At 38.8% G+C, this 256296-nt stretch overlaps 1 protein-coding gene and 2 long non-coding RNA genes across 18 annotated transcripts in view; 2 read left to right on the top strand and 1 right to left on the bottom strand.

Moving 5' to 3' along the window:
* Positions 1-31454: 31454 nt before the first annotated feature.
* On the top strand, positions 31455-120027 carry LOC147371072 (uncharacterized). 10 transcript variants are annotated; one of them, XR_015165774.1, is made up of 6 exons: positions 31488-32000; positions 36620-36819; positions 36923-37039; positions 101241-101330; positions 109823-109963; positions 118222-120027. It is a non-coding gene; the product is annotated as an uncharacterized LOC147371072 (long non-coding RNA). The 10 variants fall into 10 exon arrangements; XR_015165777.1 differs by lacking the exon at positions 118222-120027 and adding an exon at positions 110320-110451; XR_015165775.1 differs by lacking the exon at positions 101241-101330.
* TET2 (tet methylcytosine dioxygenase 2) lies at positions 89041-232564 on the bottom strand. 6 transcript variants are annotated; one of them, XR_015165768.1, is made up of 11 exons: positions 232460-232564; positions 188427-188605; positions 131079-134530; positions 129384-129474; positions 127901-127994; positions 127091-127299; positions 112319-112407; positions 110027-110116; positions 98902-99039; positions 95843-96197; positions 89041-93840 (listed from the first exon to the last, which is right to left on the bottom strand). XR_015165768.1 is itself a non-coding variant. In XM_086406898.1 (11 exons), exons 3-11 carry the CDS (start codon positions 134482-134484, stop codon positions 92351-92353), a joined length of 6024 nt encoding a protein of 2007 aa, XP_086263024.1. In that variant the 5' UTR covers positions 134485-134530; positions 188319-188605; positions 232460-232564; the 3' UTR covers positions 89041-92350. The 6 variants fall into 6 exon arrangements, 3 of the variants coding, with proteins under 3 accessions (XP_086263024.1, XP_086263022.1, XP_086263023.1); XM_086406898.1 differs by having other exon boundaries at positions 112257-112407; positions 188319-188605; XM_086406896.1 differs by having other exon boundaries at positions 112257-112407.
* A 21857-nt stretch (positions 232565-254421) lies between these two features.
* LOC147371070 (uncharacterized) overlaps positions 254422-256296 on the top strand; it is a 5751-nt gene continuing 3876 nt past the window's right edge. The window contains exon 1 of one of the 2 annotated variants that reach the window (XR_015165781.1): positions 254422-256296. This exon is cut by the window's right edge and continues 2150 nt beyond it. This is a non-coding gene — a long non-coding RNA (uncharacterized LOC147371070). The other variant, XR_015165782.1, reaches the window with a different exon arrangement.

Below are 256296 nucleotides of genomic sequence, written 5' to 3'. Positions count from 1 at the left end.
TCAAGACCATCCCCGTGGAAAAGAAATGCAAAAAAGCAAAATGGCTGTCTGAGGAGGCCTTACAAATATCTGTGAAAAGAAGAGAAGCGAAAAGCAAAGGAGAAGAGGAAAGATATAAGCATCTGAATGCAGAGTTCCAAAGAATAGCAAGAAGAGGTAAGAAAGCCTTCCTCAGCAACCAATGCAAAGAAATAGAGGAAAACAACAGAATGGGAAAGACTAGAGATCTCTTCAAGAAAATTAGAGATACCAAGGGAACATTTCATGCAAAGATGGGCTCGATAAAGGACAGAAAATGTAGGGACCTAACAGAAGCAGTAGATATTAAGAAGAGATGGCAAGAATAAACAGAAGAACTGTACAAAAAAAGATCTTCACGACCAAGATAATCATGATGGTGTGATCACTAACCTAGAGCCAGACATCTGGAATGTGAAGTCAAGGGGGCCTTACAAAGCATCACTACAAACAAAGCTAGTGGAGGTGATGGAATTCCAGTTGAGCTATTTCTAATCCTGCAAGATGATGCTGTGAAAGTTCTGCCCTCAATATGCCAGCAAATTTGGGAAACTCAGCAGTGGCCACAGGACCGGAAAAGGTCAGTTTTCATTCCAATCCCAAAGAAAGGCAATCCCAAAGAATGCTCAAACTACTGCACAGTTGCACTCATCTCACACGCTGGTAAAGTAATTCTCAAAATTCTCCAAGCCAGGCTTCAGCAATACGTGAACCATGAACTTCCTGATGTTCAAGCTGGTTTTAGAAAAGACAGAGGAACCAGAGATCCAGTTGCCAACATCTGCTGGATCATCGAAAAAGCAAGAGAGTTCCAGAAAAATATCTATTTCTGCTTTATTGACTATGCCAAAGCCTTTGACTGTGTGGAGCACAATAAACTGTGGAAAATTCTTCAAGAGATGGGAATACCAAACCACCTGACCTGCCTCTTGAGAAACCTGTATGCAGGTCAGGAAGCAACAGTTAAAACTGGACATGGAACAACAAACTGGTTCCAAATAGGAAAAGGAGTATTTCAAGGCTGTATATTGTCACCCTGCTTATTTAACTTCTATGCGGAGTACATCATGAGAAACACTGGGCTGGAAGAAGCACAAGCTGGAATAAAAATTGCTGGGAGAAATATCAATAAACTCAGATATGCAGATGACACCACCCTTATGCCAGAAAGTGAAGAGGAACTAAAAAGCCTCTTGATGAGAGTGAAAGAGGAGAGTGAAAAAGTTGGCTTAAAGCTCAACATTCAGAAAATGAAGATCATGGCATCTGGTCCCATCATTTCATGGGAAACAGTGGAAACAGTGTCAGACTTTATTTTTGGGGGCTCCAAAATCACTGTAGATGGTGACTGCAGCCATGAAATTAAAAGACACTTACTCCTTGGAAGGAAAGTTATGACCAACCTAGATAGCATATTGAAAAGCAGGGACATTACTTTGCCAACAAAGGTCCATCTAGTCAAGGCTATGGTTTTTCCAGTGGTCATGTATGGATGTGAGAGTTGGACTGTGAAGAAAGCTGAGCACCGAAGAATTGATGCTTTTGAACTGTGGTGCTGGAGAAGACTCTTGAGAGTCCCTTGGATTGCAAGGAGATCCAACCAGTCCATTCTAAAAGGAATGATGCTAAAGCTGAAACTCCAATACTTTGGCCACCTCATGCGAAGAGTTGACTCATTGGAAAAGACTGATCCTGGGAGGGATTGGGGGCAGGAGGAGAAGGGGATGACAGAGGATGAGATGGCTGGATGGCATCACTGACTTGATGGACTTGAGTCTCAGTGAATTCCGGGAGTTGGTGATGGACAGGGAGGCCTGGCGTGCTGCGATTCATGAGGTCGCAAAGAGTCGGACACGACTGAGCGACTGAACTGAACTGAAGGTTACTAGAGTCCATAATAATTGGCCCACAGCCCCACACCTGGCTTCTGGCTTCCTAAGACACAGTGAGAGTGAAGCAGCTTCCTGATGCTACAGCCTGTAGGAGTCAGCAAAGAGTTGGCTCTGCTCTGATGGGAGGAGAGAAAACAGTGGTGGGAGCAGGAGACAGGAGAGCTCCACGAAACATGCGAGTCCTCATCAGTCAGGGGCCAGGGTTTCTGTGGCCGAGCTGACATTTACCCTATTTGTTGGAAACAAACTCCACTTCTCAGGTTATTCCCCACCTTAAAAGGAGCCAGGAGCCCAGTGCAGCCAGGACAGAAGGCATAAGCTGTTCTTTCCTTCAGTCAAAAAATATTGAGCTCTCTCTTGTCAGGTCCAAAGCGCAGCTGTCCTTTTCCTGAGCACCAAGACTCTCCAGGTGTCCTCATAGCCCGCGAGGGAAGCCGCCAGTGCTTCCTCTTCTCTATTCAGAATCCCTGACACAGAAAGGGCTCTGTCCTCTTTTTAAAGTACCTGGTTTGAATGGGTCCAATCAATGCAGAAAGATTCAGGAATTTGATGACATCTGTCCAGAATGCATCCCATTACTGTGATTTTGATTAGCCAACCCTCTGTTTTCAGACGTGCTTCCTCCTTTTTGCTATTTTAAACTTCACTCATTCAACAGTTATTTATTGACTCTGTATGTGTAAGGGCCATGTACTAGCCCAAGTTTTTAGGATATATCAGTGCAAAACTGACAAAAATCCCTGCCCTTGTGGATCTTGTATTCTGTGTGGGAAAGAAACAGCATAAATATTGTAAGTAATTCTATAGTATATAGAAGAGAATGAGGGAAGGGAGAATCAGAAATCCAGCTTTTATTCAGGGCTGCTGCTGCTGCTAAGTCGTGTCAGTCATATCTGACTCTGTGCGACCCCATAGATGGCAGCCCAACAGGCTTCTCTGTCCCTGGGATTCTCCAGGCAAGAATACGGGAGTGGGTTGCCATTTCCTTCTCCATTGCATGAAAGTGAAAAGTGAAAGTGAAGTTGCTCAGTCGTGTCCAACTCTTAGCAACCCCATGGACTGTAGCCTGCCAGGCTCCTCGGTCCATGGGATTCTCCAGGCAAGAGTACTGGAGTGGGGTGCCATTTATTCAGGGCTAGGAATGTGAATTAGAGTTTTGAACTGAGGAAGTCAAAGACAGGCATCTTAGGAAGATGAAAGCCAGGAAAAGGGTTGAGAAGCAAAATCGGGGTGGGTCTCTGCGGGAACAGAACTGAGGCAAAGGAGACCCTCAGGACAAAGGCCCTAAGGTAGGAGTGTGACCAACTTGGAGGGACAGCAAGGAGGCTGTGTGGCTGGAGGGGAGAGTGAGTGCAGAGTGACAGAAGAGGCAGCAGGGAGGGCCTTGCATGGCCTTGTCAGCCAACACGAGACTTGGCCTCTGGTTATGAATAAGGAGCCACAGGAGAATCCTGAGTGGAGGACTGGGTTGCTGCCACTGCTAAGTTGAAAACAGATTGTGCTGGGTGGTGGAGAGGGTCGAGGGTTCATGTAGCACAAGGATGGAAACAGGAAGACCCCTTATGAGATTTCTACAGTAGTCCAGTCAATTGCCAGGTTTTCCTTCTTTGAGCTCATTTTCTTAGTATAAATTCTATTAGATGGCATCATAGAATAAGGAACATTTTTTGCAAAAATATATTCTCATGAAAGTTTTTCCACTTACATTGCCAGCAGCTGTATTTGAGATTTTTAGTTTCTTCTTTACTATCCTTTCTAGGATAGGATATTTTGTTGTTGTTGCTACTATGATAGTTTTATATAAATAAATACATATCAGTTCAGTTCAGTTCAGTTGCTCAGTTGTGTCCGACTCTTTGCAACCCCATGAATCGCAGCACGCCAGGCCTCCTTGTCCATCACCTACTCCCAGAGTTTACTCGAACTCGTGCATCGAGTCGGTGATGCCATCTAGCCATCTTATCCTCTGTCGTCCCCTTCTCCTCCTGCCCCCATCCCTCCCAGCATCAGGGTCTTTTCCAATGAGTCAGCTCTTCGCATGAGGTGGCCAAAGTACTGGAGTTTCAGCTTTAGCATCAGTCCTTCCAATGAACACCCAGGACTGATCTCCTTTAGAATGGACTGGTTGGATCTCCTTGCAGTCCAAGGGACTCTCAAGAGTCTTCTCCAACACCACAGTTCAAAAGCATCAATTCTTCAGCGCTCAGCTTTCTTCACAGTCCAACTCTCACATCCATACATGGCCACTGGAAAAACCATAGCCTTGACTAGACGAACTTTTGTTGGCAAAGTAATGTCTCTGCTTTTGAATATGCTATCTAGGTTGGTCATAACTTTCCTTCCAAGGAGTAAGCGTCTTTTAATTTCATGGCTGCAGTTACCATCTGCAGTGATTTTGGAGCCCAAAAAAATAAAGTCTGACACTGTTTCCTCATCTATTTCCCATGAAGTGATGGAACAAGAGCCCAGAAAAATAGTCTGACACTGTTTCCACTGTTTCCCCATCTATTTGCCATAAAGTGATGGGACCAGATGCCATGATCTTCATTTTCTGAATGTTGAGCTTTAAGCCAACTTTTTCACTCTCCTCTTTCACTTTCATCAAGAGACTTTTTAGTTCCTCTTCACTTTCTGCCATAAGGGTGGTGTCATCTGCATATCTGAGATTATTGATATTTCTCCCGGCAATCTTGATTCCAGCTTGTGCTTCTTCCAGCTCAGCGTTTCTCATGATGTACTCTGCATAGAAGTTAAATAAGCAGGGTGACAATATACAGCCTTGATGTACTCCTTTTCCTATTTGGAACCAGTCTGTTGTTCCATGTCCAGTTCTAACTGTTGCTTCCTGACCTACATATAGGTTTCTCAAGAGGCAGGCCAGGTGGTCTGGTATTCCCATCTCTTGAAGAATTTTCCACAGTTTATTGTGATCCACAGAGTCAAAGCCTTTGGCATAGTCATATATATATATATATATATATATATATATAGTATTTAATTACTTTTTCCCTACATTTTTACTGTAGTGTCTTTTGTGAATGTTGTCTTTTTTTTACTTTCCCTGTTTATTTACTGGATCTTAATGTTTTTAACAATTTGTATAATATCCATATTTTCAGATGCAAAATTTGGATCCTGAAGGCTGGATTCATGTGTAAATAGATTTACTCCCATTCAGAAGTCTAAACCTGGGCCCTGAAAATATTTATCCTGAGCTAATGTGGAATGCATGGGTTAGTTGTACTAATTTTCCTGGTTTGAGGCAGGACTAGCTGTAGGACTATCCTTATTATGCTCCCTTATTACTGCTTTTTGTTCTCTGTTAAAAGTAAAAAATGAGGGGAGGAATGGAGAGTAAAAATGGAAAGTTAAATTTTTTAAAGGTAATACCTTAAATGAAAAACAGATAAAATAGTACAACCAGTACAGTTTTAAAAGAAACATTGGAAGAAGGACAAACAATGAGTTTACCCAATTAAAACAGCTAAAACTGGATGGCAGGTGTCCATCTGTGGCCCTCCACCAGAAGAATTTGGCAGTTGGCAAGGTCGGGGATTACTATCCTAAAGCATGGGTTCTCCCCACTTGGGGAGTAGAACATGAAGACTAGGATTCAGGCCAGAATCTCATGGGTTGGTCTCATTGCTGTGAACAAGTAGGCCAAAACAGCTCAGCCCACATGAAATCTGTAAGTAGCCTTTGCTGTCCTTCCCTGTCTAAGCCAACAGCAAGATGGACAAAGCCCCGTGTTCAGGGCCCTTCCTGTGCCGGAAATGCCTCTAGGCGAGTGAATGGTGCGGGCAAATGTGGAGCAGAACCCGGGATGTTAACGCCAAGACTAATGCCCTTTCCCCTATATCTCCTTTCTTCTTGAGCTCTTTCTTATCCTCCAAGTTCAGCTCAGATGTTGCTTTTCCTGTGAAACCTTTCCCACTCTTGACATTGCAATCAATCATTTTCTCCTCAGGAAGAAGAGTATAGCACTATTGATTCATTCCTCCATTACAGGATTTCAGTCAGTCTGGCTTATATTAATATTAGAATCGCTCATACTGCCTCTGTTGCTGGATTATACTCACCAAGAGCGGAGACTGTGTCATGACAATTTTAGCATTTTTTTCATACATTAACAATTCATTTTGGTTGTATTAAACTGAAACAGCATCCTGTGAGGAAGACAGATACTCTGTGTCTCTCTCTCTCTCTCTTTTTTTTTTTTTTTTTGTCTTTTACTTATTACATTAACTGAAGTTTAGAGGTTCCTGGAAATCATCTGAACTTGGTGTCCTATTATTGCATAGAAAGCTTTTTGAGGGTGTCTTTCTGCTCTATTCCAAAGCCAGGTAGGATTTTTGACATGTAAGAATCTGTTCCTTTTAGGGATCTCTGAAAGAGGAGATTTAACATATCTAGCCTACATACCAGTGCTTTTGTTGTTGTTGTTGTTACTTTATATTGGAGTATATTTGATTTACAATGTTGTGTTAGTTTCTTTTGTACAATGTAATGAATCAGCTATGCATATATCCACTCGTTTTTAGATTTTCCCACATAGACCATTACAGAGTCTTCAGTTGCTTGTGGTATACAGTAGGTCCTTATTATCTATTTTATGTATAGTAATGTGTATATGTCAATCCCAGTCTCCCAGTTTATCCCTCCTGCCCCCCTACATACCAGTGCTTTTAATTTCACTTTATTTTTAATGTGTATGAACCTGATCAACTATACTCAGAAAACTCCTCATAAATCTTAAGGCATAAACTTAAGTATTAAATTTTATTTTTTTCTTCAAGCCGAATAATTCTTGCTTCCTAAAATTCTATTCATCAGTGATATTTTTCTCGAAAATCCTTCTATTTTATTGGGGTTTTCTGTTTGCTTGCTATAGAGTCCTCAAGTGAAAACAGTAAGCATCTCTCTAGTGTTTAAAAAAAAAAATCACTTTTATGCATTCTATATACTTTTTTACTACAGCCTAGAATATTTTGTGCTTTCTGAAACAATGATTAGCATTATTCATCTTCATGTTCCCAAGTGAATCTAAATGATATAGAGAAAGTAAGATTTTCTGGGCATGATCTTATCTATTATTAGTATTTAAGGCATCTTGAGAGTTCTTACATGAGACTTCTCTAATGCCCCAGGGGAATAAGTTCAACTTACATAAAGACAGTACCTTAATTGTGAAAATGCAAAGGCTGATCATCACATGTTTACTGCTGCTTTTTTTTTTTTAATGGAGTATGAGGCAAAAATAAACATGGAATACATCAAAATAAAAATAGGCTCAGGGCTCAAAGGCCAAAATTCTTGTCCCAGAGTGGCTTCTTACATGATTTTTGGTTTAATTATTGATAATAATTTTCATATTTGAAACTTGACTTTCTGAGCTTAAAAGCAGATGTAATGTATTTTTATTTTCAGATTAGGAATACCATAAGAATATCATAAGAAGCACTGTGATGGAAAACCTAAATAATCTCGAAAGAGTGGTAGAACAAATAAGATTAATATGCAGAGAGAAAGGAGAAAAAGGAATACAGATCTAATATAAATAGTTCAGTGAATCTAATATAAATACTTCAGTGGATAACTTCTTATTAAAAAAAAAAACAAAAAACTTAAAACTCCACTTAACTCTAAACTACTGTATTTCAGAGACTATTTTCTCACAGAAAAGTTAGCTGTTCCTACTTTTCCCACAATATCAGATTTCCCTCCTCTGATTTCTCCTTTTCTTTCATTTTTGAAAACAATTTAAAATTCAATTTATTCATGAATACTTTAGAAGTTCTTGGTAGGCTTTCAAACCATAATTTGATTTTTACCAACATCCATCCCAGCCTCAATTCTTCTGCCCCTCAAAACAAGTCTTGTAAATGTAATTTACAGTAGTGTTAATATTATCTGTAGTATAATATACCTAACTGCTTATGAATAGATATTCTGTAATTCAGAAATGTGCCGAAAGCACAATAGCTATAGACTATAGGCTGCTTTTGTGAATCTGACGAAAGATTTAGAATACAGAATATTTTGAACTGGAAAAAGTCTTGCCTGTGAGTTGAGATAAGGTGGGCCCAGAGAGGTTACTTGCTAAAGCCGCCCGGCCATGGAGAAGGGAAGACGGACCTGAGACTAGATCTTCTGAAGCCGCTCCTGTTGTGGTTTTGCTTCTGGTTTTTGTCATGCTTTTCTGTGTACTTTGCAGACTTTATTTTTTTTTTTATTCAATTTTAATTTAAAAAAAATTATACATGTGTTCCTCATCCTGAACCCTCCTCCCTCCTCCCTCCCCATACCATCCCTCTGGGTCGTCCCAGTGCACCAGCCCCAAGCATCCAGCATCGTGCATTGAACCTGGACTGGCATCTCGTTTCATACATGATATTTCACATGTTTCAGTGCCATTCTCTCAAATCTTCCCACCCTCTCCCTCTCCCACAGAGTCCATAAGCCTGTTCTATACATCAGTGTCTCTTTTGCTGTCTCATATACAGGGTTATCGTTACCATCTTTCTAAATTCCATATATATGCGTTAGTATACTGTATTGGTGTTTGTCCTTCTGGCTTACTTCACTCTGTATAATAGGCTCCAGTTTCATCCACCTCATTAGAACTGATTCAAATGTATTCTTTTTAATGGCTGAGTAATACTCCATTGTGTATATGTACCACAGCTTTCTTATCCATTCATCTGCTGATGGACATCTAGGTTGTTTCCATGTCCTGGCTATTATAAACAGTGCTGCGATGAACATTGGGGTACACGTGTCTCTTTCCCTTCTGGTTTCCTCAGTGTGTATGCCCAGCAGTGGGATTGCTGGATCATAAGGCAGTTCTATTTCCAGTTTTTTAAGGAATCTCCACACTGTTCTCCATAGTGGCTGTACTAGTTTGCATTCCCACCAACAGTGTAAGAGGGTTCCCTTTTCTCCACACCCTCTCCAGCATTTATTATTTGTAGATTTTTGGATCGCAGCCATTCTGACTGGTGTGAAATGGTATCTCATAGTGGTTTTGATTTGCATTTCTCTGATAATGAGTGATGTTGAGCATCTTTTCATGTGTTTGTTAGCCATCTGTATGTCTTCTTTGGAGAAATGTCTATTTAGATCTTTGGCCCATTTTTTGATTGGGTCATTTATTTTTCTAGAGTTGAGCTGTAGGAGTTGCTTGTATATTTTTGAGATTAGTTGTTTGTCGGTTGCTTCATTTGCTATTATTTTCTCCCATTCTGAAGGCTGTCTTTTCACCTTGCTAATAGTTTCCTTTGATGTACAGAAGCTTTTAAGTTTAATTAGGTCCCATTTGTTTATTTTTGCTTTTATTTCCAATATTCTGGGAGGAGGGTCATAGAGGATCCTGCTGTGATGTATGTCAGAGAGTGTTTTGCCTATGTTCTCCTCTAGGAGTTTTATAGTTTCTGGTCTTACATTGAGATCTTTAATCCATTTTGAGTTTATATTTGTATATGGTGTTAGAAAGTGTTCTAGTTTCATTCTTTTACAAGTGGTTGACCAGATTTCCCAGCACCACTTGTTAAAGAGATTGTCTTTAATCCATTGTATATTCTTGCCTCCTTTGTCAAAGATAAGGTGTCCATATGTGCGTGGATTTATCTCTGGGCTTTCTATTTTGTTCCATTGATCAATATTTCTGTCTTTGTGCCAGTACCATACTGTCTTGATAACTGTGGCTTTGTAGTAGAGCCTGAAGTCAGGTAGGTTGATTCCTCCAGTTCCATTTTTCTTTCTCAAGATGGCTTTGGCTATTCGAGGTTTTTTGTATTTCCATACAAATTGTGAAATTATTTGTTCTAGCTCTGTGAAGAATACTGTTGGTAGCTTGATAGGGATTGCATTGAATCTATAAATTGCTTTGGGTAGTATACTCATTTTCACTATATTGATTCTTCCAATCCATGAACATGGTATATTTCTCCATCTATTAGTGTCCTCTTTGATTTCTTTCACCAGTGTTTTATAGTTTTCTATATATAGGTCTTTAGTTTCTTTAGGTAGATATATTCCTAAGTATTTTATTCTTTCCGTTGCAATGGTGAATGGAATTGTTTCCTTAATTTCTCTTTCTGTTTTCTCATTATTAGTGTATAGGAATGCAAGGGATTTCTGTGTGTTGATTTTATATCCTGCAACTTTACTATAATCATTGACTAGTTCTAGTAATTTTCTGGTGGAGTCTTTAGGGTTTTCTATGTAGAGGATCATGTCATCTGCAAATAGTGAGAGTTTTACTTCTTCTTTTCCAATTTGGATTCCTTTTATTTCTTTTTCTGCTCTGATTGCTGTGGCCAAAACTTCCAAAACTATGTTGAATAGTAATGGTGAAAGTGGGCACCCTTGTCTTGTTCCTGACTTTAGAGGAAATGCTTTCTATTTTTCACCATTGAGGATAATGTTTGCTGTGTGTTTGTCATATATAGCTTTTATTATGTTGAGGTATGTTCCTTCTATTCCTGCTTTCTGGAGAGTTTTTATCATAAATGGGTGTTGAATTTTGTCAAAGGCTTTCTCTGCATCTATTGAGATAATCATGTGGTTTTTGTTTTTCAATTTGTTAATGTGGTGTATTACATTGATTGATTTGCGGATATTGAAGAATCCTTGCATCCCTGGGATAAAGCCCACTTGGTCATGGTGTATGATCTTTTTAATGTGTTGTTGGATTCTGATTGCTAGAATTTTGTTTAGGATTTTTGCATCTATGTTCATCAGTGATATTGGCCTGTAGTTTTCTTTTTTTGTGGGATCTTTGTCAGGTTTTGGTATTAGGGTGATGGTGGCCTCATAGAATGAGTTTGGAAGTTTACCTTCCTCTGCAATTTTCTGGAAGAGTTTGAGCAGGATAGGTGTTAGCTCTTCTCTAAATTTTTGGTAGAATTCAGCTGTGAAGCCGTCTGGACCTGGGCTTTTGTTTGCTGGAAGATTTTTGATTACAGTTTCAATTTCCGTGCTTGTGATGGGTCTGTTAAGGTTTTCTATTTCTTCCTGGTCGAGTTTTTAGAGTTGAAAGGTAATCGTTGACCCTTTCCTGTGGTATGCATTGAAAAATAATGTGTGACTATGGAAATGAAAATATTGTCAACTGAAAAAAAAAGCACAATGAGAGAGTTGTGAGTTAAGTTTTACTGGACGCCAAATGAGGACTGTATCCCAGGAGACAGCATCTCAAATATCTCTGAGAAACTCCTCCAGAGGGACGGGGAAAGTCAACATTATATATGCTCTTAGTGGAGGCGGGTACGTGCAGTCAGGCACACAGTAGAGCCTTGCTGATAATCACAAGGAGCAAATGTCACAAGTGATGCTTTCAGTGTGTTTCTGGATATGAGGGGATACAAGGGTTTGGCTCAAGAAATCTCCTCCTGGACTCAACAGAGTTAGAAAGTGAACTGTGATTGCCGGAGTTGGGGGAGTCGGGCAGGGTGAGAAGGGGTAGTTAGGAAGTTTGGGGTGAACACGTACATACTGCTAGATTTAAAATGGATAACCAACAGAGATCTATTGTATAGCATATGGAACTCTGCTCAGTGTTACGTGCCAGCCTGGATGGGAGAGGGGTTTGGGAGAGAATGGATACACGTATGTGTCTGGCTCAGTCCCTTCGCTATTCACCTGAAACTATCCCAACATCGTTCATTGGCTATACCCCAACACAAAATAAAAAGTTCAAAAAATATAAAAAATAAAACCTGGTTGCTGTTTGAGTTGAAAGCTAAAAGAAAAAAGAAATCATCTCCTGAAAATACCTATCTGAAGACCTATTCTGCCATTTTTTCCCCCCAGAGCACAGAAGGTCTCATTCTTTTTTTATTTTAATTTTATTATTATTTTTAATACCAAAAACATTTTGTATTGGGGTATAGCCAACTAACAATGTGATAGTTTCAGGTGAACAGTAAAGGAACTCAGCCACACATATACATGTTTCCATTCTTCCCCAAGCCCCTCTCCCATCCAGGCTGGCACATAACATTGAGCAGAGTTCCATGTGCTATATACAATAGGTTTTTGCTGGTCATCCATTTTAAATATAGCAGTGTGTACATGACCTTCCCAAAGTCCTGAACTATCCCTTCCCCCAGCAACCATGAGTTTGTTTTCTAAGTCTGTGAGTCTCTGTTTTGTACATTCATTTGTATCATTTCTTTTTAGATTCCACATATAAGGGATGTCATATATTTCTCCTTCTTTGCCTGGCTTACTTCACTCAGTATGACACTCTAGGTCCATCCATGTTGCGGCAAATGGCCTTGTTTCCAAATGCCTCATTCTTGATCTCCATCCTGAACTCCTTTCATTGGGTGTTGAAGGTCAGCAGCTGCAGCGGCTCACGATTTAATCCTTATAGAGGTCGATGGCAAGTGCAATTTGTAATTGGCAGTATACATCAATTTGTACTTCTGTAGTGTAAATTTTTTCCCAATTAATAGCTCTTAAAAATGTTTGTGCTTATAATACAAAACAGTATTCTTTATATGGAGATTTCTTTTTTGTAATTGAACTTTTTGGTAGGCTCTCAAACCATAGTTTGATTTTTTTCCACTGCCCAGTCTGATAATATTTCTTGTAACGTGGCTTAACATTTTAAATTGAAAAATAGTACTTCTGATTGACTTATAGCAACTTTACCTGGGTGGGGGGCAAAATTATGTCTAATTTTTGTATGCACATCTGACAATATGCTTTTTGTTCATCTTTGATGTGTTTCCCTCTTGTGACTCCCAGCATCCTGTGCTGGGAACAGGAGAAAGATGAATGAAAATCTGTGGCTGTTCTCCCCTTAATGCTTGCATTAGACAGTGAAAGTGTGGATCAGTCTTAAGTTTTTCATGATGTGTTACTATGTTGAGCAAGTGGGAGGAACACAAACCACCATGCTATTAAAAATACATCTTTTTGCTCACATCTGTTTGGGTAGCTGTTTTCCCATGGTATAAAACAAAAAGTGCAACAAATTGGGTTTGCCACTCCTTAGTGCTTTTTTCCAATGTGCATTGAATGAAAGATTTAAAACAGAGATGGAATTCCAAAGAAAACAGGTGGTGTGAGAGCTGGACTTGATGTTGGCCAGATCCTCTGTGGCACAGATTCACTCTCTCTAAGCAACTGTCTGTCCCATGAAAGCTTTTAGCAACTGATTACAAGGAACATGACATATGATGAGTGTTGAGAGTTGACCTCATGGTTGGACACTTTGGGAGGACTGTGAGAAAGGATTATTTGCTGATACCTACATGTACATGAAAAATTATCCACTTTATAATGTAATTTTGAGTTAGATTAGTGCTTATTTCTTTGGAAAAGGAGATACATTTTATACTCAGATGGCATTTGGCTTTCTACCTTTGTTTCTCCCCTAGGAGGGATGATCTAACTGGCAAACATGATTATACTTGACTATGCATGCCCATCTGTGAGTATGGTTAGGGTGATGCCTTTTGAAGAAAAAAGGGTAAAACAATGAGTCTTTGTTTATTTTCTTCACAAACTGAAATATGGCAAATGCTTTACATAGGACATAAATCTTCGATGACAGGATCAGTCTAAAAATTATGTTCCCAAGAAAATAGTTCACAGAAACAATTCTCTTTCTGTAATTTGTGAAAATAGGAGTACAACAACTTCACATACAAAGAAATAAGGTTATCATCAGGTGGTGGGTGCCACTTTGGCTTTTTACTGTCACCGAGAATATGGTCATTAACACCAAAATTGTGACAGTCTCATAAGAAGAGATAATTACTTTATTACAATTGATAATTAATAGACTATCTGGCAACCTGCTTTGCATTTCACTTGGGATTAATTAGTTAATTTCAGATCATAAAGAGACTTTCCCCTACTATTCTCATTAATCTTATGAACTAATATGTTATATTTTTACATTTTGAAATTCATTTATTAATTTTTTCAGTTCTAGTATTTGCTTTTTTCAATTTTTATTTTATATTGGAGTCATGAAAAGCATAGGAGATACAAAGGAATGCATGATTTAAAGGGAACATAAACTAATATACTTAACTGCCTAAAAAATACCAACTATGGAGAACTGTAGAGATTTTAACCTACAACTGTCAAGGAACATAATCCTGGAAGTGCCAATAGTTTGGGTTTCTCAGGCTTGAAATTCTCCAGGCCAGAATACTGGAGTGGGTAGCTGTTCTCTTCTCCAGGGTATCTTCGCAACCCAGGGATCAAACCCAGGTCTCCCACATTGCAGGCGGATTCTTTACCAGCTGAGCCACAAGGGAAGCCCAAGAATACTGGAGTGGGTAGCCTATCCCATTTTCAGCAGATCTTCATGAGCCGGGAATTAAACTGCAGTCTCCTGCATTGCAGGTGGATTCTTTACCAACTGAGCTATCAGGGAAGCCCTGTCAGGGATGAGTGAGGAATTTGAGGTGGCAGCATGTGACAATATTGAACCCATTTTTCTGTTCCCAGGTAAAAGGTTAAGTCTGGAGGTGACCGGAGCTACTGTGTTCTAATGACCACTTAGTCATAGTTGGTCAATCCTAGGTGAGCACCTTACTCAGGTGAGCACCTTACTCTTTCCCTTGACTGGACCCACAGTCAAAATTGATTCATTCAAGACCCAAGCCTAAGCTGAGCCAATCCAGATCCTTTCTCAGAGACTTGGAATTGAGATCCAGACACTGGAGCCTAGTCTCTGTGGTCTCTGTGATGAAAGAGATGTAAATTCGATTTGCACAAAAGAAAATGAAACAGACACAAAAAGAAAACAAAACAGGCAAAAGAAGAAAAGGTCACATCTTTTGAGTCCCTATTCTCAGGGCTTCCTAAGGCACAGCTTCATTCTTGCCTGGGATCCTTCAATATCTTTTACCCTTTTATACTGATTCACTTTAGGTTTCTATTACTTGCTGCTGCTGCTGCTAAGTAGCTTCAGTCGTGTCCGACTCTGTGCGGACCCCATAGACGGCAGCCCACCTAATCCTAAGAAGCCACATGCAGATGATAATTGCAGGTATTTGGAGTAAATGAACCCCCTAAGGAAACAGGAAGAAGCCATGCAGGGAGCAGTAAAGGTGCAGTAGCAAGAGCAAAGCTGACATAGTTGTGGGTGCGGCGGAGCCAGGGCAGGGATGGAGGGGAAGGTGGACAAAAAAGCCAAATGCCACAGAGCGGTCAAGGAGAATAAGAGAGGAGGGAAGTCCATTTGCCTTAGTTTTTCATTTTAATTAAGGTTTTTAATTAAAATTCAAGTTTTTCAAGTTACCACGGGTGGGTAACTTTAAAGCTGTCTGTCATTCTCGACAGATTATTGTTGTTGTTTTGTCTCTAAGTCACGTCTGACTCTCTTGTGACCCCGTGGACTGTGGCCCGCCAGGCTCCTCTGTCCATAGGATTTCCCAGGCAAGAATACTGGAGTGAGTTGCCATTCCTCCTCCAGGGGATGTTCCCAACCCAGGCATTGAACCTGAGTTTCCTGCGTTGGTAGGCAGGTTCTTTACCACTGAGCCACCAGGGAAGCCCTCTCAACAGATTACCTGTAACAAAACCTCTAGGTTAAAACTATTTTGAGGCTCAGCAAATACTATTTCCTTCTTTAGAAGCTTCCCTAGCACACATGTTGAATATATACATATTTAATTTAGAATTGTTGGGAAAATGGATTGACTGCATTACCTCTATGTTGGTTATGGTTTAAAATGATCTGATCTTTAACAAGGTTACTGATTATGGCTGAGTTACTCAATCTTAGTCTTACAGAGAGTGACATCATTGTGGCCACTATAACAGGCAGGAGAAGACAGGGTATTTCAGGCAGCTTCAGGAGGAATAGAATGGAGACCATCACAAAACAGAGCAGCTCCTGATGAGAAGTACTTGTGATCTGGAAGAACAATGGTGACCAGAGACAGGCTTTTCTGAGAATCAAGAAAGACCCAGAATAGGCCCACTGAGTATATCAGAGCTTTTGGCATCTGAGTAACACAGTAGCAGAGTGTCTACCTTTTTCAACATTGAAACTTGACTTAGAAAGAAGAGTGAATCCCCTTATAAAGGTAAGGCTGAGTAAAGGTCAGCATAAACACATACAATACCTGAGAAACATACGATACCTCTCTTTTAACTCCTTTTGCTTTTTGTGTTACTGCATGGTTCCATGTCTTTGTGTTTGACAAGGAAATTGATTTGTTTTGAAGTGTGTGTGTGTGTTAGGATAATTAGTAGGTTTTTGCTTGCCCAGATTTACATTCCTACAGGCCTAAATCACTGCCTTTTCCACTAGCCAAAAAAGACACACAAGCCTTCTAGAATCACTGAGTGATGGTCTAGAGGAAAAAAAATTCAAAGATCTCCACTAATAGTTCCAGAGGTATCTCAGGTGCCTTTGAGACTTAGCCCTGGTCAGAAGGGAGAAAATGCAATCTTGGATTTCCCTATCATGCATCTGGGACCTATTAGCACCGAAGACAGAGGCACACGACCTTTAAGTGCTCGTGAAAGATACGAGTTACTGTCGGAACTGCATGTCTCCTACTGACTGGCATCACTCTCAGGACAAAAGACCTCGTTGCCTTGATCCCGAGCTTCTTTATCTCTTGCTTTGGGTCCCTAAATTAGGTATGAAGAAAACTCCCAACATCTTCTGCCAAAGAAGTAATGGGTGTGTATTTACCCACTTCCAGGCAGATGCAAAGCTGGTCCTATCCTGGCATTGGCCCTCCTGTTATCATCTGGGTTTTTGATTGCATATGGCCTATGCTTGTCAACACTCGTGCTAAGGATGTGACCATGAGCTTGTCACCTAAAAAGCTAAGTAGTTACCAGATTGAGAATTGTTTAAAGAAGTAACTGGAAGCACTGAAAGTTTTTAGCATCTGACATAGGTGAACTTCCTGATGTTGAAGCTGGTTTTAGAAAAGGCAGAGGAACCAGAGGTCAAATTGCCAACATCCGCTTGGTCATGGAAAAAGCAAGAGAGTTCCAGAAAAACATCTATTTCTGCTTTATTGACTATGTCAAAGCCTTTGACTGTGTGGATCACAATAAATGTGGAAAATCCTGAAAGAGATGGGAATACCAGACCACCTGACCTGCCTCTTGAGAAATCTTTGTGCAGGTCAGGAAGCAACAGTTAGAACTGGACGTGGAACAACACACTGGTTCCAAATAGGAAAAGGAGTACATCAAGGCTGTATATTGTCACCCTGCTTATTTAACTTCTATGCAGAGTACATCATGAGAAATGCTGGGCTGGAAGAAGGACAAGCTGGAATCAAGATTGCTAGGAGAAATATCAATAACCTCAGATATGCAGATGACACCACCCTTATGGCAGAAAGTGAAGAGGAACTCAAAAGCCTCTTGATGAAAGTGAAAGTGGAGAGTGAAAAAGTTGGCTTAAAGCTCAATATTCAGAAAATGAAGATCATGGCATCTGGTCTCATCACTTCATGGGAAATAGATGGGGAAACAGTGGAAACAGTGTCAGACTTTCTTTTCTGGGGCTCCAAAATCACTGTAGATGGTGATTGCAGCCATGAAATTAAAAGACACTTACTCCTTGGAAGGAAAGTTATGACCAACCTAGATAGCATATTGAAAAGCAGAGACATTACTTTGTCAACAAAGATCCGTCTAGTCAAGGCTATGGTTTTTCCTGTGGTCATGTATGGATGTGAGAGTTGGACTGTGAAGAAGGCTGAGCACCGAAGAATTGATGCTTTTGAACTGCAGTGGTGTTGGAGAGGACTTTTGAGAGTCCCTTGGACTGCAAGGAGATCCAACCAGTCCATTCTGAAGGAGATCAGCCCTGGGATTTCTTTGGAAGGAATGATGCTAAAGCTGAAACTGCAGTACTTTGGCCACCTCATGCGAAGAGTTGACTCATTGGAAAAGACTCTAATGCTTGGAGGGGTTGGGGGCAGGAGGAGAAGGGGCTGACAGAAGATGAGATGGCTGGATGGCATCACTGACTCGATGGACGTGAGTCTGAGTGAACTCCGGGAATTGGTGATGGACAGGGAGGCCTGGTGTGCTGCGATTCATGGGGTCGAAAAGAGTCGGACACGACTGAGCAACTGAACTGAACTGAACTGATAGGTGATGTGGCCTCTCAAATGATAATTTAAAAAATTAGCAGTGGAGAAAAGTGCTTCCTGACTAGTTAGCTGAAGGGAAACTCAATACAAAGTAGCATCTGTTATGAGTACAACTAGGTAAAAAGTATACACGTGTCCAAACAGAGCTTATTTCTTTGTATATTTTTTATGTAGACAAACTGAGGGCAGTAATGTATTAGAGTGGTGGGAATCTGGATGATTCTTTTAAAATTCTTGTTGAAGTTATAATACTTGGAGTGTAATGAATTTAAAGTAACGAAAAGTAACGGATTTGTAGCAAGTGATGGTTTTTCGCTTGAACGACAATAAAAACACCTTGAACAACAATAAAAACATCTTAGCCTAACCCATGCACATAATCACTGAATCAGAGTGGCCAGAGTCCAGATTCTTGTGAGCTGAGTAGTTATATGGGGTGATAGAGAGGGAGGCCTCCCGTCCCAGGAAGGGAGCTCAGAAAGGGTAATAAGATCATTTAAGTGTGCTTTCATTCTCCATAAAGGAAGGCCTATAGCTCAGCTCTAAAGCTGGGCTGTCCAGAAGTTACACCAGTCACTCTGAGTTCATGGCTAGTTAAGAAAAAAAAAAAAAATGTCAATTTCTTCTGGGAAACAGTCCATGAAGCTAAACAATAAGGATGGTCTAGTGATGATAAATTGTGCATAGAAAATTGACCAGAGGAAAATAGAATTTTTTCTTGAGAGGAGATGCATCTAGCTTACTGGAGATCTATGTGTACTGCAAAAGCAATTAGAATTAGAGTCCTTGAGAGACGGCCAACTCAGCTAGAAAGCAGGAAGTTTCACTTCCCTCAACTTAACGATGGAGATGAAAGTACAGAAACTCTATGCCTGTCTGCCTCCAGTGAGCATTTGTTTTTGCATATTAAACTTAAGAATACATGGTAATAACCCCTGAAATCACAGAGGCTCTAGCTTAGTAGATTCAAATAACTTTAATGATACACAATGTATGTTGAAATGTTTAGATCTAAATTTAATCTGTGGTGAAAGCACAAACTTGGGGTTGAATTCCACTTTTTACTATCTGCTTGATCTTGAGCAATGTCTTGCTTAGACTCTCTGAGTCACAACAAAATGAGAATAAGAATACTCTCTTAGAGACCATTGTGTTGTATTGAATGAAACTTGCTCAAGGTAATTTAAGAAGAAAGGAGAAATGATTGTAAGGATTCAGACTGTCTCTTGAACCTCCAAGAACAGGAAGTGTGGCAAACCTCATAAGCAAGTGAATCCAGGAACTGAAATATAGCCAGGCACCAATGTGACTTCTGAGTCAGTCAGTCTCTTCTAAGGCCAAGCAATCTCCATCTGCCTCATTTCTCATTCTCCCCAAAGACTTGCAGATGGATCCAACATGGCCTCTCCATCAGACACTTATCAGTTCTGATGTTCAACAGAGACTAACCTGGTTTGTCTATATCCAACTGAGAATTCCTAACAACATGAATTTGATTGGCACAGTCTACCTGTTGTCAAATGTTTGGCTCTGGTCAAGTCCACCGTGAGTGGTGGATCAGGATTTTGTCATATGAAAGCCAACCCCTCCCTGAAATATGATGATAAGCAGGTGAGAGTAAAGAGAAAATGATAGGCATCTCTAGAAATGAAACTTGACTTCCTAGGGACAGTATGAGGGTCAAATGAAATACCATATGTGAAGGATACAGAGCAGCTCCTGACAAGCAGCTCTATAAATGGAGTCTGAAGTAAACACAGCTGATCGGCAAGGGCCATAAAATCTCTTCCACCGAATCTTTGAAGTCATATTTTGCCGTGCCTGCCATTAAAGAAGGAAGCTCATGGAATCATTAATTATGTGAAATCCATGAGAATTTTCTTTTGTGGCCAATATGAGAAGAAGCTGCCTGGGCAGCTGATTTTATTGTGATCAGATTCTTCCAAGCCGGTGAATGGTCATGTCCCCGTTCCCATCTCTGTGGTCTCATTTGCGTTTCCTACGAATGTTTACTGAAAGTGGATGGTAACTTGAAAAGCTACCTGGCAAAATGATTAAGTTACTTGGATACTCTCCATGAGTTTATGTAAAAGACATGTGGCCACTAAATTTTTTTTTTTGTTAAATTGCTTTCTCCTCCTGTGTTGGTTTTGATGAGATTAGAGAGCATCAGAGGCAAGACACTGGGCCCAAATGAAAGATCCTGCTTTAACATTGAAATGGTATTTACCTTTCACAGGCACCTCTTGTCTGATTCTGGAAAATAGCCTCCACACAGAAAGAAGCAGTCAGTCCCCCAAATAGCCAACCTCAGCTGAAACACAAGCTCCTCCCTGAAATGTGTTATTTCATTCCTGCTTAAATCAGGTTGTCTATTTTTAGAATTTAAATATCCCCTTTAATTAAAGAAACATTAGGAAATGAGGATGAATGTGCTTTTTCTTCTGCACCTGCAGCAGTCCTGTTGTCCAGAGGTGGTGCTATTTATAAAAGAAAAATTATCCCAATAAACTTGAGTTCTGTACTTGATATTGTATACTAGAGAAATTTTTGAAAAATTCAAAAACCCAAATGCACTGAATAGTTCCTCTTTGAGATGATTCGAATTTATTGTACCAATTTAAAGCAATGTTGTTCCTTGCTACACTGTCAGGTTTTAAAAAACCAAAAATTATAAGTAAATACACACAGAAAGTTAAGTTTTCTCTGAAGATTTTTTAACGATTCCATACTTTAGGAAAACACTATCTAATACATTACCTTCTTTTCTTACTTGCAGCTTTCAGACTTTACCTTTCAGGGCTAAATTCTGCTTTGGTCTAAGGTCAGTATTTATTTCAGAAGGAAGGGCATCAGTGCAGTTATCAGGAAATGTCTCAAAAACCATGATGTGCACAAGCTATGAGATGCACATCTTGCGCCTATCTGTGAAGTGGCTATAGCTACCTCTGGTTTTAGGCTGAAGGCTTTGGGGAAGAAGTCCAGTCGTCACCTGGCTTAGGATCACATAAGAAACCTGCATTTTTCCTCAATGGATCCAATCCACTTTGGTGCAAATTTCCTAAAGTTGCCCCCAGATAGCCTTCATAAGAGGGCTTCCCTGGTGGTTCAGACAGTGAAGTAATCTGCCTGCCAGGTGGGAGACTCAGGTTCGATCCCTGGGTCAGGAAGATCCCCTGGAGAAGGGAATGGCAACCCACTCCAGTATTCTTGCCTGGAGAATCCCATGGACAGAGGAACTTGATGGGCTATATAGTCCATGGGGTCAAAAGAGTCAGACGTGACTGAGGGACTTTCACAACCTTCATAAGAAGGACTTGATCCCTCCACTGCTGGGGAGTAGAGATGATATGGTTCTGGATACATCATATCAGTCCTGACATGTCCTGGATTGCATGAACGTTGTGGAAGATGTCAGAGGGACCCTGGTTATTAAATGGATGGTACTGGATAGAGATAAAGTGAACGTACCAGACCTTAATCCTGATGCTGTAGGACACTGCTCTGGGCCTATCATAAGGGCCCTACCCTCTTATCAACTCAAAGTTCTTTCCTGAGTCTGACCTGTTATATCCAGCAGCCTTTTTATATCTCCATCTGGAAAATGTACAAATCCTCACCATGTCCAAAAATTGAACATATGGTTTTTCCTTCCAAAACCTTGCATATTTCATTGGTGAATGGGTTCCAGCCTCCATCCTCTTGCCTCAGCCAGAAATCAAGGTGCTGCTCTTCACAATTCCTCTTGCATTTGCCTCCATATCCATTTCACTTAGTCAAGTCAATTCTGCATCCCAGTAAATCTTTGACTTTGTGGTTTGCAGCCCTCTTGGGTTCCTTTTAAAGTCCATCCCTTATAATATTTTCTTCTTTCAATGGAAGTGATGATTAGTTTCCTAAAAGTGGGCCATTTAAAAAAAAATACAAATGAATTTTCCATAAGAAAAACAGCAGCATTAGAGGTATACGTTCAAGTGGATAGAATAGTTATGCTGGAGTAATGTGAGCTTAAAAAAAAAAAAAAAGAATATATAAAATGTTTTTCCATGAAAAAAAAAAGTTAATGACGATGACCAAATAAGCCACTGATTTAAACTCATGCTTCCTCAAGTGCTAATGTGCTCACAAATCATCTGGTTGTTGTTGCTCAGTTGCTATGTCATGTCCGACTCTTTGTGACCCCATGGACTGCAGTGTACCAGGCTTCCCTGTCCTTCACTATCTCTTGGAGTTTGCGCAAACTTATCCATTGAGTCAGTGATGCCATCCAACCATCTCATCCTCTGTTGTCCTCTTCTCTTCCTGTCCTCAGTCTTTCCCAGTGTCATGGTCTTTTCCAATTAGCCAGCTCTTTGCATCAGGAGGCCAAAGTATTGGAGCTTCTGCTTTAGTATTAGTCCTTCCAATGAATTTTCAGGGTTGATTTCCTTTAGGACGGACTGGTTTGATCTCCTTGCAGTCCAAAGGACTCTCAAGAGTCTTCTCCAGCACCGTGATTTGAAAGCATCAATTATTCAGTGCTCAGCCTTCCTTATGGTCTAACTCTCACATCTCTACATGACTACTGGAAAAGCCATAACTATGACTATGGGCCTTTCTCAACAAAGTGATGTGTGCTTTTTAATATGTTGTGTCATTTTGTCATAGCTTTTCTTCCAAGGAGCAAGCATCTTAATTTCATGGCTGCAGTCACTCTCTGCAGTGATTTTGGAGCCCAAGAAAATAAAGCCTGTCACTGTTTGCACTTTTTCCCCACCTATTTGCCATGAAGTGATGGGACGGGATGCCATAATCTTCATTTTTTGAATTTTGAGTTTTAGCTTTTTCACTGTCCTCTTTCATGCTCCTCAAGAGACTCTAGTTCCTCTTCATTTTCTTCCATTAGAGTAGTATCTTCTGCTTATCTGAGGTTGTTGGTATTTCTCCCAGCAATCTTGATTACTGCTTGTGATTCATCCAGCCTGACATTTCACATGATGTACTCTGCATATAGGTTAAATAAGCAAGGTGACAATGTACAGCTTTGACATACTCCTTTCCCAATTTTGAACCAGTCAGTTGTCCCATGCCTGGTTCTAACTATTGTTTCTTGGCCCGCATACAGGTTTCTCAGGAGATAGGTAAAATGCTCTGGTATTCCCATTTCTTTAAGAATTTTCCACAGTTTGTTGTGATCCACACAGTCAAAGGCTTTAGTGTAGTTAATGGAGCAGAAGTAGATTTTTTTTTTTTAATTCCCTTGCTGTTTCTATGATCCAACGGATGTCTTTTCTAAACCCAGCTGGTACATCTGAAAGTCCTCAGTTCATATACCGTGGAACCCTAGCTTGAAGGATTTTGAGCATGACCTTGCTTGATGTGAAATGAGCACAAATCACCTGGTGATCTTGTTGAAATGCAGATTCTGATCCAGTTGGTGTGGGGTAGGGACTGAGATTCTGTATCTCTTAGAGTCTCCAAAGTGATGCTGATGGTGCTGATTAGAAAACTGTACTTTCAGTAACAAGACCTTAACTGTGCTACTCTCACTTATGTTCATTTGCATCTCAAGGAATTCTTGCTTGTATCGTCTGTCTCCCTGAGGGACGTTTCAGACTTGGCTCTTCCATGTTAACAGCAGTGCGCTGCTGCTTTTCCTCTGGCGAAGCAGCTCCTCGGGGAAGTGACCCTTTCAGTTTGTTTCACTGTGGGTGATAACCTCTGTGTGTAGAGTAGGTGTAGAATCTGCAGTTTGCATGAACCACAGTGACATTAAATGACATTTGGCAGACACATAAACTCTTAAAAGATTAAAAACTAAGAAACAAAAACAGCACACCATAAATACATGTGTTTACAGAACATGGACCTCAAAACACCTCAGCAGCAACTGAGAAATCACCGCATGTCATCCTTAACCACTCTCAACATGAGAACTGGTGTTGCCAACAAAAGTCTCCAAAAATGTTGTAGGGCAATATAAACCATGGTATCCCCAAAATAATGCACGAGTACTTTCCCTGAAACAATTCTGAATTTTTTCATCACTTTTTTTTCTGAAAATAAAAGGAGATACTTTGAGTGGCAAATTTTAATATTTTCTTAAGACAAAATTTTTCTATTTCCTTATGTAAATAAAATCATGCTATATATTCAACTCTCTTCACTTAACAATTGGGCATCCTTATTTACTAGTACACTATATTGTTTTTAACATAAGCTATTTGATGCCTCTGTATCAAAATCCTTATTTTTGTGTATTTGTACGCATCCTGAAATTTCATTTAAAATCTGTCTGACCTGAGGTAGAGGTTCATATCCATTAACTGAAAGAAAAAAAGTAGTTGCATGACTTAAATTACACTGTGTTGCTAAATACTTTCTAAATGCTTCCTCTGTCCCAGATACTGTACCAACTGCTTTACAAGTGTTATTTCATTATATCCTGAGGCAAAATTTAATGTAAGGTATTGTAAAGCTAATGTGCAGAAGTGAAGTGAAAGGAATGCTTGTGGACATTCCAGTTTGAGTGCAAAAACTACTCCAATGGAAGAGAAAGATTTAATAAAATAATTAGAAGTCATTATGGTGTTTTGTCGAGCACAGCACAGGAAACTTGAAACAAATTTTCGGGGAGAAACTCAAGAACTTCTATAGACACCACCATATTCATTCTCTGGGAGTTTGCAGGGATAATTCCCTTGTGAATGGCAATGACCTGCTGGAGCAGATCTTTTGAATTCGTCTTCTTCTCTCTGTCCCCTCTGGTGCTCACCTAGTTCAAACCTTGGTGATAGCTCATCTGGGCTATTGCAGTAGTCTCCTATTTGGTCTCACTGCCTCCAATCTAGCTGCTCCTCCAACCCCAACCCATCTCATTTTCCACACTGGCAACAGAATCACCTTTGTAAAATGCATACCTAACTCGGTCATTCCTCTCCAAATCCTTCAGTGAGCCTCCATCAAGGACAGGGTGAAGTCTCAGCAGCCTTTTTGGTATACAAGTTCCCCCACAGCCTGGCCTCTCTTCTTGCCTCACTCCATCTACCTCCAGAAATACCATGTTACATTTGCTGCTGCTGCTAAGTCACTTCAGTCTGTGCAACCCCATAGGCAAGAACACTGGAGTGGGTTGCCATTTCCTTCTCCAATGCATGAAAGTGAAAAGTGAAAGTGAAGTCGCTCAGTCGTGTCTGACTCTTAGTGACCCCATGGACTGTAGCCCACCAGGCTCCTCATCCATGGGATTTTCCAGGCGAGAGTACTGGAGTGGGGTGCCGTTGGCTCTCCAAATACATGAGGCTACTTCATCCTTTGGGTCATTGCCTACACCACCACTTTAGCCTGGAATCACTGGGACTATCTCTCTTACTCTCAGAAACCGACACAGACTTCCAGTGTGTATGGGATTGAGGCCCCTTCATTTCCTCTCCCTCCTCTATGTGTTACTATGTTACTCCCTCCTCTATGTGTTACTATGTTACTATGTTACATACTATGTGTATGTGTTATGTTACTGCCATACCCAGCATGTGTCTCAGGAAATGTGTCTTCCGCTACTAGAGGAAGGGGTTGAAGTTTGTAATTGAAGACAATTTCTTATTCATCTCTGTTAGGGATAACTATTTAGCATGAGGTCTAACAGGGCTCACTAATTTCTTTTTTACATAAATTCCAGTATATGACTTTTTCTTCTGTGCACTTAGAAGGTATAAACTTATTTTTGGTTGTTATTGCCTATTACCAGCTGCTCTATGGTTTCCTCTGCTAAGTGTTTCACCACTTTAAATACCAGCAGTGCCATATTAATAATGTGTTCAGTTTTACCGAAACTTCATCTGTATCAGTTTATTGTTTTAATACTATTTCAAAAATAATGTAGTAGGCTTATGTGTGTGACAAATGGTGCTGCAGATTGTTTTTAGATATATTTCTTCAGTTTTTCTAAGCTGCTTACTTTGAAAAGAGAAAAGAAAAATCTGGAAGTATGAGAGGCGGGGGCCCCCAGGGTCTGCTGGGATGGAAACCAGGGACTCCAGGACATCTCTCTTCACTCTCCCCAACTTCCATTGTACCAACTTATTTTAACTAATATTCCAACCCTATGCACGCACATCCTTCATTAGGATAAACAATTGAGGCAAAAACTCTTCTCTACTTTCTCCTGTCTCAAGCAGCTTCTCAGTGTTTTCTCTTGTTCATGAATGATTTCTGATGCTAAGCCTTTTTAGTTTGTTTAATTGAAGCTTTTTCAGTAATATCTAAGTCCTCTGGGTCTGTTTTCCTCATTTGTCATCTACTTTTGGGGTAGGAAATATGTCTGAGTGACATAAGCTCACTCACACACGCTGAAAACGCACCTTTTAAGAAGCGAATTGAGGTGGGAGTCTTTATGAGCAGAGCCTCTCGCTGCTTATTTCCACGTGAATCCTGCGATGGTCATAAAGCCTTCAGGAGGCGGTGGGAAGGGAGGCGCGCCGGGAAGGGGCAAAGGAAGCGTGTGCCAGCTATTCCAGTCCTCATCATACTTTGTGTGTGGACAGCACATCACATTTGGCTGGAGCTGAAAAGCAAAATCCTATATTTAATGAGCCAATAAAATGCCTGGAGCACCAGTGGGCTTGGGGGGGCTTGACTTTCCACTAAGCTAAAAGCCGGTAATTGAGCCTGTGTGCCAGCTGAGACCTGGAGGTTTCTGCTGAAAGAGCCACGGCTTTCACGATTTTTTTCTTCTTTCCCTCTCAAATGCAGCCAGCTTCTGATGAGGACTCCGATTCTCCCGGGAGTCAACTGCTATCACCTAAATTATTTTGATTAACCCTTAACTCTGAGAGTCTCCATTTACTGACATGCTGCATTAATGGCCATGCTTCTGTGTAAATGCCTGAGTAGGGGGAGTGATAAACCAGGTCTGTTACCAGGGGATGAGGTTGATCTGCCTATTTTTTTTTTTTAAGCTTGAAATAGAACTATAACTGTGTCTGCCTCAGGAATGCACAAGGGAGAGGAAAAGGGTAGCACCAAAGACCATTTTGTATCATTTTAAGCAACCTCCCACCTGCTTCAAATGGCAAGTTTAGCTGTGAGATTGCTTTAGGGGGAATGTTTTTTAAAACATTGAATGGACTCCACTCCTCGATCATGTCTTTCAACAATTTTCATTGTGTATCAGGCCCCTCATTCCCATAGTCCTCACTATGTATGCCTGAGTTAGAGTGGATTCTGCTGAGAGTTTCACAGGAATGCTTTCTTGAGCTTTTGAGGCTGGTGGTAGAGAGTGGTTTGAGGCATTTAAGAAACTTAAAATACAACAGAACAAACATTATTGTCTTAGTCCATTTAGGCTGCTGTAACAGAATACCACAGGCTGGGTGGCTTATAAACAATAGACATTTATTTCCGAGTTCTGGAGTCTTGCGAAGTCAAAGATCAAGGCGCCTACAGATTCAGTGACTGTTGAGAGCTTTATCCCTTGTTTATAGGTGACAATCTTCTTAATGTATGCATAATGTCTCTTTTATAAGGGCACTAATCCCATTCAAGAGGGCTCCAACCTCCTGACCTAATCACATCCCAAAGGCCCTGCCTCCCAAACCCATTACGTTGGACATTAGGAACTAATATATGAATATAAGGGGACAAAAACCTCCAGTACTCTAGCAATTATGATAGATTAATTCAACTAGTCTCTAGCCATTGTGAAAAACTAGTTCAACTACATTTGTAGACATAAAAGGCTAGGAATGTGATAACTTTTGAATTTGATCCAGAACCTGGATCCTATGGTGTGTGATATGATAAAAGAAATCAATTATATGACCAGAACCTGGATCCTATGGTGTGTGATATGATAAAAGAAATCAATTATATGACCAAAGTCCCCTGAGACTTTGGTTGAGTTTTTCAAAGTGTATAAAGTGAAATTCAGGGAAACATTCTCTAATGATTCGTCTGTCAAGTTTAATATATAGCTGTAATTTGTTGTTGTTGTTATTTAGTCACTAAGTTGTGTCCAATTCTTGTGACCCCTATGGGCTATAGCTCGCCAGGCTCCTGTCCTTGAGACTTCCCAGGCAAGAATACTAGAGTAGGTTGCCATTTCATTCCCCAGGGGTCTTCCAAATCCAGGGATTGAACCTGTGGCTCCTGCATTGACAGGCAGATTCTTTACCATGAGCCATATGGGTAGCTGTGTTTGCAGGTAACTGTGATTGCACACCCCGGAATTTCATGGACAGCAAGTATTGGTCACCTGATGCAAAGAGTCAACTCACTGGGAAAAACCCTGATGCTGGGAAAGATTGAGGGCAGGAGGAGAAGGGAGTGACAGAGGATGCTGCTGCTACTGCTGCTGCTGCTAAGTCTCTTTCAGTTCAGTTCAGTTGCTCAGTCGTGTCCGACTCTTTGCGACCCCATGAATTGCAGCACGCCAGGCCTCCCTGTCCATCACCAACTCCCTGAGTTCACTCAGACTCATGTCCATCGACTCAGTGATGCCATCCAGCCATCTCATCCTCTGTTGTCCCCTTCTCCTCCTGTCCTCAATCCCTCCCAGCATCAGAGTTTTTTCCAATGAGTCAACTCTTCGCATGAGGTGGCCAAAGTACTGCAGTTTCAGCTTTAGCATCATTCCTTCCAAAGAAATCCCAGGGCTGATCTCCTTTAGAATGGACTGGTTGGATCTCCTTGCAGTCCAAGGGACTCTCAAGAGTCTTCTCCAACACCACAGTTCAAAAGCATTCATTCTTCGGCGCTCAGCCTTCTTCACAGTCCAACTCTCACATCCATACATGACCACAGGAAAGACCATAACCTTGACTAGATGGACCTTTGTTGGCAAAGTAATGTCTCTGCTTTTCAATATGCTGTCTAGGTTGGTCATAACTTTCCTTCCAAGGAGTAAGTGTCTTTTAATTTCATGGCTGCAGTCACCATCTACAGTGATTTTGGAGCCCAAAAAAAGAAAGTCTGACACTGTTTCCACTGTTTCCCCATCTATTTCCCATGAAGTGATGGGACGAGATGCCATGATCTTCGTTTTCTGAATGTTGAGCTTTAAGCCAACTTTTTCATTCTCCACTTTCACTTTCATCAAGAGGCTTTTGAGTTCCTCTTCACTTTCTGCCATAAGGGTGGTGTCATCTGCATATCTGAGGTTGTTGATATTTCTCCTGGCAATCTTGATTCCAGCTTGTGCTTCTTCCAGCCCAGCATTTCTCATGATGTACTGTGCATAGAAGTTAAATAAGCAGGGTGACAATATATAGCCTTGACGAACTCCTTTTCCTATTTGGAACCAGTCTGTTATTCCTTGTCCAGTTCTAACTGTTGCTTCCTGACCTGCATACAGATTTCTCAAGAGGCAGGTCAGGTGGTCTGGTATTCCCATCTCTTGAAGAATTTTCCACAGTTTATTGTGATCCACACAGTCAAAGGCTTTGGCATAGTCAATAAAGCAGAAATAGATGTTTTTCTGGAACTCTCTTGCTTTTTCCATGATCCAGCAGATGTTGGCAATTTGATCTCTGGTTCCTCTGCCTTTTCTAAAACCAGCTTGAACTTCAGGAAGTTCATAGTTCACATATGGCTGAAGCCTGGCTTGGAGAATTTTGAGCATTACTTTACTAGTGTATGAGATGAGTGCAATTGTGTGGTAGTTTGAGCATTCTTTGGCATTGCCTTTCTTTGGGATTGGAATGAAAACTGACCTTTTCCAGTCCTGTGGCCACTGCTGAGTTTTCCAAATGTGCTGGCATATTGGTGCAGCACTTTCACAGCATCATCTTGCAGGATTTGGAATAGCTCAACTGGAATTCCATCACCTCCACAAGCTTTTAGTCATGTCCAACTCTCTGCGACCCCATAGACAGCAGCCCACCAGGCTCCCCTGTCCCTGGGATTCTTCAGGCAAGAACACTGGACTGGGTTGCCATCCTTCTCCAATGTAGGAAAGTGAAAAGTGAAAGTGAAGTCACTCAGTCGTGCCCAACTGGTAGTGACCCCATGCACTGCAGCCCACCAGGCTCCTCCGTCCATGGGATTTTCCAGGCAAGAGTACTGGAGTGGGACAGAGGATTAGATGGTTAGATAGCATCACTGACTCAATGGACCAGAGTTTGAGCAAAGTCCAGGAGATAGTGAAGGACAGGAAAATCTGGTATGCTGCAGTCCATGGGGTTGCAAAGAGTCGGACATGACTAAACCACTGAACCAAAGTGTATTATATGACAGGCTAGAGCATTTATTAATAATATAGTTATATAAGATAAAAGGGTTTGTTTAGCATATTTTAGTGAGGAAATAATTCTCCTCCAACCTATATTTTCCAACTGTATTTACACACATAGTTCTTCCCTGTAGCTCAAAAGATAAAGAAACTGCCTGTAATGCAGGGGACCCGGGTTTGATCCCTGGGTCAGGAAGATCCTCTGCAGAAGTGAATGGAAACCCACTCCAGTATTCTGGCCTGGAGAATCCCACGGACAGAGGAGCCTGGCGGGCTGCAGTCCGTGGGGTCACAGGGTCGGACAGGACTGAGCGACTCACACTCCTGCTACTAGGTACACACAATTCGGCCCGTTGAGAAACTCAGAAACTCATCCTCTGGAGCCAGCTCCTATCTTCTCTCCTTCTCCTCTCCCTACTACCCCACTTCCCTGCACCAATCTCATTTCACTTGAGAGTTAGAGCTGAGACTTCAGAAGAAGTCAAAAGAAATGAAAAAACTGCAAATCAAGGAGGCAGATAATTAGTAAGAGATGAGTGAGGCCTGCAACATACTTCTTAGATCCCCCTAACCATCCAAAGTTGAAGGGTTTCCAAGTTCCTGTATGGAATTCCTCAGTTGTTCGAAATTCCACATTATCCTCTGTAATTGAGAACTTTTCCCCTCAAACTAGATTCTTTTTCATGAAGATACATTCAAAAAACTGAAATAAAAATTTCATTTGTATCCATTAAAAATGAAGTGGACACATATATATGTAAAACAGAATCACTTTGCTATACATCTAAAATTAACACAACATTGTGAATCAACTATATTTCAACTTTAAGAAGTTAAAATAAATTGCCTTATCAACATTGAAGATAACTGGAATCAGTAATAGCTGATGTAGTTAATGTAGTCACTGTATTAACATTATAAAAAATTTATTAAAATAAGTTCCTTCTAGAGATTCACTTTAAAACTGAGAACTGGTTTACTTGACTTTAAGTTTTGAAATCAAACCATGTACTTTAACCCTAATACTTGTCACGGTTGTTCTTGAACATAGGTGTGCATGAATTAGAATCAACAGACAGGCTTGTTAAAACACAGATTGCTGGGCCCCATTCTGAGTTCCTGATTCAGCAAACCGTGGGCTGAGGCCAGAGAATTTTTGAATTTCAAAAAGTTCCAAGGTATAAAGGAGAATTCTAAAGCTGTCTCACCCAATCCCATGCTCTCCTTACTCAATCAAATTTCAGACTAGGAACCCCTGTGAAGGGATTTTGCTGAGGGAATTCAGGTGTTACTAATCAACTGACTGCAGGTTGTCCTGGAGTTTCTGAGTGGGTCCAGTGTAATCACGTGAGCCCTTAAAAGTGGAAGGCGAGGTCAGCGCAGAGAAACCTTCCCCATGCCCTTGCTAGTTTCAAAGATGGAGGAGGAGGCTATAAGGCAAGGTTGAGGTCGGCTTCTAGAAACAGAAAGCCCCAGACAGCTCAAGAAACGGGAGCCTTAGTCCGACAAGGAACTGAACTGATTGAAAAGTGAAAAGTTAGTCGCACAGGCGGAACGACTCTTCGATCCCATGGACTGTAGCCCGCCAAGTCCTCTGTCCTTGGAATTCCCGGAGACAAGACTACTGGAGTTGGTTGCCATTTCTTTCTCCATACAACCTGAATAACTCTGAAAGTGGATTCATCCTTAGAGCTTCTAGAAGAAGTGCGGCCCTGATGACAGCTTGATTCTGGCCTCACGAAGACTCCAAGCAGAGAACCAGCTGAGCCACGCCGGGTCCAGGTATCTGACATACAGATAACACTTTGTGTTATTTATTTTTTAAACATTTATTTACTTCTTTGGCTGCACTGGGTCTTAGTTGTGGCATGTGAATTTTTCCTTTTTCTTTTTTTTTTAGTTGCAGCCTGAGAGATCTTTATTTGGCATGAAACCCTTAGTTCCAGCATGTGGGGTCTGGTTCCCTGACCAGGGATGGAACCGGGGCCCCCTGCATGGGGAGTGGGAAGTCCTGACTGGACCACCAGGAAAGTCCCTCATTTGTGTTATTTTAATTATTAACTTTGTGGTGCTTGTTAAGAGGCAATTGAAATCTAATACATGTGGTAATACCGGTGCTGCTGGTCCCAGGAACACAATTTGAGAATCATTGTTTTCCGCTGTGTAGGTCTTCTCTTATTACCAGTTTAGAGACATCTGAAAAACTGAAATCACTTACTTTGTTTTTCTTACTTCAGAGAATGGATTCAAAGGGGAAGGCTGCTATTTTATTGTTTAAACTGAAAATAACTTTTAAAATGTTTAGGAGAGTACTTAGCCCTTGCTGAGTGTTTATAGAGAGTAGCTATAATAATAACTATTATTAGTGGGTAGCATTTATTAAAATCTCCATGCCAGGCACTGTGCTAATTATTTACTATGAATTTACCAGGTTTATCCTTATTAACTCTGAGGTAGATGTTATCATTGTTCTCATTTATCAATGTGCAATCTAAGGCTAGGAGGAAACTTGCCCAGAATCAGGCAGTCAGTAAAAACTGGGGGTGATGTATGAACCCAGACGGTATGACTCTAGAACCTAAACTCTTCATTGCTGTTGAGCTCTTTTGTGTTATTTCACATCTGCTTATGCATCTAGTTTGCCACTTGAGTTAAGCATCCCTACGTAGTTTTACAAAATAATAAAACCTAAGCTGTATGCTTTTGTCTTTATTAAACTCGGCTAACTAGCATAGCGAAGTATATCTATATCATTTATCCAGTCAGTATGTATTAAACACATATGCGAAACACTGGATTGGGATTGAGTTTACAAACTTACAAGTGATTTCTATCCCTGTTGACCTTACAATGTTAAGATCAGCACCCCTGGGGGTACTTAGAGAAACACTATAGCATCATTCCTAGTAAAACCAGAAATAATACATTAATGCTGTCATCAATATTATTTGGCATGATCCATGCAGTGCAGCTAGCCTTGCCAAATTTAGCAAATAAAAATGTAGGATGCCCAGTTACACATGAATTTCAGGAAAAAAAATTTTTTTTTAGTATTGGTATTTTTAAAATACTGCATGGAAAATACTTAAAGAGTTACCTGTTCCTTAAATTAATAACAATGTTTTTGATCTCTTATTTTATCTGGCTACCTTAAACAGCTTTGGTGCCAAAAACCACAAACAAGACTGATGTCCAGAGGTTTATTGCCTATGTTTTCTTCTAGGAGTTTTGTGGATTTAGGTCTTATGTTGAAGTTTTAACCCCTTCTCAGTTGATTTTTGTATATGGTGTAAGTTAGTAGTACAGTTTCATTCTTTTGCTTGTGGCTGTCCAGTTTTCCTAGCACCATTTTTTGAGAAGGGGCTTCCCCGGGGACTCAGCAGGTGAAGAATCCACCTGCAATGCAAGGAGATGCAGGAGACTTGGGTTCAATCTCTGGGGCAGGAAGATCCTGTGTAAGAGGGCATGGCAGCCCATTCCAGTATTTTGCCTGAGAAACCCAAGGACAGAGGATCCTGGTGGGCTACAATCCAGAGGATCACGAAGAGTGGGACATGAGTGAAGTGACACACACAGCCTTTCCCCATTGTCTATTCTTAGTTCTTTTGTTGTAAATTTATTGACCATATATGTGGGTTTGTTTCTGGGATTTCTATTTTTTTCTATTGATCTACATATCTGTCTGTATGCCAATACCACAGTTTCGATTACTCTTAAGTTTGTAACATACATTGAAATCAGGCAATGTAATGCCTGCAGCTTTATCCTCTTTCTCAAGATTGCCTTGACTCTTTGAGTCTTTTGTGGTTTCATGCACATTTAACGGTTATTTATTCTATTTCTGTGAAAAATTCCATTGGAATTTTGATACGGACTGATAATATTATTAATTATTATTCCAATAATTAATAATATTAACAAAATATGTTAATATTACATATATATTAATTTTTGTATTCTGCAAGTTTATTGAATTTATATATTAGTACCAACAGTTTCTTGGTGGAGTCTTCTTGAGGACTTCCCTGGTGGCTCAGACAGTAAAGAAAGAAAGTAAAGAAAGACAGTAAAGGAAGTAAATGCCTACAATGTGGGAGACCCGGGTTCAATCCCTGGGTCGAGAAGATCCCCTGGAGAAGGAAATGGCAACCCACTCCAGTACTATTGCCTGGAAAATCCCATGGACAGAGGAGCCTGGCAGGCTACAGTCCGTGGGGTCGCAAAGAGTTGGACACGACTGAGCGACTTCACTTCACTTCACCAACAGTTTCTTGGTGGAGTTTTTAGGTATTCCTACATGTAGTATCTTGTCATCTTCAAGTAATGACAATTTTACTTCTTGTTTCCAATTTGGGTACCTTTTATCTATTTTTCTTGCTCTAATAAAATAATCAACATTAAAAAGATCAAAGTTACCAAAAAATATGAGATAACATGAAGGGAAAATGTAAGGGGAATGAAAATTTGTGAAGAAAAGGTACAGCCATGTGTAATATGTTCAGATGTCATTTCTCCCTGAATAGTGTATTTAATGCAATCATAGATAAAATACTAGTGGCATGAGGGGTGAAAAGTGAGATGAGGGAGTTTGAAAAATGAATCTAAATTTTTCTGAAGAGGTAAAAGTGTATAAATAGCTTAATTCTGCAAAAGAAAAAGGGGGTGGGGGTTGAAAGGGACAGAGGTATAGACAAATATTTTTGCAAGAGAGCTGGTTTGATAAACAGTCTCCTAAATGGAATTAAGCCCAGGAACTGTTTGTGTAACTCCTATGATGAAAGAGGGATGTAAGTGCCAAGTATAAAAGGTTTGTGGAAGAGCACTGTGAAGCCCCACCATGTACAGGGCAGTGTCACTGGGCTCTCTGCCCCCTGCCACTGACATTCTGGGGTGTGGGCAGAGGAAGCCACGTTGAGGTTTGAAGCATTTGCCTGAGCTTTGTGCAGCCACCTCGTTTTAGCAAATTGGGTAAAGAAATCAGAAAGTGTGTGTATGTGAGTGTGCATGTGTGTATGTGAGTGTGCGTGTGTGTCATACTCTTCCTGCTAATCTGTGGTCCACCTGTCTTTCCGCAAAGGCACAAGTTAATATTAACTTATTTTGAAGCCAAGACAAAAACCCATAATGCAAAAAGATTTTTAGATTGGATTACAAAAATTACAACAAACACTTAGATATTATAAAATAGTATCTTTGAACCTAACAAAATGTCAGTACTCTTTTTTTTTTTTTTTGGTGGTGGGAGCAAGTAATTTTTATTTTTTTGTAAATACACCACAGAATCATGCAATGATGCCAGCACTGGATGCAGTCCTGTTTCACATTCCTTTAACTGGCCCCATGATGGCAGAGCCTTCCATCTTGCTTTTATCTGCACTATCTTCAAAATAAAGAAACACACCATCTTTCCTGCAGTATGATTTTTGTTGTCGAATTGCCACTGCTGGAGGTACCTTCTTTCTGAGCTCAGGTCTGCATTTCTTGACCGTGGCCATCACCATGTCACCCACACCAGCAGCAGGAAGTCTATTCTGTCATCCCTTGATCCCCTTCACAGAGATGATACACAGACTTTTGGCTCCTGTGTTGTCAGCACAGTTGATCATGGATGGCTTCAACTGGAAGACCCAAAGAAATCTGGAATTTTGCACCAAAGGATGACCCACCACATCCTCACTTTGACGTGCTGAATGTTGGAAAAGGGGCAAAAAGGAAAATGCGAATATTCTTAATATACAAGTAATGCTTTCAATTTTATACAAAAAAAAAAAAGACACATAATAGAAAATGGGTATTTACCCCCCAAAAAGCCATAGTAAAGATCAATAAACCTACAAAAATTACAAATAGTTTTTAAGTTTCTATGTTTTAAAACCTCTGAGCCTGATGAGGTTTGAGGTGGATAATTGGCAAAAGGTAATGAACACTATCCTAAGTAGTGGAGGAAATGTGTCACGAGTTGGGGAGCATCTGAGATTCTACCTTACTGGCAAAACCAACAAGCTAGGCTGTCACAGTTCTCGGATGCCCAGGTCAGAGACAAAAGACATGATTACTCACAGCAATAACAGTATCTAGAACAGCAGCATCTTTACTGCCAATTCTCTAAGCCTTATTTCCTACAGAGTGACTCTTACCTGGAATTCATCCCAGGGAGATTATTGGAAAAGAGTGCAAATGTACATGCACAGACATATACCTGTCTTTTCATCGCAGCATTTTTAATAGGCTCACAAAAGTTGGAAACTATAAATATGTGATTGTTTAAGTGATAGTACATCCATAAAAGGGAATATTAGATAAACCATAAAATGATCATATAGGTTTATGTTTAGTAGTGTGAATTTAAATATCCTTAAAGCTTTTATGGGGGATTTTATGGATGGAATTGTCTCCCCCAGAATTCCTGTGTTAAAACCCAACTCCCAATGTGACTGTCTGGTGACAGAGCTCACTGCTGCTGCTGGGAAGTCGCTTCAGTCGTGTCTGACTCTGTGCGACCCCATAGACAGCAGCCTGCAGGCTCCTCCGTCCACAGGATTCTCCAGGCAGGAACACTGGAGTGGGTTGCCATTTCCTTCTCCACAGAGCCCTCAAGGAGGTAATTAAAGTTTAATGAGGTGATTAGGGTGGGACCCCTAACCTGACACCTAACTCTTGGTGTTCTTATAAGAGACACCACAATGCTCTCTTTGCATGCACAGAGGAGAGGCCATGTGAGGACATAGCTAGAAGGCAGCTGTCTGCAAGCCAGGAAGACTACTCTTACCAGTACCTGTCCTGCTCTCCTTGATCTTGGGCTTCTACTAGCCTCCATAATGGTGAGAATATAAATTTCTGTTGTTTAAATTACCCTGTCTGTGGTATTTTGTTATAGCAACCTAGCAGGTTTGAGGAGACATTTAACCTTCTTACTTTTTCTCTTCTATGTTGTTTAACTTTCTACAGTAAATGTGTTATCTTTTATATTCAAGGAAAAAAAGTTTTTATTTTGGGGAAAAGGAGTGCCTTTTGATGCTGACCTCAGCATAACTCCATTTTTCTTTAATTATCTGGCTTGTCACCTTCCAGCCACTTATATGATTGTAGGGCACATGATCGTTGCCTTTCAAGTAATGATTTCACTGATACTCATCTCAGCATATACTTGACTTATTTTAGATTTTGTAAGAAGTGGCTTCTGATGATGAGCGGTTGGAGGCTTAGGAGACAGGGCTAATTCATTTTGAATGTGAACTTGAACAGGTAGAAAGCTATCCAATAGAAGAGTGAACATTTTTTGCATAATCTCTTCACTCCTTAGAGTAATGCTGTCCTATTTTAGGTGGTTCTTTCATGGTTTCCCCTTATTGACAGTTTTGATTTACATGTTTTATTGATAAGATAAATTTTTTTATTTTTTAAATCTTTATTTTATATTGGAGTATGGTTGATTAGCAATATTGTGTTAGTTTCAGATGTATAACAAAGTGATTCAGTTATATTACTGCAAATACATATATCTATTCTTTATCAAATTTTTTTCCCATTTCAGTTATGAAAGAGTATTGAGCAGAGTTCCCTGTGCTATGCAGTAGATCCTTGTTGGCTGTCTATTTGAAATATAGCAGTATGTATATGTCAATCCCAAACTCCTATCCCTCACCTCCATCCTTTCCCCCACTAACCATAAGTTCATTCTCTAAGTCTCATTTTATAAATAAATTCATTTGTATCATTCTTTGTAGATTCTGCATATAATTAGTATCATATATTTGTCTTCCTCTTAACTTTTATCACTTAGTATGATCATCTCCAGATCCACCCATGATCCTGCAAATGGCATTATTTCATTCTTTTTAATGACTGAGTAATATTCCATTGTCCATAAGTACCACATCTTTCTCCATGCATCTGTTGGTGGACATTTCGTTTACTTCCATGTCTTGGGGGTGCTTGTGTCCTTTCAAACCATGTTTTTCTCTGGATATATGCCAGGAGTGGGATTGCTGGATCATATGGTAGCTCTATTTTTAGTTTTTTAAGGAACCTCCATATTGTTCTCTATAGTGGTTATACCAATTTACAATCTCACCAACTGCATAGGAGAATTCCCTTTTTTCCATGCCCTCTCCAGCATTTATTTTTTGTAGACATTTTGATGGTGGCCACTCTGACTGTTGTGAGGTAATATCTCATTGTAGTTTTGATTTGCATTTTTCTAATAATTAGTGATGTTGAACATCTTTCCATGTGCTGCTTGGCCACCTGTTTGTCTTCTTTGGAACAATGTCTATTTAGGTCTTCTGCCTATTTTTTGATTGAGGCTTTTTTTTTAATATATTGAGCTGTATGAGCTGTTTGTAAATTTTGGAGATTAATTCCTATTGGTTGCATTGTTTGCAGACATTTTCTCCAATTCTTTGGGTTGTCTTTTTGTTTTGTTTATAACCTCACCCAATTAGACATCCTCCAAGTACTCAACACTGCTTAGTGGTGGGGATACAAAGACATAGTAATGAGGGAAATGTTTTTGAAAGTCTTTTCCACAGGAAGAAAAGAACAGAGAGTTACAGAACTTGACAACTAGGAAGGCTCTTGGAGGTCATCTGTTTGAACTTTTCATCATTATATGGATGAAAACCTAAGGAATACAATTTCACACCTAATGGACGGCAGAGCTGGGATTGGTACCTGTGCCTTCAGTCTCTTAGTCTAGTTCTTTTTCCTGGACATTTTGGGATACGGAGGATGTTAATCAAGTAAGGCACAAGTGAGATAAGATGGAGAAACATCAAGGGGGAAAATGTAAGAGGTGTACAGGGCAGGAAGAAATGAAACAAGCAGGCTGTCCTGATAAGAAAAAGTGAAAGAGGACATCCCAAGCCCCGGGAGAGTAGTGGGCTCATGCAGATAAGAGTGGTTCACCAGCAGACTGTGGTTGTTGCAAAGGAAATGACACAGGTTTTTATGTATCAGTAGGTGGAAGTAGGAGAGAAAAATATAAAACTAGTATTTCTTAAAACTTGATAATATTTCATCTTGTTTTCTTCAGACTGTCTGAGCCCAAAATTTCTTCTAATGTCACTTATCTTAATATGACCTATGACAGTATGAATTGGTAAATTTTTGAGAAGTCATGCCATCTTTGTGGGATTTCCAAAGGTTGAGAAAATGAACTGAATAATATTGTTTAAAAAAAAATTCTTTTTCTCAAAAGCTTTGTTGAGATCACAGGAATAGACTGAATAGCTCCAGATAGCAAAATTAACTATGACAGTGTTATCCAAAGGACCTTAGATACAGACACAAATACGTGATTTCTATGGTCTAGAAGCTACACAACATCAAACTGCCTGGAAATGGTGATTGTTGTTGTTTGGTCGCTCAGTCATGTCCGACTCTGTACTACCCCATGGACTGTAACCTGCCAGGCTCCTTTGTCCATGGGATTCTGCAGGCAGAAATACTGGAGAGGGTTGCCATTTCCTTCTCCAGGGAAATGGTGGAGGGTTGGAAATATGACTGAAGACTTCTGTATGTTCCCTAGTGCATTAAAAATGGAAGTACCCGTTATGCTAAGAAATGCCTGTTCTTACCTCTCTCTTGTATAATATTTTATTTCTTAATCAGTAAGCTATTTGACCTTACACGTGAATTGGCAGCCTTAGCTGCCAAAAATATAGCTCTATTTTTTTTAAGTTTATTGCTTATGAGGAATAAAAACCCATGAAAGCTAGAGAAGAATGTGAACTTTTAAGAATAGCAAATGACATGCAGCAAGGTAATACAGAAACTAGAACTGGAAATTCAAGAAATAAGATACTTCCTCTGAGACTTAATTTCTGTGATTAGCCACATTTATTTCTGCAAGTTCTTTTTATACCTGCTTCTGAACATCTCTTCCCAAACCTAAATGATTTTATCACATGGCTCAATATGGCAGCCCCAACCCAACTGAACATGACCTTTCTTATAATTCTTGCCCCTATGATCGTATTATCAGAGCCCTTGTGTCTCACAATTCAAGTTCTCAAGAGGGAATCTGGTTCACTCTGCTCAGCTTACATCTTGGTTCCCTTTTAACAGGTATCCACTGCTGGTCAATTTAGCTGTGACTGGAGAGGAAGAAAGGAGTGATGAAAACCCCTTTCTCCAGCAAGGGAATATGGTTTTGCTGTTTCTAGGGAAAGTCCATGTGCTTGACTCTGTGACCTAAATTATTTTTTCATGCTCATAGTTTTGAAGAGGAAACAAATCATACCTTCCGACTCATTAAGTATTTTTCAGTAGTCTTTTGGTCTGGGATTCAGGTTTTCTTAGTAAGCACTTAAACAATTTAGATTTGAAATTTTTCATAATAAAATGCTGGGAGGAAACACCAAAAAATAAAAAGAAATTTAGAATTAGGGTTTGGGATCTCATCAGAAGAGGTGAGAAAAAATACAAGCATGGAATTGTGGGGCTTTGTTTCCCCAAGCTGTAAGTGGCAAGAGCTACAATGCAGTACACTTTACACCCCTGAGAGTTTCTCAGGGCCTACATTTAAAACAAAATCAGGGTAGGTTTTCAAGGAAATGCAGATTTGACACGACGAGACACCACTTCTCCAAAATTAAAGGCAGTTCGAGAGAGTAAATAAAACTGAGCTGTCATGGAAGAATGTGCCATTTGGGGAGTGCAGGTAAGATTTTTTTCTTGTCTGTAGGTTTTCATAAGTGGTAAGCTCAGAATTCCATTTGCTCTTTTGTGGCAATCTAAGAGCCTAATGCAAAGCATCATTCATATCTCCTAGTTATGTCTAGAGAATTTGGTGGATTGTGAAGATGCATTTTATTGATTACATTATGAGAAATCGACTCAAAAGTCATCCTTTAGCTCCAGGATGTTTTCTGTACACTCAATGGCGAGCTGGCTATTCGTCATTAAGGCTAAAACTGGGTAGCATGCGGTGCCCAATTACAGCCCTGGTGAGAGGATCTTCAGCAAGTAATTGTGGTCTCCTTCACTGCCTTCATGTGGCCCCAGAGTGAGATGCCTCACCGTTCTTTCCCAGGCCATGACAGCAAGAGCACTAATGCAGCTCTCTGTAATTCTGACATCCCCTGTCCTTTGGATTGAATCAGTGCCCCCCCCCCATTCATGTAATAAAACCATTTCCCACAGATGCTGAGCAGCTGTCTTCATCTGAAGATGCTCAGAGAAAAAGCAGAGGCTAGAAACCCTTCATTTCCTTTGTTCATAATAATCACACTTGCTCACTGAAAACAAAACTTGCCCCTAGGAAGGAGAGCAGGAACCATGGGTTAAGGAGTGAGCCAGAGAGGGTACAGGAGTGTAATGGAGGAGCTTTGTCAGAAGCCCTGCTACGAAGGCTGTATTCTTAAGGGCCTCTGGCTCTCTTGTGCATGCTACAATTGAAAATGGCTAATGAGGTGCTTTGGATCAAACAGATTTCTTAAAGAGACAGGACATAGGCGTTATGGCTATTAGAATTTAACCCACCTGCCAAAAAGAAAAAAAAAATTATCAGTTGTCTGGGCAGTGCCTAATGTGTCTTCACTACTGCATATTAACTTATTTTGGTCTGCTAATATTTGTATGATTTGTATGATTTTCCATGTAGAATATCCATGTGGAGAAAAAGGTCGAAGTCGCGTGTGTGCATGATTACAAGAGAACTGTGTTATTCTTTCTATCAGGAAAAGACTTAGTTTTGCCCTCCTTATGCTCCCTCCATCTCCCTTAGTCTGGGACTAAAAACACAGCAAGGGGAAAACAATGAGCTGTGACATCGATGCATTGGGCTTGGGTGGGGAAGGTTGAGCCCATCAGAACCAAAGATGCGCTGTTCAGAGTCCAGTCTCCTGAGCTCCTGAGAATTGATAGGTGTGTTACTTTGGGAATTTGATGGGCAAAATGTAAGAGTGTATATAATTGGATTTTTATTAAAAATTTCCTAGCTATAACTGATCTAGATTTTAGGTTTTCATGGCTAAAGAAATATTCTCAGTGCCTAAATGTTTTTATTCCACTCGAAACAGATTAGGCTTTCCTGGTGATTCTGCAGTAATAAATTAAAACATTCCTGTAATGTGATCCACACATCTTTTTCATTAAAATAAACCATCATCCAAGTTCCTAACAGAAATAGGGAACCGGTGATGAAAGCAAGGTGCATGTGCAAGCAGACTATGGGGAATTATTTGTTTCTGTTGTCAAAAGCAAACTTTTTAGGACTCTTTTTTTAATTGAAATATAGCAAAAATAAAGTTTGCAGGAAAGGTTGCTGTCTTAAAAGTAGGAAAATTGCTAAGTTACGTTATCTTAGCTATGACGAATTTGGATAGTGACTGATGGGTACAAAACTGTCAGCTTTGTTTCTTCATGAACAAATTGTCAGTCTAAACTGTGGAAGACAAAATTGTCAGCTATGTCTCTGGTTGAGAAAAATTATGGGTTGCGTCCCTGGAAGGTGAAAATCCCTGGAAGTAAAGGAAAATTGTCAGATGCATATTTTCAAGACAGAATTGTTGGCCACGTCAGCTAAATAACAGGTTACTATTATTTTACTGCTGAACTGTGAAATTTGCCGTTTTTATCTCCTTTGCCGTTCAGATTGACAAAGTGAAGTCCATCCAGATCGTCAGTTTCATTGGTACTTAGCCAGGACAGATGTGCCACATGTACTTTGCATTATGGCTAGAAAGATAGATCCATATGGGCAACCAACCAGATTGAGACCATGTTGCTTGAGTTAATGGAGAAAGAGCCTTTCTGGATTGTTATAAGGGGTGCTTCAGTTCAAAATGAAGGGCAGCCAGGTGAGCCGAAGGCACTGGGGAGTGGGGCAGTCATCACTAGAGAACTGTATTCAGCAACGTGGCTGGTGTCAGGTTTGTGCTAAGTCAGTAATTCCCTACTGAGTCATGATGTTTGGCTCCAGGTTGTGAGTGTGTGAGAGAGAGACTGAGATTGATAAACAAGAGAGACAGACCATATTTCTACACTCACTCCCATTCAACTGGCAAGAGGTGTTTCTGACAGAGGAACTTAGCCTTAAGGATAAAAGAGCAAATAGATGAGAACATCCTGTGTAAACCTATATAGTGAAAGTTTTCTATTTATATTTGAGAAAATAGCCTGATAACACTGCCAAAAAGAGGTAGATTAAACTCCCATTGATGGAAGCATTTGAATTCCCTTCTGAGTTACTGAAATACTAACATTGTATGCATTGTATTTTTTGAGACTACTTGATATGCTTCATCTTCCCAGGAATATCTGAAGTCGCCCCAGAAATTAGTCATCTGTTTTATTTTGATTATGTGGGCTTGTGATTGTGGTTCTAAAAAACAGGCCCAGCTTTGGGTCTAAATCAAGGAAGCTGAAAATGTTGAGCTTGAGATTCCCCAAGTTTGTTCTTTAGCAAAACTAATCCATTTATCTGTATTGTGATACATCCTGGCTCATAAATTTTCAATGGCTTTTCAATGCCTACAAGATAAAGTAAATATGCCTTAGAGTAGAATCCAAGACCTAGGATTAACTTAATTTTTAATCCTGACCTTGATTCTTCCTATTTGAGTGTCTTGGGATCTAGAGCAAGGATGTTATCTCTTTTGAACTCTGGCTGGGCAGTTACCGCTACTCTACCAATTTTGCCCTGGTTATGTATTGCATTTAAGTTATTTATGTATTTCAATAACATTTTAAGGGCAAACTAAGTGTGCTGCATCTGATGTTAGTAATACAATGATAAATAAGATATGTGCCTATACCAGGTTTTTTGGATTCCATACATATATATGTTTATATAAGTTACTTGTTTTTCCCTTTCTGACTGACTTCATGCTGTATGACAGACTCTAGGTCCATTCACGTCTCCACAAATGACCCATCTTCATTCCTTTTTATTGTATAGGCAGTCTTATTCACAAAGCAGAAATGGACACACAGATGTGGAGGACAAACATGTGGATACCAAGGGGGAATGGGAGACGAGTGGGACCAACTGGGAGATTGAGATCCACATATGTAGACTATTGATACCATAAATAAAATAGATAACTAGGGAGAACCTACTGTATAGCACAGGGAACTCTATCAGTGCTCTGTGGTGACCTAAAAGGGAAAGAAATCCAAAAAGAGAGGATCTTTGTACACATATATTTAATTTCCTTTGCCGTACAGTAGAAACTAACACAACATCGTAAAGAAACTAAACTCCAATTAAAAAAAAAATGTACCTAGCTTCTTGACCATTGTAGTTGAATAAGGGAATCAGAGAGGAAAACAGGTGATTATAACAGGGGGCAGAAAGTAGTATGAGTGGGAAGCGCAGGAAGCAATGAGAGCCAACCAAAAGAACTCCTCGCCCAGACTCAGGTTTCAGAAGGAGAAGTCTGTCCTCTTTTGGTGGAAGTGACATTTAGGCTGACACCTGAAGGAAGGGAAGTGTCAACCAGGCCCGCAGCTGAGAGATCTTAGTTCTTGCAAGGAAATCATGGCAGGTCCTTTACTGAACAGCTAAACCAAGTTAGTGCTCTCTGTACCTCTATGTTTCTTTGTTTTGTCATTTATTGTATGTCATAAATCTATCATCATTTGACTTTATTATTTAATAGTGTTTTATTTAGCCATAAACCCTTTCAGCAGCCATGGGTACAAAAAAAAATCAAAAGTACATATTTAATGAAAAATTAAGTATTGAATATTATCTCTTAAGCTGATTTTGATCAGCAGAATGATTGAACAAAATGATAGCACTAATCAAATGAAAACTAGAAGACAGAAATCCCTGAAAAATCATCTATTTCAAAACTTAGTATTTATAAGAAAACTCTAACTACAACAATCTAATATGTGTGGATACAGAAAGTTTATCACTTTGTGAATACAACTTTTCTTTCAATCAAATGACTGCTCCATTCATCTTCAATTCTGTTTTTTTTTAATAGTACAGTTGATTTGCAATGTTGTTAGTTTCAAGTGTGCAGTGAAATGAGTTACACATAAACATAAGTATATTCTTTTTCATATTCATTTCCGTTATGGTTTATTACAGGATACTGAATATAGTTCCCCGTGCTAATAAGTACAACCTGTTGTTTATCTAGTTTATGGCACCCCACTCCAGTCCTCTTGCCTGGAAAATCCCATGGACTGAGGAGCCTGGTAGGCTGCAGTCCACGGGGTCGCTAAGAGTCGGACACGACTGAGCGACTTCACTTTCACTTTTCACTTTCATGCATTGGAGAAGGAAATGGCAATCCACTCCAGTGTTCTTGCCTGGAGAATCCCAGGGACGGGGGAGCCTGGTGGGCTGCCGTCTATGGGGTCACACAGAGCCGGACACGACTGAAGTGACTTAGCATAGCATAGCATAGCATACAGTATTTTATATCTGCTAATTTCAAACTCCTAATTTATCCCTCCCTTCTCTTCCCCTTTGGTAACCATAGGTTGGTTTTCTATGTCTGAGTCTGTTCTAAATTCTGGGTTTTATAATACACATGTGAAAAGTAAAGTGACAACTATTTGTTCCATTAACAGAAGAGAATTTCACATGATGCTGGTTTTGTATTAGTATTATCAGATGCCTGAAATAGAAAATCAGTCTAACAATGATCCTTTAAAAATTATAATTCATGGAATTAAAGCAAACCTTTTGGGTGTTCATTTGATTGATATGATTGTAACTGTTAAATTTTGCAAATTTAATTTAAAAAGAAATTCAACTTTGGATAATAAATACAAGTTTTAGTGCAACATAGGCATGACCTATAATTATTGTTTTCATACTCAAGAAACTAATGGAGCTGAATTTACTTGGATTACTTCTAATGCATGTACATTTTATAGCTGCAGCTAAACAAGCTGTATTATCCTACTAATTAGATATATTTTTCTATATTCAGAGTTACTCTAAATTTTTATGATGTTGATGTAGCATACGTAAAACTTCTTTAACATGGCAGAACTTAACAATTTTTTCTCTCTGCTGCTCGTTACTAACTGGGTCTTAGAAAGACTGAGTCTTTGAAGGACTCCTGGTAGATCAATCTCATTGATTTACAGTGGTTCTAAACCTTTTGGAGATAATTTCTTTGACATTGTTGCATTTGTTTAAATTGGGAACTTTAAATGCAAGTATTTTTAAAAATGGAGCAACCAAAATATGTTTTTAGCAAATCACAATTATTGGGGGAGGGGATGGACTTAGAAAGAGGGAAGTCCTTCATTTTATTCCTGAAAAGGCAAGGGAAGAATGGACATAATGAGGACTCAACTGGTATATAATATTTCATTCTGAAGTTTCACATTTTTTGCAGTATTTCTATTTGTGGGAAGAATCTTTTAATGGAACTCCTGTTGTTAAACAACTAAATTTATATTCCAAAAATCAAGATGGAAGGAAATGGAAGTTTATGGTTTTCAACATGTAAGTTGGGTAAAACATTCAAAAAGATCATAGAGACAAGTTTTGGGCCAAAATTATTTTTTGCAAAAATATGTATCAAAGAAATGCTCTCTTTAGCATGGCAAAATGATAGTATCTGTGCAAAAACTTAAGCTGAATTACCTCCAAATTCCATATGCGAAATTCAACATTGGTCTGGGCATATCAGGCACTGTAAAGAGTACTTTCTCAATGAAAACATTATAGACTACAGGGAAGAGTCAATTAAATGTGTAAAAACCAAATGTATTAACCATAACATTCTACTTTAAAGAAGATAATTTTATAAAAAATATTTCAATGAATTAGAAAAATAACATTCAGTGTTAAAACAGATACAGCTAAGAACGTGAGTACAGCATATAAATATATGCAAAGAATAATTATTCTAATGAGATTTTTAGTTTCAAATAACCTTATAAAGGAATTTTTGCTCTAATATTACATGAATATGTTATTTTAAAAATTGTATTATGGTAAAGAATTAACAAAAGTTGCCATTTCAATCATTGTCACTTTAGTGGCATTAATTACATTAGCAGTGTTATGTAACCATTGCCACCACTGTTTCCAAAACTGTCATCAGCCCAGACAGAAACTGTGTACCCACTAAACAAAACCTCCCTATTGCCTGTCACTCCAGCCCCTGGCAATCTCTAATCTACTTTCTGTGTCTATTAGTCTTGTCTGTTCTATTATTTTATGTAAATGGAATCACACATTTGTCTTTTTGTATCTGGCTACTATCACTTAGCATAATGTTTTCAACTTTCGTTAGTGTTATAGCACATATCAGAACTTCATTCCTTTTATACATCTGGAGCTTAGTCCATTTTATGTAATACTACATTGTGTTTCTCATGCATCTGTTGATGGACACTTGAACTGTTCCCACATTTTAGCTATTATGATTAATGTTGTGACGAACATTTGTATATAAATATCTGTTTGAGTTTTTGCTGAGTCGCTTAGTCAGGTCCAACTCTTTGCAACCCCATGGGCTGCAGCCTACCACTCTTTCCTCTCTTTCAGTATCTCCCAGAGTTTGCTCAAACTCATGTCCATTGAATTGGTGATGTCATCCAACCATCTCATCCTCTGTCATCCCCTTCCTGCCCTCAATCTTTCCCAGCATCAGAGTCTTTTCCAAGGAGTCAGCTCTTCGCATCAGGTGGCCAAATTATTGGCGCTTCAGCTTCAGCGTCAGTCCTTCCAATGAATATTCAGGGATGATTTCTTTCAGGATTGACTGATTTGATCTCCTTGCAGTCCAAAGGACTCTCAAGAGTATTCTCCAGCACAACTCCAGCATCAGTTCTTCATTGCTCAGCCTTCTTTATGGTCCAGCTCTCTCATCCTTACATGAATACTGGAAAAACCATAGTTTTCACTATACGGACCTTTGTGGGCAAAGTGATATCTCTGCTTTTTAACACGCTGTCTAGGTTTGTCATAGCTTTTCTTCCAAGGAGCAAGCGTCTTAATTTCATGACTGCAGTCACCAATCCACAGTGATTCTGGAGCCCCAGAAAAGAAAATCTGTCACTGTTTCCACTGTTTCCCCATCGATTTGCCACGAAGTGATGGGACTGGATGCCATGAGCTTAGTTTTTTAAGTGTTGAGTTTCAAGCCAGCTTTTTCACTCCTTTTTCACCCTCATCAAGAGGCTCTTTAGTTCCTTTTCACTTTCTGCCATTAGAGTGGTATCATCTGCATATCTGAGATTGTTGATATTTCTCTGAGCAATCTTGATTCCAGGTTGTGAGTTATCCAGTACAGCATTTCCCATGGAGCACCCTGCATATGAGTTAAATAAGCAGAGTGACAATATACAGCCTTGTCGTACTCCTTTCCCGATTTGGAACCAGTCCATTGTTCCAGGCCCGATTCTAACTGTTGTTTCTTGACCTGCATGCAGGTTTCTCAGGCAAGGAGACAGGTAAGATGGTCTGGTATTCCCATCTCTTTAAGAATTTTCCAGTTTGTTGTGATCCACACAGTCACAGGTTTTAGCACAGTAAATGAAACAGATTTTTTTTTTTTGAGTACATGTTTTCATTTTTCTAGGTACACATCTAAGAGAAAGATTGCTAAGACACATGATAATTCTGTGTTTAGTGTTTTGAGGAACCACCAAACTGTTTTCCACAGTGGCTGTGCCATTTTACATTCCTACTAGCAACATACAAGGGCTTCAATTTCTCCAAATCCTCACCAGCACTTACTGTTCCTAAAATTTATTGCTTGTTATTATCACCATCCTAGCAGGTAGGAAGTAAGTCCCTACTGCAGTTTTGAGAAATTTTAGTTATAAAGAGTTTTTGAATAAAACTATTTTATCTGTTCACCAATATAATTAAATATATTGAAATCAATTTGTCAGCCAAATAAATATTTTAAGATATCATGTGTCAGTTAAATAGGGGAGGGGTAAAGCATAAAAGTAGGCAGACTGAATGGCAGTTGTAATCCAAGCAATAGGTGATGAGGTCCTGAACTGGGATAGTGGCAATATGAAGGAAGTGAAGAGACTTTAGAAGCAAATATTAAAAGATCTTATGCAGGTGAGATGAATGGAATTGAAGGTTAATATTTGAGGGATAGGAAGAGGAAAAAGTTAAGCACAATGCTCAAATTTCTCAGTTGGATAACAGAGTGGGTGGTGGAGTCATTTTCTAAGATACAAACCCCAGGAGGAGGAAGAGCAGGTATTGAGGTGAAAGTAGATAAAGATGATAAGCTGGACATGTTGAGTTTGAGATGTTCATGGAGTATGCAAATGCAGAGACTTATCCTGCAAGCAGTCGGAGCTCTGGGCCTGAAGTTTAGGACAGAAACCTGGGCTGGTTAGGGAAAATTTGGAATTAACCTTTTTGTGTGTGTGTGTGTACTCTTAATTCTGTAACAAGATGATGATAAGATGATAAGATCCTTGAGGAAATTTCAAATATTTCCTTGATTCTCTTTATTGCTCTATGACTGAAAAAACAAATTTAAGGTATGCAGCATAATGATTTGACTTACATACATCATGAAGTGATGACAGTAAATTAGTGAACATAAAGGTACAAAATCAAAGAAAAAGGAAAATTTTGCATCTGATGAGAACGGTAAGGATTTACACTCTTAACTTTCATATAAAACATGTAGCAGTGTTTATTATATTAATCATGTACATACCATTCTTTGTACTTATTTTTCTTATAACTGAAACTTTGTACCTTTTGACCACCTTCATGCAATCCACCCTGCCTCTGGTAAACACAAATCCGACCTCTTTACCTGTGAGTTATTTTGTTGAGTATAACTGGCTTACTATCCTTTGTTAGTTCCATAGTGATTTAGTATTTCCGTACAATACACAATGATCACCGCAATTGGTCTAGTTCAGTTCAGTTAAGTCGCTCAGTTGTGTCCGACTCTTTGCGACCCCATTAATCACAGCACGCCAGGCCTCACTGTCCATCACCAACTCCCTGAGTTCACTCAAACTCACATCCGTCCTGTCGGTGATGCCATCCAGCCACTTCATCCTCTGTCATCCCCTTCTCCTCCTGCCCCCAATCCCTCCCAGCATCAGAGTCTTTTCCAATGAGTCAACTCTTCACATGAGGTGGCCAAAGTACTGCAGTTTCAGCTTTAGCATCATTCCTTCCAAAGAAATCCCAGGGCTGATCTCCTTCAGAATGGACTGGTTGGATCTCTTTGCAGTCCAAGGGACTCTCAAGAGTCTTCTCCAACACCACAGTTCAAAAGCATCAATTCTTCGGTGCTCAGCCTTCTTCACAGTCCAACTCTCACATCCATACATGACCACAGGAAAAACCATAGCCTTGACTAGATGGACCTTTGTTGGCAAAGTAATGTTTCTGCTTTTCAATATGCTGTATATGTTGGTCATAATTTTTCTTCCAAGGAGTAAGTGTCTTTTAATTTCATGGCTGCAATCACCATCTGCAGTGATTTTGGAGCTCAAAAAAATAAAGTCTGACACTGTTTCCTCTGTTTCCCCATCTATTTCCCATGAAGTGATGGGACCAGATGCCATGATCTTCGTTTTCTGAATGTTGAGCTTTAAGCCAACTTTTTCACTCTCCTCTTTCACTTTCATCAAGAGGCTTTTTAGTTCCTCTTCACTTTCTGCCGTAAGGGTGGTGTCATCTGCATATCTGAGGTTGTTGATATTTCTCCTGGCAATCTTGATTCCAGCTTGTGCTTCTTCCAGCCTAGCGTTTCTCATGATGTACTCTGCATACAAGTTAAATAAGCAGGGTGACAATATATAGCCTTGACGTACTCCTTTTCCTATTTGGAACCAGTCTGTTGTTCCATGTCCAGTTCTAACTGTTGCTTCCTGACCTGCATACAGGTTTCTCAAGAGGCAGATGAGGTGGTCTAGTATTCCCATCTCTTTCAGAATTTTCCACAGTTTATTGTGATCCACACAGTCAAAGGCTTTGGCATAGTCAATAAAACAGAAATAGATGTTTTTCTGGAACTCTCTTGCTTTTTTGATGATCCAGCAGATGTTGGCAATTTGATCTCTAGTTATCACTATACAAATATATTATAATTTTATTGACTGTATTCCCCACACTGTACATTTCATATCAGCGACTTATTTATTTTGCAACTGGAACTTTGTATAATCTGCCTTACCCATTTCTCCCCTCTCCCCTTTGACAACCATCTGTTTGTTCTTTGTATCTATTTCTATTTTGTTATATTTTTGTTTTTTAGATTCCACATGTAAGGGAAATCATATAGTGTTTTATCTTTATGACTTATTTAACTTAGCAGAATACTTGCTGAGTTCATCCATGTTGTCACAATGGCAAGTTTGCATCCTTTTTATATCTGAGTAATATTCCATCACGTACATCTTTTTTATTCACTCATCTGTTGATGGGCATTTGGTTGCTTCCATGTCTTGTCTATTGTAAATAAAGCTACAATGAACATAGCAATCCACGTATCTTTTCTAGTTAGTGTTTTTTGTTTTCTTTGGATACTCAGGAGTGAATTTGCTGAATCACATGAAGGTTCTGTTCTTAGTTTTTTTCAGGGACAGCCATACTGTTTTCCATAGTGGCTACAACAATCATATTCCCGACTACAATAGACTAGAATTTCCCCTTCTCCACATCCTTGGCAGCACTGAATATTTATTGTCTTCTTTGAAAGTAGCCACTACCTATGTTTTCTTCTAGGATTCTTGTGGTTCTAGGTCTTATACTTAAATATTCAATCCATTTGATTTTTATATAAAGTGTGAGAAAGTATAAAGTTTGAGATTTTTGCATGTAGCTCTCCAGTTTTCCCTACACCATATATTGAAGAGGCTGTTATACTCCCGTTCCATGTTCTTCCTTTGTTATAGATTATTGATCATATAAATGTGTGTTCACTTGATCTTTCCAAAAGGCTGAGAAGCAATTAAATGTGTGTCATTTCTGGGCTATCTCTTCTGTTCCACTGATCTATGTGTCTTGTGTGTGTTCCAGTGTCATACTGCTGTGAGCGCTGTAGCTTTTTAACTTTATACTTTGGCCACCTGATGTGAAGAGCTGACTTATTGGAAAAGCCCCTGATGTTGGGAAAGACTGAGGGCAGGAGGAAAAGGGCATGACAGAGCATTAGATGGTTGGATAGCATCACTGACTCAATGAACACGAGTTTGAGCATACTCTGGGAGATAGTGAAGGACAGAGAGGCCTGGTGTGTGCTGCAGCCCCTGGGGTCACAAAGAGTTGGACATGACTTAGTGACTAAACAACAACAAAAAATGAGCTTTGTAGATAGTTTGAAATCCTGAATCATGATACTCTCCGCTTTGTTCTTTGTTCTCAGGATTGTCTATCTATTCAGGGTCTTTTGTGTTTCCATTCCAAACAAATTTCAGAATTATTTGTTCTAGTTTTGTGAAAATACCATTGCTGTTTTAATAGGAATTGCACTGAATCTGTACATTGCCTTTGGTAGTATGGTCAGTTAACAATATTTCACTCTTCCAATCAGTGAGCACAGTGTATTTGCTTGTATCATCTTCAGTTTTTCTTAGATGCCTTAGCGTTTTCCTAGTACAAGTCTTTTCTCTCTTTAGCTTCTGTCTTAATTCCTAGGAATTCTACTTTTTTTGATGCAATTATAAATAGGATTATTTCCTTAATTTCCTTATAGTTTATTAGTGTATAGAGACATGACAAATTTCTATATTATTTTGCATTCTGCATTTGTACTGGATTCATTGATAGGTTCCAGTAACTTTCTGATGATGTCTTTAGTATTTTCTATATATAGTATCATGCCATTTGCATATAATGACAATTTAACCTCTTACCTTTCAATTTGGATAGTTTTATTTCTTCTTCTTGTCTGATGGCTGAGGCTAGAATTTCCAAAACTATGTTGAATAAAAATGGTGAGAGTGAGCATCATTGACTTGTTCCTGATTTTAGAAGAAGCGCTTTCACCTTTTCAATATTGAGTAAGATGTTGGCTGTAGGTCTGTCATATATGGACTTTATTATGTTGAGATATGTTCCCTGTATACTCACTTTGTTGAAAGTCCTTTTTCATAAATGCATATTGAACTTTATTTAAAGCTTTTTCTGAATCTATTGAGTTGATTATATGATTTTTAATATTCAATTTGTTAATGTGGTATATCACTTTGATTGATTTTGTAGATGTTGAACCATCCTTGCATTCTCGGGCTAAATCCCCCTGGATCATGGGGTATGATCCTTTCTAAGTAACATTGTATTTGGCTTGATAATATTTTGTTGAGGACTTTTGTATTTATGTTTATCAGTGATGTCAGCTTATAGTTTTATTTGTATGTTCTGTCTTTGGTTTTGCCAGGGTGATGCTGACCTCATAGAATGAGTGCAGAAGCATCTCTTAATCTTAAATCTTTTTTGGAATAGTTTGAGAGGCTAGCCATTTATTTTCTTTAAATGTTTGGTAGAATTTACCTGTGAAGGCATTTGTTCTTAGACTTTTGCTTGATGGGAGTTTTTAAAAGTACTGATTCAATTTCATTGCTGATAATTGGTCTTGTCCATATTTTGCTTTTCTCTTGGATTCTGTCTAGGGATTATATGTTTTAAGGAATTTATCTATTTCATCTAGATTTTGCATTTTATTGGCATATGATTGTTGACAGTAATCTCTTACAATCCTTTGTATTTCTTTGGTGTTGGTGTTAACTTCTTTTTCACTTCTGATTTTATTGATTTGAGCCCTCTCATTTTCTTTGAGTCTAGCTGAAGTTTTATCAGTTTTGTTTACCTTTTTAAAGAACCAGCTTGGTTCCATTGGTCTTTATTTTCTCTTCTTTTTTAGTCTGCTTCATTTATTTCTGTTCTGATCTTTGGGGAGTTCTGGGGCTGCGGCCAGCATCTTAGTGGGTAGGACTGGGGTCTTGGGAGACCTGGGGTTCTGGCCTACTAGTGGGAAGGGCTGGGTCCTGGGGTGACTAGCTGTGAACTGCCCATGGGGAGTCCTACTGCACCTGGCGGTGGGGTCGGAATGATACTGAGGGTGGTGCTCACCAGCTGAGGGGCAGGTAAGCCCCTAGTGCTAATAGGCTAGAGGGAGGAATCTAAAGTGGCACTTGCCAGCAACAGTGTCCTTATGGTAGAAATATGCTCCCCCACATGGCTGCCACTAGTACCTTTGACCCCAGAGAGAGTCTCATTTGCCTCCTGCCTCTCTGGGAGGCTCTCTAAGATCAAGTGATCTGACCCAGGCTCCTTTAAAATTACTGTCTCTGATCTGGTTCTTGGATTGTTGGAGATTTTGCATGCATCCTTTAAGAATGGAGTCTATTTCTTATAGCCCTCCAGCTTGCCTGTATGCAGTCCCCACTGGCCTTCAAAGTCAGATGTTCTGGGGGCTCACCTTTCCAATGCAGACTCCCACCCTGGGCTAGGGAACCTGATGTGGGGCTTAGTCCCTTCACTCCTTGGAGAGAACCTCTACAAATTCTCCCATTTGTGGGTCACCCACCTTCGTGGCTCTGACAGTAAAGTGTCTGCCTACAAAGCGGAAAACCCGCGTTTGATCCCTGGGGCAGGAGGATCCCCTGGAGAAGGAAATGGCAACCCACTCCAGTACTCTTGCCTGGAAAATCCCATAGATGGAGGATCCTGGTAGGCTACAGTCCATGGGGTTGCAAAGAGTCGGACACGACTGAGCAATATAACTAACACCTGCGGATGTGGGTCTCAACTATACTGTGTCTCTGCCCCCCTGCTGCTGCTGCTAAGTCGCTTCAGTCGTGTCCTACTCATAGCGACCCCATAGACTGTAGCCCACCAGGCTCCTCCATCCATGGGATTCTCCAGGCAAGAGTACTGGAGTGGGGTGCCATTGCCTTCTCTGCTCTGCCCCCCTACCCCTCCTTATATCTTTAGTTGTGGAATATGTTTTCTGTTAGCTTTCAGGTTGTTCTGATCAATAGTTTCTCTGTAAATATTTGCATTTTGGTGTGCCTTGGGAGAATACAAGCTCAGGGTCTTCCTTCTCTGACATCATGGCTATTCTGCAGTCATACAGCAAATTTTAGTGGGGAATATTTTTTATCTGAAGCATTGTACTAGGTTTAAGACAAATTAGTTAAAAGATAAATAAGGTATAGTCCTTGTCTTCAGAGAATTTAAAATCTAGTAAGGGCAAAAAATATACAAAAATAAATAAATATAGAGATTGAAATGATTTAAGCATAGAGAAAAGTATTATTTATTGAAAGGATATATTAGAATAATTTGTACTTAAACTTAAAAGGGCTTCAGTGCAGCTTTTTAAATTGAATGGTCTAATCAATGTGGCTACATAATTTATTGGAAGCTGTGTAATATGGAAATCTGAGGCCTCCTTGTTCAAAGAACAGGAAAAAAATTGCCTACTAAAGGTTCATATAAACTTTCATGATTTGGCCTGTTGTTTTCTACTTGCTATTTAATGTTGTTCTGAGTTAAATATTAAAATCTTGAATTATTGGCATGAATTTTACCATTTAAATTTATATTATACAATGCTTAAAATCAGGTCATCCTACTCATGCAGAATCACTGAAATTATACAATTTGAATTTCATTCTTTCAAAGAACTCTTAAAACTGGCCAGATGAGATAAATGCAACCCAGACTCAGGAAGGTTGGAAGGAGGGAGAGAAGATTCCCCCCAGGACACAGGGCTGTTGGAGAGGAAAGTGTTGCTCCTCATAGGTACCTGAGGCCCACACTCTGCCATGCAGCCTCTTTCACTTCCTCCCAGCAGCCAGTCCTCTCAGCTGTCCCTTGACTGAGGGCCAGGTCTGGGGAAGTTGAGCCAGGAGCATCACTTTTCTGCAGTGACACACAAGAGGACACGCAAGCATCTTGCACTCTCCCCTCTGGGAGGAGTATGGTACCTGGACCAGGGCTGAATGGGTGAGACGCTTTCCCTGCTGAGATGGGCTCTGGCCAGCCATTCACAATTCACACCGAGGTGCCTCCCTCCAGCCTGGTCATGGTCTGCCCTGAGATGCCACCTGGCGTGCTTGTGTGACCCCAGTCCTCCTCCACGACCTGCTTGGAACAGAGGGGAACTGTAGTCAGAGGGTGGAAGGCAGGTAGGAGCTGGGTGGGGCCAGGACACCAGGGCTCTGAGGTGCCATGAGCCAGGCTGCAAGTGCTCAGCACATTTTCTATTGTCCCACTGGACTTCATTTACAAAAAGTACTCAAAAAGTTTAAGATTTTCCAGTCTTGAGAAAGAATGAAGCTGGAAGAATCAACTTCCTGGGTTCAGACTATACTACAAAGCTACAGTCATCAAGATAGTATGGACTAGCACAAAACCAGAAATATAGACCGATGGAAGAAGACAGAGAGCCCAAAGATAAACCCACACACCTACGGATAACTTATTTTTGACAAAGCTGGCAAGAATATACAATGGGGCAAAGATACCCTCTTCAATAAGTGGTGCTGGGAAAACTGGACAGCTCCGTGCAAAAGAATGAAATTAGAACACTTCCTAACACCATACACAAATATAAACTCAAAATGGATCAAAGACCTAAATGGAAGACCAGAAACTATAAAACTCTTAGAGGAAAACATAGGCAGAACACTTGATGACATAAAGCAAGATTTTCTATGACCCACCTCCTAGACTAATGAAAATAAAAATAAACAAGTGGGACCTAGTTAAACTTAAAAGCTTTTGCATAGCAAAGGAAACTATAAAAAGGTGAAAGGACACCCCTCAGAATGGGAGAAAATAAGAGCAAATAACTGACAATGATTAATTTCCAAAATATACAAGCAGCTCATACAACTGAATACCAGGAAAACAAATGACCCAGTCAAAAAGTGAGGAAAAGACCTAAACAGACAGTTCTCTAAAGAAGACATACAGATGACTAAAAACACATGAAAAGATGCTCAACATCCCTCATTGTTGGAGAAATGTATATCAAAAGTACAATGAGATACCACCTCACACCAGTCAGAATGGCCATCATCAAAAAGTCTACAAACAATAAATGCTGAAGAGGGTGTGGAGAAAAGGGAATCCTCTTGCATTGCTGGTGGGAATGTAAATTGATACAGCCAGTATGGAAGATGGTATGGAGATTCCTTAAAAAGTTAGGAATAAAACCACCATATGACCCAGCCAATCCCACTCCTAGGCACATACCCTGAGGAAACCAAAATTGAAAAAGACACATGTACCCCAATGTTCATTGTAGCACTATTTACAATAGCTAGAACAAGGAAGCAACCTAGATGTCCATTGAAAGATGAAGGGATAAAGAAGCTGTGGTACATATATACAATGGAATACTACTCAGCCATAAAAAGGAAGGCATTTGAGTCAGTTCTAATGAGGTGCAGGAATCTAGAGCCTATCATGCGGAGTGAAGTAAGTCAGAAAGAGAAATATAAATATCATATACTGACACATATATATGGCATCTAGAAAGATGATACTGATGAATTTATTCTCAGGACAGCCATGGAGAAACAGACATAGAGAACAGACTTATGGACACAGGGTGAGGGGAGGAGGGAGAGGGTGAGCTGTATGGAGAGAGCAACATGGACATTTACAATACCATATGTAAAATAGATAGCCAATGGGAATTTTCTGTATGACTCAGGGAACTCAAACAGGGGCTCTGTGACCATCTAGAAGGCTGGGATGGGGAGGGAAATGGGAAGGAGGTTCGGGAGGGAGGGGACATGGATACCCCTATGGCTGATTCTTGTTGATGTATGACTGAACAGAAAACCACTAAATTCTGTAATGCAATTATCCTTCAATTAAAAAAAAGTGGCAAAAAAAAAAAAAAGTTTAAGACAGTCAAGGGAATGACAGCAAGACAATTAAACCCCAAGTATGGGGCTGTCTGAACATGGGGCCCTATGTGACCATGCTGGTTGTGTGCCCATGAAGTCGGACCTGGATGTCATCAACTCCTAGGAAATGAAGCAGGTTATTAGGGTTGTGGCTCAGTGTGTCTCACGCCCTTGACTCTGCACTACCTTTTGCAGAGAACCAGCACTAGGGTCTCCCTCACCTTGAAGGTGAGCATAAACATGCCCAGGTCCATATGGGGAAACATGAAAGTGGGAGGGGCTTACTCTAAAAGGAAAATGAATGCCCCTTGCCAGTCAAGGTTGTCCAGTCCACTAGCTGAGAGGAGGAGAATTCCAGGCGACATGTGAAGCTACATGCAAAACACCCCAGAGCTGACCCTGCATGTTGGAACAGATGTATGTTTACCCCCGCCTCTCACTTCTCTCCTTCATCACACTTAATTTTCCCTGCTACTGCTGCTAAGTCACTTCAGGCGTGTCTGACTCTGTGCAACCCCATAGACGGCAGCCCATCAGGCTCTGCTGTCCCTGGGATTCTCCAGGCAAAGAACACTGGAGTGGGTTGTCATTTCCTTCTCCAGTGCATGAAAGTGAAAAGTGAAAGTGAAGTCATTCAGTCATGTCTGACTCAGCGACCCCATGGACTGCAGCCTACCAGGCTCCTCCATCCATGGGATTTTCCAGGCAAGAGTACTGGAGTGGGGTGCCATCGCCTTCTCCATAATTTTCCCTAGTGGGGAAAAATATAAACAAACCAGAAACACATATAAAATGTGATTGTGTTAAGCCTAGACTGAGCATTTTGTTTGGAGGGAGAGAGAGAATGTAGAGAGAAGGAATTAGGAATAGCTCCCCTTCCCTATTTGGAAGTTCTTGACTTCCTGGTTTCCTTGTGGGTAAAAGGAGCTATTCCTCTCCCCACATCCCTCTTTTTCCTTTCTTTCTCTCCTCTGCTTCCCCGACTACTTCCTCTCTCCCCAGTTCCCTCATTAATCCTGGCAGCTGTAATTGATATATTGAATCCATATATCTGATTTAAAAGAGAAAGTAGGTAAAGGAGTTTTCTGGCCTAGCCCAGTTCATTTTCCCCCTCTCTGATGATCAAATGTAGACACTATACACACTCAATTGTAAGGTCAAATTCTTTCATTTCTGGATTTTGTCTCTAAAGCTCTGAGGGGGCTTGGACCTGTGCCACTTTCGAGTTTCTGGCCTTCTGAGCACTGGTGTCATCAAAAATACTTGAGAAGAGCATCAGCATTGAGGAAACACGATTCTCATGTCTTGCTTCCTCCCGCCATCCTCACCCTCAGCCCTTCCCCATCCCCCACTCAGTGACCCCATTTCCAGGCTAGGTAGTGCTCTCTTGAGTCATTCTTTCTGTTTCCAGTTGGCTCACATTAATAGTGACTCAGAAAAGCTGAATAACCCTCTTTTCTCTGAAAGATCTCATGGTTACATTCAGTGAGTGGCTTCTGGGCGTCTTTCTGTCCTTCCGTTGCAGAGTGCAGCCTTGGGGGTTTTCCCTCTTCTAAAACTCTGGTTGTGAGTGGTTACCATGAGAGCAAGTGACTCACTGCTGTTGAATATACCAAGGGGCAGGCGGTCTCTTGACATCAGCTGCTGGCTTGTGCCTGGAACCAGACACACACCCACCCACACCCACAAAGTTTGCTTTTGTCATTCAGAGCTGGAAGCACTGAACGGAGCAGGATCCCAGGTATTGTAAGACCACATCTCCGTGTAATGTTTTCCACTGACTCTCTTCAGAAAGTCTGAGAAACACATGGCCCAACTGGGGGTTATAATGCGAGTGTGATGCATGTATACTCAACATTCTTACCTGTGTCATTGAATCTGAGACCATTTTTCTCTTTCCCTTCCCCTCACCCTTTCTTACTGACCCAGATCCCATTACTAGGGAGCAAAAAATTAAGGGGCAGTGTTTCTTAGCCAATTCATTAATGGAGCCCAGACACCATCCACAGGACTCTGCTGAAGGTCCTAGATGAGGCTAATTATACCTTGGCCACCTGGGAGCTCTGTTAAAAATTGGACAGCAGGGCAAGGGGCTGATTTACTGGGTTTCTGACTGTTTTGACTGGTCAGCTAGAGAGACTGCTGCTGCTGCTGCTGCTGCTGCTGCTGCTAAGTCGCTTTAGTCATATCCGACTCTGTGTGACCCCAGAGACGGCAGCCCACCAGGCTCCCCTGTCCCTGGGATTCTCCAGGCAAAGAACACTGGAGTGGGTTGCCATTTCCTTCTCCGAAGCGTGAAAGTGAAGTCGCTCAGTCGTGTCCGACTCTTAGCGACCCCATGGACTGTAGCCTACCAGGCTCCTCCGTCCACAGGATTTTCCAGGCAAGAGTACTGGAGTGGGGTGCCATTGCTTTCTCTAGCTAGAGAGACTATTGCCCAGATAAAAGAGAATCCCTCATATCTGCCTTCCTTTCAATCAGGCTCTGGAGCCACCATTTAGCTCTGATCTTTCAATTCTGTGTCTCCATTTTCTCAACTGTAAAATGGAGAGAATAACAGGACTTCCTTAAAATAGTGAATAGTGAAAAAAAAATTGAAAAGAAAAAAAAGACCTTCTCTCTCTTACAAATGGTGATTAGTGAGAACTGAAAAAGTTAATCCATGTAATGCATTTATAGCAATCTTTGGTCTATAGTAAAATTCTCTATAAATATTAGTGATGATTAATAACCTTAATAAGCTTACTAAGCTTATAACTTCCCAAGACACAACCATATAATATCACAGGCTACATGGGAGAAGAAAGTATAGCCTTTGACAAGTTCTGTACCTTGATCTTAAAATACTGTGAATGGTCATCAGAGTCATTCCCTTCCATAAGCATCTGAACACTCCTTGAATGCATGCTTTCTACCTGCAGTTGGACTTAAAAAGAAGCCTGTAGGGGCTAGAACTGAGTCATATTTATCCTTCCATCCAGCTCTCTTACACTATGCCTGGCATATTATAGGTGCTCAGTTGAATTGGTACTGAAAGTAAAAGTGTTAGTCATTCAGTCGTGTCCACCTCTTTGTGACCCCCTGGACTGTAGCCCATCAGGCTCCTCTGTCTATGGGATTTCCCAGGCAAGAATAGTGGAGTGGATTGCCATTCCCTTCTCCAGTGGATCTTCCTGACCCAAGGATCAAACCCAGGGTTGCAGGCAGATTCTTTACCATCTGAGCCACCAGGGAAGCCCCATTGAGGATCATTATTTGGAATCTTTGCTATGAAAATGCTTGGCTGTGCAGTGCTGACCGCTGCTTCACACAGTAGAGGTTGATTTCAGGCACTAGTAGCTCCAGAATTCCTGACTCATATGATATAAATGCCCAGCAGCACAGAGATTTTTGTTCTTACTTTTAAGCTGTTGTATGTCTTGTGTCTAGAACAGAATCTGGCACATGATCGATGTTCAATAAATACTTGTTGAAGGTATAAATACATGAAAAACATTGGAAGGGCTTCAGGAGGTAATATGTTTAGAAAGGGGCACAACGGGACCAATTTTTTAAAAATAATTTTGTTTATTTATGGCTGTGTGGAGTCTTTGTTGCTGCTAGGGCTTTCTCTAGATGTAGGGCATGGGCTTCTCATTGCAGCGGCTTTTCTTATTGCAAAGCATGGGCTCTGGGGCACTTGGGCTTCAGTAGTTGGAGCACGTGGGCTCAGTGGTTGCAACTCCAGCCCAGGCTCTAGAGCACAGGCTCAGGAGTTGTGGCTTAGCTTAGCTAAGGCTTAGCTAGGTTTAGCACAGGCTTAGCTGCTCTGACGTATGTAGGATCCTCTTGTATCAGGCATCAAATCTGTGTCTCTTGCGCTGGCAGCTGGATTCTTTAACCACTGAGATACCCGGGATAGACTTTAAGTCACATTTGTTAAAGTCCACGTTTTCAACTTAGGTTTTATTTTGTAATTTTCGTTGTGATTAAATATGCATAAGTTTTTTTGTTTTAGCAGTTTTTAGCTATGTAGTTAAGTGGCATTAAGTATAGTCACATTGTTGTGCAAACATCTCCTTTGAATAATGGAGAAATGTTCAGAATAATTCAGAAATAATTCAGAAATGTTTTGACTTGCCAAACCAAAGTTCTCTACTCATTGAACACTGACTTCCCATTTCCGTCCAGACCCAACCCTGACAACTATTCAGTTTTGTGTCCTAAATCTGACTGCTCTAGGCACGTATACATCATATACGTGAAACCATGTATTTGTCATTCTGTGTCTGGCTTATTTCACTCACACAATGTTGTCAAGATTTATCCGTGTTGTAGCATGTATCAAAATTTCATTTTTGTGACTTCATGATATTCCATCGTATATATACATACTGCTTATACATATTTTCCCATTTGTCTTCGTCAGTTTGGGCTGCGGTAACAAATTACCATAGACTGGGTAGCTAAAGCAACAAACATATGTTTCTTATACTTCTTGAGTCTGGTAGGCAAAGATCAAGGTGCCAGCAGATCTTGAGTCTGGTTGAGGTCCACTTCTTGTTTTGCATGTGGCTGTCTTCTCGTTGTATCTCCACATATTGGGAAGCAGAGACAGGGAGCAAGTTCTAGTGTCTCTTCCAATAAGGACACTAGTCTCAGTCCTGAAGTCTCCATCCTCATCACCTAATTACCTCCTGAAGACCTCACCTACTAATACCATTGCATTATGGGTTAGAATTTCAACATGTTAGTTGGGGCTTCTGCTGCTGCTAAGTCACTTCAGTCATGTCCAACTCTGTGTGACCACATAGACGGCAGCCCACCAGGCTCCCCCGTCCCTGGGATTCTCCAGGCAAGAACACTGGAGTGGGTTGCCATTTCCTTCTCCATGAAGTGCATGAAAGTGAAAAATGAAAGTGAAGTCGCTCAGTCGTGTCCGACTCTTGGAGACCCCATGGACTGCAGCCTACCAGGTTCCTCCATCCATGGGATTTTCCAGGCAAGAGTACTGGAGTGAGGTGCCACTGCCTTCTCCTGTTAGCTGGGGAGAAGGGCACAAATATGTATCCATAATACCACTCACCTGTCAGTGGATATTTGGGCTGCTTCCACTTCCATTATTATGAATAATGTTAGGCATGAACATGGGTGTGCATATATTTGAATATCTCTTTTCAATTATTTTGGGTATCCACCCAGAAGTGAAATTGCTAGATGGTATGGCAATTCTGTTTGATATTTTTTTTAAGAAGCACCAGACTGCTTTCCACAGTGATTGAACCATGTTATATTCCTACTAGCAGTGCATAAGAATTCCAATTTCTTCACATCCTTGCCTACATTTGTTATGGAAATCCTAATGGTTGTTGTGGTTGATTTGCATTTCTGTGATGATTACTGATGCTGAGCATCTTTTCATGTATGTCTTCTTGGGAGAAACATCTATTCAAGACCTTCACCCATTTTTTAATTGGGTTGTGTGTGTTGTTGAAAAAGATAATTGTTTTACATTTTTTGTCTGGTAAATCTGATGCCTGTGCTTTTTGAGATGCGTTCTGCCAGTTTATTTTCTTATTTGGAACAGACCTTATTTTCCTGTTTCTTTGTGTACCTTGTGATTTTTTAAATTGGGCATTTGGGAAAACGGCGATCTCTCCCAGTCATTACAGACTGGTTCTGTGCTGTGGTCATCCTTTGCTAAGTTCAGTGTGCTCTGGGCCTTGGGATAAGCCTGAGTTGAAAACTTAAGATCTTTTCCAAGCGTGAGTTTTGTCTGGGCCCATGCATAACTTTTAAAATCACGCACATACCTCCCCTCACACACACACACAAACACACACACATACAAGGCTGCTTTTGAATGTTTTACTTCTCTAGCGTGTCTCAGCTACCTACTGAGTAGGTACTTCTCTACCCAGCATCTCTGCGAGGCCTCTGATTGTCTTTTGTATGTCTTTACCAGTACCCACTAGTCTCTGTCTCCTTGTGGCTTTTGTGAGCAGCTCCTATTTCTTCTTAAAGCTGAGCTTTAAGTTAGATGAAACAGAGACCCGGTGTTCAGGTGGACCCCACAGAGGCTAGAATGTTGTGGGTGAGGTCTGCTGTAACACGGGACACAGAAGGGAACTGGAAACTGGGATGCTGCCTTTTCCAGACTAACAATCTGCCTCATCCAGGGGCCCTGCCTTCCCTGGGAGGAGGTAGGGCAAGGGCAAGTGAAACAGCACAGAAAATCCTACCGCTGTGAATGTGTCTTTTTCTTGACTGGGTGTTCTTTTGGTTGCTAGTAGACCTTTGACTTTTTTTCCAGTACTTTTTTGTTTTTGGCTTTTTTTTTTTTTTTTTTTAGCATTTTGTGAGATTCCTCTCTATGATGTTGAGTGCTTTTGTAGTAGAACTTTGTTACCTTTTGAAACTAAAAGTTTTAGTTTAAAATTAATCAATGCCAGGGAATAATCCAGATTTATGGAATACTAACCTTCCCTAGGGACTTCCCTGGTGGCTCAGATGGTAAAGCATCTGCCTGCAATGCGGGAGACCCCGGTTTGATCCCTGGGTTGGGAAGATCCCCTGGAGAAGGAAATGGCAACCCACTCCAGTACTCATGCCTGGAAAATTCCATGGACAGAGGAGCCTTGTAGGCTACAGTCCATGGGGTTGCAAAGAGTTGGACATGACTGAGCGACTTCGCTCACTCACGCGCTCAACCTTCCCTAACCACTATTTGCTGAGGACATAGTGATGGACACTGTGCTGAGAACTGACATCCATGAACAGTCTTATTTAACCCTTCAACCCTTTTTCTGAGGTATAGGCATCATTTTCCCCACTTTCTTGATAAACATAGAGAGGTTAACTAGCTTGGCGGTTAATTACACGCTCATAATTGATGGAACCCTCAATTTGAACTCAGGCCTCACAGTCAACCATGTCTATGTTTAAATTGACCGCTATTCTCATTTGCCTCTTCCACATAGGATGTCTTTAAGAAAGTGTTGACTCATTGGAAAAACCCTAATGCTGGGAAATATTGAGGGCAGAAGAAGGGGATGAGATGGTTGGATGGCATCACTGACTCAATGGACATGAGTTTGAGCAAACTCCAGGATATGGTGAAGGACAGGGAAGCCTGGCATGCTGCCATCCATGGGGTTGCAAAGAGTCAGACATGACTTAGCAATGAAATGCAATGGGGTCAAACCAGGGGAAAAATGGGTCTGGTTCTGATTTGGAGATGGCTGTCTTTTAGCCATCTGTTCCATGTGATTGTACAGCTTCCCAGGACCTCTTTGCTGTCATGAACCCCATGTACACAGACTCTTTGGGTCCTTTGCCCACCCTGCCACCAAGGCTGAGTCAGGGACCCAGAGCCTCAGGAGTAGAGGAAGGGTAGACTTGGCCCCCGGCCTGTGTGTTACAGATTTTAACCCCAGATAGAGTCAAAAAGAATTGTCTCCTAGTCAGGTTCTGTTGCATTGGGTCCCAATAGTCACGGGTCAGAGACCCAGCTAGAGGTCGACTCCACACCAGCTGTTCTCAATATCTATGTAGGAAGTGGCGACCTTGGCTTGAATCAGCCCCAGTTGAGAACTGGATTCCTCTGGCAAGTGGTGAGCTGCATCTGTGCAACTTCTCTCCAGAGGCAAACTCTCCCAGCTCGGGATTTACTGTGCTTACTTCCCAGCTGTTATTAACACACCATTCAGAATGATGCAAGGGTTATTTTTTTTTTTTTCCTTGTTAGCTTTTCTTTGGGCCAACATTTGGCCTTCTCCATTTCTGTAGACCATAAATACTCCAGGCTCGCTTTGACTCCTGCCTTTGCGTTCATTTGTGAAAGATAGCAGCAAGCAAGAACAGCGCTAACACCAGCACCAGCAAAGGTTATACTCACACCACCTCTTCCTTGCTACCTACTATGACCTGTCCTCAAATATCTATTCTCCTTTTCCCTACAATTCTTTTTTTTTTTTTTTAAAGGTTTTTATTTTCTGATTTTTACAGATTTTTGTCAACATTTAACCCTTACTTTAGATTTTTCACTTTCTCAGTTTGGGGTGGGGGGTGAAATGTATGCCCTCTGTCTTAGGTCTCTTTACTAATTCCTTTATTCAAGCCTTCAAGCCTTTGGGGTGAGCTCTCTCAGTGTCATCAGCTTCCTCTGTCAGTTCAACACTTTCCTTTATCTCTCTGTTGCTTTTAAAGATATAGACTCTCTGGGGTTTTATGTTTGTGGCCTTTTCTTATTTCCTCTGCTTATCTTACTCTTTAAAAAGTGTCTTTCTCTGGCCTCTCGCCTTTTCTGTCCCACTTCCTCTTGTCTAAGATAGTGATTTTAAACTGGTAAGCACAAATTCACGCTCCCTGCAGCCTCTCTGAATTGTCTGGAAGAGCCAGGTTTCTTGTGCACTGGGAGCCTTGCTGGACGCATGCCCACGCTTAGCTCATGCAATCCTTGCAGCCACCGTTGGGAGAGGCCTGCTACTACTGCTGCTTAACAGAGATGAGGAAACTGCCAAAAAGCACAGAACCAGGAATCAAACTCAGGTTTATTCAGAGCCAATATTTTGTCTTCTTTACCCCTTGCCTCCAACTCCTCGGACGTTTGATAACTGTAAAAGAAAACTGTCCAGAGGAGACAGGTCCCATCTTACAGTTTGTGGGGGGAGCTTCCTAAAGAGGGCCGGTCAGACAGCATTTCTGAATCCATCTAGGCTTCGCTGGTGGCTCAGACAGTAAAGAAAATGCTGGCAATCCAGGAGACCCAGGTTTGATCCCTGCATTGGGAAGATCCTCTGGAGCAGGGAATGGCAACCTACTCCAGGATTCTTGCCTGGGAAATCCCACGGGCAGAGGAGCCTGGTGGGCTACCATCCATGGGGTTGCAAAGAGTCCGACACGGCTGGGTGATTAACACACATTTATCTAACCAAACTCCTCCATCCTTCAAAGCCCAGCTCAGACTTCACCTCTTGTGCACAGCTTCCTCTGGGAACAGCCCCTCCCAGGGGCCCCTTTTTCCTCTGAATAATCGAGAGGCTTGTTTGGTCTCCTATTTGGCAACTACTTATTTCACACTTTTATTTCATTGTTCACACGAAGGCACAAGCCACCTCCCAGGGTGGTGGTTCTTCCATGTGCTTTCATTTATCTGCCAAGTTGCCCTGAACACAGTTTGTACCCAGGACATATATTTTGATAAACTGGATTATTGTGTAGATTCAGGTTATTCTTTCATTCTGCATTTTGTTCTTTTTCCCTTTCAAGGATTTACTGTTGAATCTCCCCTTTGCTTGCTACTCAGCAAAGCTCTTGTATGTTTCCAGGTAGCTTAAGTGTCACCTTCCTAGGCTGCTGAGTGTCTGTGTCTCCTTCTTTTGAGCTTTGTACCTCTTAAGAGCAACAGCATTCATGGGGCTTCAAGCCTCTGCAACCCTATATTGATACCCCTTCACAATAAATTCTTTTAGGAAATTGTTATTCAGTATCATTTGAATTCCTCTTATATGACAGACACTAGGTGGGGAATTGAGGGGTGGGAAGTAAAACCAGGACCTCTAGAGACCCCTGGCCCTGTTTTCGAGGACCTAAGCAAGCCATTATAGCCTGATGAGTGGTGTGAGACGGGAGGCAGGGCTGTGGGGGAGAGTTACTAACCTGCATTGGGCATTGGGAAATGTTCCACGAAGAATCACCGCAGTGGGGAACTAAGGAGAGTCAATACGTCTAGAGGGTAAATTGGGACTGAAGATAGGGGGCAGAGGAGGAGCAGGAGATGTAACGAGAACCAGAAGCCTGGGCCCATCACCAAGGATACTGTAAACATTGGCCAGGAGATTGACCTTGATCCTGGGAGCAGTGAGACACCCTGAAGGGACCTGGTCAGACATAGGTGCTGCTCTCAAAGCTTGTCATCCTGACTCTGTGCTAAAGTCTTTGAAGGCAGATGCTTGTGTAGCTTTTCTGTAGCTCAACAGTACTTGACATGTACTTGCTTAGCTATTGCTAGTGATGAGGAGCCAGGCCCAGCATGCTGGCCTTCCTCCTACCAGCCCCACTGCCTGCAATGGAACCCAAGAAGGAAGCAAGTGGACTACACAGACTACATGTGTAGCAGAATGTTCTGGGCATTCCACTGCACATTATTTTGTATAAATAATTTTATTTAATCTGCACAGCAACCTTGCAGCAAATGTGTTATCCCTCATTTACCAGATGTGTAAACAAAGCTTAAAGAGATTAGATGATTTAATCAATAATTATCTAATAATAATTATTAGATAAACTGAGTTACTGCAATTTAAATGGCCAAGAAATAACCAACTAACTGAGTTAAGTTTACACTTAACTCCCAGTTCAATGTGACTTCATAGGTGGACCTTATTAAAAATGTGCTCAATTATTTTCTCCCTCAAATGTCTATCTTCCTGAGGTTTACAATGTTTCAGTTCAGTCGCTCAGTCGTGTCTGACTCTTTGTGACCCCATGAACCACAGCACCAGCATGCCAGGCCTCCCTGTCCATCACCAACTGCCAGAGTCTACCAAACCCATGTCCATTTGAGTCGGTGATGCCATCCAGCCATCTCATCCTCTGTTGTCTCCTCCTCCTGCCCTCAATCTTTCCCAGCATCAGGGTCTTTTCAAATGAGTCAGGTCCTCACATCAGGTGGCTAAAGTATTGGAGTTTCAGCTTTAACGTCGGTCCTTCCAATGAACACCCAGGACTGATCTCCTTTAGAATGGACTGGTTGGATCTCCTTGCAGTCCAAGGGACTCTCAAGAGTCTTCTCCAACACCATAGTTTAAAAGCATCAATTCTTTGGCACTTAGCTTTCTTTATAGTCCAACTCACATCCATACATGACTACTGGAAAAACCATAGCCTTGACTAGACGGACCTTTGTTGGCAAAGTAATGTCTCTGCTTTTGAATATGCTGTCTAGGTTGGTCATAAATTTCCTTCCAAGGAGTAAGTGTCTTTCAATTTGACGGCTGCAATCACCATCTGCAGTGATTTTGGAGCCCAGAAAATAAAGTCTGACACTGTTTCCACTGTTTCCCCATCTATTTCCCATGAAGTGATGGGACCGGATGCCATGATCTTCGTTTTCTGAATGTTGAGCTTTAAGCCAACTTTTTCACTCTCCTCCTTCACTTTCATCAAGAGGCTCTTTAGTTCTTCTTCACTTTCTGCCATAAGGGTGGTGTCATCTGCATATCTGAGGTTATGGATATTTCTTCCAGCAATCTTAATTCCAGCTTGTGCTTCTTCCAGCCCAGCGTTTCTCATGATGTACTCTGCATATAAGTTACATTGCAGGGTGACAATTTATATTACAGCCTTGTAATAAATAATGTATTATTTATTAATACAGCCTTGACGTACTCCTTTTCCTATTTGGGACCAGTCTGTTGTTCCATGTCCAGTTCTAACTGTTGCTTCCTGACCTGCACATAGGTTTCTCAGGTCAGGTGATCTGGTATTCCCATCTCTTTCAGAATTTTCCTCAGTTTATTGTGATCCACACAGTCAAAGGCTTTATATTCTTTTATTTAAAAAAAAAAAGGAAGAAAGAAAGAAACAGGAATAAGCCTCCACAAAGATTGCTCTTATCCAAGTTCTATATTAACTTAGATACAGAGTGTCTGTGTCTTTATAATGTATCTAGATGATAATGCTTCCTTGTTAAGAAACCGCCTGTACACATTTGGGGTAGGAGAGAAATCTGCCTACTAGTGATTTACAAATGAGCATTTGAGGCATGAACTGTTCCTACACCCATTTTTTATCATTAGTTATGAGCTTTATATATGAAAGACCTACCAGCACTTCTGCTTAAGAAAAGGCAGCACTTTAGTTAGAAATGGGGCATATATTTGCCATAAGATGGCATTTACTTAATACAGCAAAGGAGTCTATCAAGTCAGTGGGCCTTTACCTCCCTGTCTCTCTGCCTTGAGTCACGGGGCCCGCACTTGTGTGATCGGGTGGGAAACGTCTTGCAAGACATGGCAGAGGCCTGGGTCCGTCCCTTGCTGCCTTGTGACCTCAGCCAATTTACTCTACCGCCCCAGGCCTCAGTTTCTTCAGCATTTTTTTTTAACTTAAATCTCTTGCCACCTCAAGAATGTCAGTCCAGAGTTCTCCCCTCACTCTTTCTCCAGCATCATCAGTGTCCCTTCTGTCCCGGACCGTTACTGTCTGCATACGGAGTGCTGTGGTTGCCCAGCTTCACCTTGCTTCCACCTGTTTTCCAGACACTCCCTCATTTCTCTTCTCTCTCCAGAGCAAAACTCCTTGAAAAAACCACTGTCTGAAACTCCCTCTTCTCTACTTCTTTTTTTTTTTTTTTAATTTATCTAATTTTTTAAAGTGGAAGTACAGTTGATTTGCAATGTTGTGCCCATATCTGTTGTCTAGCAAAGTAACTCAGCTGTACACACATATATACATTCTTTCTTATATCCTTTTTTATTATGGTTTGTCATGGGCTATTATATTTCTGTGTGCTGTATGCAGTAGGACCTGTTTTATGTCTATCCTAAATGTAATAGTTCGCACCTGCCAACCCCAAACTCCCAGTGTCCCCACCTCTCCTTCCCCTCCTCTTCTCCACTTTTCGACTCTGTCTAGTTATCCTTTGGCCGGTGCCATTCCCTCAAAACAACTCCTGTGAATGTCGACCATAATCTTTTTTAACGTGGTTTGTCTCCATCTCCCCCTACTGCCTCCTACATCATTAACAGCTCTTTTTCAGTCTCCTTTGCAGATTTCTTTTCCACATCTCAGTTTCTGAATGTTAGAATGAGCCACGGCTCCCTCCTTGAGTATCTTTTCTATCTATACTCCTCCCTAGGTGATTTTATCTAGTCTAATGGTTTTAACATCATCTTATGCTGATGATTCCCACATTTGAATCTCCAGTCACACTTGTTCCTGGACTCCAGGTTTTATTTCCAGTTGACTTTTCCCCAAACCTCCACTTGAATATCTGGTTGGTATCTTAAACTCAACATCTTCGGACTCCTAACTCTTCCCACCCCAGACCCCCAACCTTTTCTTTCTGTAGTCCTCCCATCTGAATTTCATTCTTTCCTCCCGAGTAAATGACAGCTTTAATCTTCCAGTTGCCTAAGTCAAAAACTTTGAGGTCACTGTTTTTTCGTATGCACATCCTTGATTCAGCCACTTCTTATCACATCTATCACCATGGTCTCTTACTTGGCTTATTACAGTGGCCTTCTTCTGCCTTATCTCCTTGTTTCCATCTTTACCTTTCCCCCCAGCTTTACTGAGACCTCTTGACACAAAATACTGTGTACATTTAAGAACTGTGGTGTTGGAGAAGACTCTTGAGAGTCCCTTGGACTGCAAAGAGATCCAACCAGTCCATTCTGAAGGAGATCAGCCCTGGGATTTCTTTGGAAGGAATGATGCTAAAGCTGAAACTGCAGTACTTTGGCCACCTCATGAGAAGAGTTGACTCATTGGAAAAGACTCTGATGCTGGGAGGAATTGGGTGCAGGAGGAAAAGGGGACGACAGAGGATGAGATGGCTGGATGGCATCACTGACTCCATGAACGTGAGTTTGAGTCAACTCCAGGAGTTGGTGATGGACAGGGAGGCCTGGCATGCTGTGATTCATGGGGTCGCAAAGGGTTGGAGACGACTGAGTGACTGAAATGATACTGATACTGAAGGTGTGCGACATGTTGAGTTGATTCATTTATGTATTGCAAAATCATTACCACCACAGGCTTATATAACACCTCCAAACTGTCATACAGTTATTTCTTTTGTTGTTGTTGTTGAGAACACTTAAGGTCTATTTTCTTAGCAACATTCAAGTATATAATAAAGCACTATTAGCTAAAATCACCATTCTGTACATTAGATGCCCACACATGTCAATCATATAACTGGAAGTTTGTATCCTTTGACCAATGACCACCATTCTACTTTCTGTTACTTACTTTGACTTTTTTAGATTCTACATATAAGTGAGATCATACAGTATTTGTCTTTATCTGTCTTACTTAGCACGATGCCTTCAAGGTTCATCTAAGTTGTTGCAAATAGCAGGATTCCCTTATTTCTCATGGCTGAATAATATCTACTAAGTATCTAAACCACATCTACTTTATCCATTCATCCATTGGCAGACTCTTAGCTTGTTTCTATATCTTGGCTATTGTGAGTAATGCTGCAATGAAAACAGGAATGCAGACATCTCTACAAGACCCTGATTTCAGTTCCTTTGGACACATACCCAGAAGTGGATGTCTGGATCATATAGTAGTTCCTTTTTTAATTGTCGAGAAACTTCCTTGCTATTTTCCATAGAGGTTGTACCAATTTACATCCCCACCAAAGTGCACAAGGGTTCCTCTCTGCACACCCTTACCAACACTTGTTCTCTTGTATTTTGATGATAGACATTCTAGCAGGTGTGACGTGATCATTTTATTGTGGTTTTGATTTGCATTTCCCTGGTGACTAGTGCTGTCGAGCACTTTTTTCTGAACCTGCTGGACCTCTGTGTCTTCTTTGGAAACTTACACACTGTTTACTCAGTGTGTCTGCCTATTTTTCCATCAGGTAGTTCAGTTTTTTGTTTTCATTTTTTTGTTTGTTTGTTTGTTTTGCTATTGAGTTGTGGGACTTCCTCATATACAGAAGTCCCCCTTTTCTGTGATTTTACTTTCTGTGGTTTCAGCTACCCACTGTCAACCATAGTCCAAAATATTGATTGAAGACTCCAGAAGTAAATAATCCATAAATTTAAAATTGTGTACCATTCTGAGTCGCATGATAAAATCTCACTGCTGCGTCCTTCCCAGGATCCCCAACAATTGACATCGTCACGGCTCAGTGATCCAGGGTCCCCTACAGCAGATGGTCGTCTCATGTATTGTCAGGCCAGTAGTAGCCTAACAGTAGGTTACAGTGCCTGTGTCCTTCACCACACTTCATCTCATCACACGCACACACTTTCTATCATCTCACACCATTACAAGAAGAAGGGTGAGTACACTACAATAAGATATTTTGAGAAAGGGTGAGAGAGAGACCATATTTACACAACTTTTATTAGAGTATATTGTTATGGTTCTATTGTATTATTAGTCATTTTTAATCTCTTATTGTGCCTAATTTATAAATTAAGCTTTTATCATAGATTTATACATGTAGGACAAAAACATAGTATATACAGTGTTTGGTACTCTCCAGTTTTAGGCATTCACTGGAGGTCTTAGAACCCCACAGATGAGGAGGGTCTACAACTGCTTATCAGATGTGTGATTTGCAAATATTTTGTCATTCCATACCTTGTCATTTCATTTTATTGTTTCTTTTGCTGTGCAGAAGCTTTTTAGTTTCTTGTAGTCACACTTGTTTTTTGCTTTTGCTGTCTTATCCAGGAAATCACTGCCAAGAACAATGTCAGAGAGTTTTCTTCCTATGTTTTCTTTATAGGTACAATGTTTTCAGGTTTTAAGTTTAAATATTTAATTCATTTGAGCTGATTTTTTTTTCTGACTGGTCTAAGATGGGATATTTTCATTTTTTTTTTTTTGCATGTGTTATCCAGTTTTCCCAGCATCATTTATTAAAGAGACTACCTTTTCCATGTTAAGTATTCTTAGTTCCTTTGTCAAATATTAGTTCACTTTACATGTGGGGGGTTCATTTCTGGGCTCTTGATTCTGTTGCATTGGTCCTTGTGCATGTTTATGCCAGTACCATACTATTTTGATTTCTATAGCTTTGTGGTATAATTTGATACCAGGAGCGTGCTGTTTCTGGCTTTGTTCTTTCTCAGCATTGTGTTGGCTATTTGGAGTCTTTTGTGGTTCCATGCAAATTGTAAGATTGTTTTTTCTATTTCTGTTAAAAATGCCATTGGAATTTTTAAGGGATTGTATTGATGGCTTTGGGTAACATGGATGTTTTAACAATATTAATTCTTCTGATCCATGAACATGAGAAATCTTTCCAATTGTTTGTGTTCTTTAATTTCTTTTATCATTATCTTATAGTTTCCATTGTGTGTCTTTCATCTCCTGGTTTAAGTTTGCGCCTATTTTATTGTTTTTGATGCTATTACAAATTAATTATTTTCTTTTTCACATATTTTGTTGTTAAAGTATAGAAACACAACTGTCTACTATATGTTTGTTTATTTTTGTATCTTGAAACTTTACTGATTTTTAAAATCAATTATAGCAGGTTTTGGTGGAGTTTTTAGGATTTTCTATATATCATATCTATATATAATGTATCTATATATAATATATCATTCACACACAAAGATAATTTTACTACTTCCTTTCCTGTTCGAATGTCTTCTTAAAATTGAAATATAATTGACATTATAGTGTTATATTAGTTTCATTATGTTAATAACATAATGATTTGATATATGTCTATATTGTAAAATGATTACCACAATAAATCTAGTTATCTGTTACCACACAGCTACAACTTTTTTCATTTTTATGATAAGGACTTTTAAGATATGTTCTTCTAGAAACTTTCAAATATATAATACTGTTTTATTAACTATAGTCACCATGCTGTACAGTATATCTCCAAGACTTATTTATTTTGTACTGGAAGTTTGTACTTTTTGAGTCCCTTCCCCATTTCACCCCTGTCTAACCCCTGCCTCTGGCAACCAGTATTCTATTTTTTGTATGCATAAGTTCATTTTTGTTTTAGTTTTTAGATTCCACATATAAGTGAGATTGTAGGACATTTGTCTTACTCTGCCTGGCATTTCTCTTAGCAGAGTGCCCTCAAGGTCCATCCATGTTCTTGCCAATGATAGGATTTTCTTTGTATGGCTGATTAAGATTCCATTGTGTGTATATATGCGTGTGAAGTGTGTATGTATATATGTATGCTGCTGCTGCTAAGTCGCTTCAGTTGTGTCCGACTCTGTGTGACCCCATAGATGGCAGCCCACCAGGCTCCCCCGTCCCTGGGATTCTCCAGACAAGAACACTGGAGTGGGCTGCCATTTCCTTCTCCAGTACATGAAAGTGAAAAGCAAAAGTGAAGTCGTTCAGTTGCGCCTGACTCTTGGTGACCCCATGGACTGCAGCCCACTAGGCTCCTCTGCCCCTGGGATTTTCCAGGCGAGTACTGGAGTGGGGTGCCATTGCCTTCTCCAGTATATATGTATATATACATGTAACACACACACTTTACATATATGTATATATACATGCAATACACACACACTTTACATATATGTATATACACATGTAACACACACACTTTACATATTCTTTACCTATTCATCCATTATAGACACTTAGTTGCTTCTTTTGAGCTATTGTAAATAATGCTGAGGCGAACATGGGGTACAGATATCATTTTGAGTTAGTGTTTTCTTTCCTTCAGATAAACACACAGAAGTAGGACTACTAGATCATATGGCAGTTATATTTTTAATTTTTTGAGGAACCTCCATAGTGCTTTATGTAGTGGCTATACAAATTTACATTTGTATCAACAGTATATAAGGTTTCCTTTTCTCCACATCTTTGCCAATACTTTAAAAAAATTGTTATAGCTGTTCTAACAGCTACAAGGTGATACCGCATTGTGGTTTTGATTTGCATTTCCCTCGTAATTAGTGATATTAAATACTTTTCACGTATCTGTTATGTGTATATCTGTTATGTGTATATCACGTATCTGTATATCTTCTTTCAAAAAATTTCTATTTAGATCTGCCCACTTGAGTCATATTGCTTTTTGCTCTCAAGCTGTATGAGTTGTTTTTAGTACTTGGATATTAATCCTTTGTCAGATAAATGATTGAAAAATATTTTGACTTATTCCATAGGTTTCTTTTCATTTTGTTGTTGGGTTCTTTTGCTGTGCAGTGCTTTCTTGATTTATCTAGTGCCACTTGTTAATTTATGGATTTGTTGGTGTCCAGTCGAAAAAATCATTGCCAAGACTGACGTCAAGAAGCTTACCATCTATGTTTTCTTCTAGGAGTCCTGCTGTTTCAGGTCTTACAGTCAAGTCTTTAATGCATTTTGAGTTAGTTTTGTGTTTGGTATAAGATAGAGGTTCAGTTTCTTTTGCATGTGGATATCCAGTTTTCTCATTATTTATTGAAGAGGCTGTCTTTTCCTCATTGTATTAATATATTCTTGTCTCTTTTGTCATAAATTTATTGACCATATATGCATGCTTTTATCTCTGGGTTCTCTATTCAGTTCCATTAATCTGTGTCTAGATTTTTTTTGCCAGTACCATCTGGTTTTGATTACCATAGCTTTGTAATATAGCGTGAAATCAGAAATGTTGATGTCTTCAACTTTGTTCATCTTTGTTAAGAGTGTTTTGACTATTCATACTCTTTTGTGATTCCATACTAATTTTAGGGTTATGTTTTTCTGCATCTGTGAAGAATGCCATTGGAATTTTGATAGGAATTGATGAATCTATAGTCTGCTTTGAGTAACATGAACATTTCAAAAATATTCTTTCAACACATGAACACAGAATATCTTTCCATTTATTTGTATCTTCAATTTCTTTCATTGGTGTTTTATAGTTTTCAATGTACTGGTCTTTCACTTCCTTAGTTATATTTATTCCTAGGTATTTTATTATTTTTGATGCTAGTGTAAATAGGAATGTAAATGAGATATTTTTCTTCTTTTCTCTTTCCAATAGCTCAGTAAATAGCAATGCAACTGATTTTTCTATGTTGATTTTTTGTATCCTTCAACTTTACTGAACTCTTTTAGTCTAACATCTTTTGGTATTATCTTTAGGGTCTTTTAGAGAAAATACACTGTCATCTGCAAATGGTGACTATTAACCTCTTTCCCATTTGGATACTCTTTTATTCTTTTTCTTTCCTAATTGCTCGGCTTGGGCTTCCAATGCTTGGGCTTCCAATACTATGTTGAAAAAGGTGGTGAGTGGATGTCCTTGTTTTGTTCCTGATCTTAGAAGAAAAGCTTTCAACTTTTAATCATTGAGTATGTGTTTTGTTATATATATTGCCTTTATTAAGTTGAGGTACATTCCTTCTATACCCACTGTGTTGAGAGGTTTTGTTTTTTTTTAATCAGTTTTTTATCAGAATGGATGTTGAATTTTGTCAAATGACTTCCTGGAATCTGTTGAGATGAACATATGATTTTAACCCTTTATTTTGTTAATGTGGAATATCATATTAATTTATTTTGAAGATGTTAAACCATCTTTGCATCACTAGAATAAATCCAACCTAATCATTCTATATAATTAATTTATTGTTGACTTTGATCTGTTAATATTTTGTTGAGGGTTTTTGCATCTATGTACATCAGGATATTGCCCAGTAATATTATATTCTTGTATTGTCATTATCTTGTTTGGTATCAAGGTAATACTAGCCTGGTAAAATAAATTTGGAAGTGTCCTATCTGCATCAATTTTTTGAAAGTGTTGAGAAGGATTGTTGTTAATTCATTAAAAATTTTTTTTTTATTTAAGTCTATTTGACTTACAATATTAGTTTCAGGTATATAACATATTAATTCAATATTTTAATATGTTACATTATAGAGAAAGTTAATAAAATATTTATTATATTCCCTGTGATGTACATTACATCCTCTAACATTTATTTTATTTTATACCTAGTAGTTTGTATCTCTTAATCTCTTTCATCTATTTTGACCCTTCCACCACCCTTCTCTTCTCTGCTGCTAAGTCGCTTCAGTCGTGTCCGACTCTGTGCGACCCCAGAGACGGCAGCCCACCAGGCTCCCCTGTCCCTCGATTTTCTAGGCAAGAGTCCTGGAGTGGGGTGCCACTTCTTTCTCCAATGCATGAAAGTAAAAAGTGAAATTGAAGTCGTTCAGTCGTGTCCGACTCTTAGCGACCCCATGGACTGCAGCCTACCAGACTCCTCCATCCATGGATTTTCCAGGCAAAGAGTACTGGAGTGGGGTGCCATTGCCTTCTCCGGCTTCTCTTCTCTAGTAACCGCTAATTTATTCTCTGTATCTGTGAGTCTGTTTCTGTTTCATTATCATTGTTTATTTTTTAAGTGAAAACATACAGTATTTTTCTCTTATATTTCTAAACATTACACCTTCTAGGTCCATTCATGTCGAAAATGGCAAAATTTCATTAGTTTATTTATTTTTTAATTGGAGGAAAATTGGTTTACAATGTTGTGTTGATTTCTACCATACAGCAACATGAATCAGTCATAATTATATATATATATATATATATATATATATATATATCCCCTCCCTCTTAACCCTCTCTCCCCTCCCCACATCCAACCCCTGTAAGTTATTACAGAGCATCAGGCTGGGGTCCCTGTGTTATATAGCAGCTTCCCACTAGCTATTTTACACATAAAAGTATATATATATATATATATATATATATATATCTGCTACTTTCTCAATTCATCTCATCCTCTCCTTGCCCTTCTGTGTCTACATTTGTTCTCTACATCCATATCACCATTCCTTTTCTAGATTCCATATATATGTGTTAATATATGTTATTTGTTTTTCTCTTTTTGACATATTTTACTCTGTATAAGAGGCTCTAGGTTCATTTTTTTATGGCTGAGTATTTAAGTGGGTGGGTCGGTGGGTATATCTATCTATCAGTGGGCCTTTAAGTTGCTTCCATAGTTTGGCTATTGTAAAAAATGCTGCAATAAATATGAAAGTGAAAGTGAAGTCGCTCAATCGTGTCCGACTCTTTGCGACCCCATGGACTGTAGCCTACCAGGCTCCTCCCTCCATGGGATTCTCCAGGCAAGAGTACTGGAGTGGGGTGCCATTGCCTTCTCCAGGGGATCTTCCTTACCCAGGGATCGAACCCTGGTCTCCCGCATTCCAGGCAGACGCTTTAACCTCTGAGCCACCAGGGAAGCCCCTGTATTTTTTTTTAATTAGTATTTTTTCTTCAGATAAAAACCCAGGAAGGGAATTGCTGGATCATATTGTAGTTCTATTTTTAATTTTTAAAAGAATCTTCATACTGTTTTCCATAGTGACTGCAGCAAATTACGTTCCTACCAACAGTGCACAAAGGTTCCCTTTTCTCCACATCTTTGCTAATGCTTGTTATCTTTTTGTAATAGTCATTTTGACAGGTGTGAGGTGATATCTTGGTATAGTTTTGATTTGCATTTCTCTAATGATTAGTGATGGTGATCATCTTTTCCTGTGCCTGTATTCTTTGGGGAAAATGCCTATTCAGGTCCTCAGCCTGTTTTAAAATTCTATTGCTTTTATTTTTGATATTAACTTTTATGAGTTATTTAAATACTTTAGATATTAACTTCTTATCAGACAAATTGTTTGCAGATATCTTCTCCCAAGATTTTGGAAAAAGTAGGTTGACTTTTCATTTTTTTAATGGTTTCCTTTGCTTTGCAAAAGCCATTTGCTTATTTTTGCTTTTGTTTCCCTTCCCTGAGGAAACAGATCCAAAAAATATTGCTAATTAAGGGGTTTTATGGTTTAGGTCATTAATACATTTTGAGTTTATTATTGTGTGTGGTGTGAGAAAATGTTCTAGTGTCATTCTTTTACATGAAATTCTCTGGTTGTCTCAAAACCAGTTATTGAAGACACTCTTTTTTCCAGATTGTACATTTTTGCCTCCTTCATCATAGATTAGTTGACCATATAAATATAGACTTATTTCTGAGTACTCTTCTGTTCCATTGATCTATATATTTGTTTTTGTGCCAGTATCTTATTGTTTTGATTACTGTAGTTTTGCAATATAGTCTGAAGTTGGAGAGTATGATACTTCCAGCTTTGTTCTTTTTTCTCAAGATTGTTTTGGCTAGTCAAAGTCTTTTCTGGTTTCATACAAATCTTAGGATTATTTGTTCTAGTTCTGTGAATAATATCATGAGTATTTGATAGGAAATTGCATTAAATTTGTAAATTGCTTTGGGTAGTATGGACATTTTAACAATGTTAATTCTTCCAATCCATGAACTTAGGGTATCTTTCAATTTATTTCTATTGTCTTCAATTTCCTTCATCAATGTCTTATAGTATTTTTTGGTTACATTTACTCCTAGGCATTTTATTCTTTTTTATTTTATTACATGTGGGATTACTTTCTTGATTTCTGTTTGTGATAGTTCATTTTTAATGGATAAAAGCTCAGCAGATTTCTGTAATTATTGTATCTTACAACATCACTGAATTGAATTGACTTATTAATTCTAATAATTTTTTGGTGGAGCCTTCAGTTTTTTAAAATATATCCCATCATGTCACCTCCAGATAGTGATAGTTTTACCTCTTCCTTTCTAATTTGGATGCTTTTTTTTTTTTCCTTTCTTTGTCTATTCCTGTGACTAGGACTATCAATACTCTGATGAATAAAAGTGACAAGACTAGACATCTTTGTCTTTCTCACCAGTGAAAATGATGTTAGCCGTGGGTTTGTCATAAATATCCTTTATTATTTTGTGATATGTGCCATCTATACCAACTTTGATAAGATCTTTAATCTTAAATGGATGTTGAATTTTATCAAAGGCTTTTATGCATCTATTAAGATTTATCATGTAATTCTTATACTTTTTTCATTAATGTGGTATATCACATTGACTGATTTCTGGTTATTAAATCATCCATGTTCCTGAATAAATCCCACTCAATCATGATATATGATCCTTTTTATGTATTGTTGAACTTGATTTGCTAATATTTTGTTGAGGATTTTTGCATATATGTTCATCAAGGATTTTGGTGTGTAATATTCTTTTTCTTCATTTTTTACTGCTTTGTCTGGTTTTCATATCATAGTAATGCTGGCCTTGTGGAAGAGTTTTGAATTAACCCCTCCTCTTCAATTTTTTTGGAATAGTTTAAGAAAGATCTCTTCGTTAAACATATGATAGAATTCCCCTGTGAAGAGGTCTGTCCTATTTACTGAGCGATTTTGATTACTGATTCAACTTTATTACTAGTAAATGATCATTCAGATTTTCTTCTTCCTGATTCAGTCTTGGAAGATTAAGTGTTTCTAAGACTGTTTCCCTTTCTTCTAGGTTGTTCAGTTTATTGGCATATAACTGTTCATAGTATTCTCTTATGATTATATTTCTGTGATACAGGTTATAACTTCCCCTCTTCCTTTCTAACTTTATTTTATTTGGGCCCTCTCTTTTTTTCTTGATGAGTCTGGCTCAGTTTTTTTAAAAAACAACTCAATTTCATTGATCTATTGATTTTACTTTTAATCTTTATTTCCTCTCTGATTCTTATTTCTTTCCTTCTGCTGAATTTGGGCTTGATTTGCTTTTCTATTTCTAATTTATTTATATGGAAAGATAGGTTGTTTGAGATTTACTTGTTTCTTGAGGTAGGCCTGTGTCACTATAAGCCTCCCTCTTAGAACCCCTTTTGCTGTGCCCCACGGATTTATTTATTTATTATTTAATTATTTTTGGCTGTAGTAGGTCTTCATCGCTGCATGGGGTTTTCTCTAGTTGTGGCTCATGGGGGCCACTCTCTAGTTGCGGTTCCTGAGCTTCTCATTGCAGTTACTTTTCTTTGCAGAACACACGCTCTAGGGCATGCAGGCTTCAGTAGTTGCAGCTCCCAGGATCTAGAGCACAGGCTTAGTATTTCTGGCAAGTGGGCTTAATTGCCCCATGCCATGTGATATCTTCTTGGATCAGGGATTGAACCCATGTCTCCTGCATTGGCAGACATATTCTTTACCACTGAGCCACCAGGAAAGCCTTGTCCCATGGATTTATAAAGTTGTATTCCTATTTTCAATTCTACTTACATAACATTGTGGTTGGAAAAGATGCTTGATATAATTTCAGCCTTCCTAAATTTTTTGAGATTTGTTTGTGGCCTAGAATGTGATCTATCCTGGAGGAAGTTCCACATGCACTTAAGAAGGTGTATTCTGCTGTTTTTAGATGGAATGTTCTATAGGTATTGTTTGGGTGAAATGTATTATTTAAGGCTACTTTTCTTTATTGATTTTTTGCCTGGATGAACTGTCTATTGATGATGTGGGTGTTTGTTCTATAAATATTTGATAGAATTCACCAGTGAAGTAGTCTGGTCCTAGACTTTGTTTGTTGACCAACTTGAATGCTGATTCAATCTCCTTACTCACTATTGATCTTTCATATTCTGTTTCTTTATGATTCAGTCTTTCTGGAAGTTTTTCTGTTTCTGGGAATTTTTCCAGGTCTACATTATCCAGTTTGGGGCATGTAACTTTTTTTTAATGGTCTATCATGATATTTTGTATCTCTGGGCTATCAGTTGTAACTTCTCTGTTTTTTGTCATTCTGAGTCCTTGTCCTCTTCCAGTTTTTCAAAGTTTGTCTGACTAAAAGTTCATAAATTTCATCTTTTCAAAAAAAATAAAATCCACTCTTAATTTTAATGATCTTTTTGATTTTTTATGGTCTCTATTTCATTAATTTCTGCTCTGATCTTTGTTATTGCCTTGCTTCTGCTAACTTTGGGCTTACTTTCTTCTTTTTTTCTAGTTCCTTGTATTGTAAACTTAAGCAGTTTATTTGAGATATTTTTTCTTTTTTCTTAATATATGCATATATAAACTTCCATCTTAGAACTGCTTTTGCAGCATTCCACTTTTAAAAATAATTTATTTAATTTTTGGTTGTTCTGGGTCTTCATTGCTACATGCAGATTTTCTCTAGTTGCAGAGAGTGGGGACTACTCTCTAGTTATGGTCTGTGGGCTTCTCATTGTGATAGCTTCTCTTATTGCAGAGCACAGGCTCTAGGGAGCATGGGCTTCAGTAGTTGAAGCACATGGGCTTATTTTTTGTGGCTCTTAGACCCTAGAGTGCATAGCCTTCAGTATTTGTTGTGAGTGAGCTCAGCAGCTGCACCTCCTGGGCTCTAGAGCACAATAGTTGTGGTGCATAAGCTTAGTTGCTCCACAGCATGTGGAATCTTCTGGATTAGGGATCAAACCTGCATCTCCTGCACTGGCAGTTGAATTTTTTTTACCACTGAGCCACCAGAGAAGCCCACCATCTTTTTTACTGTGCTCCCATTAACAAATTGTTGAACCTAGAGCTATTTTTATGCTTTATGACTTAACCTTTATTCTAGAGTTAAATAGCACATCACCATGTTATAGTATTAGAGTATTCTGAATATGACTATATGCTAACCTTTACCCCTGGGTTGGGAAGATCCCCTGGAGGAGAGCATGGCAACCCACTCCAGTATTCTTGCCTGGAGAATCGCTATGGACAGAGGAGCCTGGCAGGCTACAGTCCATGGGGTTGCAAAGAGTCAGACACGACTGAGCGACTAAGCACAGCACAACACAGCATCAACATCTGATATATTTTTATGTTTTCATTTTAGTAGTTGACATTTTTTCCTTTCACCTCAAATAACACATTTCAGCCTTTCTTATAAGGCTGGTTTAATGGTGATCAATTCTCTCAGCTTTTGTTTATTCTGGAAAGTCTTATTTCACCTTTAGTTCTGAAGAACAACTTTGCTTGGTAAAGTATTCTTGGTTGACAGTTTCTTTTACCACTTTGCCTATATCATCCTCATACTCTCCTGGCCTGTAAGGTCTTTGCTGAGAAATCCACTGATAATCTGATGGGAGAAAATTTTTGTCTCTTGCCTCTTATAAATTCTTTTTTTTCTCTGGCTTTAAACAGTTTGATGATTACATGTCTTGGAGAAGAATGTTTTGGATTAAAATTTTGAAATGACCAATTAACTTCATGAGGTTAGATCTGTCTTTACTTTTTAAAATCCATTCTTAACACAGAATTACCCTTTAAAACACAAATCAGGTCATGTTCCTCCTCTGCTGAGAACCCTCTAATATCATCATCTTGGAGTGAAGGCCACCATCTGACCTTATCCTCACCACTCTCTTCATGGCTCATTCTGGTATGGCCACAGCTTTTCTGAGTTTTCCAACTTTAGAGCTTTTCTCCTGCTTTTCTCTCTGCTTGTATACTCTTTCTCAAATATCCACATGACTTTCATCTTCAAATATTGTCAGTAAAACCTCCTTGGCTGACTACTGATTATTTAGAAAATCCAGCAGTCCTCCCAATAGTCAGTGCTCCCTTTCCCCTTAACTTGCCTTACTTTTTCCTCCTGCACTTATCTATTAATACTTTATTCTGTGTCTCTCTTTCCTAACTAGAATATAGGCTCCAAGAAGATAGAGACATATTGGTTTTGCTTGTTGCTGGATGCCTAACTCCTAGAAATGCACTTGAAACCAGCTTTAAGAGTGAAGGTTTAAACTATTTCTTAATGGATGGGTGAATTAATGAATGATTATATAAAACCAGGGTGGTGGAAAAGGTGATCTCTAAGATCTCATTCAAATCTGCTTATCCCTGATTTTGTAAGTTAAAATGTACTTCCTTTTTCTCATTAATGACTTGAAAATGCATAAAATAAAACCACTATGTTAGGAAATTATAGCTTCAGCTCAACTAATTAACATAACGTCTGACTTTTTTGTTTTTGGTTCGTTTGATGTGCTTTAAATGAACTCATTTATTCCTCACAGCAACCTTGTCGCATAGTTGTTATTATTTTCATTTTGGGGATGTGTGAATTGAGGAAAATAGAGGACAGATTAGCACACAGCCCAAGGTTGCATACTAGGAATGCAGAGCCAGGATTTGAACCCAAAATTATAGTTCTTTATGGTAAGTCATCATTTAGGGAATATAAAAATGAAAATTTAATGGGTGGTACATACTATTTAAAACATAACTCTTTCATTTTAATATATTCTCCCTTAAAATATTTTATTCAAATATACATATTTGAAACATGGATATTATAGACATTAATTTCATGAAATATATACCTGTTAGTAAGTGATATTGTAATAAAAGGAAATACAAATATAATTTCCTCAGTCATTTATTTTATGCTCTGATTTTTTTTTTCCTTCTGATTTTAACTCAAATTGTTTGAGCTTTTTATTTGTCTTTGGTGGGCATTTAGTATCTTAAAAACTGTGATGTCATTCCAACTACTGGAATTTTTACACAGTCACCAGGGGATTATTTACTATACCCTGATGGCTCAGACGGTAAAGAATCTGTTTGCAATGCAGGAGACCTGGGTTTCATCCCTGGGGCAGGGGATATCCCCTGGAGAAGGGAATGGCAACAGCTGGCTGGAAAATCCCCATGGACAGAAGAGCCTGGTGGGCTACAGTCCATGGGATCACAGAGTCGGACCCGACTGAGGGACTGTCACTTTTACTTTCTTTTTTGGATTGATTTACTTACCTGAAAATCAGTCTGAGGCTCAATAAGAATATATGACAGAGAATTATTTCCTTGTTCTTGTCACTGTCTTCTCTCTAGCTTTGAGGTCCTATTGGTGCTTCATGATCAAGAGCTCATATGCTGTTACACAAACCTGTTTGGTCAAGGGTGAGGGAATCCCAAGTACCGCGGTGAGGAGTCAGCTGGATGAGCACTGGGGTGTGATCAGTGGAAAGCACCTGCTAGCATGAAGCAAAGGGGAGGGAAAGGAAACACTTTGTGAAAATAACTGTTTATTCTAGTTTGTACTTAAAGTTTTAGACTCTTATTAACCCTTACCATATCCCTGTGAGGAATGCAGTATTTTACTGATTTTCACAGATGAGGCTTAACCAGTAAAAGTGCTTGCTTGTCTGCATCCAGAGCCTGATGCTTTCTGCTGTACTGCTGCTGGTGCTTCATCATGTTCCTTAAAGCTCAGTCAAGAGCTGCTTGTGAGAGAGGCGTTAGGCTACCAGGGGCATCTCAAGTTTCAAGCAACACCACCCAGATTTCTATTAATGGGACTCTTCTGTGCAAGGAATATAAGGCAAGTGCTCCGTGAATATGCCTAGAAATCCTTAATTCAGTGAATTTAAATGATCTGAATTCATTCTTGTGGGGGTAGGGAAGAAGTGGAGTATCTCTGTGTAACTACTATTTTACTCAACACCTAAGGAGAAATCTCATTTCAGTTTGAATTAAGAATTGATTAGAGAGTAAAATGTCAATTTGAGTCGAGAAATTCTTTTGAAATTGCATAAAAGGAAGCCCCCAAAGAAAGCATATTTGTGCAGCATACATGCAAGGGAAAGAGTGCTCCTTTCAAGAGGGAAATGTTTTGAGAGGGAGCAAAGACATTTGTGAGAAATTGCCTTGTAAGAGAGGGAAATGCAGGCAGGTGGCCTCGAGAATATGGGAACAAAAGTATCTTTGTTCTTTGAAACTGAAGAGTGCTGGCAAAACTGAAATAATCTATAATTACTGCTAATTCTCTGCTGGGCATCTTTTGTGAACATTTTCTCACCACTCTAACTAGAGAGTGTGTTTCTCACGGGAGGGAGGCAGGGAGGAAGTGCCCCACCCCTAACTGCAAAGCCTGAGACTGAAGTTAGTTAGCAAGTGTCTTCCTGTGGCCAGCACTCTCCCACTGCATTGATTTGAGAAAGATGCTGGACACTCGCCTCCAGGTGGCCTTTAAACCCACAAAACCAATTAAAAACTCTCTGCAGCTTGAACAGTAGCTGCCTGGATGAATAAGGTCTTTTCTCACTGAATTTGGTTCTTACACAGCTGATGGAAAGGAATAGAAGCTCAAATTACCCAAAGCAGGAGGGTTTTTACACTAGAGCAACTAAAGAGACCAAGGAAAGTAGTAAGGGGTACTGTGTGACACGGCAGCTGTGCGCATGCCTGCTTGCATGAAAAGGTTCATTCTTGGCAGTTATTTCCAGAGAAGGCAAGGGGCCAATAAAGCTTTTGATGCTGGCTCGTCTGTCATTGTCAGCTGTCTCCCTGATTCAAGTCCACCTGCAGGCTCGGAAGCAGCAAAGTGGCCCACACCTTCATTTATGGGGCATTGGCATCAGCCTCTGCCTGGCCAGTGAGATCAGGAAGGCCCCTGGCAAGAAAAGATTTGCACTCACAGAATCTTAAATTCCCCTTGCCTGGAGCAGTGCAGGCTAGCAAACCTGAAGAGCTAGAAGTTCCCAAGGTTAAGCCAGAGGATGGATTGTGAAATGAGAACTGACAACATCTCCAGAGGGTTGAAATTAAAAACAAAACCCACAAATGGTTGGATTACTGCTTTTTAACGGTGACATTGCTTCTTACCACCCTGGCTTTGAGTAGAATGCTAGAGGAATCACCCAGGCAATGAGTTCAAAGGTTATTAAATGGCAGTCATTTTCTGGATTCAAGAATGACTATTTGATGGAGACAAAAATATGAGAAAGAACTCCCTTACCTCACACATGATATAAATGATTTCTCTACCAGTTTCAGAAGCGGTAGGGACGACAGTTGGAAGACTCGAGGTAATTAGAACGTGTAACTCTGTTTGCTCTCTTGCGTTTCTACAAAGTGTTCAGCAGGAGTGCACAGGGGCTGTGTGAGGAGTGGTCACACGACAGGGAAGGGATCGAGAGGAGAGCAACCTAGCTTCCGGCTTCCTGGAGCCACGTGGGGTGGATGTGGACGTGTGTTTGTCTGGTGCTTCTCAGGCCACCTCTTCCCACTCACTAACACGGCCTGCCTTTCTGACAGCCAGGGAGAGGAATTTTCCGTTAAGAGTAGACAGGAAGAGGAAAATGAGAATCTGAGAAAAGGGCTGGCTTTAGACTTAAGCAATGTGAACTCAACTCTGGGGTCCCTGCTGTCGCCAATGGTGCTGAGACTGTACACGAGGAGGGACGGTCAACTGAGGTCCTCAGTAGAGCTGTTACTCCATTCCTGACACTGGCTACACATGAAAAGTGAGTAGGTTAAAAAATAAGCTTGAAAAAAAAGTCAGCTGACTAGCTATTCAATCAGAGAAATATTTTGGCCTTAATTATTTGGATGCTACCTGATCTGCCTCTTGAGAAATTTGTATGCAATTCAGGAAGCAACAGTTAGAACTGGACATGGAACAACAGACTGGTTCCAAATAGAAAAAGGAGTACGTCAAAGCTGTATATTGTCACCCTATTTACTTAACTTATATGCAGAGTACATCATGAGAAACGCTAGACTGGAAGAAACACAAGCTGGAATGAAGATTGCTGGGAGAAATATCAATAACCTCAGATATGCAGATGACACCACCCTTATGGCAGAAAGTGAAGAGGAGCTAAAAAGCCTCTTGATGAAAGTGAAAGTGGAGAGTGAAAAAGTTGGCTTAAAGCTCAACATTCAGAAAACAAAGATCATGGCATCCGGTCCCATCACTTCATGGGAGATAGATGGGGAAACAGTGGAAACAGTGTCAGACTTTATTTTTCTGGGCTCCAAAATCACTGCAGATAGTGACTGCAGCCATGAAATTAAGATGCTTACTCCTTGGAAGGAAAGTTATGACCAACCTAGATGGCATATTCAAAAGCAGAGACATTACTTTGCCAACAAAGGTTCGTCTAGTCAAGGCTATGGTTTTTCCTGTGGTCACGTATGGGATGTGAGAGTTGGACTGTGAAGAAGGCTGAGCGCTGAAGAATTGATGCTTTTGAACTGTGGTGTTGGAGAAGACTCTTGAGAGTCCCTTGGACTGCAAGGAGATCCAACCAGTCCATTCTGAAGGAGATCAGCCCTGGGTGTTCTTTGGAAGGAATGATGCTAAAGCTGAAACTCCAGTACTTTGGCCACCTCATGTGAAGAGCTGACTCATTGGAAAAGACTCTGATGCTGGGAGGGATTGGGGGCAGGAGGAGAAGGGGACGACAGAGGATGAGATGGCTGGATGGCATCACTGACTCGATGGACCTGAGTCTGAGTGAACTCCGGGAGTTGGTGATGGACAGGGAGGCCTGGCGTGCTGCGATTCATGGGGTCACAAAGAGTCAGACATGACTGAGCAACTGATCTGATCTGATTAGATATAGTTTACTATTAAGAATAACCATCTAAAAAGTATCTTTAAAAAGCTCCTGTTTTTCATTACCTTCTGCCCCACCGAGGTGGCAGTAATTCAGGAAGTGAACAGAAACTTCAACAACAAGACAATACTTAGAGTGCATTAAATAAATATAAATTTTATTAAAAACACTCACATAGCGTTATCAGGAATGATATAATAATAAACGCTTTCAAATAACCTGCATTCATAACATTACAATACTTACAGTATTTATAACCATCCTCAGATTTTTATAGACAAACCGAACATCTCATGAAAATAAGTTTTTAAAAAAAGCGTAGAAAAATGCACACAGAACTCATTATCTTAGTGTCAGACGGCAGAAGTTTCCTACACAAGTTAACCACTAGCTTTAGAAGTGAACTGTACACCACTGTGCGTCAATCAGGATGAAAAATTCATTCAAGTAAAGTTGACACCACTCAGAAGCATTTTCAAGTATGGCTATATAGTCAACCTGATATTCCTATATAAGCAAATTGGAGATCTGCTTTCCATTCATTCTGAGGCAGGTTTGATATTTACAATTATAGATCTGATATTTACAATATGCCACTTAATTTCTTCTCCTTCCTACCTAGCCTCTCCTCAACCCCCCAAACTATACGTCCTGCTCTGTTGGCCAGCAGTTTGACAAATGACAGTGGATTGATACAGAAACCAAATATTCACTCATCTAGGGATTTGGTTGACTCAAAATCAACAAATGTGCATGTAGTAACCAAATATTTAGGGTTAGATACATGGCATATGCAAAACATTCAAATCATGCAGTTTGAAATATATAAAGCAAATGTTCTTGAAATGCTTGTAAACTGGTCACAGCCAAAAACTAGAGAAGAAAAATTTATTTTAAAGACAAAAGCCATGTTTTGACTAAAAAATTCCATTAAGATTTGACCAATAAAACTCAAAGGCCTCCATTGATTAAGAATTTATTTGAAATGTTAAAAAGCAAAAATGTACACAGACTAAGACATAATTGTACAGTTGATTGCACACCATCCCCCTAAGTGTTTTCCTTGTGTAGAAAAGTCCTGTGGATCTGTACCTGTATTGATTACAGGATCAAAACATCTTTTATTTAGAGAGTTAAAGACTCTAGCCAACAGCCACTTGCCAAACTCCTGACTTACAATTTTCCCTTTATCAACTCAGTGCATTCTATTTTCATGTAATTTTTTTCTGCTTGAAACAGTCAAAAGATTTTCCAAACTCTTAAAATGCTTTTCTTTACAATAAAAACAGCCAACAGATTTACAAGATTAGTTTTAGTTACATCAGGACATATACAAGTAAAATAGGAGGGATTCAAAATAAAAGGGTTAAATCCCTGAAAAAGAATATATTATTAACCTACAACAATTTTACATGAACACAGGTGACGTGTTGGCATAAGGAGAACATGAGCTGAAATATCCCTGAATTTTTAGAACAAAAAGGTTGAAGTTCAAGTTATACTTGCTAAGAAATCAAGTATTGGAAAAAGGTATGTTTTTTTTTTTAACTAAAAAAAAAAAAGCCTTGGAAAAAAATGATGGTACACAATGCTCTAAGCTTTCACTCTCAGTTCAATATCCTATTGCCAAACTAGTGTTGAGGTATATGACAAGTAGGAACATCACTCAAACCTTTAATGAATTCTTAGCTCACATTATGATATATTTGTAGCAGGTTGAGTAGCACCATCATGATGTGAATTTTGTTTCAAATCTATATATATATATATTTATATATATGTATATATTTTAATTTCTTTTTACAGTACTAAAATACTAAAGCATTGCGTTAAAAAAGTTTGTTTACAATTTAATTTACTTACTATACATCTCTTTCATTTCTTTATACAAATTAATGATTTAAAACCACCACAGCAAACCAGCTGCCTGTTTTTAAATTTTTTTAATTAATAGATTCACACGGAACTAACCCTGTTTATTCATCTTATGCAGGCATCAGTCTGCTCAATCTTTCTGGTAAAGAGGACACTTAAGCTAAGACATGACAACATTAAAATGTACAATTATCAACACAAAGGCAGACTGCCATTTGGTTCACCAAAGGGAACCATACAGATCCATAAAACAGCATTGGCTTAAGTGAACTAGCTTTGTTGAGTCTGTAGCATGCTTTTATTTATTACCTGCAGTTAATAGAAAATTCTTAAAACTCTACATATTTGAGCAATGAACTTGTCATACAATTTTGTATAAAACTGTTTTACAGTATAGCATGTAAGATGAGCACCAGAAAACATGTGTTTTGTGGACTAATGTATTCCCTTGAATCCAGTAAGCCCCATTTTGGATGTAACTGGCTGTAATAAAAATGGATACATTGCTCATCAGCAGATGCATGGCTAAAAGCAAAAATATTTTAAAAGCTTTCCTTAAAAAAATCAACTTTTCATTCTAAAATGAAAGTAAACTTTTTTTCTTTTTCTTTTTTTAAACATCTCAGTACCTTAGCATTGTTCAAGTTGTCAAAGCTTAGGTAGACAAAGTGCTTCTAAAACACCATTTAAAATATTTATAGATATACATGTCTGTGCACATATACATATGTGTATATATATGTACATATATATGTTTATTGTCCTACAAGGACTTCACTGGATGAGCAAAATCCAGAGGCCTTTAAAATGTCCACATTTTAAAAACTAAGCTTGTGTAAGAATAGATAATTATGATTAAAAACTCGAATGAAAAGGTACCCCCATTATTCAAGGGCATCAGAGTACACTGATAGCATCTTGATGGAATAAAGGCATTAAATTTTCAACTGTTAAAGACACCATTTTCTTAGCACCATTTCTTAGAACATCCAAACAAATTCAGTGTTTTGCTGTCTATTCACGCTTCCTGTAGCTATTTCGATAAATAAAAGTTAATATTAAGGTTACAGTAAAAACTGCATGTTTAAAAGCCATAATTCCAGTATTTCAGTACATTGTATATTCAGCACCAGATGGTATTTTAAGATTCCTGCCCCTGTAATACTACAGTACTTGATTTGTGTTCCATGACTATGCAAACTTGGTATTATTAGAAGTGGTCACAGATGTGTAGAGTTGTAAAGGGGGGGAATCACATTTACATATCGTCCCGTCCAGTAATAGAACCAGTGTTTAAAAATGTAAATTGTGGAACACTTCCTTCTCCACCTTCTTTTTGCATAGAATGCTTTGGTCTTTTGCCTAGATTCCATCTGTGACCACTTAGGAGTCAGTGGAAATTAAGTGCTATGGCAAGATGACCTCTTGTTTTGCTGGTGAGCCGAGGTTCCTCCCACCACATTTGTCAGGATTACTGTGTCCTTTCACCACTGCCCACGTCATGAGAACTACACTAACGGACAAGTTGGTTGTGGTCTTTTCAAATGAGGTAACCAACTCAAGGGGCGACATCATATGTATCTGTTGTAAGGCCCCGTGACCCTAGTGAAGGCATATGGAGATGTAGTTACTGTGGAGTCTGTGGTCACGGACATGGTCCTTTCAGCAAGGGACTTGATGAAGCGCAGGTAAGTGGGTTCGGAAGGTTCATGCGGCTCAGTGGGCTCCCGTTTCACCTTTTTGCCGTGGGTTTTCTGAGACACATAGTCCGGGCCGCACTTTTCTTCCTCTTTCTCACGGGCTCTCTCGGCCATTTTGGCTTCCCAGAGCGCCAAGCCGTGTTTTGGCTCATTCATGCTCTTGTGCTGGTAAAAGACAAGCGAGATCCTGGTGGGGTGATTCCTGTTGGGATTCTTTAAAGGGGTCGTGGCGTGCAGCTCGCGCTTTGCACACTCGATGAGAATTGACCCATGAGTTGGAGCCACAGCCACTCCTCCGATGTCAGGATCCAGGAAGCTCTGCTCGCTGTCAGACCAGACCTCATCATTGTCCTCGGTGGCCGAAGGCTGCTTTTCCTGACTGCCAGCCTCGTGCACTTTGTGCAAGCCTTCCTGCACAGAAGGAGTTCTCTCATGGTTAAGACCCGGAAGCACCTTAGATAAGCCATTCGCTGTGTGGGAGAGCATGTCGTTCTCCTTGTTTTGGAGATGCAGAGCATGAAGGGAGCTGTTGAACATGTTTGGAGCTGCACTGTAGTTATGGATTAAATGAGACGCTGGGTGATGCTCACCATTTTTATAGTCTATGTTTGAACTGCTCAAATTGGGTGGTAATCTAGAGGTGGCTCCTATGAAGTGGCCATCCATCTCATGTGTGGAATAAGGAGGAAATGTCCCTACATGGTGTACATTTGGTCTGATAGTACAGCTGCTGAAGGCATCTCCTTGCATATTTTGGTTTCCATAACCTAAGTATTTAGAAGTAAAACTCTGGCTGTTTCCAAACCTTGGCTGGTAAAGTGTGTGGATGGGTGGCAGATTTAGCTTAGAGAGAGGGTCTTGGTTTGGATACCTATAGAGATCCATGGGCTGAGACTGGGGAGAATAGGAGCCCAGATATTGGGAGCAGTTGTCCACTGATATGTTTCCATTGCATTGATATGATGGATACTGGTTACTCTGATTCAAAAGCCCAGGGTAGGGGCTCATGGGATTGGAAGAATTCAAATAGGAACCTGCAGCTTGGGATGAGGTGGAATAGAGGTTCACAGGGTTGGCACCTCCATAAATATCTGAAGTATGCGAAGAGCCTGGATAAGGGCTCATTGCATTGGGCCGTCTCATGTACAGATTGGTGGATCCAGACAAAGAGTACGAGCTGACCGACTCTGACTGAGAGTTATTAGTTAAGGGGTGATGTGGCTGCTGCTGTGGGGGCTGCTGCTGGGGTTGCTGCAGCTGTGGCGGCTGCTTCTGTGGCTGTGGAAGTTGTTTCTGCAGTTGGGGCTGGGACTGGGGCTGCTGGGACAGCTGCATGACTGGTCCAGGAGGTTGCAGAAGTTCTGTGGACAGGATAAGAGACAGCAGGGACAAATATGCTTGATTATCATTTTATGAAGGCCAGTGAGGACGTTTACACGCATGTGAGAACCAGGACTAGAATTATGCAAGACCTGTCAAACAAGGGTAAGAGTAACATCAGAGCTCTCTAATCACTGTCGTGCATAATTTTCTGTGTCTAAAGTGTTAGAAATAAAATGGCAGAATCCATAACAGTGCAACTGGGTGAATGGTGGGAAATGTAATAAAACATCCAGAAGCCATTCCACTGAGGGCACCATGTGCTCTGGAGCTTCTGTGGTTTTGATCACGCCACACTGTCTACTGAAGTGCCCCGCCCCATCCTCCCCATCTCCCTGCCCTTCCTTGACGCAGTCATCCTTTCCTCAAGGAAGCCTTCTCTAAAGCCAGCTTCTAGTGCTTCTGTAATTCTTGGTCATAGTCACTGCAAACATTAAGTCAGATAAAGCAACAGTCATAATATACTGGATACTGGAATTTATATATAATGGATATTGGAATTATCCATGTTTAGTTCTTTCTTCACCTCACTGTAAAGCAATTCCTTGAGGGAAAGGATCCTGTCTCATTTCACTTTATTTCTCCATTGCCTGGCAAACAATGTTAAATGGGTAAAGAAGCAAGAAAATTTGTTACGGAAGATTTAGCAATGCTATGAGAAAAAAAAAAACGGCATTCATTTAAATACCCAAAACACCTTATACAATTGGCAAACTCTATTTCATTAGCATGCTTTCCAGGAAGGAAATCCACACAGTTATAGATAGAACTTTAAAGAAACGTTTAGCTTTGCATGTGAAACTGGTAAAAGTCACACTTCTGTTTCATGACTTCACTTAAGCAAAAAAAAAGAAAAAGTAATATGAGATCAGAACAGATAAATGGAGCTGCAATGGCAGTTCTGAGAACTGAAATGACTACTGCAGAGGCCAGTTAGAAGGAACTAGATGCAAAGTTCTTACTGATTATACTATATAGCTAACTTAAAGGAGCTATCAGGGAGTGGATAGGATTTACTTAGTGTAAATCAACATATCAACAAATATTTATTAAACATCTTTGACATATGATTCTAAATGACTTAGTTTTATCTCTGAGATTCAGAGACAAATCAATCAGTAGGGAGATTTGACTTAGTGAAGCAGAGATGGGCGGTTCCAAGCAAAGCAGGATACTAACGCAAAAGATACACATTTTTCTTTTGTTTATGGCTAGGTCAATACCATCTCTTAAATTTGGATATGGACAACATGTTGTATGATTTTATTTTTTAGAGTATTAACTATAGTCATAAAGCAAGAAGCTTTAGAAAGAGAATATTCACTAGGCATTGATAAATAATGCTCTATTGCTGTAACTATAGATGTGATCTAGTTTGATGGGTAAAAGTTTTATAAGAACTGTATGTGGAGCCCCCTTGCATACCTCAGACTCAACCTGGCTAAGGAAAGGTATCTTGTTCTCCTGCCCTTCCCCTTCCATATCTCAATAAATAGTACTATTATCTGGGCTTATAACTTTAGAGTCATCTTTAACTATTTTTTCTCCCTCATTCTAATGGTTTTTTCACTGATGTATTGATAATCATTTTGGAAGAATTCGCTTCTATCATCTTCACTACACCAAAGTTCAAGCTCTTTTTATCTCCCTCTTGGTTGACTGCATCTGTCTCCAAGCTATTAGTTACTCTACCTCCAATTTGGCTTGCCAGTCATTGCTAATAACTCTAATTTCACCACATCACTTACCATAAAACTCTGCCATTTATTAGAAAATAAAATCCAAACTTCCTCCTCAAACTGGGGCTAATGGTGCAACATCTCATTACATCTCCAAGAACAAAGCCTGGGCCTTGCTACCTTAGAGAAAATTCTGGTATGGAATGAAGACCATGGCTGAACTTAACCTTCCAGAATCAACAATGTTCACTTTTAAAATGTGTCATCTAACACAAGAATCTACAGCACTTCACGTTAGATTTACCTGCCAGCTGTTTAGCCTGGCTTGCATTTTCAGTCTGTTTCAGACGAGATGCGGCTGACTTTTCTTTTTCACTCTTATTTGTGCTGGTCTCCAAAGAGGAAAGCTTTTCAGCTGCAGCTTTCTTGGCTTCTAGTTTCCTCTGTCGGCCCGTCTTGACCGGCTCTGCTAACATCCTGACCTTCCGCCGAAAAGAACTCAGTACCTGAATGGCACCGTTTCGTTTTTTCTCCTCCTGAGCTTCTACACTGCCAAATTCATCAACATCAGAGACTTTGTAGAGAGGCAGAACATGGAGCTGCTCATCCTCAGGTTTTCCTCCAATTTCTCGATTGTCTTCTCTGGTGAGGGTGCATACCTGGCAGGGGAGTAAGAGAGCACAGCTTCAGTTTCAGTCCAAATGAAAGCTGGTGTGTGTGAGTTTCTCCTCAGTATTTAGATTCATGGTGCTGGCCTACTGGACCAGATTGGTTTGTTACCCTAAAACCATGTTTGTCTATTAATGAAGACTGCATCAAAATGGTACATCAAGATAAATAAGTTCATTTTTTTTTTTAATCTATCAGGAATTGTTACTTGTAGTGACCCTGTTCCTCACAGACATTTCTAAGGGAAGAAACTGTACTGTACCCAAAGTGTAGCAATCTTCCACTTTCCACACTTAACAAAATAGATGTGCTAGAGGTGAAGCCTCTTCAAAAAAGAAACTACAAGTTTCCTCCACCAAAACGACTTCCTCTGTTTTTGGTAATATCACATTCGCCTCATTTCATACTTTTGTGCACAAAGAAATTTCACATCTTTCTTCACACCTAACTCTCCTTAACTGTGTTTAGGAAATTTGCACCAGATACCAAAGTGAAATCTAAATAATGTAAAACTAAAGATTTGATTCATATGTAACTTAATGCTGTTTCCACCTTTCTTTTCTCTCCTCTATACTCTGTGAAATCTAACTTATTGTTTCTCTTCTTTCTCATTTCTTTTCTAAAAAGGAAAAAAAGCTACTTCTGCTGCTCTGGTAACTTGATGGTACTTTTTTTTTTTTTGGTTGGCCACAATCACATTGGCTTTGAAAGACTGTTGGTTTTGAAATACTAGCTTTGAGTACTGAGTGTTTTTAATTGAGAAAATGTGACCACAATTATTTAAAACCCAAGGTAACATAAAAATCATTGAGAGATATGCTTGAAAGGAATGTGATTGTTAGATTTATGTTTGTAAATAAGTTTAACGTGTGATGGTATTAAAATGGTACACATAAGTCATCCCAAATCCTTGTCTCTGACCATCTGTCACCTTTTCCCACAATTTATCCCTACTCACTTCTACTTCTCTTGTGCAGCTTCCATCTAACCTTACATAAATTGCAGTCTATCAGAGGTAAATTCCCCTCCACTTAAAAATTTCTTCTTCCTCTGCCTGCTCCCCATCTCCTTGCTGAAGAGGAATCTGGTTATCTTCAGGACCAACTATAGCTCCATCTATCATTTGAGCCTCCAAATGAGCAGATGTTCAATACCTGATTAGTGATGATATAAGATATTATAGATGATAAGCCTCGTGTTTGTTCTCCTGGATCAAAAGTTAGCAAACTTGGGTTAGTGGCCAGTCTGCCTTGCAGCCTGTTTTTTTGTATGGCCAGTGAATTAAGATTTTTTTTTTTTTCATTTTTAAAGAACTTTTTATTGGGAGGGACCCAAAGAACATTACAGAGATCCTATGTGGCCTGCAAAGCTTTTTAACAGAAAGTGTCCAACCCCTGCTCTAAATTATAGGTATTAATACCTTCTCTGCTTTTCAACAAAAATTTCAAACCAGCTTCCTCAAATTACTTCTACTGCCTCTCTGAATTATTTTCTCCTCTGTAATAGAACTATAGTGCCTGCCTTATATTTTCCACGTTAGGTCTCATCTTCCTCAGATACACTTAAATCTATGTTGATGACTCACTGTTGTTCCGTCGCTCAGTCATGTCTGATTCTTTGTGACCCCATGGACTGCAGCATACCAGATATGCCTGTCCCTCACCACCTCCTGAAGTTTGCCCAAGTTCATGTCCATTGCACTGGTGATGCCACCCAGCCATTTCATCCTCTGATGCCCTCTTCTCCTTCTGCCCTCAATCTTTCTCAGTATCAGGGACTTTTCCAATGAGTTGGCTGTTTGCATCAGATGACCAAAATACTGGAGCTTCACCTTCAGCATCAGTCCTGCCAATGAGTATTCAGGGTTGATTTAAGACTGACTGGTTTGCTCTCCTTGCTGTCCAGGGGACTTTCAGGAGTCTTCTCCAGCACCACAGTTTGAAGGCTTCAATTCTTTGGCATTCTGGAGGAGGGAATGGCAAACCATTCCAGTATACTTGCCATCAGAACCTCACGAACTGATGACTCATTAGGTTGATTAATTTACAGTTTCTATACTTGAGCTTTTTCATTCTTTATCTCCATCCTGGGTCATTATCACCCTAGGTGCAAGGCCACACCCTGAGTTTTATTGGTATAGAACACACTGCTCCCTCCTAAGATGGATCCATTTTCTCCCCTTAGCAAAGTTTCCAATTAAGGGCAATTCATTTCACTGACTGTAATATGTAGCTACAATAGGTGGTTTTGGACTTTGACCCTTCTATAGTGGTTACTGTGACAAAGGCGACACATTTTTCATATATCTTCTCTATGTAGGTTAGACTGGTGTCTTGGCTTGTGTATGACTTTTTGATGAACTGATTATAACCTACCAGATATTTGATACTAAATTCTGAATGCTGTTTTTTGACATCCAATTATAGCTAGCAATGTTTAGTCACCAGTTTAGATTAGCACCAAGAATTTTCATGATTTTCACATACTTCTCAACAGTTTTCCACTGATATGCCAACCTGTTATACGAGTACTAGTTATGCCAAGTAAGGTCACTTGCACCAGCAATCATTCATGAAAACACTGGTCGCTACGATGACATCTGCAGGAAGCAGAGTACTCTAATTAAATGCTGCCAGCTTCCGTCCTCTACACTTCAATAGCACATGCTGCTAACCTGTCCTCAGCTCCACCTACCAGTGTGCTGCCATTCTGCATGTTTTGCAAGTCTCTGTGGGCGTGAGCACAGAAGTCCAAACACGCGGTGACCCCTGAGAATGGACGGCCTTCCTTCAGACCCAGACGGCACTCTGGTGCTCTGTGTTCATATTCAATCTGAAAAATAGAAGTGTGTCTATGAGTGGGAAGGACTGAGGCATCTGAAATTCTTAGGCACACATTTGAGAAAACAGTTTAAGACAGGTATACCAAGCAGGTCAAAAAATTCCTTAGTATTATATTTTATATTCCCAAACACAATGGAATGAGGTGAAATGGGGCAAATGCTTTGACATAGTAAAGTTTTTAGAGTGTTATTGAGATATAATTGACTTATACTTTAAATATATGTTTAATATATATATATATCAAACAGTACACTATATATATATGTGAAACCATTGCCACAAACAAAATAATGTACATATCCATCTTTCCCCAAAGTTTCCTTATGCCTCTTTACTTTCATGCCTCCTACTTTGTTCTCCAGTAAGTAAGTAAGTAAGTGAAAGTCACTCGGTCGTGTCTGACTCTTTGTGACCCCATGGACTATACAGTACGTGGAATTCTCCAGGCCAGAATGCTGGAGTGGGTAGCCTCTCCCTTCTCCAGGGGATCTTCCCAACCCAGGGGTTGAACTGGGGTCTCCCACATTTCAGGCGGATTCTTTATCAGCTGAGCCACATGACTTTCTTCTCAAGTGCAAACTACTGATCCGCTTTGTCACTAGAGATTAGTTTGTATTTTCTAGAATTTTATACAAATGGATCCATTTTGAGTTAATTTTCATATAGGGTGTCAGAATAAGAGTCAAAGAAGTTTTTTTCCATGTGGATATTCAACTGTTCAAACACCAGTGGGTAAAAAAAGTTTATACTTATCCCATTGAATTGCCTTTGTTGAAAATCACTTGACCATACATGTTGAATCTATTTCCAGACTATCTATTCTGATCTTTTGTTATGTAATACGAGAAGGCAATGGCACCCCACTCCAGTACTCTTGCCTGGAAAATCCCATGGATGGAGGAGCCTGGTAGGCTGCAGTCCATGGGGCCGCGAAGAGTCGGACACGACTGAGCGACTTCATTTTCACTTTTTACTTTCATGCATTGGAGAAGGAAATGGCAACCCACTCCAGTGTTCTTGCCTGGAGAATCCCAGGGACAGAGGAGTCTAATGGGCTGCCGTCTGTGGGGTCGCACAGAGTCGGACACGGCTGAAGCGACTTAGCAGCAGCAGCGGCAGCAGTGTACAGGCACGTGTATGTGTGTGTAGGCCAATAACTAACTGTCTTAATTACTAGTAAATGTAGATTTGTAGTAAATCTTGAAATCCTGGAGTATAAATATTCAAATTTCGGTCTTTAAAAAACTGTTTGACTACTGTGCGTTCTTTACACTTCTCTCTCTATATTTTGGCGTCACCTTGTCAACTCCTTCAGAACACCTGGTAAGATATTGGTAGGTCATGTACTGAATCCATTGATTAATTTGGGAAAAACTGACAAATAATATTTAGTCTTGTGATCCATGAACACTGCGTATCTTCCAGTTATTTAGGTCTTCTATAATGTCTCTCAGCAGTGTTGTGTAGTTTTCAGTGCATAGGTCTTATACAGTTCTGTCAAATACGTAGCTATGGATTTCACTTTTGATGCTACTGGTTTTCATTTCAACTTTTAATTGTTTATTGCTAGTATATAGAAAATATAATTTGCAACTGTTGTAAACCATTTATTAGTTCTAGGTGTTTTTTTTGGTAGATTCTTTGGAATTTTCCATGTAGATACACATGTTGTCTGCAAATAAGGACAGTTTTATTTCTTCATATTCAAATCTGTATCCTTGCCTTCTGCACTGTCTAAAATTTCCAGTTAGATGTTAAATAGAATAAGCTACAAGGATATTTATACAGCACAAGGAACACAGCTGAAAATTTACAATAATTATAAATGAAGTATAATCTTCAATAGTTGTGAATATCTGTGTTGTACATGTGAAACTCATGGTAAATCAACTATACCTCAATTAAAAAAATTAGGATGCCACAAAAAGCTTGCTGCTAAGATGAAAACTGAAAACCTATCTTGAATTTTATTAAGCAAATATCCATTTGATAAAGAATTATGTGTTTATTTTTATTACTGTATGACAGCTGTATATTAAACTTATATTTATAAATGTGGCACAGAGAACATTGTCAACAAACAGTAAAACCTAGTTGAGAAGTTAAAAGAAAGATGTTAACTAGAAGTGGTAAGAATGGTCATCCTTTTCTTATTCTGAGTAATGTGTTTTTTTGTTTTTTTAATTTTAGGTTTCCATTTATTGAGTTTTCACAGATGTCAAAGGTCTACCTTAGATAATGGGCATGATCCCATCACAAAATGGATGCACAGCTCAGATGGTAAAGAATCTGCCTCCAATGCAAATTTGATCAATGCAGATCAACCCAGGTTCAATCTCTGGGTCAGGAAGATGCCCTGGAGTAGGAAATGGCAACCCACTCCAGTATTCTTACCTGGAGAATTCCATAGATAGAGGAGCCTGGTGGGCTATAGTCCATGGGGTCACAAAGAGTCAGACAGAACTGAGCAAACACTTACTTTTTATCACAAAATAACATTAAAAAGTTTCATGTCATAAAATAGAGTAAAGCAAATTACAGTTCTACCTTGAACAAGTTAAGGAATGAAATGCTTCTTTAACTTGCTGCCATGCTGTAAAAACACTAAGCACTTTAGTTGCTGCTGCTGCTGCTGCTAAGTCGCTTCAGTCGTGTCCGACTCTGCGCAATCCCATAGACGTCTGCCCACCAGGCTCCCCCGTCCCTGGGATTCTCCAGGCAAGAACACTGGAGTGGGTTGCCATTTCCTTCTCCAAGGCATGAAAGTGAAAAGTGAAAGTGAAGTCGCTCAGTCGCTTTCAGTCTTTCACCATTACTCATGTTAGCTTTAGGTTTTTCATCTATGCCCTTTATTAGGCTGAGAAATTTTCCTTCTATGGATGTTAAATCTTGTCAAATGCCTTTTCTCTGTTGAATATTTTTCCCCCAATATGTTGGTTAATACAGTGAATCACATTGATTGATCTTTGACTGTTAAATGAACTAACTGTTCCTGAAATAAACTCCATTTGATCATGATGTATTATTCCTTTTACACCATTATTGGATGTATTTGCATGAAATTTTGTTAAGAACTTTCATAGTAATATTCATGAAGATCATTGGACTTTATTTTTTATTTGATGTCCTTGTCTGATTTTAGCATCAGGATATTTCCAGTCTCATAGAAGGAATTGGGAAGTATTTACTCCTTTGCTATTTTCTAGAAGAATTTCCATTGTTATCTCTTTCTTAAATAATGGGTAAAATTTGGAAGGAAAATCATTTGGGTTTGGAGTTTTCTTTTTGAGAAAGTTTTTACTTATAATTTCTTTACTAGACACAGAAGTATTTGTGGTATTTTCTTTCTTAAAATTTATTTTTAATTGGAGGATAATTGCTTTAGAATGTTGTATTGGCTTCTGCCATGCAACAATGTGAATCAGTCATAAATAGACATATATCCCTACCCTCCCCCAAACCCCGCACCCATCCCAGCCCTCTACATCGTCACAGAGTACTGTGTTGAGCTCCTTGTGTTATACAGCAGCTTCCCATTAGCTGTCTATTTTACATATGCTAATGTATATGACTTGCTTCACTCTGTGTAATAGGCTCTAGGTTCATCCACCTCACTAGAACTGACTCAAATGTGTTCATTTTTATGGCTGAGTAATATTCCATTGTATATATGTACCACAACTTCTTTATCCATTCATCTGTCAGTGGAAATCTAGGTTTCTTCCACGTCCTACTTATTTTTTCTTTAGTAACCTTTGGTAATTTGTGCCTTTTAAGGACTTTGTTCATTTCATCTAAGTCATTGATTTTATTTTCATAAAGTTTTAATAATATTTTCTATTATTAATTTGTAGGATCTACAGTGATTTCTCATCTCTAATTCTTGATATTGACAATTTGTACCTTCTATTTTTTTATTGATTAAACTGACTCAAAGAAATAGCTTTTGGCTTCACTGATATATTTTGTTTTCTGCATTCTATTTTATTGATTTCTGTTCCTAACTTCTGCTTTTCTTTCCTTCTGTTTCTTATAAGGCTAAAAGTATTCCTTTTCTCCAAGTTTCACAGGGTAGAAGATCACTGATTTGAGGCTTTATACTCTTTTGATATAACTGTTTGATGCTATAAATCTTTCTTTAAGCAAGGATTCAAAGTTGCATCCCACAGATTTCAATGCCACATCTTCATTTTCATTCAGTCTGAAATAGTTTCTTTGTTGAGATTTGTGATTTTTACTTTGTAGGGTCAGAGAACATACTTCGTGACTTTTAAATTTACTGATAGTTAATATTCTGGGTCACCAAACAATTATCTTGGTAAATCATCCTTGTACACTTGAAATTAATGTTAACTCTGTCATTGTGTGGGGAGTTTTATACATGCCAATAACATCAATTTGGTTAAAAGTGCTGTTCAAGTCTTCTGTTCCCTTATTAATTTTCTGTCCACTTGTTCTAACAGTCATTGAGAAAGATATACTGAAAATTGATTGCGGTTGGAGATTTCTTAGTTCTATCAGTTTTTGTTTAATATAATTTGAAGCTATTTATTATATACATAGTTAGGATTATGTTGTCTTGCTAACCTGACCTTTTTATCACTATGAAATCATCTTTATAATATTCTCTGCCATGAAATCTACCTTGCTATTGATATCACTCCAGCTTTTGATTGACATTAGTACAATATTTCTTGGTTCTTGCTTTTTAAAATCATAATTGTTTTACATCAGTGTGATTATTCAATATCACAAGCTCTATCTTTTAAGTTGGGAGTGGTAAAAAAATTTACTTTTAATGTGTTTTTTTTTATATTGCTGGGATTAAATATACCATATGCTATTTGTTTTATATTTGTTTTATCTTTGGTTCCATATTTTTAAAAATGCTTTGGGATTCTATTCTCATCTCTTTACTGGGGGGCTATACACTTTTTTTTAGTGGCTGCTTATTTTAAAGTTTATAGTGCAGTGTAATAGTTTATCCATATAGTATTATATTATTCCATATATAAGAATCTTACAACTGTATACTTCCAATTCCCCAGCTTCTGCACTTTTACATGTTATGAGCCTTAAATTACATTTTAAATATATTTTAAAATACCAAATTATCTTTTAAAGAAAATTTTTTAAATAAGGGAAAAAGTCTTTTTTCTTAAATATCTACGATTTATGGTGTCTTCATTCCTTTTTGTCAATGCAGATTTCTGTCTAGTATTTTTCTATCAGAGGGCTTCCTTTAACATTTTTGAAGTGTTAGTCTGCTGGTGGCAAATTATTTCAACTTTGGTAGGTCTGAAAAAAAATTTTTATTTTGCCTTCAGTTTTTAGAGTCTTTACCGATTTCAAGGTTGATAGTTTTATTTATTTATTTTTCCCAGTACTTTAAAGATGTTTCTTTTTTTTTCTTGCATTTGTTTATGTCTATTATCATTTTTTCTCTATAAATAATGTCTTTTCTTTCCCCTCCTCCATCTGCTCTTCATGTTTTTGATTTTAATATGACTTTATGTAGCATTCTTTGTTAATCTCTACCCCCGCTCCCCACAACCTCTATTTGGGGCTTGCTGAGCTTCTTCTGGGATCAATGGGTTTATTGTTTTGAACAAACTTGAAGAGTAATTGGCCATTATATTTTAAAATATTCTCTGTCCTCCTCCTGGGATTCTAATTACACATATATTAGGGTAATAATACTGTGCCATAGGCATTTGATCAATTCATTTTATTTTTCAGTTTCGCTTTTCCTCTTTCACACTGGGACATTTCTATCACCACATATTCAAGCTCACTAATCTGCTGTTAATTCCATCTACTGTATTTTTTATTCAGATATTATGTTTTTCATCTCTAGAAGTTCAGTATGGGTCTGATGTCTTCTTAGCTGTTTCTAAAGTCATGCTCATACTTTCCTCTATTGTCTTGAGCAAATGAAATATTAGCGATTTTAATGCCCTTGTCAATATATTCTTATCATATATCATTTCTGGAACTATTTCTGTTGATTGCTCCCTACCCCTGCCCCCAATTATGGATCATGTTTTCTAGTTTCTTTGTATATCTGGTAATTTTTGATGAGTTACTATACACTATTAATTCCATCTAAAAAAATTTTTTTTTTGTTCTGAGATGCTGTTATGTGTGTGTACTCAGTTGTGTCTGACTCTTTGTGACCCCATGGACTGTAGCCTGCCAAGCTCCTTTGCCATGGAATTTCCCAGGTAAGAATACTGGAGTGGGTTGCCATTTCCTCCTCCAGGGGATCTTCCTGACTGAAGGATCAAACCCACATCTCTTGCATCTCCTGCATTGGCAGACGGTTTCTTTGCCACTGCGCCATCTGGGAAAACCACCCCCCACCCCCACTAAGTTTGTTGGAATCAGTTTGATCCTTTCAAGGCTTGCTTTTAAACATTATTAGATGGAACCAGAACAGCCTAATCTACTTCTGTTACCAAGGCCAGGAAATTCTAAATACTCTACTTAATATCTTTCATGTTAGGGTGTCTTTTCCTTCTGGATGGTATTAACAATAACTAGTCCAAGTCCTGTATAAAATCAAAGGATTGTTTTGCCTCTTTTGATGATTCTTTCCATGGCCCTGGTAATCTCTTCACATGCATGGAACATTCAGTACACAGCTGAAGACTCTACAGATCTCTGGAGCTCTTCTCAATGAAGCATTCTTCTCTTTGGGACTCTGAATTGTGAATTCCAGCACTTTTACCGAATTCTGAACTTTGTATCCTAACACAGAGAAAACCATGGCATCTGTGTAGGTTCCTCCTTCCTGCCTGAAGCCTAATGTGCTCTTTAGGAAGTAAGCTGGGGTAACTGTAAGTTTACCTTTTAAAATTCCCTTAAGTGTTAGTATCTTGAGTTTCTTATTGTCTTATATCTAAAAACTACTGTTTTGTGTATTTTTCCTTTTTTTTTTAAAATGTGTGAAAGTAAATCAGTTTCTGCTAATCCACCATGGCTAGAAGCTGAAGTCATAACATGATAAAGTTTGTGATGGCTTGAATATTATTTACTATTAGGTTTATACAACATTTTTGAGAGACTGGCTAAAGGTAAACAACCACTCTATTTCACAAACCACAGTGGTTTGTGACTATTTAGTCCATGCTGTGGTCTAGTTAGCTTTATTCTGTTCCTTGAATAAAAATGATACAAAATCTATTTGAGTTTTAGACTTATGCCATCTTAGAAGAAACACCATGCAGGAGTCTGTGAATGAATGACTGGAAATTAATCGGTCTGGAAGACAATTCTAAGTGGATGACTTTCTGATGGTGTAAAGCTGTGCTGTTCAATTTGGTAGCTAGCAGCCACATGTGGCAATTTAAATTTAAATTAATTAAAATGAAAATTTCATTAAATCAACTGCACTATCCACATATGAAGTATTCAGTAGCTGCATGTAGCTAGTAACTACCATTCTAAACAGTGTAGATAGGAAAGAGTTCCACTGTCATAGAAAGTTCTCTTAGTCTAAAATGTCATCTCCACATATGATGAAAGCACATGATTTTAAGATTTAAGCCTGCTAATTCAGGCCTAAACTTTAGTGGTGAGATAATCATAGAAAAGACAGAGAAATACAAATCTACTGGAAGATATGAAGGTGTATTTAAATTAAGAAAATATATTCTCATATCATGGAGCTGACAGAAAAAATGTTGTGAAGACCCAATGAAGCTTAACTTTAGCAGTAAGACTTTATGAAATCAAGGTAAGACTTTATGAAATCAAGGACTAAAGCAAGGAAAAACATGCATATGTGAGAAATAAAGGTATTATATTCAGTTGGGGAAAAGGAGGCAAAGACCAAATAACAGACCTTGGCAGCATCCATAACTTTTATGTTTTACATATTCTGTAGGAACGATCACATGGCTGTTTTTCAGATCTCTAAACCATGTTAAGCTATATGGATAAATATTTCCAATAGTACCTACCATGAAATTAAAAAAAACACCTTATTCATCCTTAGCCATTAGATGGTTTAGTTTATATAGACACTATGTCTATTTTTTAATGTATGAATGTATGTATGCATTTTATGGTGGTAACACAACATGAGAGCTACAATTTTAGAAAATGTTTAAATTTAAATTTGTTGATTATAGGTACAATTATACAGTAGATCTCTAGACATTATTGATTGTACTTAACCAAAACTTTATGCCAACTGGTTAGGCTCCTTTGTCCATGGGATTTCCCAAGCAAGAATACTAGAGTGGGTTGCCAGTTCTCCAGGGGATCTTCCTGACCCAGGGATCAACCTGGGTCTCCTGCACTGGCAAGCAGATTCTTTACCACTGAGTTACCAGGGAAGCCCATAGTACATCTACACATTTGCTCATATACAAATATTAAAACATATCTAAGGAATTATATATAATCATAATCATGTTGTTATAACTTAAAAATCTGAGGCTCCTTCGTATTTTAGATATTTTAGGAAATGCATAAAATACTCCAAACACAAATAGAGGAGAATATAGATGCTTAGATAATCATGTTTGTATGATACAGTCTATAGTAAGAATCAAAGGAGTAAGGTGAACATCAATGCTGCTTGTTCTGTCCCATTTCTCAGCTAAAACCATTTGATTAATAACCTCTATAAAAAATTCATTCAACAGAAAATGGCCAAACTTGAAATCTAGCAATATAGACTCAATTCATTTTCTTTTTATAGCTTGATTTATTGTGTTGCTTACCCAGAGCTGTTTTACAACAGTATCAAACCATTCCTTATACTTTCCTGTGACACTGATTAAAACAGGTAAGGTTGTAAAATAACAATATTAATCCCACTGTTATTAACCACATTTAAAACAGTCATATATACATCTCTAAAAATCTAGGTGTGACATAAAACAACTTATAAAGAGACAATCATTAAAGTTGCCCTCTTTGCTACTTAAAAAAAAAAGTGAATTGGGGTTTGAGGAAAATGTTGATGTCCACATGTTAAAGAATAACTAAACTGTTAATTAGAATTGGTCCCGTCTCTGCTGTAGACCAATCTAGTCCCCTTAGAGTCTTTAACATTGTTAAGTACTGCAAATAACAATGTTTGCAAAAATGTTGCCCTTCATACTTCCTCATACTTCCTCATATCCCCGCTGCTGCATACTCTGAATACCTTCTCATCACTTCCAGCTTTCCCCATCTATCAGTCTTCCTCTTAAATCTTTAACCTCTCCTATTCCATTGTTCCTACCCCGCCCCTCCCCCAGCCATTTCTTCAATGGTTTCTCTTCCTCCACTCACCCCTAAACTGTTAAATGTCAAAATCATTAGCCCCTTCTCATCTTTATAATCTCCACTGTGAAAAATTACATTTACTACTAACTACTTCCTGCATTTTGATAACTCCCACAGTGCTAACTTGGATTTTTTTTTTCTGATTGTTTTTCTAATTATCCTAGAAATACGTCAAATCTAGCATGTCCAAAATGACATTTATCTTCTCATTATCTCCTCCAAACTTAATTTTCTTCACTGATTCCTAATACTAATTAATAACCACCTAAGCCAGAAATTTGGTGGATCCTCAAGTTCTCCTTTGCTCATCCTCAAATCCAATTGGTCACTATCAGTTCCACCTCAAATATTTCATATATTTATTTCATTTTATCACTGCTGCTATTTTGTTAAGTCAGGACCTTAACATGTCTTGCCCAGTGGCTGCAATAGTTTACTTCTTTAATCTTCCATTAATCTAAGCTGCATTTCATTTATTTGGCTTGAGTAGCCATATAGAGTTAAAACACTTCACTCTCACCACTTCCCTGGTGGCGCTGCATTTCATTTATTTGGCTTGAGTAGCCATATAGAGTTAAAACACTTCACTCTCACCACTTCCCTGGTGGCGCTGCATTTCATTTATTTGGCTTGAGTAGCCATATAGAGTTAAAACACTTCACTCTCACCACTTCCCTGGTGGCTCAGACAGTAAAAAATCTGCTGGCAATGTGGGAGGCCTGGCTTGATCCCTGGGTCAGGTAGATCCCCTGGAGGAGGGCATGGCAACCCACTCCAGTTTTCTTGCCTGGGGAATCCCATGGACAGAGGAGCCTGATAGGCTCCAGTGCACGGGGTTGCAAAGAGTTGGACACAACTGAGCAACTAACACTCACTTTCAACCTTATAGAGTTAAACCGCTTCACCCTCACTGCCCCCAATATACACTTAGAACACCCCGGTGATAGGCCTCTTGTCTTCAGGATTTTAAAGTTCAAAGATCTTTGTATGGCCTCCAAGGCCATTTACAGCTCTCCTCTACTCAGGGAGAAGCTTTTATTCCTTCAGAAATGTGTGCATACCTCTATCCCAGCTGTTATCATTTTTTTCTATAGTTGGCATTTTACATTCCTCCTCTAAAGAAGGAGTTTATTGAAACCATGTAGACTTCATGGTCTTTTGCCTCCTTCATGAGCACCTCTAAACAAGTCACCAAGCCTTCCATATAGGCACAACCTGGCACACACTTAGAAAACAGGGGGAAACTAGCAAAATCTAATATATCTCATCACATGTATATACACTTACAAAGTGGTACACCCATAGCTTTATATGTATAGTCTTGCTATGAAAACAGTTAACAGGTGGTTAACAGGTGGTTGGAACTATAGTTTGAATCATATAATTTAATTAACCACTAAAGCCTGTCTATAGAGATAAAATTATCCATATGAGAACAAGATTAGTAAGCAAAACAGCTTGTGAGCCTTAAAAACTCATTATCTTTACAGATTAAAAGACCAGAATTATGCTCTTTTGGATGGTATAACTTTCATGTATCAAACAGAACACTACAGTGGCTTCAACAATTAGGAAGAGAAAAAGTTAGATAAAAGAAAAGCATTGCTTCGAAAATATTTCTGGAAAGACAGGTAGGTCATCAATAATGAGTAAGTAAAGTGTCTCCATAACTGTCAATAACTGTTTAAACTTACCTGATTATTATATGCGTCAGGTGCAAGTTTCTTGTACGTTGGTGCCATAAGAGTGGACAGGTTTTGTAAATGAGACTCCAGCTTCTCTTCCTGTATAAAATGAATAATTCTGCATATTAAATCCCAAATCCATTCTATCCATATATGAAAGGTGATTAATTAGATTTTTTTCACCTACATTTTAGATCCAAATCACTAATAGCATCTCTTATTAAATAACTGCCATCTTAACACACGATTTCTAGGTGAAAAGCATAGACCATTTATAACCTATTTTTGTTTGTGTTGTTAAGGCAATGGCACCCCACTCCAGTACTCTTGCCTGGAGAATCCCATGAACGGAGGAGCCTGGTGGGCTGCAGTCCATGGGGTCACTAAGAGTCGGACACGACTGAGCAACTTCACTTTCACTTTTCACTTTCATGCATTGGAGAAGGAAATGGCAACCCACTCCAGTGTTCTTGCCTGGAGAATCCCAGGGACGGGGGAGCCTGTTGGGCTGCCGTCTGTGGGATCGCACAGAGTTGGACATGACTGATGTGACTTAGCAGCAGCAGCAAATGTCTGTCACTTTGTTATTTTAATAAGATTAATCCATTTTCTACTTTGCATGCATTTTATTAATATGTCTATACTAGTAGTAGATTAGGAGAATGAAGCCATATCATTTTAAAAGGTCACATTCTCTACTCCTCTCCAGTTAGTGGCCAAGGAAGATGAGGTGTTGAAAGGATTCGTTTGGTTTAACCTGTTTCCAATCTTTATATTTTTAAATGTTTATAAAAATAGCATTTCAGAATTTGAAATATCGCCATAGAACTAAAAATCACTAGGTGATTCAAATATGAAATAAAACTCTAAGAACTATAATGTGGTATATGTGAAAAATTTTGTAAAGTTTGAAAGAGGAAAAATGTTCAGTTACATTCCCTCCCCCCTAACAAAGATATGCTTTTTTAAATGCTAGGTGATAATAGTCCATTGTTCCATTCATACTTAGAAGTTCTCATTTCACGTTCATATTTCTCTAAAAACCTTGGGAGATTTAACCAGCTGTCAGAAAAACGTTTGTATTTCAGAAGGTGAGGAGATTTCTGACTGAAGCCCTCCTATCTGACAGACAGAGGATGTTACGAGCCATCCCCTGGATTTGGTTTACATGAAACACAGGAATAAATATTTATGAAGTAGTGTTGAAAAAGCTCTCCAGTGTGAAAAATTAAAGTGGAAGGCAGCATGCAAATTTGCTATTCATTAGGTTTATTAAATAGTTGGGTGTTTTTCTTTATGAAAAGAGGACATCTAGCACATTAATACAGCTTATTAAAATATTATGATTCTATGAAAAAATTTGTCGTGACTTGAAGAGCTTTTGCACTTTATTAAATTTCCACTTACTATTATAATTACAAATAATAGAGATAACACATTTTTCAATTAGAAGGACATGTAAAAATTATTATATCAATAGTATAGATATCTATTTCAATTGCATCTAAAATTTGAAAGAAAACTATACTGTGTACAGATTCACTAAAAATTTTATCATATTTAAACACTAAACATACTGAGGTTTTCCAGTTATTCAATTAACATACCCTAGAACACAAGCTACCCAAAAGTTGTTAAATTGATACCAGTTTACAAGTTATATTTCAAGAAATTGATAGTCTAGAGAAAGGACAAACCCAGTGACGTCAATGAGAAATCAGAGTTCATTTATTTCAACTACATTTTTGTATTAAAATCTAAATATGTTTTAGTTACTTGAATGCAATTATAGTAACATTAAATCGTCAAGTCTCATGGGCTGAAAATGTGACTAGAAATGGTCTTTTATGAATGTGGCAGTCACAAACATGGCTTCTATAATTCAGGTTTAAAAGATGAAAGTTTTAATAGTCAAGTATTAATAATTTTAATATGGAAATGACAGCTGTGTAAAACTCTGGAATTAATATAAAAGACAAAGAATAAAAACCCGTAAGCATAAAGAGTTTGTGTTGCTCAAACCTTATCACTTTGGTATCACATGGTTGTTATCATGCATAATTTTATAAAACATTATATGTGTGTCTACAGTTTAGCCAAAATTTTATTGATCCATCTTTGAGATGAAATTCTCTCTGATAAAGAGAGTTTAACAGAGTATGTCATATTATTCATTTCATCTGTGTTCATCAATTCTCCATGAAAAATAAACAGATTATACATCAGGAAGTAAACAAACCTCTTTTGGGTCATCCCCAAGCAGCTTAAATTTTCTTGGGATCTTGCTTCTGGCAAACTTACATCCATTGTAGTACATGCTCCATGAACAACCAAAAGAAAAGGAGGCACCACAGGTGTCTGGGTCCAGCCCCTGACAGGCACAGGTTCTCCTGAGAAAGCAAAGAACCAAGTTCATGACTATGGGTAGCACTGACTGGGCCATCAATCTCATATTCTGGGTATCTACATTCCAAAATGGGTGCAAATTAATTTTAAAAGTCTAACTTTATATTAAGCTGTGCTGCAATCAAATGAGAAAAGAACTATTTCAACTGACTCAAAAAGATCATTTAAACAAACATTTTATTGCAATATAAACTGGAGAAAAGTACACATGATTTTATAGCTTGCAATCACTCACAAATGAAACATACCCATGTGGCACTTAAACTAAGAAACAAAACATCCACTTGACCTTCAAAACCCCATCCTTTCAGGCCCTGTCCTCCTAACAGTAGCTTCTATCACAAGAGATTAGCTTTGCCTGTTTTTACACTATATGTGTGCCTGTGCCTGTGCCCATACGCTCAGGCATGTCCGACTCTTTGCGATTCCATGGACTGTAGCCTGCCAGGCTCCTCTGTTCGTGAGATTCTCCAGGTAAGAATACTGGAGTAGGTTGCCATTTCCTTCTCCAGGGGATCTTCCTGATGCAGGGATCGAATCTGCGTCTCCTGCATTGGCAGGCAAATTCTTTACCACTGAACCACTAGGGAAACCCTTTATACTGTATATACTATTGTTTCCATGGTGCTTAGTCACTCGATTGTGTCCAAATCTTTGTGATTCCATGGACTGCAGGCTGCCAGTATCCTCTTCCCATGGAATTCTCCAGGCAAAAATACTGGAGAGGGTTGCCACTCCCTTCCCTAGGGGATCTTCCCGACCCAGGGATCAAACCCAGATCTCCTGCACTGCCAGTGGATTCTCTACCAACTGAGCCACTAAAGAAGCTCTTTATACAATAGATACTGTAAACCTACTGAATTTAGTGTGTATGCATGTGTACATGTATGTGAAAGTGATATAAAAGTGAAAAAGTATGTGTGTGTATATATATAGTTTTGCCCATTTTCATTCTATGTATAGTATAGATCACACATACATTTATGCATACACACACACACACACACGCATACATAGTTTTGACTATTTTTATACTACATGTAAATAAAAGGCAGAGGAACCAGAGATCAAATTGCCAACATCCGTTAGAGCATCAAAAAAGCAAGAGAGTTCCAGAAAAACATCTACTTCTGCTTTACTGACTATGGCATAGTCTTTGACTGTGTGGATCACAACAAACTGTAAAAAATTCTGAAAGATGGGAATACCAGACCACCTTACCTGCCTCCTGAGAAATCTGTATGCAGGTCAAGAAGCAAGAGTTAGAACTGACCATGAAACAACAGACTGGTTCCAAATCAGGAAAGGAGAACGTCAAGACTGTATATTGTCACCCTGCTTATTTAATTTATATGCAGAGTACATCATGTGAAATGCCAGGCTGGATGAAGCACAAGCTGGAATCAAGACTATTGGGAGAATTATCAATAACCTCAGATATGCAGATGACACCACCCTTATGGCAGAAAGTGAAGAACTAAAGAGCCTCTTGATGAACGTGAAAGAGGAGAGTGAAAAACTTGGCTTAAAACTCAACATTCAGAAAACAAAGATCATAGCATTCGGTCCCATCATTTCATGGCAAATAGATGGGGAAACAATGGAAAGAGTGACAGACATTATTTTTTTGGGCTCCAAAATCACTGCAGATGGTGACTGCTGCCATCAAATTAAAAGATGCTTGCTCTGTGGAAGAAAAGCTATGACTAACCTAGACAGCATATTAAAAAGCAGAGACATTACTTCACCAACAAAGGTCCATCTAGCTATGGTTTTTCCAGTAGTCATACATGGATGTGAGAGTTGGACTATAAAGAAACCTGAGCGTTGAAGAATTGATGCTTTTGAACTGTGGTGTTGGAGAAGACTCTTGAGAGTCCCTTGGACTGCAAGGAGAGTCAATCAGTTCATCCTAAAGGAAATCAGTCCTGAATATTCATTGGAAGGACTGATGCTGAAGCTGAAACTCCAACACTTTGGGCCACCTGATTCAAAGAGCTGACTCATTTGAAAAGACCCTGATGCTGGGAAAGATTGAAGGCTGGAGGAGAAGGGGATGACAGAGGATGAGATGGTTGGATGGCATCACTGACTCGATGGACATGACTTTGAGTAAGCTCTGGGAGTTGGTGATGGACAGGAAAGCCTGGAGTGCTGCAGCCCATGGAGTCACAAAGAGTCAGACACAACTGAGTGACTGAACTGAAATGACACTACATGTAGTGTGCTATATATTTTATACTGTAGTATAAAAATAAGCAGTAATGTGTATATGTATATTATACACATATATACATACATAACATACACAGGTACATGCAATTATTTAGTATAAGCTTATTTGTATCTTCAACATTTTTTGGATGTTGCAACTGCATTGTTACATGTAGTTTTACTATATTTACATGCATACAGTTTTCAATTGTATAAATATGCCACAAATGAACCTTTCCAACACAGATGGGCCTTTGAGTGCTTTCTAGTTTTTGGCTAAAATACAGTACTGTGACTTTACAGACCAAGTCAGTTATATCCTAAGGGGAATATACAGGCAACCAAAGAAATCAAAAATTTAAAACAAGATAAAACAAGCCACAAGGAAAACTATATTTAATAGGTATTTTTTTCCTAGCTGTACTGAGGTATAATTGAAAATAAAATTGTAAATATTTAAAGTATACAATGTGATGATTTGATATAAGCATATATTATGAAAGGATTCTCCTATCAAGTTACTTAACAGATCTATCCCTCACAAATTTATCTTTTTTTTTCTTGCAAAGAACATTTAAGTATGACCCTTTTAGCAAATTTCAATTATATCATAAGGTGTTATCAACCATATTTACAATGTTATACATTAGAGCCTCAGATCTTATTTTATAATGAAAGATGATTATATATATCCTTTACCAATCTCTCCCTATTTCCCTCAGGCCCTAGCCTCTCACAACCACTATGCTACTCTGTTTTAATGAATTGATTTTTATGTGTTTGTTTTTGACTCCATGGATAATTGATACCATTAGTATTTGTCTTTTTCCATATGGCTTATTTCATGCAGTATAATACTCTCCAAGTTCATCCACGTTTCAAAAATGACAGGACTTCCTTTTTTAAAAGCTGAATAATATTCCTGTGTGTGTACACAAACCACATCTTTATCCATTTATCCATTAATGGAGTCTTAGGTTGTCTCCACACCTTGGTTATAGTAAACAATGCTGCAATTGGAGAGCAGATACTTCTTTGAGATAGTGATTTCATTTACTCTGGATACATGTGGACAAGTGGATTGTTGCATCTTTCATTTATGTATTGTTCTCCTGACCTCACTGGACAACAACAGTCTTATCTGTAGTAACGATATTATTTTGAAGTTACTTATGTATGTTCTGATATGAAGAAATCATTGTTAACTTCAATTAAGAATTTCAGTGTATAATGAAAGAAGTCTAAAGATAAGTAAAGATCCTATAATCCTATGAATAGGAAATAGTATGAATTCACGGGTTAAAAAGTTCAAAATTTCTCTTTCTAAAAAAAATTTCTATATCTTCCCACTGAAAATACCTAAAGTAACAATATTGTTGTAGCAATGGGCACATCTGGATATATCGGTTGTGATCTCTAAGTATCATTTCTCTTTGAAAAGAACACAAGTTAAAATCCATGAGGTTTTTATTTTTCAAATGAGTTAATAATGATATCCAGAAGAAAGCACAAACTAATCATTTTTGGATGGTTTCTAAGGTACCAATTCACTATTTTGAAAATTTCACAACTAGAGATACTTGCCATGCATTATTCTGTCATTTGTTTACAAGCTACATTTAATGGTAACCAAACAACTAATAAGGAAAAGTTTTTTAAAGTCAACTTTTCAGAAATATGGAAATTAACAAAAGGCTTGTAGCAGTCCAGAAAGCATTTATTCAACAATAGCAGTGAAATTATGATACGTTAAGCTTTACACAGTGTTTTAACTTGCCCTATTCCCACTGTCCCCAGAACTCCACAACAGCCTTGAAAACCAGCAGTTCACATTTATGGTGAAAACCAGCAGGCTGGCAACCACTGGAGAGGGCAGAATTAGGCTGGATATCCTCCAAAGCCCTCCTCTTGGAGAAATGTCCCTATTTTACCTGTTTGGTAGCTCTCTAGAAGACCCCACTGACAAGGCTTTCTTTATTTGAGCTGACCTGGAGCTCACCTATTATATACAGCCTTTTCCCCACTGGAGGTATTTGTTGGCAATAGTGAGAGGCAGTTGTTGAACACTGTAGCTGTCTGAGGTCTTGGTAGACAAAACTAGCTAGACTGACCAAGAAAAAGAGAGAAGACCCAAATTACTAAATTAGAAATCAAAAAGAGGATATTACCAATGGCCTTATTAAAAGCATTGTAAGGGAATTCTATACAAACGATCTATTAACAAAGTAGATAACATAGATGAAATGGACAAAAATCCCAGGAAGCACAAACTAGTGAAACTGATGAACTAGAAATCTGAATATATCTATAACAAAAAGACTGAATCAACAATCAAAAAACTGCCCACAAGGATAAACCCAGGAGTACACGATTTTCCTGTTACATTTAAAGAACTAGCCCCAATCCTTTACAAATTCTTCCAAATAATATGAGAGAACCCTTTCCAATGCATCCTAGGAATCCAGTATTACCCTGAAACCATAAAACCAAGACATCAAAAGAAAACTATAGACCAATATCTTATCAATATAGATGAAAAAATCCTCAATAAAACACCAGCAAACAGAATCCAGCAACATACACAAAAAGTATACACTATAGCCAAGTAATAACTATCCTAGAAATGCAATATTAGTCCAATGTACAAAAAAAATCAATATTATATACTACATTAACAAAATGAAATACAGAAAAAGCATCTGAGAAAAGTCCATTATCCTTTTATGATAAAAATGTTCAACCTAAGAACAGAAAAAAATCTTCCTCAATCTGACAAAGAACATTTACAAAAACCCTACATTTAGCATTATACTAAATAGTGAAAAACTAAAAGTTTTCCCCTTAAAATCAGGGATAAGACATAGATGTTTGCTTTTGCCAGTTCTGTTCACTATCCACTATATGTTCTAGCCAGGGAAATAATGCAAAAGGATTTAAAAAAAAAAAAAAATAAAGACACTCAGATTGGCAATGAAGAAATTAAACTATCTCTATTCGTAGATGACAAGACTTTTGTATGTATAAATCCTAAGGAATCCACTAAAAAAAAATTAATACTAATCAACTAGTTTAATAAGTTTGCAGGATACAAGGTTAATATATAAAAACCAATCGTGTAAGTGTATACTAGCAATGAACAATTCAAAATGAAATCAAAATAATTCCACTTAAATAGCATCAAAAATAATAAATTATTTAGGAATTTGACAAAAAAAAGTGTAGTACATTGCAAACTATAAAACACCGTTAAAAAAAATCAAAAACCTAAATAAATGTAAAGATATACTGTCTAATAAATAGGAAGATATAATATTGTTAACGTGTCAATAGAACCTCTGTCAAAATCCCAGATCAGGAGATTAATAAGTTGATCCTAAAACTCATATAGACCTGAAAAGGGCACAAAATAGCCAAAACAATCCTATAAAAGGAAAACAGAGATTTACACACCCAATTTCAAAACTTACCACGACAAGTACAGCAGTTAATGCCATGAAGTATTGGCATAAGGACTGGTATGTAAATTAATGAAATAGGAAAGTCCTGAAATGACCCATACATCTTTGTCAATTAATTTTCAACAGGAATGACAAGACAGTTCAATATGGAAAACACAGTCTCTTCAACAAATGGTGCTGAGACAACTGGACAGTCACATGCAAAAGAATGAAGTTGACTTCTTATCTCACATGATAACTCAACAGTGATCAAAAGACTCAAATGTAAGAGCTAGAACTATAATACTCTGGGAAGAAAACACTGGTGTAAATCTTCAAGACCTTGGACAATGATTTCTTAGATATGACACTAAAAGTACAAGCAATTAATTAAAAAAGACAAATTGGTTTCATAAAAATAAAACTGTGCTTCAAGAATATCATCAAATGAAGAGATAACCTACAGAATGAGAAAATATCTGCAAACCATATATCTGATGAGTTCTAGTATCCAAAACAATTAAAAATTGAGCAAAGATTTAAGTAAAGATTTCTTCAAAGAAGATAGAGGAAGAGCCAATAGCAAATGAAATAATGACTAACATCATTACTCATAGGGAAATGCAAATCAAAACCATGAGATACACACTAAATCCACTGAAAAAGTTATAATGAAAAAGGCAGACAATAAGTAGTTTTGATTAAAATGCAGAAACATCAGAACCTCTATATTTTGTTGCTAGGCATGAAAAGTGGTGCAGCTGTTTTGGAAAACAGTCTGGCAGTTCCTCAAAAAGTTAAACAGCATTACCAAAGGACTATCAATGCCATTCCTAGGTATATACCCAAGAGAAGTAAAAATATATGTCTATACAAAAACATGTGCACAGATACTTTTAGCAGCCAAAAAGTAGAAATAACCAAAATGTCTATGAACTGATAAATAGAGAAAATGTGGTATATATACACAATGGAATATTATTCACTCATAAAAAGAAATAAAGCACTGATTAATGTTATGACAAAGATGAACCTTTAAAACATTATAAGATACCTAGGAATAAAATCCTACCTAAAGAGGCAAAAGACCTGTACTCTGAAAACTATCAGACACTGATGAAAGAAATCGAAGATGACAAAGATGGAAAGATATACCAAGATATGTTCCAAGATATGTTCTTGGATTAGAAGAATCAATATCATCAAAATGATTATACCACCCAAGGCAATATACAGATTCAATGCAATCCCTATCAAATTGCCAATGGCATTTTTCACAGAACTAAAACAAAAAATTTTTTAATTTGTATGGATACACAAAAGACCCTGAATAGCCAAAGCAATCCTGAGAAAGAAAAATAAAGCTGGAGGAATCAGGCTCCCTGACTTCAGACTATTCTACAAAGTCACAGTTATCAAAACAGTTTGGTACTGGTACAAAAACAGAAATATATTAACAGATCAATGGAACAGAAATAAAGCCATGCATCTATGCTAAATTAATCTACGGCTAAGGAGGCAAGAATATACAATGCAGAAAAGACAGTTTCTTCAATAAGTGGGGCTGGGAAAACTGGACAGCTACATGTACAAGAATTAACTTAGAACACTCTCTAAAAACATACACAAAAATAAACTTTCAAATGGATTAAAGACCTAAATATAAAGCTGAACACTAAAAACTCTGAGAGAAAAATGCAGAATGCCCTTTAACAAAAATTTTGCAGCAATAGCCTTTTTTGATCCACCCCCTAGTGAAAATAAAAACAACAAAAAAACAAATGGGACCTAATTAAACTTAAAATCTTCTGTACAGCAAAGGAAACCATACACAAAATGAAAGATAACCCACAGAATGGGAGAAAATATTTGCAAAAAAAAGTGACCGAAAAGAGATTAATTTCTAATATACAAACAGTTCATGTAGTTATATATCAAAAAATAAAATAAAAACAATGGGCAGAAGATCTAAATAGACATTTCTCTGAAGACATACAGATGGCCAAAAAGCACATGAAAAGATGCTTAATATCACTAATTATTAGAGAAATGCAAGTCAAAACTACAATGAGCAATAACCTTACACCAGTCAGAATGGCCATTATCAAAAAATCTATAAACAGTAAATGCTGGAGAGGGTGTGGAGAAAAGGGAATGCTTCTACACTGTTTGTGGGAAATGTAAATTGGCACAGCCATTGTAGAGAATAGTATGGAAGTTCCTTAAAAAACTAAAAATGGAACTACCATCAGTTTCAGTTCAGTTGCTCAGTCGTGTCCGACTCTTTGCGACCCCATGAATTGCAGCACGCCAGGCCTCCCTGTCCATCACCAACTCCTGGAGTTCACTCAAACTCATGTCAATCGAGTTGGTGATGCCATCCAGCCATCTCATCTTCTGTCGTCCCCTTCTCCTCCTGCCCCCAATCCCTCCCAGCATCAGAGTCTTTTCCAATGAGTCAACTCTTTGCATGAGGTGGCCAAAGTACTGGAGTTTCAGCTTCAGCATCAGTCCTTCCAATGAACACCCAGGACTGATCTCCTTTAGAATGGATTGGTTGGATCTCCTTGCAGTCCAAGGGACTCTCAAGAGTCTTCTCCAACACCACAGTTCAAAAGCATCAATTCTTCAGCACTCAGCCTTCTTCACAGTCCAACTCTCACATCCATACATGACCACTGGAAAAACCATAGCCTTGACTAGACGGACCTTTGTTGGCAAAGTAATGTCTCTGCTTTTGAATATGCTATCTAGGTTGGTCATAACTTTCCTTCCAAGGAGTAAGTGTCTTTTAATTTCATGGCTGCAATCACCATCTGCAGTGATTTTGGAGCCCCCCAAAATAAAGTCTGACACTGTTTCCATTGTTTCCCCATCTATTTCCCATGAAGTGATGGGACCAGATGTCATGATCTTTGTTTTCTGAATGTTGAGATTTAAGCCAACTTTTTCACTCTCCTCTTTCACTTTCATCAAGAGGTTTTTTTTGGTTCCTCTTCACTTTCTGCCATAAGGATGGTGTCATCTGCATATCTGAGGTTGTTGATATTTCTCCCGGCAATCTTGATTCCACCTTGTGTTTCTTTCAGCCCAGCATTTCTCATGATGTACTCTGCATATAAGTTAAATAAGCAGGGTGACAATATACAGCCTTGACATACTCCTTTTCCTATTTGGAACCAGTCTGTTGTTCCATGTCCAGTTCTAACTGTTGCTTCCTGACCTGCACACAGATTTCTCAAGAGGCAGGTCAAGTGGTCTAGTATTCCCGTCTCTTTCAGAATTTTCCAGTTTATTGTGATCCACACAGTCAAAGGCTTTTGATCCAACAATCCTATTCCTGGGCATATATCTGGAGAAAACTAGAATTTGAAAAGATATATGCACCCCGATGTTTCAGATCAGATCAGATCAGTCGCTCAGTCATGTCCGACTCTTTGCGACCCCACGAATCGCAGCACACCAGGCCTCCCTGTCCATCACCAACTCCCGGAGTTCACTCAGACTCATGTCCATCGAGTCAGTGATGCCATCCAGCCATCTCATCCTCTGTTGTCCCCTTCTCCTCCTGCCCCCAATCCCTCCCAGCATCAGAGTCTTTTCCAATGAGTCAACTCTATGTTTACTGCAACACTATTTACAATAGCCAAAACATGGAAGCAACCTAAATGTCCATCGACAGAAGAATGAATGTGATATATATATACACACACACACTCACACAATGGAGTATTACTTGGTTATAGAAAAGAATGAAATAATGCCATTTGCAGCAACATGGATGGACCTAGAGATTATCATACTAAGTGAAGTAAGTCAGAGAAAGCCAAATATCACATGATAGCAGTCCATGTGGAATCTGCTTTTTAAAAAGTGATTTACAAAACAAGGAGCTTGGGATTAACATACACACACTACTATATACAGAAAACCAGCAAAGCACAGGAAACTTTACTCAGTATCCTGCAATAATCTATATGGGAGAAGAATCTGAAAAAGAATGAATATATGTAGAATTAAATCACTATGCTGTATACCTGAAACTAAGACAACGTTGGAAACCAACTATACTAAAATTTTTTTTAAAAATTTAAAGAACACACATTATGCTAAGTGGAAAAGGCCAGACAGGTTAAATATTGTATGATTCTATTAATATGAAATGCCCAGAGGAGGCAAACTTATAGAGACAGAAAGTTGATTAGTAGTTGTCATTTAGGGGAGAGAAGAATGGAAAGTGACTGACTAATGGCTATGAGGTTTATATTTGGGAGTGATGAAAATGTTGCACAACTTCATGAATATACGAATGCACTGTATTGTATACTAAAAGGGTGAATTTTATAGTGTGTGAATTATATCTAAATTTAAAAAAATCACTACATAACAAAGTGACTTCAAGGTGATTTCCTACATGAAGTGGTTAAGGCACATTTCTTTCGACAGAGGCCTTTCAATTATGGTTAGAATTTTCACATTGTAGCCTCATTTCAACATGACTCAGAATTTGGCTAATTGTTAAATAACAAATCAGAGAAATTGTAGTAAAAATATTTGCCTATGCAAGATTTTTTAAAATGTTTCAACCTCTTTGGACTTCTAACTGTAAAAAAGAAAAGAAATTTAAGCTAAATTTCTTTTAGAAATTTAGAAAAGAAATCTAAGCTAAAAACTAGATCAGCTATTCAAACTTAGGCAAGAATAGAAAACTAGCAAAATAAATGTATACAACAAATAAATTTGTACAACATTAAAAAATAAGAAACCTTTCAATTTGCAAACTGATAGAAACAAGTAATAATCGCTGATGGATCTGCTAAGCTGTTAAATAAAAGTTTTCTAGGAAACTTTATGATGGGTGGATCAAGCTAATAACTTCTGAACTGAACACTGATAATATCACTATAAATGGAACAAAGCAGATATTATGTCCCTCATGATGGGTCTAAAGAAGTAAGATTATTTCATGACCACTTATGAAGCATTTTGCTAATATACATGCATACATACATATTTAAGTCTCTAACTACCAGTGTATAGACGATATTAGTGGCAGAGGAACAAGTTAAGCAAGTGTGCACAGTCAAATCCAGAGTGTGGGAAATTTTACAAAGCAAATCAAAATCATACAGTCTAACAAATTCATTAAAAACAGGGGAAACTATTCACAAGAGGCTTGTGAATCATATACTTTATCTTACAAACTGGGACACTTTTGAGAATAAAAGGAAGTTCTATCAATAATTATGCTAGACGATAGGCTTGAACTAGGACCTACTGAAAAGTCTCAGTCCAATGCAAGATACAGACTTTCTTTTTCCCAGTATGATTTTACTCTCTGTGTATACTGGAAACAGGATCCAATTAGGGAATTTTAAATGTGGTCTGAACATTAAATGATATTAAAGAATCACTCAATTTTGACATGAAGGATAATGCCACTGTGACTAGGTTTTGTTAAAAAAAATAAATCCTTATCTGTTAGCGCTATACATCAGAGTGAATGTAGCTGAGATGATATGCATCTGTTTTGCTTTAAAACAGTGGCAGGGGTGGGGTTAGAAAGTGCGGTGGGGAGGATATATGTAATAGTATTGGCAAAATGTTGATAAATATTGAGGCTGTGTGATGAGTTCCTGGGGATTCATTATCCTGTGCTCTCCATTTATGTATACTGGAAAATTTTTATAATATACAGTTTCTTTAAAAGCTTAATATCACCCAGCATGGCAGAGACAGTTCTGGCTTTGACTTTCTTATAATGACAGATAACACTCCCACAACTCCCACTTGCCAAAAAAATACTGTTTAGGCTTAGTCCTTATAAAATGGACATGTCAAAGGGAAACCTTTAAAGGGGAAACAAATGGCTTGGCTCAAAGGAAATGTAAAAATTCATTCTGACTTTCCCACTGGAAGTGCTCTCAGAGTTCGTTTCTGGACTCACAGTGGGTGGTTATGGTACATGCGGGCACTGGGATTTATAACAATTCATTGATGAGGGGCACACAGCTCTGAACATTAAAATGAGTCAGCAGCCCCAATTTGAGATTATCCTCCATTGTTGTTTAGTTACTTCAGTCGTGTCTGACTCTTTGTGACCCCATGGACTATAGCCTACCACGCTCCTCTGTCCATAGGATTCTCCAGGCAAGAATACTGGAGTGAGTTGCCATTTCCTCCTCCAGGGGATCTTCCCGACCCAGCGATCAAACCCACATCTCCTGCATTGCAGGCAGATTCTTTTCCTGCTGAGCCACCAGGGAAGCCCTCTGACCCTGTTACCAGGAGTTTTTCAAGGCCTAAGGATAGAGAAACAATAAACAAGCTGCAATAAAAATAAAATCTCATACCATGAAAATAAATATTCTTCATACTTGGCAAATAATAATAATAATTTTAACTTTTGCCAGATATGAAATAAAATTTATTTTATAGGGTAGGAGAAACTTCATAAGCTGTATCTGAGTGATACATGGTATGCCATTGGTTAAGTGTCTATTTGAATCATGTACTTCAAGTATATTTTTTGTTTTTTTGGGGGGACTGCTGTGAGTAGCCCAAAGCCAAAATACCATCTAAATAACTCCTCATCTTTACTTTGAAATTCCAGACCAAGTTAAGTGAAAGTATACAGACTGGCCTTTAAAATGTCTTAATATTTGCAGCACATCTTTTAATACTTTTGGACTCGCCTCCTATTTAGACCAGTGAAATAAATTACAGTGTTTTCTTAGATCCCAGCCCCATCAACATTTGTCATTTTCAAATAATGTAATTTAGCAAAGTTTTAACATAAAATCTGACATATAGAAATAAATTCTGTTTCAGACACAATGGCATTTATAGGAATCAAAGAAAAGCCTTCATGGGAAAAATAACAGATATTATACCAATTAAATCAATTTCAAAGGATGTGAAATATAGTTTGCAAGAAACTTTAAGAAATGTATACAGAACTGTCATTTTCACAAGCTCTGGTGGTTTAGAAGTTCCAGCCACCAAGTCTAAGAGGAGGTCTGCTTTACAAACACAAGGCAGTGTCTCTGAATTCCTGAGAAAAATGTGACCACCAACACCAGCTCGAGATGTCTTAATGTTCATTTTCTTTCTGATTAAAGGCACCTAAATACATTTTTTTTTTAAAAGATGAAACATGAGATGTTAGGATAAATAGAATATTACTTTACACCTAAAGCAATGCAATGGCACCCCACTCCAGTACTCTTGCCTGGAAAATTCCATGGATAGAGGAGCCTGGTAGGCTGCAGTCCATGCGGTCGCTAAGAGTCAGGCATGACTGAGCGACTTCACTTTCACTTTTCACTTTCATGCATTGGAGAAGGAAATGGCAACCCACTCCAGTGTTCTTGCCTGGAGAATCCCAGGGACGGGGGAGCCTGGTGGGCTGCCGTCTCTGGGGTCACACAGAGTCAGACACGACTGATGTGACTTAGCAGCAGCAGCAGCAGCAAAGCAATGCAGGAGACCCCGGTTTGATTCCTGGGTTGGGAAGATCTACTGGAGAAGGGATATACTCTAGTATTCTTGGGCTTCCCTTGTGGCTCAACTGGTAAAGAACTCGCCTGCAATGTGGGAGACCTAGGTTCGATCCCTATGTTGGGAAGATCCCCTGGAGAAGTGAGGCAACCCGTTCCAGTTGTTGTTTTCTTTGATTCCTATAAATACCATTGTGTCTCCAATTCTCTCTGGCCTGGAGAATTTCATGGACATGTGGTCCCAAAGAGTTGGACACGACTGAGTGAGTTTCACTTCACTTCAAAGCAGTCAACCATAAGTTTGAGTCATGTCTTATGAATCAACAACTTGGATCCTCCAATCTATTATTTGTGAAAGTGCGTTTATGGCCATAAGGTACACACCATGAAATTTTTGGATCATAACTATCATAGAAAACCAAGCCACATTTTCATATTGAAACAGTAACTTTGATACATTATTTATAGTTGATTTAGAACCCCCTCTACCTGCCCCCAATGTCCCAGGAGGAGAACCTATGTTAACATATACTTAAACCATACCAGTTAGAGTAATAGTCAATGAAATTACAAATTTGGTTAGCAGTGGGTTATTGCAATGAACAGACAATACTTCCATAAGCTCAGTAAACTATTTTGTAATTTGGTGGACACAGGAGAAAGGAGACTAAAAGAAGTGCAAAATTAAACTGTGACTAAAATAGTTACATAGGATTTCAGTGCAGCACTGTGAATTTTCCTGTATTTTTTTTTAATGATATACAAGAATACCATAGCAGAAGGAATATTAAAAAGTACACTTTCTCAAAGTGAAGATTTAAATTTCCTGCAAGTAGATTAAAAAATAAAAAAACACAAACCATAAATTCTTGGTTGCATTACATATATTTAACTGTATACCCTTGTTTTCCTATTTCAAAATTTTATATTCCTAGAAAATAATGCCCATCCATAGCTAATGTGTTGATTATTTAGCAGCAGTAAAAATAGAGGCAATTTTGATTATTACAGTGGGAGTAATGAACTAGATTGCAATGAAGTCAAAACCAGTTTGTTCCTACAGGACCTCTATAAGCCTTGTATTTTTGTCTGCTACAGATATAGTAAAATCCTTGATCTGGAAACCCTAAAGTTTCTTACCAAGCTTACTGTCTCAAATACTGCAACACAGAAGTGGTATCAATACTTACTAACATGATGGCCAGGCACACACAAAGAGCGAGCGGACACACAAATAGTTTCAAGTTTATAGTATGGTCCAGTTTGTGGATATACACAGACTTCCATCAAGCTGCTTCTAACTCATAGCTACAGTGTCCAAAGGTACAAAACATTAGTGAGTGCACATTCCTCAAAGTATTCATGTTAGCAAATACAAGATCCTATTGCAGGTTTGTGAAGTGGGCATTTTGAGCCCTATTTTATAAACATGAAAACGCAAGTTCGACTCTTTAGCCTCAAGCCAACGGTCAGGCTTTTCTAGCAGCGGAGGAGGAGAGGCCCCCGGAGGCACTTACTCTTCGTTCAGGGCGCAGCGCCGGTTGGTGAGCATGCCGTACTTCCTTAGCGTCTCGGTGAGCTCCGAGTACAGCTTGTCGGCCAGAGAGACTGGGATGCCTTCCCACACCAGGATGAGAATCACGATCACCGCAGCCTCACACGTGTGGCCAGCTCGCTCCCGCACCAAGCACAGTAGCTTCTCCTCGCTGCAGCTTCTGCGAACCACCTGTTCGGGTCACCATTCCACCCCAACACCCCCACCCCAACCAAAACAAAACAAGGGTCACTTGCAGCAGAGAAGAGCATTGATTGATGTCTGTATATTTTCTCACATCTGGTCACAATTAGGTTGACATCTATCAGCACATGCCACCTGCCTTTTGTTGCCCATCTAGACACCGGGGCTTACCCTGGGGTCATGCAAATGCAGGCAGCAGCCCCTCCCCAGGACCCTGCAGGCAGTGCTCCCTGCATTAAAGCCAGAGCTACACGGGCAAGACTTTAAAGTTCCAGGGCTTCACAAATGACAAGATAAAGATTAACCGCAGGTTTTTAAAGGATTAAGGACCTCACACGCTGGGAAGAATTGTACTTCTAGTAGGCACCTGAACAGACCTCCTCCTCGCCATTAAGTTCTTTCAATTAAGTACAGTTTGTACATGGTTTTAAACTGCCTTTTTCTTAAGAGATGACACAATGATAAATATAAGCAATATTCCTTTCAACTGGCATAAACGACTGATCTGGGCAACCCAATTCTCAGGGTTAGATGAATGAATCAAAACGCCCAAGACTGAGGATCAAAGGCCTTGTCAAGTCACACTTACCCATTTGGCAATAGGACATCCCTGAGAACTTTTGCCTTCTTTACCAGTATAGATGACTCTTTCAATCCTAATAGCTTTACCCTTCTGTCCAAACCTTAAAGAAATCCACAGAAACACACACACACATAAAATTAGCAAATGAATCTAAGAGGCAACCAAAATACTGAACATTTGAGCATAATTTTATTCTATGATCACATCCTGAGAAATGAATAATTTATTAAAAACAGAACTAAGCCAAGGAAACTGGATAACAGACTTAAGCCTTGTATCTCTTTAGTAGCAAAATATATTGATAATTGTAATGAACTATTTTGAAATTATATGTTGGGTAAAAATAATGGGGACGCTTATTTTTATACATAATTTCACAAAGCACAAAACTTTTCCAAGTTTGTTAAATTTAGTCTTCCAAGATATGTACTATTTGATTTGTCCTTTGCTGAATTTAACTATTTTAAAACTTGGGGAATCTTAATAGATTTTAGTTAGAATCTATTCCTCTAAGACTCTCTCTCACATTGTTTAAAAGGCTTTCAAATAACTAGTATCCGGCAATTTTGAAACTATGGAATAATTCTAGAAACAGATTATACTTTCCTTTATGACCAAGACACTACTTACTACTTGCTAATAAAAAAGGGCACTTAAGAAAATTCACAATTTTTGCCAGGCTACGAGATGATTATTTAGTGAATTTCTATATGCTAATTTAGAAATAAATAATTTAGAATTGGGGCAACAATGATACAGAATATATCCTTGCTGCCCAGAATGCTTCCTAATGTATTTTAATGATAAAACTGCCTACCTCTTAAGAAAAGGCACCCCAGCATAACAGCAGCTCAGCGCTGTTGACACCTATATGAACGTCTCTCTCCCCGCTGATTATCTCAGTCTTCTACATGCAGGAGTAACCACGTAGACTCAGGTGAATACTTGCATACTCATGACTAACAGTTAAACATAAATGTAGCTATAAATAGAATCTGTTCTATTTCTGTTCAGTACATCATCCTTGCTCTCTGCTCATACCAGTGGACAACTTCCTTAGAGATCGCTACTCGTTTACAACTCGAGGTGAACTGAACTCAATGGTTCCTTTCTTATACCACCTTTCCCCTCTTTCTGACAGTTTATCATCAAGTGGGAAAACCAGAGCGGGGCCTCTCTGTGCAGCCCGCGCCAGCACCCTTATGCCTGGCAGGCTGGCTGGCTGGCTGGTTCTTGTCCATGCCTGGGTTTTCTGGCATCCATCTCAAAGTGGGCAGCCTGTGCCAGCTTGCAGACTATTAGTCCTGTCAAATATTGTGACTCTCTGGTGAATAGCACAGTGTGTAGCGTTGGCAACCCTGGAATAGCTAAGCCTACTAATAATTACTCAGTTTACAATTGTTTACTGCTTTGTATGTGAAAGCTGGAAAAATTCTGACATATACAAAAGGATAACCGTTCATCTGCCCTGTGCCTTTGTGTTAATTACCTTTCTTCCATGATTTCTCTAATAGCTGCCACATTAGGACCTGCTCCTAGATGGGTATAAAAAGGACCTTCATCTTTTTCAATAATTTGCTCTGTTGAGATAATAGAAGATTATTATTTTAGACCTCAATTATACTAAATATAAAGGCTACATCCACAAAGCTTATCCCCCAACTGTACAGTAAGGGCCCTAAATGTGACTTTAAACATTTTTTTTTCCTTTAAAATGAATTGATGGACTAATCTATTAAAAAATGTGCCAAATAATTAAGTATATGTACATTCTGCCTGTCGGATAAAAATATATTAAATACATTTCAGATATGGGATAAGGAGCTATTTTAAACCAAGTAAGTGGAACTAAACAAAGAAAACAGTGAGGGAATTAGAATATATTATATGTAATATCAACTACAATCCAATTTTTTAAACTGAACAAAAAAATTACAGCTTACTAGAAGCCTGCCTGCTATTTGTATGTTAAAAGATTAAAATTAAAATCTCCTGTCCTATCTCACCCCCAGGATCTTGTTCAGTTTATTGTCAAGAAACCTTTTTCTCCTCTTCTTTCCCCACAACATTCAATCACTCTGTTTTGAAAATAAGAACACTGAATCCAGATCCATGTTGGTATGTACTTTAGAACAACTTATGATGAGAGAAAACTTGAAGAGAGGGTCAGATAAAAGGAAGAGGCTCTTGCATACCATCAAAGATGACAAGTGAGGGAAAAAAGGGTTAGTGTGACAGGAGCGGGGCGTGGAGATGAGGATAACTTACCCAGTGCTGTCTATGACATGTGTGGCACGTTAGCCCCATGAGGCAATAATATTAACCACACGCCAAGGGGCAGTATGGTCCTCCCTCCATCCTCCTATCAAATGTGGGGTGTCCCATTGTGAGAAGGATAACATGGAGTGGGTGGACTATTAGCCACAGTAGTTTAACACTGGTTTTTACAAATGTCTTCTACTGTATCCAACAACACACCTATCACGCATCTTGAATTTTAACAAAAAGAAGCTTTTTTTAAAAAAAAAAAAGGAAATACCATATTTTCTATCAAATAGATGAAATTTTAAAGAGAAAATATTATCAAAATAAATATAAATCACACAATGTTTTAAATGAATACACAGAGAAAGGGCAACTTTATGAGTATTTAGAACTTCAGCATTATAATTTCCCCCAACTCACTGAGGCAGAAGGATGATCATTTCCCCCTTAACTGGAAGTTAACCTTGTAAGACTACTAATACATTCAACCTTGAATTAAAAAAAAATATTAAAAGCTCCTACATCAATTTGCATATGGCAGTTACTTTGCCATTTTAATGAGATGATTTTACAGCTTGGGTATCTCGCCAGGAGTTGATACACAAAGAGTCAAATAAATTGATTAGTCTAAAACAGATACCTTTATATTTTAAAGGGTTTGAAGGTAGGGACAAATGAGCATGCACAATCATTTTAATTTTTTTTTTTTTTAATTTGAGGGTAAATGAAGTTCTCTCTTGCACAGCACAAGCATCTGTAATTTAAAGACAAGAAATGTAAGCTTCAGGTTTTTATGAGCCTTCACAAATTGCTGCCAGACTCAAGATTTTTTAAAAAAGAAAGAAAAATCCCATATCTGAAGACAAATTTGCTAATTCTGGATAAATACCATGTGTCTCAGTATATTTCTGGCACTTACCTACACATCTGCATGATGGGAAATCATACTGAGTCTTGACAGGTGTATCCAATAAATTTTTTATAGGAGTATCTAGTAATTTGGAAGGTGACTCTAAAAAATTATTGAGAACAGAACCAGCTGTTCTTTTGGTTGGTGTCTTTTCTGAGGAAGGCGTTGCTTGCTGCTCTAAAACTGGGGTGTGGCTCTCAAGTTCTGCGGCAGTGGTTTGTCTAGTTAAAACCGTGACTGGCCCTGACATTTCAACTTTTACTTGCTTCTGTGATTTGAGATTAAGAGCCTTATGGTCAAATAATGATTTGACCTGAAATTGCTTCAGATGCTGCTCCATGGTCTCAAGGATGCTCCGCTGCTGCACACTGTCACAGCTGGGAGGTGGAATCTCTTGCTTGGGTATCTTTTTCCACATTTTATTTTCTGGCTGTGCTGACAGGGGCCGCATACAGGCATGGGGTTTGGATCCAGGCTCGACCTTAATCGGCCTTTGCATCTGACTATGGCAAGACTCGGCTTGGAGTTGTGTTTGCTGCTGTTCTTGCTTCTGTAAGAGGCGCCACCTCAGAGCAGCATGCTTTTGAATGTCCTTCTGAGGTGGGGTATGAACATGAGTTCCTGTCTGATCGGGCACAGGGAACGCATTTGCTTGGTTTTGCATCAAGTACCTTTGCTGAGCGAGTTGTGCAGCTTGTTGACCAGACACGTCTTGGTTCCTACTTTTATATCCCTGCAGAACTGAAGCCTGTTGAGGCTTTTGTTCTTGTTGTTGAAAGCACCTGTGAAGAATATCTTGCTTAGGGGTCACATTATTTGGAAAATATTGCATGTGATGCACATTTGGGGTCTTGTTGCCTGCAAACAGTTCAGAATTTACAGTCTGTTCTTTATTGTCTGGAACCAGTTGTATATGGTTTGAACCAGAAATCTGTACTTTGTTTGCATTTGACTTCAAGATCTGACCATAGGGGGAATTTATACTGTTTATATTCTGTACTTGCTCCAGTCCCATTTGGGGGTTATGAGTCTGGAACTCACTTGATTTTGAATATTGATCTTCACCAGGAAAGCATTCTTCTACTTTAACCTGGCTGAAGAATGTTCCTTCTCTTGGCTCATCACTGTTGCCCTGGAGATGAGAAAAGGTCTGGGGCATTTGTTCTTTATTCTTCAGCTGTAATTTTTGCTGCTGTTGCTGGTTTTGAGAGAGATGTGAATTCTGGGGTAGTTGTGTTTGTGCTGCCTGCTTATGAGGCTTATGCTGCAAAAGGTGTGAATTTGAGAAGGGTTCAGTCTCTGAAGTCTGTTGATTCAAGTGCTGTCTTAATGTTGGGGGCATGAGTTTCTCAGTCTGGGGATCTGGTCTTTGTTGGAAATGCCATCTCGGGGCACACAGTGGCTGCCTGTGAGTGTCCGGTGAAGGCTCCACTTTGGAGAAGTGCGCCTGGAGTGAGGGGTTTTGGAACTGGAGATGCTGGTCCACTGTACCTTGAGACTGCCCTTGATTCATCTCAACTTGGTACCTTGGTGGCCTCTGCTCCGGCTGCATTATTTTCTGGATATAAGCCTGCCCTGGGAGCCCCCCGGGCGTGTTGGAATTTCCAGTGTATTGTTTGGAGGTCATTTGATTGGAGGGGTTGGACTGATACTGAAGAATTGACCGCAGGGTTGTCTCATTACATTTTAGATGGGATTCTGCTTGACGATAGTGAGGGGCCTTCAATTCAATCCATCCTGGTTTCAGATAGCACTGTGTTGGGAGCATGAGGTCACGTGTTTGTTCCTTGTCTTGACTCTTGAGAATCTCTTGCTGTTTGTGTCCCATCAAATGCTGGCAGTGATCCTGTGGATCTCCACCGCTACGAAGAATCGGTGGGTTAGGCTTGAGATGTTCTGAAAGTTGTCTGGTTTTCTCAGAACCCAATGGAATAGTCATTGTCCCTGGAGTCCGACTGTCATTCTTGTTAACACAATTATTCTGAGGCCTTACTGGAAGCATCAGAGTGGGGTTGGATACATGGGCGGAGGGAGTAGGACTCTGGGGTGGTGGTGCCTCATGTTGACCCTCTATTTTCACTTCCCTTAAAAGAGTTGGGTCACTTTGGTTGGGGTAGTGATGGAGTTCTTCCAAAACCCCATCATTCAGAGTGCCGTTTCCTTGAGAAGGAAGCTGAGGAACCTGCGGAAGAGGAGGAGGGGGAGAAAGAAGCGATTGTGATGGTGGTGGTGTGGTAGTGGCAGAAAAGGAATCCTTAGTGAACACTGAGCTTTGCTTGAAGCAAGCACCATTCATTTCATTTTGCTTTAAATACCGTTCAGAGCTGCCGCTGGGAGACTGCAAATTGCCGCTGGGACCCAAGCAGAATTCTTCGCCAGAGCCTAGCTTTGCAGTTGCTTGGATGTTACTGTTTTCTGCCAGAGATGGGCGTATCTCAAAAGCGGAATTCTGCTGCTCTGGTTTCTGAAAGGGGCAGGCCCCTAGCGTTGCAGCTGGTTTACTGGCACCATCCGCCTCACAGCTCTCAGTCGCCGCTGCGGCTGGCTCTGGAGGCAGCTCAGAGTTCGAGGTCTGTGGGAAATTGATCTGCCCTGAGGTATGCGCTGGGTGAGTGACCTCACAGGACAACTCATTAGTAGCCTGACTGTTAATGGCATGTATGTGAGATGTGGTTTTCTGCACCGCGATGGAAACACAATCTGGATAATATTGAGACAGTGTTTTTTCCAGGAGTTCACCGTGTGTGTTTTCCATGGAAGAGGCAGAAACTGTAGCACCATTAGGCATGAGCACTGCCTTGTTTTTAAGAAGTAATACAATGTTCTTGTTGTGGTAGTTAGCACTTTTCCCCTCCTGTTCGTTCAGAATCTGAAGCTCTGGGTTTTCAGACCCACCGCAATTGTGTGTTGGAAAACTGGTGAAATCTTTCACTTCATTTTCTTGGGCCGCAGAGCTCACAGATTCCCTCCTACCACTCACATCGGAGACATTTGGTTGACTGCTGCCTTTGTCTGGATTTCCTTCTCGGCTTTCCCCGAAGCTCTTTCTTTCTCCATTAGCCTTTTGGTCTGGTTTCAGTTTCTTGTTCTGATGGAGCCCAGAGAGAGAAGGTTCGCTAACTGTGCGTTTTATCCCGCCATTCTGCAGACATCTGGAATACCCTCTGCCTTCCTGTATGAAATCTGGACTCACGCGACTCTTTTGGCTTCCTTTCATGTGGGGTATTCCATAATAACTTTTCAAAGACGGCCACTTGCTATCTCCATTCACTTCCAGATAAGGTCTCTCGGTTAATGGGCTTCCATTCTGGAGCTTTCTCGCCAGAGGTTCTGTCTGGCAAATGGGAGACGGAGATGGTATCAGGAATGGACTTAGTCTGTTGCCCTCAACATGGTTGGTTCTGTCCTGTTCCATCAGGCTTGCTTCGGGGCCATCCAAAAGGCTGCCCTCTGAATGAATTCTAAAGAGCACAGAAACAAAAAAATAAAGTACATTAATATATATCTAACACTAACAGTACACCTTACAGAAAAACTGTGGCCTTAATAATATTGCTATTCCTAGACATAGCCAACTGTGATACTCCTTTTCATGTCTCAAAGTGACAGTCAAAAGCTACTCAGGATATGCTTATTCTTGTCTTCCCAGCAACCCTCAAATATTTATGTTCACAAAAAACAAAGATCAAAATCACCAGCTAATGTGAGAAGTTCATACTGTATTAGTAAATATTATCAACTTCCTTGCCAAATAATTTTTCTTGTCAAAATGCTAAGAACAACAGAGGAAGACTACCTCCTTTCTTTCTTCTCTAGCACCTTACATATCCAATCGCTTGCTAAGTTCTATCAATTCCATTTCCTGTGTATTCCTGGAATTATCTTCACTGCAATTTAGTGGCCGGATCTACGTTATCTTGCTTCACTATCTACTGCAGTAGTTTTTTAAAAGATTTTTCTCTCGAACCCAGCTTGTCCTCTTCCCAGTCCTGCAAGGATCCTTCAAACTGCTATCAAAGGGAATGTTCTAAAATGCAAATCTGGTGTCATACCCTTCTGCACACACTTTGGTGGTGGTTTGGTTTCTAAGTTGTGTCTGAGTCCTGCAACTCCATGGACTATAGCCCACCAGGCTCCTCTGTCCATGGGATTGCCCAGGCAAGAATGCTGGAGTGGGTTGCCATTTCCTTCTTCAGGAGATCTTCCCAACCCAGGGATCGAACCTGGGTCTCCTGTATTACAGGCAGATTCTTTACCAACTGAGCTACCAGGGAAGCCAGCACACTTTAGTAACTCTTATTGCCTGCATCAGCAGTTCTCAAACTCTTTACCCAAACACACCTGGAAGACAAGGCACGGTCCCCTAGGTCCCTTCACCTAGGGGTGAAAGTATAATTTATATGGCCTTTCTCAGTGATTCTGTATTTTCCTCTATAGGATCCGGCTGGCTCCTCCTTCTGCGAATTCCTGCCTAATAGACATGGTTTTTCATATGCAAGTTTCCATTCTTCTGTCCTCCTACTTGCTCCCACAGATTATACTCCAACCATAACAACTGTTTATAAATACCCAAACACTGTAAGCTCTTTCAGACCTCCACACTGTTGTTTTATCTCCTAGAATGCCTTCCTAGTCTCTTTATCATGCCCAGTGACTTCTGTATCCAGCTAAAACTGTCTCAGATCACCTTCTCTAGGGATTCCCTCCTGATTTTCCAGAAGAATTAATCACTCCCATTTCTATTCTCCTTTTTTACCTTATATATAGTCTACTGCTGAACACATCACATACAATTGTGTCTTGCTTGGTCTCTATTACTGGGCTGTGAATTCTTTAAAAATATCCTACTCTGTTTATTTTTGTGCTTACTATAGAGTAAACATCTAATCAGTTTCACTTAGACTGATAAAACTTTATTCATCTTGAGTTCATTTCTTTATTCAGTCATTCATTCAAACATTTTTGAGACCAATATTGATGGACATTTCAAAGTCCAAATAATAGGATGAAATGGGCACTAAAAATAAAAATATAATCCATTATATAAAGTGAATGCTGCCCCATTTATTATGGAGTCATGCTTTATTTTCCCACAGTTTTTCTCATTAAATTTATTTTAAGGATGTAAGCAGAAAAAGAAATCAAGACTATTTTCCCTTTGGGCTATAAAAAAAGGTCTATTAAAATAGCCACTGCTTACTAACCAGGACAAATGAAACAGAGGAAGAAATAAATATTGGAAAGCAACACTAAAGTTACCATTTGCAGCGAATAAGATTGTACACTGGCCAACCAAGAGAATCAACTGAAAAACTGTTCCAAAGGATAGTAAAGGAGCTAGAGAAAAAAACCAACCACCTTGGTACCTAACAGCAACAACTAGTCAGAAGCTTTGGTGAAATAAAAAACTGTAAATTTTTTTTAAACACGAAGAATACACTTAAAAAGATATGTGAAGGACCTATCTGAATAAAACGTTAAAACGAGACTGAGGGATCTACAAACACAAACACAAAACAAGTAGAAAGGTAATATATCTTCTTACACAGCGGTCAAATCAACCAATTCATTTAATACATTTTCATAAAAATACTAGCAGAATGTTTTGAGGAATTAAGAAGCCAGACTCTAAAGTTGATGTGGAAAAAATAAACAAATTGGATATCCAGGAATAATGTGAAAGAGAATGGTAATGCAGCCTGAGCAGGGCAGTAGCCAAATTGAAAGATATTAAAAAGCAACAAAAGCTCTACTTAAAACAGCTTGTACTTGCACATCATTAGATAATAGGGTGTTTATAAGACCAATGGAATAGAATATAAAGAAATAGATTCAAACACGCATAGAAATATGGCATGAGGTAATGTTAGATCGATAGGATAGTATTCTGAAAAAATGATGAAGTTGGATTAATTCCTTATACCTTATACCAAAATGCATTCTAGATAGATTTAACATCTGAATATGGAAAACAAATCACCAAAAAATTTAAAAACAGTCTTACAAAACTTAAAAGCATAATCTAATGACTGGAAAAGTTCTTTGTGACACAAAATCTAAAGCCATGAAAGATGAGGAAGTTCAGTAAAATGTATGCATGCAAACACAAACCCCTAGGCAAAGTTAAAAGTTACATAATACTTTTCTTGTAAGACTCATACAAATTGACAGAAGAAAAAAAAATCAACCATCAAATAGAAAAAATGAGTCAAAACTAGTACAAACAACATAGAGGGGATTTAGCAATAGCTACAGAATTTCGTAAAAACTTCCTTTGATTCTTCAGTTTTAAAAACTTTTCTAACAAACATGCTCATATATATGTGTTAAATGATGTATGCACAATGTTTTGCATTAGCAAAAGTTTGGAAACAACCTACATTTTCAGATAAAGTATTTCCAAGTAATTAAATGAAATAAAGAAAGCTGCAGGACAGTATGTATAAGAATGCCACAACCTGTACATTTACAAGAATAAAAATAAAATGAGCTCTGGTTTAAATACTTTGCTTCCAGGAAAAGGAATGGAGAGGCTGGAAAACAGCACTGAGAGGGAGATTGCCTTTAACTGTGTCATTTTATAACATTTAGGCATGCATATAAATAAATAAAACTTTAAAGGTCATAATTCATAATGGACAAAGAAAAACAACAGAACAAAGTGATATCTTAATTTCTGCTGGACCTATTTCCTTTCAAATATTAAGAGATGGCCTAGATGTGCATAGTCACTAGTCACAAATGGCCATTGGGCCTTTGAAACCTGTTTAGTCCAAGTTGAGTAGTTTCATAAGTATAAATACACAATGTATTTCAAAGAACTTAGTGTGGGCCAAAAAATATAAAATAAGTCAGTTCTTATTTCATGCTGAAACAATGTCATATTGGATATAATAAGTAAAAACAGGTCATTTCATTTGTTTCTTTTTACTTGTTTTACTGTGAGTACTGGAAATTTTTAAATTTCCAATGTGGTTTAGGTTGCATTTCTATTGGGTAGCTCTAAGCTAAACTGATACTTGTAATCATCGATAATCTTTAATAAAAATATAACCTTTAGCTTTCAGAATCATTAATATTGATTTATAGTCTTTGATATAGGAGGTTTCTCCAAAATGAGGGCATTACCATTTTTCAAAAATTAAGAAGCATATGAGAGCAGCCAAGATGGCAAATTAGAAGGAGCTTAATGAGCACACCAAAATCACAACAATCTACAGAACAATCCTTGAAAAAGACTGAAACCTACCAGAAAACACTTCCTACAGTTAAACACGTACAGACGGAACCACAACCAGCCTAGTGGTGAATTCCCAATATAATCAAATCCCATACCCCTCAAGTAAACAACCCACAAACCGGAGAATAATCATATCACAGAGGTTCTCCCACAGAAGTGAGAGTTCCATCCACACCAGGAAGAGGAGCCCTCCAGAGCATTTGGCTTTGAAGGTCAGTAGGGCTTGACTGCAGAAGCTCCCCAGGATTGGGGGAAACAGAGGCTGTTAAAGAGCACACACAAAATCTCATGTGCACCAGGACTCAGGGCAAAAGCAGCAATTTAATAGAAGCCCAGGCCAGACCTACCTGCTGGTCTCGCAGGACCTCCTGGGGAATGGTGGTGGATATACTGGGGAACATTCATCTGTGTAAGCTTTCCAAGAGGCTGATGTTTTGGCACCAAGACCTGGCCCCATTCAATAGCCTTAGGCTCCAGTGGCAGGGTGCCTCAGGCCAAAGGACAAACTGGATGGGAACGCAGCCCCACCCATCAGCAGAAAGGCTGCCTAAAGACTTCCTCAGCTCACAGCCTGAGAATGATGGGAAAAAAATTTGCAGATAATGCTACCAATAAAGGCTTAATTTTCAAAATGTACACACAGCTCATACACCTTAATATATGTACTAAAAAAAAATCCAATCAAAAGATAGGCAGAAGACCTAAATAGATATTTCTCCAAAGAAGACATACAGATGGCCAACAGGCACATGAAAAGATTCTCAACATTCTTAATTATTAGAGAAATAAGAATTAAAACTACAATGAATTATCACTTCAAACCAGTCGGAATGGCCATCATCAGAAAGTCTACTAATAACAAATACTGGAGAGGGTATGGAGAAAAGGGAACCCTCATACACTGTTTGGAGAAGGCAATGGCACCCCACTCCAGTTCTCTTGCCTGGAAATCCCATGGATGGAGGAGCCTGGTAGGCTGCAGTCCATGTGTTGCGAAGAGTCGGACACGACTGAGATACTTCACTTTCACATTTCACTTTCATGCATTGGAGAAGGAAATGGCAACCCACTCCAGTGTTCTTGCCTGGAGAATCCCAGGGACAGGACAGCCTAGTGGGCTGCCGTCTATGGGGTCGCAGAGAGTCAGACATGACTGAAGCGACTTAGCAGCAGCAGCAGCAGCAGCATACACTGTTGGTAGGACTACAACTGGCACAGCTGCTATGGAGTTTCCTTAAAAAGCTAAAAAAAAAGCTACCATATGATCCAGCAAGCCCACTCCTGGACATATATTAGAGAAAACGCTAATTTGAAAATGTATATGCACACCACTTTTCACAGCAGCACTATTTACAATAAGCAAGATGTGGAAGTGACCTAAATGTCCATCAACAGATAAATGGATAAAGAAGATATGGTAGGATCTTCCCTGGTGGCTCAGTGGTAAAGAATCTGTCTGCCAGTGCAGGAGACATGGGCTGGATCCCTGGTCCAAGAAGATCCCACAGGCCACAGAGCAACTCAGCCTGTGAGCCACAACCATTTAGCTTGTGCTCTAGATCCTGGGAGATACAACTATTGAGCCCATCTTAGAGCTGGTGCTCCACAAGAGGAGAAGCTACCACAATCAGAAAGCTATGCACTGCAACGAGGACTGGCCCCTACTCACTGCAACTTGAGAAAAGCCCACGTGTAGCAATAAAGACCCAGCACAGCCAAAAATAAATAAAATAGAGAAGAGGTGTATATATTGAATATTTATAATGGGAGAGTTCCAGAAAAACGTCTATTTCTGCTTTATTGACTATGCCAAAGCCTTTGACTGTGTGGATCACAATAAACTGTGCGAAATTCTGAAAGAGATGGGAATACCAGACCACCTGATCTGCCTCTTGAGAAATCTGTATGCAGATCAGGAAGCAACAGTTAGAACTGGACATGGAACAACAGACTGGTTCCAAATAGGAAAAGGAGTACGTCAAGGCTGTATATTGTCACCCTGCTTATTTAACTTTTATGCAGAATACATCATGAGAAACGCTGGACTGGAAGAGAAACAAGCTGGAATCAAGATTGCTGGGAGAAATATCAATAACCTCAGATATGCAGATGATACCACCCTTATGGCAGAAAGTGAAGAGGAACTACAAAGCCTCTTGATGAAAGTGAAAGAGGAGAGTGAAGAAGTTGGCTTAAAGCTCAACATTTGGAAAACTAAGATCATGGCATCCGGTCCCATCACTTCATGGGAAAGATGGGGAAACAGTGGAAACAGTGTCAGACTTTATTTTTGGGGGCTCCAAAATCCCTGCAGATGCTGACTGCAGCCATGAAATTAAAAGACACTTACTCCTTGGAAGGAAAGTTATGACCAACTTAGATAGCATATTCAAAAGCAGAGACATTACTTTGCCAACAAAGGTCTGTCTAGTCAAGGCTATGGTTTTTCCAGTGGTCACGTATGGATGTGAGAGTTGGACTGTGAAGAAGGCTGAGCGCTGAAGAATTGATGCTTTTGAACTGTGGTGTTGGAGAAGACTCTTGAGAGTCCCTTGGACTGCAAGGAGATCCAACCAGTCCATTCTGAAGGAGATCAGCCCTGGGATTTCTTTGGAAGGAATGATGCTAAAGCTGAAACTCCAGTACTTTGGCCACCTCATGCGAAGAGTTGACTCATTGGAAAAGACTGAATCTGGGAGGGATTGGGGGCAGGAGGAGAAGGGGACGACAGAGGATGAGATGACTGGATGGCATCACTGACTCGATGGACATGAGTCTGAGTGAACTCAGGGAGTTGGTGATGGACAGGGAGGCCTGGCGTGCTGCAATTCATGGGGTCACAAAAAGTTGGACACGACTGAGCGACTGAACTGAACTGAACTGAACTCAGCCATTAAAAAGAATGAAATAATACCATCTGCAGCAACATGGATGGGCCTAGAGATTATCATACTAAGTGAAGTAAGTCAGACAGAGACAAGTATATTAATATTACTTACATGTGGAATCTAAAAACTGATACAAATGAACTTGTTCACAAAAAAAGAAATAGGCTCACAGACATAGAAAATAAACTTATGGTTATCAAAGGCAACAGTAGGGGGTAGCAGTGGAAGGATAGGGTGGGGGAGATAAATTAGGAGATTTGGATATGTATACTACTATATATAAAATAGGTAAACAATAAGGACCTAAAGTATAGTACAAGGAACTATACTCATTATCCTATAATAACGCATAATGGAAAAGTATCCAAAAAATAATATATGTGTGTGTGCCAGCATGTGTATGCATATGACTGAATCACTTTGCTGTACACTTGATACTAACAAAACATTGTAAAATAACTATACTTCAGTTAAAAGAAATTAAGTAAGAAGCACAGATATAAGCTAGATAATTCTTCATAGAATTAGGTCAATTATTTTTCCAAATATTATAGCAAAAAATGTGTTTTTTTGGCAACTGTAAAATTGATTAATACATACACCAAACAAAATGTATTTACATATATATATATTATATATACACACGCACACACACATATGTACATTATATTTTTATATATTATATGAAATTTGCAGGCTCTGAATACATATTGTCCTACTTACTTTTTTAAATAAAAAATATTTATATATTAAGTGGGGACTTCTCTGTAATACAGAGGACATGGATTCAATCCCTGGTTGGGAAATGAAAATGCCACAGGTCTTATAGTGTGACCAAAAAAAAAAAAAAGATATATATAAAATAATACATTATTACAATCCATACCACATAATTTGGATATTCTTTAAAGTGTCAAGGACAGAATTACAATGGATGGAGTTTGCAAATCTTTTATGAGAAAAATAATAGCTTCTAAGAAGAAATGAAGGTGACTTGAAATTTATTTCAATATGGAGTTTTAAACACAATAGCCAGTTTTAAACACTAATTTAATCCTAGTATTAGAACTCTTCTGTCCATGACAGCAATTCCTTTACTGAGTACAACCATCAGATGTAGAAAGTTACATTGTTAACTCTTTCAGGGAGGACAGGAAAATTATATATTATCTTTTCATTTTTTTTGGATGGGGATAACTTTTATTTAAGAATTATTTGTTACTGGTCTATGAATCTAATTCAGACAATTTAAACGAAAAAAGTGCCATTTTAGAGGGAGAGAAGAGAAATATTTTCTTTGACTTCAGTTTGTCCTAGACCACACTTTTTGCATATATACCCCCAGAAAATTACACAATCCAGGAGTCTACTTGCAACAGCGCTCTTAAAATCACCGAGTGCTTTTATACTGACATTGGAACATTATTTATCTTGTAACGAAAGAAGAAAGAAATGAGACCTGTTCATTTTGATCATTGTATAATACTTTCCTGCTTATAAAAGCTTTCCTCTATAAAAACTTTCCTGCTGTAATTTTTACAGTGTATATAAATATAAAAAGTTTTTTCAAGCTTACAGAAGTCAATAATTTGTATGTAAGACAAAAAATCTTCCAAGATAGTTTTTATCTTCTAAGCTGTGAAAATAGAGTAAATATTTTAACAAATTCAAGGGGAAAAGGGAAACTTTTTTCATAATTAAACTAAGTGGGGTTTTTTTTAGATGAATGTAAATTTTTATTAGATATTTTTGTGTGGCATTCCTTTTGAGACTAAAAACAGAAATAGAGTCTAAAAGAGACTAAAAACAGAAATAGAGTTTTTATTCATTCATATCTGTTCTACATGACTGATAGCAGAAACATTTTAGAATCCTCATAATTGAGATTGAAATGGAATATCCTTCATTTATCCATTTTTCCTACACTAGAGAGCATATAATTAATATGATGTATAGTACTAATCAGGATGCTATTCCATTGTGAAGCAATATTAAAATGTTTTTAAAGTAATACCAGCTCTTGGAGGTTTGTATATGATAATTTATACCAAATACAATTGTCAAATGCTGCTGCTGCTGCTGCTAAGTCGCTTCAGTCATGTCCGACTCTCTGCGACCCCAGAGACGGCAGCCCACCAGGCTCCCCCATCCCTGGGATTCTCCGGGCAAGAACACTGGAGTGGGTTGCCATTTCCTTCTCCAATGCATGAAAGTGAAAAGTGAAAGGGAAGTCGCTCAGTCGTGTCCGACTCTTAGCGACCCCATGGACTGCAGCCCACCAGGCTCCTCCGTCCATGGGATTTTCCAGGCAAGAGTACTGGAGTGGGGTGCCATTGCCTTCTCCGACAATTGTCAAATAGTTAATGCCAAATAAAAGTATATCTATAAAAATCAGAAAAGAAAATTTTCATTTTAGAATAAGATTCAATTTCTACAATAAGGACAATGACTCATCTACAGGGACATGGGCCAATCAAAACTAAAGCACTAATTTTTTTCTTAAAACTGTTAGGAAGTTTGTCAGCAGGAACATAGGCAGAAGAGCCTTTGGCAGACCTAGAAAGGAAGACTGGCTAAGCTTACCCAGTTATTTTTTTTCATGGTGTCAACACTTAATGTTATAGCATTTAGTCACAATTTTAAAATGAATAGTGAGCTTTTAACATATTCCTTAAGAGATGTTCTGACAGATGATGGCTAATTTCAAGCTATCAACTGTCAACTCACAAAATTCCTGTAAATTTCACAATCTGCTCTTGCAAACTGTTAAGAGGTAGTTCTAGGCACACTACTGTTAAAGCTACTGAAATATTAACAAATCATATTTGTTTCTTTTCGTCTCTTTTGGAAATAGAATGAAAGTTCTCTGAGAACAAGTACGTGTCATTTTATTTGCAGCAGTCTTCCTTATTTCCAGAATAACAGCGGACAAAGCATTCTTGCCTATAGTATGTTTAACAGTATGTTAAACTTTTGCAAGGCTAAGAAATTTTTAATTATTCAAAATGAGTGATAAATGTGATGATGATGGTCATGACAATGTATAGAATATTTCAGAGCATAAGAAAAAAATCTAGTTCCACTCTGTTATTTTACAGATGTAAAAACTGAGCAGTTTCCTCAAGTTAGGCATCAAAATAATTGCTCCCATAGGGGCTAAACCAGCAGCACCATAGAGGCATAGGTTCTGCACTGCCCTGGACTGTGGCTTTGGTAACACAATATGAATATTCAATTGCCACAGGAGTACAGGACAGGGGAAAGCACTTTCAACTGTCAAGGTCTGCATGCCATCAATCCCAATTTCTCTCATGAAATTTAACTCCATTCCCTCTTGCCATAGGAGAGAAATACATGTGCCACTAAGTCAAAGTTAGTTTTAAAAGGATGACAATGAATGTTCACCAAACAGATCTATCAAAATCACTGAGGCAGAAGAACTAGTGTTCTAAGTAGATTATACATCAGTAGTTATCAGATACAGAGGGGACTATGTAAAAAAAACTCCGTGCCTTTAAAAAAAAAAAAGTAATATTCAATAAATAACATGGAAACTTTTCTGGCTATTGAATCTTTAACTTAGGAAAAGACATGGCATATATTTATCTACTTTATACGCTCTAACACCAGTGTTTTATAGTTTTCTATATATAGGTCTTTAGTTTCTTTAGGTAGATATATTCCTAAATATTTTATTCTTTTCGTTGCAATGGTGAATGGAATTGTTTCCTTAATTTCTCTATTTTCTACTTATTAGTGTATAGGAATGCAAGGGATTTCTGTGTGTTGATTTTATATCCTGCAACTTTACTATATTCATTGATTAGCTCTAGTAATTTTCTGGTGGAGTCTTTAGGGTTTTCAATTTAGAGGATCATGTCATCTGCAACAGTGAGAACTTTACTTCTTCTTTTCCAATTTGGATTCTTTTTATTTCTTTTTCTGCTCTGATTGCTGTGCCCCAAACTTCCAAAACTATGTTGAATAGTAGTGGTGAAAGTGGGCACCCTTGTCTTGTTCCTGACTTTAGAGGAAATGCTTTCAATTTTTCACCATTGAGGAAAATGTTTGCTGTGGGTTTGTCATATATAGCTTTTATTATGTTGAGGTATGTTCCTTCTGTTCCTGCTTTCTGGAGAGTTTTTATCATAAATGGATGTTGAATTTTGTCAAAGGCTTTCTCTGCATCTATTGAGATAATCATATGGCTTTTATTTTTCAATTTGTTAATGTGGTGTATTACATTGATTGATTTGTGGATACTGAAGAATCCTTGCATCCCTGGGATAAAGCCCACTTGGTCATAGTGTATGATCTTTTTAATGTGTTGTTGGAGTCTGATTGCTAGAATTTTGTTAAGGATTTTTGCATCTATGTTTATCAGTGATATTGGCCTGTAGTTTTCTTTTTTTGTGGCATCTTTGTCAGGTTTTGGTATTAGGGTGATGGTGGCCTCATAGAATGAGTTTGGAAGTTTACCTTCCTCTGCAATTTTCAAAGAGTTTGAGTAGGATAGGTGTTAGCTCTTCTCTAAATTTTTGGTAGAATTCAGCTGTGAAGCCATCTGGACCTGGGCTTTTGTTTGCTGGAAGATTTCTGATTACAGTTTCAATTTCTGAGCTTGTGATGGGTCTGTTAAGATTTTCTATGGAGAAATATACCATGTTCATGGATTGGAAGAATCAATATAGTAAAAATGAGTATACTACCCAAAGCAATCTATAGATTCAATGCAATCCCTATCAAGCTACCAACGGTATTTTTCACAGAGCTAGAACAAATAAGTTCACAATTTGTATGGAAATACAAAAAACCTTGACTAGCCAAAGCAATCTTTAAAAAGAAGAATGGAATTGGAGGAATCAACTGCCTGACTTCAGGCTCTACTACAAAGCCACAATCATCAAGACAGTATGGTACTGGCACAAAGACAGAAATATAGATCAATGGAACAAAATAGAAAGCCCAGAGATAAACCCACGCACCTATGGACACCTTATCTTTGACAAAGGAGGCAAGAATATACAATGGAGAAAAGACAATCTCTTTAACAAGTGGTGCTGGGAAAACTGGTCAACCACTTGTAAAAGAATGAAACTAGAACACTTTCTAACACCATACACAAAAATAAACTCAAAATGGATTAAAGATCTAAATGTAAGACCAGAAACTATAAAACTCTTAGAGGAGAACATAGGCAAAACACTCTCCGACATAAATCACAGCAGGATCTTCTATGACCCACCTCCCAGAATATTGGAAACAAAAGCAAAAATAAACAAATGGGACCTAATTAAAATTAAAAGCTTCTGCACAACAAAGGAAACTCTAAGCAAGGTGAAAAGACAGCCTTCAGAATGGGATAAAATAATAGCAAATGAAGCAACTCACAAAGAACTAATCTCAAAAATATACAAGCACCTCCTGCAGCTCAATTCCAGAAAAACAAATGACCCAATCAAAAACTGGGCCAAAGAACTAAACAGACGTTTCTCCAAAGAAGACATACAGATGGCTAAAAAACACGTGAAAAGATGCTCAACATCACTCATTGTAAGAGAAATGCAAATCAAAACCACTATGAGGTACTATTTCATGCCAGTCAGAATGGGTGCTATCTAAAAGTCTACAAGCAATAAATGCTGGAGAGGGTGTGGAGAAAAGGGAACCCTCTTACACTGTTGGTGGGAATGTAAACTAGTACAGCCACTATGGAGAACAGTGTGGAGATTCCTTAAAAAACTGGAAATAGAACTGCCTTATGACCCAGCAATCCCACTACTGGCATACACACCGAGGAAACCAGAATTGAAAGAGACACGTGTACCCCAATGTTCATCGCAGCACTGTTTATAATAGCCAGGACATGGAAGCAACCTAGATGTCCATCAGCAGATGAATGGATAAGAAAGCTGTGATACATATACACAATGGAGTATTACTCAGCCATTAAAAAGAATACATTTGAATCAGTTCTAATGAGGTGAATGAAACTGGAGCCTATTATACAGAGTGAAGTAAGCCAGAAAGAAAAACACCAATACATTATACTAACGCATATATATGGAATTTAGAAAGATGGTAACGATAACCCTGTATGCAAGACAGCAAAAGAGACACAGATGTATAGGACAGTCTTTCGGACTCTGTGGGAGAGGGAGAGGGTGGGATGATTTGGGAGAATGGCATTGAAATAAGTATAATATCATATATGTAATGAATCGCCAGTCCAGGTTTGATGCATGATACAGGATGCTTGGGGCTGGTGCACTGGGATGACCCAGAGGGATGGTATGGGGAGGGAGGTGGGAGTGGGGTTCAGGATGGGGAACACGTGTACTCCTATGGCGGATTCATGTTGATGTATAGCAAAAGCAATACAATATTGTAAAGTAATTAGCCTCCGATTAAAATAAATAAATTTATATTAAAAAAACAAATAAATAAATGCTCTAACAGTCATCTTTGCTAATCAAAATGTAATAGTGAGTTTCCCAGGTGGCTCAGTGGTAAAGAATCCACCTTACAATGCAGGAGACGCAAGAGACACGGGTTGATCCCTGGGTCAGGAAGATCCCCTGGAGGAGGACATGGCAACGCACTCCAGTATTCTTGCCTGGAGAATTCCATGGACAGAGGAGCCTGGCAGACTACAGTCCATGGGGTTGCAAAGAGTCAGACATGACTGAGCATGCACAAATGTAATAGGTAATTCATTGCTTAACCTGTGTACACACACTACTAGCTTTGGCAATTTTTTCAAAGCCTAAAGAAGCTGTTATAGAAAGTACCTAAATGATGGGTGTTAATTAAATCATAGCTTAAAATGTCATAATTTAGATTTTACTAGTCATGTTATTTATGTTTCTCCATTGTAACAGTCTAATGTTCACCATGAAGTATGGTCTTCTAAAGAACCAAAAAGAACAATTTTATCTATTATAAATACAGCCAATTTTTTTGGAAATTCTAACGGTCAAGTTATAACCAGATAATAGAAATGTACAAGAATATGTTATGGCCGCTTCATGATTTCAGCTAATGCTCCAGGATAATTTTTTGTAAGCTATAAGGGGGAGGACGAGAAAGATACTGAGTTAGAGACTGAGAACTTTAAGTAAAAATTCCAAGTATGTCAGCCTTCATCCTCAGTATTAGAGGTACACATTAATGAAGCCTGTTTATCTCAGTTGAAAATACTAGCCTTTTGACTAGTAGCTAACATTTTTAGTTTCCTAAGACCAAAAACAGCCACAGCAGCTTTCCTTTGGTATTTGATTTTGTTCCTTCTCCCACCTCTCTGACAATAATTTATTATGAATTCAAGTCACATTGGCAGCATCTGTGAAACAATTACTGCATCCAGGACTGACTCTGCAGTCTAATCCATCATAATTATGACAGGCCTCTTTGAAGATGCTATGATGCATGACTTAAAAATAGCACATTAGTGTGCAAATGGATCAGCATCTCATTTCACCAATACGCATTTAGGGTTGTAATTTAGCTCAACACCATTTGACTCTCTTTGAATCATTCAAGAATGGTAGCTGCATCTCTCACCACATAAAGCTGTAGATGATGCTCAAAATTTGTGAAGAGGGCTTTCTGTTTTTGCGTTTACTTTTTGGTTTATTGATTTTGTTGGTGGTGTGGCTTTAACTGCTCTAAAAGAAAAGAAGGAAAAAAAAAGTCATTTAAATCTCATGTCAGCTTTTTCCAAGGAGACAAAAAAAGTCAATTTATAGATATGTATAGCTACCATATGATAAGGCAATAATTTTTTTTCTATAAAAAAATTTTGACTTCATGTTCTAATATTGAAAGTATATAAAATGTTCTGCCATCCTCGTATGAGTCCTGTTTATTGACACAGGCACATTGCAGGGAGTAAATTCTTTAGACTAGTTACTTTCAAGCACTGTAGCTATTCAAGGTCCTGTGTCTCAGCATCAGCCTTAGATTACTGTATGTCTCTACTGCCTCCTTGACAGGCTCAGCCCCTATTGTAATTCAGGTGTTAGGAATTAATTAGTTCCTAACATGGAAAACATTGAGTAAAGACGATATATGTCACTACCCTCCCTGTGAAGATGGCACTATTCTCCAAAACTATTTTAGATTCTTCCCACCAAAATGGGAGATAACTTGAGTCGACGTATTTATTTCAAGATGCATGCAGGACAATGGGCCTTGGTTTTGTCTACTGAAGGTCCCCATGGGTAGTGCTCTAAAATCCTGGCAGATTTCCATCCTTATCTTCTGCATCTATCAAATTCTCTCCACTCAGTGTGACTTACTTTCTTACTATATAATATCAGTATTGCTAAGTCCCATTCTGGAAGTAAGCAAAGCATTTTTTATAGGGCATAACTTAAGAAATTAAAAGTTATTTTTCATTAATTTAATATTAAAGCTAACATTTTTAAGAAAAACAATCTATGCAAAACCTACTTTCAATAGCAAACTTTGTCTCCAAACTACATGTTAAGCTTGGAACATAATGCCTTATATATGCATTAAATATGGAGAATATAAAGTGAATTAATATTTTCACTTCAAAACTGACTTTTCAATGTCTCATCTAATAAGAACTTTCAATTTTAATATTAAGAAATCTCTTAAGATACACTTCCCATAATTTAGGGGGAAAAACCCAGCAAACACACAAACGTGTCAAAATCTCAGAGAAAGTGCCTACATTTCCAGAAGTGTATTAATTATACAAGTAGCTACGCACATGACAAGCACTTTGCTTTGCTCCTGTGGTGTGTTACCCATGCGTATAGAGACTTGTCCCGTTTTTCATAATCCTCAGTAGAAACTATATAATTCCAATGTTGTAAGTTTTAAAGTGTGTTTCTTATCTTAAAAATAACAGTATAGACACAACTGAATAACAAATAGACAATTTGAGGGAGGAGAGAGGAGAAATGTCAATGAAGATTAGAGAAGAGGCCTGTAGACAGAAGTCTGCATGTAAAACGTGCAGACACCTGACAGTTTAGAGACAGATCTGCTTACAGTTTACAACTCAAGTCAACAGGTTTCCCAACCGGTGAGATAGGCATGCTCTTTTGTCAGTTTTCAATTATCCACATATGTGTTAATCCTGGGATTGTTTCTTGAATTTGGACTTACTCCTGGTCTCTCTCACCAAATAAATATGTGTTGAGGGAAAAGATGATCAAACATAATTACAAATGCCATGTGTCACAAGCATCATTTGTTTCTCATCAATTATAAAAGTTCGATTTTTTAGCTTCAGTCCATTTGCATCATTAGAACAGCTAATTGTGAGTGGCTTATTTTCACTAGGACACTGGGATACACTTATTGGAATACACTCTATCCAACGTCTGACATTTTCAATTTAAAAAAGAATGTATTACAGAAACTGTCATTCTTTGGGCTTGACCTCACTGACTTACTATCTGAAGATCTGTCCAGTGGACAAGCACCCTGGCACAGAGAGGGTGAAGAGTGGACTTGCTGTAGGCAAAGCTGAACTGGACATAGTGACAGAAGAGACAAAGAGAGGACAGACTTCCTGGTCAGGGAGCCACGTAGGAAGAGCCCCTGTGGGCCCCTCTCAAGAGCCACGGGAGCCCAGAGAGCCAGTGCTTGAAGGCCTGCCCCACAGAGGACACCCAGCAGTTAGTCAGTGTCAACCACGAGTACAGCAACATTCCAAGTCCTGCAGGCGAATAAGGAACCCTAAGTTTTTCCATCCTTCCTTAGCCTTGCCTAACTTCCTAGTGGCTGGTGTTTAAAATAGAGGAGGCGGGGGCAGAGATACTAAGAGTCAGACTCTCCACGTGCTGGAACCACAGATAAAGACTCTGTTGGGGGAGGAAGAGTACTGAATTAGGCTTGACTTGGGAGTTTTAAGATGAATAGGGCTGAATTTCAAAGACCAAGATAAATCTGTTCTAATACCAGAGGATGCTGTCAAAAGTATAGAGTCTAGCCAAGAAGACACCATAGGGATAGTGGGGTGGGGGATGGGGGTACGCTATCATGGTATGTTTGCAGGTAAACTATAGGAAAAAATGTTTTTATTTTTGTATCCTGGAGTATGATGTTTCCAATAAAACTGTCACATAAATCCAACAAAACAGTTTCTAACAAAATAAAAGGACTCTATATAATTTCTGACAGACTTAATCATTCAGAGGTATAAAAATAAAAAAATAAAATGATATATTCATATTCAAACTAATATTATTTCATAATATAAAATAATTTTTGTCCTTCCAGAAGAAAAGAAGTAAAAGAGATTTTCTAGTGGACAAAGCATTAAGAAAATGGGAAACATCGACTATTTGATTTTACTTGATAAGAGTATATAACCATGTGTTCATCAGAAACATGTTCCCATAAGTTATGAAGGTTACTCTCATCTTTTTTGAGCTTCTGTGTTCTGTTAGAACATCTGATAACTACTTCATACTGTCCCAAATTATAGTGTATATTTTAACTAGTATCAAAATAGAAATAAAAAGTCTATACATTTTTTTCCCTCAAAAAGGCTCTTACTCTGGATATACAATCTTAAGGGATCCAGAAGAAGCATTAAATATCTATCATTAAAATTTTTTAATTACTAAATTGGTGGGATAAGACATATATATACAAGACCAGCTCTTCAGATCTAGTCCTGGATATAGATTTTTGAGCAAGTCATAACATCTGCACATCACAATTAAAAAACAAAAACAAAAAACCTCAATTATAATCTGAGGGAAATGAACAGGATTATGTCTAAGATCTTTTTGAGTGCTAAAATGATATGATTCTTTAAAATTGGCTACGATTAACAACAACTGTGGAGAAGGCAATGGCACCCCACTCCAGTACTCTTGCCTGGAAAATCCCATGGATGGAGGAGCCTGGTAGGCTGCAGTCCATGGAGTTGCAAAGAATCGGACATGACTGAGTGACTTCACTTTTACTTTTCACTTTCATGGATTGGAGAAGGAAAGGGCAACCCACTCCAGTGTTCTTGCCTGGAGAATCCCAGGGATGGGGGAGCCTGGTGGGCTGCAGTCTATGGGGAGCACAGAGTCAGACATGACTGAAGCGACTTAGCAGCACAACTACTGGAGTCTCAGTGAAATAAGTCATCACAAAGACTACTCTAGGCCTGGAAAGTATTCTTTTCACTTCATTTAATAGTAACTAAATAGAAGCTAAAAGAGTAAAGAAGCTTGGCATAGCTGATACAGGGCAGATACAGATATGAAACACAGACCTGTCAACCTCTGAGCCAAAATGTGGCTAGATGGAGGCGGTCAGTTCCCGGCAGAGAAGCAGGTTTGGTGCTCCTTATGGTTATATAAGCACTCCATATACTGTCCTGGGAAGAGAAACTCTGGATTGGCCAGTATGAGTACAGTCATTAGGTGAGCAAATTTTCCTACATGCGAGAAAGAATGCTTTCTTCAATGAGATGTAGATAAGAAAATATTCCTTAAGTTCTCCAGATCCAAGAAACACCGGGCACCCTGAATGCAAGTACTTTGGACAAGGCACATACGTACATCATATTTAGAAGTGTGAATTTCTGATTATGAATTGAGAAATATATGTTTATTTAAACATCAACTTCATGTGCATTTGATTAAAACAAATCACTTTCAATCCAATCAACTCTGAGAGAAAGATAAAACTGGGTTTCTGGATTTTCAAATTAAGGAGCAGATTCTGGGCAATACTGTCCATCCCAAAATGATACATTCTTGACATCTCTAGCAAGTCTCTTTTTAAGTGCATTGCTAAGTACACTGGAGATTAGTCTGTATGTAAGTTGCAAGAACACAAATAGACAACCACACTATAGGAACAAGGTCACATCATATAATCGATAAAGTACTAGTTCTCTTGGTTATTAATACATGTTTTTTAAAAGGAAGGACGAGGCTGAGAGAAAATAAGGAAAACTGGGTTATGAATAAATTTAAATCTGCCTTTAATGAAAGTCCTCAAAGCCTTTAATATGATGGTGGGATCCCAAAAAAGTCAGTGCATGTGTGGCATTTCCTAGACATAGCTTGAGTGCAGAATCACAGTTTACAGAATACCCTGCAAAACCAACATCCCACGGAATAGCACACACTAAAAAATCCTAATTCAGATGTACATGATGACTTTATGCAGTTTTAAATATGTACATGGATCTTGAACTTGTGGTCTAGGAGAATATAAATTCATATCCATAACTTAGGTGTAAAGAGCTCTGAGTTCATCTTTGAGAGCCAAAGACATCACATGTGCCTTGCTTTAACTTCAAATTAAACATGTAAAAACTATTCTCTCTAATTTCTTCCAGTTACATTACCATTCTAATACTTAAACTCTTCCTTAGAAAAGGCTTTTGCCTTTAGCTCAAAATCTCTTCTGTCCTGATGAAAATATTTAGAAATGGCTACAAAATCTCAAACCAAAATGTTTTGAAGCAGTGACTCAAAACTCTTCAAATAATGGTAACAAATCTTTCTTGGTAATTTTAAGAGTAGAGTCATTTAATTAATGTCAAAAGTGATTTACATTATATATAGATATTTAAAGAGACAAATGAATACTTGGTTTTAAGATTAAATCTTATAAACATGGTCTTTGTAATGTCTGTGTTACCACCTGCCACATCAAGAAAGCCACTCCTAACTGTCCAAGACCAGATCACATAAAAATGTAATGGAAGCACAAGGACTCACACAAAGTAACTTTTTATGCATTAAGTATAAATAATAGACATAAAATCAGATTATAGCTGAGGAACTACAATAATATAAAGAATCCAATTAAGGATAATATTGAATAGAATGGGAATAGAAAATCTAGCTTTTTATGATTATTTTCTAAGCATTGAAAGTGCCAATATACTTAGATATTTAGGAGAAAAAAATTCTCCTATCAGAAATTTCTTCAACCTTGAGGTGAACAATTAAACGTTTGATAATCACAAAACTCTTTTTCTCTCTAAATGCTTTTAAACCTACCATGTATTAAGAGTACAGTCTTTGGCAATAATATTGAACATAAAACAACCCTGAAGCATAATTTATTTGGCAAAACTAATACAATTATGTAAAGTTTAAAAATAAAATAAAATTAGAAGAAAAAAAAATAAAATAAAAATAAATGAAGACAAACAGGAAAATTCAGATTCCCAGCAGCAATTTTACTCATGAAACTATCCTACTTTGCTCTAGTACTCAGAAATTGCTAATTTTCTGTGTGTGAGCTAAATAAATCATTTAAGTTATGCCCTTAAAATTAAGAGAAAGGCAGCTCGCAGGGTGTAATCTGGGTGACTGTTCCTTTAATGTAGCATTGCGTTAATGTAAATCTTCATAGAGCATGTGGAAAGGATAAGAAAAAGGAAAAAAAAAAAGGATTATAAACTCACTAAATCTAAACACTGAGAAAAACTAAAAATATACTTTGACTATGTCTGTGTTAAAAATATCAACTGAATATTAATAATATCATCTGAATATTCATAATAAGACTTAATTATCTACAAAGAAATTTCCATACAACCACAGCATTATTTAGGGGATAGCTGGGAAAGATTGAGGGCAGGAGAAGGGGATGACAGGATGAGATGGTTGGATGACATCACTGACTCAATGGACATGGGTTTGGGTGGACTCCAGGAGTTGGTGATGGACAGGGAAGCCTGGTGTGCTGTGGTTCACGGGGTGGCAAAGAGTCGGACACGACTGAGTGACTGAACTGAACTGAACTGACAGATTCACAGGTCACACCAAAGGATGCATTAGCGGTTGGTTTGGCTAGTTATTTGCATAACAAACATAGATATATCTGTGATCATGACTATAACTAAATTCACTAAAAATGAATCAGCTTTTGTTTGAAAATCATTTCAAATTAATAAATCAGTGAATAATACAAGTTCATGGCATTTTCATAGAAAACAATTTTCTAGAGAAAAAAATATAATAGAAAATGTCGTACATTTTTCTTTTATCAAATTGTCATGTTTACACTTCAGTTATATTTGAATATGGTATATGCAACATACGGCTTCCTTTGGCGCTAGTGGTAAAGAATCCACATGGCAACCTTCTCCAGTATTCTTTCATGGAGAATCCCATGGACAGAGGAACTTGGCAGGCTCTGTCCATAGGGTTGCAAACAGTTGGACTTAGCATGCACTCATATGCAACATAAATCTGAAATAATGTACATTTAAAATATCACCAGCTCTCTAAAAGTTGTAGCTTTCTGTTGCACCCCTTTCTTTCCATCTTTCAGTGGGTATACACACTCAGACTTTAACTGTCATCTTATAAAATGGTACCATAAGGTTACTGGTTAAAATAGTCACTGAATTAAGATGAAGAAAAAGAACATCCCAGATTAACTTATAAAGGTTACAGAAATGTAGGAAGCAGAAGTACCAACATTTCCATGAAAAAACTTTATTAAAATTCAAAACAGTATTTCCTTTCAGCTTTCCTTTCCCTCACCTGTTGCAAAGAATTGTAGAGAAATAAACACATTGGAAACAAACACTCATTTGCATTAGTCTTTGGCTTTAAAAATATTTATTTCTACTCTACTTGTCCTCTTTCATCTCCCCAAGAAACTAACCAAACTCCAAGCCCACAAACTCCAGTATTCAAAGCGTGGAAATGTTTTACACAGTCTTCTAAACCCATGGTGAGCAATAAGATAATAAAATTTTGTTTTTTTGTTTTAGCTGTTAAGTTGTGTTCAACTCTTTTGTGACCCCATGGACAGATCATAAAATTCTCTGAAGCAAAATTAATTTTATTTGAGGGGAAAACAACAGGTAGAAGGAAACTATGGTGTGTCTCCTAATGGGAAAATTTCTTTAGTCACACATGGAGAAAACAGAACTCTGAATTGTCAAACTTTTCTATTCAAAGGTACTGACTTACAGTTAAAATGTTCCTCAGGCCACCCATTTATGGTACTGCAAAAAAATTCTACACTGTTCTGCTGAAAGAGGTTATGGGGTATAATCCCAGAACTGAATTGGCAGTCTGGTCCCCTTTCAGTTTCTTACAATTCAAGGCAAATTCCCATGTTTAAATGTTCTCTTTGTGGCAAGAGTCAGCTTGAAGAGATGGTGAAATCATTGCAGCCAAGAAAAAAAAAAGAAAACTGGCTGATCTCATCTTAACTATCGTTAATGCTTTGAGATGATGCTTAAAATGGCTTTATTGAAGCAATACTGGGAAAATGCTGTATTCCTTTCTGCTTCTTCATTCATAATACTTTCAAAACTCTAAATCTTTCCTTAGAACCCACTCTGGCATTTCCAACTTTGGAAGACTGCCACAGAGTTACCAAAGATTTTAAATACCTCCAAGCTAATTTAAGTTTTAAATAATTGAAATTATAATATGCAGAATAAGAATTCAGCTTCTGGGTAATAAATATAAGTCAAGACCCACAAGGTTTAAAAAGCTCTTTTCATTAATTTTCTTGAACATATATTTCATGATCTGCTAAATGATCATAAGATGTTACTACAGAAAGAAACTGAAATAACCCATTCTTTTCAGTTTAAATGCTACTTACTTGAAGAATATTTGATTTTTATTAAAACGTCTCAAGTGGCATTTTCTGTAAAAGCAAGCATTATATCTATATTATTACATATGATAAACTTTCATGGTATATTTTCTGACTGCTAAGTCACTTCAGTCGTGTCCGACTCTGTGCGACCCCATAGATGGCAGCCCACCAGGCTCCGCCATCCCTGGGATTCTCCAGGCAAGAACACTGGAGTGGGTTGCCATTGCCTTCTCCAATGCATGAAAGTGAAACGGAAGTCGCTCAGTTATGTCCGACTCTTCGCGACCCCATGGACTGCAGCCTACCAGGCTCCTCCGTCCATGGGATTTTCCAGGCAGGAGTACTGGAGTGGGGTGCCGTGGCCTTCTCCTATACACTTTCAAATCTGTAGTTCAGCTTACCATTTATTAGGCCTGTGAGCTGAGTACTATGCTAGATACTATGAGAAACACGATGACTGTCATAGTGCTCTCAGGGAACTTATACCTAACTTAGAGGTGCCTCATAGAGTTTTAAGAAAATCAATGAAGGAATTCCCTGGTGGTACAGTGCTTTGGACTTGGCACTTTCACTGCCAGGGGCCAGCGTTTGATCACCTGGTCAGGGAACTAAGATCCTGCAAGCCACATGGCACAGACAAAAACAAATAAATAAAATTTAAAAATAAGATAATGCTAATAAAAAAGAAGATAGATGCTATCAGGCTCATACAAACACAGAACCACAGAACATACATCATAATGGAGATGATTTTTGTAGAAGCTGTTAAGAATTTTTAGGATATCTTCAGTTGCAGTGAAATAAAAGCATCAAGTAGAGGGAAATGCTTCAGGAAATTTATAGAAAGGAGACTTAGAACAGAGATCTTAAAATAACAAGAAATCTATTTGGTCAAGCAAAGATACGTAAAACCTTAAAATGAGAAGGGCATAGATGTGATAGCAATTAGGGTGTCATTTTGAGTAAGGTTATTTGTGATGATCACTATAAGCTTTGATGCACAATCACTCAACTTGATTAAAATTGGCTAAAAAATTTTAGTATGCTTCTTCTGACTTTACTGCTTCTGAGTATACTTGAAGAGCTGAAAGTGAAAGTCGCACAGTCGTGTCCGACTCTTTGCGACCCCATGGAATTCTCCAGGCCAGAATACTGGAGTGGGTAGCCTTTCCCTTCTCCAGGGGATCTTCCCAACCCAAGGATGGAACCCAGGTCTCCCATATTGCAGGCGGATTCTTTAACAGCTGAGCCACAAGGGAAGCCCATTACAATCTTCCTAAATTCTACCTTTATAATCTTATGATAATCAAGTAAGCATACTGTCACATTTCAGCAAAAATATTGAGTTCTAGTCCTAAAAATAGCCGCTGTAGGCTATTTCATACCGCAGCTGTATATTTCCATCTCAGAAGGGTTGATGAGTTGAGTCAAGAATTAAACTCAGACTTGATGTAGTTAAAAAGAAAACAAAAAGCAAATACATTTGCAAAATAAACTTCCATGGAGTCTTTTGGTGGGAGAAGGGTGTGGTGGAGAATGAATGCATTTTTTTAAATAATGGAAAGTTTAAAAAAATTGAGGTTAATAACATGAATTCAACTTTTTATGTATTTAAAGAACAGCACTAGCAAATATAGACAGCCTTCACAATTTCAATTTCCAAAATCTGGGGTATCTTAACTTTCATTTAGTGTGCACAAATGAATAAATTGACTCTAGCTTAAAATACAGGCTTGTAAACTAAACTCAAAGCAGAAGGAAGGAACTAATAAAGGTTAGAGGAGAAATAAAATTGGAAAAACAACAGAAAAGATTTACAAAACTAAGAGTTGGCTCTTGAAAAGATAAACAAAATTGACAAACTTTCAGCTGGACAAGAAAAATAGAAAGGACTCAGATTTTAAAAAGAGAGATATTACAACTGATATCACAGATACACACAAAGGATCAAAAAATACTACTTTGAAAAACTATATGCCAACAAACTTGGATACCCTAAAATTAATGGATAAACTCCTAGAAACATACAAACTACCAAGATTAAATCATAAAGGAATAGAAAATCTAAACAATAATGAGTAGGGAGATCGAATCAATAATCAAAAAACCTCCCAAGAAAGAATGACTCAGGACAAGATGGCTTCACTGGTGTATTTTAATAAACATTTAAAGAAAAGTTAATGCCAATCCTCCTCAAACTTTCCCTGGGAATAGAAGGGAACACTCCCAAATGAGGCCGGCATTACCCTGATACTAAAGCCAGATAAGGACACCACAAGAAAACTGCAGGCCAATATCCCTAATGAATATAGATGCAAAAACTCCAAACAAAATACTAGCAAATTGAACTCAACAAAATATTAAAAGAAGGATACTACAAGAAAACTGCAGCCCAGTATCCCTAATGCCTACAGGTGCAAAAACTCTCAACAAAATACTAGTAAATCAAATTCAACAACACATTAAAGGAATCACACACCATGATCAAGTGGGATTCATCCCTGAAATGCTAGGATAGTTCAACATACCCCAATCAAGAAAAGTGGCACATCACATTAATAAGATGAGAGATAAAAATCATATCATCTCAATAGATGCAAACAGCATGACAAAATTCAAGATCCATGATAAAAAAAAAAAAAAAGACTTTCAACAAACTAAGTAGAGTGAATATACCTCAACATAATAAAGACTATTTATGATACTCAATAGTAAAACTGAAAAAGTTTCCTCTGTGATCAGGAACAAGAAAAGGGTACCTACTCTCACCATCTGTATTCAACATGGTAGTGGAAGTCCTAGCCAGAGGAATCCAGCAAAAAAAAGAAATAAAGGGCATCAGAACCAGAAAGGAAAATGTAAAATTTCTCTGTTTTCAGATAACATGATTTTATATGTAGAAAATCTTAAAGACTCTACTAAAACACCATCCCTAATCAACAACTTCTGCAAAGTTGCAGGACATGAAACACTACAAAAAGCAGTAGTGCTTTTATACATTTGCAATGAATTAGCTTAAAAAGAAATAAAGAAAATTATTCCTTTTACAATAGCATCAAAAGCAAGAATTCTGGAATGGGTTGCCATTTCCTTCTCCAGGGGATCTTTCCAACCCAGGGATTGAACCCACGTCTTCTGTACTGGCAGGCAGATTTTTTACCACAGAGCCACTAGAGAAGCCTGGGAAAACTGAATATTCACATGCAAAAGAATGATTCTTAACTTCTACCATTCACAGAAATTAACTCGAAATTCATTAAAGACAATAAGAGCTGAAATAATAAAACTCCTAGAAGAAAACATAGGGAAAAAAGCTTCTTGACATAGATCTTGCTAAAGATTTTCTGGGTTTCCTAGATGGCTCAGATAGAAAGGAGTCCGCCTGCAGTGAAGGAGACCCTGGTTCAATCCCTGGATCAGGAAGATCCTCTGGAGAAGGGAATGGCAACCCACCCCAGTATTCTTGCATGGAGAATTCCATTGACATAGCATGGCAGGCGACAGTCCATAGGGTCACAAAGATTTTCTGGATATGATACCTAAAGCACAAGCAACAAAATATAAGATGAACAAATGGGTCTACATCAAACTAAAATGTTTCTGCAAAGCAAAAGAAACAATCAACAAAATGTAAAGACAATCCATGGACTGTGGGAAAAAAAACTTCAAATCAAGTAACTGAAAACCAGTTAATATCCAATGTATATAAAAAATTCATACAATAGCAAAACCCTCAAATAATTCAATTATTTGAGCAAAGGACCTGAACAGACATTTATACTAAGAAGATATAGGTATGGCCAACAGGTCTATCAAAGGTGCTCAATATTAGGTAGATGCAAATTAAAACCACAGTGAGATATGTGACTTCATGGCTTTTAGAACAGCTATCATCAACACAACAAGAGAGAACAAATTCTGGTGAGAAAGTGGAGAAAACTTGTACACTGTTCGTAGGATTGTAAACTGGTGCAGTAGCTACAGAAAACTATGGTGGATCCTCAAAAAATTAAAAGTAGAACTACCATATGATCCAGAAGTTCTGCTTCTGGGTTTACATCCAAAGTAAATAAAAGCACTATGTTGAAGAAATATCTGCACGCCCACGTTCACAGCAGCATTGTTTACAATAGTCCAGGCATGGAAATAACCTAAGTGTATGTTAATGGATAAATGGATAAAGAAATGTGAAATTATTATATATAAAGTTGAATATTATTTGGCCATACAAAAAAAGGAAATCCTGCTATTTGCAACAATACAGATGGACCCTGAGGGTATTATGCTAAGTGACACAAGTCAGGCAGAGAAAGACAAATACCACATGATCTCAAACAAACTCACACTTAACAGAGGATAGATTGATAGTTACCAGAGGTGATAATGGCAAAATGCGTGAGGGTGAGGAAAAGGTACAAACTTACAGGTATAGAGTTAACAACACTGTGTTGTAGATTTGAAAGCTGCTAAGAGGTAGACTTTACAAGTTCTCATCCCAAGACAAAAATATCTATGTGAGGTGATGGATATTAACTGAACTATTCATGGTGATCATTTTTCAATAACTACATATATCAAATCACTGTTGTGGACCTTAAATTTATACAATGTTGTGTGTCAATTATATCTCAAAACTGAAAAAATAAATACCAAAATACAAGGGGGTGTGTGTTTGTGCACCTACAAATACAGGCACATATAAACAATTCACTACAAAATTCTATTCCAGGTTGCCAATCTTTATAAACAGTTGGTTTTCAATACACAAGAAAAATAATTCAACACTTGAAACTGTTATAAGCTTAGTCATTTAATAGTGTTTGGTGATTAAATATAATCTTTGGAAAGTCTGCTGTTCCTCTCAATCTCAAACGGGCTTCAAATGATCAGTACAGATCATTTTGCAAAGTAGAACAATAAGGAGATAAAGAAGAGGTGCTCTTCATTAAGAGTAAACTGGACTTGCCAACCATTTGACAAGAGAAAAACTGCACGGTTCAAATATTTAAAATTTTCTATTTTGGGAACAATGAAAATGCTACAATGAGAATAGTTATTTTTTTCCTCAGCCTCAGGTTTTCTTGATACTATAATGGGAATAATCAAAGTTAAGAGTATCTGTGTTCTCTGCCACCTACTCATTCACACCTCTTTCCATCGCTGGCATAATGTTATTTACAGGGTAGATATGAGGTATTTATAGAGAATCTCAATGACAAGTCAGAACAACAACAACAAAAAAAGCAGACTTGCAGTCAGGTAGCTCTGCATTTAAATCTTCATTTTTCCACTTACTGTGTAACTCTGATGGAGCCTTTGTTTACTAGTCTAGTGTCAACACTAACACTAAAAGAGTTACTAACTGTTAGCTGAGGAATATGAAAGATTAATGGGATGACTTTCTGTTCCCTACCAAGGCATGTATATTCTGCTTCTCTGCCTCCATCCCCTCCTTCTTACAAGATTTCCCTATCTATCTGCCAAGGTGCAATAAAAATTTACTTCTTCCATACAGCCTTCCCTGTTTCTGTCCAAACAGAAGGGTTGCCCTTTTCTGAACTCTCTTTCCCTTTAAGACTTGTATTAGGACACTCTCACTTCAGTAACATCTTGACTCAGCTGTTGTCTATTTCTCATCGCTCCTTCTCACTGTCCTACCAAGCTCCTCCCCCTCTGTTTATTCATTAAATGCCAGCGTTCTTGGGGTTCCAGTCTACAACTTCTTCAACGTTCATTATTTACTCATTCTATTTAACAGGGACCTATAATCAAGGTATTGCTCTGAATTCTACGGATGTAATGACAAACAAGATAATCTAGATTTCTTCATTAGTGAAGTTTATTTAGACAAGCAAGTAAACAAATAAAACAACTTCAGACTGTTAAGTGTTTTGAAGGAAATTTTTCTGAATGATGGGATAGAGAGGGGTAAAAACAGACCTATTTAATAGAGAAGTTACGGAAAAGGCTCTTTAGTTGCTGACATCTATCTGAGCTGAACGAAAAACCCAGTGGTAGGAAAAGTTGGGGGAAGTATGTTCCAGTCGGAAGGAACAGAAAGTACAAAAGCAATGAAGCATAAATGAGCTTGGCTTATCTGAGGAACAGAGAAACTGGTTTGGGTGGTTCTCAGTAAGCAAGAGAGAGAGAGGTTTCAAGATAAAGTTGGGCTTCCCCAGTATCTCAGTTGGTAAAGAATCTGCCTGTAATTCAGGAGACCCTGATTTGATTCCTGGATCAGGAAGATCTGCTGGAGAAGGGATAGGCTACCCACTCCGGTATTCTTGGGCATCCCTGGTGGCTTAGCTGGTAAAAGAATCCATCTGCAATGCAGGAGACCTAGGTTTAATCCCTGGGTTGGGAAGATCTGCTGGAGAAGGGAAAGGCTATCCACTCCAGTATTCTGGCCTGGAGAATTCCACGAACTGAATAGTCCATGGGGTCACAAAGAGTTGGACACGACTGAGCAACTTTCACTTTCATTTTTCAGAGAAATATATAGGCCAGGCAGAGGCACCTAGATGTTGTTGTTTCTCAGTTACTAAGTCATGTCCAACTCTTTGCAACCCCATGGACTACAGCATGCCAGGCGTCCCAGTTCCTATCTCCCTGAGTTTGCTCAAACTCATGTCCATTGAATTCGTGATGCTATCTAACCATCTCATCCTCTGCCACACCCTTATCCTTTTGCCTTTGATCTTTCCCAGTGTCAGTGTCTTTTCCAATGAGTCAGCTCTTTGCATCAGGTGGCCAAAGTACTGGAGCTTCAACTTCAGCATCAGTCCTACCAATGAATATTCAGTGTTGATCTCCTTCAGGATTGACTGGTTTGATCTCCATGCAGTCCAAGGGACTCTCAAGAGTCTTCACCAGCACCACAATTTGAAAGCATCAATTCTTTGGCACTCAGCCTTCTTCATGGTCCAACTCTCACATCTATACATGACTACTGGAAAAAACCACAGCTTTGACTATATGGACCTTTGTTGGCAAAGTAAAGCTTCTTAATATGCTGTCTAGGTTTGTTATAACTTTTCTTCCAAGGAACAAGCATCTTTAATTTCATGGCTACAGTCACCATCCTCAGTGATTTTGGAGCCCCAAAAAATAGCCTATCACTGTGCACCTAGATTACTACTTAAATCCAACGGGAAGCCATCTGAGCATTTTATGTAGAACAGTTGCATACTCTAATTTGGACTTTGAGAAGATCACCCTGGTAGTTTGTGAAGGATGAACTGAACGCATTAAGAATAGATACATCAAGATGGTAGACTGCAGTAATCCAAAAGAAAGCATATAATATCCTGGACTAGGATGACAGCAGTGGAAATACAGAGACGTGAATGAATTTGGATGCATTTTGGAGGCAGAAACAAAACTACCCAGTAATAGATTGGATGTGAGGTACTGCATGAAAGGGAAGAAGAAACCAGGATATGCCTAGAGTTTTATCCTGAGTCACAAGACTGATGGTGGTGCCATTTGCAGAGAGAGGTGAATGCCAGTAACAAGATTAATGGAAAATTATGAGTTAGGTCTTGTACAAGCTAAGTTTGAAATGCATATTATCATTCAAATGGGTATGCTAGGCAGGGAGTTGGGTATAAAAGTTGAGAACTAAGTAAGCAGTCTAAGCTGGAGTTGACTTTGAGCTGTGTCAGCCTATCAATGGTATTTAAAGCCACAGAACTCTATGAGATTATCTTCAGAGACAGCACAGTTAAAGAAGATGGTCTAAAATGGGAGCTGAGAAATTTTTAGAATTTAGAGATCTTAATGAGAAAGAAAAGAGAGCAAGGTAACCCAGCGATGGCCAGAATGACAGAAACATAACCATTTCCTGGGTGACCTATTTAACACCCATGCTCTCAAGTTGCAGACCAACCTCAGATCTCTACTTCTAGTCCTCAGCAGAGTTGACAATTTGAATTTACAACTGTCTCCTCATTATCTATATACCCCAAACTGAACTCATTGTCTTTTGCTCCAAACTTATCCTCTCTTGTGTATTCCTATCACTGGTAATATCAACTATCTACCCTGTTACTTAACTGGGCATTCTTTAGGGCAACCCCAAAGAATGTTCAAAGTACCACGCAACTGAACTCATTTCACAGGCTAGCAAAGTAATGCTCAAAGTTCTCCAAGCTAGGCTTCAACAGTACATGAACCAAGAACTTTAAAATGTTCAAACTAGATTTAGAAAAGGCAGAGGAACCAGATATGAAATTGCCAACATCCATCAGATCACAGAAAAAGCAAAAGAATTCCAGAAAAACATCTACTTCTGTTTCATTGACTATGCTAAAGCCTTTGACTGTGTAGATCACAAAAAGCTGTGGAAAATTCTTAAAGAGATGGGAATACCAGACCACCTTACCTGCCTCCTGAGAAACCTGTATGCAGGCGAAGAAGCAGCAGTTAGAACCGGACTTGGAACAATGGACTGGTTCCAAATTAGGAAAGGAGGACATCAAGGCTGTATATTGTCACCCTGCTTATTTAACTTACATGCAGAATACATCATGCAAAATGCCAGTCTGGATGAAGCACAAGCTGGAATCAAGAGTGCCGGGAGAAATATCAGTAACCTCAGATATGCAGATGACACCACCCTTACGGCAGAAAGTGAAAAGCAACTAAAGAGCCTCTTGATGGAGGTGAAAGAGGAGAGTGAAAAAGTTGGTTTAAAACTCAACATTCAAAAACCAAAGATCATGGCATCCAGTCCCATCACTTCATAGCAAATAGATGGGGAAACAATGGAAATTGTGACAGATTTTATTTTCTTGGCTCCAAAATCACTGTGGATGGTGACTGCAGCCATGACATTAAAAATGCTCTATAACAAACCTAGACAGCATATTAAAGAACAGAGACATTACTTTGCCAACAAAGGTCCATCTAGTCAAAGCTATGATTTTTCCAGTAGTCATGTGTGGATGTGAGAGTTGGACCATAAAGAAGGCTGAGCACCAAAGAATTGATGCTTTTGAACTGTGGTGTTGGAGAAGACTCTTGAGTCCCTTGGACTGCAAGGAGATCCAACATGCTGAAGGTGAAGCTCCAATACTTTGGCCAGCTGATGCAAAGAGCTGACTCATTAGAAAGACCCTGATGCTGGGAAAGATTAAAGGCAGGAGAAGAAGGGGATGACAGAGGATGAGATGGTTGGATGGCATCACCAACTCAATGGACATGTGTTTGAGCAAGGTCTGGGAGATGGTGAAGTACAGGGAAGCCTGGCATGCTGCAGTTCATGGGGTTGCAAAGAGTTGGACACAACTGAACGACTGAACAAAAGTTACTTAAGAAGAAACTTTGGATGTTTAATTCTTTCTTTTCTCTTACAAACATCCCATCAAAAGCAAGTATTATTGGCTCTACCTTCTCATTGTATCTGGAATCCATAAAACATCCACATCCTCATTCTTACTATCATGGTCTTACTGTCACCATCTCATTCCTGGATTACTACAATAGACCATTAAATGGTCTTCTTGCCTTTGGTCTTCCTCATCTTGTACCTATGCTCTATACCAAAGCCCAATGCTGGACACTCTTGCTTGTCTACTTACTCCCATTATCACAGTAGATTCTCTTAGCCTTGATAGTCCTTAATCCCCTTAATATGACCCTAAAGCTATCAGGATCTACCAGTGACTTCTCTCCAAACCTTTCTCTGACCTTCATTGCCCCAGTCTCCTACTGATGTGTTTATAATTTACAGTTTAACTCAGAAGATTCCGTTTCTTGTGTCTTTGCACATGTGGTCTGGTTTGTTTCACTGTACAAATCTTCCCCATCTCTTTCTTCTTCACCCTTCCCATCCTGGACAAATTAACTCTCATTTATTCTATTCAGATCTTGACGTAGACAGTACTTCCTCTAGGAAACTGACTTTCCAAGGGCATGTTACACGGTCGCTAGAATGGTTTAAGAACACCATTGTATTCTTAGATGCATTGCTGTATTTTTCTTCAACATAGATAGCACTTAACACACTATACTGTATCTGCCAATTTCCCTCTCTGCATTCTCTACCAGGTTTAAGCTTCTTGCAGACAAGAAGCTGTCTACTGGTTTCATAGTCATAATCACAACACTTAATCCAATACCTGGCAGAAAATACTCAATATTTGTTGAATAAAAGATTGGGTATACATATTTTCTCTCCTACTCGTCTATAAAAATCTTAAGATTTAAAATTCAGCATTTTAACATAGATATTTATTTTAGTGAATAAGTGCATTAAAAACTAGAACACAAAGTACTTGGTAAAGAGAAAAGGTACAGGCAGGTATAGATAAGATACTACCTGGAAAAAAGAACACCTGGTTATTGAATTAGCAATTGAGGAAAAATAAGTTTAAAATCTCTTGCCATACATATTTATTTTAACCCAGGTCCCACACATAAAAAACAAATCCTCAAAAAAACTACTTTGACTACAATATAAATGATCTGTTTAGTTTTTTGCCCGCAGGATTAAAAGGCAAGGGCCTCACACAGGGATTTCTAAATTCCCTTAGTGATTGCCCTGGTTATTGCTAACAAGGTTTGTCCATCTTTGACTCAGCTTTGGACTCCCGAGGGGCAAATTCCAGGTCTTATCTACCTTCCCTCCCAACCTGAAAGCCTAGCAATATATGCAAAAGGCACTCAAAAAGTGACTATTCACTGAAAGAAAAACGGAAAAGATACGATTATTCTAGATGGTATGTGTACGTGTATGCTCAGTCGCCTAGCTGTGTCTGACTCTTTGTGACCCTGTGGACTGTAGCCCACCAGGCTCCTCTGTCCATGGGATACTGCAGGCAAGAATACTGGAGTAGGTTGCCATTTCCTTCTCCACAGGATCGTCCCAACCCAGGGATCAAACCTGCGTCTCTTAAGTCTCCTGAATTGGCCAGGCGGATTCTTTACCACTAGCTCCACTATAAACAACAAACAATCCTGAAATGTCAGTAAAATATTTATAAACTAAATATTTTATGCCAACCACATGGGGAAAATATTAGCATGTTAGTATTCCCAGATGATTAGAAATAAACTTTAGTTTTCTATATCTGTTTAAAATAGTAATTGCATAGCTACAAGTTTAAGATTTCTCAATTTTCTTAGACATCTTTTATCAATAAAGTATCTTCACTGTAGAAAAGCAAAAATCATGTATTTAATTCCATTAAGAAACACAAAAACATATCTGAGAAATCTGCTGTTAAATTTCTGTTCTATTTCCATTGGGACGCACTAACCTGGCATGTATCCTATTTTAGTTACAAGAAAGTTGGAAGTGCATTATGTCAGGTATGAACCTGTATCAAAGGATTTAGATCTTTAAACCTGAAAGTCAGTTCAGCTGAATACTTAATATAACAATTTAAAAGCAATGAGTTCTGTACCTGGGATCATCTAGAGAATCTCCGTTAGGGTAAGGACAGATATTTCAACTTTCCTCACAAATAAGGCTGCAGACTTATTTTGATCCAAAAGTCTGTTATTATGCTTGACTTAGCCTAGAACAAATTCAGCCTTCATATACTGCCACTCTCATAGGTGGAATGAATGCCAAAGGTGAATGTATAAACAATATTATGCATTCACCCCAGTGTATTCAGTTCTGCTGAAGCAGCCTCCACCCAAACACACACACCATGCATCAGCATCTATTTGGATTTCTGTTGTGCAAGTTGTAACGTATTAAATACCAAACCTAATTAAACTGGCATGCATTTTAATTGTTCCCCAGTAGATATTGAAATTTAATAGCTTTGCTCTTTTATTCTGTTTCATCTAAAACACTTATCACTATTTGAATTCGAGACTACGTTTGCTGACAGTTCACTTTGGAGGAAGGAGGCTGGTTTTAATTGGCACCAAGTTTCCTGCTGTTTCCTCTTTGTTATGGAGGGTCACTATGTCAAAAAAACAGGAAGATACCAAAGAACAGAATTAATGCTAAATTAATTCCAAACATTGAGATTAATTGGAAACACCATCTACTCACCACGATTCAGCCTTTACACACTATTTTACGCGTCTTCATCCTCCAAGCTACTAAACAAAATTGAGCTTGCTCAGCATCTTTTCTGTGATAGGAAAAGATGCGAGAAATATAGAAGGATAAATGGTTAAATAAAGATGCCTAATAAACTTCACCGTCCTGCACGTAAGAGTAATCAAGTCTCCATGTCCCTTATACTTAATGGCAAAAAAAAATAATTAGATGTTAAAAATGAATGAGAAAACTCGCTTCCCAATTTGGAAACTTGATTCCTCAGAGAACTCAAAATGTAATTCAGAGAAAGATGCTGGGGAGTCCTGCTCAATGCTGGCCAGTTTGGATTGTTCACAAATCGAACAATTTGTTCAGATTTTGCTGAAAACTGTTCTACCCGTTCCCGCCAAACCAAAAATGCACATGAAAATATTCTGATAAATTAAAGTGGGAGCTTTCTCATCCTGCTAACACCTCACAACAAAATGAAGGTATTTATAGTGCCTTCCACAGCAGAAAAAGAGAGCTGGGCTCCCCTCAGAAACCACAGATCTGCAGAATTGCCATCATGACCAATCATTTCAGTTCCCTCTTATGCTGCCTTAATATAGACACTGAGCCTGATGTCACGGCCAGAACAAACTGACTGTGTTCTCCACTTGTCTTTTAAAACCCTCTGCTTCTTCCTCTTCAGCATACTCAAGAACCATGCAATCAGGACTGTGTTAAAATCTAGTATTAATTCTAGATACACTTGGAATGGTGGCAAATCTAGTTTTCTGCACTCCAGTTACATATCTTCCCTCTCCTTTTATGTAGCAAAACTAGAAACTCATAAGATGGTACATTTTTGACTTAATTTTCTTAGATATTTATAGCACTAGTTCCTAAATTTTGAGATCCCATTGAGGATCTTAAGAAAGCAACTTAGTTTTAACGTTCTAGCAAAATTCATGGAAAATTTCCAATGAGCTTATAGGTTCTTATCAGTGAATGCTTAGGATCCTTGTCAGTTAAAAATTTTAGCTCTTTGCTTTCATCTAAAGAATTCAACTTGAATTGGAAATGTTAAAAAAAAGAAAGAAAGAAAAAATTACTCCAAAGAACTTGGCTTATTTTTATCCTTGTGAGACTGGCTGATAATGTATTCTCTCTTCTTGAAAGATTGCTTTCTATTCTGAATTTCCTTGAAAGCAGCATCCAGTATTAAATTCATTTAAGGAACTAATTTTCATCATGTTCAAAATTAGGCTGGAGAACTTGGAGAGAGAAATGGTAACATAACACCAGACATCCAAGCCCTTTCCCATTAAATGACTGAAATAATTAAAACCAAAAAAGAAAAGTGGAAATATCCTACATGAGCACTAAAGTACTAGAGAATAGTGACAGCTGAGAAACAGAAGTTTTGAGGAATTTCTGGATAAAATGCAGATAAAACCACATTAAAGGACATATCTGAGAGTCTAATCTCAGTCCCTCTTTCAGGCAGCTGTGGAATGTAGAAAATAAAGAAGACACTAGCCGACTGCCCCAAAACCGTGTCACTGAGGCATGGACTGGGGCCGTCAGGGCTAACAGGAGAAAAGGAGATTCTGCAATGCGAGTCCTCCATCACTGTACCATAGCTGAGAGGCAACTGAAAACACAGAAACTGAGCAGTGCCGCGGTATTTCTCTCCCAGCTACACATTCTTGGGGCAGGCTCACCCCGACATAGGGATGCTCAATGTCACTAGTTCAGTTCAGTCGCTCAGTTGTGTCCGACTCTTTGCAACCCTATGGACTGCAGCACGCCAGGCCTCCCTGTCCATCACCAACTCCCGGAGTCCACCCAAACCCATGTCCACCGAGTCGGTGATGCCATCCAACCATCTCATCCTCTGTCGTCCCCTCCTCCTCCCACCTTCAATCTTTCCCAGCATCAGGGTCTTTTAAAATGAGTCAGCTCTTTGCATCAGGTGGCCAAAGTATTGGAGTTTCACCTTCAGCATCAGTCCTTCCAATGAATATTCAGGACTGATCTCCTTTAGGATGGACTTGTTGGATCTCCTTGCTGTCCAAGGGACTCTCAAGAGTCTTCTCCAATACCACAGTTCAAAAGCATCACTTCTTCAGTGCTCAGCTTTCTTTATAGTCCAACTCTCACATCCATACCTGACTACTGGGAAAACTATAGCCTTGACAAGACAGATCTTTGTTGGCAAAGTAATGTCTCTGCTTTTTAATATGCTGTCTAGGTTGGTCATAACTTTCCTTCTAAGGAGCAAGCATCTTTTAATTCGATGGCTGCAGTCACCATCTGCAGTGATTCTGGAGCCCCCAAAAATAGTCTCTCACTGTTTCTACTGTTTCCCCATCTATTTGCCATGAAGTGATGGGACCAGATGCCATGATCTCAGTTTTTCTGAATGTTGAGTTTTAAGCCAACTTTTTTACTCTCATCTTTCACGTTCATCAAGAGGCTCTTTACTTCTTTGCTTTCTGCCATAAGGGTGGTGTCATCTGCATATCTGAGGTTATTGATATTTCTCCTGGCAATCTTGGTTCCAGCTTGTGCTTCATCCAGTCCAGCATTTCTCATGATGTACTCTGCATATAAGTTAAATAAGCAGGGTGACAATATACAGCCTTGATGTACTCCTTTCCTGATTTGGAACCAGTCTGTTGTTCCATGTCCAGTTCTAACTATTGCTTCTTGACCTGCATACAGATTTCTCAGAAGGCAGGTTAGGTGGTCTGGTGTTCCCATCTCTTTCAGAATTTTGCACAGTTTATTGTGATCCACACAGTCAAAGGCTTTGGCATTGTCAATAAAGCAGAAGTAGATGTTTTTCTGGAACTCTCTTGCTTTTTTGATGATCCAGTGGATGTTGGCAATTTGATTTCTGATTCCTCTGCCTTTTCTAAAACCAGCTTGAACACCTGGAACTTCACGGTTCACATTCTGTTGAAGCCTGGCTTGGAGAATTTTGAGCATTTGCTTTGCTAGCGTGTGAGATGAGTGCAACTGTGTGGTAGTTTGAGCATTCTTTGGCATTGCCTTGCTTTCGGATTGGAATGAAAAGAGAAATGCAAATCAAAACTACAATGAAGTCAGAAAGGCCATCATTAAAAAGCAAATAATAAATGCTAGGAGAGGGTGTGGAGAAAAGGGAACCCTCCTACACTGTTGGTGGGAATGTAAACTTCTGGAGTCACTAAGGAGAACAGTATGGAGCTTCCTAAAAAAAGCTAAAAATAGTTACCATATGATTCAGCAATCCCACTCCTGGGCATATATCTGGAGGAAACTCTAATTCAAAAAGATACATGCGCACCAATGTTCACTGCAGCACTATTTACAACAGCCAAGATGTGGAAGCAACCTGAGTATCCATCAACAGATGAATGGATAGAGAGATGTGGTATGCATGCACAAACACACACAATATGGAATATCACTCGGTCATAAAATATAATGAAATAATGCCATTTGCAGCAACACAGATGGACCTAGAGATTATCGTATTAAGTGAAATAAGTCAGACAAATATATGATATCTTGTGGAATCTTAAAAAATGATACAAATGAACTTACTGACCAAACAGAAATAGACTCGTAGACATACAAAACTTCTGGTTACCAAAGGGATAAATTAGCAATTTGGGATTAACAGATATACACTATTATATATACAATAGATAAACAATAAGGAACTACTCTATAGTACAGGGAACTGTATTCAGTATCTTATAATACTCTAAAAATGGAAAACAATATGAAAAATAATAGATATATGTATAATTGCACCACTTTGCTGTATACCTGAAACACTGTAAATTGACTATACTTTGATTAAAAGAAAATTTTTAAAGTACTCATTGCCTATAGAATGAAAAACAACACAAGAATAAATATTGCAAATAATGACAATAGTCAAGTGAAGTATAATCTGAAGCAATTTTTATTTCTTTTTCTAAATAACTTTTTGTTCCAAGAAGAAATTTAAACTTTTAAAAATTTCTGAAAAAAATGATAATGAATACAGCACATCTCAAAATACATGCAAGTTAAAATCGCTCAGTCATGTCTGACACTTTGTGACCTATGGCCTATATAGTCCGTGGAATTTTCCAGGCCAGAATACTGGAGTGGGTAGCCTTTCCCTTCTCCAGGGGATCTTCCCTACCTAGGCACCCAAGCCAGGTCTCCTGCATTGCAGGTGGATTCTTTACCAGCTGAGTCTCCAGGGAAGCCCAAAATACATGAGCTGTAACCAAATTATTAAAACTAGAGTCTTAAACTCCTTTTATTGACAACACAAAATAAAATAAATGACTTAGGTATTCCAACCAAATAATTTAGGAAAACAAAACAAACGTAAGTGAAAAAAAAGAGCAGGGGGAAATTGACAATAATAAGAGAATTAATAATAAAAACCTGTATATTATACTTAGTAAATGAATTTAAGTGTAAATTCTTAGAAAAGATAATACAGTGGATAGAAAAATCACTCATGCAATTTTAAAAAATAAATAAATACCTAAGTGCCATATCTATAGATATAGAGAATATTAAAAAAATAATAGAATGTCATATACTTCAGACCAATAAATTAGAAGACCTAGCTAGACTGGTGTTACAGGGAAATACACATTGCTAAAATCAATTCAAAGGAGTTACAATGTCTAAATAAATTTCAACTTTGAAAAAAAATTTATACTTTTGGAATATATATAACCTTTAAACTTTTCAAATTATTGTTCTGCAATTAGACCCAGAGCTCAAGTATTCCCACAAGCAATACCTTTCAGTTTTCGAAGAGACATCTTACTTTTATCTCTCTTTCTCTCTCTCTCTCTCTCTCTCTCTCACACACACACATACACACACACACACAGGAATTCCCTGGCAGTCAAGTGGTTAGAACTCTGAAAGAAAGTGAAAGTGAAAGTCACACAGTCGTGTCCAACTCTTTGTGACTCCATGGACTGTCCATGGAATTCTCCAGGCCAGAATACTGGAGTGGGTAGCCTTTCCCTTCTCCAGCAGATCTTCCCAACCCAGGGATCGAAATCAGGTCTCCTACATTGCAGGTGGATTCTTTACCAGCTGAGCCACAAGGGAAGCCCCAGAACACTGGAGCGGGTAGCCTATCCCTTCTCCAGGGGATCTTCCTGACCCAGGAATCAAACCAGGGTCTCCCGCATTGCAGGCGGCTTCTTTACCACTGAGCTATTTGGGAAGACAGGACACTGAGCTTGGGGGGGAGAGAAAAAAAGCATAACTAAAGTTCACCCCATTAGAAAGTTATTCTGAATAACTGACAGCACTTTTCTTCTGTCTACTGCTTGCCTAATATTATACAATGTCTATAATTTTGGGCAGTACTAGCCCACTATTCATTCAAATATATCTGTTAAGTGCCTGGTATGCACCAAGGATTCAAGATTCTTGTCCCTGAGGAAGAGAGTTGCTTTAAGCACCAAAGAAAACACAGTGGTTAGTTTCCTGAAAGATCATATACGACATGCTTTGGAGACATAGAAAAGACAGGGGATAAATTTATCTCAAGGAGTTGGGATGCCTTCACAGAGATTATATATTCCTTATTATGTTGAAAATTTACTCAACTCTTGCTGAAAATATTTCCTCAGTTGTTAATCTGAGTCTTTTTGGTATTACCTACTGCTCAGCAGCATCAGTACTTGCAGGTAAGAGCTCAGGTACCCGTGCACTCCTCTCTGTGTGATGAAATGTACTGACAAATATACAAAGGCCTTTCATGGACAGAAGCACATCCAATTCCCAACTGTTCACAGTATTCCTTAGGATAGCTTTTAAAACTAGAAATATTATTTTCCAGTAAATTCAAAGTATAAAACCCTCACCTACCACTCCTTTCCAAATCTTCTAAACAAATTTGGTTTTATGTATTCTGGTATAATTATATAGGCCAAATATGAATTTATATGGTCTACATAAGAATGGAAGTAGTTCTTCACTAAGTATAACACAGTCATATGGCACTACTTTTATCATATAAACTTATATAAAATGTTTCAAAATAACTAACTGGATGTTTTTAGTATTTTTCCAGCTCTCCTCCTTGTTTAGTAATCATTATCGATCCACCAAACATTTATTACCTAACATGTGCCAAGCACAGTGTTAGGAACCCTAATCTAAGTAAGAGAGAAGTCCAAGTACTTCATGAGCTCAAACTCCACTATGTCATTTTCAGTTTGCAAGGATAACTATGAAATCCAATGTTTCCAGTGACATTTCTGAGAGGGTTTCACTAAAAAATATTTGGCTAGGTATCCAACTCTATTTGATCCTTTTACTTACTCATGTTCTATTTTGTTTCAGAAAATGTTTGTATTTGTGAGTTTCATTTTGCCTGCCACAGTAACAATCAGCCTGTCTTCAAAATAAAATCTTTATGGTGTTAACATAGTATCCACTACTCTTTGACAGTAACTCTACCACAAAACTATGGAACCTAAAGACAAAGAACTCTTCGATAAATTATAAATAATAATAAAAACCCAAGCTTTGCTATAAAAAGAGAATGTGGTTCAAAATAAGGGCTTAGTGTGGCCATTAACTAAAGTTATGATATTACTAAAACTACTAAGTGTTATTTAGAAGAAACTAAAAAACTATTGCCTTTGAGAAAACCAGAATTTCAGAGAAGAAAAACATTCACTAAAAAATAAAAAAATAAGTGATTTTTAAAAAATCTTTCCAGTATTTATTTAATACTAATAGTTAAGGGAGAAGATTTAAAAAATAAAGTATGAATTACAGATTTTCCTTTAATAGAGGCAGTCTGTAGCAGTGGAAATAGAACCACTGTGTATTCAGAGGATTGAACAGGCAGATCTGTGCCACAGTAATTCATCACTCCGCCCTGAAGCAGTCATCTCATCTCTCAGAAGACTCGGGCTTATCAATGATAAGGGCTAGGAAAACACTATCAATAATTTGATTTTTATTTTATTTTCAGCATCAGCTATCCATTAAGTAAGATTAATATATGTTTGCTACTTATCCACAGTTTTTGCAAGCTTTCTATAAAACTGAAGTTTGAAGAGATAGCTATATAAGTACATCTTCATTATATTTATGAGTCAGGGAACCAGTTCTTCTTGGACATATATCTATGTTTACAAGAAGTCAAAGAAGAGAGAAGATGGGAGTGGTTGCTATCTCCTAAAATATACAGTTAATTTCTCTGGTCACACAAATCTGGAGGACAGGAGATAGTAACCCATAGATTCTGGATGAAGATGTTCTGGGAGGGATTCAACTCTAGTCCCAACTTGGAGGTGACTTTTTATTGCTTTATATAGTTTGCTTTAATAATTCATAATAAGTAGCCTTGAAACCCTCTCAGTGAAATGAAGTTTTTCTTTAAAAAGCTCACAAAGAAGAAATACCCCCACATAAAAAGTTCCTGGTTTAAATATTATCAACTGATGGTTTTAAAATTTACTAAAAGCTACTGAGCACTGCAATGGGAATAAAAATAAGCATTGCACCAAATGCACTCACAATTTATCACTTTAAAAAAACAACACTTTTTGCCTCAATATATATTGTGTTGATTACTATCAATGAATGGAAATACAGTCTTAGACTTTCCATAAAATTTTTAGGAAATACTTTATATTAAATAGCACAAATAAGATATGTAAATATGAACCACTTCAACAGGAAAGCAGTTCTTCTCAATTACATATTTGAAGGGAAAATGGTGCCTTTTTTGAGGAAGAGATAATTTTGCCTTTAAAGGCAATTCGTCTAACTTTTAAAATATATCAGTGGTACATACAATGGGATATTACTCAGCCATAAAAAGGAATGAAATAGTACCATCTGCAGAGACATGGATGGACCTAGAGACTGTCATATAGAGTGAAGGGAGTCAGAGAAAAAAATAGTGCTTATATGTGGAATCTAGGAAAATGATACAAATGAACTTATTTTCAAAGCAGAACCAAAGACACGGATGTAAAGAACAAACGTACGGATACCAAGGGGGGAGAAAATGGAATGAACTGGGAGATCAAGATTGACATATACCCACTACTATGTAAAAAATAGATAACTAATGAGAACCTACTGTACAGCACAGGGAACTTCATTCAGTGCTCTGTGGTGACCCAAATGGGAAGGCAATCTAAAAAGAGGCGATATATGTATACATACAGCTGATTCACTTTGCTGTACAACAGAAGCTAATGTGACACTGTAAAGCAACTATATTCCAATAAAAATTAATGAAAATAAATAAAAATATATCAAATGGAATGTTTCAAAGTTAAACTCTTAATTTAAAAGTATTTAAATGATTTAGCTAAATACTTGAATTTAAAGAAGAATTTAATTCTTCTCATTTTTCTGGGGTAGAAGGATTCAACTACAAAGATTTGTAATCAGAGTATTATCGAGTGTCTCAAGTCATAATAGCATCCCTGCTGGCTCAGACGGTAAAGAAACTGCCTGCAATGCGGGAGACGTGGGTTCAATCCCTGGGTCAGGAAGATCTGCTGGAGAAAGGAACAGCAACCCACACCAGTATTCTTGCTTGGAGAATTCCATGGGCAGAGGAGCCAGGTGGGCTACAGTCCATGGGCTCACAAAGAGTCGTACACAACTGAGAAACTATCGCTTTCCTTTCACTTTCAAAGTCATAATTGTCTCATGTACATAAACCTTAGACCTTGAACATAAAACATAAGTACCATGGTAAAGTCAAACTTCTTTCTTATTTTGATGAAAAGTATGACATGAGTGTGTCTGTCTGTGTGTGTATATACATGCATGTGTATGTGTGTATATATATATGACACATGGTCTCTGAACTCCTGAACAACAGGAAGCAGTGTTCTCAGAAAGGGAGGAAAATGAAAAATGGTTTAACAAGCTGGAGGGAGGAAATGAGATTTAAATGAGAAGGTAATTAGACAAAGGTTGAATAAACATATAACAAGCAGAGATGTAGCAGGATTTTTTAAATTAATGTATCTTTTACTACATTCACAAAACAAAACTCTACAAGAAAATTTCAAAATAGAAATAATTATTGAACTGAGGCTTAGAGAAGTAACAGTGGAAATCTAAAGCTTACATTTCCCCCCGAATGTCCTCTGAAAACAAATTCAGTTTTTCATATCAATGTCAGTTGTGCATATCATATCTTGTGACCTTTGTATTCTAATAGGATATAAACCACACAGTCCCAGGTTTATACTGTCATCAAGAGTATTATCTGCTATTGCTGATAAACTAGTTTAATGGAAAAACAGTCTACCAATGGGTCAAAGATGTGAAGTACATTATCTGCAGATCCAACAGGAAAGCATTTTTTCTCTCTCCCTGTGCTAAACTGCTTCAGTCCTGTCCAACTCTTTGCAACCCCAAGGACTGTGGCTCATCAGGCTCCTCTGTCCAAGGGATTCTCCAGGTAAGAATACTGGAATGGATTGCTATGTCCTCTTCCAGGGGCCCTTTCTGACCCAAGGGGCAAACCCATGTCTCTTATGTCTCCTACTTTGGCAGGTGGATTCTTTACCAGTAGTTCCACCTGGGAAACCTGCATTGTAGGTGGATTCTTTACCATCTGAGCCACCCTCTAAGGGGTTGGGAAGCCCTAAGTAAAGGCAAGTTCAGTTCAGTTGCTCAGTCATGTCTGACTCTGCGACCCCATGAACCACAGCACGCCAGGCCTCCGCGTCCATCACCAACTCCTAGAGTTTACCCAAACTCATGTCCATTGAGTCGGTGATGCCATCTAACCATCTCATCCTCTATCGTCCCCTTCTCCTCCTGCCTTCAATCTTTCCCAACATCAGGGTCTTTTCAAATGGCAAAAGTAACCACAGTTCCAAAAGTGAGACAATTGCTTCTACATGTTCAAGCCTACCTTCTAATATACCCTTAAGTTCATGGTTCATCACTGGCCCAATTCAATGAGGTATCACCTCACACCAGTCAGAATGGCCATCACTGAAAAGTCTACAAATATCCATAATAAATGCTGGAGAGGGTGTCGGGGAAAAGGGACCTCTCCTACATTGCTGGTGGGAACGTAAATTGTGCAGCCATATGGAGAACAGTATGGGGACTCCGTAAAAAGCTGAAAATAATTCCCATATGATCCAGCAGGGCTTCCCAGGTGGCACTAGTGGTAGGGAATCCACCTGCCAATGCAGGAGATGAGAGAGACATGAGTTCAACCCCTGAGTTGAAAAGATCCCCTGGAGTAGGAAACGGCACCCCACTCCAGTATTCTTGCCTAAAAAATTCCATGGGCAGAGGAGCCTGGCAGGCTACAATCCATGGGGTTGCAAAGAGTCAGACACGACTGAGCGCGTACACACATATGATGCAGGAACCCCACTCCTCAGGATATATCCAGAGAAAACGCTCATTTGAAAAGATACATGGACCCCAATTTTCACTGCAGCACTACTTACCATAGCCAAGACGCAGAAACAACCTAAATGTCCATCAACAGAAGAATGAATAAAGAAGATGTGGTACATACATGCAATGGAATATTACTCACCTATACAAAAGAGTGCAATCATGCCATTTGCAGCAACATGGATGGACCTGGAGATTACCATACTAAGTGAAGTGAGTCAGAAAGAGAAATACCAATGTCATACATTGTAAGACTGACAAAAATGATACAAATGTACTTACAAAACAGACACAGATACACAGACACAGAAAAGAAACATGCTTACCAAAGGGGGGGAGTGAGAGGGTAAATTAGAAATCTGGAATTAACAGATATACACTACTATATAAAAAACAGATAAACAGCAAGGACCTACTATACAGCACAGGGAACTATACTCAGTATCTTTTAATAACCTATAATGGAAAAGAATCTGAGAGAGGAATATATTCATGTGTATATAACTGAATCACTTTGCTGTACACCTGAACTAACACATTTTAAATTAACTACTTTCCACTTTAAAAATGTATAAAATTAAGTAAGGGAAAAAAATCTTTTGAGACCATCTGGTTTTATACTTTTAGTAAATACATATCAAAAGGCTATACATTTTTCTGTTGTTGTTCTAAATAAAATACATTTAAAATGCCCAAGTATTCAATTGTGCATTTGATGTGGAAAGTTTATTTACCCTCCTCTGAAGCTATGAATTTTAATAAACATGTCACTGTTTGGTTAGGGAACCTAGAGCTCAGAGGTCTTTCCTGAAATGCTCTCTAGAGATCCAGAATATTGATTTAGCCCTGCAAGCTTGCATACATTCCCAGCGATGTCCTCATATCATCACAAGGCACCTGGATATCTCTGCCAAACACATGGCTCCCACAAAAGCCTACATTCAAAAGTACACTGACCAACCTGCCTCCTCTCCCCTGACGGTGAAAAACAGAACAAAATAAAAATCTGCTGGGTCAGAAAATCCATCATCAACTAAACTTTCTGGAATTTTCAAGACATTTCCTGTGTTTATGTCTCATCAAGCAAGGTCTTGAGTGTGTTTATTCTTTAAAACTATCACCCAATAGACAGCATATATTATTCATAATAGCTTTTAAATTTCTCTTCCTATGGTGAATCATTTGTGTTAATGAGTACTCCTGTAATCAGAATATTCTTAATGTCTCCCAAAATAGCCAACAAATCCCAATTGTAATCAATTTACTTAGGGTAGTATACTTCAGGGATACTTCCCAGGTGGTGTGGGTGGTAAAGAACCCACTTGTCAATACAGGAGACATACGAGACACGGGTTTCATCCCTGGGGCGAGAAAATCCCCTAGAGAAGGGAATGGCAACCTCCTCCAGAATTTTTGCCTGGAGAATCCCTTGGACAGAGGAGCCTGGAGAGCTACAGTCCATAGGGTCACAAAGAGTCAGACATGATTGAAGTAACTTAGCACGCACTTTTAGAGAAGGCAATGGCACCCCACTCCAGTACTCTTGCCTGGAAAATCCCATGGACAGAGGAGCCTGGGTGGGCTGCAGTCCATGGGGTCACGAAGAGTCAGACACGACTAAGCACCTTCACTTTCACTTTTCACTTTTATGCATTGGAGAAGGAAATGGCAACCCACTCCAGGGTTCTTGCCTGGAGAATCCCACGGATGGCAGAGCCTGGTGGTCTGCTGTTTATGGGGTCGCACAGACTCGGACAGGACTGAAGCGACTTAGCAGCAGCAGCACGCGCTTTAGAGAAAAAATACATAACCATCAAATGTTAATTATGCAAGAGATAGTTACTTTTGGGCTTCCCAGGTGACACAGTGGTAAAGAATCCACCTGTAGTGCAGGAAATGCAGGTTCGATCCTTGGGTCAGGAAGATTCCCTGCAGAAGGAAAGAGCAACCCTCTCTAGTATTCTTGCCTGGGAAATCACACGGACAGAGGAGCCTGGGTGGGCTACCGTCCACCGAGTGACAAGAGTTAGACCAGGACTGAGTTGCCCCAGGACTGAGCAACTCAACAACAACAGTTACAGTTGAGTATCTCTGAGGTTCAAGTTCTGAAATAATGTAACTCTGTATACAAAATTACCAAGTCTAGACACTGTAAATTGTAGACACCCTCCCAGTTCCTCCTCTGCCCCATTCCCACTTAATGGGCAGGTGTATCTATTTGAAGGAGCCAGAGAGAATAACAAATAATAGAAGATATGATCACAAAGTGAATTCTTTCTTCTGAAGAGTGTGATTAAGTGCCTACTATGTAACCAAACACTGTATAAAATGTTAGGCATGGAAGATAAGACAGCCTTTGTCCTAAGGATTTCAGAGAAGACAGGCACATGGGACTATATTAAGTGTGATGTCTGAGGGACAAGAAATGCCACAAATATGAGGATGTGCTGATAAGAAATCTGAGCTGAGGCTTTATGGGAAAAGAACAGTTAACCAGGAGAGGAACAACAAGCATAAAGACTTGAATGTGCGAAATATAATGTTATGTTTAAGACCTATAGTTAGGAATAATTATACCATACAATCTGAGAGACAGTCAATATGGTGACAGGAGGCTGAAGAGTAATCAAGAGCCAGATAAGGAATGTCAAACACAGAGTTTGATCTACTTCTTATAGGCCAGTGGTTTTCCAAGCTGAGTTCTTTAAATAGCAAGAGTTCACAGAGCTCTTCAGAGCCACACTGGCTGAAAAGGGGGTAGGTAGGTGGCCCTACAAGTCCCCACATTGTATCCATTTCTGCACTTACCAAATGAACTTCATTTTAATTGTAACAACTTTGAAAGGCAGGTGTGTAGGGAGGGGCATGGGTGCTTTAACAAAGTTTGCCAACAGACATCTATCAAAGGGTAGTAAGAAGGAGTATACATACTTATGGGCTTCCCTGGTGGCTCAGAGGTAATGAATCTGCCTGCCAATGCAGATGTGAGTTTGATCCCTGGATCAGGAAGATATCTTGGAGAAGGAAATGGCAACCCACTCCAGTACTCTTGCCTGGAAAAGAATATGGACAGAGGAGCCTGGCGGGCTACAGTCCATGGGGATCGCAAAGAGTTTAAACAACAACAACAATACATACTTATATCTGCATTTAAGAAAGAGCACACTAAAGTACTTTACATTGACCAGTGGGGGGTGGGGGAGGGGGAGTGGAAAAAAAGAATCAGAGGGAACAATTAGGAAATGATTAATTCATGGAAAAAGGAAATTAAGAGTGGTAAGAATGAGCAGAGAGATGTGGACAAGCTGGATTTGTGGGTGTGAGTGGAAAAGAAAGTGGTAGACATTCCTGCTTAACACGTGCACTGTTCTCAAAGAAGAAAGAAGCAACATGGCCAGAAAAATTTAAGGAAAGATGTGTGTGTACATGTGCATGTGAGAGGGATTAAAGATCTGGAAAAGATGGTTAAGGTATTTTCTTGGTTGGTTGGTTGGTTGGTTGTTTTTGTTTTGCATTTTTAAGTCCCCTCAACTCCACCACTAACATTCAAAGGACTGTATGTGTTCTTGGTTGAAAATTACATGAGTGCATGCTAATATTGCTTCAGTTGTATCTGACTCTTTGTGACCGTAGGGACTGTAGCCCACCAGGCTCCTCTGTCCATGGGATTCTCCAGGCAAGAATACTGGAGTGGGTTGCCATTTCCTATTCCAGGGGATCTTCCCAACCCAGGGATCGAACCCACATCTCTTATGTCTCCAGGATTGGCAGGCGGGGCTTTTTACCATCAGTGCCACCTGGAGGACACATTATAGACATACACGATGACGTTAATTATGTGATCACAGATTCTCAGAAACCTGTTACTTGTTCTCTCCATCTTTTCAACATGAAAAAAGCCAAGATTACAAATTAATTTCACACTCTGAGGAGAAGGTTTGGTGAGATTAACATCTGTAAAGACAGGTAAACATTTCCATTGTCTTTAGTTGCATTGCAACTTTCAGAATACAAAGCGTTTTCACCAGACTCTTTCATTTATGCTTAAAATATCCTATGAGATCAATAGAGGCAGCTGATACTTCACCTTTTGATAGGGAAACTGAAATACAAGAATGGTGAAAATAACTTTCATAGGGTGCAGTCTATTTTAGCATGGCTGACTCGTTCCAAACTCACAGTACGTGTCATCGTGGACAGGCACTGATGGCCAAAGTGTTACAGTGCTATTTGTGAATTCAGGGACTGCCAAAGTTCTCAGCAGAAACCCATGTCTTCCAGAATTCACTCTCTTGGGACATAGAGACTATGAGACCAAACTGGGCATTGGACAAGTATAAGACAAGACACCACAGATAATGAAGATTTCGCTTTCATATGGTTCAGTTATGACTTGTACTATAATGTGCATGTATAATGGAGAAAGTAAAGGAATGTATACAGAAAGATGTGTAGCACTATTGTGAATAGAAAACTAAAATTTTCTCTTTTAAGTACATTTCTGCTCCTTTGTTAGAAAGTTTCATTTTATTAAAAATAAGAACATATTTAATAACAGATGGGTAGCAAAATAATAGTTTGAAGGGTGCAGTTTGAAGAGCACTGCATTGCATGATCTCTAGGGTCTTTTTTTTTGTTTAAAGTCTTATGGTTCAAAGGATAAATTGATCACATCTGTCAGAACAATGACAATGAATTTCAGTTTATAAGACTGATCTAAAAGGAAGGGACGTCTGAAGTGTTCATTTTAAAAATATGGGTGAAAAAAAAATAAAAAATAAAAATATGGGTGGTGATTTATATTTAGGATGACAAAAGGCATTTTTCTTTAGAAAAATAAACAGAAAAAAGGTACAATGATAGAAATAACTGTTCCATCTCAAACTACTGAAAAGACAGAAAGATGTTTTAAATCAGGAAACCATAATCACCACAGGTGGGAGAATCTAAGCATATACGATGAACCTCTTCTAGTTTTACCAATGCTTCTTTGACCCTTTCTAAGCAACTTAGATCTGTTTCATGTGAGAGTAAATAAAAATGTCCACATTAATTAGAAAAAGTGGTATAAGAATACGAATAGGCAAATCCAAACATTCTAACTCTGTTCACAAACGATCTGGCAAAATACAAATCACTAATATTTCCTACAGAAGGCACAGGGAGCAGAGGCAGGAGCTGTCAAGATGGAGACGTGGAGCCAGTCTGGGTTCTGCCAGTTACTAGTGACATGGACTTAGGGAAGCCATACGTCACCTTTGGGTACCCTATTTCCTATAATGGCCACACTTCACTGGTCAATTTAAAACTTGAAAACATTTCTTCTTAATCTCTTGTGTGCAATTAAGCAGTTAAATCATTTTTCTTTAAAATATATCAAACCTATCTTTCCTTTTCTGTCTTATCTCTTACCATAATCCATGTTTTCAACCTCACTCCTCAATGACTCCAACCACTTCCTGCATCTCCCTACTCTTCTAGACTTTTAATAATATCACTGAAGACCTGAATTTACCATGTTACTTATCTGCTTCAGCTGTTCCTCAATATTTATATGAGAGCAGGTAATAATCTTTAGACTGCCCTTAGAGTTTTACAAAAACTGACCTCACTGATCTTGCCATCTTCCCATCCACGACTTGCCAACTCTGTGAAAAGTTGTCTGCCTGTTCCTTTTTCCTAGTGCACCCCTGCCTGCAAAGCCAACATCCTAATTTTATTCCACCTCATGCTATTTCTCATTTATTTCAGTCCACTGGTATATCATTCCTTACTGTTTTATTTGTTTTATGGCTGATGATGTGAGGCTGTATGACTGTGAACTGTATAAAAATAATTTTAACTAGAACTTTTACTTTGGAGTTTTTTTTTTAAGCTTCATTGAGGTATGAATGACAAATAAAACTAAAATATATAAAGTATACAATATGATGATTTGACCTAGATACTGTGAAAGCATTTCCCCCATCAAGTTAATTACCACTGCCATCACGTGACGTTTAGGTTCTTGGGTTTTTTTTGGCGAGAACATTTAAGTTGTACTTTCTTAGCACATTTTAATTATACAATACAGCATTGTCAACTACAGTCACCACATTATATATTAGATTCTCAGATTTTATTTATCTTGTAACTGAAGGTTTGTACCTTTTACCAACTATCCAAATTCCTCCTCGCCTCCGAGATCCAGATCACCACCTTCCTTCATGAAGTCTTCTCTACCTGTTTTAGTCTAGATGTACTTTGCCATTCTCTGAACTTCCAAAGTTCTTATCTGTATCATTCACTTGGGTACCTGGGCAAACGTTTATTGGTAATGCATGAAGAAGCTGTACATGATGTTCTCATTCTCTTTGAATCACTCCGAAAAAAACGCTCTAGAGGCTTTGTGGTATTTCCCCTCTACTGGAAACACTCTGCCCCCATGTAACTTTATGGTATGAGCGTATTCCTTTTTCATGTTTTTTACTCAAGAAGTAATTTTATCCTGATGTCTTTTCTGACTACTCTGTCTTCAATTACTAACTCACTATGCCTCCAATTTCCTTTTTCTGACAAAATGCTCATGCTTAGTATTCCCTGATATTCTATATGGTATGCATTTGTATTTATGTCTGGCTCGGATGGGGGAGCCTGGTGGGCTGCCTTCTATGGGGTTGCACAGAGTTGGACACGACTGAAGTGACTTAGCAGCAGCAGCCCACTCTATAAACAAGGAAAGACTCTTGTCTGTTTTGCTCATTAATATGTCCCTTCCTAAAGAGTGCCTGGTATTTGATAGGTGGTCAAGAAACACTTTTTGAGTGAATTCATTATTAAAAAACTAAAAGCAACATTAGTAATAGTGATTAATAATAATAAAAAAAAATGTTACTATACAATTGGGAACTTACTATGTGCCAGGCCCTGAACATATTATCCATATGACATTACACAATTCTATTATTATTTAACTCTGACCTATTTTCCTCCTTGCCAAATAAAACAAGGCTTAAAGAGGTTAAATAACTTTCCCATGGAACACACAGCTAATCAACATTACTAAAAATAAGCCCCAGCTTATTTACTACTGAAAATAAGTCCTAGGCTGAGCTTACCAAACTGTAAAAAAACTAAATGCAAAATTAGATTCTTTTTGGATATGAAGGAAGGACTCCTTCAGGAGTGACCTGAAAAAAAAAAAAAATAACAGCTAATATTTTAATCTCCTGTCCTCTTTTCTTTCTTTTTTAAAAAAATATTTATTTGGCTGTACTGGGTCTAGCTGCAGCACGCGAGATCTGGTTCCCTGACCAGGGATGGAACCCAGGTCCTCTGCATCGAGAGCATGGAGTCTTAGCCACTGGACCACCAGGGAAAGCCCTGTCCTCTTTTCTTGTTAGTAATTTATCTTATGCTTTCCCCTAAACTTTCATTTTTCCTTACTTGTCCACCCGTCACCTCCAAGAAGAGAAAATCTTCTGACTAATGTTATGACTTGAGATAAAAATTTTCTTAACGTATGTCTCAGTTCTCATGTTAAAGCCAAACACAGAAAGAATAGCCACAGTCCCCACAGTGAGGGGCAAAGCATTCACTCAGGGAGGAGGGGAAAAGCAAAGAAAGCTTTATTCATAATTACCTAAGATTTTCCAGTATGAGAGGGGAAAGAGGAAGTCTATTTTCAGTGACAATGATTACTCTAAAAACATTAGCATGCAAGGGGAAAATTTTCATTCTGAGAGTTACCACTGTGCTGAGTTCTCTTTCCCTTACATGGTGACTTAAAATTCCCAGGGCAGAGAGGTAATCTAGGCAGATGCACTTGCCCTGTGTCTTGAAAATGGCAATATCCAGGAATCATGGGAGTTTAACTGAGGACACGTTGGAAAGGATTTCTCAGCACCAGGTCAGTCTCTAAGAAGTATCAAGTGGCAGAGTGGATACTTATATCCTCAGGCATCTGTAGTGAGGGCAGAGATTAAGCTACACAGGCTTTTTAGAAGATTTACTATGCTGAATGCATAAACAAGACTCAGTGAAACTAAAGCAGAATTACCTGCTAAAGAATTATAGATGAAAAAAAAAAATCTCATTCCCCCTTTTCTCTAGCTAACCTGTACTTCCTCTCCTACAATGCATCTACAATTTAAACAAGCAAAGGTATATACAGTAGAATTCATTCTATTATTCATCTTAAGGGCTTCCCTGGTAGTTCAGCTGGTAAAGAAACCGCCTGCAATGCAGGAGACCCTGGCTTGTTTCCTAGGTTGGGAAGATCCCCTGGAGAACGAATAGGCTATCCCCTCCAGTATTCATGGGCTTCGCTGGTGGCTCAGATGGTAAAAAACATCTGCCCGCAGTGCAGGAGCCCTGGGTCTGATCCCTGGGATGGAAAGATACCCTGGAGGAGGGCATGGCAACCCACTCCAGTATTCTTGCCTGGAGAATCCCCATGGACAGAGGAGTCTGGCAGGCTACAGCCCATGGGGTGCCAAAGAGTCAGAAACGACCCAGCAACTAAGCACATTTATTTTGAATGTTTCTGGGAAAAAATAAATCAGCTCCCTCCTTCTGTATGTCTATATAAAAGATAGTGATCTGATTAAAAAAAAAAAAAACACCAATGAAAAAACCTTTAGGTTGGGATGCTCATTAACAAAATTAATTGATCTTTATTAAGATCAACTATAAGAACATAATGAAAAGGGTGCCTTTCTCTTTGTCCGTACCTCTATTTGCATTTTTCAGAAAAAATCAGACTCTTCTGACATCTGTCATTCTAAACTTTAGTTCTCAGCTAGGTCTAGGAAGCCAAACTGTCATGAAGCCCAGCTGCTCAGGCTCAAGAGATGCTCACTTCCAGACCAGTAAATAACCATAAAATAGCATTATTCTGGTCTTCAACAAGACTGAGACAAAGTAGCCAGAGGTGAGATAAGAATGGAGAAAAGAAACACTGTAACAAGTGGTTAAAGACAAGAACTTTCTCTGTGCTTACTGTATTTGAATGGTTCTCATTTTTCTTTTACTAAGATATCAGACATTAAGAATCTGATGAAAACCTTCCTTTTCTCCAGAAGAAAAACAAAAAAACCGTATATACTTAAAAGTCAGCACACAACTTTAGGGGATTCACAGACCTTAAACTCTAAGCCATGCATTGTAAGCGTAGATAATAGAGGCATTTGAGAGAGTACGAAGCTGGAGACTGGACGAGAGGTGGACCATTCAAGTGAGAATAAACATACTTGCAAACTGGCATCACTGTCGCCGGCCTTACCAGCAGCTCTGTCCCTCACTGCACCTCCTGGGTCATGGCCTGCTGGCTGCCGCTGAGCCCATCTCCTGCTTCCATGTGAGGTAACTCAACCAGGAGCAAAGGCAAGTGGACAATCTTGAGAGGGTCTGCTGCTGAATGGTGGCCAGCCTGGAAAAGATGAAGAGTTTAAACATTTTTAAGAGCTAAAAGGAACTAGGCATGCGCATCTGGTATGAAAGCTATGATGCAGAGTTTAGAGGTTTTAGATGCCTATAGTTGGGTATTTCCCCACTGTGCCGTTGGCTCTGAAAAATTTTGGGGTTTAAGGATCTTTCCCAAGGCCATCAAAGTCTCAATGGCACTATAATATATGTCTAATATTTGCGGAGCAGTTTGCACTACCAAAGCACCTCTGCCCATGTCAGTCTGTGATCATCACATCTTAACTGTGATTACCAATTAAGTTTGAGAACCACTGGCTTCTATTATTTCACTGGTTGAAGCCAATAGTTCTCAGTCTTGGTTATAATTATCACCTGGGTATAAAGCTGAGGCCTAACACTCAGAGGTTCTGATTTGTTGGCCTAAAAATGAAACCTTATTCCCCAAGTGTTTCTAAGGTGCAGCCAAAATAGAGAATCATTAAAGTCCCTGTACTTGTTGAGATGTAGCACTAGCTTAACTCACCTATAGCAGATGTTTATCCCAAATACACCACATCAAGGCCATGTTGTAAGTGCTGTGGAAAAGGTAAAGAACTATAACATGCAACCCAGTGCTCAGGGGCTTTAATGTAGCTCGATACATACTTTCAAAAGATCACATGATAAGATAAATACTTAAAAAATATAACCAAAGTAAGGCTTCACTGATCAAAGATGTAGTGAAAATCTTGGGTGCTATAAAAATGAGAGATATCCATGCACTGAAATGAGAGGAAAAGTTTAATGCATGAGAATAGGCTTCTGCTGAGTTTTAAGGCAGGATGAAATTCAGAGAGCGGAACAGGGAGAGAGCATTGTTTTCAAGAAAAGACACAGTTGCAAGAATATGCAAAGCAACTTTAGGGGGACTAAAAAAAGCCCATTCTGAAGGAAGGGTTTCTATAAAATAGCCTTAGGAGAATCTGGAGAGGAATTTTGAGCCAGAATACAGAGTATTGGTAAAATGGCAAAGGAGTTGGACCACTTTCCAGAATATCTGCAAACAGTATCTGAAATAGTACTGGAAGCTGTTGAAGGCTCACGTCCCAAGAGGTCTTAGTAAATTTACTAGGTTCTTAGTGATGCCAGATACCGTGCTAGAAGTAACTAGATATGTTAACTCATTTAACACAAACATCTGGAAAGGTAGTTACTCTTATCCCTATTTTACAGTCAGAAGGGAGGTCACTTACTTTTCTCCATTACATAGCCAGAAACACTAAGCTGAGACTGGGGCATGCTGTTTCTTCAGCAACACGGCATCATAAAAGTCAATGTAGTAAGACTGTCATGTCTCAATTAAAAATTAAGAAATAGTTCATATACCATAGAAGTCATCATTTTTAAGCACATAATTCTACTTTTTGTCTCTAAGAATTTGACTATTCTACGTACTTCATATAAGCAGAATCACATTTGTCCTTTTGTGACTGGTTTATTTTACCTTGCATAATGTCTTGAAGATTCATTCATGGTGTAACATATCAAAATTCCCTTCCTTCTTAAGGCAGAAGAGTATTCCATTATATGCATATAACCACATTCTCTTTTTCTATTTATCTGTTGATAGACACAGATTGCTTCCACCTTTAGGGTACTGTGAATAATGCAGCTCTAAGCATGTTTGTTCATTGTTTCTAAGTTTTTGTATGGACATATGTTTTCAATTCTCTTGGGAGTAGAATTCCTAGGAGTGAAATTGCTAGGTCATAAGATAATTTTACATTTAACCTTTTGAGGAGCTGCCAAACTGTTTTTTACAAAGTCTTTGCCATTTTACATTCCCGTCAGCAATTATATGAGGGTTCCAATTCTTCCACACCCTCACAAACACTTGTTATTGTCTGTCTTCTTTGTTTGTTTGTTTAAAGCCATCCTAGTGAATGTGATGCAGGAGAAGATGCAGAGGCTTGGGGCTTCCCCAAGTGGCTCAGTGGTAAAGAATCCATGTGTCAGTGCAGGAGACGCAGGTCGATCCCTGGTCCACGAAGATGCCACATGCTATGGAGCAGCTAGGCCCATGCACCACAACTATTGAGCCTGTGCGCTAGAGCCTGGGAGTTGCAATTACTAAAGCCCACGCAGCCCAGAGTCTGTGCTCTGCAACAAGAGAAGCCGCTGCCATGAGAAGCCCATGCACTGCAACCAGAGAGCAGCTCCTGCTTGCTGCAGTCAGAGACAAGTTCACACAGCTGGAGACCCAGCACAGCCAAAAATAGATAAATAAATAACATTGTTTTTTTAAAAAAGATACTGGCTTGTTGCCATAGTCCAGATGTGAAGTGATAAGTCTGAACAGAAGGGTGGCAGAGAAAATGAAATAAAATGATAAAGTAGGGAAATATTACTGATTGAGAAATGGGTGGATATTAGTAACACTGTAGATGTAGGAAGAAAGACTCAATTATAGCAATAAAGCTTTGGGTTTGGTTGCCTGGAAGAATGATGGTATTAATCGGAAAAAAAATTCTATAAAGGAATTTGAAATGACAAAATAAACTTCTGACATGACATATTTGAGGAATCCATGTATTCCAAATAATTATTACAAGACAAGTACAGTTCAGGAGGTTAGGGTTGGAGACAATGAAACATTTTGTCATTTTAGAAAAGGTCAAAGAAACAATGGTAAGAAGAGGGTCTTTGTCTGTATATCCTTAGATTCCTAAGGCTGGGTTTAGCAACTTATGGACCAAATATTGAGGAAGGAAGGAAACACTTGCCTTCCTGTTTTCTGTTTAAAATAGTAATGTAAAACCTAAATGGTTAATGCATTCTCAGAGTAAACTCAGAGTTTTATCAGAATGTAACTGGTGTAAGATTTTTATCTATACTGTAAGGCATTCGGGACAGCAATGTCCTTGGCCCAGAATGGTGTGAGCGGGCTGAGTGAGACTATTCTCTAAAGACCAGCCCAAGGTGGGGGGCCCTAGAGAAATGCATGTCACCATGAGCAGTTATCTGACTGGCTGGGAACCAAGCTGGCAAATCATCAAAGAGACCATGAAGTTCCAATTTTCTATGCCCCAAAAAGGTCCTTTATAGAAAGAGGCTGACCCAATACATAGAATGTACACCTGTAAGAGGCCACAAGGCTCCTGTCAGAACACAGTTCCTCACTGACCAATGGTCTTGGCTGTGTTCAGTCTTGGAATGTCTCCAACATGACATCATTCAGGAATCATTGCAGTGATGACTCATATACTTGGGTACAGGCTTTGAAAGAGAACCTTAATAATACTATTTAGGATGCTATGGTAAATACTCTTAAAGCAAATACAAAACAATATCAATCTGCTTATATATTGAGTTTTCCCTCTGACCTGATATACTGAGATTATAAAGAAAACAAAAATCATTTAGAAGGCTAAACAGGCATGAAGGATAACTGCAACCAGACAAAAATCAAGGTAACACTGCCCCCTCGCCCCCCCCCACCACCTCCCACTGCAAACCAAGAGCACATTGAAATTTTCTCACTCCCATCCATATTTTCAACTGAATGAAATAAATCTCACAGTCAAAATCACTATCTTTCTAAGGATAATGTGGTTCTAAGACAGATTTTTCTTTTGTCTCCCTAGATTGAAGCTTATTCTGCTATTTTATCTTCATCAACTACTCACTGTTTCAAAAGGATAATATCCTTTTGCAATCTTTTCCAGAGTGTAGATGAAAAAAATAACAGTGGCAATAAAAACAGCTGAGATTTACTGATTGCATTCTTAGTCATTTAATCTTCAAAATACTGTCAGTCATGTCCGTTAGCACACACTTTGTAGGTGGCAGGCCTCCAACAGCTTATAGGAGATTCAGGGAAGAACAGAATTCTTTTTGGTGAAAGGTAAGTTACTCTGTACTTCAAATACGAGTTAGCAGACACTTTCCTTCAAAAGCGGAACCAAACTTTTCTTTACGATCAGGATGTACACATCAATGTACACTATGCATTGTATATAGAAATCTTTCTTTGCGGTCTCATATTCATTCTCCTTCCAATAGACAGAGATTTCACTGATCAAATCATGAGATAAATATTTCCACAGCAAACAGGGCACTATGCTCATGCTGCTGGATCTAGCCCTTCCTTCCCCCTTTGTGCTACTCAGCCACCTTTACTGTGTGTCTCTACAAAGTTTCCCAGTGATAGGTGTTTCCTTCCTGTTGTCATGCTGCCCGGGCTGCCTCCCTGCTGGACATGAGCCTTCTCCGGGTCTGAAAGGGGTCAGACTGGATGTCCACTGAACAGCAGGTTACTGACCTCAGCAGGATATCCCCAGGACTCAGGTCTCCCCACTCTTTCCTCTCCCTTCTCCCCCTCCCCCACCCCAACAAGCCTGGGCTCAGGCTCCCTCCCTCTCTCTCTTCAAGGAAATGATCCCCACTGCAAGGTGCCCAAAGGGAAGTGCTATTTCAGAATGTCAGCTCTTTGGCAGCAATGTTTGTTCTAATAAAGCTTTAAAAAAAAAATTCACTACAGCAGTTAAAGCTCTAAGAAGAAAACTAAAGGAAGTCCTCGTGTATATTTTCTCCTCACTCTTCCTAACACAAAGTAGTAACTCCAAGGAAAAATTCAGTAAGCATTTACAGAACAAATTCCACTAAGATAAAAGTATACATATATACACCAAACAAGACTACTGTTCCTAATGAACAGTCTTCATAGAACTAAAATTGCCAAATAAAGCTGAAACATTAGGCAGCAGTTATAAACTTTTTGACATAGTATTTCTATTGCACAAAAACATTAGGTACCGTGTCCTAATTTGTTACAGGTATAAATTCATTTGGCATTGGCGTTGTGTATAGATTATCAACATATATACCTTCCAAAAACAAACAGGCAAACAGAAGTTATGAGGGAATAGATATTCTTAAACACCAAGATGAAAAACCCACATTAAAAAAAAAAATACTGAGTAAAAATCAAGCAGAACAAGCTTGATTGTTCTGTTCCAAACCAGGTTTAAGGTGTTATGATTCTATGACTTAAATACGGTCTAATTTGATACAGATGTAACAAATACATGTTTAAAAAAAGAGGTATTACACAATGAATAAGGTGTAAAACCATGACAAAATTATATTGATAGGAAATTAGAATAATTAGAATAATCAATATAATTTTATTTCACATGAGTTTGAGCAAACTCAGGGAGATGGTGAAGGATAGAGAAGCTTGGCATGCTGCAGTCCATGGGGTCACAAGAGTCAGAGAGTGAACAACAACCACCTTCACATACTAAATATTAAAACTTTGTAATGAATAATCCTCACATAACAGGTAACTGTAAACTGATCATCACAATGCTTACTCATTTCCCCTAAAGTATTTTACAATGTAATGATATATTCTCTTCCTTCAGATTTGGTAATTTCATATTATAAAGTAATAAAGCAGATCTTTCAGAGTAATGAGACCATGGTTTTATTTACTCAGATTATTAAAAGAAATTATGCATTTTACAAAATTAGAAATGTTATTAACATGACATAAAGTACTTCTATCATAAGGTACTCTTAAAAACACCAAAACATGTAAATGATAATTCTCTCTCTATCCACATGAGTTATAATAAAAACATTTAACAGCTAGCCTGTCAAAGCATGGATCATAGTGTTGGAGGAGGGTCCAAGAGACCACCTATTTTTAGCTACAGGACTGTGGGGAAGATCAGGGAGTCATGGAGGAGGCAAGGGGTCTTAGAGTAGTAGAATTCCTCACCACCTTGGAAATATTTCAGCAACCTTCAGCACAGCTACACTCATGTATACCTGCTACATATCAGCTCTAGCTATTTGAATGATTCTTAAATAAAGGATTTTTTAATACAGGCTTTAAGCAATTGCTAAAATCTTTGCAAATCACAATATTGCAAATCAACTATACTCCAATAAAATAATTTTTAAAGTCTTTGCAAATGTACTTCTTGTTACTGGGGAAAATGTAACTATTAACTTTGGCAGTAGCTAGAAAGAAACATCATGGGGGAAATCTGATAGAAGAAATGAAAAAGATAAAAGTTTTTTTTTAATTTTTAAAAATTTTATGTAAAAATTATATGCTTTGTAAGATTGAAATTATTTAAAATTTAGAATATGAAGTTAAAATTTCAAGTAATGACCAGGATGACAGAATTTAAGTACATTTGCCCCCTAAATAAACAAAATGTTTAGTATGAACAGCTGTACCACACTTAAGATTGGAGAGTCATATAAGTAAATGAGAAATCCAAGTAGATATTTTAATAACAAAATTTTTATATGTTTTCATAAAATTACTATTTTCAAATTAAACTGGATTTCCATACATTTCGTGGAGATGGCAAATGTTGCTTAGAAGTTAATTTCTTAAGAATAAGCAGATCATAATGTTGAAGAAATGGCAGTTTAATTAAAAAATATTTGATGCCATGTTCCAAAGATGTAGAAGGCAGTCTATATAGAACTGTACATTTAAAAAAAATTTTAAGTCATTTTTTATTTGCTAGGTCTTCTAGATGGAATATACAGTCTAAAGAGAGCAGAAATTTGTTGTTGTTGTTGACTGTTCTCTTGTTGAAAGGGATTAAAAGTTACCTAGCAACCCCTGTGTTGTAGAAACCAAAATTAAAAAGAGCCCGTTGTCAACTACCAGTTCTTCTAAATGGAAGAGTGCAAGCAGGTAAGAAGGCATTATTTTGCTACAGAACTCTGTCACACATTTTTAATCACAAGACAAAGTAAATATCATCAACAAACTCCCAAGAAAAAGAAACTCATCTAAAAGCATATTAATTGTGGCTAAATTGAAAGTTTATCAGCCATGACCACACAGACAGAGACATATAACACACACTCCAATAAAGAAAATAACAAAAGACTTGTCCAAAGAGTACACAGATCATAGCTTAGGGAGGGTGACTGAGCAACGGAAACTTTCTGAGGGCTTTAAAATATTCTAGGTCAAAATACAAATGAGTATAATAATAATGATTTATAGTAGAGGCTTTATTTTAAACCTTATTTTATAGAGGCAAACAAGAAATAAAAGTGGGACAGGAGGTAGCTGGGGAAAGCAACTTTAATGCAGAGGAATAAACAGGAGGAATTGAGTTATAAAGAATGATAAAAGGACAACATCAATAAAAATGTGAAATACTATTGGTGATGATGATACAGGGAAAGGTAAATAATGGAATATATTTAAATGTCAGAACTTACTTACCTTTTTTTTTGGAATGTCATGATACCACAGCATAACATATAAGCTCTAAAACAAAAAGGTATCATGTAGCTCCCTTGTAAAACAAAGAAACTACATATTTTAAAACAAAAACCCCTCAATAATTATAAAACATGTGAATGTATTTTATACAATTAAAAGTATGAGAACAGGAATGTGAGAGTATGTTATTTCCCCCGATGTACTGATGACTGAGGTTCTGGAATATAGGAAGCATTTTTAGATACTGAAAGAACAAAATCACCATTTTAAAATCATCACTGAGCAAAACAGAGTTTGGAAAAAAAGGAGTCGCTGACCCTGCCTTTCGAGAAGGATGTCTGAGAAAAGCCCTTTGCACCAAGTTGACTCTGGGTCACAGGCCATGGGAATCAATCCTGAATGTCCTGATTCTTCACTGAGTGGATGAGATGCTCAATGAAACTGGAGCATTAACTTCTTATATTTGGAGATGTGAAAGTGTCATTTCTAAGAAAGGTCAACCATCAGCTGACCAGAAAAGCATAACCACTGTAACCTTCAAGAATGAGTCAGTTAACAAAATGAAGGGAAAACAGACAAACGAGCAACCAAGTATATGTATGTTATTTCAGCTCTGTAGCCATTACAAGGGGCTTCCCTGGGAGCTCAGGTGGTAAAGAATCCGCCTGCAGTACAGGAGACCCTGGTTCGATTCCTGGGTCAGGAAGATCCCCTGGTGAAGGGCATGGCAACCCACTCCAGTATTCTTGCCTGAAGAATCCCCATGGACAGAGGAGCCTGGCGGGCTACAGTCCATGGGTTCACAAAGAGTTGGACACAACTGAGCAAATAAGCACACAACAGCCATTAAAAGCCAGATACTGTGCATGCTGGAAAAACCTCTTTTCTTTTGAGAAAGATGAGCAATACTGAAGAACCTAATAGTGGGATAAACTTAACCAGGCCTCCCTAGGAATGCAGCTGCTTTACAGAATCTCACGGTAGACAGTCTTACAGTGGGAGACCAATCCTGTCTCCAGCTGTCATTAAAATGACTTAACACTCCAGGTTTATGCCAGGTCATCTCCAGAGCCATGAATGAAGTCATGTTTTATCAGAAAGCAGGTCAGAGGTAACATAAATCATCTAAGGAGAACAGCTGACTAAAAATAAGTTTCTATTACAAGCACTCATTTCCTAAATGAGGAGGATAGATATCCTTCATTTTCTGAGGAGTGATGAGGAGGGGGGAAATCCTCACATAAAACCAAACAGGACTCTCATCTTCAGTACTCGGAGAAAAGGCATGGAGTCTGTAGGTACATGAGTTTGGCTTGTAGCCCTTCATCTATCAAAGGCACTGAATGAAGCCAAGTAAATCTCGCCCACTGGCCATCTTCTGATCAACTCATATCCCCTCCCTCACCTTTTGTATAAAGGACTGGTACTAACTGTTCATTGAAATTAGGTTGTGACTCAATTAAGAAGATTAGGTTATTTTCTCAACCTCAGACTGGAAACCAAGAGTCAAGACAGGACTTGAACTGAAACACTAAGAAAAACAAAAGATACTTTTACTGCCTAGACCATTTTCTTTTAATAAATTTATGGTGTTTTTAGGTTGCATTACATTTTTAAAATTAAACATATTTTTAGAGCAGATTTTGGTTCACTGTAAAATATATCAGAAAGAATAATGAGTTGTAATATACTTTGTGCTACACACATGTGGTAAAGAACCTGCCTGCCAACGTAGGAAACATGACATGTGGGTTCGATCCCTGGGTTGGGAAGATCCCCTGGAGAAGGGAATGGCAACCCATTCCAGTATTCTTGCCTGGAGAATCCCATGGACAGAGGAGCCTGGTGGGCTACAGTCCATGGGGTCGCACAGAGTTGGACACAACTGAAGCAACTTACCACACATGCACACACATGTAATCAGATTGATAATATCCTTTGCAACTGAAGATGGAGAAAGTCTATACAGTCAGCAAAAAACAAGACCTGGAGCCAACTGTGGCACAGATCATGAGCTCCTTATTGCAAAATTCAGGCTCAAATTGAAGAAAGGAGGGAAAACCACTAGACCATTCAGGTATGACCTAAATCAAATCCCTTATGATTATACAGTGGAGGTGATGAACCGATTCAAGGGACTAGATCTGGTAGACAAGAGAGCCCAAAGAACTATGGATGGAGGTTCATAACACTACCAAAACTATCCCCAAGAAAAAGAAATGCAAGAAGGCAAGTGGTTGTCTGAAGAGGCCTTACAAATAGATGAGAAAAGAAGAGGTGCAAAAGGCAAGGAGAAAGGGAAAAATATACCCAACTGAATGTGGAGTTCCAGAGAACAGCAAGAGGACACAAGAACGCTTTCCTAAGTGAACAATGGAAAGAAGTAGAGGAAAACAATACATTGAGGGAGATTTCTTCAAAAAAACTGGAGATACAAAGGGAATATGTCATGCAAAGATGGGCACAAAAATGGACAAAAATGGCGAAGACCTAACAGAAGCAGAAGATAGTAAGAAGAGGTGGCAAGAATACACAGAAGAACTGTACAAAATATGTCTTAATGATCCAGATAACCACAATGGTATGGTCACTCACTAGAGACAGATATCCTGGAGTATAATGTCAGGTGGGCCTTAGAAAGCGTTACTACAAATAAAGCTAGTGGAGGTGATGGAATTCCAGCTGAGCTATTTCAAATCCTAAAAGATGATGCTGTGAAAGTGCTGCATACAACATGCCAGCAAATCTGGAAAACTCAGCAGTGGCCACAGGGCAGGAAAGGTCAGTTTTCATTCCAATCCCAAAGAAAGGCAATGTCAAAGAATGTTTAAATTACCACACAAGTGCACTCATTTCACATTCTAGCAAGATTATGCTTAAAATTCTTTAAGCTAGGCTTCAGCAGTACGTGAACTGAGAACTTCAAGATGTAAAAGCTGGATTTAGAGAGGCAGAGGAACCAGAGATCAAATTGCCAATATCCACTGGATCACAGAAAAAGCAAAAGAGTTCCAGAAAAACATCTACTTCTGCTTTATTGACTATGCCAAAGCCTTTGACTGTGTGGATCACAATAAATTGTGGAAAATTCTTTAAGAGATGGGAATACCAGATCACCTTACCTGCTTCCTGAGATATCTGGTGCAGGTCAAGAAGCAATAGAACTGGACATGGAACAACAGACAGGTTCAAAATTGGAAAGGAGTACGTAAAGGCTGTATATTGTCACCGTGCTTATTTAACTTATATTCAGAGTACATCATGCGAAATGCTGGGCTGGATGAAGCTCAAGCTAGAATCAAGATTGCTGGGAGAAATAACAATAACCTCAGATATGCAGATGACACCACCCTTATGGCAGAAAGCAAAGAGGAACTAAAGAGCCTTTTGATGAAAATAAAAGAGGAGAGTGAAAAAGTTGGCTTAAAAGTCAACATTTTAAAAACTAACATTATGGCATCTGGTCCCATCACTTCATGGCAAACAGATGGGAAAAAGTGGAAACGGTAACTTTATTTTCCTGGGCTCCAAAATCACTGTGGACAGTGACTGTAGTCATGAAATTAAAAGACACTTGCCCCCTGGAAGAAAAGCTATGGCCAATCTAGACAGTATATTAAAAAGCAGAGACATCACTTTGCCTACAAAGGTCTGTATAGTCAAAGCTATGGTTTTTTCCAATAGTCATGTATGGATGTGAGAGTTGAACCATAAAGAAGGCTGAGTGCCAAAGAATTCGATGCTTTTGAACTGTGATGTTGGAGAAGACTCTTGATAGTCCCTTAGACAGCAAGGAGATCAAACCAGTCAACCCTAAAGGAAATCAACCCTGAATATTCATTGGAAGGACTGATGCTGACGCTGAAGCTTCAATACATTGGTCACCTCATGCAAAGAGCCAACTAACTGGAAAAGATCCTGATGCTGGGAAGACTGAGGGCTGGATGAAAAGGGGTTGACAGAGGACAATATGGTTGGATAGCATCACTGACTCAATGGACACGGGTTTGTGCAAACTCAGGGAAACAGTGACAGACACAGAAGCCTGGTGTGTTGCCACACACATGTAAAACCTCTCCCACTATAAGGCTTCCTTTTGGAGTGGTGCATTTGTTACCGTTGATGAACTTACACTGACTCATCATTATCACCAAGTTGACCCTAGGTGTTACTCTTGCTGTTTTACCTTCTATGAATTTTGACAGATGTTTAATGACATGTATTTACCTTTGTAATATATTACAGAACAGTTTCACCCCCCCAAAAGAAACCCTCTGTATTTTGCCTATTCATCCTTCCTACCCCTAATTCCTGGAAAAACCAATTTTTATAGTATCTGCATAGTTTCACCTTTTCCAGAAAGTCATACAATCAGAATCAAAGGGTATGGACTTTTACAGAATAGACTATTTTTCTTGGTAATATGCATTTAAGATTTCTCTGTCTTTTCATTGCTTGATACCTAATTTTTTTGGTGTTAAATAATATTCTATTGTCTGCATGCCACGGTATATTTATCCATTTACCTACTGAAGGGCATCTTGGTTGCTACCAAGTTTTGGCAATTAGGAAGAAAGCGACTATAAACACTCTATGTGGATTTTTGTGTAGACTTAAGTTTCCAACTCCTTTGAGTAAATTCCCAGGAGTGCAATCACCGGCTTATATGGTAAGAATATATTTAGTGTTATTAGTAACTGCGAAACTTTCTTCCAAAAGTGGCCCTACCATTTTGCATTCTACCATCAATGAGTGAAGAATTTCTGTTGTTCCATAACCTCACCGGCACTTGGCATTTTTAGCATTCTAGGTTTTGGCCATTCTATTAGGTGCGCTGAGTAACCTCATTCATTAATTTGTAATTCCCTAATTACATGATGATGAACACCTTTTCATAAACTTATTTACCATCTGTATATCTTCTTTGATAATATATCTGTTCAGGTCTTTAGCCCAATTTTTAAATAGGTTGTTGATTTTTTAATTGTTTTCAGTTTCAAGAGTTCTCTATATTTTCCTCTCTATATAGTTTTCTCTGTATATAGTTCTTTGTATATGACTGTCCTTTAACAAATGTGGTCTTTGTAAACATTTTCTCCGAGTCTATGGCTTGTATTCTCATTCTTTCGACATACACTTTAGTAGAACAGAAGTTTAAATTTTTTTTTTTTTTTTTTTTTGGCAGTGCTGCTCGGCTTGTGGGATCTTAGTTCCCTTAGCAGGGATCGAACCCTGGCCCTTGGCAGTGAAAGCTCAAAGTCCTAACCACTGATGGCCAGAGAATTTCCAGTTTTTCATTTTAATGAAAGTGAAGATGAACTCACTCAGTCGTGTCTGCCTCTTTGCAACCCTATGGATGGTAGCCTACCAGGCTTCTCCATCCATGGGATTTTCCAGGCAAGAGTACAGGAGTGGGTTGCCATTTCCTTCTCCAGGGGATCTTCCCAACCCAGGGATCAAACCCAGGTCTCCCACATTGCAGGCAGACGCTTTATCCCCATTTTAATGAAGTCCAGCTTAAAAACTATTCCTTTCAAGAATCATGTCTTTGGTGGTGTATCACCAAGAGGTTATCAACTCACACCAGTCAGAATGGCTATGATACAAAAGTCTACAAAAGAAAAAAAAAGAGTCTACAAATAATAATGCTGGTGTGAGTATGGGAATACTTTTACATTCTTGGTGGAAATGTAAATTGGCACCACCAATAGGAAAAACAGTATGGACTTTCCTTAAAAACTAAAAATAGAGGTACCATATGATCCAGCAACACCACTCCTGGGCACATATCCTGAAAAGATGAAAATTCTAATTCAAAAAGATATATGCATGCCAATGTTCATAGCAGCACTATTTACAACAGCCAAGCCTTAGAAACTACCCAAGTGCCCATCAAGAGATGATTGGTTTAAGAAGATACAGTATGAGTATGTGTATATGTGTGTGTGTGTATATATATATAGGTAAATGTGCGCGCGCGCACCCCCCCACACACACACACACACAGTGGACTCTTACTCTGCCATAAAAAAAGAATGAAACATTGCCATTTGAAGCAACATGTATACAAAACAGAAACCGACTCACAGATGTAGAAAACAAACTTATAGTTACTAAAGGGGAAAGAGAGAGGGATAAATTAGCAGTATGGGAGTAACACACACAAGGTTGACTTCAAAGAATGAGTTAGAAATTATTTTCGCTGCTTCTGTTCTCTGAAATTAATATACTTTCTTCTTTAAATGTTTGGTAGAATTCACCAATGAACCCATAAGAAAGACCAGGTGTTTTGCTTTGGAAAGTTTTAAATTACTGATTCAATTTATTTAACAAATATAGGCCTATTTTGATTATTTAATCCTTCTTGTGTGAATTTTGGCAGGTTGTGTCTTTCAAGGAATTAGCTCTTTTCATCTAGGTTACCACATTTGTGGGCATACAGTTTTCACATTACTGTCTTCTTTTCTTTTTAATGTCCATGGCATCTGTAGTACTGTCTCCTTTATTGATTTCCAGCTTTAAATTTCATTGATTTTACCTCTGATTTTTATTTTCTTCTGCTTACTTTGGATTGAATTTGCTCTCAATTTTCTAGTTTCCTACGATGAAAGCTTAGCTTATAGATTTTATTTATTTTTATCATTTATTTATTTTTGGCCACACCAATGCAGCATGTGAGATTTTAGCTCCCTAAACAGGGATCAAACCCATGCCCTTTCCAGTGGAAGCACAGAATCTTTACCACTGGGCTGCCAGAGACATTCCCTTATTGATTTTAGATATTTCATTTCTGATATATGTATTCAGTACTATACATATATTACCTTTGAACACTATATTCACTGATTTCCCACAAATTTATATGTTGTATTTTCATTTTCATTTAGTTCAAAATATTTTTATATTTCTCTTGAGATCCCCTCCTTGACCTAAGTTTGATTTACAAGTATGTTAAATCTCCAGGTGTTCAGGGATTTTTCAATGGTCTCTCTGTAATTGATTTCCAGTGTAATTCCCTTAGGGTCTGAGAGCAGACATTAAGGGAATTTTAATTCCTATTCCTTTAAAACTCGATAAGGTATTTTTTATGGCCCAGAATGTGGTCTGTCTTGGTGAATGTTCCATGAGAGCTTCAAAGAATATGTAACATGCTATCACTGGTTGATATCAACATATGCTGTGTGTTAGACTAACACACTATCTATCACTGGATGAAACCTATAGACGTCAACTTTATCCCACTGATTGATGGTGCTACTATGTTCTGACTGATTTTTGGCCTGCTGGAGCTGGCTGTTTTTAATACAAAGTTGTTAAATCCCCCAACTATAATAGTAGATGCTGCTTCTTCTTTTCTTTTTTGACATTCTATCAGTTTTTGCCTCACTTATTTTGATACTATTGTTAGATGCATGCACATTAAAAACTGTATACTTTTTTGGAGTCTTAACCTCTTTATCCACCCCACGCAAAAAAGCAAAATGGCTGTCTGGGGAGGCCTTACAAATAGCTGTGAAAAGAAGAGAAGCAAAAAGCAAAGGAGAAAAGGAAAGATATAAGCATCTGAATGCAGAGTTCCAAAAGAACAGCAAGGAGAGATAAGAAAGCCTTCCTCAGTGATCAATGCAAAGAAATAGAGGAAAACAACAGAATGGGAAAGACTAGAGATCTCTTCAAGAAAATCAGAGATACCAAGGGAACATTTCATGCAAAGATGGGCTCGATAAAGGACAGAAATGGTATGGACCTAACAGAAGCAGAAGATATTAAGAAGAGGTGGCAAGAATACACAGAAGAACTGTACAAAAAATATCTTCACAACCAAGATAATGATGATGGTGTGATCACTCACCTAGAGCCAGACATCCTGGAATGTGAAGTCAAGTGGGCCTTAGAAAGCATCACTACGAACAAAGCTAGTGGAGGTGATGGAATTCCAGTTGAGCTATTTCAAATCCTGAAAGATGATGCTGTGAAAGTGCTGCACTCAATATGCCAGGAAATTTGGAAAACTCAGCAATGGCCACAGGACTGGACAAGGTCAGTTTTTATTCCAATCCCAAAGAAAGGAAATGCCAAAGAATGCTCAAACTACCACACAATTGCACTCATCTCACATGCTAGTAAAGTAATGCTCAAAATTCTCCAAGCCAGGCTTCAGCAATATGTGAACCGTGAACTTCCTGATGTTCAAGCTGGTTTTAGAAAAGGCAGCGGAACCAGAGATCAAATTGCCAACATCCGCTGGATCATGGAAAAAGCAAGAGAGTTCCAGAAAAACATCTATTTCTGCTTTATTGACTATGCCAAATTCTTTGACTGTGTGGATCACAATAAACTGTGGAAAAATCTGAAAGAGATGGGAATACCAGACCACCTGATCTGCCTCTTGAGAAATTTGTATGCAGGTCAGGAAGCAACAGATAGAACTGGACATGGAACAACAGACTGGTTCCAAATAGGGAAAGGAGTACGTCATGGCTGTATATTGTCACCCTGCTTATTTAACTTATATGCAGAGTACATCATGAGAAATGCTGGACTGGATGAAGCACAAGCTGGAACCAAGATTGCCAGGAGAAATATCAATAACCTCAGATATGCAGATGACACCACCCTTATGGCAGAAAGTGAAGAGAACTAAAAAGCCTCTTGATGAAAGTGGAAGTGGAGAGTGAAAAAGTTGGCTTAAAGCTCAACATTCAGAAAACGAAGATCACGACATCTGGTCCCATCACTTCATGGGAAATAGATGGGGAAATAGTGGAAACAGTGTCAGACTTTATTTTTCTGGGCTCCAAATTCACTGCAGATGGAGATTGCAGCCATGAAATTAAAAGACGCTTACTCCTTGGAAGGAAAGTTCTGACCAACCTAAATAGCATATTCAAAAGCAGATACATTATTTTGCCAACAAAGGTCTGTCTAGTCTAGGCTATGGTTTTTCCAGTGGTCATGTATGGATGTGAGAGTTGGACTGTGAAGAAAGCTGAGCACTGAAGAATTGATGCTTTTGAACTGTGGTGTTGGAGAAGGCTCTTGAGAGTCCCTTGGACTGCAAGGAGATCCAACCAGTCCATTCTGAAGGAGATCAGCCCTGGGATTTCTTTGGAAGGAATGATGCTAAAGCTGAAACTCCAGTACTTTGGCCATCTCTTGCGAAGAGTTGACTCATTGGGAAAGACTGATGCTGGGAGGGATTGGGGGCAGGAGGAGAAGGGGACGACAGAGAATGAGATGGCTGGATGGCATCACCGACTCGATGGACGTGAGTCTGTGTGAACTCTGTGATTGGTGACGGACAGGGAGGCCTGGCATGCTGCAATTCATGGGGTCGCAAAGAGTCGGACACGACTGAGCGACTGAACTGAACTGAACTGAACCTCTTTATCATTACGCAACGCACTTTTTAAGTCTGAAGTCAGCTGTGTTTGAAAGTAATATAGCTATCTTATCTTTGACAAAGGAGGCAAGAATATACAATGGATTACAGACAATCTCTTTAACAAGTGGTGCTGGGAAATCTGGTCAACCACTTGTAAAAGAATGAAACTAGAACACTTTCTAACACCATACACAAAAATAAACTCAAAATGGATTAAAGATCTAAATGTAAGACCAGAAACTATAAAACTCCTAGAGGAGAACATAGGCAAAAGACTCTCTGACATACATCATAGCAGGATCCTCTATGACCCACCTCCCAGAATATTGGAAATAAAAGAAAAATAAACAAATGGGACCTAATTAACCTTAAAAGCTTCTGCACATCAAAGGAAACTATTAGCAAGGTGAAAAGACAGCCTTCAGAATGGGAGAAAATAATAGCAAATGAAGCAATTGACAAAGAACTAATCTCAAAAATATACAAGCAACTCCTACAGCTCAACTCCAGAAAAATAAATGACCCAATCAAAAAATGGGCCAAAGAACTAAATAGACATTTCTCTAAAGAAGACATACAGATGGTTAACAAACACATGAAAAGATGCTCAACATCACTCATTGTAAGAGAAATGCAAATCAAAACCACTATGAGGTACCATTTCACACCAGTCAGAATGGCTGCGATCCAAAAGTCTACAAATAATAAATGCTGGAGAGGGTGTGGAGAAAAGGGAACCCTCTTACACTGTTGGTGGGAATGCAAACTAGTACAGCCACTATGGAGAACAGTGTGGAGATTCCTTAAAAAACTGGAAATAGAACTGCCTTATGATCCAGCAATCCCACTGCTGGGCATACACACTGAGGAAACCAGAAGGGAAAGAGACACATGTACCCCAATGTTCATCGCAGCACTGTTTATAATAGCCAGGACATGGAAACAACCTAGTTGTCCATCAGCAGATGAATGGATAAGAAAGCTGTGGTACATGTACACAATGGAGTATTACTCAGCCATTAAAAAGAATACATTTGAATCAGTTCTAATGAGGTGAATGAAACTGGAGCCTATTATACAGAGGGAAGTAAGCCAGAAAGAAAAACACCAATACAGTATACTAACACATATATATGGAATTTAGAAAGATTGTAACAATAACCCTGTGTACGAGACAGCAAAAGAGACATGGATGTATAGAACAGTCTTATGGACTCTGTGGGAGAGGGAGAGGGTGGGAAGATTTGGGAGAATGGCATTGAAACATGTAAAATATCATGTATGAAATGAGTTGCCAGTCCAGGTTCGATGCAGGATACTGGATGCTTAGGGCTAGTGCACTGGGACGACCCAGAGGGGAGGGAGGAGGGAGGAGGGTTCAGGATGAGGAACACATGTATACCTGTGGCAGATTCATTTTGATATTTGGCAAAACTAATACAATTATGTAAAGTTTAAAAAAAAAAAAAACCATTCAAATCCAAATAAATAAATAAATAAATAAATAAAACACCATTTAGAGGAGAATGGATACAGGTATATGTATGGCTGAGTTGCTCTGCTGAGCATCTGAAACTATCACAACATTGTTAATCGATTATACCCCAATGCAAAATAAAATGTTTAAAAAAAAAAAAAGTAATATAGCTATCTTAGCTTTTCATTACTGTTAGTGTTTGCATAACCTTTACTTATAATCACTATGTGTCTTTACATTTAAAGTGGGTATCCTGTAGAAAACATATAGTTGGATTTTGTTTTTTGATCCACTCTGATGATCTGTTTTCTAACTGGTGTATTTAGATCATTGGTATTTAAAGTGTTTATTGGTATAGTTGAATTAATATCTGCTATTACTGCTTTCTAATTATAGCCTTGGTTTTTTTCTTATTTTTGTCTTCCATACTTTTCCTTTCTTTTGTGGTTTTCACTGAGCATTTTGTATTTCCCTTTTCTCTCATTTCTTAGAATATGAGTTATACTTTTTAAAAACCATTTTTTAGTGGTTGTCCTAGAGTTTGCAACAGACATTTACAGCTAATTCAAGTCTACTTTCCAATAACAATATATACTACTTTATTGGTAATGCAAGTACCTTATAATAAAATATTCTTAATTCCACCTTGTTTGTGTATCATTGCTGTCACTTATTTCACTACATAAGAATATACACTATATGTGTATATATGTAATTACAACATACATACATTATATACCCACGTATTTTGTATATCCACATATATGATTTAGTATTGCTATTATTATTTTGAACCAACTATTAGACCAACAAAGAATAATAAAAATAAGTCTTCATTTTATTTTCAGTTGCATCACCAATGCTCTTCCTTTACGTAGATCCTTGGTTCTGATCTATGTCATTTTCCTTCTCTGTGAAGAATGCCTTTTAGCATTTCTTACAGGAAAAACTACTGGCAACAAATTCCTTCCATTTCTTGTCTGAGAAACACTTTGTTTCTCCTTCACTTTTACAGAACAATTTCACAGGGTACAGGATTCTAGGTTGATGTTTTTTTTTTTTTTTTTTTAATCTCTGTATTTTAAATATCTCCCTCCACTTTATTTTTGCTTTCATGGTATCTTGGGATAAGTTGAATGTAATTTTTATCTTTGCTTCTCTATAGGAAAGGTATTCTTTTTTTTTTTCTTTCAAGTGTTTTTCTTTTTCTTTGATTTTCTGAAGTTTGAATATGACATCTATGTGTGGCTTTTTGTTTTGTTTTTGTTTTGTTTTGGTATTTATCCTGTTTAGTGTTCCCTGAGCTTCCTGGATGTGTGGTTTAGTGTCTGACGTAACTTGGGGAAATTCTAGCCACTGCTGCTTCAAATATTGCTTCTGTTCCTGTCTTCCTCTGAGTATTCCCATTTTGCCTACAGTACATCTTTTGTAACTATTCCACAGTTCTTGGATATTCTGTTCTGGATATTCTATTTTGTTCTTGTTTCTCCTGTATTTTCCATTTTTGAAGTTATATCTCAAGTTCTGAGATTCCTTCTTCAGGCATATACAGTCTACTTGTGTGCTCAGTCACTCAATCCTGTCTGATTCTTCTCAATCTCATGGACTGTAGTCCACCATGCTCCTCGGCCCGTGGGATTTTAAGCAAGAATATTGGAGTGGGTTGCCATATCCTTCTCTAGGGGATCCTCCTGACCCAGGGATCAAACCCATGTCTCCTGTCTCCTGCACTGCAGGCAGATTCTTTATCCACTGGGCCATCAGGGAAGCCCACAGTCTACTCAGCAGTGCTCAAAGGCAAATTCTTCATTTCTGTTACAATGTTTTTCACCAGAAGCATTTTTTTCCTAAAAATTGTCATTTCTGTCATCTGTTCTTGCATGTTGTCTACTTTTCCATTTAAAATCCTTAGGTTTTAGTTTTAAAAAAAAATCCTGGTCTGATAATTCCAACATTCCTGCCATATCTGAGTCTGGTTCTGATGCTTGTTTGGTCTCTTCAAATTCTGGGTTTTTTTTTTTTTTTTTTTTTTCGTTTGTTTGTTTTGTTTGTTTTAACCTTTTAGTATGCCTCATAATTTTTTGTTGTAAGGTGGACATGATGTACTCAGGAAAAGAAACTGCAGTAAACAGGCCTTTAGTAATACAGGGGCTTCCCTGGTGGCTCAGTGGTAACAAATCCACCTGCCAAATGAAGGAGATGGGGGTTCTATCCCTGAGTCAGCAAGATCCCCTGGAGGAGGAAATGGCACCCCCCTCCAGTATTCCTACCTGGGAATTCCCATGGAGAGAAGAGCCTTGTGGGCTGCAGTCCATGGGGTCACAAGAGTCAGATACTACTTAACAGTAATCAACAACAAATGTGGTGTACAGTGTGGAGAAGTGGGAAGCATTCTAGAGTCATATGATTAGGTCTCATCTCAGTCTTCTGGTGAGTCTTTGCCCCTGGACTGTGGATTTCACTAATGCTTGTCATCCCCTCTCCCCTCACTTTTAAAAGAAGGATAAAATAGCTGGAGGAGTCTGGAGGTGCATATTTCCCTTCCCCCACATGGGAGGTTAGAGGGATCTGCAGTATTCTGAGCTCTGGTAAAACAGTTTCCCCTGAGGGGAGGCTTTGTCAAGAAGAACACAATGCTCTGGTATATTTCAAAACTCTTCTTTTCCCTGCTCCTTCCAGAAGCAGAAGACAATTTTCCTCTAATGTTTCTATTACATATATCATAAACATTTAAATATATTGAGTATTTACTTTAAGGCCCTGGTAGAGTTCTTGGAGGTAAAATTCACAAAAATGTGCCTGCCCACCCCCTATAGCTAGGCTCCCCTAATGACTTATCCCTATGACTTTTATCCACAGTGAAGCTCCAGCAGTTTGCTAATTACAGGATTTTTTTCTACCATGGCACTGGTTCCTGCGGCCATTTCTACTCACATATTTCTGCTCCAACAAGTTTACGATTCTCAGAATCTGCCTGTTATCTCCAGTTTTGGAAGCAGTAGTTTGCCCTATGACCATGCTTCTCTGATGGAACAAAGAACAATTGTTGATTTTTCAGTTTGTTCAGCTTTTCACTTAGTAGGATAGCAAACTCCTCACATGCTGGACTAGAAATAGAAAATCTCAGTATTTTTCTTTTAGGATTTTAAAAAAACTTTAAAACCATATGTCATCCTAGAAATATATCACGTCTTCTTTTGCAAATATGCATGGGGAAATAGTAGTGACTAAAATTCTGTGATCACAGTGAGCTGTTTCTCAAAAAGGGTTTTCACAATGTACAAATAAGACTTTTAGAAGACACTGGTGAAATAACCTTTAAGACATATCAAAGAAGGTGTAGACTGACCAAGGTTTTATATATATTTATAAAAACACTTGCCTTTTTGTAACTCTGATACCTATCAGATTGTACTCATATATGTAATACAGTTATAAAACAAGTTGAAGTTCTGGATGAGAATGTAATTAGCATGCTAAATTCACATTTATAATACTTTTGTCAGTGTGTATGTTTACAGAATGACCTATGGTCTTTTGAAGTCACTGCTATCTACTATTTAAAAAATGATATATATTATTTTTATAGGCATGGTACGTTTTATACTTCCATGCACAAAACTAACCTTCAGTCAGTATGTTATAAACTGAAATCCTGAAGAAGTCTCAGTATTGTTCCTAACTAGTACCAATCTCTGTTAATTTATATCCTGTTCATATATCAGTTTAAGAGGAGTTCTGTTAAGGATATTAGCCTGACTTCAAAAATGGTTTAATTTAGCATGTAATTAATATCTGAACAAGTGGACTTTTGTATTCACTAAGTAAAGAAAATAAATCTGCAAATTTCTCTGAATTTCCTAGACTCATCATCTTTGCATTCTTGTAGACAATCTTTCATTTTCAACTAGATTTTATATCTTTTACTTACTAAAATGACTCATTGTTATCTCAAGTTTTTCAATAAGCTTGACATTTTCTTTAAAGATTAATCCAGGAACTCATCACTTTAGTAAATTGTACAGAGCAAAAGGCAATTTTAGAACATTTTTCTTCAGGGATTAAAGACAGGTAAACTTTTTATCCTTTGTATTGGTGTGTAGAAATGAACTTCCTCTTAAAAACAAAATATACATCCTTAAGAGGTCTGAAAAGCAGAATTCTTTTTTTTTCCTCTACAATATCTATTCCCTCAAGGAATATTTAAAGTTTGATTTATGGAAATAAGGCCAAAATAATTTTGCTCTTTGCTATTTCACATTCTGATAAATATTGCATAAAGTATAAAAACAATCTGTAAGTAACCCTGAATTCAGCCTTCAGAGTTCTGAAATATTTCTCATAAACATTCAAGCATTTGAATAAAATACTATTGTTTTTTCCTTGAAAGGAAATAACAAGGTCACTTACAAAATGCAATGAAACAAATACTTAGTTAATATCTGTGATACGCTGCAAGTAGTCATATGAAAGCGAAAGTTGCTCAGTTGTGTCCAACACTTTGCAACCCCAAATTCTCCAAGCTAGAATACTGGAGTGGTAGCCATTCCCTTCCCCAGAGGATCTTCCCAACCCAGGGATCAAATCCATGTCTCCCACACTGCAGATGGATTCTTAATACTGGAGTGGATATACTATCCCTTCTCCAGGGGATCTTCCTGACCCAGGAATCGAACTGGGGTCTCCTGCATTGCAGATGGATTCTTTACCAGCTAAGCTACCAGGGAAGCCCATATGTATATTTAAATTCAAATTTTGAAGTTCAGTGAAATTTCAGAAAACATTATTTTGCCCAAGTTATTCTTTCTATAGATGAGGAAACAGTAATAAACTTCCTGCCCAGCATCACATGAAAAGCTAAAGAACTCATTTAAAGTCAATAATGTATTTTTGCAATACCAAATATGTATTAATTCTGTTTGACCTGTCTGAAAAACACATGCTATAAACATAGGAAGATGATAAGCCTTGGAAGAATATTAGAAAACAGACTTCCAAAACAGGTAAAATGAAAGTCGCTCAGTCATATTCGACTCTTTGCGACCCCACAGACTACTGGACAGGGACAGTTTTCTAATTTTTTTCCAAAACAGGTAAAGTATATGGAAATGATATTCATAAAGATGAATGAAGCTAGCTGAAGAAGATGACATAAAGAAGAAAGAAGCTAGCTTACTTCTGTAGGTGACTGTAAATGGGCAAATGTAACAATGGCAGCAAGGACCAGCATTCTTTATCAAGAAACTGTTGTAGCTCGAGAACTGTACCTTGGTCACAGAATTGTGCAGCCATTAAAACAGTTTCACTATCCCCAAAAGAATCCCCATGCCCACTATCACTCACTCCCCATTTCCTCCCAATCTCCCCAGTCCTAGGCAACAACAAAAACAAAAAGAATTGTACCTTGGTAACATGACTATAAATTTTAAGAATTTCAAAGGATGCTTCAGTAAGTTACATGGTGAAAGACTACTGGCTTCTCTTATCTGGCTATGTGGTCACATATAATTATGTCAATAAAAGATATTAAAAATCTTAAACCAACTCTCTGATTTTACAAAATTCTCTATATTTGGAAGAAAAGAAAAGAAAGAACTACTCTATCAGTTTATACTTCGTTTTACTAGCATCAAGAAGAATATTAATCATTATGAGTTTTTATGCTATAAAAACTTTGGAATCAGAATTCCCCAAAAGTAAGGGTCCACATTCAACAAATAGCTATTATGGGCTTACAATGTTTCAGGTGCTATGTTAGGCAATGGTCATAACACTTAAAACAGAAAAAGAACTTCTAACATGAAACTTACAAATCACACTCAAATTCTACTAGACTTTAAGCCTTAAATGATAAAAACAATAGTGAGAGAAAAATGCACTCAAAACACTATGAATTTATATCCCACCCTCCCCTCAATTAATTAATAAAGAGGGTATGTCAAAACTTTTGGAAACTTCATTGAAGAATCATCTATCTGTAATTATTTCTCACTATGAAATAAATGTCAAGGACACTTGAGTTCATAACTAATTTTCTGAAGGATATTATCTCATCTTGATAGAAGAAGCTAAGAGATACTGAGAACAGTGCCATTTCTCCTAGCTGGAAGGAAGTTGGTAACCACACAACTCAGAGAAAGGAAGCAGAAAGAAGAACATATGCATTGCTCATCTTTTAGGAGGTTTTAGCTCCAAAAATCTACTCATAAATTAGTTGTTTAAAACTTAAGGTAGCTTTTAAAATCCTGTTTGTATTTGAAAGTAGATTTTTAAACACATAGGTACCTGAAATACTATCCAATTACAACAACATCAGAAAGGAGTACAGTTGCCAGTATGTATGACATTTTAGCTACAAATGTTTCCTTGGCCCTAGAAACTCCTGGGATATTGTGTCAAACAGAACACTGGTAGCCTTAAAGGGAAAGCAGTAAAAATAAAATTATATTATTGCCCCTTTACTCACCATTTTATTCATATATATATTCACCAAATATTTATTCAATGTCTACCACATGCCAGCCACCATTCTAGGTGCTGAAGCTATATGTGACCCAAACAATGCCCTTGTTCTCATGGAACTCACATCTTCTGGGAGGAGCAGAAAATAAATTAAAAGAAACTTTTCTGGTCACACCTCCTGGCTTGCAGGATCTTAGTTCCCCAAACAGGGATTGAACCCATGCAGTGGAAACTCAAAAGTCCTAACCCTTGGACCAAAAGGAAATTCCCAAATTTTTTTTTTTTTTTTTAAAGCAGCAACAAGTACTCTAGCAAGTGATGATAAACCTAATGAAATAAAATGAGACAAGGCTAAGTGTGGTAGTTCTGTTAAATGGTTATGGGTTTGTTTTTCCTTTTGGCCACACCACATGGTATGTGGGATCTTAGTTTCCGGACCAGGGATTGAACCCATAACCCCTGAAGAGGAAGCACAGAGTCTTAAATACTGGATTTCCAGGAAAGTCCCTGAATTTTATTCCTGGAAAACTAACACTCTCAAGGAGAGATTAGAAGTAAAGGAAGAAGCAATGTAAGTGGATACCTAAACAAAGGTTGTTCCAAGAAAAGGAAATAGCAAGCGCAAAAACCTAGAGGAAAGAGGATGCTCATTTTGCTGCTTGGACAGCAAGACAGCCATGGCTATTAGAATGAGGGAGAGAACTGGAAAGAAATGGAATCAGAAATTTAAATATCAGCTGAGACCTTGGAGGCTACAAAAAAATAAAAAAAACCATGGTATTTACTCTGAGTTAAATAGGGATTCATCAGTGGCTTTAAGCAGAGGTATGAGCTGACAATGTTTAAATGATTAAACTTTTATTTCTGAATTTGGGTAAAACACGTCGGTAAGGTGAGGAAGGGAGGGCAAAGTCGGAAGCAGGGAGATCCATTAGGATGACACGGTTATATGCAAAGTTAGACATGATAGTGGAGAAGGCAATGGCACCCCACTCCAGTACTCTTCCTGCCCGGAAAATCCCATGGACAAAGGAGCCTGGTGGGCTGTGGTCCATGGGGTCGCTAAGAGTCGGACTCGACTGGGTGACTTCACTTTCACTTTTCACTCTCATGCATTGGAGAAGGAAATGGCAACCCACTCCAGTGTTCTTGCCTGGAGAATCCCAGGGACAGGGGAGCCTGGTGGGAGGCCGTCTATGGGGTCGCACAGAGTTGGAAGTGACTTAGCAGCAGCAGCAGCAGCAGCAGCAGCAGACATGACAGTGGCTTGCAAGAGTGTGGAAATGGTGAAATGATAGGAAATGACAGAAAACGGGTCAGATTCTGGATAGAGTTCAAAACCAGAGTCAACAGACTTTGTTGAGAGATTGAATATTTTTATCTGTCTTTGCATTCCCTCCTAAAAGTCCGACTTCCCTAACTTCGGGGAATAAGCTTTTTTGAAAAGAGTTATCTAAAGAAGATGAACCATATTTATTTCAGATATCTCATTAACCAACACTGGATGAAATGCTGTTTCAATGCACCAACGTCTCCCAAGTTCTGAGGGAAAATTACTTTGAACATGGAATTCTATACACCATTATTTTATCAATTAGCTCAGGGAAAATTCAAGGCATTTTGGACATGCAAGGACTCAGTTTTCCTCCTACACACCATTTCTGGACAAAATAAATAAATTGTGGATGTAAATCAGTGAAAAGAAAAGAATGAAAGAAGAAACTACCGAGAAAGACATGGAACTAAAGCAATGGTGGACCTAAGCAGGGGAATAATGAACGAAAACCAAATCAGAATAGAATAATCAGAGAGCACAGAGGAGTTTAAATAGAAGGTATATTTCATTCACCATGTGGTATAATTAAGAAACTTGAAAAATCATTGAGACAGATGAGAATTTTTAGCTGGCCCCGTTTGACAGATGGGGAAGACGATTCAGAGAGGCTAAAGCTGCCGTGTTGTGTAAGAATATACACAGCTTATAAGAAGGCAAGTCAGGATTCAAAAATAGATCTTCCTAACTCCAAAAACCAGACTGTTTGTGAATTCTCCAGTGCTCCAGTGGTTAGGACATTATTCTTTCACTGCCAAGGGCCCAGGTTTGATTCTGGTCAGGGAACTAGGATACCACAAGGTGAGTGGGGCAGTCAAAAAACAAAATAAAACCATTGTTTGATGGAATCCAACTGTTTAGGAATGAAAACTGACATTTTCCAGTCCTGTGGCCACTGTGGAGTTTTCCAAATGTGCTGGCATATTGAGTGTAGCACTTTCAAGGTATCATCTTCCAGGATTTGAAATAGCTCAACTGGAATGCCATCACCTCCACTATTATAGTGATGCTTTCTAAGGCCCACTTGACTTCACATTCCAGGATGTCTGGCTCTAGGTGAGTGATCACACCATTGTGGTTATCTTGGTTGTGAAGATCTTTTTTGTACAGTTCTTCTGTGTATTCTTGCCACCTCTTCTTAATATCTTCTGCTTCTGTTAGGTCCATACCATTTCTGTCCTTTATCGAGCCCATCTTTGCATGAAATGTTCCCTTGGTATCTCTAATTTTCTTGAAGAGATCTCTAGTCTTTCCCATTCTGTTGTTTTCCTCTATTTCTTTGCATTGATCACTGAGGAAGGCTTTCTTATCTCTCCTTGCTATTCTTTGGAACTCTGCATTCAGATGCTTAAATCTTTCCTTTTCTCCTTTGCTTTTCACTTCTCTTCTTTTCACAGCTATTTGTAAGGCCTCTTCAGACAGCTGTTTTGCTTTTTCGCATTTCTTTTCCATGGGGATGGTCTTGATCCCTGTCTCCTGTACAATGTCACAAACCTCCATCCATAGTTCATCAGGCACTCTGTCTATCAGATCTAGTCCCTTAAATTTATTTCTCACTTCTACTGTATAATCATAACGGATTTGATTTAGGTCATACATAAATGATCTAGTGGTTTTCCCTACTTTCTTCAATTTATGTCTTGATGAAAGTGAAAGAGGAGAGTGAAAAAGTTGGCTTAAAGCTCAACATTCAGAAAACGAAGATCATGGCATCCGGTCCCGTCACTTCATGGGAAATAAATGGGGAAACAGTGGAAACAGTGTCAGACTTTTATTTTGGGGTTCTAAAATCACTGCAGATGGTGACTGCAGCCATGAAATTAAAAGATGCTTACTCCTTTGAAGGAAAGTTATGACCAACCTAGATAGCATAGTAAAAAGTAGAGACATTTCTTTGCCAAAAAAGGTCCGTCTAGTCAAGGCTATGGTTTTTCCAGTGGTCATGTATGCATATGAGAGTTAGACTGTGAAGAATGCTGAGCGCTGAAGAACTGATGTTTTTGAACTGTGGTGTTGGAAAAGACTCTTGAGAGTCCCTTGGACTGCAAGGAGATCCAACCAGTCCATTCTGAAGGAGATCAGCCCTGGGATTTCTTTGGAAGGAATGATGCTAAAGCTGAAACTCCAATACTTTGGCCATCTCATGTGAAGAGTTGACTCACGGGAAAGGACTCTGATGCTGGGAGGGATTGGGGGCAGGAGGAGAAGGGGACGACAGAGGATGAGATGGCTGGATGGCACCACTGACTCCATGGATGTGAGTTTGAGTGAACTCCGGGAGTTGGTGGTGGACAGGGAGGCCTGGTGTGCTGCGATTCATGGGGTCGCAAAGAGTCTGACACGACTGAGCAACTGAACTGAACTGAACTGTTTAGGAGTTGATTGATTTATCAGAAATAAGGAGGCAATGAACACAGATTCCAGGGAAAATATGGTGAACAGCTGAAAAAGCCAAGAAGATGGAAGAGAAAGCTCATATAGGTGAGAACACCAAGAAGGAAGAAATTTCAGTTACAAAGGAACAGAGTGAAAAAAAGAATAGGGTGAGGGCTTCCCTGGTGGCTCAGTGGTAACAAATCTACCTGCCAATCCAAGAGACATTGTTTGATCCCTGCCTCAGAAGATTCCGTGTGTCATGAAACAACTGAGCCTGGGCATCACAACTACTGGGCCTGTGGAGCTGAAACTACTAAACACACGCCAGAACTACTGAAGAAGCCCACATGCCTAGAGCCCATGCTCTGCAACCAAAGAGCCACTGCAATAAGAAGCCTGCATACCACAGCTAGTGAGTAGCCCCCGCTCTCTGCAACTAGAGCAAAGCCTGTGCAGCCGTGAAGACCCAGCACAGCCAAAAATAAATACATATGTTTTAAAAAAAAAAAAAAAAAAGGATGAGGGAAGCAGAAATGGAAAGAGACAAGCCAAATGGCCATAGTAAAATATTCTATAGGGTTTAAGGATAAATTTGCAAATAGGGAGATGTCAAAGATAATTCAAAATGTGTAGGGAAATTATTTAATCCGACGTCTTGGTTTCTTCCTTAGTAAAATGAGGATAATAATAGCACCAACAAAAATAGATGTGATGTAAGAATTGAATAAGATAACCTCTGAAAGTCCCTAGTATGGTTCTTGACACAATGTGAAGACCTTAGTTATTATTGGCTATTACTAGAATGATAAATCGGAGAAGGCAATGGCACCCCACTCCAGTACTCTTGCCTGGAAAATCCCATGGACGGAGGAGTCTGGAAGGCTACAGTCCATGGTGTCTCTGAGGGTCGGACATGACTGAGCGACTTCCCTTTCACTTTTCACTTTCATGCATTGGAGAAGGAAATGGCAAGTGTTCTTGCCTGGAGAATCCCAGGGACGGGGGAGCCTGGTGGGCTGCCGTCTATGGGGTCGCACAGAGTCAGACACGACTGACGCGACTTAGCAGCAACAGCAGCAGAATGATAAATATCCCATTATTCAATTTGAGGCAATGGTCTTCACCTCTCTATGCTGCCATTTTTTTCTAGTTAATGCAACAGATAGTCTCTAAAGTTTCTGTTTCTTGTTAATAATAGTTTATGATTCTATCTTTGAAAATAAGCTACATTTTTTGCAAATCTGATGAATGATTTATTGACATATTGAAGTAAATGTGATGGGAATCCAGGGAGCAATATCTTATAAGTAGTGGGCAAAGTCTCTAGTTTGCATAGCTAGATCTAAAACAGAAAAACATACTCAAACACACGCATACTCAAACATACACATACATGCATACAAAATTAAACCCACAGTCCAGAACAATCCGTTAAAAGTTCAGAGATAGGTAGATAATGTCTTGGATAATTTGTTACAAGGAGGAAAGAGTTTGAAACAAATCTTTTAAATGTCCATAGTTTGTAATAAAGCATTTATTTACTGAAAACTATATTTTCCTTGTTTATAACATGTTCCCCCCTCATCCTTTGAGGTCTTTTCCATGCTTAAAAATAGTTGCTTGCCATTTAGTTGCATGAATACCACCATGCTATTATCATATATTTTTCCAGAATTACCATTCACTCTTTTTTCCCCTTTATCATTGATTCTACCAGATAAGAAGGTATTTTCCTCTGTATTGTTGTAGACATAGGCTACATGTTTACACAGGTAAACAAAGCAGTTCTATACAAATAAATCCAGTGATTTTGAAAAGCATTTCTATATGTAGTATGATTGGCCTATTTTCACAAATAAAATTGGAATGATAGGTATGAAACAATTTTAAAATTGGAGAAAATGGCAGCTCTAGCTCCAATTATCTGTTCCCATGCACCTATGCGGTAATATCATTAGAGCTGGTTAAATTGCCATAAAAGCTTCCAAAAGAGTCTGAGTCAGCTTGGTTACGAAAGAGAGTGACACTCTTGTGAGCTTTGTCACCTCTAGTCCCTGGATACCAAAGCGCTTACTCATTTGTCCGGTTAAAAGCTACTATTTTAAGTTCAAAGTAGAAAGCTCCTTTTGGGTGGTAATGATAGCTTAAAATAAACAATCCAGAGCTTGTGGGGTGAGGGTGGAAAGCCTGCTTTAAGCATCTACTCTATTTCCCCTCCAGGCACATTTTACCACAATCGGTTCGTTCTTATTCTCTATCAATATTCATGACCCAGGTCATTAAACAGTTTGTGAGACACAGATCACCCCTTCCCCCACTGCTGCATCACTGGTGTTCAGAATTCTGGGGCTGTGTGTGTAAACATGAAAGCCATGGGTGCTTGACCACATGGGAAGGCATCATTATGACCTAGGACTCCTACGCTAGAGGGAACACCCTGGCCAATTTTAACATCACCACACCAGCTGTTTGTTTTTATGTGTGAGCGCCTATATGATTCCTCAACGGTCTTCTAAGGAATCATATAAAAGTAGTTTCTATAAAAGACCCTGGGGATTTTGTTCACCTTCACGATATTTGGGAAAATGCATGACATCAATATTTTTTAAATTTTATATTTGTAGATAGTTTTACTATGGTTTAATTAATCATTCCTACCAAAGAGAAATTAACTCAGAAGTCCAAAAACTTTTTGAGGGAGAGAACACACACAAGCATGTGCAAACACATGCTCTCAATAGTTGGTGGAGAGAGAAAACAACCTAAATTCCCACACTGCATCTTGCTCGGTATCCTTCACATTTGATTTACCACTTTAATCTTTTATAATACAGAGACAATTGCTGTTCATCTCACCTTCAGGAAGGAAGGCCATCTATTGAATAAATGTTTACTGAATGCTTGCAGCTTCAAGTGAAACAAAAATAGTTATATTTAATCCCTTTCTTAGCAGAAATGAATCAACTTATAACCTTCATCAAATTCTGAGCAGATTCAGTTTATAACCATATATAATTTACTGTCCAATAAAGGTATAAGAAGAGAGGAAAATGGTAATGTTCTAACATAGGCTAAGATCATCCTTGTGAAAGCTCAAGAGTGTTCAGACATGGTACTGCTTTTAGGAAGAAAGTATACTCATAAGTAATTTCACACAAACTTTCACTATTTGAATTTAGGGCAATTAAGATAAATACACCATCTTCAGGTCAAAACAATGATAAGCATGCAAATAAAAAATGAAAATAAATTTTAAAGCCTATAATCTAAATTCACTAAATCTTAATGTATTAAAAAAGTACAATAACTTATAACCACTAAATAAATTATATTATCTTCAAATTTAGAAGGAAATTTTACTCAGCAAGAAAAAATAGAAAATGTCTATTCTCAAATTTCCTTTATATTGGTTAAATTAATCACTCTCTTGATAATTTCTTCTAAAAGAGAGCACATCCAGCTGTTAAACAGATCAAATTTAATTTCTAAGTCTCATAGGTAAATAATAGACTTGAAGACATAACCTCTAAATTATTCCTATACCAAACATTTCTTGGTGTTTGGTTTATCTCTTGGGGAGAAAATTCTTTATTTTGAAAAGTTAAATTCCTTCTATTTACAGTACCACATTTCAAAGATTCTGATCATTCCTCTTTTTAGAAAGATAGTGTGATTAGAAAAAAAAAAATCTATGAAAGAAGACTTCAAACAGCCCAAGTTTTTAAGTAACTACAAGTTTTTTTTGGTTTTGTTTTTTTTGATGATTTAATTTCAATTCTTTGTTAGGCAAGGTTTCTATTTTTGGATAACCAGTGACTGGTTGGAATATTTAAAATATGAGTAAATTTTGAGTCCTTTTTTTGTATTGCATTTTAGGATCCTTTTTGATCAAAAAGGACTCAAAATTTACTCATATTTTAAATATTCCAACCAGTCAATTTACAATTTACAATTAAAAAAAAAAAAAAAAAAAAGCACCAGGAACACAGGTACACAGGATGAGACACAAATTCTTGGGTGTTTTAATTATTTTTAACTTGAGACTTAAAAAAAATGATAAGTATAAATGAAAAACTCTTAAAAGCAATATGGGAAAAGAAGAACAATTTCCTAAATATTGAAATCTAATTTAAAAAAGAAATACCATGTCTTGATACGTAACTTAAGATGGAAGAGGGCTGAGGGAGGTGTGATAATGGAAAATTTAAGAGGGAGGTGAGAAATGACAGGGATGGGTACAACTGAACTGGATATGGAGGATGATCAAACAACCGTTTTCCTGAGTATTCTGTGGTCAGAGTGTCGAGTTACCAAGTCAGTTTACCAATTCTCTTGCACCTGAAGTTGCTTACAAATAAGAAAATATTTTTCAAAAAAAAAAAAAAGCATTTGTGAGACTGGGTGGCAGGCATGTGCATTTCTGTCACAAGTGGTAGAAGTAAATGACAACCAGAACCAAGACACAATTTGCCCACATTTCGAAAAAACGCACACAGAAAAGTTTGGCATAACGGATTCCGTTTGCCGCAAGAGGGGGCGGGGAAAAGAAAAGAGTGATCCTATACTAAGGCACAGCCTTTGAGGCGCCGGCAAGTTGCATATTAGGTAGATCCTGACCTAGACTTCGGTGAACTTTGATGCAGGACCCCATCAGAGCCAGACAAGGGCTCCCCCATTATGAATAAAATTGTTCGGTTCCTCCGCGCCCACGGACACACAAAGCCCGTACTCTCAGCTGTTACATAAGAGTCTCTGGAATCCCTGGATGGTGTTTGTAAATAGCGCTGCCATGCGCACGGAACCCACGTGGCAAATGTTGATGTGACCGCGTGTAATCGCAAGGCGAGAAAGTGTCAACAAGCTCCAGAGAGAAACCTCCTATTTCTTTGGCCCTAAAAAAAGAGCATGTGAGTGTCAAGGAATTATTTATTAGGGAGGTTTTTTCTCTCTCCCTCCAACCCCTGCCCCGTGCAAAAAAAAAAAAAAAAAGAGCAGTGGGAAGAACTGGAGGACATGACCAATCTCTATCACATTTCTTTTCTTCTTTAAGTAGCTCCTGACCTAGGACATGATCAAAATTAACTGCCTGCCTAATTAAATTTAGGGCAAATTTTGTAATCTCAACAGTGAATTCTGAATGCACTTTATACCTCCTCTCAAAAATTGTTTTTCTTATTATGAAAGATTGCATTACACAACAACTACTAAGACACTAAGGAGGCAAACTGTTTGCAAAGTAACAATTCTACATCCAAATAAAATTACAATATGATCCTTTCAGAGGAAAGTATCCAATAACTTCATTTGAGTGAATGGAAGTACAGTTTAGTTTTCTACCTGTCTTCTTATTTTAAATTTTACCCTCACTATACTCATTGTATCTTTTACATGGGTTTGTTTACAGAAAACAAGCTCTATTCCTTAAGGAGGCCAAATTCTTACCTATATTAAAGGAAATTGACAATGTCAACAACTAAGCTTTTTATTCCTACATATGAAAAGTTTCCCATAATCTTCAGGATTACTTGAAACATGACAAATTATAACAATGCAAAAATACTGATGCAAATTGTCAGTAGTAAATTAAACTATTTTAAAAAAATACTGACTTCAGCAAAACCTCATGCATATATTTTAGTCATTTTAAAATACCATATCCTGTATTTTCTATATGCTTGATTAAAAATGTTGTTTCAATATATTGAAATTTTAGTTCCCAAAGTTAACCAAATGTCCTTTCTAATTTTGATTTCTGGTAGAAATACATAATTATGTCATAGTTATTTTACCTTTGTAAGCTATTAGTAAAATGTTCACTAGCTTTCTTTTTGGTCAATATGTTTTTCTCCAAGCTATAATGTGGTAGATAATTCAAAAATTAGAATACACCTTTGTTTTCACTTCAATTTTATATAGTATAACTTCACAAAAGGAAAAAAACACCATTTAGGTGAGTAGATTACAATAAAGATAGACGAAATCTAGAATGCAAAGTTTAGAATGCATGCTTTCTCGCTGAACTATACCTGCTTCTCTTTTTACAAAAATAATTTATGTGGTGAGTATTTTTAGGTTGGAAGATTTGTTCTTCCTTCATGCTTTTTAAAATTTTTTCCTGTTTTAATGAGAAATAATTGACATACATCACTGTATGTCCTTCCCTCATATTTGAAAGTATCCATTTATGGTATTTTTTTCCTTTTATTAGTTATGTTTGGCACATGAAAATATGAATATAAAGTAAATTAATATCCAAATAACTGAATTCACTTTTTAAGAGGCTCACTCTAATTTTATGAACTATCACTGTATTTGCACAAATGATTTCTTGTTCTGTTATGATGTAAGCAGGAAGACAAACAAAAGGCTAATAGTGATCCAAACTAATTAGTGGGAGTCCAAAAGTAATCCTTTTAATACAAAAATCATGAAAGGTTATAAAAGAACTGACAGAACTTTATAGCCAATGGCAAATATGAAAATTCTGTGACTTCAAAGTAAGAGACTTCAAACAAAAATGGGAAAAGTGCTGAAAGAACAAACATTAAAAAATAAATTAATAGGAACAAGACAGTAGGTTAGTGATGGAATCCGGGTGTGGTATCATTGCACTATTTTTAGATTCTTGTGCTTTACTTTAGAATTAGCACAGCTAATAATTAAGGTATTTTTAAAATAATAATTAAGTACTCTTGTTCCTCTATGCAGGCAGGAATGAAAAATAGGAGAAATAACTCAGAGATAGACCACATTATATCCTCTAGGCTTCACTATTACTATTTAAGCCTTTTTTCTTATCCATTGCTAGATTAAAAAAAAAAATCAATTTGAGGAGAAATAATAAAAACTCTAAGAGTTGGGTGAAGAGTTTCCATTAATGTGTAATCTAATCATAGAAACAATATTTAATACTCTATCAAGAAAAAGACATGATGAGGCAAGTTTTAGCAATAACTAATGAATCATGACAATCGTAATTAAAATGATCATTACTTTGTGACATCCACAAATTTAATAAATCTCAAAACTGCAAAAGTAGCAAGTGAAAGACCTCAATAGTATGTATGGTATACCTTTGTGGGAGATCTACTGTCTATGTTTGATCATGGGCAAGTCTGTTCTCTTTGAAGAGAGCAGTCATTCCATCAGTAAATATCCACAGCCCACTGTTTTTCTTTTGAATATAGTGTATCTTTCATGGGCTTCTCTGATAGCTCAGTTGGTAAAGAATCTGCCTGCATTGCAAGAGACCCTGGTTCGATTCTTGTATTGGGAAGATCTACTGGAAAAGGGATAGGCTACCCACTCCAGTATTCTTGGGCTTCCCTGGTGGCTCAGCTGGTAAAGAATCCGCCTGCAATGTGGGAGACCTGGGTTTGATCCCTGGGTTGGGAAAATCTCCTGAAGAAGGGAAAGGCTACCCACTCCAGTATTCTGGCCTGGAGAATTCCATAGACTGTATAGTCCATGGGGTCACAAAGAGTTTCACTTTCACTTTAGAAAAGCAAAGATGGAGTACTACACTCAAATTCAGTGAATAGCTTTTTGAATATAATAAAAATAGCATAAAAATCTACTATCAGCTGAGGTGGTTCAAAAAGTGTCACAAGAAATAAGAGATGGTAGAAGCAAATAAGCTACTCATCTCTCCCATAAGAAAGATCAGACCTGTATTCTACCTTATTGCTTTCCATAACAGTCACTGGACATGGAACAACAGACTGATTCCAAATTGGGAAAGGAGTACATCAAGGCTTATATTGTCACCCTGCTTATTTAACTTATATGCAGAGTACATCATGAGAAACACTGGGCTGGATGAAGCACAAGCTAGAATCAAGATTGCCGGGAGAAATATCAATAACCTCAGATATGCAGATGACACCACTCTTATGGCAGAAAGTGAAGAAGAACTAGAGTCTCTTGATGAAAGTAAAAGAGGAGAGTGAAAAAGTTGGCTTAAAACTCCACATTCAGAAAACTAAGATCATGGCATCAGGTCCCATCACTTCATGGCAAATAGATGGGGAAACAATGGAAGCAGTGACAGACTTTACTTTCTTGGGCTCCAAAATCATTGTGGATGGTGACTGCAGCCATGAAATTAAAAGATGTTTGGTCCTTGAAAGAAAAGCTATGACCAACCTAGACAGCATATTAAAAAGCAGAGACACTACTTTGCCCACAAAGGTCCATCTAGTCAAAGCTATGGCTTTTCTGGTAGTCATGTATGGATGTGAGAGTTGGACTATAAAGAAAATTGAGCACCAAAGAATTGATGCTTTTGAACTGTGGTGTTGGAGAAGACTCTTGAGAGTCCCTTGGACAGAAAGGAGATCCAACCAGTCCATCCTAAAGGAAATCAGTCATGAATATTCATTGGAAGGACTAAGGCTGAAGTGGAAACTCCAATACATTGGCCACCTGATTCGAAGAACTGACTCATTGGAAAAGACCCTGATGCTGGGAAAGATTGAAGGCAGGAGGAGAAGGGGATGACAGAGGATGAGATGGTTGGATGGCATCACCAACTCACTGGACATGAGTTTGAGCAAGCTCAGGGAGTTGGTGATGGACAGGGAAGCCTGGTGTGCTGTAGTCCATGGGGTTGCAAGAGTCAGACATGACTCAGCGACCTGAACTGAACAATCACTACGTCAACTTCTTGATGGGTTAAAAGGTTCTAACAAGAGTGTCTAACTTGAACCTGGCACAAATATACAACAAACCTACAAGTAAATGCTATAATCATACTCTTAAAAGGTATCTCTGGGTCATTTCTATAGCTATTCCTTGAAAAAGAAATGATTACAGTAATTATATGAAGCCAAGACATGTCCTCATTGAGTATAACAACAGGCACATGTTATTAAAGCTGAATGCTTCAAGATCACTGGCTCTTCCCCCAGAGCTGTTAACAGTCATGGTATCAAGGTAAGGGACCCAACTGGCATCTTTCTCAACAGGATAAAAGAGAAAGAAGTACTGCTTAAGAAGAAGAATGTTTGGTATCTAGAAGTATATAAAGTTAGAAATTAAAATGAAGTCAAAATAATGTGTCAAAAATAATGTCCTAATTTCATAAGGGCTATTCCTAAAAATCTGAACTCATTTTACCATTAACAATCTGTAAAATTTTGTTGGTGTTTCTAAAGACTGGCTATATGTTGCAAAACATGGAGAGCCATCAATGTTCAGATTCTTTTTCCCACTTGTCCTGGCATCACAAAGACTTCTGCCGACCAGTTTCTTTTCTCAAACTGATTTCACATGTATATTGTTAATAATGCTGCTACGAATATTCAGGCACAAGTTTTTGTGTAGATAGTTGCATGCATTTTAAGTCTCCTTTTATGAATTTCCCTACATAGCCTATGTTACCGCTACATGTTTATTATTAGTGGTGATATAGTATAGTGGTTACTCCAGTACTCTTGCCTGGAAAATCCCATGGACAGAGGAGCCTGGTGGGCTGCAATCTATGGGGTCACTAAGAGTCCGACACAACTGAGCCACTTCACTTTCACTTTTCACTTTCCTGCATTGGAGAAGGAAATGGCAACCCACTCCAGTGTTCTTGCCTGGAGAATCCCAGGGACGGGGGAGCCTGGTGGGCTGCCGTCTATGGGGTCACAGAGACTTGGACATGACTGAAGCAACTTAGCAGCCGCAGCAGCAGTATAGTGGTTAAAAGACTGACTCCAGAGACAGACTGCTTAAATTCAAATCCTAACTAAGACATGTACTGGCTGTATGAACTTGGGCAAGTTATTTAATCTCACTGTGCATTAGTTTCCTCTCCAGAGATAGGGATAATACCACCACCACCTATTTCTAGAGTTGTGATAAGAATCAAATGATGTAACCTGAAATGTCATAAAACATTATAACAACTTAAAATATTTGAATAAACAAAAACCTATATTCTGATACACATTTTGATAAGGCATGGTAGCACAATCACATGATTGATGAAGTAAAACTGTGTTAAACTTCTGTTTTCAGGAGGGAAAATGTTTAAAATTATCTGATCAAATGATTACATTATCAATGATTAAATTATCTTTGAAATGGTATATGGAATGAAACATACACCTACACAAACATTCAAGTCAAATCTGAGTAAGGTTGGTAGACTACATCAATGTCAGTCTCCTGACTGGGATATTATACTATGGTTTTGCAAAATGTTACCACTGGGGAATACTGGACAGAACGTCCATGTCCAATTATTAGTTCATACCAATGGCATGTGACTCTACAACTAGCTCAAAACAATTTTAAATTTAAAAATATAAATTTACAAAACATCATTCAACTGTATGCTTATAATGGGTGGCTTTTATGGGACAACTGCCATAACCTGTAGAAGTTACATTAAGGAAAAAGCAGCACCATTGCTTTCATCACTGGTATCACCAAACACCTTTTACTTTGCTTTTCTCTTATGCATTGAGAACAGATTACACATTTTCTAGTTAAATGACATTTTTTAGCTACTTCTACATCATTCATTGTATCTTTTCCCCCTCAGCTTTTATTTCGAGTAACTGACATATAACACTGTATAAATGTAAAATATACAATGTAACAATTTATAATAGGTAAATATTAGGAAATGACTACCACAATAAGGTTAGTTAACACATCCATGACCTCACATAGTTATGAGCAACTTTCAAATATACAATACAGTATTGCTGGCTATAGTCACCATACTATGCTTTCAACCCAGCACTTATTCATTTCATAACTGGAAGTTAGTACCCTCTGAGCACCTTCACCCCATCACCCCTGACCCCCAACAAACTAAACCTGGACCTAGCAGTATACCAATAGATTCTATTAGGGAATAAAAAGACATAGAACATAACTCTTTTTTATTTATTTATTTATTTTAATTGGAGGCTAATTACTTTACAATATTGTAGTGATTTTTGCCATACATGCACATGAATCCGCCACAGGCGCACATGTGTCCCCCATCCTGAACCCCCCTTCCAACTCCTTCCCCATCCCATCCCTCAGGGTCATCCCAGTGCACCAGCCCTGAGCACCCTGTCTCATTCATCGAACCTGGACTTGCGATCTGTTTCACATATGATAATATACATGTTTCAGTGCTATTCTCAGAACATAAATCTTTCAACAGACATAAATCTAACTTGAAAGAAGCATTTATGGTATTTTTAGTGAAGCAATAACTTCATTTTCTGTCCTAAATTGTCCTCCAAAACACTTCATCCCAATTCACTCATCTTTTTACTTAATTCTCAGATTATCCAAAGCTTGAATTCAAGTCACTTTGAGGAACAACCCTTAGTAAGTATAAAATGTTGATTTCCAAATTCTTAATACTGCAGGTAGGTTGACATTATCACTGAATTTATTTTTACACAAAATATTCAAAATCCACCTACCATCTATCTATAATTCTTGAAACCTGGTGCACTTAACTGCATTTCATGACAAGTGGAAAAGGTATAAATGAAAGCTGATAGAATTTACTATTTTGGAATGGGCAACCAAAATCTATTTTACTGAGAAAGTATTGTATGTCTATCTTAGGATTTTTCTGCAATGCACAATTTAGGATAAGAATAATGCTGGAAATAAGCAAAGACACACAATTCTTTTTTGGCTGCTAGTCACAATGATTCAGGTGTATTGCTTTACCCTCTTCCTTTCTGAAACTCTTCTCTCCTACAACATACCAAAACAACAGATGCACTATGTAACCTTCTTAAATAATGCCACAGTATTCACTGAGTTTTGGCAGTGAATCAAAATAGAAATTGGAGATCTAGACCAAGTAAATACTGTATATTTGGCAAAATCATTTGTGGTTGTGTTCTTCAACACAGTTTCCAAGATAACCACCAGCTCTACTTGGCAACCTTACTCTCCCACAGTTAAGACTCCATTTGTAAAGCTGGCTTAAGAGATATTTTCTTGCTACTGGCTCTGGTGCCATTACTACTCTTAAGAACTACTATGCAGTGATGGCCTAAGAGTTGAGAAAATGTTACTTTCATGAACCAATACTGACAGCTAGCTGATCCAAAGTTTTAACCTGTCTCCATGACTCAGAAAGATTAGAGTGGAACAGTCTACATGGTTGTTTACAAAAGAAGTCTCTTCCTAGTGAAGATGGCTAGGTAAGACTATTAAATTCTTCTAACTAACAACAACATCAACAACAAAGACAACAATTGAACTCTTGTAGTAGAAGGAATTAGGGCAAGGAAAAGCAGATTGAACACTTTCTAAATATTGGACATTCTAAAAACTGTGAAACATCTAAAGCTTTTGAGAACATTTTATGGTAATTTCTTGAGAATTCATAAGAATATACTAACTTGGATTTGGGCCAGGATGAAAAATAAGGTGTTCTGCCAGGTGTTTCTGTGAATCATAAGAACTTCTTAATGAGTCAGCAAATAAGGAAATACATTTCAATAGTGACATCTGGCTTACAGCACTGTGTATGGGTGGAGCACTGGAGAAATTGATAGAGAAATTCTAACTCCAACAAGTGAAACCAAAACATTAACTCCAGTCTTTGTTATCTAAGTGCCCAAACAGAACTCTGGAAGTCTGTCATAGCAACTCCTGGGCAGCCGCATTTCACCTGCTGGGAGTGACGCGGACCTGCTAATGTCTACATCCATGTGCCACTGAATCAAAATCCTATCAATCCTGTTGGCTCCTGGCATGGACCAGCACGAGGCCAGATCTAATCAGAGCCCTAAGAAGTTTGGTAAATGTGTGAATTTAAACAAGACAAGAGACTTCCCTTATTCCAAGTTAATTTCTCATTAAGCATTAGCTCAATTTTTAAACATAAGCAAAACAATATTGTAGTTTAAGAAAAACTATCTATCTTATTATTCTCCACTATGACTCCACTACAATTCAATTACCCAAAACAGGTCAAGCTGTGAAATTTTTGAAGAATCCAGGTAGCACTGACTTTCACAAATATGGTAAACAAAGAGCTGAGGTTATATCTTTCATTGTAAACTATTCCATAGTAATTCAAATAATTTTTCTAATAAAAAAGAACACTTTTATTTGGATTAGTGAATAAAATGTACAAGTCCTTCTTATAATCATTGAAATCCCTTATATAATATTCATTAGTAGCTACTTTCAGAAAAGTCTAAATTGGATGCTGGGAAAGAACAGGCCTTCATGGTCACACTCAAAATGATTAACCAATGTAGATATTCTTATTTATCAATGTGAACAATAAATATTATATCTATTATTAGTTGAATAGCCTGAAGACAGTATATACAACATTGGAAAAGTCCCCCCAAAGTAGTTAGTGACATCTGGCTAACTACTTTGCCAAGAGTAGTTAGATACTACTCTTGGCAAAAGGAATTATATATTTTAAATTCTCAGTTGCTGGGATAATTAACCACAGTTTTCTCAACAGATAGTAAGCATTTCTGCTAAACTCTTTAAGTGTTTTCTTTATTATCTGAGGACAAATAAGAACAACCAAATGAGCTGTTTCTATTCCACAAAGATGAGTAACATGTCTCCCTTGGAATCATGCATCTACAACGATTAAACTTAACTGCTTTCCAGAGATCAAAATGTAGAGTTACAAAGTCAATTACTAAGGACAAGTAGTTTTGGAGATGGGATTTATGGAACAATGTCCATTATTGCGTTTTTTCCCCATCCATCTTTTAATTGTATACATGACTTCTAAACTTGTTTGACTTTCCAATCCTTCACTAACACTTCTCTGTTTAATAGCATTAAAATATCAGTATTTATTATGTTGAAATGTATATTCTACTTCAAACCTATTATGAAACACAAGCAAACAAGGAAAAGAATATAACTCCCCTCCAGTATTTCGACTTTCCATTAAAATGCAAATATAATGATTTCATTAGCCAAGCAACAATACCCACAGCCTTAAATCAAACCAAACCATAGCCAGTATCTTTCCTATATACATTTCCAACTGTCCCTAAGATAGAATCTTACTTTTATGTTGGATCATTTATTGATGAATATTTTTGGATTTGGATTTGTCATTATCTATCCCTGATTGGAGAAAGAAAAGCATGATGTATGATTTGAGATTTTAAACTGTGGCTCTATTCTACTCCCTAGACAGGCAAATACAAAAATATTTTACTAAATTTTAAACGACTGGAAAATGACCCCTTTTCAATTCCTAAACAGTACAAGGAGGAGGAGAAAAACTCACTCAATACAATTAAAAGTATGTCATGAGGGCACCAGCCTGTACATTTCACTTATATTTCACATTCGACCTTCCCAGCAGTCTATCCAGCCCACACTTTATTTTGCCACAGATAGAAAACTCTCCGTAGAAACTTAGCTTAGTATCACTAGAAAAGCAGCCTCCATGAAAAAGATTCATCAAGAGTCATGTATGAGTAAAGGAAGAAGGAGAAAAAGGAGAAGAACGGGAGGAGAAAAGGGACACACAGAGAAAGGCAGAAAGATAAAAAGACCAGAGAACTGCGAAAAAGAGAAATTTGGATGAGACTGTTAGAAATGTGCTCTCTGCTTCTCCGTTTCTTCACTGGGATTGGGTTTCATTTCTTTCTGCGCCCCTGACCTTGCAGTCTTCCAACTCACCCCTCTCCCCCCGTCCCCGCGCTCGCCCGTCTGCCCCCTCCCCCGGCCTGCGCCTGCCTTTGTGTCTGCCTGTCACTTACCGGTGAACCCGACGAAGCTGATTTGGGAAAAGCACAAAGCCAGGACACAGATTTGCTCACAAATGCTCTCACACACGTTCCCCCACGCTGAAAGGTACAGCCCATGGCAGAGCTGATGTACCTTGAGAAAAGTGGGGTTCGGGTCTTGTCTGGGGAAGCCAAGAAACTATTCTTTCCTCTCTCGGCTCCGCAGCGCTAACAAAACCCGCGGACTTCAGGGGGGAACGAAAAAAAAGAAAAAAAACAACAACCCCCGACCGAGTGGACTCCTGTTCCACTCGCCCTGACACTCGCTGAGCGCGGCCCCCCGAAAAGGGGACACGGGGCAGGCAGAAGGGGGCGGACGCAAACGCACACTCAGATCCAGACCCCCAGCGGAGAAAAGGGTCGAAAACCACACGGTCCGTGTGCTCCCCAGGGGTGGGTGAGGATAAACCCGGGGCTCGTCTGCCTTCCACCGAGGGAGGGGGTGGGGGAAGATTCAAGGAAAAAGTCGTGCCCCCCGACAGCTGAACTAGTTTAGAAAGGAAAGCAGAGAAAAATCACTTTCCGGAGGATAAAAGGCCGGGAAAGCGGCCGGCCGGACTCACAAAGGTAAGTTTTCTGGGTGAGGAGGGCACGAGCATTAATTAACAGGAGAGAGAGGGGAACACACAACTACAGGTTTAAAAGGGGGGTGGGGGGAATTAAAACTATATTTGTCAGCCATGTTGAAGAGGCTCCAGTAATTTGTGAAGCTTCCCTTCTTCCCTCTTGGTATTTGCGGGTGACACTGCAGGCTTTGCTCCCCAGTCCCTGTGAGCCCGAGAGAAAGCGAAGGGGAGAGGAAAGGGAGAGTTTCGCGGCATAAGAGAAGCGCTCTGACCTCGTTCTCGTCCCTCAGCCTTGCAGCAATCCAGCAGTTTGCAGTCGGGTCTCCTTTCTAACAAATCCTAAAGGGCAGCCATCTTGCTTCCTTCTGCTTCTCTACGAAAGCAGCCTAGCCTCCGCATCAATATTCATAAGGCAGTTTGACGTCTGTTCTCATCACTCGGCGGGGCTGGCGTCTCGGGGCGGCCGCGGCAAGGGGGCGGACGTGACTCGCATGCGAGCCGGGCCTGGGCGCGCGGCGCTCGCGAGGAGGAGGCGGCGGGGCCGCCCGAGCACTGGCCGCTGCCGCCGCCGCCGCCGCTCTCCGCCTCCTCCTCCTCCCGCTTCTCCGCCTCCTCCGCCCCGCTTCCTCCTCCTCCTCCTCCTCCTGGCCGCCTCCTCCTTCCCCTCCGCCCGGGCCTCCACCGCTGCCCCGGGGCTCTCGGCCCGGACTCCCCGGGAATTGGCTCCTCGCCCCGGGGCTCCCAGCACAAAAGCCGGAGGCACCTGGGGCCGATCGAAGGGGCGCACTCTCGAGGCTGGGACTGGGGAGCCAGGGAGGGGAGCAGTGCGCCCGGAGGAGCGCGGGGGAAGGTCCAGACCCCGGGACCCTTGGACGGGTCGCCACCCAGGTGGAGGCGTGGGACTGGCGCGACGGGGGAGGTAGTGTGAGTCCCTGGCAGGAGGGTGCGAGACCCCAGCTGAACCTTTTAAACTTTTTTTGGTATCGTACCCACTGAGACCTTAGGGTAGATGCGCACCTCCCTAATCCCCAGTGCCCGCGCACCCGCCCCGACTCCCACCTCCTGGCAGGTATCCCCGCGCACGCCCCGGAGCGCACCCACCTTCGCCCGCGCAGGCCCGCACCCCAACCCCTGGTAGGTCCACTCGCCCCGCCTCGCCCCCACTTTGGCATCCTCTCCCCACAGTCGTGTTAATCTCGCTCTGCAGAAGCACTCCCCAGTTTCTCAGAGGGCATGCCCTTAGTGCTTTAGGGGCCTGTAGTCTCAAAGACTCGACAAATTAGGAAATTGACCGAGGCCCGCTTCTCACAGCCCCAGCCCACCTTCTGTTTACTTTGGCCACGTGGGCTGAGAAGAAGGATTCAAGCAGATCCGAGAGGACTTTCTCAACAGTGACTCCTTACTTCTCCCTAAATTCGGTCGTAAGAAATAAACCTGCAATTTCTCGCGTGAGAGCCTCTATTTTGCAAAAATGCCCAGCCTTATAATTAAGTAATGAAGAAATCGACCCGTAAAGAACTAGACTCCGAATGACGGACTCTCGATTTTCCCTGACGTTCGGGATTCTACAATCACTCGCATCCGTTGACAGTTTTTCTTTTCTATTGCCAAGTAGATTTGCTTCTCTTTTTAATGCTTTGTTAAAAAGAATCATCATTTATGTTGAAGATGAGATAAAGAACAAAGCCCATGTGAATCTTTATATCAGATTGATAGTTTTTGAGATTGGCCCTGTATTAGAAGTTCTCACGTTACTGGCATTCAAATTTTAGATAGATTTTTGGGGGCACATCTGTTTTGGGATCGCTACATTGTGACCAGGCTATTCTTAAGTCAACACAAGTTATTTTGTATAGCTTACATTTTTTGTCCGTAATTTCTTTAAGAAGTGAAGGCTTTACCCAATTTTATGAGATCGGAATATTTCCTCTTTGAAAAGGCTTTAAAAAGGCAACTGTTTGTATGTTACGTTGTAACAAAGAAGAGCGTTTAAAGTGTGTTCCAATGAAACATTGTTTATTCCACTTTGAGACAAAGTTGACTTCGACTTCTGGTTTCGAACTTGTCTAAGCAAGATCATTCGTTTCCCTAAGCATTCATGTAAAATGAATTTCCATCTTTTTTAACTGCACACCAATGTGTCTTTGAAGTCTTGGTAATTGCTAATGAGCTGTAAGCTGTTTAACAGGTGCCTTGTAATTTGTTCTCAAGTCCCAAATGTAAAGTTTCCTGAAGACTGTGACCTACCTTTGTGTCCAGCACAAAACAGCAGAATTGTGGAAAACATGGGCTTTGGAGTCAGACCTAGATGGATCTTGACTCCACCCCTTACTAAATGTGTGACCTTAAGCATGGTACTTAACTCTTTGTGTATCAGTGCCCTTATCTGTCAAGTATGAAGTGCTGGTCTCTCAGTGGTGTGCTACTCTTGGTGATTCCATGGACTACCCTGCCAGGCTCTTCTGTCCATGGAATTCTCCAGGTAAGAATACTGGAGTGGGTTGCCTTTCCCTTCTCCAGGGGATCTTTCCTGGGTCTCCTGCATTGCAGGCAGATTCTTTACTGTCTGAGCCACTATTAAAACAGTGTGTTGTGAGAATTAAATATGACACTAAGTGCCCAGGTAGTTATTATTAATACTATTACCGATCATAAACTTTCTACTTCCAGGAGTTTTTCTTGTTTGACTAGAAGTATATAAGTAAATATATGTCTTCTTACATTGAGTAACATGCGGCAAATATTGTACTGACATGAGTTTGATATGACTACCTGAATGCTCCCTTACTTATGTATATGATAATTGGGGAAATGATCTGTAGGGTCACCTCTTTCTCATTTATCTTTTAAATACCTCCCTCTTTCTGTGTTGTAACAGGTGGTTCTTGTCTGTCTGGAATCACACTTGACTTGCAGTTGGTTTTGCGACAGGCCCTGAACCTTTTCTTGCCAACTTCTCTGCACCCCACCCCACCCTTAACCACCATGACATTTTGTTAATTTGAAAGAAAATTCCTTACTCCTCTTGGCTATTGTGACTTTTCAACAGCAAAAGGAAGTAAAATTCTACGTCTACAGGTATAAAATATTTTAGTAAAATTTTGTATTGTTGATTAAAAAAAAAAAAACACCCTCTTTCTTAACCTCGATTTCTGGGAAAGAAAACCTATAGTGCACATAATCAGCTGTTTACTAAATATTAGTGCACATTTGTACGAGTAATTCAGAGCCAGCTTTTATTAATTGTGTGCATTCTTGAGATTCCTCCTCTTATAGGTGTGGATAATGTGTTTTTAAAAGATAATTTGTTGTTTTAACAACAGTCAATTGTTATCAAACTCCTTACCATTTTACCCCCTCCAACTAGAAAGACCAGCTCTGCTTCCACACAGAAAAATCCTTGCTTCCTTACCAGAGAAAAAAGACTAATAGAACAAGTTCCATGACATGCTATTCTGTGTTAGAAAATTGACTTGATTGGCCTGGGCACCTGCTGTCTAACTCAGTTGCTGGTCTCTAAGCCTCTTAGGGTGGAGGCAGCTTCCTGTCTGCTCTGTCCTTTAAAGAGCTGACAACAGCAGCTTGCTTTACAATGCAAATTTCTTGTACTAACAAAAAATAATAGGTTATTCTTACTTTCCTCCCCTCCTGCAGAATAGGAAATTTTCTTAAGGACTTGACTTTCTCTTTAACAGAGAGAAAAGAGTTGTGGTACATACTCCTTTGAAAGAATTATAGTGGTTTAACAAAAACATTAAATTATGGCCTGTTGTTTCCCATCTCCAAAAACATATTTCTGAAGCATGACATGATAAAGATTCTCTGCATGCTTAAGAGACAGTTGACCTTCAAACAGCACAGCAGTCATTGCTGTGAAGGGACTTTCTTGTTTCTTTTGTCTAGTGACATTACTGCACACCATACAAGGTATCTATTTAACATAAGTCGAATGCCAGTTAAAAAAAAAATCTCCAAGAGATGAACCATTTAGAACACTTTAAATTATTTATATACATTGTTACTAATATAAATAATCATTGTCTAAAGCCAAGGATCATAATATTATGATTCTCTTTTGTTAATGTGATTTTTACTTATTTTTTTTTTTCCTGACCTTGTTTCATATGGTTAATTCCTCTTTCTATAATTTGGAAATTTTTAAAGAAATAGATACAAATGATATAATCCTAGCACTCAAACCAAATGTGTCTACTGACTTAATGGGGGTTAAAACAAGATGTCAGATGAAACTCAGAAATCTAATCTGATTTAAAAACTGCCAAAGGTGTTATAAAAAGAATATTAGGATCACTAGAGATCTCATGGAAATGCCTCTAGAAGTGTTGCCAATGTGTTCCTGACATCCATGAATTTCCTTCTCATGAATTCTGAATCTGCAATCCAGTAACTACTCTTCTTCTCATCCAAATTTGGTAACACATTTAATGTTCCACTTTCTTTGAGAGAATAATTTTTCAGCTTCAGTGATAGGCTCAGACGGTAAAGCGTCTTCCTGCAAAGCAGGAGACCCGGGTTCGATCCCTGGGTCAGAAAGATCCCCTGGAGAAGGAAATGACAACCCACTCCAGTACTCTTGCCTGAAAAATTCCATGAACTGAGGCGCCTGGTAGGCTACAGTCCATGGGGTCGCAAAGAGTCGGACGTGACTGAGCGACTTCACTTCTTCTTTTTCAGTGATAAACTTCAGTAATGAAATTTATTAGTAATTACTTCAGCACCAGTCCACATTGATATAAGATTTTTATAGTTTTAAAAGTGTTTGGGGGGACTTATCTGGTGGTACAGTGGAGGAGAATCCAACCACCAATACAGGAAACAATTCCATCATTGGTACAAGAAGATTCCACATGCCCGTGGAACAACTAAGCCCACTTGCCACAGCTACTGAGCATGCGTGTAACCGCAGGCTCTAGAGTCCGTGCTCCGCAACAAGAGAAGCCCCCGCAATGAGAAGCCCCTGCACCACAACGAAGAGTAGCCTCCTGTTCTCTACAACTAGAAATCTGCCTGCCAACGGTCCAAAGGTTCCGTATGCCACCGGGCAACAGTCCACTTACCAAAATTACGGAGCTGGCGCTCCAGAGCCCGTGAGATGCAACTACTGAAGCCCACGCTGCTAGAGCCTGCGCTTGTACTCTGCAAGAGAAGCCACCGCAAGGAGAAGCCTGCACGCCGCACGAGACAGTAGCGCCCTCTCAGGACTAGAGAAAGCCTACACAGCAACGAAGACCCAGCACAGCCAAAAATAAAATAAATGAATAGTTAATTTAAAAAATGTTTTTCATGTAAATTATCATATGTGAAACGAATCACCGGTCCAGGTTCGATGCATGATACAGTGTGCTCAGTGCTGGTGCACTGGGATGACCCAGAGGGATGGGATGGGGAGGGAGGTGGGATGGGGGGTTCAGGATGGGGAACGCATGTACACCCATGTCTGCTGCTGCTGCTGCTGCGTCGCTTTAGTCGTGTCCGACTCTGTGCGACCCCATAGATGGCAGCCACCAGGCTCCCCCGTCCCTGGGATTCTCCAGGAAAGAACACTGGAGTGGGTTGCCATTTCCTTCTCCAGTGCATGAAAGTGAAAAGTGAAAGGGAAGTCGCTCAGTCGTGTCCGACTCTAGCGACCCCATGGACTGCAGCCTACCAGGCTCCTCCGTCCATGGGATTTTCTAGGCAAAGTACTGGAGTGGGGTGCCATGTCAATGTATGGTAAAACCAATACAATATTGTAAAGTTAAAAAAAAAAGTTTTTGTACACTAGTCTTTTTATGGTTAGGTACACACTAATAAAAGTTTAATATTCAAAATTATATGCCACATTCAAAATGGCCTTTAATTCCCATCTTATAAAAATGAAAAGTGAGGTTGAGTGACCTTGCTTGCAAATAAATGATCACCTCTCAAACCCAAGTTCTGTGAATCCAAGATTTGACCTTTTTCATTATACCCAAACTGTCCTCCTATCTTTTCCTGCTCGCTTTCCTCCAAAATTTTTGTACCATTACTAGTACTAACTAGTATAAAAATCTTCCCTTCAAAACTCACAGTAATTTCCCAATATTCTGTTACTTAAAAAAAAAAAAACAAAACTCAACATCTGCACTTACATATACCTAGCATTATATTTCTTTGTTAAATACTGGCTATGTACCAAGCATTATGATAATTCTTTCAGATCCCTTATCTTTTCACATCAGGTGGCCAAAGTAGTGGAGCTTGATGCTGGGAAAGATTGAAGGCAGGAGAAGGGGACAACAGAAGATGAGATGGTTGGATGGCATCACTGACTCAGTGGACATGAGTCTGAGCAAGCTCTGGAAGTTGGTGATGGACAGGGAGGCCTGGTGTGCTGCAGTCCATGGGGTCCCAGAGTCAGACAGGACTGAGCGCCTGAACTGATCTTTTAATTTAATGCTTAGAATAACCATTAAGGTAGGTAATAGTTTATTGAGAATTAAAAGTCAAGTAACTTGGTTGGGATTAAAGAGCTTGAACCAAAGTCCAAATCTGAATCTAGATTTATCTGTTTCTAAAGCTCATGTCCTTGCAAGCTACACTGTGCTCTCTCCCCAGCTTACAGATACAGACATCTATGTTTAATGCCATGATAAACTTTTCACACAATTAATGCATGTGGGGGGGAGAGGAGGGTTGTTTTGTTGTTAGGGAGTTTTGGGGTTTTTTTGCAATAACATTAGTGTTCCCCATTCTTCTTATAAAACAAAAACAGAAACAAAAACTCTTGTTAACCTCTACTTGGTTTTGCTTGTTTGTTAGCATCATTTTCTCTCTACCCTGTTCCTTAAGTTTCCCAATTGTATATTAGAAATTGGCATGTTTGAGCTCTTTAGATCAGTGATTATTATCTATGTAATAAATAAATGGAGCTACACGCCCTTGCCTACTCCCTCCACCCCTTTAATGTATGTCTTACTCCAAATTTGCCTTACTAACAAATTGTTTACAAACGTAAGTTCTGCTATCTGTTTTCAATATTGGTGTGGTAAAAGGTAGTTGCACTCTTGATCTGTTCCTGATTGCCAGGGATAACTTAGGGTTCATCCCCACCAAAGAGGAAAGCTGACGGGTGGAAAGAGTGCCACCTACTGAAATTGTCATAGGACATATGGATGTTTGAGGATAAAATACTCAGAATGGGATGTCACCAAATCTTTCCACTGGGGAAATGAATGAGGATCCCCTCTGGAGCATTTGAAAAATACACATAACTAGGTTCCAGTTTTATACTACCCCAGCAGCATCTTGGAAAATTCTGATTAACATCTGGGATGGGGCTGGAGTAACAATATTTTTCAAAAGATTCACAGAAATCAGATGTACAGCTTTGCTTAAAAAATCAATGGTATAGCCTAGTGTGTAAAAATATGATAAAAATAATTAATGCTTACACACAATATTAATAGTTAATAGGCGCACACTGTTTTTATTCATAGAGCATCCATGACAAATAGCAAACAGTGTGTATCTTTCTGCATTCTGGTGAAGCCCTCATACCTTTGCAAAAATCCAGCAAATCTGCCTGTGACTCCCTTTCTGTATTTCAGGTTAGTTAAATCCTTCTAAGAGGGAAATGGCAACCCACTCCAGTATTCTTGCCTAGAGAATCCCATGGATGGAGGAGCCTGGTGGGCTGCTGTCCATGGGGTAGCACAGAGTCAGACACGACTGAAGCCCCTTAGCATGCATGCATGCATTGGAGAAGGAAATGGCAACCCACTCCAGTCTTCTTGCCTGGAGAATCCCAGGGACAGAGGAGCCTGGTGGGCTGCCGTCTATGAGGTCGCACAGAGTCGGACACAACTGAAGTGACTTAGCAGCAGCAGCAGCAAATCCTTCTAAGTTGTCTTATAACAGGTTAAAAATACAGACTCTCCTTCGAGAAAAAGGTAAGTAATTAGCTGCCAAAGAATGATCCCAACTATCAGTCATGAAAAGGAAGAAGCAGGGGAAAATGCAAACGACAGGACTGGTAGCTTGGTGCAGAGGAGAGGAAGTGGTGAAGGTTGCCTGAGTTCAACTGGTGAAGACTATTTGGGATTTTTGTTCTAATAAGAAAAATCTATTGGTTTAGTTTATTACAGTTTTCTTTAAAAATGTAAACAAATCTTTAATACAGGCAATTAGACAGGTTGATTCTGATTTCTTTTTTTTTCCCCCAAAATAATAGTCAGGCAGTAGTTCATGAATATATTACAAAGAACCATGCTAACTATTAGTGCAGCTCTTCCTGAAAGGAAGAGCTTTACAGATTAAACTAATTTTAGGCCCCATGAGTTAGATTCTTTCCTTTCTTACGATACTCTGTATGGAAAAGAAAGAAAAATTAAGAGTATCACTACTTGACATCCAGTTTTCTTCAAATATTTTAAGTGTGTTTTCATACTTTCAAGAGATGTGTGAGAAAGTGTAATGAGATCTATCTCATGCCAACTCAGAGCCTGTGGGAAGGTGAAGTAGTTTCCTGCAAAGATCTAAACCACCAACCTCTGTTTAACTTGTTTTCTTATTTTATATCTTAGAATAGAATACTATTACTATTTGGCAGAAAATCTCCTTCATCTGTCAGTAATTAGGCATGCCTCTAAGTTGAACGTGGGTTGATTGCCAAGCAATTGTTCTGCATTTCACAATGACTTTAATCCCCAAGAGAATAAATTATATTTAAGCACTGACCACAAAATAGGTGTTCTTGAAAGAGCAGTTAGAGTAGAAGGTGAAAAGAAATACACACACACATTAAATCAGAACATCAAAAACAGATGCTATTTTGGACTCAGTGGGAGAAGGAGAGGGTTGGATGACTTGGGAGAATAGCATTGAAACATAAACATTACCATATGTAAAATAGATAACCAGTTCAGGTTCAATGCGTGAGGCAGGGCACCCAAAGCTAGTGCTCTGTGACAACCTAGAGGGCTTGGTGGGGAGGAGGTGGGAGGGGAATTCAGAATGGAGGGGACACACGTATACCTATGGCCAATTCAAATTGATGTATGGCAAAAACCATCCCAATGTTGTAATTATCCTTCAATTAGAATAAATCAATCTTTAAAAAAAAGAATGCTAAAGAAGCATTTGCTTGGTTGTCCCTAACATTTATTTCTCTGAAGTCTTATGATCACTGACCCTAGTTAGACTGGGTAGAGAGAGAGAAGGAAGAGAGAACTGTTGGAGAATGGTATGCTTAGCATGGGGCTGGAAGATGTCAAGTGGGTGTAATCCTAGTGATAATATTGATGTAGTTTAATAAAAGAGACATTCCTGATTCTCCTTAAATCTTAGAACATTAATATCTACTGTCAAGAATCAAGTCTCTTTAAATTTAAAAAAAAAAAAAGAAAGAAAAAAGGGTAAAATCATAATTTTGGTGGTTAAGGCCCACTGTTAAAGGTTAAGGCCCACTATTAGCAACTCACAAAATAGATATTCAAAAAATTAAAAAAAAAAAACTAATAAAAACAGTTATCGGAAGTGTTAAACTCAATCTGATATGAGTAAATAACAAGGTGTAGGTCTGTAGTTTAAACCTACCCCAAATATTTAATATGTATTATCTTATATGGTACCCCACTCCATTACTCTTGCCTGGAAAATCCCATGGACAGAGGAACCTGGTGCAGGCTGCAGTCCATGGGGTCGCTGAGGGTCGGACACAACTGAGTGACTTCACTTTCACTTTTCACTTTCATGCATTGGAGAAGGAAATGGCAACCCACTCCAGTGTTCTTGCCTGGAGAATCCCAGGGACTGGGGAGCCTGGTGGGCTGCCCTCTATGGGGTCACACAGAGTTGGACACGACTGAAGCGACTTAGCAGCAGCAGCAGCAGCAGCAGAATTTAGTATGTATAATAATCTTTAAAATAGATGAGACATTTATGAATCCCATTTTATCTTATTTTTTAACACTAGGGAACATGTGTTCAATGTATAAGGGGACATGTCAGAAAGATTAAGTAACTTGCCCAGGGTCACACAGCAGGTGATACCTTCTCAGATTTAAGTGTTCTTCAGTACTTTTCCACAACCAAAAGGAAACATATCAACCAACTTTAATTCCTTCTTGGGAGCAGAAAAAAAATGTTCTGGCCAACTTGTGACATTGTATCCTATGCTGATACTACTTTTGTATTCTTTGCAGGTGGTCACACAGGCAGAGCAGAAAGCTACAGTAATGAGTGTTTTCATTTGTTTATTTATTTGTGTATATTTTAATGTAGCCCAGCCAGTGTGATAGGCATTCTGTTCACTCAAATGTGCTGCTGCTGCTAAGTCACTTCAGTTGTGTCCAACTCTGTGCGACCCCATAGACGGCAGCCCACCAGGCTCCCCTGTCCCTGGGATTCTCCAGGCAAGAACACTGGAGTGGGTTGCCATTTCCTTCTCCAACGCATGAAAGTGAAAAGTGAAAGGGAAGTCGCCCAGTCATGTCCGACTCTTCGCGACCCCATGGACTGCAGTCTACCAGGTTCCTCCATCCATGGGATTTTCCAGGCAAGAGTACTGGAGTGGGTTGCCATTGTCTTCTCCCCACTCAAATGTGAGGAGATAGTTAATCTATTACCTAACAACATTTCTTAAGTGAAAGAATAACAATTTACTCAAAGGTATGAAAGATAAAAACACGGGAGTTCTTCCTTGCAGTCTTTCCTCTCAGAGCATAGAGAAAGATTTTGGTTATAGGTGTGTGGGTGGGTGTGGGTGTGGGTTTAATGGAGCAAAGTCATTAGATAAGAAGACATAGACTTACATTTACATAAAAAGCAAATTATTTTTTTTAATCTGAAATTTATCGAAATAACTCCCCTTTTATTGAATAGGGCTGTAGAGGGTGGGGTTTAGTAGATTTAATTTAAGTCAGTTACAAACTCACAGATTTTCTAATGAAACTAAAACTCAAAATGAAACTTCATACATACAATTTGGAATGAGTAAAACATTTTGCTTTAAACTATTTCATGAAAAGGCAAGTTTCATACAACTCTAGCAAATGAGAGTGCTCTCCAAGACGGCTGCTTACCAAACAAGAGCACTTCATTACATGCCATATATTATTAGGGGGAAAGAAAAGCACTGACGTTTAATAAATTTACTGTAGAATTGTTCATTCTTGGTGACAATAATTATTTTATTTGCTGGCATATATTTCTACTTTTGGTCTTTTTAGACTTGCTGCCTGACATGGAGGGTACAGATCTGGGGATAATGCATACCATTCAAAAGCATAGCTTTGTTGACCTTAGCACTAAATTGTAGGCCCCACCTTTTGAACTGCTTTGCTCATGAAAGGGTTGTGCTGTAAATGCAAAGGTTTGGGAGTAGCTTACCAGACGATTTGAAGTGATTGAAAACTAACCTAGGCAAGACGCTTTCTCAGAAATGTTTTTTTTTAAAGCTTTAGAAGTGAAGGCTTCCTAGTCTCATTTTCCATTGCCGAATGGTTAATCTGAAGTTTCTAAACTGTCATAGGTTGTGGTGGTGCTTGAGATACTGATGTGTCATTTGCGTTTCAATTTCATATTCTTGAGGGGCAGCTTAATCAGCACATGACCGTAACCAGAGTCAAATGGCACGATTATGAAGGTCTGCCCGGGAGATCCTCAGATCACAGAAGGATCAGAAGGGAATAGAAATACCATTGCAAAAACATCCATTAAAGATGTAATAATAATGACACATCTGGTCATCCTTGTTTCACACTAGTGGTGGCATTTCCCAGGCTCTGCTCTCTCAGCCTAATGCTGTAACTTAAAATTGAACTTACCTGGTGATAGTCCACCGCATTATTCTCACTTCAATATGTTTATTCTCTCATTCAGTGATATAACAGTGAACAAGATGTGCTGCCTACCTGCCAAGAGCTTATTGTCAAGTGGGAAAACAGACATATAAATTGTTGCTCAGTTGATCAGTCATGTTTGACTCTTTGTGATCCCATGGGCTGTTGCACGCCAGATTTCTCTGTCCTTCGCCATCTCCCAGAGTTTGCTCAAACTCATGTCTGTTGAGTTGGTGATGCCATCCAACCATCTGGTCTTCTGTTGTCCCCCTCTTCTCCTGCCTTCAATCTTTCCCAGCATCAGGGTCTTTTCCAATGAGTCAGCTATTTGCATCAGGTGGCCAGAGTATTGAAATTTCAGCTTCAGTGTCAGTCCTTCATATGAATATTCAGGGTTGATTTCTTTTAGGATTGACTGATTTGATCTCCTTGCTGTCCAAGTGACTCTTAAGAATCTTCTCCAACGGCACAGTTCAAAGGCATCAGTTCTTCAGCGCTCAGTCTTTTTTATTGTCCAGCTCTCACATCTGTACATGACTACCAGAAAAACAATAGCTTTGTCGATGTGGACCTTTGTTAGCGAAGTAATGTCTCTGCTTTTTAATACACTGTCTAGGTTTGTCATACCTTTTCTTCCAAGGAGCAAGTGTCTTTTAATTTCAGGGCCACAGTCACCATCTGCAGTGATTTTGGAGCCCAAGAAAATAAAGTCTGTCACTGTTTCCATTGTTTCCCTGTTTGCCATGAAGTGATGGGACCAGATGCCATGATCTTTGCTTTCGACATGTATACAGGCAACGATAAAACACTCTATGTTGTGTGCTAGAGTATAGTCAGAAGGGTACTTACCTCATACTTGCAAGCTCAGAGCAAACTTTCCATGAAAGTAACATGATACTGAGATATGAGAGCTTAAAGATGAATAGGAATTATTCAAGCCAAGTAGAAAGTCAGAGACCACTTGGTGGAGATCAAAGAATATATGAAGAATAGGGACAGGAGAGAGCATGATGCATTTGAGAGAAAAAGCACATTCCAGATGACTCGTATAGGAAGTGAAGAGGAAGAGGGTGACCGCTTAGGCTGTGGCGGCATGTGGGGACCAGCTCTTGAGTTAGTGATAGTCATGATAAGGGGTTTGGGTTGTGGCCTTAAGTGGAGTAGGAAATCAATGGTTAGTTTTGAGAGGGAGGAAAATGATCAGCTATGGATGTTGGAAGTATATGCCTAGTAGCACTGGGGAGAGTGAATTGAGAGAACACAACAGCAGGGGCTACGGCACCCATGGGGAGACTGGGGTAGTGACTTAGGAAAAATTAGAGTGGCCTTGAATTAGAGATTAGGCAACAAGGAGAGAAATGGACAGCTCCATTGGTGTCACAGAGGCAGAAGAAATAGAGCCAAGTAAACTGCTTGGAAGCAAGATGAAGCAGAGACAGGGCTCCAGAATGTCACCTGAGTTTCTGAGCTCTAGCACAGAACCAGAGGGACACCCCCTGTGAGGTTTGAGAGAAAGAAGAGGAACCCCCAAAGAAGGAAGCCAGAGGTGTGTGCTGTTGTAGGAGCCAAATTAAGGACAAACCTCATGAAGGAGGTCTGACCTGGTTAGCAGCCGTCACCTGAGACAAGTAATGAGAAGTCCCTTGGATATAACAGTGGGGCATTCATTGGAATCCTTGGCAAAGTGAGTTTCAGGAGAAGAGTCCTGTGACAGAAGCCAGATTGCCTGAGGTTGAAGGATAAACAGGAAGTGAGGATGTGGAGATAGGGAGAGCCAATGTTTAAAGAAGGTTGGCTGCAGAGACGAGGAAGCAGATAGCAAAGGAGTTCAGGGGTGGGGGGGAGGCGGTGTGGGGTTGAGGAAAGAATGTTTTAAGATGGAAGAGACTCAAGCATGTTTACTGATGGGAGAAAGCAGATTGAGGAGGGTGGTTAAAGATACAGAAAGTAAAAAAGACTTACTGAGCAAGGTCCCTGAAAGGTAGGGTCTGTTAAGAGAGTATTCTGCTGTTAAATGGTGGAAGAGGATAGGCCTTGTACAGGGGTTGAGGGAGGTGGGAGTTGGTTTCAAGATGTCTTTCCATTTTTTGTGGTTCAGGTTGTGTATAGTCCATAGTTGCTGATGGGCTGAAAGAGTTCATTACACTTTGCCTTTCCTCGACCATCTCCTTAGAGGGCTCTGTAGATTTTCTTCATAAAGTTTCATCATTGCTTTGGCGAGAAAGAGGAATGGGGTCTGTGAAATGTATTATGGATTAAAGGCTGGTGCTTGGACAAGGCTGAAGTGGTGTCTATAATATAACAAGAATTTCTAGAAATCAGAGCTTCCTTCGAAACACAAGGGTGTATTATAAAACACTCCATGGACAGAGGAGCCTGGTGGGCTACAGCCCATGTGGTCACAAAGAGCTGGACATGACTGAGGGCTCACACACACACACACACACACACACAGGTAATAAATAAATAGTAAAAGGATCATATGCTGGCAAAAGAATCTCCATCAGGGTGATGTGTAGTGATGGCCATGGTTTCTAATCCATGCTTCCTACTATATTGACAGCTCTGTGATTCATGAAATATCATAAGAATATATACCAAATACTGATTGCTTACTAAGTACTAAGCACAAAGTACATGTTATTTTTATATTCCTATGAGAATCCTGCATGATAGATTGCTATTTTCAGTTTACAAATAAGTAAAGGCTCAGAGAGAATAAACATTTACAATCAAAGAGCTGGTTAATGGCTCAACTAGTAGTAGAACCCAAGTTTATCTGTTTCAGCATGCGAGCACTTCGCATTAAGTAACATGATGTATCTTGCATAAATACCTAATTGAAAAATTTTCTTTTTGCCCTCAATTTCCCTTACAGTCACATGTTATGCAACTAAGACATCTCTTTTAGATATTAGTGAACAATCAGCCTAGGGAAAAACTAGTATTGGTGTACAAGGAAGAGAGAGTTGGAGAAAAACAAGATCCAGACATATAGAGATTAATGAGAGAAAAAAAACTATCTTTGCCATCGCATATTCCTTCAGCTGGCTTATTTGTTCATGCACTTTATTTATTCATTCCATGAATAATATTCTCAAGTTTACAGATGTATTGTGTCCTCCTAGAGCTACAGTAATTACACAACTAAATACTTAATTGTAATTATGATAGGTGCTACAAAGGAGAAGTTTAGTGGCTGTGGGGAAGATAAAAGGACACTGCTCAGTTTAGAAGCCCACTTAAGCTTTCTTTGAGGAAGTGATAACTGTGCTGACTTGAAAAATAACTAGAAATGAACCAGTCAAATCGGGCATGAGGAGAGGAGTCTTGTTTCAGGCAGAAGGAATTGCACAGGGGGAAGGCCCAAAGCAGGGCTTCCCTCATGGCTCAGATGATAAAGAATCCGCCTTCAATGCAAGAGACCCAGATTCAATTCCTGGTTGGGAAGATTCCCTGGAGAAGGGAATGGCAACTCACTCTAGGATTCTTGCCTGGAGAAGTCCATGGTCAGAGGAGCCTTGTGGGCTATAGTCCATGGAGCTGCAAAGAGTCAGACGTGACTGAGTGACTAACACTTCTGCTTCTAAGGCCAAAAGCAGAGATGGGTGTGGCATAAGGCAAGTGCAGCTGCAGCCCCAAAAGTTAATAGAATTCAATCAGGTGAGACTGGAAAGATAGGCAGGGATCTGGACATACAGGTCCTTGTAGGTCATGTTGAGTCTGTTACTATCTTTTCCTATTGATTTAACCTGCTCAGGATCCATCCTCCCTTTTCTCATATACTGATACTGTGATATACTGGTACTGTGATCTTATCCTTGGGAAACTGTAAGTAGATAGGGGAGAAAAAGAACCAGGCACGACTTTCTTAACAGAAGAGAGGCCATCTTTGACCTATGCCATTTTGTGATCTAAGCCTGGGCACAATGCTTGCCCTTGAACGTGGAGTGCTAAATCACTTCAGTCGTGTCTGATCCTTTGCAACACTATGGACTGTAGCCTGCCAGGCTCCTCTGTCCATGGGACTCTCTAGGCAAGAATACTGAAGGGTTGCCAGGCCCTTCTCCAGGGGATCTTCCTGACCCAGGAAATGAATCTGGGTCTCTTACATTGGCAGGCAGGTTCTTTACCACTAGCGCCACCTGGGAAGCCGGCCCTTGAACAGGTCTCAGTAATAATTCTCAACTTCTCAGACAAGAGAAGTAAACCATAGCAAAATAATATATCAGTTGTAAAGAGTCCCAGTTCTATTTCAGTGGTAAAGATCAGCCTGAAACATTCAACTGCCAGATCATCCTGAACCTAAAGAAGGATGATGTTGACATTTTCTGACCCTTATGACTTCGATCAACTAAAGCTTGGACTCTGCCAATGGTCCATGTCAACTGCCCAAGTGCCTGCATAAATGGCCATGTACTCTTAGCTTAAAATTCCCCCGGTTTTGCTGTTCAGGGAGACACTACTTTAGGAAAGATCCCCAGTGTTCTCTTTACTTACTGCAAGAGATAATAAAGCCTTCTTTTTGAAACAGGAAGGAAGGGGGCAGGGAACAACATTTAAAAGAATGACATAGCCCAAGGACACAACATAAACCGATCAGAACAAAACAGGTCCAAGATGTAGACTAGTCACTATCCTCCCACTAGACCTTGAAGATCAGTATACACTCACTGTAACACATAACAAACTACATGATGCCCCACAGGTGCCCCGAAAAGAAAATCTGTCACTGCTTCCACTTTTTCCCCTTCTGTTTGCTTCTATGTCAATGCCATGATCTTAGTTTTTTGAATGCTGAATTTCAAGCCAGCTTTTTAACTCTCTTCTTTCACCTCCATTAAGAGGCTCTTTAGTTCCTCTTCACTTTCTGCCATTAAAGTAGTCTCATCTCTGTATCTGAGGTTGTTGATATTTGTGGTCTCATCTCTGTATCTGAGGTGGTTGACATTTCTCCTGGCAATCTGGATTCCAGCTTGTGATTCATCTAGCCTGGCATTTCACACGATGTACTCTGCATAGAAATTAAATAAGCAGGGTGACAATATACAGCCTTGAACTCCTTTCCCAATTTGGAACCAGTCAGTTGTTTCCTGTCTGGTTCTAACTGTTGCTCCTTGACCTGCATACAGGTTTCTCAGGAGGCAGGTAAAGGTGGTCTGGTATTCCCATCTCTTTAAGAATTTTTCGGTTGTGATTCACACAGTCAAAGGATTTAGCATAGTCAATAAGGCAGAAGAAAATGCTTTTCTGGAATTTCCTTGCTTCTTCCTTGATCCAACGGATGTTGGCAATTTGATCTCTGGTTCTTTTGTCTTTTCTAAACCCAGCTTGTACATCTGAAAGTTCTTGGTTCACATACTGCTGAAGCCTAATGTAGAAATAGCAGGGCACAACTTCTGAAAGAATGACATAGCCCAAGGACACAACATAAACAAATTAGAATCAAATGTGTCCAAGATGACAGACAAGTCAACTTCAGACTGGACCATGATCCTTAGTCAGCAAGCTAAATGACACAGCCAGAGGTGCCATGACAGTTCCAAGGCACTGTCCAAAAAAAAAAAAAAAAAGTGGGCAATGGCCCAATTCCTGGAAATCTCCACCCTTTCCCCAAAATAGTTGGAATAATCCTCCCACTCATTAGCCTATGAAATTACCCAGCCCATAAAGGCTAACCATGCCACATTTCAAGGCCATCACTCTCATTCTCTGTGATGGCCTACATTCTGTCTGTGGCGGGCCTTTCTCTCTAAATTAATCCACTTCTTACCAATCACTTTGTCTTTCACTGAATTCTTTCTGAGATGAGACATCAATCTGAGCTTCATTAGGTCCTGAAACCAGATACCATAGCTTTTGGCTGTGTTTGAGTCCTGACCACATGGGTTCATGTTCCAATCTAAGGTAAATGGTTTCAGCTTGAAGGCTTTTGAGTATAACCTTGCTAGCATGTGAAATGAGCACAACTGTATGGTAGCTTGAACATTCTTTGGCACTGCCCTTCCTTAGGACTGGAGTGAAAACTGACCTTTTCCAGTCTTGTGGCCACTGCTGAGTTTTCGAAATTTGCTGGCATATTGAGTGCAGGGTTTTAACAGCATCATCTCTTAGGATTTTATTTATTAATTTTAATTTAATTTTATTTAACTTTACAATATTGTATTGGTTTTGCCATATATCAAAATGAATCTGCCACAGGTATACATGTGTTCCCCATTCTGAACCCTCCCCCCTCCTCCCTCCCCATACCATCCCTCTGGGTTATCCCAGTGCACCAGCCCCAAGCATCCAGTATCATGCATCGAACCTGGACTGGCGACTCGTTTCATATATGATATTATACATATTTCAATGCCATTCTCCCAAATCATCCCACCCTCTCCCTCTCCCACAGAGTCCAAAAGACTGTTCTATACATCAGTGTCTCTTTTGCTGTCTCATATACAGGGTTATTGTTACCATCTTTTTAAATTGCATATGTATGCGTTAGTATACTGTATTGGTGTTTTTCTTTCTGGGTTACTTCACTCTGTATAATAGGCTCCAGTTTCATCCACCTCATTAGAACTGATTTAAATGTATTCTTTTTAATGGCTGAGTAATACTCCATTGTGTATATGTACCATGGCTTTCTTATCCATTCATCTGCTGATGGACATCTAGGTTGCTTCCATGTCCTGGCTATTATAAACAGTGCTGCAATGAATATTGGGGTACACGTGTCTCTTTCCCTTCTGGTTTCCTCAGTGTGTATGCCCAGCAGTGGAGTTGCTGGATCATAAGGCAGATCTATTTCCAGTTTTTTAAGGAATCTCCACACTGTTCTCCATAGTGGGCTGTACTAGTTTGCATTCCCACCAACAGTGTAAGAGGGTTCCCTTTTCTCCACACCCTCTCCAACATTTATTGCTTGTAGACTTTTGGATCGCAGCCATTCTGACTGGCGTGAAATGGTGGTTTTGATTTGCATTTCTCTGATAATGAGTGATGTTGAGCATTTTTTCATGTGTTTGTTAGCCATTTGTATGTCTTCTTTGGAGAAACGTCTATTTAGTTCTTTGGCCAATTTTTTGATTGGGTCATTTATTTTTCTGGAATTGAGCTGTAGGAGTTGCTTGTATATTTTTGAGATTAGTTGTTTGTCAGTTGCTTCATTTGCTATTATGTTCTCCCATTCTGAAGGCTGTCTTTTCACCTTGCTTATAGTTTCCTTTGTTGTGCAGAAGCTTTTAAGTTAAATCAGGTCCCATTTGTTTATTTTTGCTTTTATTTCCAATATTCTGGGAAGTGGGTCATAGAGGATCCTGCTGTGATGTATGTCGGAGAGTGTTTTGCCTATGTTCTCCTCTAGGAGTTTTATAGTTCCTGGTCTTATGTTTAGATCTTTAATCCATTTTGAGAAAATGAGTATACTACCCAAAGCAATTTATAGATTCAATGCAATCCCTATCAAGCTACCAATGGTATTCTTCACAGAGCTAGAACAAATAATTTCACAGTTTGTATGGAAATACAAAAAACCTCGAAAAGCCAAAGCTTTCTTGAGAAAGAAGAATGGAACTGGAAGAATCAACCTGCCTGACTTTAGGCTCTACTACAAAGCCACAGTCATCAAGACAGTATGGTACTGGCACAAAGACAGAAATATAGATCAATGGAACAAAATAGAAAGCCCAGAGATAATCCATGTACATACAGACACCTTATCTTTGACAAAGGAGGCAAGGATATACAATGGAATAAAGACAATCTCTTTAACAAGTGGTGCTGGGAAAACTGGTCAACCACTTGTAAAAGAATGAAACTAGAACACTTTCTAACACCACGCACAAAAATCTCTTAGGATTTTAAATAGCTAGCTGAAATTATCTTCAGTAGCTTTGTTCCATCAGTTCAGTTCAGTTCAGTCACTCAGTCGTGTCCAACTCTTTGTGACCCCATGAATCGCAGCATGCCAGGCCTCCCTGTCCATCACCAGCTCCCAGAGTTCACTCCGACTCAAGTCCATCAAGTCAGTGATGCCATCCAGCCATCTCATCCTCTGTCATCCCCTTCTCCTCCTGCCCCCAATCCCTCCCAGCATCAGAGTCTTTTCCAACGAGTCAATTCTTCACAACAGGTGGCCAAAGTACTGGAGTTTCAGCTTTAGCATCATTTCTTCCAAAGAAATCCCAGGGCTGATCTCCTTCAGAATGGATTGGTTGGATCTCCTTGCAGTCCAAGGGACTCTCAAGAGTCTTCTCCAACACCACAGTTCAAAAGCATCAATTCTTCGGCGCTCAGCCTTCTTCACAGTCCAACTCTCACATCCATACATGACCACAAGAAAAAACCATAGCCTTGACTAGACGGACCTTTGTTGGCAAAGTAATGTCTCTGCTTTTGAATATGCTATCTAGGTTGGTCATAACTTTCCTTCCAAGGAGTAAGCGTCTTTTAATTTCATGGCTGCTGTCACCATCTGCAGTGATTTTGGAGCCCAAAAAAGTAAAGTCTGACACTGTTTCCACTGTTTCCCCATCTATTTCCCATGAAGTGATGGGACCGGATGCCATGATCTTCGTTTTCTGAATGTTGAGCTTTAAGCCAACTTCTTCACTCTCCACTTTCACTTACATCAAGAGGCTTTGTAGTTCCTCTTCACTTTCTGCCATAAGGGTGGTGTCATCTGCATATCTGAGGTTATTGATATTTCTCCCGGCAATCTTGATTCCAGCTTGTGTTTCTTCCAGTCCAGCATTTCTCATGATGTACTCTGCATATAAGTTAAATAAGCAGGATGACAGTATACAGCCTTGATGAACTCCTTTTCCTATTTGGAACCAGTCTGTTGTTCCATGTCCAGTTCTAACTGTTGCTTCCTGACCTGCATATAGATTTCTCAAGAGGCAGATCAGGTTGTCTGGTATTCCCATCTCTTTCAGAATTTTCCACAGTTTGTTGTGATCCACACAGTCAAAGGCTTTGGCAGTCAATAAAGCAGAAATAGATGTTTTTCTGGAACTCTCTTGCTTTTTCCATGATCCAGCGGATGTTGGCAATTTGATCTCTGGTTCCTCTGCCTTTTCTAAAACCAGCTTGAACATCAGGAAGTTCACGGTTCACGTATTGCTGAAGCCTGACTTGAAGAATTTTGAGCATTACTTTACTAGCATGTGAGATGAGTGCAATTGTGCATTCTTTGGCATTGCCTTCTTTGGGATTGGAATGAAAACTGACCTTTTCCAGTCCTGTGGCCACTGCTGAGTTTTCCAAATTTGCTGGCATATTGAGTGCAGCACTTTCACAGCATCATCTTTCAGGATTTGGAATAGCTCAACTGGAATTCCATCACCTCCACTAGCTTTGTTCATAGTGATGCTTTCCAAGGCCCACTTGACTTCACATTCCAGGATGTCTGGCTCTAGATGAGTGATCACACCATCGTGATTATCTGGGTCATGAAGATCTTTTTTGTCTGTACAAGAAGAATACACAGAATTCTGTGTATTCTGTACAAGAATACACAGAAGAACTGTGTATTCTTGCCACCTCTTCTTAATATCTTCTGCTTCTGTTAGGTCCATACCATTTCTGTCCTTTATCGAGCCGATCTTTGCATGAAATGTTCCCTTGGTATCTCTAATTTTCTTGAAGAGATCTCTAGTCTTTCCCATTCTGTTGTTTTCCTCTATTTCTTTGCATTGATCACTGAGGAAGGCTTTCTTATCTCTCCTTGCTATTCTTTGGAACTCTGCATTCAGATGCTTAAATCTTTCCTTTTCTTCTTTGCTTTTTGCTTCTCTTCTTTTCTCAGCTATTTGTAAGGCCTCCCCAGACAGCCATTTTGCTTTTTTGCATTTCTTTTCCATGGGGATAGTCTGATCCCTGTCTCTTGTACAATGTCAGGAACCTCATTCCATAGTTACCAGGAACTCTATCTATCAGATCTAGGCCCTTAAATCTATTTCTCACTTCCACTGTATAATCATAAGTGATTTGATTTAGGTCATACATAAATGGTCTAGTGGTTTTCCCTACTTTCTTCAATTTAAGTCTGAATTTGGCGATAAGGAGTTCATGATCTGAGCCACAGTCAGCTCCTGGTCTTGTTTTTGTTGACTGTATAGAGCTTCTCCATCTTTGGCTGCAAAGGATATAATCAATCTGATTTCGGTATTGACTATCTGGTGATGTCCCTGTGTAGAGTCTTCTCTTGTGTTGTTGGAAGAGGGTGTTTGCTATGACCAGTGCATTTTCTTGGCAAAACTCTATTAGTTTTTGCCCTGCTTCATTCCGTATTCCAAGGCCAAATTTGCCTGTTACTCCAGGTGTTTCTTGACTTCCTACTTTTGCATTCCAGTCCCCTATAACGAAAAGGACATCTTTTTTGGGTGTTAGTTCTAAAAGGTCTTGTAGGTCTTCATAGAACCATTCAACTTCAGCTTCTTCAGTGTTACTGGTTGGGGCATAGACTTGGATTACTGTGATACTGAATGGTTTACCTTGGAAACGAACAGAGATCATTCTGTCGTTTTTGAGATTGCAGCCAAGTACTTCATTTCAGACTCTTTTGTTGACCATGATGGCTACTCCATTTCTTCTGAGGGATTCCTGCCTGCAGTAGTAGATATAATGGTCATCTGAGTTAAATTCATCCATTCCCATCCATTTTAGTTCGCTGATTCCTAGAATGGCGACATTCACTCTTGCCATCTCTTGTTTGACCACTTCCAATTTGCCTTGATTCATGGACCTGACATTCCAGGTTCCTATGCAATATTGCTCTTTACAGCATCGGACCTTGCTTCTATCACCAGTCACATCCACAGCTGGGTATTCTTTTTGCTTTGGCTCCATCCCTTCATTGTTTCTGGAGTTATTTCTCCACTGATCTCCAGCAGCATATTGGGCACCTACCGACCTGGGGCGTTCCTCTTTCAGTATTGTATCATTTTGCCTTTTCATACTGTTCATGGGGTTCTCAAGGCAAGAATACTGAAGTGGTTTGCCATTCCCTTCTCCAGTGGACCACATTCTGTTAGCTCTCTCCACCATGACCCGCCCGTCTTGGGTTGTCCCACGGGCATGGCTTATTTTCATTGAGTTAGACAAGGCTGTGGTCCTAGTGTGATTAGATTGACTAGTTTTCTGTGAGTATGGTTTCAGTGTGTCTGCCCTCTGATGCCCTTTTGCAATGCCTACCATCTTACTTGGGTTTCTCTTACCTTGGACGTGGGGTATCTCTTCAAGGCTGCTCCAGCAAAGCGGAGCCATTGCTCCTTACCTTGATTGAGGGGTATCTCCTCACCGCCGCCCTTCCTGACCTTCAACAAAGACCTAAAGATATTATGTATACTCCTTGAGGAGGAACCAGGACCCTACCCCAAGGCGACATTATTGTTTCCTTGATTACTCCTCTCTTGTTTCTGCATTCCCTCCCTTCTGCGATTAGTAACAGTTTGAAGATTGGGAAAGGAGTACATCAAGGCTGTATATTGTCACCCTGCTTATTTAACTTCTATGCAGAATACATCATGAGAAATGCTGGGCTGGAAGAAGCACAAGCTGGAATTTGCTGGGAGAAATATCAGTAACCTAACATATGCAGATGACACCACCCTTATGGCAGAAAGCAAAGAGGAATTAAAGAGCCTCTTGATAATGTTGAAAGAGGAGAGTGAAAAAGTTGGTTTAAAGGTCAACATTAAGAAAACAAAGATCATGGCATCTGACCCTATTACCTCATGGCAAATAGAAGGGGAAACAATGGAAACAGTGAAAGACTTTATTGTTTTGGGCTCCAAAATCACTGTGGATGGTGACTGCGGCCATGAAATTAAAAGACGTTTGCTCCTTGGAAGAAAAGCTATGACAAACCTAGACAGTATGTTAAAAAGCAGAGACATTACTTTGCTGGCAAAGGTCCATATATGCAAAGCTGTGGTTTTTCCAGTAGTCATGTATGGATTTGAGAGTCAGACCATAAAGAAGGCTGAGTGCTGAAAAATTGATGTTTTCAAACTGTGGTGTTGGAGAAGATTCTTGAGCATCCCTTTGACTGCAAGATCAAACCAATCAATCCTGAAGGAAATCAATCCTAAATATTCATTGGAATGACTGATGCTGAAGCTAATGCTGGGAAAGATTGAAGGCAGGAGGAGAAGGGGATAGAGGATGAGATAGTTGGATGGCATCACTGACTCAATGGACATGAGTTTGAGCAAACTCCAGGAGATGAAGGACAGGGAAGCCTGGTGTGCTGCAGTCCATGGGGTCACAAAGAGTCAGACATGACTGAGTGA

The sequence above is a fragment of the Bos grunniens genome, chromosome 6, assembly GCF_055505025.1.
Source record: "Bos grunniens cultivar Pamir isolate PY7600 chromosome 6, Bosgru_T2T1.0, whole genome shotgun sequence".
Classification (NCBI taxonomy): Eukaryota; Metazoa; Chordata; class Mammalia; order Artiodactyla; family Bovidae; genus Bos; species Bos grunniens.
This window is presented reverse-complemented; position numbering and strand designations above follow the sequence as displayed.

Bases quoted from the DNA above. Each gene is read 5' to 3' on its own strand.
- TET2 (XM_086406896.1), bottom strand. The intron at 127,995-129,383 runs GTAATTAACACA...GATTTCTTTAAG, and splicing joins AGAGAAATCATGGAAGAAAG to GTTTGGACAGAAGGGTAAAG. The intron at 127,300-127,900 runs GTAAGTGTGACT...TGACCCGAACAG, and splicing joins GATGTCCTATTGCCAAATGG to GTGGTTCGCAGAAGCTGCAG.